Source organism: Phacochoerus africanus, chromosome 8 (assembly GCF_016906955.1).
Source record: "Phacochoerus africanus isolate WHEZ1 chromosome 8, ROS_Pafr_v1, whole genome shotgun sequence".
In the NCBI taxonomy this organism is placed as follows: Eukaryota; Metazoa; Chordata; class Mammalia; order Artiodactyla; family Suidae; genus Phacochoerus; species Phacochoerus africanus.
Window position 1 is genome coordinate 7,334,844 of NC_062551.1, and position 243,793 is coordinate 7,578,636.

Here is a 243,793-nt window from a genome sequence, read left to right on the forward strand (position 1 = left end):
TTTATAATTAATTACATGGTGGTTAGAGGACATACTTTATAGGATTTCAGTTCAAGTTTATTGAGACTTGTTTTATGGCCTAACATACAGCCTATCCTGGAGAATGTTCTGTTTGTGCTTGAAAAGAATGTTCATTCTTTCTTTTTTTCCTTTTTCTTTCTTTCTTTCTTTCTTTCTTTCTTTCTTTCTTTCTTTCTTTCTTTCTTTCTTTCTCTTCTCTTCTCTTCTCTTCTCTTCTCTTCTCTTCTCTTCTCTTCTCTTCTCTTCTCTTCTCTTCTTTTCCTTCTTAGGGCTGCACCTGCAGCATATGGAGATTCCCAGGCTAGGGGTTGAATTGGGGCTGCAGCTGCCAGCCTACACCACAGCCATAGCAATGCTGGATCCTTAACCCACTGAGTGAGGCCAGGGATCAAACCCACAACCTCATGGTTCCTAGTCAGATTTATTTCTGCCATGACAGGAACTCAAGAATGTTCATTCTTTAGTAACTTGATGGTACATTCTCAATATGTTAAGTTGGATGATAATGTTGTTCAAGTTTTTCTTATACTGGTTGAATTTCTGTATAGTTCTGTTGATTATTGAGTGTGATTTATAGAAATATCCAGCTGTTATTGTTAAATTGTCTATTTTTCCTTTGGTTCTGTCATTTCTGATTCATATGTTTTGTGACTTCATTATTAGCTGCATAGATACTTATTTTTGTTGTAGATTTATGATATATATTGACCATTTTATCATTCTGAGATATTCCTCTCCTTAGTGTGATTTTTTGTTTTAAAATTTGTCGTAGGTTAATATAGTCACTCTAGCTTGATTATTGTTACTGTTAGCATTGTAAATCTTTCCCCATGCCTTTACTTTCTACCTATTTGTTTCTGAATTTAAGGTGTTTTCCATAGATAGCATGTAGTTGAATCTTGACTTTTTTACGTCCAACGTGATAATCTCTGCATTTTGACTGAGGCATTTAAACTATTTATGTTAATGTAATTACTTATATGGTTGGATTTACACTGGTCATTTTCCTATTTGTTTTCTGTGTTTTACTTCCTTCTATACAAAAAGTTTTATGTTTCTACTTTAATTCCTCTGTTGACTTTTACTATATTTTTAGTTGTTTTTCTCAGTGATTACAATAAAGATTAGTATATGCATCTCAATTTATCACAGTTGCCTTTAAATTAAAATACTCTCAATTTTCCTAGAATACAAAAACTGCTGCAATATGGCTCCATTCCTATCCCCATTTTGTACTACTATTGTCGTATCATTACATCAATACATGTTAAAATGCAACAGTATAACATTATAATGATGGGTTTATGCAATTTAATGTCTTTTAAGTTGCTTAAGAAAAGATACAATATATTTACGAAAACTTTTATAATGACCTATTTAATATTTTCTGTGATTTTTTCATTTCCTAGTTGTCTGTTGTCAGACTTCTTTTATTATTACTTTTTTTTTTGTCTTTTTAGGGCTGCACCCATAGAATATGGATGTTCCCAGGCTAGGGGTCTAATCAGAGTTGTAGCTGCTGGCCTACACCACAGCCACAGCAATGCAGGATCCAAGCCATGTCTGTGACCTACACCATAGCTCATGGCAATGCTGGATACTTTACCCACTGAGTGAGGCCAGGGATCAAACCCGCAACCTCATGGTTCCTAGTCAGATGCATTTCTGCTGTGCCACGATGAGAACTCCATATTATTACTTCTAATATAGGTCTACTAGCAACAAATTCTCTTGATATTTGTTTATTTGGAAATATCATTATTTCATAATCATTTTTGAAGAATTTTTTTTTGGCTTGGTATAAAGTTATTGGCTGAGAATCTTTAGTACTTTAAGTGTCATCCCATTGCCTTCTGGCTTCCATTGTTTTTGATGAGAAGTCTGTTGTTTATCCTGTTGTGGTTGTTGTGAGGGCAAGTGCTTTTGCAGTAACATGGGGCTGTGGCCAGGATAATTCTCACATCACTGTCAGCCTCCTAGAATCCTGCCTCAAGCACTGCCTCCAAATATCATCTCATGCTGGTGTGGTTGGAGCTTGGAGAAAATGATATAAAAGTGGCTGAGTAGTGCTTGCAACTGACATAACTGGGACCAGGACAGGGGTGGATCTGTGCCCCCAGGTCAGTGACAGCACATCTCTGGCCAACAGGACACTTGGCTTTGTCCTGATTTCTCTTGGACTTCATGTCTTTTTTTCTTGCTACTTTCAAGATTTTCTCTTTGTCTTTGGGCTTCTACAATTTGACTGTGATGTTTCTAGGTGTGGATCTCTTATTCTTAACATACTTTGAGTTTGTTCAGGCCTTTTTGATGTATATGTTAGTGTTTTTAGAATCTAGGAGAAGTGTAAAATCATTATTTTTTTTTAAATCTCCTTCCTTCTCTGTCCTATTACATGTATGTTGGTGTGCTTGATGCCTCTTCATATATTTCTGAGGCTCTATTTATTTTTTAAAATCTTTTCTTTTTGTTTTTCAGATTGGGTAATTTCTGTTGCTTTGCATTCAAGCTCGCAATTTCTTTCTTCTACATTCCATGGGTTTGGCCAATACATATGATATTTCCATCATTACAGTAACATACAAAGTATTGTCTCTGCCCCAAATATCCTCTGTGCTCCCCTTAGTCATTCCTCCCCTCTCCAGTCCCTCACAACTACTGTTGATTTTATTCTCTCTATAGTTTTTCCTTTTCTAGAAAGTCATATCATTGGAATCCTACCGTATACAGTCTTTTCCATTTTACTTTTTTTACTTAGTGATATACATTTAAGTTTCCTCCTTTTTGTTTCATGGCTTCATAGTTCATTTGTTTTAGTGCTGAATAATATCCCATTGTCTGAATGCATCACAGCTTATTTATGCATTCTCCTACTGAAGGATTTATTGGTTGATTACAAGTTTTTGGTGATTATAAATAACCTTCTATAAACATCCATGTGTAGGTTTTTGTATGGACATGTTTTCACCTCCTTTAAGTAAATACCAAGGAACATGATTGCTAGATCACATGGTAAGAATATGTTTAGTTTTGTAAGAAGCTGCCAAATTGTCTTCCAATGTGCTTGTACCATTTGCATTCTCATCAACAATGAATGAGAGTTACTCTTGCTCCCCATCTTCAGCAGTAACTGGTGTTTTCAGGGTTCTGAATTTCAGCCATTCTAATAGATGTGTCATGGTATGTCATTGTCGTGGGTTTTTTGTTTGTTTGGATTTTTCAGGGCTGCACCTATGGCATGTGGAAGTTCCCAGGCTAGGGGCCGAATTGGAGCTGTGGGTGCCGATCTATGCCACAGCCACAGCAATGTGAGATCCAAGCCACTCTGAGACCTACACCATAGCTCACAGCAATGCCAGATCCCCAACCCACTGAGTGAGGCCAGACCAGGGACTGAACCCTCATGCTTATGGATATCAGTCGGGTTCATTATGGCTGAGCCATGACAGGAACTCCTGTCATTGTTTTCATTTTCATTTTCCTGATATCATAGGATGTGAAGCATCTTTTCACATGCTTACTTGCCATCTGTGTGTCTATATATATGTGTGTGTGTGTGTGTGTGTGTGTGTGTGTGTGTCTGCTTTTTTTTTGTGTGTGTGTGAGGTGTCTGTTAAGGTCTTTGTCCCATTTCTACATTGGATTATTTGTTTTCTGGCTAAAAAGCTTAACTCAACTGAGGAGAAAAGAGAATCTTCCCCGAGGAAGTGGTTTCTGAAGAAGAAATTTGAATGATGAGTCAGAGTTGGGTAGGTTGAGAGATATGAAGTAGGAAGGAAAGGAAAATGTATAGCCAAAGGGAAAATTATATGTCAGCACAAGGAGTTAAGTAATAGGGGGCCACAATTGACGAAATCTGGATGATAATCTAGCAAAGGGGAGAGTCCTGCCTAAAGTGTGCAGGGTCATGGGTTCAATAAGACTATTTGAGATTTGAGGTATTTTCCTAAAAGAAGAGCCAAAATGAAATATTTTAAATAGCTACAGTGGGTAGGTTTGGGAAGGTAACATGATCATATTTCTGTTTTAGAAAGATCTCTCTGGTTGCAGAATGGTGAATGGATTTGGGTGGGTTACAAGGTGGTTTGCTAGGAAGCCATGTTTGAGGTACCATAAGAACCTAGTTGAAAGATGATCATGGCTTGGGCTCTGGTGACTATAGTGTGGATGGAGGGAGATATATTGATGTGAGATATCCTTAACATGTTGAATTAATAGACTAGACTTTCGAGTTGAGAGAGAGAGAGATGGAGAAGTGGGGGAGAGGGAATAGTCAAAAAGTATTCTTGAGATTCTAGTTTGAGCATCAGAATAGATGATGATGACATGTATTGGGCTGGGAACAACAGCACAGGGACAAGCTTGGGAGAGGAAGGGAGAAAAATTCTGACGCCAGATCTGGCATAATTCAAGAATAAAAGGTATGGAGCTGGAGCTTGTAGGCGAGGACTGCTTTGGAGATGTGGGATTGAGAGTTGTTGGCATATCCATGGCGACGGAAGCTTGGGGAGAAGCTGGGGTAGCACACACAAGCTGTGTAGATGGAGTCAAGAAGAAAGACAGAGTCTGGAAGATGGCCTAACATTAAGGATGGATCCAGGAAAGGAGAGTAAAGGTGCTTAGAAATGATGAGAGGGGAACCAGGGAAATTTGGCACCCTTGAAACCAAGGAAGGGTTATTTCTCAAAAAAGAGTAGTCAGGGTATCAAATTTTGTTGGTAGATCAAGCAAGATGAGGGCTAAAAGGGTCCTTTGGGTTTGGTCTCAAGAAGGCATCTATTTTTCTTGCTGAGAGAAGTTTCAATGGAATAGGCGGAGTAATGAATTAGTTGAGGACTAAGCTGGTGGTAAAGAAATGAATGCTGTGAGCTTTGAGTCAAGAAGTTTGACTGTCACCCTGACTTCTGGGTTGCCTAATCCAAAGGCCACTTTCCAGTCTTTCGTTTTTTGAACATTTGACCATTGCGTGTTTTGGTGAGGAGGCTTAGTTGTCAATTTTGCCTGAAATATAGTTGATTATCTCATTCTCAAAGTTTAAAAAATGCCTAGTTTGTATAAATATTCTCTTATTATACTTTAGAGTATTGCTTTGCTCTATTTGCTCATTTTCTGCATAAAGATCCACTCATTAGTTTAGTCTTTAAGTGTGTTCAACTTACCTGCCAACTGTTCTGATATTTTCATTTTCATTCAATATTGCTTTAATAGTTGATTTGTAAAAAAGTTGTGTTGGTATGCTATGCCTCATTTAATCACGTTTGGGCAGCATTGTCTTTACCGTGCCCCGTACAACTGTGATTTTTTAAATTAGATTTTTTTTTAATATTAGTTGGTGGTTTATATCAGTTTATTCTTATTTAATAGAAAATATATCTCTCGTAGTCTACTGAACATCTGAACATAAGAGGTGGCTCTTTTATGAATCATTCTTTTATTTCATGAACTTTGGTAGAGTATCATTTATCCAAGAATCTAAAGTTGAGTATATGATGGAATTATTACATTCTTGTTATATCTTTATATTTTTTAAGAGAAAAGACATTGCCCACTTTAAAAAATCATTTATTATAGTAACCGAGGAATGATTTCCTGAAGTAAATGATCCGTGGTGATGCTGAGCTTCACTGAGCTGGAGCTGTGGATGCGAGAGTTGAAATGGATGGATGAAGGATGCCTTTATCTGATGCTGTTTTATACTGTGAAAAGCCCATAAATTTCATTGGACAAACATCATTTATTACTAAGCAGAAGATGCCTCAAATGTAGAGGCTGAAAGAGAAACCTGAACAAGAGGCAGCAGAGGAAGGAAAAGCAGATGACGGATCTTTTCATCAACGTGGCAGCCCTGTTCCCTTCTCGGATTCTGTGCCACTGTTACATCATATTCTGTTGATAAGGGACCATAGCCACATCCCTGTCTTCAGATCAAGAAGGATTTCCTGGGAAATAAACACTTCCTTTTAAGAAGTAATTTATCATTTTTATAAATGTGTCATTTTAAAGGAAAGGAGTGTAAAGCAAATTCTCTCTGTGTGTATGAATCAATAGGTAAAATGTGTTTGCTGTGTTCCCATGATTAAATATTAGTTATATGCTCTTTTTCCATTTTCAAGTTAATCCAGATATTTTTCCTGGGGGTGTAAAATGAAGGCTTATGTTTAGCATTCTTCAGTTAGATTTCATGATACATTTATATTAGATAAAACTCTCCTAGGATATATAAAACTTTAAAATGAATCTATTTTCTACCGTGCCATAGGTGCCATGTAAGAGTCTCAGATGCCTTTTAAAAAAATGTTGTGCTTGCTTGAAGCTAAGATGAATGGATCTGGAAATTACATTGATTACATTGTTCTGTAAGAGGCTGAATCCTGGCCATTCTTGTAGAATGATCTCCCATTGTCCAGCTGCTTTATAGGAACTCTTTTTTGAACCTTACTTAAAACTTCACACCTTTCTCTTGAACTTCAGAGAACATCTTATGATCTCTCTTGATTTCTTACCAGGGCATCTGCAGGTGGACTCGCCCTTTTTGGTTTGGCAAGGAACAGGAAGAGCAACTGATTGTTGCCTCAATAACTGGCACCGCCAGTCAACATTCAGAAGTTGTCAGATGCAGAGGAATGGATAAAGAAAATGTGGTACATGTATACAGTGACATATTACTTAGCCATAAAAAAGAATGAAATCATGCCCTTTGTGGCAACATGGATGGACCCAGAAATTATCATACTCAGTGAAGCTAGTCAGACAGTGAGAGACAAACATCATCTGATATCACTTATATGTGGAATCTAAACAAAATAGATACAAATGAACTTATTTGCAGAACAGAAACAGACTCATAGACTTTCAAAAACTTAGAATTACTGAAGGGGACAGGTAGGCGAGTGGAGAGGGATGGACTGGGGGTTTGGGATTGGCACATGTATATGTATATATGAGGTATATGGAATGACGGCCAACAGAGACTTGCTGTATAGCACAGAGAACTCTATCCAATATTCTGTGATAATCTATGTGGGAAAAGAATCTGAAAGAGCGTGAATGTGTGTGTGCGTACAACTGCATCACTTTGTTGCACAGCGGAAAGTATCATGACCTTGTACATCAACTATATTTCAATACAACTTTACAAAATGGGGAGTTCCTGTTGTGGCACAGTGGAAACAAATCTGACTCGTATCCATGAGGATGCGAGTTCAATCCCTGGCGTTGCCGTGAGCTGTGGTATAGGTCTGGCATTGATGTGGCTGTGGTGTAGGCTGGCAGCTATAGCTCCGATTCAACCCCTAGCCTGGAAACTTCCATATGCCACAGGTGTGGCCCTAAAAAACCACAACAAAAAAACCCCAAAAACTTTTAAAAATGGGGAAAAAAAAGTAAAACAAATAAAAAAGAAAGGAAATGTGCAGAGTTCCTGCTATGGCACAGTGGGTTGAGGATCCGGCACTGCTGCGGCTGTGGCACAGATTGCAGCTACAGCTCGGATTTGATCACTAGTCCGGGAACTTCCATATGCCACTTGGGTGGGGCCCAAATTTTTTTTAAAATTAAAAAAAGAGAAATTGTCAGGCAAGTAATTTCATCATCTTGTTCACCAATTTTTTATTTTTATTTTTTATTTTTATTTATTTAGTGTTTTTGCCTTTTCTTGAGCCGCTCCCACGGCATGTGGAGGTTCCCAGGCTAGGGGTCGAATCGTAACTGTAGCTGCCGGCCTACGCCAGAGCCACAGCCATGCGGGATCCGAGCCGTGTCTGTGACCTACACCACAGCTCACGGCAACGACGGATCATTAACCCACTGAGCAAGGGCAGGGATCGAACCCGCAACCTCATGGTTCCTCGTCGGATTCGTTAACCACTGCGCCACGACGGGAACTCCCCTGTTCGCCAATTTTTTAATCGCACAGCACAGCTTTTAAGCAAGAGAGGCACATCAGCATAGATGGTTTCCTCTTGCAGAAGTGGAAGCGTACAGATGGGAAGAATCGGTGCGATGATACCAGAGGAAGGTGCTCAGTGTCCCTTTTACCCCCCGAGAGGAGTTTATTATCTGTCGCTACAGAAACCCCTCACCGCGTTGTCTCTCCACCCCCCTCTCATTTGCATTTACATTCTTTAGCGGGTCTGCAGTCTCAAGTGTTTTTCTAATGCAGATGTGATTTTGATTTTGATTTTTAAAATTTATTTTTCTATTAAAATTGTTCGAAATTGTAGTTGATTTACAATGTGTTAGTTTCAGATGTCTAGCACAGCGATTTATAGACATTCTTTTTTAGATTATTTTCCCTATGGGTTATTATGAAATATTGGGTAGAGTTCCCTGTGCTGTACAGTGGGTCCTTGCTGTTTATTTTATGTATAGTAGTGTATATATGTTAATCCCAACCGCCTCATTTACCCCTCCCCCACCTTGCCCATTCAGTAACCATAAGTTTGTTTTCTATGTCTGTAAGTCTATTTCTGTTTTGTAAATCCGTTTATTTGTATCTTTTTTTTTTTTTTTTGGTCTTTTTAGGGCTGCGCTTGTGGCATATGGAGGTTCCCAGGCTAGGGGTCCAATCAGAACTACAGCTGCTGGCCTACACCACAGCCATCGCAATGTGGGATCCGAGCCAAGTCTGGGACCCACACCACAGCCCACAGCCATGCCGGATCCTTAACCCACTGAGGGTGGCCAGGGATGGAACCTGCGTCCTCATGGTTCCTAGTCAGATTCGTTTCCACTGCGCCGTGACGGGAACTCCTTGTATCTTTTTTTGATTCCATTGTTTAGTGATTTCATGTGGTATTTGTCTTCCTCTTTCTGACTTAGTTCACCTAGTACAATCATCCTAGGTCCATCTACGTTGCTGAAAATGGCAGTACTTTCTTCGTTTTTTATGGCTGAGTAATACTCGGTTGTATACAGAGTCTTTGTCTTCTCTCTCCATTCATCTGCCAGGAGGCACTTAGGAGGTTTCCAGGTCTTAGCTGTGGTAAATAGTGTTAACAGTAAACACTGCAGTGCATGTGTCTTGGAAATTACAGTTTTCTTTGGCTACATGCCCAAGAGTGAGGTGTTTCTTTAATTCTGATTCAGTAATTCTCTTTCAGCCACTGCCTTACATTCTAAAAAATCCTATACCTTCATCACCATGTATGGAACCTCATACAATGTCCACTTTCCAGGTGTAACATTGAACCAGACCTAAATGTCTTCCAGTTGAAGGCACTATGTTTCAGTCTTGATCCTTATGGACCCATCAGACTCTCCATCGATTTTTATTTTCCGCCCACGCCTTCTTGAAGGTAGAGTAGCATGGGAATATCCAGTGTTGGGTAGCAATTAGGATTGTTCCTAAAGCTCTCAGGGATGCAGATGCTGGCTGATAGCCTCTCCTCCGTCTGAGGTTGAGAGTGGCTTTGCATAGTGTGCATAGCACATGTTTAATGAAATTTCCCAAACGTCCAAACAAGGGAGGCAAGATGAAAGGCCTTTGTCAGTAGAGTTGGGTTTTAGGAAATGAAGAACTATGAGACTCATCAGTTTTTAAAACCCTGGTTGTGAGATTACTGAGGCCACAGCTCACAGAAGGGTTGGAGGTTTCACCTTGATTGTGGCGATGGACACACAACTCTGAACGTGCTAAACGCCCCTCAGCCTCCTAGGGCAGAGAAAGGCAGGGGTGGTAAACAGAGGTGGAAGGCTGAAGGTAGTAGAATGTCAAAGAATGAGTTTAAGTATTCATTCTTTTTTAACTATTTCTGCTGATTTCATCAGTGTTATTCTTTCTATTTTTCCTTCTGTTTTCCAACTTGTTAATTTGGGTATTTTATTGACCTTTTCTGTTTCATTGTGTTCCCTTTTGTTGTGTTCAGAAGACAGCTGTATATTGTGCTTTGCAAACATGGTCCCAACTGTTTCCTAAAGAAAGGCGTTAATTGTTCCCCCACCACGGTGTTCCATGCCCCGTGTGTCCCCACCCCTGGGGAGGTATCTCCCCCCCCCCCCCCCCCCCCCGGGATCTGCTGTTTGCACACTGTCTCAGGTTCTCCGATGCTGGCCTCATGGGTCAGCTCTAAGGGAGGAACCAAGTCTCTGCCCATTGGAGCCCATTCTGTCCCACCCGCAGTCTGTCCAGACAAGAAGCTGACCCTCTCAAAGGAGGGAGCAGGCAGGAGTGGAAAGGGGAGACAGCGTAGAATACCTCGTAAGACCTGAAAGTTGCATTTTGCTTCAGAAAATAACTATCAGAGTAGGTGTGTGTGAAAGACCTGTAAAAAATTTAGGAAAAAAAATATTAAAATCTAAAAGAATTCTGCTCTCAGTGTATGTCATAAACATCTTTAATGCCTCACACTGGAGTTCCCATTGTGGCTCAGCAGTAATGAACCCAACTAGTATCCATGAAGATGCAGGTTCAATCCCCGGCCTCGCTCTGTGGGTTGGGGATCCAGTGTTGCTGTGGCTGTGGTATAGGCTGGCAGTTGCAGCTCCGATTCAACCACTCTCCTGGGAACTTCCATATGCCACAGGTGTGGCCCTAAAAAAACAACAAAAAAATTTATCATCCCATTTTAATGTAATCAGGACTGAAAATCAGAGAGGAGGCATATGGGGGTGGTTTGTGCAGGAAAGATGACACTGGAGTCATATCCTGTTTTGCTCCATGCAGCACACCCATGTAGCTGTGGTCACCTGTGGCTGGTGACGACCACATTAGGACAGGTAGAGAACATTTCCATCATCAGGGAGAGTTCTGCTGGATGGCACTGCAATCGCTTGTCCCCACTCAGAAAAGTCCTTGCCTCTCCATTACAAACACCCATGTGCACGTGTGTATCTTATACATTTAACATATGTATAGTTTGAATGGCATACTGCTTTATCTAACTAACATTTTAAAGCAATTAACGGTCAGTCTCCCCAATCGCCTTGGGGAATAACATTCTACTGTGGTTACAAGCTATTATGTGAAAAGTGAAATGATCACAGAATGATTCAGAAGAGGACAGGGTCGGGGGGAGCAAGCAGGACAATGACCAGTGGCTGGAGCCTCTGTTTTCTTTTATTTAGTTAGAAAGCACTTCTTTTCAGAAGGGACTTCTCTGAGGGTAAGTGATTCCGTACTTCTGCCCAGGGTTGTGCAGGTGAAGGCATTGTAGTTCTACCAGCGGGTTGGATGGCAGGTTGAGGAGCCTGTCCTGGCTCCGGTTCTGTGGCCTGGCTGATCCCTCAGGGCCGCCCTCTCAGGCCCACCCACCAGACTCAACTTTGTTTCTCTTTGACTTGTAATTTTCTCCCTCCCACAAGCTCCCTGAGGACAAGGATCATGACTGGTTTTGTTCACCACTGCATGCTTGGTATCTAGCACATAAAAGGACATCAACAAATATTAGTTGAATGGAAGATTAAATCAACAAAAAAAGTTGCAGAGCTTGAAGATCACAAGCGTGCCCCAAATGGGGCTTATTCCTTCAAGGAATGAGAGACTGGCCCCCTCTGGAGATGACAGTATATTTCATTTACATTTATGCGTTTGACCCCCTACCTGTCATCGGATTTTAAAATGCATTGACAGTGGTGGCTGGGAGAGAACTGCAAACTCAAAAATAACCAGGCCAGTTAAGACAGAAGGAAAAACAGTGGAAGAATTTGTTGCTTGTTTTAAAAAACTCATTTCACATTTTCTTTTTCCTTATCAAAGAGGCAGGAAGCTCAATGTGTATAAATTCCCCCTTCAAAGTGAGGACAGGATCTTAAGCCTCTCTGTTAAGCAGTCTCTTCATGAAAGTTTGCAATGTGTTGGGAATAGAGCATGCTAACTGAAGTGCAATGCACAGGAGAAGAAGAACACTGCGAAAGCAAAAAACGAACTGTAATTTTATTTCATTTTGAATAATGACTGATAATTACACAAGAAATAATGAGGATTACACAGATATGAGCAGAATTTACGTTTCTATTGACAGCTTAATTGTGTACCCTTGCTCTCAGCAAGAGGAGTTAAGTTCATTTTCAAGGACTTGAAATAAAAAGGCAAATAGCAAAGCAAACGCCTAAACAGGCTGCTTGTGAATGACTTGTTATCCCAGGACTCAATGCCTTTGTGAGAGAAATAGCAATAAAGAACCTCCTTCTTATATAAATAAGCTGAAGGAAATATCTTGATTTTTAGAACTGATAGGATTTCAAAACAGGAAAGTCTTCAAAGCAGATGCATTAAAAAAAAAAAAAAGAAAAGAACAGAATATTTATTCCCAAGGCAACATTCATGCTCTAGAAATAGCTGAGCCATCTCCCTGTTGACCTTTCCCCTTGCTCTGAAAACTTTAGTGGTGGCTTGGGTACCATCTTCTCAACCTGGTCTTGAGTCGATGTGTTGCACTGAGGTTCAGTCTCTAAAGAAAAGTCTCTATTTAAATTCTCCACCTCGAGAAGGAAATATGCATCTAAATCACAAGAAGGCATGGGTATGGCAGCTTTATGTTTTTCTCATTTGTGGAGACAGAAGGAATCCTTCAAATACCAGCTGTAGGTTTCCCCTACAAAATCCTCGTAATTCCTCTATAGACTGACTCCTTTCCAGAATCCTGGGGCACCTCGAAGACTCGGAGCTGTATAAATACAGCACACTCGTTGTTGGAAACAGAAGAGCTTCTTGTCCTCTTTTCTTTGTCTTCTCACTGTTGGGTTGTGAGCATTTATTTGTAAATGTGGCCACCTGAAAGCAGAAGTGGAGTGGCCATAAGAATGGCAGTGTAGCAGCTGAGCCTTCTGGCTTCACGTGGGACTGAGCTCTTCTGTTCCTATACTGTTTCTTTCTTTTATAAAAAATCCTTTTTAAAATTGAAGGGTAGTTGCTGTACAATATTATATAAGTTACAGGTGTGCAATATAGTGATTCATAATTTTTAAAGGTTATGCTCCATTTATAGCTAATATAAAATATTGGCTACATTGCCTGTGTTGTACAATATATCCTTGTAACTTACTTTATTCCTAATAGTTTGCGCCTCCTAATTTCCTACCCCTATATTGCCCCTCCCCGCTTCCTTCTTCCAGCTGGTAGCCACGAGTTCGTTCTCTTTATCTGCGAATCTGCTTCTTTTTTGTTATATTCACTAAATTGTTGTATTTTTTAGATGCCACATATAGGTGGTATTGTGTAGTATTTGTTTTTCCCTTCCTGACTTATTTCACTTAACATAATGCCCTCCAAGACCATCCATGCTGCTGAAAATGGCAGAATGTCATTCCTTTCTGTGACTGAGTAGTCTTCCATTGTATATATGTACCACATCTTCTTTATCCAATCTTCCATTGATGACACTTAGGTTGCTTCCATATCTTGCATGCCTTTCTTGACCATCTCCTCCATCTTGGCAGGCTTGTTCCCTTAGACAGGGCTGATGTGCAGCTTAACCCTTAGACCCAGCTGATGTGCAACTTAATTCCCTTTCCTGTTGGAGAAGAGCCTTTGCAGGTGTGTTGGAGATTCTTCTAATGGCCATTCTCTTTTTGGCTGCACCTGTGGCATGTGGGAGTTCTCGGGCTAGGGACTGAACCTATGCCACAGCAGGAACCTGAGCCGCTGCAGTGACAATGTTGGATCCTTAACCCACTGCACTGCAAGGGAACTCCCGGTGGCCATTCTTTTGTGTCCTCAAGTAGCATTTGAGACTCTGGTCAAGGGGCAAGATTCCTGAGAAGAAGGTGCCTTCTCTAAGACTCCTTCCTTCTTCCATCCTCTCTTGTAGTGTGGTGAACCATTCTCCTTCAGCTGTCTTCTCTGTACTCCATGAGACTTCTGTTTTAGCACCCAGCACACTTGGCTGCATTACCTGTTCACTTCCCTGAGCCCCGCCCCACCCCCTGGAGCTCCCTGAGAACAGTGGGAATAGCATGAAGAAATATCACCATTACCCCATCATCATCTCTCATATTTATAGAGTATTGACTGTGGGCCAAGGCCTGTGCTAAGTGCATTGTATCACTGTCACATTTAAGTTTTACAATACTTTTATAGAAGAGTAAACTGAGGCTCAGGAAAGCTGAGGGACTTGCACAAATTGGTACATGGCAGAGCCAGGATAGGAACAAAGATATATCTGATATGGGGATCTGAGTTCCTCATCGTCATGTTCTGATTCCTCAAGACTTCCTCAGGAGTTCCTGTCGTGGCTCAGTTGTAATGAACCTGACTAGCATCCATGGCCTCGCTCAGTGAGTTAAGGATCCAGCATTGCCATGAGCTATGGTGTAGGTCAAAGATGCAGCTCGGATCTGGCATGAGTGTGGCTGTGGTATAGGCCAACAGCTGTAGCTCTGATTGTACCCCTAGCCTGCAAACTTCCATGTGCTGTGAGTTCGACACTAAAAAGACAAAGAAAAACAAGATTTATTCATTCTTGAATCTGCAGTCACTAATGAAGGTCATAGCGCACAGTGGACCTTGGCCAAGATTTACCGAAGAGATGAATGAATGAAGGTGGGGAGAATTGAATGGAACAGCCCAGGAAACTGAATAGACAGAAGCAGGGCCGCTCTCAGCCAAGTGTGGAAGGAGGCCAATGTTTTCCTTGCCCTTATTAGAAGGGATGTCCCCTTCTAATATTGCACCAGACTACATCAATCTTCTCATTTTCCTTTCTAGCTAGGTTTATTTCCTAAAGGGTGGTATCCATTTATTGATGTGGTCAAGATATGACCCTCCTTCTAGGAGCAATGGTTTGTAAGGGCATATCACATTTTAAAGATGAAAAAACAAACAAACAAACTTGGCCTTAGCCATTCCTGTTAGAACTAAGTTTATAGGGAAATTCATGGGGTTTTATGACCTGCAAACTACTCAATTTAGATGTTAAACAGCCTAGTTCCTCCTGAGTGTACCTCAGTTGAACTGTGTTTTCTTGACATGAAGCCCCCAAATCTAGTGAAAGATGGAAGAATTCATTCTCTCATTGGGATTTGTTAGCATACCGACAAGTGGATAAATTAATGTTCAACCAGATGTTTTGGCTTTGGCCAGCCAGACAAAGCCAATTTCTCTATTTGAACTTCTTGGGCATCTTCCTCAGAGATTTCTTTTTTTCTTTTCTTTTTTCTTTTTTTAATGATATTTATTTTTTCCATTATAGTTGGTTTACAGTGTTCTGTCAATTTTCTGCTGCACAGCACGGTGACCCAGTCACACATATTTCAGGGATTTCTTGATGGAGCTCTTCAGGGTCAGCCCGTCTTCACCCACGTCCATCGCAGGAGTCCTGAGTCCCAGCCAACACCTCATCCACACTGGTTTCTTTTGGAGATCCGGAGCTATTGTCCAGCGGTTTTTCATAGCCCCCAGGAGCTACAAAAACCAAATGACCAGGGCACATCATGTTCAGTAGACCAGTGGCTGTCCACTGGGGCCATTTTGCCCCCGGCTTATATTCAGCAATGTTGTGGGCTGCTTTTGGTTGTTACAAATGGGGAGGGTGCTACTGGTGCTCCAGAGACCTCTCAGGGGATGCTTTGAAGAAACATGAAATCTACTCTGAAATTCAATCATGAAATGAAATATGGAGGGAAGTGAATTCATTGACGGTGTTTGTCTTGCTCTGTCTTGAGAAGGTCATGAGGCGGTATGGCAGAAAGAAAAAATGTGCTATGTCGTGAAAAAAAAAAAAGAAGAGGGTGAGGTTTCTGCCATTTAGGGAAAGAAGAGCATGCCTCTTAGAGTGAATGGCTCTTTGATGGAGTAAAATACTTTGATGGGGTTGTGTGGTTGAGAAAGATGAGCCTCTGTCTTGCTTCTTTGCCAACTTCCAGGCGAAGACTAGATTTGCAAGGGTGAGAGAGCTCAACTGCTTTCTATAAGGGAGTAAGGGTTTTGAGGGTTGGTGGGAAACCCAAGAAAGAGGGTTGGAGGGACCCAGCGTCTGAGAAGAGGAGTATTATGGCAACCAGCAGCACCTCAGGGAAAATCGAAATTCCCCAGAGAGGAGGAAATATAGGGACCTAGGAAAAAATGATGCTGCTTTAACTTAGGTGTTGTGTTTCTCTGGTTGTGAAGAGGTGATTTTGTAGAAACCACCTCTCCTGTCCTTGAAAATCACAGTAAAAGTTAACCACACATATTAGCCTTGGACAGTGTTGTTTGCAGGGAGAAGGGAGGAAAGAAGATGAGTGGTGGTTGGAAGAAGCAGGAAGAAGACGTGACCAGTAGAAATACAAGCCTTGCCCCATTGGGACCTCCTCCCCATTTCTATGCTCTCAGATACTCACAAAGAAACAGGGCTGCTCAGGGTACTAAGATGGGGGTTTGAACCCTGTTACTTGGATACTAAAAAGAAATGTACCCTCAGCAAGCCAGGAAGTACTGGGGACATCTGGTTTACAGAGCTGTGTTCATGACAAGAGTTGTCACACGGGGGTGCAATGTGGGCCCTGCCTTTCACGAGTCTCCCTGGGCACATGTGTCCTCCACAGATATCTGTATCTGTGGCTTTCTCAAGATCTTTTGGTGACACATGCAGCCTGAAGCTTTCCCGAGGAGCCTGTGTTGAACCCTTCTTGCCCAAGCTGGCTCCTTGAAGGAGAGGAAGGGAGATGTGGTAGGAGATGGCTCTGAGATGGGGGTGGCCTGGGGCTGTGTGGGCTGGAGCCCAGGCTTTCTGCCGGCGTCACTTGCTTCAGAAGATGGGTAGATTCTCTGTCGTCTTCCCAAGTTCCCTTGGTTTTGCTGCATCGCACAGATCACGTTTGCTATGTCTCCCTGCATTTCTGGGAGTTCCCAGCTGCCAGTCACAGCACAGGAGGCTCTTAAGAGGCTGTTTGCCAGAGGTGAAGAGTTGGAGGTGCCCAGGCATTTGCTACAGTCGTTTTTCTTGCCCAATATTTGTCATCTTCCATTAGTCAGGAGTGCTAATGAAGAGCTGGGGTGTCCAAAAGACAGGAATTCAGCATCCTACTGGGACTGTTGAAAGGCCACTGTAGGAATTGTAGTGTTTGTGTATTGCCGTAGCCTAGATCCCATGGGCTTTTCCTTCTCCTGGAGTTTTGCTCCCTGAATCAGCCCTAACCCTTGCCTCTCCCCTCTCTGTCTTCCTTGGCTTTCCACTAAATCTTGCTCCTAGAGGTTCATTTGGTTGGTTCCTCACCATGGCTCATGTCCTAGTTCAAGTGTCTCTTTGGAGAGACTGTCACTGCCCATCCCCGCCCCCACCCCACCTAGACCGTTCCTCCCCTGCCTCTCTCTGCCATTCCTAGTGGTTTTTTTTTTTGGTTTTTTTGTTTTTTTGTTTTTTTAGGAGTACTTACCACTAACTGCATCAGCATGTTTGGTTCCTCCTTGGCTATTGACTTTCTCCTCCCACTAGAAAACAAGCTCAGTGACAACCAGAAACTCCTCGAATGTGTTCACCTCATATCCCCATTACCCACACTGTGCCCTGCACGTCATAGACTCTCAGTAAATGTTCCTTAATTAATGGACAGATGAATGAATAAGTGAAACTATTCTTTATAACGTATAACCTCATTGCCTTTTCTCAGATCTCATTCTCCTCCATGTCCCTGCTGGTTTTCTCACCACACTCAGAATTACTTTTTATCTTTCCATGCATACCCGGCCCTCCCTCATCAGGGACTGGTCTCTTTATCTTTTTATCTCCTACCACCCTTGGCCTTGCTCCAGTCACACTGTCCTTTTTTAGTTGAACGTGCTAAGCTTATTCCTGATGATCCAGAGCATAGGCTCTGGACTTGGCTGTATCTGGGTTGGAACCCCACTCTGCTTGTTGCTAGTAGTGTGATGATGGGCAGATTCTTCACCTTGTCTCACCTTCATTTCCCTCATTTGTAAAATGCAGGTCATGAAAGCACCTCCCTCCCAGGTGGTCACTGCATGGGGCCACATACTCAAAGAATTAAGGAAGCCTCAAAGAATGGTGATTCTTAGAGACACAGCATGTATTGGGTCAAGGTTGCAGATTTCAGCTTGCAGGCCTTTTTCACGAACATAAAAAGGCAGTCCTGGGTGTGGCTGAGTTCTCTAGTGGGAAGAGGGATAAAAGATCAACTTGTGTGTTGAGTCCAGAGCAAGATGGGAAAGCCTCAGAGAGAAGGCATCAGAAGGCCAGCCAGCAGATGAGGGCAGTGGTCTGGGGAAGCTGGGAGAAGTGTGGGTGGCTGGAGTGTGGCTCTAGAAGATGAGAGGTATGGGATGGTGGCCGAGTCTGTGGGCCCTGAATATCATCCAGGACATCCTGAATATTGTCCCCAGAGCTTGGGATGTCCTTTGTCCTTACCAATTCAGGGTCATGGATCCCTAGTAGATTGAACGGTGTCCTCCCAAAAGTCATGTCTGCCCCAAACTTCAGATCGTGACTTTGTACGGAAATAAGAGTCTTTGCAGATGCAAGTGGGTGACGATCAAGATGAGGTCATGCTGGATTTTTGTGAGCCCTAAATCCAATGAGTGTCTCAGTAAGAGACAGGAATGGACACATAGAGACACAGGGATGAAGGCCACGTGAAGATGGTAGCAGAGAGTTGAAGGATGTGACCACAAGCCAAGGAACCCTAGGAGCCACCAGGAGCTGGAAGAGGCAGGAAGGGAGGCTCCCTCAGAGCCTTTGCATAGAATGTGCTCCTGCCAACACCTTAACTTTGGACTTCTGGCCTCCAGAGCTGTGAGAGAACCATATCTGCTGTTTTAAGCCAGCAAGTTTTTAGTGACTTTGTTATGATTGCTTTAGAAAAATAATCCAGGAGTTCCCGCCCTGGTGCACGGGGTTAAGAATCTAACTGCTGCAGCCTGGGTCATTGCAGAGGTGCCGGTTCCATCCCAAGCCCAGCGCAGTAGGTTCAGGATCCGACATTGCTGCAGCTGCTGTAGGTCACAGCTGGGGCTCAGATTTGATCCCTGGCCCAGGAACTTCAATTTACCTCAGGTGTGGCCAAAAAAAAGAAAAGAAAATGAATCCAATCTCTTAGAGAACTTAGCAGAATCTATGGATTTTTTTTTTCTCCAGAAAAATATGCACACACACATACAATTTTGCTTTCAATGTAATGGATATTCTGAAGCTCACCCATGGGTCCCAAGGTTAAGAATTCTTCCTCCAGAAAATGGGGCACAACTGGCTCTGGGGTTCAGAACAGTAATCATGGAAGCAACGTCAAGATGAGTAGGAGCTAAAGGAGATTTTAAATACAAAGGAATTACAATGCAAGCACTTCTCTTTTCACATGTCTGCAAAATACTGCATTATTTCTTCTGGAAATATTTAAATACAAGTGAAAATTAATAAGGTTGCTTATCATGTGTCCCAAAGCAGGATTTTTAATAAAGAAAAAGGAACAGTGATATAATTTCTGCAATGTGCTCAAAAATGATGGGACTGCTCTGAAGGTGGAAAAACGCCCAAGCGTAAATCCTGTTTTGTCCCAGTTGACTGGGATTCAGTGGAAAGGTGAAGGACACGTGGGTAGAGTAGTTGAATTTTGTGACATTCAACTATTGCCCAGTACTTGGCAATAGTGAGTATCAATAAATGCCAATGGGGAGGCTCCTCCTGAAAGTCCCTTAGCTGGGGCGAGGCAGGTGCCTGTTGATGTTGGAGGCTGTGATGGAGCAGCTCTGGGAAGAGACAGGAGAGTGACGCTCTTTCAGAGCCGTAGAGAAGGGGCAGCACATGAAGTGATGCTCTCACCTCCTGGCATCTCAGCTCTATGGCCACAGCCACTCTGCTTTTACAAACTTGGGTAAAGATAAAGATAGTGCTACTTGGAAGATTCTTTATATATTTGTGAACTAGCTTTACTCCACATTGATGGAGTATGTTTTCTAAGTGAGTGGTGTGTTTTTTTTTTTTTTTTTTTTACTGCCATTGTGTGATCATGGAGAGAGGAATAGCAAAGGTTCAAATTCAAATTTAGCCTTGTGTGCATTGGGACAAATCATGTATGTGAGGCTCAATTTCCTTAGAATAAAAAAGTTATTGTTAGTTTAAATGAGGCTATATCTAGCTGGTGTATATTGTCTGTAGACTACTTAGTAGTCTTTCAACCCATTTTTTTTTTGGGGGGGGGCTAATAGCATCCCAGTTTCTATCCATTCTATTTCAGGATAATAGAATCCTATCTCAGCCTGGGGGCCTGTGACCTAGATCTGCATAAGGACATGAAAGGGGATGTTTGCTGAAGAAGAAGAATTTTCCAAAAAAAGAGACGAAGTCTCACAGGGATAAAATCTTTGTCCTTTCCTCCTCATTTTGCTTTGAACATTGGATGTGATGTCTGGTGCTGCAGCAGTCATCTTGTAACCACAAGGTCTCTGGCAGTATCACTAAGACGTTGAGCCAAAGGCAGCAACCACTGACTTCTAGGCTTTTTGTTGGAGAAGTTAAATAAATTCCTGTTTTCTATTGAAGATGAATGCAATCCTAACTGTGAATCCTAAGTGTGAAACCAAATGTACTCATCCCAGTACTTGGCAATAGTGAGTATCAATAAATGCCAAGAACTTCCCCTTCCCTCCTTTTGGTGTGATATAAGTTTTGCTTTTCCTATATCATTTCCCAAGGATGCCATTTCTTTCTTTTGCTCATACCTTCATTACATATTTAATTTTATTCGATAACATCTTATTTGGCCAAATGTCACCTATCAACCAAACCTACCTTTCTTCGACATAGCCAAGGATCCAGCAGAAAAAAAACAAAAACAAACAAAAAACAATTAGTGGTGATTGTGCAGAAAATTAGATGTGAGAAACTTCATTCTCTGAAGGCAGTATGAATCTAAAAGCAGAATCGAAGCAGAGAATCTCAGCTTTTGCTCATAGCTTATATATTTTACTTGGGCTGCATTTTTTAATCAAAACTTGGTTAAATGGTTAGAAGCCTGCTTAAAGCAAAAAAAGAGATGATAACATTGGAGGAGACCAAAAAAACTATAAAAAGCAAAAGTATGAAGTGAGCATTAGAGTTGCTCTCAGTCATTTCCTGTAGCTGCAGGCACCCTGTACTCTTGAACATCCCCAGGGAAATCGCTGTATCACAGCAGAGTGTGAAAGCTGACATTCCTAATTATCCAGAGACAGATAGAAAAGGTTAATCTATGTTCCATATATTCTGCCCAAGGCAGGGAAATGCTTTAGCTTCTTTTGAAAGATTCCCACTTTTTTTTTGTTTAGTTGCCACAGTGTGCAGAAACTTGATGTATCTCGGTTCCCAGATCAGGGATTGAACCCAGGCTGCAGGGGGGAACATGTCAGACCCTAACCACAAGACCACCAGGGAACTCCCAGATTTCCACTTTTTAAAAAAGCTTTTGCTTGAAAACAGTGAGCTTCCCATATCAGAAACATTTTACTTTAAATATTTGGATATATGTATAATCTTGTTGCCTAGACATCTCCCATGTTTAGAGTTTATCACCCTGAATTCTTAATTTATAGCTCACACACACTTCCTCCAGAGATAAACCATGATAGACAGACAATAAAGGCCTGTTGGTCTGACTTACCTTTACATGTAGAAGCTGCTGGGTGTTATAACTTCATTTAATCCTTCAGCTTTTACTGTTTAGAGTTCGTGTCACACTTAGTAGAATTTACATGACACCAGTTCTGGTTGGGTGGGTGATCTCAGGGTCTCAGGGGCCTTCAGAATGTCTTGTCTTTGAGAAAAAAAGTACCCTCCCAGAGCCCCATGTTAGAAAGTGTGAACTGGCTGCGTAACAGTCCCCTAGGGCTCGCTGCTGTAGTCTTGGAGTGGAAGGAGGTGATGGGTGTTCAGTTTGGGTCCCGAGCATCTGTGCCCTTTGATTAAGGAGAAGAACAGAGGCCCTCCTTCATGCCATCATTAGAATAAGATGCTGCAAGAACAGAACAGGCATAGTAGAAACAGGTATAGAACATAATGCAGGTGCAAAAGCTGAAGCACCACTGGACACGGATGTAGAGACTCCAGTGTGGGCAGCATGGCATCTCAAACTCAGGAAGAGCAGAGCAGAGCAGAGCAGAACGTGTTTCTTCATTTCTCTTGGCTGTCCTGGATAAGGAAATTCACACAGGCCTTCAAAAGGAGAGACATTCAAATCAGGACTCCTGTATATACTTCCTAGTTCCTTATCTCTAATGATGGGGAATTAATGATGCCTTTCTCATGACAGACCTTGTGATCATTCATTCTCAAAACATATTTTGTCAGCTTAATAAAACACTACATTAAACAACACTGGGTCTTGTTCATTATAGATACTTGGACTGAGTGGACCCAAGGTTATGACATCCAGAGTAGACAGAAAGCAGGTGTATGAATGATACCTATATGTCAGGGGCTCTTCATCTAGATTAGATGTCCATGGTTTTATATTCAAGAGGAATGAGAAGTCATTAGAAATCCAAACAAAATTCTATATGGGTGCTTCCAAATGTGTGCATTTTCAAGGTCCATATATTCTCAGAGATCTGTGACCCTGATGGGGTTTAAGCAACATAGCCTTTTAGAAAACTTAAAAATGTACTGTCTTTCTAGGGAGTTCCCTTGTGGCCTAGCCATTAAGGACTCCGTGTTGTCACCACTGTGCTTTGGGTTTGATCTCCCAAAGGGGAACTTCTGCATGCCATGGACATGGCCAAAAATTTATTATCTTATACATAAGTTTATTATCTATTCTTATGCATTGTTGAAGTTTTAAAAAGTACATATGAATGAAAGAAAAATATACTCAAAACTCATTATTTAGTTATCCCTCCAGTTTTAGATATTAAAAAATTATGTATGCATATAAATTGCACACACAGCTGAACTGTACATATGTAAATATTATTATACTATATATTCTTAGAAGGAAATAGGTGGATATAACTAAATATTTAAATTTTTTCCCCTTTTTAAATCATGTATGTCTTTTCTTATAAATATATATGTGTAATCATCCTCAGTGGCTTATTGTATTCCCTTGTATAAATGTATCACAATTTACTTAGCCACTTAAGATTCTAAACATATTTCCCTATTATAACTTATAATGAGATGCATATGTATTTTTTCCCATTTATCCAATTATTTTTAAGGATACGTTCTAGGAAGTAGACTTTCTGAGTCACTTCCTAAGTCATCTAAATATTTTGCCCAACTGCTTTTCAGAAAACTTATACTCCTAAGAGCATTATAAGAGAGTGCCTCTCTCCTCATTTCTGGCCAATGCTGGGCATGATCCCACTTTTTATCTCTGTTAGTGAAGTTGTTAAAACAAGGAATCCCAGTATTCGTTGGCATTGTTTGGTAAAAGTGAGATTAAATATATTTTAACGTTTTCTCTGGTTATTTATATCTTTCCTTTTGAGAATTAACTTTTACTAATATCCTTGGCCCCTTAAAACATTAATTTCTTTTTACTTGTTAGAACATTTTACGTACAAATCCTTTGTCATACACACGGCACACATTTTTTCTGTGTGCTGTTGGCTGAGTATTTTGTAGAAAAGAAATTTTTACCTTTTTTTTTTTAAATAATTTGGAGAGCTTTTTTTTTTTTTAATTTTTATTTATTTATTTTTTGTCTCTTTGCTATTTCTTTGGGCTGCTCCCGCGGCATGTGGAGGTTCCCAGGCTAGGGGTTGAATCGGAGCTGTAGCCGCCAGCCTACGCCAGAGCCACAGCAACACAGGATCCGAGCCGCATCTGCAACCTACACCACAGCTCACAGCAACGCCGGATCGTTAACCCACTGAGCAAGGGCAGGGACCGAACCCGCAACCTCATGTTTCCTAGTTGGAGTCGTTAACCACTGCGCCACGACGGGAACTCCAAATTTTTACCTTTTATGTAGCCAAAGCTTTAAACTGTTTCATTTAAGTATTGTTCCTCTATGTTATATTTAAATGGACATAGGATTATGTAGAGTCATTAGTATTTTCTTCTAGAGACTTCACAGTTTCTTTTTACATTTTGTCTTTCTCTTTCCTTAGGTTGTTCATGGCAGTGAATGTTTCCCAAATGTTAAGGGCTGGTGACAATTCATATTTATTTCTCACTCACTTTACATATTGACTGCAGACTAGCTTTGCTGCTGTTCAGGTGTGCCTCATTCTGGAGCACCTCTAAAGGAGCAGCCTCTGTCTCTGTCTCCTGCCAGAGGGACAAAGTGCCATGGTGGCACCATGCATTGATTGGCACATGGAACTTCTACTACAGTGCAGCATATTCATTGGCCAAATCAGGTCACAGGGCTAAGTCTTCGTCGCAGGGCGTGGAAGTCTAATTTCATGGGAAGAGGAGTCAATAATGCAAAACTAAGTGTAGTCTATCTTATATTTGTGGTAGGGTCTAACTTTTCATTTCTCTAAGTACTTAACCACTTATTTCAATACATTTGTTAGTAGTCTCATTTTCCACATGGCTCTGTGATGCTACTTTTATCACATGCTACTTTTAGGTCCTTCTTTTAGTTTCTGGACATTCTGTTGGGTTTCATTGCTCTCTTTTACTAGTCCTGCACCAGGGACTAGTTGTACTTTTAAAGTCAACTAGGGAAAGGCTCACTTCTTTCCCCCTTTATTTAATAAATGTCTTGAGCATTCTCTGGGTTTATTATCCCAGTACATTTATTTCCAAAAAGAATTTCTGTTGAAGTAAGGTTGGGTTGCATTATATGTTTGGATTAATTTGGAGGAGAACTGATTTGTTTTTAATATTGAGTCATCTCATCCATGAACATAGTATGTTACTTTTTTTGTCTGAACTATTTTTTAAGTTTTCTCAGAGTTCTATAGATATGAAAAAGTCATAGTTTTTGCTACTTTTATGAAACAATTTTACTCCCCAAGATATTTTATAAATGATTGTAACTGGTATACGGGAAAGCCATTGTCTCGGTTTATTTTTTTTTAAATAAAATTAAAACACTGAACTTATTTATTTGTCTATTAGTTTTTAGGTAATTCTCTTTGGTCTTTTTAGAACAAATAGTTATATGTATTATTGTGATTTAAATAGTATTTATTTTTCTGATTTACTGCACTTATCAATAATTCCATGACAATACTGAATCGTGGTTATTTCAGGAGTCATTTTCTTTTTTTTTTTTTTTGTCTTTTTGCTATTTCTTGGGCCGCTCCCGCGGCATATGGAGGTTCCCAGGCTAGGGGTCAAATCGGAGCTGCAGCCACTGGCCTACGCCAGAGCCACAGCAACGCGGGATCCAAGCCACGTCTGCGACCTACACCACAGCTCACAGCAACGCCAGATCCCCAACCCACTGAACAAGGGCAGGGACCGAACCCTCAACCTCATGGTTCCTAGTCGGATTCGTTAACCACTGCGCCACGATGGGAACTCCAGGAGTCATTTTCTTATTTGCAATTTTAGGAAAGGAAATATTACTGATGTTTTGAACTATTCTTCTATCTGTAGTGTTAGGATTGTCTAACCAGGCATGCAGTTGAATTTTGTTGAAGTGTTTTCTTCTTATACTTCAAGATCTTCACAGGGTTTTTTTCCTTTGAATCTGTCACCATGGTGAACCAGATTGATGATTTCATGCATTGAGCTATCCTGTTACATCTGGAAATAATGCCCACTGGACACAGTGTGATATTCTTGACTATATAATTTTATTTATCTTTTTATAATTTTTAAATGTTGTTCTTTTTTGTGGATATGTTTATCAGATTTTTTATGTTAAAAGTTGATCATTTGATTTTATAAAATTAGAGAGTCTTTCTCTTTGTCTACATTTTGGAGCAGTTTCAATACTGTAAGTACTTTCTTAAAAGTATCTCATTTATAATACTGCCTGGCCCTAAAACATGCTGGGGAAAGCTTTTTAAAAAAATTTGGGAGTTCCCACTGTGGCTTAGTGGTAATGAACCTGAATAGTATCCATGAGGATGCTCAGATCCCCCATTTCTGTGGCTGTGGTATAGACAGCAGCTGTAGCTCTGATTCGACCCCTAGTCTGGGCACCTCCATATGCTATTGGTGCAACACCCCCCCCAAAAAAAAACTCTTATGTAGTCTTTTGTGTTTTTGGCTTTTTTACTTCTTCTCAAGTCAGTTTTAGTGATTTATAATTTCCAACACGTTTTTCCATTTAATTAAGATTTTAAGATTGACAGCATACACAGCAAAAGGAACTATCAACAAAATGAAAAGGCCACCTACTGAATGAATGGGAGAAGATACTTGTAAATTCTTTTTTTTTTTTTTGTCTTTTTGCCATTTCTTGAGCCGCTCCCGTGGCATATGGAGGGTCCCAGGCTAGGGGTTGAATCGGAGCTGTAGCCACAGGCCTACAGCCATGCGGGATCCGAGCCGCGTCTGCAACCTACACCACAGCTCATGGCAACGCCGGATCGTTAACCCACTGAGCAAGGGCAGGGACCGAACCCGCAACCTCATGGTTCCTAGTCGGATTCGTTAACCACTGCGCCATGACGGGAACTCCAGATACTTGTAAATTCTATGTCTGATAAGGGGTTAATATTTATTAAAATCTACAAAGAATATCAAATAACAAACAACACAATTACAAAATGGGCAGAGGACCTGAGTAGACATTTTTCCAAAGAAGACATACAGATGGTAAGCAGAAACATTAAAAGATGCTCAGTATAACTAATCATTAGGGGATTGCAACTCAAAACCACAATGAATTTCACCTCATACCTGTCAGAAAAGCTGTTATCAAAAAGACAACAAATAACAAGAGCTGGCAAGGACATGGGGTCAAGGGAATCCTAGCACACTGTTGATGGGAATGTAAATTGGTGCAGCCACTGTGGAAAACAGTATGAAGAGTCCTCAAAAAAATTAAAAATAGAATTACTATATGATCCATCAATTCCAATACTGGGTATTTTTTTGCAAAGAAAAACAACACTAATTTGAAAAGACATAGGCACCCCTAGGTTCACTGTAGCATTATTTATAATAGTCAAGATATGGTAGCAAATTAAGTCCATTGATGGATGGATAAAGAAGATGTAGTATATATACACAATGAAATATTACTCAGCCGTAAAGAAAATGAAATTCTGCCATTTTCAATAACATGAATGGACCTGGAAGGTATCAAGCTAGTGAAATAAGTTAGAGAAAGACTAATACTGTATGATTTCACTTATATGTGGAAGCTAAAAAACAACACAAATAAACAAGCATAACAGAACAGATTTATGGATACGGAGAACAAACAGGTTTTTACCAGAGAGGAGAGGGCTTGGGGAATGAATGAAATAGGTGAAGGAGATTAAGAGACACATATTTTCAATGACCAAAAAATGAGTCATAAGAATGAAATGTAGGAGTTCCCGTCGTGGCGCAGTGGTTGACGAATCCGACTGGGAACCGTGAGGTTGCAGGTTCAGTCCCTGGCCTTGCTCAGTGGGTTAAGGATCCAGCGTTGCCTTGAGCTGTGGTGTAGGTTGCAGATGCGGCTTGGATTCCGCATTTCTGTGGCCCTGGTGTAGGCCGGCGGCTACAGCTCCGATTGGACCCCTCGCCTAGGAACCTCCATGTGCCGTGGGAGCGGCCCTGGAAATGGCAAAAAGACAAAAAAAAAAAAAAACCCAAAAAAGAATGAAATGTAAAGCATGGAGAATATAGTCAATAGTAGTGTAATATTTTTGTAATGTAACAGATGATAACTGGACATGTCCTGTTATAATGTATAGAAATATCAAATCACTGTGCTTTACACCTGGAGCTAACATAGTGATGGAGGCCAATTAAACCTCAATCAAAAAATAGGTAGACCCTGTGAGGAAATGAATCAAAATGATAATGATGGCTCTCTCTGGAAGGTGGGGATTATGAGTGATTGCTAATTTTTACTTTATGCTTTTATGTATTTCTCATTGTCTTCAATGAACATTATTGCTTGTACGATTAGAAAGAAAACAATCAATACCATTAAACATGAAAAAATTGACATAGCATCTAAGGTATCTTGTACCATTTAAAATCTTTAGAAGCTGTACGTTTTAAATAACTTAGAATTTTCAATTTGTAAGATTGTTTAGATGTGAACAAAGCCAGAGCAAAGGTGTTAACTCTGTCTGCCACCAACAGATGGCGATGGCGGTCACTGTATGTTGTTAATTTCGCTTTAAAACAAATGGGCTTTGAAAGTCCTCCAGGACCTGACCTCTTCGGAAGGAGATCTTTTTACCATTCTTAAGGTTATATAATATATGGTGCCCTGATTATTTTTTTTTCTCCGCTTCCCTTCTCATTTAATTCCCCTCTCCCTCCCTCTCTCTTTTTCCTTCCTTCCTTCTTTCCTCCTTCCCTCCCTCTCCTCTCTTGCTTAGCTTTGGACTGTGTTGGTTTTTAAAAAGAATCAGAGTTTAGATTTATTTTTGAATGCTATTTATATCTTTAATTCCTTATTTTAAAATTCCATATCTTTTCCCAGTTTTTAAAAAGTTAAGTGCCTAGTTTATTTATTTTCAATACTATTTAATAATGAAAGCATTTGACCTTAAAATTTCTCTACTGATTTTAAAAAAAACCTGGACTCTATTCCATTAGTTTTGGATATTATCTGTTTTCATTGTGATTCACATCTAAATAATCTGTCATGGCAAGTTTGGCGTCTTCTTACACATAATTATGTAGGATAGTTTGTCTTACATTCCAAGAAGGGGAGATTTCAGTTATCTCACTCTCTACAGTTACGAGGTTGCATAGAGGAGCAAAACTGTCATAACCTGAAATGTGCACTGATGAATGAACTATTTATAAATTCCATCACATCTTAAAGGTCCCTTCACTGCTAAGACCAGGGTCTTTACCTGGCCATCTGGTTGATGAGTGTCCTTTAGTTGATTGTTGGATGTTTTCCTGACGAATCAACACACACACACATAATATTTGATGAAAAAGAGAACTTACAGAGTTTATAGGGTCGAAGGGGATGTTGGAGAATGGCTGGAGTCACCCACCTTTCTTTGACAAATGAGGATCTGGCAGAATGCAAATGAAGGAAAAGGAAAATCACAAGATGATGGCATTTTGTCAGAGGAGAACCATTTCCGTAGAAAAGCATTGAAAAAACCCTTGAGAAACTGATAAAGGCTTTGACTTTTTTTCCAGAAAAATTATTTTCTTTTACTACATATGAAATGTGTTGTATCAGGAGAGCACAAATTTTGTCAGAAAATGCCTAAATCAACCTTTTTGCTTTTTAACTTCATTAAATAGGCAATGAAATAAACTTACCTTGATAAATTTTTGTTTTTCAAGACAAAATTCCACTCCAACATTTCTTCAGTGCTCGTGAAATTTTGAACTTCTTTTAAAGGGGATTTACTTTCAAAGGATTATTCTCAGAATTAATTATCCTCAAGTGATGTCTTATTAACATATAATTGTATTGAATTTTTGCATTTTACTTGTATGTGTTTTGTGTTTATAATTGTTCTGTAATTTCCAGGAAAATGTACTCTCTCCTCACCCCATTTAAAAAATCAAGCTTACTAATTTTATGACCTAAATCTTTTATATTTTTGTTTATTTTTCTCTAACTTATGTTCCCCAAACAATAATGGTATGTTGATGCTTCACAAAATTACCTTTTGTGTCAGTTTTTCTTTTGTATTTCCCAAGGATTGTCTTTTTTCTCTATATACTTAAATGAAATATTGTAAGCAACAGCGCAACTGAAGAAAGTTATACACTTATTTTAAGCATTAAGTGGTTCATGCATTTTTTTGTTCTTAAAGGGCTATGAGAATTGAGTGTTTGCTAAATATTGCACCATACCTTCATTTTGAGTTATATCCCTTATTACTGTGAAATGTCCCCTTCTGTTACATTTAGTGTTTTTTCCTAGATTTCTTTTTTCATTTAACATTCATTTTACAGTTATACCATGTCTATTTTTTTTTTTTTTGGTCTTTTTAGGGCCACACCCATGGCACATGAAGGCTAAGGGGTTGAGTCGGAGCTGTAGCCACTGGCCTACACCACAGCCACAGCAACACCAAATCTGGCCGCAGCTGTGACCTACACCACAGCTCATGGCAACACCAGATCCTTAACCCACTGAGCAAGGCCAGGGATCGAACCTACGTCCTCATGGATACTAATCAGGTTCATTTCCACTGAGCCCTGATGGGAAGTCCTTTTTTTTTTTTAAACGTGTTATATCACTTTTACTTTATATTTTTATCTTGTGAAAAACATACAGTTCATCCTTGAAAAATATATGTTTGAACTTCAGGGATCCACTTTCGTCGGACTTTTTCAGCAGTAAAACCTACAATGCCACATGATCCGCCCTTTGATGAATCCAAAGATGCTGTATCTTGGATGCCCAGAAATAGCGGATTCAGAGAAAGGTCGGGTATCGAGGGCGGACATTAAGGCATGAGGAGATTTTCCGCTGCCCTCAGAGGGTGGGCACTCCTAACCCCCAGGCTGTTTCAAGGCTCCTCTGTAGTTTTTGGCCTGACATGCTTTCGTGCCCCAATTTAAGAGACTTTGTCTGCTTTTGCCCTTATAGTGCATGCTACCCTGTCATCTTCACTCATGTTTCCTATTTTGTACACTTCTTGCTATCTCCGTTTTCTATCTTACGCTCTACAGACTATATTCTTTGATTTTATATTGGTCTGATAGTTCATGTAAATTCCAGGAGGGGTTATCTTTGGTGCCTCGGATTTGTTCTCTGATGTTTCCCCATAATTGTGGGGTTAGGAGCAAAGGGATAGTTGGGGGCTCCCCGACCCACCATCTCCCATTGGAGACAAAGTTTTCAGTACAGTTTATTTCCCCCTTCTGCACAATCTTAGTCCCTGAGGTTGTTACATTGTTACTTTTACATTCACTTTCAGTTTTGAAAGTAGATGTAAAATATTTAGACTTCACTACTTTGACAAATTTCAGTGTTTGTTGCTGGTTTCTTATTTTATTATTTAACGAAATTTTAATTATAGTTGCTTATGATGTCGTGCCAATTTCTGCTATACAGTAAAGTGACTCCGTTTTTTACATACCGTATATATATATGTATGTATACATATATACACATTGTATATGTGTGTGTGTGTGTGTGTGTGTGTACACACACACATTCTTGTTTATATTCTTTTTCATCATGGTTTGTCCCAGAATATTGGAGAGCGTTCCCTGTGCTATACAGTAGGACCTTGTTGCTGCTCTCTTTATGATGCTTCCCTTCCTGAGGCTGTTTTTGAGTTTATGATCCTGTGAGGATGTCATCGTGATGCCTTTACATGTAAATAAATGACTGCTTTCTTGGTATAAAACAGTTGACATTTAATTTCTATCGAGGGGGTACATCTTTAGCATATCACTGTTTTCTCTTAGGAGATCTTCAGACCTCGCTTCTGTTTTTCCTCTTCTTTAGGGACATTTTAAAAACAAATCGAATCTTTGTTCTCCATTCTCCATCTTCCATAACTCTCCTCTTTTCCCTCTTCTTCTCAATCTCTTTGTCCATTTCTTCTCAATTCTGGAAGGTATTCTTAAGTTTGCTCTCCTAATCACATACTGTTATTTATTGTCTTTAATGCTGGTTTTAATTCTACTACAACATTTTAAGTTTCCTAGGGATGTGTCACTCATTCCCCTTTTCATTTTTTTTTTCCTTTGCCTAGTCATCACTCTCTTGTTTTAGGATACTCTGATCATTATTTACAGAACCTATTATTTTGTGTCCTTTGGAATGCCCAACCAAGTTTTGAAAGTTTTCTTCTGAATTTTGCAGTAGTTCATCTTCAGAGCCAGGTTCTTCCCTGGATTCTTCCGCTTTCCAGGTTTCCTGTCGTTTAGGTGTGGCTTTTCCTCAGATGAACTCATTATTGTCCTTTTTACTTTGTGATAAAGAGTGAAATGACAGCCTTATGGACATCCATGTATTCAGGAAAATGTTAACATTTCATTCTTCTCTTAACGAAGAGAAAAATATTCCTCCTCTTAGTGCGTATTTTTTAAACTATCCTGTTAATTGTAATCGATACCATAAAATTTTTCTCCAGAAAAAAAGCCTTGCCTTTAATGACCTCCTTCAGAGCCCTGCAGAGATAATTTCTGAAAATGCTTTTCTTACATTTTGTTACAGAACTTTGCTTTAAAAAATGAACTTTCTTTCTTAGAATGATTTTACATTTACAGGAAAACTGAAGAGATAATACAGAAAGTTTTTATATACTTTTCATCTAATTTCCCTTATTATTAACACTTTATATTAGTATGGTGTATTTATCCCAGTTGGCAACTAATGCTGATAAATAACTCTTAACTAAAGGCCGTACTTTATTTACATGCCCTTAAGTTTTACCTAGTATCTTTTTTCTCTCTTCGAAGACCCCATCCAAGTTACCACATTGTATTTAGTCGTCCTATCTCCTTAGACTCTACTTGGCTGTGACAGTTTCTCAGACTTTTCCTGTTTTTAACGAGTTTTTTGGAGGAGTACTGGTTGCACATTTTGTGGAATGTCCCTCAGTTTGGGTTTGTCTGATAGTTTTCTCTTGATTTGAATGGGGTCATCGGTTTTGAGAGGAAGATCACAGGAGTAGAGTGCCATTTTCATCACATGTCAAGCGGGCCTGCTATCAGCATGACCTGCCACTATTCCACCTTAGTCTCGGTCACCTGGCTGAGGTTGTGTTTGTCAAGTTTCTCCGCTCTAAAATTACTCTTTCCACCTCTTTTCCGTATGGTGCTCTTGGAAAGGAACTCACTAGGTGCAGCTCACACTTAAGGAGTGGGGAGTTAGGTCCCACTTCCTCGAGTGTGGAATATCTACATAAAGTATTTGGAATTCTTCTGCACGGGGAATTTGTCCCTTATCACTCATTTCTTCAATCATTCATGTATATTAACATTGACTCACGAATATTTATTTTATACTTTGGAGATAATCCAAAACTTCTAAATTTTGATACTCACGGTGTTCTGGCTCTGGCCATTGGGAGTTTTTTCAATTAGCTTCTTCGACATTTTCTCATCGTTGTGGCTTTATTTTTTCCTCTTGAGCACTTCCTTATTTTCTGGTACTCTAAGATATTCTAGGTTCGTTTTGTATATTTTCTGCCTTAGTCCTGGAATCAGCCATTTCTGCAAAGAGCCCTGGTTCTTTTTACTGGCATGGTAGCAGAAACCAAGATTTGGGCACTAGGTGTTTTCAGAGCTACTGAAGTGTCCTTACGTCTGTGCCCTCTCAGCTGGCAGAGCAAGGACATATGTGTGTATACTAATATGTGTATATAAATATTTCTGTATGTAACTCCTTGTGTCTATATTAAGCTAAACATGCCGATGTCTCCAACTGCAACCCATTCCCACATGAATCATTCTAGCCTCCTGCCATTACATCTCTGTAAATTTCCACTCCAGAACCTTGGTTTACTTTTAAAATAACGTTTCCTTAAACAAAATGTCTGGATTCTATAAATGTGTCTGTGTCTGTGTATGTGTACTATATGCTCCTTGTAGAACATTTTAAAAAATTCAAGTGGCTGTGGAAGAAAGCCCAAATCTTACAGATTCGATCACTGTTAACGTTTTACCACATACGCAGTTACACATTTACACACATACACACACAATTTTATGAATGGAAACTGTAATCATACTGGATACACCATTTTTAATCTACCTTTTCCATTCAACAATGGATAATAGGAGTTCCCGCTGTGGTGCAATGGAAATGAATCCGACTAGGAGCCATGAGGTTGCAGGTTCGATCCCTGGCTTTGCTCAGTGGGTTAAGGATCCGGCATTGCTATGAGCTGTGGCATAGGCTGGCAGCTACAGCTCTGATTAGACTCCTAGCCTGGGAACTTCCACATGCTGCAGGTACAGCCCTAAAAAGACAAAAAGACAAAAACAAAAAACAATGGATAATAAACTTTCCCCCATCTTATCAGCTATTCTTAAAGGTCCTGGTTTTAATTACCTGCAGAATATTAGCCTGTAAAATATTTACATTTTAATAAGTTTTTGTATTATAAATAACTATCATAAATACTCCTAAACGTAAATCATTATACAAATACCTGATTTTTTATTTAGAATAATTTGTGGAAGTGAAATTACTGGGCCTTAGGGTAGGGCCATTTTAAGGAGAGTGATAAACAATGTCAAATTTCCTTCTAGAAAAGACAGCAGCAATTTAGCTTCCTACAAACATTGTATATGAGCCATTTGCTACATTCTTAGTAACACTTAGTAATATTGGACTAATTTTGGAAAATCATCAGTTGATTAATTAAATTGACATCTTGGTGTTATTTTACATTGCATTTACTTTATAACAAATGTGTCTGAATAGTCTTTTCCTAAGTTAATTGCCTATTCATATTTCCTCATTTCCATATTACTTACACCCTCGCCCCTTTTTTGAGTTAGGTATTTTTTTATTATTTCAAAATAGCATTTTAATTTTGAAGGAAATGCATATTCAACATAAAAATATGTTAAAAACAAAGAAAACTAATTTCCCATGATCGCATCATCCTTCTGAGTTCATTGCTAACATTTGCATTTTGAGGTGTCTATTTACACACCGGAAATCAATATTTTACATTTTATAAGTGGTTGAGTAGAATAATGGTACCCTGGCCCTCTTGTTTTACAGCCTGCTTACTAACCACTTAATATTATACCTTTACTATTTCCTTAGCTAACCCACAATGGTCTTTTTCTACTTAAAAGAAAAAAGCTCTTAGGGTTTAGGGTCTATGCATCTATGTCCATTTTCTGTGGCCTTCTTTTATCAGGAGGTCTGACTCCTCCAACCAGGTTGATAAGGACCCAAATCTGGACCGTCTCTTAATTCGATGACACCATTCTCTGTGCTACAAGGACTTCTATAGGGTTAGCATTCCCACATCCTGGAATTGTGAGCCACTTGTGTTCCCTTGAGCTGTTTCTGCTGCGACCCTGCTGCCTTCGGGGCAGGGGCGAAGGAGGAATGGCTACTCTCTGCTTTATCAGTACATTCCAATCATACATACAGGCTTGACTCTGAATTTCCCATAGCATAACTAAGATAGCCCTGCAACATTTCACAAAACTGAGACTCTGAGATAAAAGAAGGGTTACTGACCATAGAGAAGTTAAAACTAATTGTTGGGCTATTCTCAGAGCCCACAGATCTGAGTTCCTCCACCAGAGTCCCCAGCAGGCACTGCTCGAGTCCCTTCCTAGTCCAGGTAATTCTGCTGGAGTCCACCTCACTCACCTTTTCTCCAGTGGCTTCTTCTAGCGGCTTTCTCTTTTGAGGGGCCTCAGGTTCCCTCCTCACTGCAAGTACTCCTATGTCATCTCCAGATTAGTTACCTGCCATAGTGATTGACAGTTGTAAGAATAAACCTAGTGCCCTGCCCACAGGGGCGGGGCTTGTTTCTGGGCACCCTCTTCCCACAGATTGTAATGATCGGTCCATTTTCTTTCTTTTTCTTTTCTTTTTTTCTTTTTAGAGTCACACCGTCAGCATATGGAGGTTCCCAGCCTAGGGGTCGAATTGGAGCTACAGCTGCCAGCCCACACCACAGCCACGGCAATGCCGGATCCTTAACCCACTGAGTGAGGCCAAGGATCAAACACGCAGCCTGACGGTTACTAGTCAGATTCGTTTTTGCTGTGCCACAATGGGAACTCCGATCAGAACATTTTCTGACATCGAGTTATTCAGTAAAAAACTGAAATCCTGCTAGAGACTAGCAGAAATTTAAAAAGATGAAGGCATAAATCTACTCGTTGCAATATTATTTGTAACTGCAAAAGACTCTCCATCTACAGGGACCAAATGAGTAAAGCGGGGTATTATGCAGCTGTAAGTGCTTCTAAATAATGCTAAAAAGTGATCTACAGGATGTGATATTTAGTGAGAAAAGCAAGGTAGAGAAAAGCGTGTGCATATACTAACGTTTATCCAGGAAAGGGGGTATATGGATGTATGTGCATCTTTATTTATGTTAAGAATTCAACAATAAACTATGAAATAAAATAGTTACTTATATGGGGACAGAGGGAATGAAGTGGGGTGGGGGAGGAATGGTAGCCTTCCCTAAATATACTTTGCTTATTGATTTGACTTTGGAGCCATGAAAATCCTCATACAATTAAAATTTTAAATAAAAATAAAAATGTAATCTCTAAACATGTAAATCAAAATGTACCCAAACGATGCTAAATGTGCAGTGAGTTGTGGTGACTTAACCAAGCTCAGAGAAGTTATTTCAAGTGATTTTGAAACAAAGCAATGTGGCTGGACATCCCTTGTGGGATGGACCCTAAGAATTAAAAGAACTACAAAAACTTTCTAGCATTGTTCATTAAAAAGATCTCGAAATATTGACCAACCTGTAGTTACAAGCTGGTATTCAGTTTATAGTATCTTGATGCCATTTCTCAGTGACAAGAACCAGGGATCGGTTGGGGAAATTGTGGACTCCAGAGGCAGGAAGTGGTCACAGTGTCTGAGCATCTTTTCCTACCAGAAAGCCAGGATGCATTCAGAGATTCAGGAACCAAATGCAGGAGGCTCCTGCTGGTCAAAACAGGAGCGGTTTGAGCCTCAAGAAGGGGAACAATGACAATGGGGCTCATAATATTAAAATTCATGAGCTCATAATGACAATAAAAAAAAAACTGATCTTTTGGAGGGTCTTAGAGAACCAACTCATGATCTGGAAAACATAAATAAAAGTTTAATGAAGCATGTAGCCAGCTTTTCCTTTACGGATAGGCCTTAGGGCAACCAAAGTGTTGTTCATGGAAGATTTCATAGAAATATCCCGCTGATGAATAAGGAAGGAATGATAGGCGATCACCATTTTGCAACTATAATGAAATGTGATCTAGGTAGAGCTCACTGGTGGCTGCTAAAAATCACAAAAAGAAAGACAGGCAGACACTATGTGCCTTCTGGTGGGGGTGTACAAAGCCAGGTCTGACATAGTCTTGCTCCTGAAACAAACCCCAATCTAGATCTAGCTACCACTGTATAGGAGATAGTGGATACAGAAGCACAGGCTAAATAACCCTGCTGACAAATGATCAAGTTTCTCTGACAAATAAATTGCAAGAAAAAAAAAAAAAGGGCAAGGATTGTGATATATATAAACCAGCTGTGAAAAAGTACTTATGAGACGACTGAGGAAATTTGGACATCAACTGAATATTTGATATCTAAGACTTCGTGTTACTCTGGGGGCGATGGTGTGTGGTGGTTACGTGATACTAGTTGTTCTAAGTTATGGGAATTGACATATTTTCAGATGAAGTGATGTAATTTCTTAGACTTGCTCAGAAATAATCTAGCATGTGGGGTGAGGCAACGGGGCAGTAGGGATGAAATGAGAACTTGGACTGGTAGTTTTTATAGCTAGGAATGGGGATGTGCAGGCTCACTGCATTAGGCTCTCTACTTTTGCATAAGGATTGGAATTTTTTTTAAAAAAGTAAAAAAAAAAATAAATGAAGAAGGAGAAGAGGAGGAGGAGATAAAGAAGGAGGAGGAATCCCCCTACAGAGCTTCTTCAGTAAACTCAAGTTGCGTTCCCTGAGGATTCCTCCAGAAGCCTATGGTGAAGAAAGATGCTCTCGGGTCCTGTGGAGGGGCCTCTGAGCATCTATTCCTGGGCTCCTTTGAAAGGGACTTTGTGAATGAGAACTCACCTCCAAGATGTAAGAATTATGCTAAGTCTATTTAGAAAAGCGATATTTGTGTACAATCTTCAAAGACACAACTTTACCCACAAGAGAGGCAACCTTTTACACAATTCTGCAGAACAGCAATTCTCAAAGAGTGGTCCAGGTCCCTCAGGGTCCCTGAAACCATTTGAGGTATCCATATGGTCAAAACTATGTTCGGGAATTCCCATGATGGTGCAACGGAAATGAATCCGACTAGAACCATGAGGTTTCGGGCTTGATCCCTGGCCTTTCTCAGTGGGTTAAGGATCTGGCGTTGCCGTGAGCTATGGTATAGGTCGAAGAGGCAGCGCGGATCTGGTGTTACTGTGGCTGTGGTGTAGGCCGGCAGCTGTAACTCTGATTCGACCCCTAGCCTGGGAACCTCCATATGCCACGGGTACGGCCCTGCAAAAACAAAAAGACCAAAAAAAAAAAAAACCCTATGTTTGTAGTAATACCAAGATATTTTTGCCTTTTCACTCTCATTCTCTCACCAGTGTATGGAGAACTTTTGTAGAACTTTCATGATTCTCGTTAACTTTACTGCTCTGGCAACTAATGGAGTGTGTTGTGTGCTTGTGTGTTACTTTTATGTACAGCGATTCCCATTTAAATTTTTTTTCAACTGAGTTTCTAATACAGTTAATATCATATGTAGCTATAATCCGCATAAATACAAGCTCTTTGGTGTTCCCGGCCATCCTGAAGAGTGTCAGTGGATCCTGAGGCCAAAAGTTGAGAGCCTCTGATAGAGTTTCGTCACTTGAAGCCACACTGATAAGACACATCTATTTCACAGTAATGTCATTGATTTACTACGTATGAAAAATTTTGCATTTTGATCTTTCTAGACAAGGAAGTGTTGTGTCAACAAACTTAAGTGCAACTGTCTTCTTTCTACAACACACACACACACACACACATATAGAGATACACAACTGAAAAACCGATATTGCTTGCTTCCCAGGATCCACCCATCTCCTTCCCCGAGATGTCAAAATCACAAGATCAATTCTTACGTCTTTAAGTCAAGACTTAAAGCCAAACAGGTGGGTAGTCTCTGTAAGAAATAACTTTTTTCCCATGCACATAACCCACAGGAAGTCTGGGTCTGATTAAGGCAACAGACCATCTCCCTGCCCTTTCGGGAGCTTATCTCTAGGATTGTGACCTCTACTTCTTACCTCTGTAAAATGGGGCCAATGGTTCTTACCTTGTTGAAATGACAAAATGATGCAATGTGCCTATAATAATTGAATTCTGCACACAGTGTCTAGAAGAGTGGCAGATTCACTCCACTGAAAATCCCTGGAAACAAAAGATGGCCATACATGTACAGCACACAGCTCAAGGCAGCTGCTCATGAGTGGCAGCCGCCATTACTGACCACACCCTTTCGAGAGTCCTTGTCACTTGCTGTAGCCCTTCTCACTCAAACAGGGTTCCATTTCATCTACCGTTTCTACCTGGCCCCCCGTGGTACCACACTCTATCTAGCTTAGGTTTGGTAACCATCATCCTTTCATTACAGTCACTTCCTTCCATATACTCAACTCCACGTTGCCTCTCTCCTTCTACCCAATTCCCAGGGTGAATTCCACCCTTGGTTAAACCCAGTGTCCAGGGTGCCTCTGAACAGCTCAGTGTCATTGGGTAAATCACAACCATGCTTACTGGTCTGACGGCTCTGATTAACATATGACCATGAGCCACATTGCTGTGTTTTCCTAGTCAGTCTTCTCTTCTCCCCAAGTCCAGTTTTCATGTTTCAAAATCTTTATGCAAACATCTAACACTTGAAAAACTATATATTTTTGGTCTGAATCTAGGTAGCCTGCGGAGTGAAAAGGGGTGTTGTTAGCAGTTTTGGAAGGGGAACCACAGACTAAAGAATACTGTTCCAGGCAAATCACATTCCCCTACCTGATACATTTCCTTTCCCCTCAATTTCATCTGATGATTTCATGGCTTACTTCCTGGAGAATATAGAAATAATAGAAGGGAGTTCCAAATTTGCCAATGACTTCACCTTCAGCCGTGTGCTTGGCCTGACTTGTTTTTCCAAAGAATGGTATATTAGCTTCCTGTGCTGGTCATAACAACTTGCCACACACTTGTTGGCTTATAGCCACAAACATGTATTTTCTCACAGCCCTGGGGTCTAGAAGTCCGAAATGGAGGCGTCAGCAGGCCCACAGACCTCCATTGGCTCTGGGGAAGAATTCTTCCGTCCTAGTCTCTGGTGATTGCTGGAAATCCTTGGCATTCCTTGGCTTTTAGACACGTTGCTCCAATCACTGTTTCCATTGTCACATGGCCTTCTCTCTATTTCTTTCTGTCTGTCTCTATTTTTAGGTCACTAGTTATTGGTTTAGGGCCAGCCTTAATCCTGTATGATCTCATCTTAACTAATTACATTCTTTGAATAAGGTTACATTCTGGGGCTCCAGGTAGACATGGGTTTTAGGGGGACAGTATTCAACTCTATACACTTTGACCTTCTGCATCTCCTCTCTGTTGGCCTTTTCAAGGACTCTGCTTCTGCCCTTCTCTGTTCTCTCTTCTCTCTACTACACCATGTCCTCCTCTTTGCTGTGTCATTCCTTTCATTGTACAGACATGTTGTATGATCTATATTGAAAACCCTTCCTGCATCTAATGCCTCTGCTCCATCTCCTGACCCACTTCTCTGCTCTTTATAGCAAAAGACCTTGAATGAGTCACCTATGCTCAGCATCTGTACTTCCTCTCTGCCCAAGCTCTCCTTTACTTCTAGTCTAGCTTTCAACTTCACTGCTCCACCAAAACTGGTTCTGGCAGGGTTGCCAGAGATTCCATGTTGCCAGATCCCATAGTCACTCCCCTTCTTACCCAACTTCCCATTGACACTGAATTATCTTTCCTCTGTCTGAACACACTTCAGTCTAGCTTTCCACTTTACTGCTCCACCAAAGCTGGTTCTGGCAGAGTTGTCAAACCCTGTCTGTCACATGGCTCTGGGATCCAACACTCTCTTGGTTCTCTCCTGTTTGCATCCCCCGTCTCAGACTCCTCTGCTGGCTCCTCCCCCTCTTCTTGACTTCTAAATGCTAAACTGCTCTAGGGTTCCATCCTAGGTCCCCTTTCCTACCTGGGCACAGACCTTTCCATCCAGGTGCTGATCACTGCCACTATATCCAGCCCGAGTTCCCGACTCACATGTTGAGTACCTGCTCATCTCCACTTGGATGTCTAAATGCACCTCAAAATTAGCACGTTCTAAAACTGAACTATTGATGTCCCCTTACCTGACCCTAATGCAAATATAAATACCTGGAAAATATGTTTCTCCCCAGTTTTCCCCATCTCAGTAAATGGCACCTCTATTCTCCCACTCACACCAAAAATTCGGGATTCTTCTACTTTCCTCATAATCCACGTATGTATCCTCCATATACCTCCAATCCATTTCTCTTGGTCTTGACACTTTCCCCCTTAGTCCACACCCCTAGGGTCCTACACCTGCACTTCCGGGATGGTGGCCAGTATCTCCCCCCCTCCCATGGTCCATCTTCATTCCAGTTCCCGCCTAGGGGCCAGGCCATCCAATCATATCATGCCCTTGTTCAGAGCTCCCCCAATGACCACACACATCACTGAGAATGAAATCTCTTTCCTTACCTGGAAATATAGCCTGCCCTTGGTTAGCTCTCAAGCTGACCTCTACCTGTGCTCTTTCTTGCCCACTTAGCTTCAGCCCCTCACTTAAGAGGACATACTAAGCCTCTTCAGCTCCAGGGCTCAGCCTTTGCTGTTTTCTCTCTCTGACATTCTCTGCCCTCTGATCTGATTTGTATTCGCTCTCACTTTCTTTCAGGTTTCAGCTCAAATGTCACTACTTTAATGAGTTCTTGCCTAACCTCCTTATCTAAACCAGCACCCTCTCCCAGCCCCGGCACACCCCCGTCTCCGTTCCTCTGTCTCTTTCCCTGGCTTCGTTTTTCTTAGAAGTGTTCAGTAAGTACGTGAAATAATAATAGATATGTCATGATGCTTTCTTGGTTTATTCACTGTCTCCTGCACTGTACTGTAAGCTCCTTGAGGGCAGGGCACTATTTGTTTTGTTCAGTGAGAGTAACAACCAGCATGCTGTAGGCCCTGAATAATTATGGCTTTACATCAATTACTATTATTATCATCATCACCATCATCATTATTATTAAAGTTAAAATCAATGCTAAAGATAAGTTTAGTAGCAATGGTTTCTACATGGCTTCAGAACAACATTTTATTTGAAGGTTTTATTTGAATTAATGGCTTTCTACAGGAATCTTGAGCATTCAGAGATATTAGTGACACATATAAGTTGAAACTGGTGGAATTCCTATCATGGCTCAGTGGAAACCAATCTAACTAGTATCCTTGAGGATGCAGGTTCGATTCCTGGCCTTGCTCAGTGGGTTAAGGCTCCGGCGTTGCCATGAGCTGTGGTTGTAGGTCGCAGACACAGCTCAGATCTGCCGTTGCTGTGGCTCTGGTGTAGGCCAGCGGCTACAGCTCTGACTCGACCCCTAGTCTGGGAACCTCTGTATGCTGCAGGTGTGGCCAAAAAGACAAAAAAAAAAGGTTGAAACTGGTAAGAGTAGTTGTAATATTAGTTATAACGAGTACCATTATTCAGCCCTTCTTAGCTGCAGGTGCTTTGCATGAATTATCATCTATCCTCAAAACAACTCCGTGGGTTATCCATTACCTCAGTTTACAGATGTGGTGTGGTGGTTTTAAAATATGGCTACACATTCTTTGAGAGTCCTACCTTTAGAAGGCAGAGGCTAATTCATCTCTCCGTGAGCGTGGGCTTGGCTAGCTGCTGCCAAATCCCTAAGCTACAGAAACTGTGAGATGAGGAATGGCTTTTGTTTTAAGCAACTAAGTTTGGGGGATCATTTATTGTGTAGCAGAAACAATAAACACATTTAGAAATGGAAGGACAGAGGGGTTAAGTAAAGAGTGTCATAGCAGGGATAATTCAAGAAATGGAAACCAGGCAATCTGAACCTAGAGCCCATGTGTTCAACAACCCCACTATACAGGAGGTCAAGATCATGTCTCTAGTAATACCAGAAGGAGATTATTGCCACTTTCTAATGTCACTGTCAGGGCAATGGATACAATTTGCCCTTGGATATTAAACTGGCTGTTCTTGCTCCATTGCAAGGCCATGTTCTAGGCAGCCACTGTCCTTCCTTCTAAGTTCCCTTTCTACTCCAGGCTCGCCTAGCATACAGTAAACATCTATCTCCCCAGCATCCTTTCCTCCATCCCTTTGGGCTTCTGCTCAACCTCAGTTCCATTCAGGTAACTCTGGTAAAGCTGCCAGTCACTGCACCTACCCCGCCCCATTAGTGGGCATGTGACTCGAGCTGGCCAATCACAGAATACTCTCAGTGACTGGCTATAGTAATTGGCCAACATAAGAGCATGTGGTCTGTATTGGCCAATCAGAGCCTTCCCCTAGGATTTAGAAATACTGTATGAGGTCTCTAAGCTGGGATGATGTGGGCTGTCATATTCTCAGCTGCTTGGAGGAAGTCCACCTTCAACAGGAAGGAAGCCAGCTGGGGAAGGAGGCAGAGTGAGAGAGACATTTCCTATCCTTGGAGACCCCGAATCCAGCCAACCCCGAGAGCAATTCCATCCTTTTCTAATATGTGTGAGTCCATAAATTCTTTGTTTTAACTTAGTTTAAGTTTCTACCAGTTACCCTTAATTATGACTGGTATGAAGAGTCTATCTCAGTTGGTGGACAATAGTAGGTATCTTCCATTCTCTGTGAGCAAGAGTGGTTCTGTGCCATCTGAAGAACCTGGAGCAGTTCATGACGGACGGGGAGCTCAGTCACTCAGTTTGAAACCTTAGTCATCTCTGTATCCTTTCTTTCCTTTGTTGCTCATCCCTTCCCTCAATTCTGCATGCACACGTGTGTGCACGTGCACGTGTGCACACACACACACACACACACATCCTGTTAGTCATCAAGTCCTGCTGATGTGGATCAAATGCTTTATGGAAGTAGGTGGAGTAACCATAATGAAAGTCTGTGGCCGGCGGGTTCTTCCTTCTGAACATCCTGCAATTCCAGTTTTTCTTCTTCACTTCTACCGCCACCGCCGTGGACCACTGCAACTGGCCTCCCTACCTCTAACCCCAACCCCATTTCTCATGTCTCTTCTAGAATTTGTCTTCTAATGCACACTTTTAATTGCCCATGCCTCGGATGGATTAAAAAATGTTCACCAATTTTTCATGGCTGCCTGGCCAAATTGCAGGCTTCTTAGCTTGATGTTCAAGACCCTCCACGAACAGACCCACCCTCGTTATCCAATGGCCTGAGACTTCCTCGAATCAATCTTCTAGTCTTTTCACTCCTGCCCGCCCCACTGCAGCACTGCCTACCCCTTCCCCTTCCCTCTTTCTCCAGAGCAAAACGCTGTCCCTCCTTTGCCATAAGCGTTCAAGATCCATTTTGTCACCGCCACCCCCATAAAATATTCCGAGTGTGCCAATCACAGTGAATATCCCCTTCTGGGAACTCTGTAAACAATTGTTGTCTAGACTAAGGTTTTTTAAACTGTGCTCGCATTCCCAGGGAGTATTTGGCCGGCGCAAGTGAAGTTTTTGGTGTTTTTGTAAAACTACTGATTATATATTCAAATTTGGCTGAGCATATTATTTCCAAACCCAGTTTCTTTCTTGCCTTCCACTTCCAAATTACATCCTCATGCTATGGTAGTGCATTTATTCCCAAGTACAAATTAAGGATCATTAAAATTTGTTTTGTGACCTACAGATAGAGAACCACTTATTATTATTTAAACCATGACCATTGGGAAAATATCAGTATGAATATGGATATAGAGAACTCATAACAATTTCCAGTTTCTAAACCAAATACACTTTATTTCCACAGTCTCCCTCCCCCCCCCTTACTATTTTAATGTTGGATTTTAACTAGAAATTGGCATAAAATCTGTTTTATTGATATAGTCCCACAAATACTGTGTACCCACTCTGTCAGGAATAGGGATAGATGCTTGTGATTCGAAGATAAAACAAGGAAGAGGATGCGTTTTCCAGATGGATTCAGTGGGGAAGGACGTTCTAGGCAGAGGGAACAGCATATGCAAACTCACGTGTCCTAGAATGAGCCGGACAAGAAAACTTTGTGGATTTTTTTAAAAACTGAAACATTTGGTGACTTTTAAAAATGGACAAGCCCTGGATTAAACCCTTCCCTTTGTTGTAATTTCCCCTTGCCATCTCCTTCTTCACAAGGGCAGTTCAGGGTCCAAATTCAAACACAAATAACCTTGTGGAATTCTGCTGGGAGAGGCCACTTCAAATATACAGAGATCCTTTGTTTACTTCTCCCATTCCCTTGGGTGCGTGTTACCATCTCCAGTTTAGAGATGAGGAAAGCAAGGCTCAGATGGGTAGCGTGACTTGGCCAAAGTCTCACAAATAGGAAAGGACCGAGGGAGGATGTGAGTTAAGTCCACGTCACAGCTGGAGAAAGTGACCAGTGGTGGGGGGACGAGGAAGACCTTTCTTCCAATTACAGAACAGCCTGCCTGCCCAGGTCCTGAGTTAATTGTATCTCAAACAGAAAGGTGACCCCTTATTCCCCAAGTAGGAAGACATGACAACGCATTTGCATTTCAGAGAGCTTCCCAGGTCCCTCCTTCGCTGGAGCCTGGCACATAGTAGGAGCGATTTTTTTTTTGCTCCCTTTTGCCGAGTGACTGAATCCTCCTCACGGTCGTGTGGTTAATCTCTCCTCTTGCTTTCAAAGTCCCTGGTGGGCAGGGTCCCAGTCATGCCTACCAAGGAACACAATGCAGTTGGGTAGACGTTTGGAAGATGTTTGTTGAATAATGGATGAAATGGATGGTGAATGGATGGGGGCTGGGGGTGGTTGGAAGAAGGCCACGCCCGGCTCTGAGGACTTTCCAGGATTTACCGGGGTGCTGTCCTGGCTCTCTCGGGAGCCTCTGGAGGGGTCATTTCGTCCCTCCTCCCTCCACATCTCACTAACCAGACTGGAGGGAGGGGCCCTGAAGCCGGGGAGGGGCCCCCAGAGCCCCGAGGGGCCAGGTCTCCCGGGGAGGGGCCCCTCGCTCCCCGGGATGCGGGGGAAGAGGTGAGGCCCCCGGGCCGGCCGAGCCCGCAAGGGGCTCCTTCCCCACCGGGCCCCGCAGCCCTCTACCTGCCTCCCGGCCGCCCCTTCGCAGCCGGGGCCGGGTGCGCTCGGCGGGCACCTGGCCCGCCACCCCCGGGGGGCCCCGCCGGCCGCCGCCGGGGCCCGCCCAGGGCGGCGGGGCGGGCCCGGGCGCTCCCCGGCTCCGGGACCGGTCCCCCGGGGCGCGGCCGGGCGGCCGCCCCCGCCCCCCCCGCCCGGGGGGCCGGGCCGGGCTCCCGGGGGGCGGGGACTCGCCCTGTGGCAGCAGCAGCGTCCGGGCCGGCGGCGGGCGCGGGGCAGCTTCCTGCAGGCGGCGCCGGGGCGAGCCGTTGCCCGCCGCAGCCACCGCCGCCGGGTCGCCGGGTCGCGGGGGCCGCGGCGCTCGGGCCGCGTCGGTGCCTCCCGGGCGCGCTGCGCGGCCGTCGCTGCTGCCCGCGCTCGTGCCGCCGCCGCCGCCGCCGCCGCCGCTGCCGGTTACGCCAGCCCCGCCGCCGCCCGCTCTGATTCTGCGCATAGGCAGCCCCCAAGCCTGTCATTCTGCAAAAACACAGTTTACTCAACACACCACACACACACACACTCACACACACACGCGCGCACACACACGCGCACACTGGCCCCCTCGCGCACACGCACGGAGGGCGCGAGCGAGCAGACGCGCACACCCGGCGAGCCAAGTTCCGCAGCCTGGCATGGCTTCTGGGGACCTTTACGAGGTACGGGGACGCGGGGGCGCGGGCCGGCCCCAGCCCGCGGGCGGCGGGCGGGCGGCGGGCGGCGGGCGGCGGGGACCGGGCCGGGGCCGGGGCCGGGCGCGAGCCGGAGTTGCCGAGCCCGCGGCGGCGGCGGCGGCGGCGGCGGCAGCGGCGGCCGGAGGGCGGCGGGGGCCGGGCGCGCCTCCCGCCCGCCGCCCGCCCGCCCTCCCGCGGCGCCCGCGCCCGCTCCCTCTTTCTCTTTCTCTCGCACACACACTCTCTTACTCCATCTACTTTGCGGCCTTGGAGGGGAAGGAGGAAGCCGGGCGGAGCCGGGGCGGGGGAGGTAGCGGTCCCAGGGAGGTGTTTCTCGCCCGACGAGGCGCCTCGAGTGCAGAAAGTACAGGTAAAAGTCGGCGCCGGACGTGCCGAGAATGCGGGGGGCCGCGCGGCGGCCGGCGGGGGTGCGGGGCCGGGGGTGCGCGGCCCGGGTTGGGCCGGGGGCGCGGGAGGGGAGGGGAGCGGGCCGACGGAGTGGAGCCCGGCCGGAGCCAGCCGGGGTCCTGGGGGGGGCGGCTGCGAAGGGGGCGGCCGGTTAGGGGCCCGGGAGACACCCTCTAAACCGCTCCCCCGGGCCACCAGGCCACCTCCCCCCTCCCCCCACCTGCTGCCCCCGCCACCAGCTGGGGGCTGGGGCGTGGGGGCGGTCCTTGCGGGTGTCGTGCTCACCGGGGACGAGAGGGGGCGCTGTAGAGGGTCCTTGGTGGAAGGAAGAGCACATGGAAGTTGGTGGTGGGTGGTAACACTGTTGCTGGAGGACATGGGATGCCAGCTCTGCTTCCAAGGCCAAGTGTCACCCTCAGTGGATACCTGTCTCCAGGTCCACACAGGTAGTGTCCAGCATCCGATACTTTGAAAGCGTCTCAAAAGTGGTCAAGGAAGACATCAGTCTGGCATCTTTGAAACAATGGAGAAATAGCCATGGCCTCTGGGAGCTAGATTTTTTTAGCTCTGGACAGAAACATTCTTGCTTTTGGATTCCCGACAAGTGGACTAAACAAGAAGCAGCCACCTCTCCCTGGGGAGAATGCCCCAAAGAGGTGTTGACCTCAAGAAAAGGTTGAGGAAGCTAAGAAACCAGCCATCTTCAACCAGAAGGCCTGCTGATCCTCCAAGAAACCAGACTCAGAGCTCCGCCTGGACCTGGATTCCCCTGCACATAAATCCATTAACTCTAGCCCTGGTTCTTAAGGCTTTTGGCTAAATTGAGATGAGCACCCCAAGGGGTGGAATTAACCTTCTGGGTAAGGGATTCCAGGGGTGATTCACACACAATGAACTTCTTCCTCTGGGCCTTCTGGACACCTGAAGCTTTTCAGGTGGTGGATTTGCTGGCTGGCGAGACAGAAGAATGGAGAACAGGCAAGGTACCATTCCAGCTTCCTGGGCAACCAGGGCCTTTTGGATGATTCTGGACTTGATGAGGCCCAGTCATAGACCACTAGCCCATGGGCTCAGGTGCCATGTCATGAGAGGAGAGGTCCATGTAGTGACAAGTTGAGACCCCCTGCCAACAACCAGCACTAACTCCGTTTGTGCGTGAGCCACCTTGGAAACAGAATCAACAGTCCCAGTCAGGCATTCAGATAATCTCAGCTCCAGTCAACATCTTGACATAAAGCCCCTGAGAGATCCTAGGGCAGAACCATCCAGCTGAGATGTTCCTGGGTTCTTTGAAAGAATGATGCAGCTTGGCCTCTTCTCTACTCTCCTGCCTTCCTCATCCCTATGCTGATGGAGAAGATGAAGTTGGATAGAGTCAGATTGGATAGAGTCAGATTGTGGCCAATGGGTCACCCAAGTACTGTGGCCTGTTTCAGGATGGTGGAGCAATTTCTGAAACCAAAAGTTGAAGCACAGTAAAATGGGATGTTTGATTGAGCTTCTTGAAGTATAACCAGCACTGTTAAGACATTGGCCAAAAGTAGGTATTGTTCAGGGGTAAAGCTCATCTTGGGAGCCTGGATTTTTCTGCCTGTTGTATTGAGTCATCTTAGAGCTGCTGACCTTGCCTGGGTGAAAAGTTGCATCAAGAAGGCATTAAGAGGACGTATTAGGAGCTGTCAATATTTCTCCCTTTGAAGTTTGGAACTTAGGAACCTTCTGGGGATAATTTCTTGTTTAATGTTCATCCGAAATGCCCTCCTTAAAATTGATAATTATAGTTGCCAGATGAGTCTGTTAAGAGGGGCGTTTTCACACCAGCCTACTGGAAGTATTTAAGCACCTCAGGGGTTCTTATTGAAGTTCAGGAAGCAAGACAATAATAATAATTACTTCCGTGATAGTAGGTACTAGATATAAAATAGTTTTCTTGTGGCTGATCATTTGCGTAGTCATTACTAAAAGGGCTAAATTGCATTACGAGAATATAACCAATGTCAACATTTTTATAGCCTCTGTCTACGTTACATAACGTGTACTGAGGAATTTAATTTGTTGTCTAAATTTAGCTGTAAAAACAATTAAGAAGTGCTGAATGTACATTAGCATATGTATTTCTAACTATAAACTTGGTGTTGGTGAAAAATGCGATGTCGATTTAAGGATAAAAATTGGAATATCTGGTACATCGACCTTTAAAGAAAAAAAGGAGAAGAAAACTGATACTATATTAATTAAATATTATACTCACGAGTATATAACATGGCTTCTCCTAACCGCGGGCCAAGAAACCACATTTGGAGTAGGCTAACAACTGTTGCCTTTGGAATTGATGCATTTCCCCTGTGTGTGTGCTGACACTATCCTTGATCCTTCATGGGGAAGATGTGATGTGGATTATAGAGATTCTTCAGCTTCTCATTGGTACTTCAGACAATTGTTAAGAGCGAACCTTCCCTGAATAGCATCTTTTAAGGAAGAGGTGCTGGTTTTAAAGATGCCAGCAAATGAATAGTTTGGTTACATAATGGTACTCTTTGATCCTAATGAAGACATATGGAAGCAAGGTCAGTTTCTAAAATTTTGGCTCTTGGATTGTTCTACGTTGCTTCCCCTGTAGCTGAGTTATTACCTTCTGGTGTATTATGGCCATCACCTATAGAAAGGTGATCTTTTATATGGGTCGATCCTTTTAGAATCGTGAAGAGTCGTGAAGTGGTAGTCTGTGAGCCAGGTCTAGTCCATCTCTGCCCTGAAGATAGGTGAGAAAAATGGATTTGCGTACTTTTAGATGGGCCATGTGATAGCTAGTTTATAGTTGTCCTGGTGCGCCCTATTACCAGGTTCCCTTTCTGTTTCACTCTTAACATTACTTATCTGGGTCCAACAGGCATTAGGGTTAGCACCCCTAGGATGCTAGTCAATCATTCGCTAAGATGTTTGGGTATCAGGAAGACATAATCAAATACTTGTTGACCGAATCAATGAACAAAAGACTGGCTTATGTATCGATGAAGTGCCTTGGCTGACCTTTGTTACCCTGTGTTGAGTGCAACCTTCTGTTCTCTTTCTGCTCTGGCTTGTGGTCTCTCCTTGGTGGTCACACCATGTGTAGGGGTTGCTCTCAGTTCCCTCTGGAAGTGTGGCTGAGTCCCCTTCCAGAGAGCTGGACTACTATTCATTAAGATTGAACGCATCTCAGCGTCAGCGTTGTGGTTTTCTTTGTGGCTGTTGGGTGGTATTTTTATACCCTTTCCCTTGTGATTAAGCTGACCTCATGGAAGAGGTTCCATTTTGTTGGCAAAAATGTTCAAAGAGAATGCTGCACGTCTTTGGAGGTTGGTAGGAGCTAAGTGGAAATTTATGCAGATGGGCCTAACAGTGGCAGTTCCTGGTGACTGTCAACATTTAGTTTATTTATACTTCCAAATGTTCTATCTTAAAAGGAAGAAAGGTGTCAGATAGGTTTTTTTTGAGAGGGGAGGGGATTGATATACATGCATGCATCTGTATCTATCTCATATATTCATGTGTGATGAAACATATTTGTGTGTGTATGTATATTAAAAATACTGCTTTCATTGCATTCAAAATAAATAACAATAATAATAGGATTTTAGTTTTGTTGGAAGAAATTTAGCTAAAAACCAGTGCTACTACAGTGCCTTTTCTCTATAGCACTATATATGCACCTCGTGTCCTGCAGAATCACACCCTGAAAATAATGGCTCATGGGAGAACCAGGGTTGAGGCCAACTTTGGAAAGCCCTTGGAACTTTGTAACTAGAAACAAAAACAAACCCAAATGTAATAAAAACATAGCTCTCTGTTCAATCTCCATCTGGCTGCCATTTGCCCTCACCAGCTCGGTCCATCCTTTATGGCCTTCCTCTTGGGCCAGGTACTCCTTCTTCTCTGTGGATTGCAGACCCCATTCACTTCTCATCGAGACCGTTTTCACTGACAGTTACATCCGGCCCAGAGCACAGCCCTCTGCCCTCATCTGTACAGGGAGAAAGCTTTCTGTAGCTCCTTCATCTGTAATTTGCAGCTTTGCCGGTTGGGTTAACCTAGTGGAAAGGCAGTCGTTCTTGAAGCCACCACAGCCACTACTCATATGGAAGATGGGCCCTTGAGTGTGTTTCCAGCTTTGTTCTGACATGTCTTCAAACATCGCTGTGGCTTTCTCTTTCCTTGTGAGAGCTCGTTCCTGTGATTGCTTCAGAATATTAACACTATGAAAAATCAGGTGAGAATCCACACACCCCGTTTTACTGACATATTCCCCTACTTACCAGTCGTGCCTGAGGTAAAAACGAGTCATTGCAGAATGGACGGTCGGTGATATAACTTCTTGAATCTCTGCACCAGTTTTTGAAGAGGCAGATATCATCAAGGAATGTATCGGAAGAGTTGAATTGATTCCTTGGCACATAGTAGGCACCTGCTGAACACTGAGTGCATTTCTGATTCTCCCAGCTTTTGGAAGTTATTTTAAATTATTCTCTGTGGGTGGATATCAGCGTATTTTCCAGTACCATCAACTTATGTGTGAAGTCATTCCTCATCCCATAAAATAATTTCTTTGGAGGCTTAAAGTGTTTTTGAAAGGCGTTAATACAGCTTCTTGCAGCCAGACCAATCGCTAAGGAATGATTCAGGCACGGTGATGGTCGAAGAGCTCAAGTTTTGGAGACACACATTTAACTTCCAAAGATGTGGGTCCTTCTGCATCTCGTGCCTGGTGGAGAGGTGGAGGTGCGGCTGAGTTCATCACACCATCATCCATCTGCTCATTTCACATTAACCGAACACCAAATACATTCCAGGCGCTACACTAAGGAAACAGTGAGATTCTGCCCCTGAGCCTATGGTCTGGTGTGCGATACAGTTAAGAAAATAGGCAGTTTACAGTGCGGTGGGAAAAGTGTTAGTACAGGGAAAGATGGGGTTCTGTTGGAGTGTGAGCCTTGGAGGAATGAGAGAAGACCGTCCAGAGGAGGTGATGACTATGGGGCAGTTGAAATTAGGAAATGGGCATGATCAGGTTTGCAGGACTTAGAATATTTTTTTCTGCTTTGAAAGCAATTTATGTTTACCGTTGCATCTTGAAAAAAATATAAGCATGGGAAAAAATTATAATACCTCAGATAACTATTATAATTTAGCATGCACTTGATATTTATTAAATACCAGGGTGCTATCTAAATTAATTAAAATGTTAGTTTTGTTGGTGTCGATACAAATGTAAGAGTGAAACTATTTTCTCTACATGTTTATGTAATTTAAACTATCAAATTGGAACATAGGGTAATACTATTTTATAACCCATTTAATTTTCATATTTATATAATTTCATATGTATATAAAGTGAGCATTTCTTATCTTAAATATTATTCTATATCATGGTTTTTTTTTTTTTTTGCTGCACCCATGGCATGTGAAAGTTCCCAGGCCAGGGATCAAACTCGAGCCACAGCAGCCACCCAAGCCACTGCAGTGACAATGCTCGATCCTTAGCCTGTTGCACCATGAGAGAACTCCCTCTGTATTGTGATTTTTAGTGACAGGTTAATTTTTCTCTTGAACAGATGTACTATTTTATAGGTAATGAACCCCCTGTTGTTGGCCATGTAGATTGTTTCTGTTGATAAACCTTTTAGAAATTGCTGTTATTAGCCTCCGTGAACTTACTGATTTATATTCCTATCTCATTGTCTTCCTCAGGATAAGTTCTGAAGAGTGAAATCACTAGCTCCAAGAATGTTAACACCATTAATGCATAATCTCAGTTGCCCCTCAAACATGGGCAGGGGATTTAGATTGGAGGAAGATTAAAAGCATGGTGACCAGTTAATATGGTCTTTCAAGTAAATTGAAACAAATGGTGTTGGTGGCTTGAACCAGAGGAGAGGCAGTAGAGGTGGAGAGAAATGGATAGAATTGAAAGATTTAAAAAAGAATCAGTGTAATTTGGTATGCTCGTCAGGGTTATGTTTGGCTGCTTATAATAGAAAATGTATAACAACAGTCACTTAAAAAGAGTTTATTTTCTTACATGAAATAAACTTGGAGTTAGGCATCCATGATTGGTGTGATACTTTATAAAGTTCTCAGAGTACCAGGCTCCTTCTGTCTCTTTCACCTTCAGCTGTGGCTTCTGTCCTCAAGTCACTGCTTGATCCAAGGGAACATGGAGCTCTAGCCATCTTTTTTTTTTTTTTGTGAGAAAATGGGGGAGACAGGAAGAAGGTGAGGGCAAAAGTTGAGTTAGTCTCTCTAAACAGCTGTCTGGAAGTTCCATACAATTCTGCTTTCACCTCTTTGGCCTGAATAGTTGTATGGTCACACCTAGCTGCAAAGGAGGCTGGAAAATGTGATTTTCATCTGTACTTTCCCCACCACCCCCCATCCCCAAGTGAACCTTGATTGACAGTATGTAGAGATTTAGGAAAAGGCAGGAGTTGGGGGATACTTTTTGGTTTCTGTTTTGGTCCATTAAGTGGATGGTGGAACCAGTCATGGAGGTAAAGAGCCGAGGAAGAAGCTTTGATTAGAGCAAGTGGGGACAGCAGAAAGCATAACGAGTTCACTGTGACTGTGGGGCATCCATGTATGGATGTTCAGAGTGGTAGGTCATGGGAACCTGAGACGTAGAAGCAATATCTGTCTTGGAGATAGAGATTGAAGATCGTTACTGTATAGATTAAAATGAAAGCCAAAGGACAGTGCATATACATGAGGCGGGTCCAGTGGTGGAGGGCAGGAGAAAATGGACATTGACAGGACGGAAGAAGAGAAAGATCAGATTTACAAGGAATAGCAAGAGAGGTAGAAGGAAAAATGGGAGGCTTTGCTGTTATGGAAGGCAATGGAAAATTGCATTTCAAGGAAGCAGTGTGGTCAGCATGACCGTTTGGGTGTAACAACCAGTAAATCGCTGATAATCTTAGGGAGAGTCTGTTTCATAGAGTGTGTTGGTGGGAGGGCTTGACTGCGGTGTGATGGTGAATGAGAGGGTGTGGGGAATGTAGATGTAGGGACATCTTATATAGATGACACTTCTAAGAATCTTGAGTGTGAAGGCCATAAAAAAGAATGAAATAATGCGCTCCGCAGCAACATGGATGGACCTAGAGATTATCATACTAAGTAAAGTAGGCCAAAGATAGATATCACCTGATATCACTTTTAAATGGAATCTAAAAACAACGATACAAATGAACTTGTTTACACAACAACCAAATACATGACATAGAAAGCAAACGTATGGTTACCAATATGGAAGGGTGGTGGGGAGGGATAAATTAGGATTTGGGGATTAGCAGATACACACTACTGTATATAAAATACATAAATAACAAGGTCCTACTGTATCACACGGGGACCTGTATTCAGTGTCTTGTAATAAACTGTAATGGAAAAGAATCTGAAAAAGATTATCTCACTTTTTCTGTACACTAGAAACTAACAAAATATTGTAAATTAACTATACTTCAATTAAAAAAAAAAGAATCTTGAGCATGCTAGTGTAGAGAGAGTGAATGTGATATCTGGGTGAAGGGGGAGAATGGATCAGCCATCTCCATTCTCCTAGTTCTGCACTTGCTCTGCTACTTTGGATGACTTGGGTAACAGAAAGATTGTGACACAGACTTTGGACGTACATTCTTAGAGGACGTGATTTTCCATGAACCCTCCAAGCCCCTCCCCTGCTGACCCAGGAGAGCTGGTTCCAACATCCTCAGTCATTTTAGCTGGAGAACATCATAGAATGTGTTTAATATAGCCACCTAGAACCTTTCTAAGTAAAATTCAGTCAAGGAAAAGATCTTGCTCAATCGAGGACAAGGAGATAAAGTTCTTCATTAAAGGGATTGATATAGCAGCAGTTTCAAATATTAAAATAGGTCACATATTAAAATAGGTGTTGCCGTGAGGTTATTTTGCAGATGTGATTAAGGTCCATAATCAGTTGACTTCAAGTAAGAGAAGTGATTCTAGATAACCTCGGTGGACCCGATTCGGTCAGTGGAAACGCGTTAAGAGTAGAACTGAGGAAATTTCATCTGTGTGTGGAGAGCAGCTCCAGCCTGGAAGCGTTCCAGCTTACTCTTCCTGATGACCTGCTTTATGGACCTCGGACTTCCCTAGCCAGTCCCACAACCACATAAGCCAGTTCCTTGCAATAAATCTCTTTATGTATATAGCCCAGTGGTTCTGCTTCTCTGGCGGAACCCTGGTGGTACAGTCAGCGTTCTCATCCATCCACCACCATCTGATAACTCAGTGCAGCTGGCCCTGTCCTTGAGTCTTTTTGAGCCTTGATGCCCTTTGCTGTAGAATAAGAGCTCTTCTGTTACTGAAATTCCCCCTTCTGATTGAGTCTGTTATTTCTTCCTACGAACATCTTACTTGTTAGCAGTTGTCGTCATCTTGTTTGTATGCTGGCGTGAAGAGCGCCAAGCCTGGAGCTTTGAGAGTCCTGCCATTGCCTGGTGTTCTGTTACAGTGGAGGTGTTCCCTGGGGCCCAGCTCAGGATGGCAGGCAGAGGTGGCGCTGGAGCCCTGGGCAGGCATCCTCTGGGACGGAAACTCACCTCTGCTTTGCGTCAGCCCCTGCTCTGGAGGTTGAGTAAATGCTGGGGGTTGTAGAACAGCTCCTTCAGGCCTGATACCTCCCACCCCTTGTCTCTCTTTTCAGCTCACTGTCTCACCCTGACATTGTCTAGTTAGCCTCAGCCCTGCGTGGAAGCTGCTGCCTCCAAAGGTCCTGTCACTCCAGTGAAAGGCCCATCAGGTGATCAGGTCTGATTAAAGCTGTGATAGGGTTCCTGAGAAGCCTTGGAGGGCCATGAGTTTGCCATTTTATGTCTTGATTTCTCTTAATATTTTTATTATTTTCTAATAAGTATAGTTGATTTATGATGTTGTGCCAATTTTTCTTGCACAGCAAAGTGACCCAGTCATGAACACACCCCCACTCCTATTTATACATACACATGCGCTCACACACACACACACACACACTCACTCACTCCCTCCCTTTCCTACATTCTCTTCCATCGTGTTCTCTCCCAAGAGACTGGATAGAGTTCCCTGTGCTCTACAGCAGGACCTCATTGCGTATCCATTCTAAAGGTCACACTTTGCTTCTGCTAACCCCAAACTCCCAGACCATCCCAGTCCCTCCCCACTCCCCCTTGGCATCCACAAATCTGTTCGCCGTGTCTGTGAGTCTGTCTGTGTTTTGTAGATGGGTCCATTTGTGCCATATTGTCCTGCTTTCTCTTGATGGTGTGTTTTTTAATGGAAAACCTAATGCAATTTATAATCATAAATATTTAAATCAATAACATGTTAAGTAGCACAAAGAAAAGGTATTCCTTCTTCACTCCATTCATCTCATCTCTCCCAGAATGCCCCCAGTGCTGACCCATTCACTGCATTACTCTGAATGACTCACAGAAGCATCGGTATAAGAACTGGAGGGACACGGATGTGGGCCTGGGGCTCTGGGCTGCACGCTGACACACCAGAATTCCCCTTCTTCTCAGATTCTTGATCAGGGAATTTTCCTCTTCGATTTTCACGTCATTGTCCATTGTTTTAAAAAGTATGCCTCAAGGGCTCTTCATAACAAACCATGGATCTTATACAAGTGCTGGATTTGAAATTTTTTTGTTATTTCCCCAATACAATTTTTTTTTCTACTGTACAACATGGTGACGCAGTTACACATATATGTACACGTTCTTTTTCCTCCCATTATCATGCTCCATCGTAAGTGACTAGACATAGTTCCCAGTGCTGTGCAGCTGGATCTCATTGCTAATCCATTCCAAAGGCAATGGTTTGCATCTATTAACTCCAAGCTCCGAATCCATCCCACTCCCTCCCCCTCGGATTTGAATTTTATTTAAAAATATTATGTCTGTTCAATAATCCACCAATCAAATATTTGCTTTTCAACTATGTGCCTAGAAGCATCCTGAGTGCTGGGGCTGCAGCTACGGATGTCTTTTAAACTGTTGTTCAGACCGTGGTCATTTGAAAGACATAACACCCATGTGTGGTTGTATACCATATTTTTAACACGTTGCAGTGTTCAGTACTTAAGAGGGGCAGCCAAGTCAACTCTCTTTTGTGAGTAGACCTCAGAACACAGCTTTTCCTGCCATTTCTGGACATAGATGTGAACCTCTGGTAAACACACTTTGTTAGCAACATTGTAGGCCTGCAACTCTCTTAAGAAATTTTAGGCCAGTTCGTTTCTCCTTGCGTGAACGTGCACAAGCAAATATGTTTTATTTATGGCACAACAAACACCACTCCGTTAAATACCAGTCAGTTCAGGTGGTACAGTGGTGAATGTTCTAGGCATGGTGTGTTTATCAGTGTGTGATGATCACTGAATTCTAACCGTTTGTCACCTTACGTTGTATAGAACTTGGTGTGGGGGTTTATTTAGAGTTCTAGGTCCTTCTGCGCTGACTTCTAAATTTGAGAGAAGAAATGTGAGCCACTGTTACATGTTCCAGGTTCAGCCATGAAGCAAACGTCTCCTTGATCCCTTCTGCCAGACTTCAGCGTTGCGTAGAGGTGAAGGGCATTCTGAGATTTCAAGACAAGATGATCCAACCAAGCCAAACCCGATACCGCTTGTAACTGCTTTTCATAGCAAACCAGAGATTGTTTTCTTGTAGACAAGCCAACCACTGCAGAAATAAATTGCCAAGGCTGATATAGGAAGACAGTAACATCCTCAGACCTCCTTTAAAAAGTTTGCTCTTAGTTAAAATAGGCTTTATTGCTCTCCTGTGTTAACTCAGTGGTAGGGAAGTGTCATAAGTTATGCTCAGAGAAGACATCTCCACTAAGAAGTTATCACACAGACCTGACTTTATAGGTTCGATTTCCTGGGGCATTTTGATTGGGGCAAAGGGTTCCATTGCTGAATGCCAGCATTTTCCGGTGGATTCTAAGCTCGTTGAGGTCAGGGACTGTGTCTGTATTTTTCATGATCATATTCTCAACTCTTGGCATTTTGCTGGGTGCATAATAACCTTTCAACAAATATCTGTTGATTGCGTCATTGAAAATGTTCGAAACTCCTGCTTCTAGGTCACCTGGGCTTTCTCTGTAGTGAGGATCCTTTATCGTTTCCTCTCTCCCTTTTCTAGGAAGATTCCTTCAGGTTGTCCTTGAAATTCAAGTTTCCATTTGGCCTCCCATGAGATCTTGTATAGATTTATTAGGTAACAAAAAGTCCCATAAAGTGAATCCAAACATTCAAGTCATTGTCCTTCATTATGAGTGATGAGCGGATTGAGAGTGGCCATTCTCTGTTAAGTCCTGCGTGTGACAGAGCCCCTTTCACGCTCACACACACAAAGGCCGCCCTATGGTTTGCAGCTGCCTCTGCCATGGGCAGCTCTGCCGCTTTTCTCTACTCTAGCCTCAGTGTCTTGTCCCAGTTTGATATGCAGTGTCTGTTTTAGGTTGGGCTGCCTAGAACTGGACTCTGAACTGGAGAATGGTACCCAGTGGGCTAACTGAAGGATGCTCTTGGGAGATCCACCTGTAAGGAAGTGAGGAAGGCAGGACTGGACAAGCGGTGAAGCAGACCTGCAGTGGGGTTGCAACTGAGGTCTCCCGGGATCCTGTAGGAGGCTTGGGAGCTTGGGATGGCGCTTCAGAAATTTCCCGGGTTGAGGCCAGAGCCCTGGGCCCCATATTCCTACATCACCAGCCATTGCTGTGAGGCTGCCGCATGGGGAGGGTGTAATCTTGGGCAGGGCAGTTCCCTGCGGTGGAGGGAAGTTCCCTTTGAGGCACATCTGTGAGCCCTTCTCGACATGGATATTCCTGGAAGCTGAGGGGAGGGGTGCACTGACCCTGAGAAGGGGACCTGGGTGGAGTGTCCCATGATCCACTCACTGCATCATCGCCTCTGTTCCCTGATGGGTGAGTCTGGATCCTCTAGAATACTCCTCTCACCTCAGTTGTATTTTAGGCTATGGTTTCCTCCCTTGAAGACGTCATTTGTCATTTGACAGCTCCTTGGGGCAGCCCAGGTCTTGAGCACTGAGACCCTGGCCATGTGCCTGTTAGGATCGTACTCACGAGTCTCTTCTCTCTCCATACAGCATGCAGCACAGGACCCCGTGCGGGGACGCATTTCAGGAGTGGTCATTTCTTTTGAGTCTCCAGCCTTTATTCTTCAAATATTTTCCTTGGCTGGTTCGCCCACTCCTCCCTTGCCTTTGTGTCCTCATCTTCTGCTGTCTAGTCCTTAAACTTTGGAGCTTCTTACAGCTTTGACCCAGGGTCCTTCTCTTTTCTCATTGTGCTGTAGTGACTGCATGGGTGATTCTGAGGTCTCTAACACTTGCCTGGGTTTTTTTTTCCTGAGCCCCAGTGCTGTCCATTTTTTTTCCCCCCGAGCCCCAGTGCTGTCCATCTAATTCCCTTGGACTCTTTAGACTCAAAATAGCCAAAGTTGAACTATGTTCAACCCGTATAAAATGTGCTTTTTTTTTCTGAGTTCCTAGCCTCAGTAGTACCTCCATCCACCTGTTTCTTTAGCTGCAAGCATGGCCACCGCTTTCATTCAGGCGACGGCTCCCATTGCTGGGTGATGCCAGTGCCTCTCAGCCGATCACTCTGCGTTTAGTTCGGTTTTTCTCTGTACTGTGCTCATAGAGGTCTTTCTAAAATCCCCATTTTATTACATCTCTCCTGTGGAAGTATCTTAAAGCGATGCATAGGCTCTATGATTTGGCCCCTTCTCATCTCCTACTAATTCTTCTACTTGCAGCATATATTCTGTCCAGAAAGACCTGCTCTTAGTTCTTGAATGTTCCATGCACTCTCCTTTAATCACACCCTTCCAAGGGCCTGGGCACTCTTCGTTACTGACCCTCCTTCCTTAATTCCTGCTCATCCTTTGGTCTCAGCTCAGATGTTGTTCGTGGCCAAACTTCCCCGACTCATCGAGGGTTTTCTTTGGCTCCTGTAGAACCTTGTTCTTCTCTCCTCACAGCACTCATGTTAATATGTTGTAATTTATCATCTGGTTTTCTGAATCTCCCACTGCACGGTAAGTTTTGAGAGGGCAAGGATTCCCTCTGACTTGTTCCATCTTCAGCACCTAGCACAGTGCAAGACTCAGAAACCAGTCTGTTTAATGGAAGAATTAATATATTCAGATCTTTCATTTACATGAAAGTTGAAGTGGTCTCAGCTGTTTCTGCAGTGGTTTGTATGAAGCTTGAAAGCATTTTCAGTCTTTCCATTTTCCTAAGGGCGTAGAAGTCTTGAGTCTATTTTCTGTGTCTTTATTGATCAACTAATCAATGGGCATTGGCTTTTCCTGAGCAAAACTCATGGAGAGCATTCATCTTTGTGTTATCAGTAAAGCTAATACAGTCTTCAAAGGATTCTTGAGTCTTAGAGTTGGATGGGAGTTTTGAAGTCATTTACTTAGTCTTCCACTAACCTCCAAAAAGTGATTGAAAGTGAGTGACTCTTGTTCTATTGAAGGAGACAAATGCTTGAAATACTCAAACTGGCTGTTTGGCTTCACGAAAATCTGAGTGTTTCATTCACAGGACAGAGATGATAGCTTCCTAGACTTTTCTGGAGAGTTGCCTTGGCAATCTCGACATCATTATTACCTTCTTATGCAAGACTTGGTCAAGGAGGCTGGTGAGGTTCAGCACAGCCTTGAGTCTTGTTTAATTCTCTTGCTGATGAAGGACGGGGTCAGGACTTGCCTCAGCACCTGACGTCACCAGCCTTGACATTATGGGGAACCCTTGATCTCTAAACTTTTCCTGGAAATCCAGACTCATTTATGAACTGTTGGAAGTCAGATCAGTCATATCATCCAAAGTGCCCGTTGCATTAAAAAGTGAATGGGTAACATTTCAGTGTCCTGATACGGACACTGCTGTGTTTGCTGGTCTGTGTTGCCACCTAAAGCCAGGTTCACTTTGAAGACTATTGTACATGTGTTTGTGGAATAAACTTTAGTAACAGTCTTGCAGTTATTAGAAAGAGGAAAGAAGCCACACAGTGGCTGCCTTTCAGATGTAAAAACATGTGGACCTTCTTCAAACTATAAACCTAATTTTCTCTTCAAATGGATGTGTATTTTTTGGTACCATGTAAAAAGTCATAGATTGTTTTCTTACTTTGGTTGTCAAACATGACAGTAATTGCAGAAGTCTTTAATATCTTGAGGCATTTCTTTTTCTTTGTTTTCTTTTTTTGGTCTTTTTAGGGCCGCACCCTCGGCATATAGAGGTGCCGAGCCTAGGGGCCGAATCACAGCTGTAGCTGCTGGCCTGCACCACAGCCACAGCAATGCCAGATCCAAACTGCATCTGAGACCTACACCACAGCTCATGACAGTGCTGGATCCTTAACCCACTGAGCGAGGCCAGGGGTCGAACCTGCATCCTCATGGATACTAGTCAGATTTGTTTCTGCTGAGCCGGGATGGGAACTCCAGTAGCTTGAGGCATTTCTTTTTTTTTTTTTGCTATTTCCTGGGCCGCTCCCGCGGCATATGGAGGTTCCCAGGCTAGGGGTCTAATCGGAGCTGTAGCCACCGGCCTACGCCACAGCCACAGCGACGCGGGATCCGAGCCGCGTCTGCAGCCTACACCACAGCTCACGGCAACGCCGGATCGTTAACCCACTGAGCAAGGGCAGGGACCGAACCCGCAACCTCATGGTTCCTAGTCGGATTCGTTAACTACTGCGCCACGACGGGAACTCCTCTTGAGGCATTTCTATGTTTTATTGCCCCCTATTCTCTCACTCTGTGTGTATGGTATTGACTTTTTGGGGAGCTGGTACAAATCCCATTCGCTTTTGACTAAATGAATTGATGCATCTTTTGAAGAATTCTCATCTCTTTTCCTGATTGATGCATAAAGACATTTTCGAAGTGTAACTTCCTAAGATTGTTGTATAAAATACTCTTATGAATAATAGTAAAAACAGTAATAATGGCACTTAATGGGTGTTTACTGTGTGCCAGACACTGTCTAAATTGTCATATGCATTATCTCATTTAGTCTTCCTTAGGGGATCCGTGCTAGTATCATCTCCATAATTACGATTCAGAAACTCAATAGCTATCCCATGGTAAAACCAAGATTTAAACGAGGTCATTTGCGGTACTCGTCTCTTGATAAATTATAAAACGCCCTCAGTTTTCCTTCTAACCTCCTTCCTTTTGTCACTAGGTGGTATTTCCACTGTAGCACTCTTTTGCACCTGTACTTTTGCACCTGCAGAATTGCAGGTGGTAGAGGTCAGTGAGTGTCACACCAAAAGCAAGAAGAGGAACAAGAAAATCGTTCTGCTTCTTCATGCTTATAGCATGAACACATAATTGTGTGTGTTGTATTGTTCAAGATAGCGGTGACAGAGGCCAGCCTGTGTGTTGGCCTGTGAAGGAGTTCCTGTGAAATGAGTTAATTGTAATCAGATGGACATTCTTCTGTTTAAGTGTGTCTGGGTAGATGTTTTTCAGCATCGCTGTAAGTCATGCTGCTTCAGAAATCGTGATGGCTCCACCCACCTAGTAATTGTGATGGAGGGACCAAGTGCAGTGGTCTTTTGGCCTTTACCGAAGCTTTAGCATCGAGGTTTTGAGGGCAGTTGGTAGCATTTCTTGGTCGGTGTCATTTTATCCTTTCAGTATATTTATGAGCCTCAGCACATGTTCCCATGTGTTTTTTTTTGTTGTTGTTGTTTTGTTTGGCCTGGTGTTTGCATCCCTTCATGGCTGGAATTGTCAGGATGGTGTGTTTGAAGCTCTCTTTTTACTGCCATATACTGTATTTGTAGATTTATTGCCTGGTGGACAGTGGTGCCTTGGTTGTATGGATTTGTGCTCAGAACAGCTAGGCTTGCCCTGGGTGAGGCAAAAAAAATCCCAGATTATAGCAAATGGGTCTGCACAGTTGGCTTTAAAAAACATTAACAGAGCATACACTTTTCTAATATTTACTAAAACTAAGTTAATATGTACAAATAAGTGGAGGCTTTATACCATACTTAAAGAAATGCAAGGAATCAGAAAGAGATAAATAGTACTATTTATTTACCATCTGCATGACAAGCTGCAAAGTACCGACGGTCATTTATCAGTGTATTTTTCTGTAAGAAACTCAGCTGGAATAGAGAGGAAAACTGAGATAGGAGATAATACATATGCAAACAGAAACACACACGATTTCTTTCTTTCCTCGATGTTTTATACTGAGTTGTCCAGAGGGCCTGACGTTTCTGTTGATTTTAGCAAAGAGTCCTAGAGGTTGGTCGTGATGTGTTAGACATCCTCTAGTCTAATTCCTCAGCCACCACATGTACTCTTCACATACGCTCACCAAGTTGCTCTTAGGCATCTCTTAAAGGAAGTGCTGTCTTGAAGGGCAGCCTCTGCCATTTTGCCCCAGCGTGCTAGCTGTTGGGAAATGCCTCGTTAGAGTGACCACGGTCTACCTTCCTGTGCAATTTCTACTTGTTGGTCAGAACCATGAACTGAGTCACCAGGAGCTATCAGATTCATTTCCGAGGTAGCTCCATTTCCCCTCCTGCCATACTAGTCCAAGCCATCCTTCTTTCCCTTCTGGAAGAAACCATAGCCTCTTAGTTGGACTCTCAACATTTCCTCTTTGCCACTTTCTGTTCTCATACTGTATCCAAAGTGATTGCTTGAAAAAGTAATTCTGAACATGTGCCTTTCTTCCCAGAGTCTTCAGTGGCCTCCTGCTGCAGTTGGGCAAAAACCCAAAATACTTAGCTTGAACTCAGCCTGCCTACCTTTCCAGGTCAGCTGAGACTCGTCTCCCTTTTCTTTTCTGTGTCCACGCTCCCTGCCTCTTTTCAGGCATCCAGATGCCTTCTGCCTTAGGACCTTTGCTCATGCTGTTTCTTAGGCCTGAAATGCCCCTGGCCCTGCCTGGTGTCTCTTCCATCACTTCTCTTCTCTAAAGGTGATTTACCACGGATGCCTTCCCTTGTCCCCAGGCCAGGATAGACCTCCCTCTTAGGTATTCTTAAGCCTCCTGTGCTTCTCCTTCACAGCATTGGTCTTTAAAATCGATTGTTTATTTTTGTACTTAATTAAGGACTGTCTCCTCAGAGTAATATCTGGTTCAGCAACGTATCTGCAGCACCTGGAGCGTAAGCAGTGCTTGTAGAAGTCTTCCAAGTGTTTTAGGTCTGGTTACTAGAATTTAGGACTATTTTCTCCTTCAGAGTAACATCCCTGTCTTTTTTCCTGCTATTAATGGATTTCGCCCCCAGTGTTTACCTTCCTGGTTGTTCTCTCCTGGATATCTCTAGTCTGCTTAACACGATGCTTTAATGGATAACCTAGAGTAATTCTTGGTTTCATCAGCAAACTTCACTTCTTGTAATTTGGACACTGGATTTTTTTTTAATTATTAATTTAGTCTCATGGAAAACCAGAATCTGGATTGCAGAATAAATATTTTAAAAATGACATGAATAAAAACAATAGTCATAGGAATTCTAGGCAGTGGGTAAAGAGTGGCGCTTAGAGGAACGTTTATAACCTTAAAGACATATGTTAAAAACAATAAAGAGTAAACTCGGCCTTCAACTCAAAAAGTTAAAAAAAGCATAACAAAGTGAATGAAGTGAAACCATAAGGAAGGAATAAATGTAGGTAAAAATGAAAACATTAGTAAAGTAGAAAAGAGAAGAATAGTAGAATAAGTGTATTGAAAGCTGTACTAGGTTTTTTGGGAGGAGTATCAAAAGTTTTACGTATATATGTGTATATATATATTTTTTAACTTATTTTTAATATTGGTAAAGTATACACAGTTGATCCTTGAATGCTGTTAGGGTTAGAGGCACTGACCCTCCATGCGGTTGAAAACCCATGTGTAGGAGGTGGGATGGATGGAGAGTGTGGGATTAGTAGATGCAAACTATTATATTTAGAATGGATACGCAGTGAGGTCCTTCTATACAGCACAGGAAACCATATCCAATCTCTTGGGGTAGAACATGATGGAAGGTAGTATGAGAAAAAGAATGTATGTATACGTGTATGCCTGGGTCACTATGCTGTACAGCAGGAATTGACAATACTGTAAATCAACTATACTCTAATAAAAGTAAAATAAACATAAAAGAGTTATAACTTAAAGTTGGCCCTTGTTTCTGTGGTTCCTTCATATCCAGTTCCACATCTGTGGATTCAGCCAGTCTCAGATTGTGTAGTAGTGTAGTATTCATTATTGAAAAAAGCCTATCCATAAGTAGACAGGTGCACTTTTAAGTCTGTGTGGTTCAAAGGTCACCTGTATGACATAAAATTGGCCATTTTAATTTTTAAGTATACAGTTTAGTGGCATTTAGCATTTTCACCGTGTTTGTGCCACCATCACCAGTGTCTTGTTCCAGAACATTTTTTTGTCACCCCAAGAGTAAACCCTTTACCTATTAAGCAGTCAGTCCCCATTTCCCTAACCAGTGTCAACCGTTAATCTGTTGTCTTTATGGATTTGCTTATGTTGAATATTCCAAATAAATGGAATCATACAATACATGGCCTTTTCTATCTGGATTTTTTTTTTTAACCATAATGTTTTCAAGGTTCATTCACATTGTGGTATGTAGTCAGAATTTCCTTCCTTTTTGTGGCTGAATAATATTCTGTCATATTTTATGTATACCACGTTTTGTTTATCCATTCATCTATTGATGGATACTTGGTTTGTGTCCACCTTTTGGCTCTGGTGAATAATGCTGCTATGAGCTTGGCTTATCAGGTATCTGGTTCGTTCGTCAGTCCTTTTGGGTATATACCCAAGGGTAGAATTGCTGGATTATATTATAATAATATGTTGAACGTTTTGAGAAACTGCCAAACTATTTTCCACTGTATCTGCACCATCGGTGTGTTGAGAATTACTATTTCTCTGCATCTTTACTTGTACTTGTTACTTAGCTTTTAAAACAATTGTAGCTGTCTTTGTAGCTAAGAAATGTCATCTCACTGTGGGTTTTGATTTGCATTTTCTTAAATGACTAATGATGTCAAGCATATTTCTATGTAGTTATTGGCATTTGTATATCTTCTTTGGAGAAATATCTATTCAAATCCTTTGCCTATTTTTAATTGGATTGTTTGTCTTTTTGTTGCTCAGATGTAGGAGTTCTTTATATATTTTGGATATGAAACCCTTATCAGTTATATAATTTGCATACGTTTTGTCACTTGCCATGGGTTGCCTTTTCACTCTCTGTCAGCATTACTTGATGCATAAGAGTTATAATGTTAATGAAGTACCTATTTTTAATGTTGTTGCCTGTGGCTTCGGTGTCATATTTAGGGTACATTGTTGAAAAGAAGTGGAGAAAGTGGGCATTGTTGTCTTGTTTCTAATGTAGGGAGAATGGGTTTCAATGTTTCACTGTTGAATATAATGTTGGCTGTGGATTTTTCATAATCCTCTTGACTGTGTTGAGAAAGTTTCCTGTTCCCAGTTTTCTGACATTTTTATTATGAAATGTTGTTGGATTTTGTCAAATGCCTTTTCTTTGTCATTTGAGATAATCATATGTTTTTTCTTTATTCTGTTAATGTATTACATTTATTGATTTTTATATGTTGAACCATCCTTGCATCCCTGGGATAAATTCCCCTTGTATGATCCTTTTAATATACTGCTGGATTTTGTTTGCTAGTATTTTGTGGGGGATTTTCATATCTATATTCAAAATAGATATTAGCCTGTAGTTTTCTATTTTTATAGGGTTTTGTGTCAGGGTAATGTTTGTATCATAGAATGAATTAGGTTTTTATTTCCTCCTCTTCAATTTTTTTTTTCAAGAATTTGAGGCAGATTGGTGTTAACCCTTCTTTAAATGTTTGCTAAAATTTACCAGTGAAGCCATCTGGTCCTTCCCTTTTCTTTTTTGAGGTGTTTTTGATTGCCAGTTCATTTTCCTTACTTGTTATATAGCTATACTTATTTTGTATTTATTCCTGAGTTAGTTTTGGGTACTTTGTGTGTTTCTAGGAATTTTTCCATTTTTCGAAGTTTATCCAGTTTGTCATGTAGGCTATCTAACAGGTTGAATAATTTACATGAACAATGGTATTTGCTCAGAGCATTCTCTTATAAGTCTTTATTTCTCTAAGATCTATAGTAATGTCATTTCTTTCATTTCTCATTTAACAATTTGAGTCTTCTCTGTTTTTTTTTCTTTGTTAAAGGTTTGTCAATTTTGTTGATCTTTTTAAAGAACCAACTTCTGGCTTAATTGATTTTTCTCTATTTTTTTCTGTTCTCTGTTTTGTTGATCTCATCTCTGTTATATCCTTTCTTCCACTAACATGGACTTAGTTTGCTTTTCTAGTTCTTTAAGTTATACAGTTAAGTATTGATCTATAATTTTTCTTCTTTTTAAATATAGGGGTTTATAGTTGTAACTTTCTCTCTGAGCACTGTTTTCACTGCATCCCATAAGTTTTGATATGTTTTCCTTTTGTCTTCATTTGTCTTAATATATTTTCTAATTTCCCATGTGATTTTTTTCTGTGACCCATTGGTTGTTTAAGCAAATGTTATTTTTCACATAATTATAAAATGTCCCATTTTCCTCCTATTTCTTATTTCTAATTTTATTATGTTGTGATCAGAAAAGATACTTTGTGTGATTTCAGTCTTTTAAAATTTACTAAAATTGTTTTGTGGCCTAGCATGTTATCTATCTTGGAGAACATATCATGTGCACTTGAGAAGAATATGTATTCTACTGTCGTTGACCATTCTGCATACATATGCTAGGTGGAATTGGTTTATAGTGTTCTTTACATCATCTGTGCTTTTATTGATCTGTTTGGTTATTTTATTCATTTATGAATGCAGGGTATTCAAGTCTCCAGTGATTGAAGAACTGTATATTTCTCCTTTCACTCTGTCAGTTTTTGCTTCATATATCGGGGGGCTGTGTTGTTAAGTGCACATTTGTTTATAATCATTTATAATACCTTCTCGAGAGCACAGTGTTGGCATTTTACAAAAGGTATTTTATCATTTGGTTGGGTTGAATCTTGAAGTCAACTAAAACCTCCTAGATTTCTTTTCATACAACCAGTTCCCAGTATTGTGCCTGTACAGCCTATGCTAACAGATGCTTTTCTTTTGGTTTTCTAACCTAGATGGGTATATCATAATGATTTCTGTTGAATTTGCATCTTTGCTGCTTTAGTCTATTGAAATTATTGTGAATATCTGATTGGGCATTCTCTCCAGTCTGTGTGGGCTTTTAATTTCTGGGCTTTGACACAGGTAACATAGAGAAGTGTGTTGGACAAGTAAATACCAGGCATGAAATGGGGCAAGTTAAAACATCACAAAATTTGTTGTTCTTACTGAGATTCAGAAATTTTTCTTGAAAAAGTGCCCCGCTCCCTGCCCTGCTCAATTGCTGCAAGCTTTTGGTTAATCTCCAGAGTTTTGAAAAAGTTGGTTCTGACACTCTTTGTCAGTTTTCACACTACTGTTAATGAGGAGACAATTTTTGGAGGTCCTTATAGATCATTCTTTTTAAAAAATGACATTTCTTCATGTTATTGACATTTCCTACTCTTTTGCTAAATGATACAGAAGATTTTGTCAAATGGTTTGTTGCTTTTAAGATACTGTACATCTGTATAATATTTTTTTGTGTGCAATTTTCAAATCCTTTTAAAGGAAAAAAATGAGATTGGTGTGAAGGACTTGCTTGTTGTCATGGCTCTATGTTGTTATTGGTAAATCCTTACTTACTTTCATAAAGACCTAAAATCTGACTTTTAAAAAAAAACCTCTTTTAGGGTTTTCACCCAAAATTCACAAAAACTCCTGAGCATTTTGTAGAATAGGAAAATCATATGTATCTCTGTTCTACATGCAATGCTTATCTTTAAGGGTTTAAAAAAAACCCTGTCAGTTACACTTCTACAACTTTCCTTACAAGATTGTTTTCAGGTCCTCAGATTATAATAAGTTTGAGTGTAGAAGTTTGAAATCAGCTATTGTGGTGGGTACTTGTATGTCTTCTTTTCAACTAACTCATTGCTTTTCCTTATTATATGTTTTCTTAATAAATGCATTGAAAAAATAAGAGTATGAAACAAATAGGTATTCACTGTCAAAAATTTTAAAAAGTAAAAAACCAGAAAACAAAATAACTCACAGTTCTTTTATTTAGCAATATCCTTTAACATACATACATGTCCTAATCTCTGTACACTTACAAAAGGAATATCTAAATGCATATATAATAACTGCATACTATAAAATTATGTCCATATTATACAAAGCTTTTTTTTCAAGTCTACAGATATTTTCTGACTTTATTTAGTAGTGTCCAAAACAATTTTAATGTACTGTACCATGTAATTTATCACCTTGTTGTTGTAGTATCTTAAATTCCATACTTAGCTTGCTTTGAAATTTTCACTGTTTTACTTTATTTATTTAAAATAATTTTAAATTAAGATATAGTTGGTGTACAATGTTATATATATTTCAGGTATATATCATAGTGAGTCACAGTTTTTAAAGGTTATACTCCATTTATAGTTTTTATAAAATATTGGCTCTATTCTTTGTGCTATAGAGTGTGTCCTTGTAGCTTATTTATTTAATACATAGTTGGTACCTCTTAATCCTCTTTCTTTATCTTGCACCTTCTCCCTTCCTTTTCCCCACTGGTAGCCAGCAGTTTGTTCTCTGTGTCTTTAATTTGCTTCTTATTTGTTATGTTGCTAGTTTGTTTTATATGTTAGAATCCATATATAAGTGATATACAGTATTTGTCTTTTTATGACCTATTTCACTATGCATAATACCCTCCAACCCATCCGTGTTGTTGCAGATGGTACAGTGAAATGTTCAGTGTTTTAAATAGTGGTATAACTAGGCTTTCTTTAAAAATCTTTGTGTATGTTGGTAATGTTTCCTTAACATACATTTCTAGATAGGGAAGTTCAGTGAGTGTGCCCTTTATAAAGACTTTTGCTAATACTATCAGATTGCTCTCCAGAGAGGATGTGCTTGCCACTTAGAAAAGATATCGCCAGCAGTGACTGGCCCATTTATTTCACTAGGCTTTCAGCACTACTGGTGTTACTGTTAAAAAATGCAATTGGAAAGGTGATTTTCATGTCTTATGGATATATAAATATTTCAAAAACTATTAATGAGCTTAATCGTTGTCCATCACATACATTAACACAAATATTTATTTTTCTTCCTGGAGAATTGTTAATTTCTGCCTGCTTTAATTTTTTATTAGGGCAGTTACAAACTTCTCTCCTAGATTAAATATATACCTATTTGGGGTTTCTTCTCTTCTCTCTCTCTTTTTTGCTTCCATCCTTCCTTCTGTTCTTGCTCCTTTCCTTCCTTGGTGTAGGGAGAAAGCCTTTCTTGTGTTGAAGTTTCTAACTATTGATCTTTAGTCTCTTCTCTTCCTTTTATGGCATAATTGATGCGCACTTAATATAGCAGCAGTTTGTTTTACTATATGATGTGGAGTGGGGATATAGTCACTGCCATTGTTAATCTATTGTTCAACACTATTTGCTGAGTAACTCATTATTTTCCCTCCGATGTGAAATGTTATATTTATCATTGGTGAAATTATGGCTTATATTGTTATGAGGCTTCTCTTGTCCTCATTTTTAGTTATCGTGCTTTTAGAAAACATATTATTGTTTGGTAATTTGAGTCTACTTTCGTAATTCCCTTCTCAAAATGTTTTTGATTATTTCTGTTGATGGAGTTCCAAAATAAAATCCAGATGAGCTTCTTCTTTTAATTGCGCCAGCTTACAAGTCACTTGGAGGATCTTTGTAACATCTTTGTGATTTCGAGTCTTCTCATCTAAGAACATATTTCTCTCCATGAAAACTTCCTTTTTTGTATGTTCGTCAAGTCTTCTAGTTTCTTTGATACAGATCCCAAGTTTATTACTAGGTAATACAAATTTTTGTTGCTTTTGTAAATAGAATTTCACTTGTAAGTTATTACTGTTTACAACTAAGAAGGTTTTTTTTTTGTCTTTTTGCCTTTTTATGTTGACAACTAAGAAGATTTTTGACATTGGTTTTTAATGTTTCACCTTCTGAATGCTTATCAGTCTAATATATTTCATTCTGTTCTTTCTGGAATTTTAGGTGGTCACATCATCCTTATATTATCTTGCCTGTCATTTTTATTAGTTATACACTTACATTTTTCTCCTCTTCTTTTATTTGCCAGAATTTTCGGAAAGCACTAGATAAGAGCGTGAGAGCCAGGACAGTGTCTTGTTTCTTGCTTCTGATTTTACTATTAGTTGAGGCACTAGCTCTTGGTAAAATGTAGATATTTTTCCTGTTAATTAGAGTTCCTATATCTGTGTACTTTTTCTTTTTAATAAGGAATGATGTTACATTTTATTAGGTGCTTTTTTTGATAGTGATCATGTAATCTTCCCCCTTAACATAAACTTGGTTTAATTTAGTAACTGATTTCTTAAGGCTAACATTGTGTTTTTAAATAAGCACACTCGGCAATAATGCATTTCTATTTTAATATTTTGCTGAGTTCAGCTAGCTGCTATGTGTGTTTAGAATTTTAGTATCACTACTCATAAATGTGTTTGATCTTTGGTTTTGTTTTTGTGTGTGTACTAGTTTAGTCAAAATTTTAATGTCATGATAATGTTTCATGAAAGTAATTGATTAACCTTTTTCCCTCCTGTTTTCAGGACTAGTTTAAACATGTCAATTAAGCTGTCTCTTGAGTGTTTTTTGAAAGAAATAAGTTAAGTGAAGATGTTTTCTGCATCTAGAATTTTATTTTATTTTTTGCAATTAATTTTTTTTTTTTTTTTTTTTTTTTTTTACTTTTTAGGGTTGCACCTGCAAGCATATGGAAATTCCCAGGCTAGGGCTCAAATCAGAGCTGCAACTGCCAGCGTACACCACAGCCACAGCAATGTAGGATCTGAGCCATGTCTGTGACCTACACCTCACCTCACGGCAATGCCAGATTCTTAACCCACTGAGCAAGGTCAGGGATAGAACCTGCACCCTCATGGATATTGGCTGGGTTGTTTCCACTAAGCCATGACGGGATCTCCTGAATCTAGAATATTTTTTAAGACATTTTGATAATGTTTCTAATGGCTGTTGATTTTTTTGTATTTCCTCTTTTTGAGTAAATTTTTTGTACTTTATACCTAGCAAGGGCATCATTCATATTGTCCCTATTTTAACATTTATTTGAAGAGATGCAAATAGTTTTACATTTTCAGAATAGCTCTTTTACATTTTGTTGTGCAGCAGAAATTAACACCACATTGTAAATTGACTATACTTAAAGAAATCTTAAAAAAACCCCAAATATCTCTCTTATATGTGTGTTAATGCTCTTCTCTTTCTGAGGTTGATAGCTTTATGATTATCTTCTTTTTCAGTTGCCAGCAGTTTGTCTCTTATTTTGATTTTTTTTTTTTTATAAAATCAGCTCTTAGCTTTTTTTCCTCTTGCTGTTATCTGCTTTATAGTCGTCATTTTCTGGTTTATCATGATTCACTTCTTCACCTGTTTACTCTTTCTACTTTTAATTGTGAAATAAAACATTCAAAAATATACTAATGTAAATGTGTTAATAATAATAAGAGTAATAATTGCACCAGCCACATAATTTAAACAGTAGAACATCTTTTTTAACCCTCTCTGTGCTCCCTTTTCAGTGTATGCCCATCACTCCTCTGAATTTCTGGTTAATCATTTCCTTCACTCTCTCTATATTTTCACTTATGGACCCTTGAAATGGATGTTGCTTGACTTTTCCTGGTTTTTGAAATGTAAAGAATTGGAATTGAATTGCATGAATTCTTCTGCATCTTGCTTTTTGCTCACTGTTATGCTTTTGAGCTTTGTCCATGTTAACGTATATTAACTGGACTATACTATTTTTAATGGAGTATATTAGTTCTTTATAGGAATATATGCAAAATGTTGAAAATACAATATACAGTATGTAATATACAAATACAGGATATGCAAATGTATTGAATTTATTAATCTGTTCTATTGTGGGTGGATATTTGACATTATTTGTTTGTTTTGTTTTACAGTGTGGCTATGAATATTTTCTGTAGCTGTCTGTTGGTACATCTGTGCCAAAGACTATGCGTGATAAATACGTAGATGTGGAATTCCCAGGTCCTTGTTTACTCACGTATTCACCACTACTTGATAATTCGAATTCACCAAGTTATTTCCAAAATATTTATATTCCTTTTAGGCCTAATTTGCTCTTGATTTTCTAGCTATTTGGGTTGAATTTTTAACTTACTTCTTTTTCCATTTGATGTTTGAAAATAAAAAAGAACTTTTTTTCTTTTTTTTTGGCCTCACCTGTGGCATGGGGAAGTTCCTAGGCCAGGGGTTAAACTTTTATCACAGCTGTTGACAGAGCCACAGTGCTGACAATGCTGAATCCTTAACCCACTGAGCCATGAGGGAACTCCAAAAAGGGAAAACTTATAGTTATTAATTTGTTTCAGAGCATGGTTTTAACTACAGAGTTTTATTATGAAGCCTTCTAATTGATATTTTTTTCTAAGTAGAACATATTTTTGTTTATTATTTGTTCTTTTACCCAAGAGTTAATTAGGAGAGTGTGCTATTTTTAAATTTTATTTATTTATTAATTTTCTTTTTTTTTTTTTTCGGGTCTTTTTGTCTTTTTGTCTTGTTTAGGGCCACACCCCTGGCATATGGAGGTTCCCAGGCTAGGGGTCTAATCGGAGATGTAGCTGACAGCCTATGCCAGAGCCACAGCAATGCCAGATCCGAGCCACATCTGTGACCTACACCACAGCTCACGGCAATGCTGGATCCTTAACCCACTGAGTGAGGCTAGGGATTGAACCCGCAACCTCATGATTCCTAGTTGGATTTGTCTCCGTTGCCCCATGACAGGAACGCCAATGTTTTAATTTATTTTTATCTTTCAGGTCTGCACTTGCGGCATGTGGAAGTTCCCAGGCTAAAGGTTAAACTGGAGCTGCAGCTGCCAGCCTCAGCCACAGCAACGCAGGATCCTTAATCCACTGAGCAGGGCCAGGGATCAAACCTGCATCCTCATGGATACTAATTGGGTTTGTAACCTGCTGAGCCACAACAGGAACGCTAAGAGAGTGTTTTAAATTAAAAATTAAAACAATTTTTTGACTTAAAATAATTAAATTAGTATTTTTGACTCTTTCTGTTGTTTGTAACTTCAAGTTTTTGTGCATTGTTGTCAGAAATCAAGATGTATATTTAATTCCTTTTTGCAGTATTTTGGAGTTTTTTCTAACTTAATATATGATCAACATTTTATTAATACTTGAAAAATGTATAGTCTCTAGAGGGAAGAAAATGTAGTATCTATATTATATAAATAAATCTATATTGACAGTTGATATATATATTAAAGTTGATTAATTATATCAAGTAAATTCCTTGGATTCTTATTGGTTTTGTCATGAGACTCTAGTTTGAAGTCTTAAGTTCTCCTTGTAGATGTATTGCATAGGTTTCCATGTCAGTTCATATAGATTATTTTTCTTGTGAATACTGGTGTGTTTAGTTATTTATGAAGCTGTATTTTATATTTTCTGTTTACATACTTTCTTGTTTCCTTTTCTTGGGATTGATTTTTATGTGACTTTTTTTTCTTTTAGTGTTCTTGTTCTATATATGCTTCTTGTTTTTGTAATGGTTGCTCTTAATTTCGTAAAGAAATTTGAAACTATTTTTTCTGCTAATATCTAGAGTTAAACACTTGTTAGAACTTCCCTCATGAACAAGGTAAGCAGCTTAGCTGCTCTTTGCTTCCTCTCTACTGACCGCCTATGATTTTTAAATTTAATTATTTAAATGTTATATACAGGTTTTTGTTACTTTTATTTTTATACTGTACATACTTGTTTAGGCTTTGAATTTTAACATTTAAGCATAATCAATTATCAATAGTTATTGAGATATAAATATAAATTTGCTTATGCCATTACTTTTTACACTTTTATCTATTCCACAGTTTTTTTTCTTGGACTGTGTTCCTTGATGCTACATCCTCAGGTAGGTCTTTCAGGTAGGGACTGTGCATAGACAATCTTCTGATTCCTTGAATATGTTATAATTCTCTAATTAAAAAAATTTTTTTTCTATTGAAATCTTTCTCTTTTGATCACTGAATTTTTACAGCAAATTTCTTAATGCTAACCCTCTGTATTTTGGAATAAATCTTTCTTGGTGATGATTTTTTAAAAGTTCTGCTCACTTCAGCCTGCTGCTAGGCTTCTTATCCTTCCTCTTAATGGCCTTTGCCATCTTACTGCTCTTACCTTTATTTTTTATGCTTGTCCATTCTGGCCTTTCTACTGACCTTGGATGTACAATGTTTCTTCTTATGAACTATTAAAAATACTCTTCAGTCTTTTCCTGGAATGCTGCTCCCTTGCTGTAATTACTACTTCGTATTCGTTTTCTGACTGTTTTTTCAATGACTCTTCCCATAGGCAGTCTTCCCTGACAGCCAATACAGATAAGTTTTCCCTGTTTTATATTCTAGTATCTTCTCTTTTATTTTTTTCATAGAACTTATTATGGTTTGGAGTTTATTTGCCTGACTAATTGGTTAATATCTGACTCTTCTATGACACATGAGAGAAAGAACTCTGTTTGTTTGTCTCTCTATGATGTAGTCCTGGGCCCTAGCATTGTGAGTGATACATAGTAACATGCAGTCAGTATCAGTTGAACTAATTCTGCTCTGTCTGGACCACTTAAGATTTTTTCCGCTTCTCTTTTCCTTGTGTGTCTTACCTATTTCCTCATGTAGAACATTGTCAGAACCAAGATATCCTCATGTACTGAAGTTTGTTCTTAATAGTCTTTTATCTTTTTAAGCTATATGGTCATCTTCCCTTTTTCATTCCTGAGACTTCTCATATTTATCCCCTTGCTCCTTTTCCCCTAATAATTCTTGTTATTGGTTAACTTTTTTAAAATTAAGTATAATTAAGGCAATTAAAGTAAGTATTAAATTAGTTTAAAATCTAACTCAGCTTTGTAGGTTTTTGTTACTTGTTTTCTATTTCATTTATTTCCACGTTTATTTTTATTATTTTCATTCTTCTACTTTTTCTGTATTTGGTTTCCTTTTTGTTAAAAAAAAAATCTTGACATTTGTTTTAGTTCTTTAACTTCCACCCTGCTTTCCCCCCCAAATATATCATTTAAAATTATACATTTTTATTTAACCATTGCTTTAGCTATAACCCACAGGTTTTAATATGTAATCTTTTCATTATTATTGAGTTGAAGACATTTTCTAGTTTCCATTTTGTTTTAGAAATGTATTTCTTAATTTCCAAATGTCAGGATCTTCTATCCATCTATGTTTGGGATTAATTATATTGTTAGAGAACATATTCTGATATTGACACTTTAAAATGTGTTGCTACATGGAGTTCCCATCTTGGCTCAGTGGTTAACGAACCCAGCTAGCACCTGTGAGGACGTAGGTTCGATCCCTGGCCTCGCTCAGTGGATTAAGGATCTGACGTTGCCGTGAGCTGTGGTGTAGGTCACAGATGCAGCTCAGATCATGCGTTGTTGTGGCTGTGGTGTAGGCTGGCAGCTGTAGCTCCAATTCAACCCCTATCCTGGGAACCTCTATATGCCGCAGGTGCGGCCCTAAAGAGACAAGAAGACAAAAAAAAAAAAAGTGTTGATACTTGCCTTGTCATCTGGTATGTGACTGACTACTCTTTGTGTGTTTTATGTATGTTAAAACCATGTATTCTGCAATTTTTGGATAGCATCATTTTACTTTCAACTCTTCTGTGTCTGTATGTTTTATGCGTGTCTTCGTATGTCCTTTAGGTCAGTATTTTGACTTGTATGTTAAAATGTTTGGTGTTGCTTAGTGTTTGGTCTGCTAGTTCTATCAGTTATTGAGAGGAGTGAATAAAAATATGTTTTGATTGTCTATTTCTCCCCATAATTTTACCATTTTTGTATTTTATATGATATAGCTTTTACATTATATATTTTGAGTTTATGATATTTGGTGCATGCAGATTTATGATTTTTATATCTTCCTTGGAAATTGATCCTTTTCCCATTATAAGCGAATCTCTTTTTAACTCTAGTTAGCTTTTTCCTTTGAGGATTACCTTATCTGCTCTTAGAAGAGATCTTTTACATTCTTTCAATAATGTTTGTATGGCGTTTCTTTATCCATCATTTTACTTTCAACTTTTCTGTGTCTGTGTGTTTTATGTGTCTTTGTATATAGCATATAGTTAGTTTTTTTTAATCCACTCTGATAACCTTTATGTTTTAATTGGAATTTTTAGACCATTTATATCTAATGTAATTATGTGTATATTTGGCTTTAAAACTACCATTTACTGTGCTTTTTCTTTGTCCTACCTATTCGGTCTTACTTTTAATCACTGTTCTTGTCTTTTTATTAATTTATAAATTTTATTGTCCCATTTTCTATTATTTTTTCCTTTCTTTTAGTGATTGCTCTACAGATTACAGCATACACACTTGACTTAAATTCTGATGTTCGTTGACTTTTTATAATATTCCCAAATGATGCACAGGCCTTAGAAATCTTTACGCTGCAATTTATGTTCTTTTGTGTTAGAGGCTATTGTTGTTTAGTGTTTCATTTATATATATTTTTTTTACCTAAGAGGACATTTTTATTATTATTTTGACTTTGCCTTATTTCCCATTTGGAGGGCTCTTTATTCCTTCTTCCATTTCAGACCTTTCCTCTGAAATTATTTTCTGAGGAACACTCTTTATTGCCTTTAGTGAGAGGCTGGTAACAGCAAATTTTCCTCATTTTTCTTTATCTAAAAAAATCTTCGCTTCGCCTTCATTCTCTTTCTTATCCCAGGTTCATTGAGATATAATTGGCACATTTACACGCTGTAAGTTTAAGGTGTCCGCCATAACGACTTGACCTGCGTACACCTTGCAGTAAGTTTAGTGGACATCCATCATCTCACGTAGACACAAAAATGAAAGAAATTGAAACATTTTTTCCCTGTGTGGAGATCTCTTGGGATTTATTTTCTTCATAACTTTAATGTGTAACTTATAAGTGTTAATTATATTTATCATGTTGTACATTATCTCCCTCATACTCGTGTATCTTATAACTGCAAGTTTGTACCTTTTGACTGCCTTCATCCAATTTCCCTTTCCTCTACCCCCTGCCTCTGGTAATGACAAGTCTGATCTCGTTTTTGAGAGGTTTGTTTGTTTGTGAAGTATAGTTTACTTACAATACTATCTTAGATCCTGTTACACAATATAGTGATTCAGTATTTCTATACATTTCAAAATGATTAGCATGATAAGTCTGGTTTTGGTCTGTCACCACACAAAGATATTATATAATCTTTGACTATATTCCCCATGTTGTACGTTTCATACCCATGACTCATTTATTTTGCAACTGGAAGTTTTTAACCTCTTATTCTCCCTCACGTGTGTTTCTCCTCCTCTCACTCACTTCCTCTCTGACAGTCACTTGTTTGATCTCTAGATCTATGACTCTGTTTCTGTTTTGTTACGTTTGTGCATTCATTTTGTAGATTCCACATGTAAGTTAAACTAGCCAGTATTTGTCTTTCTCTTTCTGATTTATTTCTCTTAGTATGTGTGTTGTTGCATATAGCAAAATTTCATTCTTTTTAATGGCTGAGTAATACTCCATTGTGTGTGTATGTGTACCTTCTTTATCTATTCATCTATTGATGGGTATTTGAGTTGCTTCTGGTCTTGTTGTTGTAAATAATATGGCAGTGTATATAGTGGTGCATATATCTTTTCTAAGTAATGTTTTTATTTTCTTTGGATAAATACCCATGTGTAGATTTGCTAAACTTTATGGTAGTTTTATTTTAAATTTTTTGTGGAATCTCCATACTGTTTTCTGTTTTCCATAGTGGCTATACTAATTTACATTCCTATCAACAGTGTGTGATGGCTTCCTTTTCTTCACATCCTTAACTACACTTGTTATTTGTTGTCTTTTTGATAATAGCTATTCTGACAGGTATGAGGGGATGTTTATTGTGGTTTTGATTTGCATTTATCTGAAGATTACTGATGCTGAGCATCTTTTTATGTGCCTCTTGGCCATCTGTATGTCTTCTTTGGAAGTATATCTATTCACATGCTCTGCCCACTTTTTAACTGGTTGTTTGTTTTTTTAATGTTGCATTTCATGAGGTATTTTTTGGTATATTTTTGGATATTAACCACTTATGAGATATATCATTTGCAAATATCTTTTCCCATTCAGTAGGTTGCCTTTTCATTTTGTTGATAGTTTACTTCACTGTACAAAAGCTTTTTAGTTTGATGTAGTTGTGTTTGTTGATGTAGTTGTGTTTGTTTATTTTTGCTTTTGTTTCTCTTGCCTGAGGACCTGAAGATACATACCCAAAAAATATCACCAAGACCAATAAAGAGCATATTGCCTATGTTTTCTTCTAGGAGTTTTATGGCTTCCGGTCTCATATTCAAGTCTTTACTCTTAAACTGTATCCCCTTTGTCTCTTTAAGTGTTGTAGTTTCTTTTCTCTCTTTCTTTCTTCCTTCCTTCCTTTCCTTTCCTTTCCTTTCTTTCTTTCCTTCTTCCTTTCTTTCTTCCTTTCCTTCCTTCCTTCCTTCCTTCCTTCCTTCCTTCCTTCCTTCCTCCCTCCCTCCCTCCCCCCTCCCCCCCTCTCTCTCTCTCTCTTTCTTTCTTTCTTTCTTTCTTTCTCTTTCTTTTCTTTCTTTTTTTTTTTTTGGCTTTGCCCCCAGCATGTAAAAGTTCCTGAGCCAGGGATGGAACCCCAGTCACAGCAGTGACAATGCCGAATCCTTAACCACTAGGCCACCAGGGAACTGACTTCATTTTCATTCTTGTTGTATTCCAGTTGACCTTCCATTTCACAAATTATTTAATCCTCTGTATCTTGTTTTAAAATTCTTCCTCTGAGACTTTTTTTTTTTAGTTCTAGAAATCTGCCTTATTTTTTGGTTTCCCTTTTTTTGTTGTTAAAATCTTCAGTGTTTGGAGTTCTCATCGTGGTGCATCAGAAAAGGATCCGACTAGGAGCCATGAGGTTGTGGGTTCAATTCCTGGCCTAGCTCAGTGGGTTAAGGATCTGGTGTTGCCCTGAGCTGTGGTGTAAGTCACAGATGTGGCTTGGATCTGGCGTTGTGGCTGTGGCTGTGGCTGGAAGCTAAAGCTCCGATTAGACCCCTATCCTGGGACCCTCCATGTGCTGCAGGTGTGGCCCTAAAAAGCAAACAAACAAACAAACAAACAAACAAACAAAAACACACTTCATTGTTGTAGTTTAGATCCTCGAACATACTAAGCATCGTTATTTTAAAGTCTTTGGCGTTTCATCATCTGGAGCCCCCGTAGGTCTGTTTGTACTGCCAGTTCTCATTAACATTGTATTTTCTCCTTTCGTATCTGTTTATCTTTGATTGTGTACTCGAAATTGTATATGGAAAAAAATCTTTGTAGAACTAAACTGAAACCTAGAATGACTTTAGTTTGTCTAGGTTGCATATTCACCTACTTTTGGGGAAGGATGGGTTCACTGTGAACTATTTATAGGGATGGAGATTTTCTTGGCTGCCCAGATGAGTAAAAAAATCTTGGCAGTGATCTTCATGAGGCTAGTTTACTTACTCTTTACCCGACTCCTGGAGGAAAGGATTTTAGGGTTCCAGTACAGATTCCCAGTGGGTCTAAAGCTTTGTCATCCTCTCAGCTGACAGTTCTGTTCAGGAAGTGCCCTCCCATGGCCCCAATTCTAGAGTAATTCCCTGGCTTTCCACTTTCTCCAAGTTCTAGGCTGGGTAATTCATCAATACTTTTTAAATTTTCTTGTTCCTTTGTCAAAAAATAAATAAACAATTTTTAGTGGTTGTAAAACTTTTCCCCAGCTTTTGTTGCAATAACCAAAGATTTTATATTTGCTTTTATGGGTTTTTAGATAAATGTGTCTTATTTAAAGAAAGAATAACAGTTGGTCTTTATATAGTTGCACTGTGAAGAAATAGACAACAAATTTTCATTTTACTTTTATCTTTGTGCTTATCATGAATTATTTGGTGGCACATCTGCCTCCTTTAAAAAATTTATTTATTTATTTATTTCCCCAATACATTATTATTATTTTTTTCTACTGTACATGGTGACCCAGTTACACATACATGTATACATTCTTTTTTGCTCACATTATCATGCTCCATCATAGGTGACTAGACATAGCTCCCAATGCTACACAGCTTTTCAGCAAGTATTGCCGGGAAACCTGGACAGCTGCATGCAAATCAGTGAAACTAGAACACACCCTCCCACCATGCATGAAAATAAACTCAAAATGGCTTAAAAACTTAAATATAAGACAAGACACCATCAAACTCTCGAAAGAGAACATAGGCAAAACATTCTCTGATGTCAGTCAGAGAATGACTGACAAATGTTTTCTCAGGTCAGTCTCCCAGTGCCTCATTTTTAAATTTATCATTTTGATCCACTTATTGGTTAGTGGTGTAATTCTTTTTGTTTGTTTCAGGAAAAACAAATGTATGGGTGATGTACTTTGTGGGTCCTTGCAAATCTGAAGTTGGAAAAATGTTTGTGATTTGTTTGTTTTTTGTTGTTGCTGTTCTTCCACATGAACAATATTTAGCTTGGCTGGTTGTGAAGATTTTGTTGCACATTTTTTTTTCTGAAAATCATAGTGTGGAGGAGAAGTCTGATGTTAATAAGATTGAAAACTTAACTTTTACTTCTGGTTCTTGTAAGATTTGTTCTTTATCTTTTTCTTTTTCCTTTAGACCCACCTTTTATTTTTTTAATTTATTTTTAATTTTTTCATTATGATTGATTTACAGTGTTCCATCAACTTCTGCTGTACAGCAGTGACCCAGTCATATATATATATTCTTTTTCTCACATTATCCTCTATCATGTTCCATCACAGGTGTTTAGATATGTAGTTGCCTGTGCTATACAGCAGGATCTCATTACCCATCCACTCTAAATGCAAGAGTTTTTCGTCTCCTAACCCCAGACTCCCAGTCCATCCCACTCTCTCCCCCTCCTGCTGTCAAACTTGAGTCTGTCCTACATGTCCATGATCTTTTCTGTTTTGTAGATGCATCATTTGTGCCATATTTTAGACTCCACATATAAATGATACCATATATTGTCTGTCTTTTTCTGACTTACTTCATTCAGTATGAGGGTTTCTAGTTCCATCCATGTTACTGCAAATGACATTATTTTGTCCTTTTCATGGCTGAGTAGTATTCCATTGTATATTGTGTACCACATCTTCCTAATGCATTCATCTCTCAATGGGCATTTAGATTGTTTCCATGTCTTGATTATTGTGAATAGTGCTGCAGCGAACATATGGGTATGTGTATCTTTTTCAATGAAATTTTTGTCTGGATATATGCCCTGGAGTGGGATTGCTGGATCATATGGTAGTTTTGTATTTAGTTTTCTGAGGTGTTTCCATACTGTTTTGCATAGTGGTTGTACCAATTTACATTCTCACCAACAGTGTGGGGTCCCTTTATTTCCACATCCTCTCCAGCATTTGTTTTTTATTGACTTGTTAATGATCGCCACTCTAACTGGTGTGAAGTGTAGGACTTCATTGTAGTTCCCCCCCCCCCCTTTTTTTTTTACTTGCAAAGTATATTGTACTCAATGAACAAACACTACCCCCAATGGTGGTCTGCTTCTGAAAGAAACCCTTGCTTTTTTCCCATCTAGGCCTGTGTTATACAAAGGGCCAATGAGCCCCAGCACTGCCTAAGGCCCCTGTGCACTCTTTTTTGTACAGGCTGTTTCAGTAGCTCAAAACCCACATGAAACATGTTCTCCTTTGTGGAGAGGTCTGATTTAGTATAAAAATGCCTTCTTTTCACAAGCAGGGTGAAGCAGCCCTTAGAGAGTTAGGGCAATAATCACCTGAAGTCAGTGTCACCAACTCCAGAAATAAAGACGCTAGAAGTTTCCTCCTGTCAAAGTATATCATACTGAGTGAACAAACAAGCCCCCGAAAGGTGGTTTGCTTTGGAAAGCATGCCTTGCCTTTCTCCCATCTAGGCCTGTGTTATACCAAGGGCGAATGTGCCCCAGCACTGCCAAATATCCTCCATGCACTGCTTATTTGCAGTGTGCTTCAGTAGCTCAAAACCCACTCAGAACGTGTTCTCCTTTTTGGGGAAGTCTGATTTGGTATGAAAATCCCATCTTGAAGTGTTATATCTTCATTGTCATTTGCTTCTAGGTATTTTTTAATTTCCTCTTTGATTTCCTAAGTGATCCATTGGTTGTTTAGTAGCATGTTGTTTAGTCTTCTGGTGTTTGTGTTTTTTGCATTTTTTTTCCTTGTTGTCGATTTCCACTTGTATAGTGTTGTGGTCAGAAAAGATGCTTGTTATGATTTCAATTTTCTTAAAGTACTGAGGCTTGATTTGTTGCCTAGGATGTGATCAATCTTAGAGAATGTTCCATGTGCACTTGAGAAGAATGTGTATTCTGTGCCTTTTGGATAGAATGTCCTATAAATATCTATTAAGTCCATCTGGTCTAATACTTCATTCAGGACCTTTTCCTTATTGATTTTCTGTCTGGATGATCTGTCCATTGCTGTAATTGGGGTGTTAACATCCCCCACAATTATTGCGTTATTGTCTATTTGTCCTTTTAAGGTTGTTAGCAGTTGTCTTATTTATTGTGGTGAACCTATGTTGGGTGCATAGGTGGATTGATCCTTTGATCATTATGAGGCGTCCTTCTTTGTCTTTTAAAATATTCTTCATATTAATGTCTATTTTGTCAGATATGAGTATTGCTGCTCCAGCTTTCTTTTGATTCCTTTTTGCATGGAATATTTTCTTCCATCCTCTCACTTGCAATTTGTATGTGTCCCTAGAAGTGAAGTGGGTCTCTTGAAGACAGCATATATATGGGTCTTGTTTTTTTATCCATTCAGCCAGTCTATGTCTTTTGGTTGGGGATTTTAGACCATTAACATTTAAGGTAATTATTGATATGTATGTTCTTATTGCCATTTTATTAATTGCTTTGGATTTGTTTTTGTTGCTCTTTTTTCTTCCCTTCTTTTCTTGTTCTCTCCTCTTGTGGTTTGGTGACTATCATTACTGGTGTATTTGAGGTGATTTTTTTTATTTGTTTATGTATCATTTGTAGATTTTTGGTTTGCAGTTATTCCGAAATTTTGATATGAGTCTATACATATGCAAGATAATTTTTTTGCATGTTTTTAAATTTTTTTCCCACTGTACAGGAAGGGGATCAAGTTATCCTTACATGTATACATTACAATTATATTTTTCCCCCACCCTTTCTTCTGTTGCAATATGAGTATCTAGACAAAGTTCTCAATGCTACTCAGCAGGATCTCCTTGTAAATCTATTCTAAGTTGTGTCTGATAAGCCCAAGCTCCCGATCCCTCCCACTCCCTCCCCCTCCCCATCAGGCAGCCACAAGTCTTTTCTCCAAGTCCATGATTTTCTTTTCTGTGGAGATGTTCATTTGTGCTGGATATTAGATTCCAGTTATAAGTGATATCATATGGTATTTGTCTTTGTCTTTCTGGCTCATTTCACTCAGTATGAGATTCTGTAGTTCCATCCATGTTGCTCCAAATGGCATTATGTCATTCTTTTTATGGCTGAGTAGTATTCCATTGTGTATATATACCACATCTTCCAAATCCAATCATCTGTTGATGGACATTTGGGTTGTTCCATGTCCATTGTGAATAGTGCTGCAATGAACATGTGGGTGCATGTGTCTCTTTTAAGTAGAATTTTGTCCGGATAGATGCCCAAGAGTGGGATTGTGGGGACATATGGAAGTTCTATGTATAGATTTCTTTTTTTTTTTTGTCTTTTTGCTATTTCTTTGGGCTGCTCCGCGGCATATGGAGGTTCCCAGGCTAGGGGTCTAATCGGAGCTGTAGCCACCGGCCTACGCCAGAGCCACAGCAACGCGGGATCCGAACTGTGTCTGCAACCTACACCACAGCTCACGGCAACGCCGGATCGTTAACCCACTGAGCAAGGGCGGAGACCGAACCCGCAACCTCATGGTTCCTAGTCGGATTCGTTAACCACTGTGCCACGACGGGAACTCCTCTATGTATAGATTTCTAAGGTATGTCCAAACCGTTCTCCATAGTGGCTGTACCAGTTTACATTCCCACCAGCAGTGCAGGAGGGTTCCCTTTTGTTCACACCCTCTCCAGCACTTGTTATTTGTGGACTTATGAATGATGGCCATTCTGACTGGTGCGAGGTGGTATCTCATGGTAGTTTTGATTTGCATTTCTCTTATGATCAGCGATGTTGAGCATTTTTTCATGTGTTTGCTGGCCATCTGTATGTCTTCCTTGGAGAACAGTGTGTTCAGGTCTTTTGCCCATTTTTCCATTGGTTGATTGGCTTTTTTGCTGTTGAGTTGTATAAGTTGCTTATATATTCTAGAGATTAAGCCCTTGTCTGTTGCATCATTTGAAACTATTTTTTCCCATTCTGAAAATTGTCTTTTTGTTTTCTTTTTGGTTTCCTTTGCTGTGCAAAAGCTTGTCAGTTTGATTAGCTCCCATGAGTTTATTTTTGCTCTTATTTCTGTTGCTTTGGGAGACGGACCTTAGAAAATATTCATGATGTTGATGTCTGAGAGTGTTTTGCCTATGTTTTCTTCTAGGAGTTTGATGGTGTCTTGTCGTATATTTAAGTCTTTCAGCCACTTTGAGTTTATTTTTGTGTATGCTATGAGGGTGTGTTCTAGTTTCATTGCTCTGCATGCAGCTGTCCAGGTTTCCCAGCAATGCTTGCTGAATAGACTTTCTTTTTCCCATTTCATGTTCTTGCCTCCCTTGTCAAAGATTCATTGACCATAGGTGTCAGGGTTTATTTCCGGATTCTCTATTCTGTTCCATTGGTCTGTCTGTCTGTTTTGATACCAGTACCACACTGTTTTGATGACTGTGGCTTTGTAGTATTTCTTGAAGTCTGGGAGAGTGATGCCTCCTGCTTGGTTTTTGTTTCTCAGGATTGCTTTGGTGATTCTGGGTCTTTTATGGTTCCATATAAATGTTTGGATTGTTTCTTCTAGTTCTGTGAAAAATGTCATGGGTAATTTGATAGGGATCACATTGAATCTGTAGATTGCTTTGGGTAGTATGGGCATTTTTACAATATTGATTTTTCCAATCCAGGAACATGGAATATCTTTCCATTTCTTTACATCATCTTTGATTTCCTTGATTAATGTTTTATAGTTCTCAGTATATAAGTCTTTCACCTCCTTGGCCGGGTGTATTCCCAGGTATTTGATTTTTTTGGGGTGCAATTTTAAAGGGTATTGTATTTTTGTATTTCTTTTCTAATATTTCATTGTTAGTATACAGAAATGTGACTGATTTCTGATGTTAATCTTATATCCTGCAACTTTGCTGAATTTGTTGATCAGTTCAGGTAGGTTTTGGGTTGAGTCCTTAGGGTTTTCTATGTATAGTATCATGTCATATGCGTACAGTGACAGCTTTATCTCTTCTCTTCCTATTTGGATGCCTTTAATTTCTTTTGTTTGTCTGATTGCTGTGGCTAGGACTTCCAATGCTGTGTTGAATAGCAGTGGTGAGAGTGGGCATCCCTGTCTTTTTCCAAATTTGTGCAAGATAGTTTTAAGTTTTTGGTCTCTTAATTTCAAGTGCATCTCCAGTGTTCTGCATTTGTACCTTCCTCTTCTCACAATTTCTGGTTTTGGTGGCATAATTATGCATGGATGATTTCGTGTCTTTACTGTATATATACCTTTACTGATGAGCCTTGTGATTTGTGGTATTTTTGTTTCTGGTTGTGGCCTTTCCTTTTCTTCCTGGAGAAGTTCCTTTAGTGTTTGTTGTAAAGCTAGTTTAGTGTTGCTGAATTCTCTTAGCTTTTGCTTATGTGTGAAGGTTTTGATTTCTCCTTCAAATCTGAATGAGTCTTGATGGGTAAAGTAAGCTTGGTTGGAGGTTTTTTCCTTTCATCACATTAAGTATATCATGCCACTCCCTTCTGGCCTGCAGAGTTTCTGCTGAAAAATCTATCGGGTTTCCCTTGTATGTTATTTGTTTCTTTTCCCTAGCTGCTTTCAATATTTTCTCTTTGTCTTTAATTTTGGTCAGTTTGATTAATATGTGTCTCAGGGTATCCCTCCTTGGGTTTATTTTTTATGGTACTCTTTGCACTTCTGGGTTTGAGTGAATGGTTCCTCACCCATGTTAGGGAATTTTTTGGCTATCATTTCTTCGAATATTTTTTCTGTCCCCTTCTCTCTCTTTTATCCTTCTGGCACCCCTATAATACGGATGTTGGTGTATTTAACATTGTCCCAGAGTTCTCTGAGACTCTCTTCATTTGTTTTCAATCTTCTTTCTCTTTTCTGTTCCACATCCGTGATTTCCACTAGTCTGTCTTCCACCTTGCTTATTCCTTCTTCTGCCTTCTGTATTCTGCTGTTGGCTGCTTCTCATGGATTTTTTTATTTCAGTTATTGTATTTTTAAATCTCTTCTTGTTTAAGTTTTATATCTTGTATTTCTTTGCTCAGTGTTTCCTTTAAATTATCCATCTTTGCCTCCAGTTTATTTCCAATGTCTTGCATCATCTTCAGCATCAACAGTCTAAAGTCTTTCCTGGAGGCTGAGAATCTCGTGATAACTTAGCTGTTTTTCTGTTTTTTTTTTTTTTTCCTTCTCCCTTAGTTATAGTACTCTGTCTTTTCATTTTTATAGGTTTTTGGCATGGTGACCTTTTTACAGATGATAGAGTTGTAGTCTCTGTTACTTCTGGTGTCTGCCCCCCTTGTGGCTGAAGTTGGTATGGGGGCTTGCTGTAGGCTTCCTCATGGGAGGGGCTGATGCCTGTCTGCTGGTTGGTGGAGCTGATTTCTGTCCCTCTGGTGGGTGGGGCTTTTTCTCTGGGTGAGATTAGAGGCGGCTGAGTGCCTGGAGGGTCTTTAGACAGCCTGTTTACTGATGGGTGGAGCTGTGATCCCACCTGGATTGTTGTTTGGCCTGGAGCTTCTTAGCACTGATGGGTGGGGTCAGATTTTCCCAAAATGGCCACTTCCAGAAAAAAGCACACTGATGAATATTCCCAGGAGCTTTGCTTCCAATGCCCTTCCCCCACAACAAGCCACAATCACCTGCTATTTTCACAGGAGATCCTCCAAGAACTGCAGTCAGGTCTGGCACAGATTCCTATAGAGCCTTTGCTTTGCCCTGGGACTCAGTGCACGTGAAAGTCTGTGTGCACATTTTAAGAATGGTGTCTCCATTTCCCTCAGTCTCGTGGAGCTCCTGCACACAAGCCCCACTGGCCTTCAATGCCAGATGCCCGGGGGCTCTTTCTCCCAATGCCAGATCCCCACATGTGGGAGTTTGATGTGGGGCTCAGAACTCTCCCTCCTATAGGTGAGTCTCTGTGAACCAGTTACTTTCCAGTCTGTGGGGATTCCCACCTGGGAGGTATAGGGTTGCTTATATTGCATAATTGCCCCTCCTACCTCTTGATATGTCCTCCTCTTTGTCTTCTGGAGTAGGAAATCTTTTTGAAAGTTTCGAGTCCATTTGGTTGAAGGTTGCTCAGCATTTGGTTGTAAATTTTGTTGTTTTTAGGAGAGAAGTTGAGCTCTAGTCCTTCTATTCTGCCATCTTAATCTTGTCTCCTCATTGTAGTTTTGATTTGCATTTCTCTAAAAATCAGTGATGTTGAGCAGTTTTTCATGTGCCTTGTTGGCTATCTGTATGTCTTCTTTGGAGAAATGTCTATTTAGGTCTTCTGCCCAGTTTTCAGTTAAGTTGTTTGGGGTTTTTTTTTGGTTATGTTTTAAATTAATACATTTCAGAAGTATGTATCTAGTGTACGGTTTTCATTAATACAGTTTTGTATCAGGTCTTTTGATCTGTGATAAAGTCCTTCAAAATTATGTCACTGAATATTACTTCCTTAATTATGTTTCATTGGTTAATATATTGTAGTTTTTTTGGGATATACCTTCAATAATTCTCTTATTTTACTCAAGATGTGTTTTTCCTCCTTAATTCTCAGAGGATTTTTTTCATTAGTATTCTGATTTTCTTCATTTTTTTTGATGCAGTGACCCATTGCTGACTCCATTTGTTTTGCAAAATAGTTTTATTGTTTTTGTAAAACTTTGTACTTTATAATATAAGCATTATAGAAACTTTAAAAAATTTCATGCCTTTTGCAGTTATTTTATTCTTAAACCCTTCTTTCCTTTTCATGGGTACAAATATTCTCAATATCATTGAGAATGCATATTGTATAATGTATAAAGCGTCATGAACTTTTTCCTTACTTTCCCTGGGAAATGAGTGATCTGATTGATTCCCCAATTTAGTCTCTTGAATTTCATCTATGCAGATATGTCCAATTTTTTTTCAGTATCATTATCTATGTTTATGTTTCCAGTATTAGGAGTTGAGCTAAGTTTCTACCAGTAAAAGTATTGGTCCCTGTTCATATCATTCAGGCTGAGACAAAGGAAGCTAGGAAAAGTTGATACTTCCCATACTTTTTCTTTGCCTTATTAGCAGAAGGAGCTGTAGCAGAAGTGTTGACTTGACCAGAAGCTTTCAGTCCCCACTGAAGGATTCCTTCCTATGTTCTCCAGCCAACTTGGCTGTTCATAGGGTGCCTCTTCTTTTACTCAGCATGCCAAGACGAAGGGATAATGAAACGTACCTTTTACAGTATGAAAATTAGTTGAGAGGCAATGCTTGTTAAGCTTTAGGTTAGCTATTTGCACATAGTAAGTGCTCAGTAAATGTTGGCTTTCCCCATTGCTTCCTTCAGCTTATGCTGGGGTTGACGTTTTTCTAGTTTTTACAACTAGACCCATTTTGGACCCATTATTTCAATCACATAATGACCTAATAAATTATAACTGATTAGCATGTGACCTTATTGCTAAATACACCTGATCTTAAAAACGGAAGTACTTCCATTTACGCAGGAAATGTTGAGCCACTGGCTCTGGGCATGGCTGAAGCACATGGGCTGAAGTTAGGGGAGGTTCACTGTAATGGCTGTTTGGTCCTGGTTGTTGAAGTCCATCATATTTCAGCCTAAGAAGGCAGGACTAGGAGTGAGCCGTTGAAGGCTTTAAAGGAGGGGGCTGGTGACCAGAACAGGCTTTATAAGGAATAGAGTCATATTAATAATGACAGGTGATGTTTATATGCTTACGTTCCATTTGCTCCTCTATGTGCTTTATCTGCATCATCTTTTAAAATTCTCAAGCACCTTTAAAAAAAAAAAGCAGACATTAAAACTAAGGCACCAAGAGGCCAAAAAACTAAGTGAGAAAGCTGATTGATAGAGGAGGCAGGATTTGAACCTTGATTTCATGTTGCTACTTTGCTGACTGTACAATGTAGAGTTAGTACCTACTGCCCATTCTAAACCCCTTCCCCCTCACTCAGCACAAGGCCAGCTTCTCCCAGGCCGGGTATTACTTCAGGATGGACGTGGCTGGTGATGGGCCTTGCCCCAGATCCTCTTTCCATTTGCTTGTTTTGTGTTGTTGGGAGAAGTCCTCAGAGTTAAGCTAGTCCCCAGAGCATCCCTGAAACAACAAGGTAAGTCCTAAGACCACCCCGGTTCCTGGTATGGCCTCTATTTTCTTAATAGTCCCTCGCTCTTCCTGTGGGTCCAGCCTCCACAAGTACTTTCTACCCAAAAGCACCTGGGATCTGCAGCCTTTTCCATCTGAATCTGGGCTGGGCTTCTCATGGCCCCACTTCTTATCAAAAGTTAGTGTCAGGAATTGAGGTCTGCATATGCTGTTGGCCTCACTACTTTATGTCGCTTAGGGGGCTCAAAATAATCTTCTGACTGTGATGAAATTATCTCTGCCTCATTGCACAGTTATATGAAAACGTACTATCAGACCGTAAAGGTAGACAGCATGCTTTGTTTTTTGTTTTTATTTTAATTCTTCTATTTCCAAAAGGAAAGAATAATAACAATGGTTTGTGGACATTCTCTGTTACCAGACTGACACTGCTCATTTGCTCATTTTCTAGTGAGATAAAAACCAGAACTTTAAGAAATCATGTATGCAATATTAATTTAGTTTTTCTTGATATATAATCAGTATGGAATTAATTTGGGCACCTTATGTGAAGGTCTAAATCCTACTCCAGTGTTATTAACCGGTTGAACCAGCCTCATTTATTTATTTTATTTATTGAACTTCATTCCCCACTGATGGAAATGATTCCCGCAGTGCATATTAAAGACCATTTATGCTGTTACAGGCAAAAGAATGAAACCGGACCGTATCTCACACCATACACAGAAGTTAACTAACAATGGTTTAGATAAAGGCTTGAATGTAAGAGCAGAAACCATAAAATGTGGGCGGTAACTGCCTTGACATTGCTCTTGATGATATATTTTTTTGGATCTGACTCCAAGGGCAGTGGAGTCAGCAAAAATAAACAAATGAGACTACATCAATCTAAAAGAGCTTCTGCACATTGAAAGAAAAACCATCAATGAAATAAAAAGGCAACCTATGATTGGGAAAAGATATTTGCAAACCTATGTCTAATAGGGGGCTTTTATTCCAAAACATATGAGGAACTCATACCACTCAAAGTCAAAAACCCAGTTCAGTTAAAAAATGGGTAGAGGATCTGAATAGACATTTTTCCACAGAAGATACACGGATGGTCAGCAGGCACATAAAAAGCTGCTCAGCATCATAAAGACCAGGGAAATGCAAATCAGAACCACAAGGAAGTATTATCTCACATCTGTCAGAATGTCTAGTGAAAAAGACCACCAATAACAAGTGTTGAAGAGGTTGTGGAGAAAGGGAACCCTCATACCTTGTTGTGGGAATGTAAATTAATGTAGCCACTGTGGAAGGCAGCATGGAGCCTCCTCAAAACAATTAAAATTGCCATATGATCCAGCTATTTTCCTTCTGAGTATTTATCTGAAGAAAACACAAAACACTAATTCAGACAGATCTCTGCCCCTCTGTCTTCATTTGCAGCATCATTTCCAGTAGCCAAGATATGGAAAAGCCTAAGTGTCCATTGATGGATGAATGGATAAAGCAGATGTGGCATCTATATCTAGATCTAGTCAATGGAATATTATTCAGCCATAAAAAAGAATCAAATCTTGCCATTTGCAACAACGTGGCTGGACGTAGAGGATGCTGAGTGAAATAAGTCTGACAAAGACAAATACCATGTGATTTCACTTATATGTGGAATCTAAAATACAAAACCAACACAATAAAACAAAACAAAATTTATAGATATAGAGAACCGCCGTAATATATTGGTGGTTATCCGAGGGGAAGGGGGTTGGGGGGTGGGCGAAAAGGGTGAAGCTGGTCAGTTGTATGGTGATGGGTAGTCACACTGTAATGATCACTTTGTAGTGTGTGCAAATACTGAATTATAATGTTGTACTCCTGAAATTAATGTCATGTTATATACAGATTTTTTTACCTTAAAAAGGGAGCGTTTATGCTCATACCTCACCACAAGACAAAATGTACACTAGCAAGTTTTTAATCTCTCTGTTCTTTTCTGTAACTCTCGCTCTGTTCTTGTCCCAGCAATATCCACTTTTATTCATTAGAAATATTTTAGTATTGATCATTCTAGCCTGTTTTAATTACTTATCATAAAAGGTTTTGATGCCTTTTCTCCTCTTGGGATGGAGATTGGAATTGCATCAGTTTTCAACTTAATTTGGGGAGATTTTGATACTTTAGTCTCTTTGTTCTTCCTCTCCAAAATAAAACCCCTAGTTCTCTTATTGAGAATCTTGTTTGAAATTTCTCAGAACCGTTTTGCAGTTGTCTTTATATAGATCATGTATATTTCATAAGGCCGTTCTTAAGTAGTAGTTAGCTTTTGAGGCCACCATATAATGTTGAAAATCATGTTTAATAGTAGTTGTTGTTGGACTGTCAGAAAGTAAGTGATTTTTATTTATTCATCTTCTACCTAGCCACTTTATTAAAGACTTATTTTTATCAAGTGTTTAAGTTTCACATTATTCTTTTTTAAAAAACATTGTCATACCATATTAAAAGACTATTTTTTGTCTTGTCCTTTTCAGTATTTATAGCTCTTTCTCTCTCTCTTTTTTTTTTTTACATCTCTGATTTCTCCCCGACTTTACCTGGGTATCCCATTTCATCTTCAACACCCCTCTGCTATCTCATATCTCCTTCCCTATTTTGTCTTTTCCTCTAGTTCTTAATGCTCTTGGACATACTATTTATTTCCTTTAAAGAGAAACAACTTATTTATGATGTCTCCATAGCATATCAGCTCCACTGTATCTCAAGGAAGGGCACCCCGCATCATGCCTCTGCACATATTTGTTGAATGAATGAATTTGCGGTGTTTTGGAACTCTAGATTGTCACTCAGCTGAGCTCAGAGGTCTGAAACTTTTCAAGTGACTTGGCTTCCCTTCTCTTTTTCTCTCTGTTTTGCCCTTTCTGAATCGAAGAGCCTCCTCTCTGTGGGAGACGATGGAAACAAATTAGTTTTCGAGTAGCTGCAGTTGATTCTCATTATTCGCCTTGCTTGTTAGTCATGGCACTTGTGTTCTTTATCAAGTCCCTGTGAACATGGGATGTGCCAGGGCTTGGCCCCTCCATGCCCATGCGTTCTGCACCCACAGATTCCACCACCTGTGGATAGAAAATATTGGGGTGGAGTGGGAGGAATTCCAGCAAGTTCCAAAAAGCAAAACATGAATTTGCCACGTACCAGCAACTACTTACATTGTGTGGATATTGGAGGTATAACCACAGATGATTTAAAGTAGACAGGAGGTTGTGCCTAGGTTATATGCAAATACTGTGCCATTTTGTATAAGGTACTTGAGCCTCAGCAGATTTTGATATCTGGGAGGGCTCCTTGAGCCAAGTCCCGGGCATATGGAGGGATGGCTGTGCTGAACCATTTCCTTGGGGGGCAGGGGGCGGGGAATGAAGGATTTCGTTCTGGTGAGCCTTGTGTCACGTTTTGGTCAACCGGTCAATACATAACCTCATCCTATGTGTGTTTCTTTTCAAAGACACCTTATTTTGCATATTACTGATTTGGCCATGCCGAACTTCCAGCCAGCGGCGCTATAAACGCATCTCGGAAGGGTGATCTGACACCCATGTTTTCTGCATAAGGCCTGTCCCAGTTTTCTCAAGCTTGAGGACTAGGCAGCCCTTCAGTCCTGCACTTGGAGCCATTTTAGACAGCAAAGCCACCGATAAAAAGCAGAAAAATGCGAAGATGTGGCACTAAATTGACCACGAAGGCACACTTCTTTGCAGTATGACAGCTGAGACAAGAAGGCGGCGTGTCCTCTTGTTCAGTCTCAGCTGGGTGCTAGTTTGATGACTCAGAATTGTCCCCACTCACTGCCTGTCCTAGAAAGACCATGGAATCCCCTGGGTGTTGGTTTTGGGGTTAGAAATAAATTTAGGAAGGGAGAGCTCACAAATAGCCTGTGAGTGATGGGGATCAGATGGGGCTTCCTGTAGTGTGACTGCAGCAGCTTCTCCAAAGGCGGAGGGTGGTGGCGGCTTTCCTGAGTCAGATTTTGGTATGAATGACTTGATGGTGTCCAGCAGCTCTTGAGTCTGATGTCCCAGTGTCACCTCTCTTTCTGACCAGGGTCACATTCTGCTCCTCTGCCTTTGCCCCATGTCCCCGTGGAGCCCAGGCTCAGCCTTGCAGTCACGCTTTTCCTTAGGCACTCTCTTCTTTCTCTGTCTTGGCATCCTCTGCCCCTGTGTGGTCAGAATTTCACTCTGGGGGTGACTTTCTTCTTAGCTCCCCTGGACCGCCGACATAGCCTTTGAATTTCAAAATGTTTTGAATCTGCTTTCCTGAAGTTCAGGTTCTCAATTGGAGGTGCACGTCTAAATCACCTGTGGGGTTTTTTAAGCTGCAGTCCCCCCTGAGCCTCGCCCCAGACCTCCCAAGACCGCAGGTAAAGGCCGTGTCTAGACATGTTATAAAAGTTCCACAGGTGATTCGGATCTGTGTTGGGGGGGTTTGAACACTCCGGTAGTGTTAGATGAACCCAGTAACCAACAAAACCACCGCCATCGACCTTAGGCTCTTTATTAAGCTCTTTGTGTGTGGTCATCTTACAGGCCTTTGCTGTAGATACGGACGCTGATGACCCCACTGCACAGATGAGAAAACAGAAACTCCTAGTGGAGACTCACACAGCTCCTTGACCAAGGACTGGAGCTCTGGTGGCTCCTTAACCACCAGGGGTGTAACCTGGAGCGTGCCCTGGAGGGCTTGTTAAAGCAGGTTAGCAGCCCCACCCTCTGAAGGTCTGATTCTGTAGGTTTGGAGTGGGACCGGAGAATTTGCATTTCTAACAAGCTCTCCCCTGGGCCTTTTTCCTTTTTTGGACTGAGCCATCTCAGTTTTAAAATCTCTTAGGTGTGAAGTAAGCTGCGGGGATATATTGTACAACACGGGGAGTAGAGGCAGTCTTTTACAATAACTATAAATGGAGTATAACCATTAGTAAAAAAGAAAAAAGCATCTACGTGGCGTGGTGCATTTGGCTTCCACAATTTTCACCTGCTGAGTTAATTTGCTTTGTCCCACGGGTGCGTTAACGTCCACCGAGGCATCTGTTCTCAGAGAGTCTTAACCTTTTGAGAGAAAACTTATCTTTGGGGTGAGTCTGACCTTGGTTTCTGTAATTTTGAGAATGTGGCTCTAGATAACAGCTCACCTCTGAGTCTTCTTGCTTTCCTGTCATTCTTCCTGCATCTGAACGCCTTGGTGTTGTAGTTAGTGATCCATTTAGTGCGTAAGATTTTCGTCCCTCCTCCAATAATAGAGCCTAGGTGAGAAGACGCTTGCAGGGAGTCTGACTCTTTTAACACTGTGTTTTACAAACCAGAGGCAACACACTTCCTCTTAGGAAGCAGGATGCTGTCTTAGGGGCAAATGCTATGAAGTTCTTGCCTAGCTTAGGTTTGCCTTGGCTGCCCCACAGCGGAACACATTCCCAAATTGGCTATTTGCATGAGGGTAGCCTGCTGTTTTTAAAGGAGCCATGTGGCAAGCCATCTTTGTAAAGTAAACAGTGGCACTTAATTTATAATTCTAGGTGTTCACCTTTCCTTGAAATGAAATATGCCTTCTGGTTGGAGCACTAATCTCTAAACAGAATCTTTGTGCTGCTACAGTTAATTTACCCGCAGACAGTAATTTCTAGTGATTCTAGTAATTCTAGTAATTTCCAAATCATCTGAGTCATTTCTCATAGAATTTAGGACAGGAGCTGAAAGGAAAAAGAAATATAGCTCAAGATTTTTCCACATGTTTCAGGGAATCTTAGAATTCCCCCGATAGTTTCCTGGTTTAAGGGAAACGTGTGAGTGTGGTTAGACTCGAAGTGGTTGGTGCAATCTCACAGTTTGTTATTGTTCTAAGTTTGCGTGTTAATTTTTTTTTTTTCCAGTGCAATTCCTCCCACGAAACTTCACCTCTGTAGTTAAGCATTTGCTTCCAGGTACCATCTTACACTCACAAGTGTGGTCTGTTTTGCCATCTTCAAGAGGAGAGTGGGTTCTGACGCCCTCTTCTTAGCCATGGAGGCAGCAAACACCATCCCAAACCAAAGAGGATAATTTGATTGCCGTTCTTATAACCATCATGACAGAAGTACTCCCTTGTTTATAATGATTATGATTTATTGTTTTTTTCTTGGCCTTCCTTTTAGCATGTTATTTTAAAGTGAGATAGCTTTCCATTGGTATATAGGTCACAACTCGAAGCAGTTAAAATCTTTTGGTTAACCTGAGGGTACACATTTGAGGCCAGTTCATATTGAAGGGCTTGCCAAAAAAAATCACATTACTTACAACTAAACTCTCGTTGCTTATTGAACAATTTTGAATGCTTATTATACTATGTAATTATATAATGATGTATCTAATTATATAACATGTTATTTGTGTATATTATAATGATATAATATATATGTTTATATATTTATACATAATTATATTATACTTTCATTCTTATATTTCTAAATTTCTTGGCTACACTGGCCCATTGTTCCTCCATATGAATTTATGAAACCAATTTTCCAGCCAAATAAAATCTTAGTGGCTGAGATTATAATGATATTTAATTTATTATTGAGCTTGGGAAGAACTGACTTATTTATAATAGGCCAATTGGCTTATCGCTCTAACTGGTGCAAATCTCATTTACATCTTTCTGTAATTGTTTGCTGTTGTCGTGGATGTGGATTTTACATATTTCTTGGTACATTTTCCCCTAGGTACTTTGTTCTGTTCAGTTTTGTTTTTGTTGTTGTTGGGAATACATCTCGCTCTGGTATTTTTTTTTTTTTGTATATTAATTTTTAGGGTAAATTGTTGGTTGTTGGTCCTTATTTTGTAGCCTACCATATTATTGACTCTCTATGAGTTATTATGATCTCTTGCTTAATTCTACTTTTTTTGGGGGTGTTCTTTTTGTCTTTTTAGGGCCACACCAATGGTACATGAAGGTTCCCAGGCTAGGGGTGGAATTGGAGCTGCATCCCCCAGCCCACACCACAGCCACAGCAACACAGGATATGAGCCGCATCTGTGACCTACACCACAGCCTCACGGCAACGCCAGATCCTTAACCCAGTGAGCGAGGGCAGGGATCAAACCTACGTCCTCATGGATGCTAATCAGGTTCGCCAACCACTGAGCCACTATGGAAACTCCTAATTCTACATTTTTTGAGTTTAGTTTTGTTTTAAGCAAATAGTGGTCAATTTATCTCCTCTCTGAAGATGGAAGCTCTTATTTCTTTTACTTGCTTTGTTTACCAGTATTAATACTAGTTGTGATAGGAGCCTTACCCACGATTTTGATGAGAATGCCTGTAAGTTTGATGTTGGCTGGTGGTTTGAGACTAGCAATGTTCTTCCTAGTTTGCTGTGTTTTAAAAGCAGGGAACACTGGGAAGTTCTGTTGTGGTGCAGCGGGTGAAGAATCTGGCATTGCAGCTGAGGCACAGGCTGCACCTGTGACTCGGGTTCCATTCCTGGCCTGGAGACTTCCACGTGCCATGGTCGCGGCCAAAACAAACAAGGAATGACTATCAGATGCCTTTAAAAATTAATGAGATCATGTGATTTTTTCACTAATCGATATGATTATATTCATTCATATTATGGGGGGGATAAAATCCTTGCTGATAGAGGTATTTTTTTTAATTATACTAATGGATTTCAAAAATGTCTTATTTAGAATTTTTTCATATATATTCCTAAGTGATACCAGGCTTTGGTTTTAGTTTACATATGAGTGTGTGTGTGTGTGTGTGCGCGCGCGCGCGCGCGCGCGCCCGTGCGCACGTGCGAGAAAGAGAGAGAGAGACTGATTTTTCTGTCAAGGTCACTAAATGTCATAAAATGAGTGAGGACCTGTTCCTTTTCTTAATGCATCTGTAACATTTTATAAAGCTTCGGTAACCTTTTCAAATTCATCTAGAGCTTTTGCCTAATTTGTTGTTCTTAATTTTAATTTAGTCAGTTGTGTTCATTTTTATTTATCCAGAAAACCCTCTATTTCATTGAGAAATTTCAAATGTAAGTCAAATAATCTCCTGTCATTTTTGAATTGCTGCAATATATATTTTTTTTACCATTTTTCATTCTTTATTGAGTCTATTTTTGTTTTCTCACTATTTAATTAGACTAGGTAGAGGTTTGCCTGTTGGTGGTAGTTTTTGTTTATAGTAATGTTCTTTTTAGAGAACCATCTTTTGAATTCTGCTTTTTAGTTTTTGATGAATTTATTCCTGCTTTTAACCTCATTAATGCCTTGATTCTATTTTTCTTAGGTTTTATTTTCATTTTTTTAACTTGAATTGGGTGGTTGGTGCATTAGTTTTATTCTTTCTTATTTAAAGCCATTTAATAATTTTCTTATGATGATGGTTTTGACCATATCTCTCCTAGAGTCGTCTATATTATTATCATTATTGCTATTTTTGAACAAATCTGTAATTTCTTTACCCATTTACTTAATAACTACTGAAGAGAGTTATTTTTCTCAACAGCTAAGGGTTTTGTTTATATGTTTATAATTTCTTTTTTTTTCTTTTGCTTTTTAGGGCTGCACTTGTGGCATATGGACGTTTCCAGGCTGCCATGAAATTGGAGCTATAGCTGCTGGCCTACGCCACATCCACAGCAACACCAGATTTGAGCCACCTCTATGACCCTACACCACAGCTCACAGCACTGAGGGAGGCCAGGGATCGAACTCGCATCCTCAGGGATACTAGTTGGATTTGTTACTGCTAAGCCACAGTGGGAACTCCTAAAATTATTGTTTTAGGATAGGTTTCTAGCAACAGGATTAGCAGGTCAAAGGTGAGACTATGTTCTAGACTTTTGATAGAAAGTTTCTTTATTGGCCCTTCTGTCCATCAGGGGCAGCCATGCCTCTTCTTGGTTGTAGGTGTTACAGGTCATTCCCCACACGTGTCAGGTCTCCGTAGACAGTGAGGTATCGCAGATGGGCTGCGGTCCCCTGTGACTCCTCCTCTTCCTGTGTGAGGACTCCGGGTGCAGGGGCCCAGGAAGCCCTTCCTCTTCATCCTCATCCAGATGGGAGATGCCCAGACTCCTTGGTAGACTAAGAGGTAGGAATTCGAGAGAGGAGTTCACAGTGTCCTCCACTCTCCAGGTGCAGGCAGTCTCCGAGCATCCCTGCTGACACTGGCGGAACATCCAGGACACGTCAGGCCTTTTAGACACTCTGCCGTCTTAAAAACACCTCTGTGCGTTAGACAGAGTGCGAATGAGGGGACCCCGATTCTGAGAGGGGAGTGAGGGCTGGAGCCTGAGCCCCTCACCAGCGCCTCCTCGCGCCAGAAGTGCAGGCTGTGTTGCTGGCCAGCTGCCCAAGTTCATCAGTGAAGTTCTGAGGATCCTCCTGGGACGTCACGGGGGGCTTCTCACCCTCTCAGCAGCGTCCCCCTTCCCATCCACAGGAGGGTCTTCTGGGAGCCTGCTGATCTCCCAGTTGTTTAATGTTTGGGAGGAAAGAAGGCTGGACCCTATCACACTCCCAGTGGAACTTTAAAAATCTTACCTTAGTAGCTTCCTGCACTCAGTGGAGTCCCCTCCTTGATGGAGGGTTGTTCTCATCTCCATTGTGCAGATAAGGGGCGTAAGTCTTGGTTGAGTGGCCTCAGTCTTAGGAGAAGGTCTTAAGAGCACTTACTTAGGGGAGTAAGTCCTAGTAGAATGAATTGGGTCTCCCCTCGGATGAGCCGTGGAGCCACGTGGGCTGACACTGGGCTGTCCTTTTCTATAGTGTCCCTCCTGGCCACATGAGGCCACACTTTATGGATCATGATGGATGTGACGTTTTCTCAGATTCTGGCCTATTTTCCAAACTACATCAAGTTCCTCTGCAGATAATTCTCTAATGGCAGCATCTCGTAACTTCTGGGATTGGGGTAGCCTTTGCTCCAGCCTTCATCTCCATTTGTCCTGAATCCCAGACGCTTGTCCACACAGCCCTCAGGAAGCCACGTAGTGTGACTGTTTAATCTTGGGCTCTGCCCACGTGGGGCCTGCAGCCCCTCTTGCCAGGGCCCTCCTGGCTGGGGCACACAAATTGGCAGGGGTTGATTACTGTTTGTGTCTCACCAAGCATTGCGGTCCCCTTGCCTGTGCGTGGGGGTGGCTCTTGGGAACCTGGTGGAGACCAGGATCGTGTGGAGCCTATAAAACGGGGATAAAAATTTGCTCTTCCCTCAAAGGATTGTTGTGAAGATCAAGTAAGATGACGCATAAGGTGTGCTTCCGTCACCATCATCCCATTATAATCCCTTCTCCCAGTGCCTCCCACATCTCCTCTTCCCAGAAATCTGATGATTTACCCTGGGTTTTGACAAAGTGGAAAGTGCCTTCGTTTTAGAACTAAGTTCTTTGTCAGAAATATGCACGTATTCTACATATCTTCTCATGATCTACGGACTATTTTTTAAATTTCTTAATTGTGACTTCTGATCGGCAGACAGTTTTAATTTTAATGAAGTCCCGCTTATCCATTTTGCCTTTTATATTGGTCCTAGTTGAAGAGAACTTCCTACCTGACGGTCTTGAATATGGTCTCCTCTGTTATTTTATGGAATAGTCACTGTTTCACCTTTTGCATTTAGATAGGTGATCATCCGGATTTGATATTTTTGTACATGGTATGAGGTGTCTGTCTGTTGAGGAGGGGTCAAGATTCTTTTTTTTAAGTTGGGAATCCGTTTCTGGAAAAGGTCCCTTTTTCCTATCACACTGTTCCCTGTGTAATATACTGATTGGCCATATATGTGTAGTTCTGTCTCTCTTACTTATTAAAGGCTGATGTACATGCGAGTTTTACTGCTTCCCAAACCTTGAGGGAACTTTGACTCCTTTTGCCCCCACTTCTTCTTTGTTCATATTGCCATGCCTTTTAATTCTACATTATTTTATTTAAAAAATTGTTCAAAATTAAAAAAATTTTTATTGTAGTTGATTTAGTGTTCTGTCCATTTCTGCCGTGCAGCAAAGTGACCCCATTATATATACATTCTTTTTCTCATGTTATCTTCGTTCATGTTCTATCACAGTGATGGGCTATAGTGTCCTGTGCTGTTCAGCAGGATCTCATTGTTTTCTACATTATTTTAAAGACCACATGCCGTTGTTATTCATTGAATAGAGTATCCTTTAATATTTACTCATATTTTTGTACTTTCTTGTATTTCCAAATTTCAGTATGAAAGACTTTTTCTTCTGCCTGGAGAAGACCTTTTAGTTGGCCAGTATCAGTGGCATGCTCCTGAGACCTGACTGTGTGCATCTTTTCCCAACCCTGCATTCTCTGATGTCACGTCAGTGGCTTAAAATGAGCCGTGGTGGGAGTATTTGCATCCCAGAAATAGAAAACTACAAGTCAGTGTAGTTTGTTACACATGTCCTAGCGCTTCACTGGCTGGTGGCAGATTCGCTCAGCTTCTGTGCATCTAAGTGTCTTTATTTTACTTCACTTTAGAAGGATGTTTCCATAGGATACGAGTGGCATTTATCTTCTCTCAGAAATTCTGTTCTTTTTATCGAGAACTGAGCTGTTGGTTTTATCATTTTTTTTTTTTTAAAGATAATGTGACTTTTTTTTTTCTCCTCTAGCCACGTTTGAGAACTTGTGTTTGGTTTTCCGAAGTTTTATTCCGGTGTTTCTAGATATTTTCTTTTTATTTATTCTGCTTGCAATCTATGACTTGATATTTTCTGTGGTTTTAGGAGATTCTTGGCCATCGTCTCTTCACATAATGCTTCCACATCAATCTTTCTCTCTTCCTCTTTTGGGGTTCCTGTTGCAAATATATAGACTTTGCTACCATGTTCGTCATGCCTACTGTGTGTTTTATTTGGTTTTGTATTTCTACCAGTTTTTGTTCTTTTATTGTCTGGACATTTTCTTTAATATTTATTAAAAAATTTTTTTTGGTTATTGCCCCAATACAATTTTTTTTTCTCCTGTAAAGCATGGTGACCCAGTTACACATACATGTACACATTCTTTTTTCTCCCATTATCATGCTCCATCATAATTGACTAGACCTAGTTCTCAGTGCTACACAGCAGGATCTCATTGCTAATCCATTCCAAAGGCAATAGTTTGCATCCATTAACCCCAAGCTCCCAATCCATCCTACTCCCTCCCCCTCCCACTAGGCAACCACAAGTCTATTCTCCAAGTCCATGATTTTTTTTTTCCCTGTGGAAAGGTTCATTTGCACTGTATATTATATTCCAGATATAAGTGATATCATACGGTATTTGTCTTTCTCTTTCTAACTTACTTCACTCAAGATGAGAGTCTCTAGTTGCATCCATGTTGCTGCAAATGGCATTATTTTGTTCTTTTTTTATAGCTGAGTAGTATACCATTGTGTACATATACCACATCTTCCTAATCCATTCGTCTGTTGATAGACATTTGGGTTGTTTCCATGTGTTGGCTATTGTGAATAGAGCTGCAGTGAACATGCAGGTGCATGTGTCTTTTTTGAGGAAACTTTTGTCCAGATATTTGCCCAAGAGTGGTATTGCTGCATCATATGGTAGTTCTATGTATAGATTTCTAAGGTACCTCCATACTGTTCTCCATAGTGGTTGTACCAGCTTACATTCCCACCACCAGTGCAGGAGGGTTCCCTTTTCTCCACACCCTCTCCAGCATTTGTTATTTGTGGACTTATTCATGATGGCCATTCTGACTGGTGTGAGGTGGTATCTCATGGCAGTTTTGATTTGCGTTTCTCTAATAATCAGGGATGTTGAGCATTTTTTCATGTGCTTGTTAGCTATCTGTACATCTTCCTTGGAGAAATGTCTTATTTAGGTCTTTTGCCCATTTTTCCATTGGGTTGTTGGCTTTTTTGCTGTTGAGTTGTTTAAGTTGCTTGTATATTTTAGAGAGTAAGCCCTTGTCAGTTGCATCCTTTGAAACTATTTTCTCCCATTCTGTAAGCTGTCTTTTGGTTTCTTTTTGGTGTTCTTTGCTGTGCAAAAGCTTGTCAGTTTGATTAGGTCCCATTGGTTTATGTTTGCTTTTATTTCTGTTCCTTTGGGAGACGGACCTTAGAAAATATTCATAAGGTTGATGTCAGAGAATGTTTTGCCTATGTTCTCTTCTAGGAGTTTGATGGTGTCCTGTTGTATATTTAAGTCTTTCAGCCATTTTGAGTTTATTTTTGTGCATGGTGTGAGGGTGTGTTCTAGTTTCATTGCTTTGCATGCAGCTGTCCAGGTTTCCCAGCAATTCTTGCTGAATAGACTTTCTTTTTCCCATTTTATGTTCTTGCCTCCTTTGTCAAAGATTGATTGACTGTAGGTGTCTGGTTTTATTTCTGCATTCTCTTTTCTTTTCCATTGGTCTGTATGTCTCTTTTGGTACCAGTACCACACTGTCTAGATGACTATGGCTTTGTAATATTGCCTCAAGTCCGGGAGAGGTATGCCTCCTGCTTGGTTTTTGTTCCTCAGAATTGCTTTGGCAATTCTGGGTCTTTTATGGTTCCATATAAATGTTTGGATTGTTTGTTCTAGTTCTGTGAAAAATGTCATGGGTCATTTGATAGGGATTGCATTGAATCTGTAGATTGCTTTGGGTAGTATGGCCATTTTTACAATATTGATTTTCCCAATCCATGAATATGGAATATCTTTCCATTTCTTTACATCATCTTTGATTTCCTTGATTAATGTTTTATAGTTCTCAGTATATAAGTCTTTCACCTCCTTGGCCGGGTGTATACCCAGGTTGATTTTTTGGGGTGAAGTTTTAAAGGTATTGTATTTTTGTATTTCTTTTCTAATATTTCATTGTTAGTATACAGAAATGTGACTGATTTCTGATGTTAATCTTATATCCTGCAACTTTGCTGAATTTGTTGATCAGTTCAGGTAGGTTTTGGGTTGAGTCCTTAGGGTTTTCTATGTATAGTATCATGTCATCTGCATACAGTGACAGCTTTATCTCTTCTCTTCCTATTTGGATGCCTTTAATTTCTTTTGTTTGTCTGATTGCTGTGGCTAGGACTTCCAATGCTGTGTTGAATAGCAGTGGTGAGAGTGGGCATCCCTGTCTTGTTCCAGATTTTAGTGGGAAGACTTTCAACTTTTCTCCACTGAGTATTATATTTGCTGTGGGTTTGTCATAAATGGCTTTGATTATATTCAGGAATGTTCCCTCTATACCCACTTTGGCGAGGGTCTTGATCATGAATGGATGTTGGACTTTGTCAAATGCTTTTTCTGCATTTGTTGAGATATTCATGTGGGTTTTGACTTTTCTTTTGTTAATGTGGTGTATGACGTTGCTTGATTTGCATATGTTGAACCATCCTTGTGAACCTGGGATGAATCCCACCTGGTTGTGGTGTACGATCTTTCTGATATGTCATTGGATTCAGCTGGCTAAAATTTTGTTGAGAATTTTTGCGTCTATATTCATCAAAGATATTGGCTGATAGTTTTCTTTTTTGGTGGTATCTTTGTCTGGTTTTAGAATTAGGGTGATGGTGGTGTCATTGAATGTCTTTGAGAGTGTTCTTTCTTCATCCTTTTAGAAAAGTTTAAGGAGGATGGATGTAAGTTCCTCTTTGTATGTTTGGTAGAATTCGCCTGTGAAGCCATCTGGTCCTGGACTTTTATTTGTAGGGAGTGTTTTTATGACATATTCAATTTCATTTCTAGTGATCGGTCTGTTTAGTTGATCTATTTCTTCTTGATTCATTTTTGGTAGGCTGTATGTCTCTAGAAAGTTATCCATTTCTTCAAGGTTGTCAAATTTGTTGGAATATAATTGTTGATGGTATTCGCTCATAGTTTTTTGTATTTCTGTAGTATCCATTGTGACTTATCCTTTTTCATATTTTGTTTATTTGGGTTTTTTCTCTCCTCTTATTGGTGAGTCTGGCCAAAGGTTTGTCCATTTTGTTTACCTTTTCAAAGATCTAGCTCTTGGTTTTATGTTTTTTTTTCCATTTTTTAAAATCTCTATTTCATTGATTTCCTCTTTGTTCTTTATGATTTCCTCCCTTCTGATAACTTTAGTTTTTTGTTGTTGTTGTTTTTGTTCTTCTTTTTCCAATTCATTTAGGTGGTGTGTTAAGTTGTCAATTTGAGATTTTTCTTCTTTTTTGAGGAAGGCCTGTATTGCTATGAATTTCCCTCTGAGCACTGCTTTTGTGACATCCCATAGATTTTGAGTGGTTGTGTCTTCATTATCATTTGTCTCAAGGTATTTTTTTTTATCTTTTTGTCTTTTCTAGGGCCACTCCCATGGCATATGGCGATTCCCAGGCTAGGGGCTCAATCAGAGCCATAGCCACTGGCCTACACCAGAGCCACAGCAACACGGGATCTGAGCTGCATCTGCAACCTACACCACAGCTCACGGCAACACTGGATCCCTAACCCACTGAGCAAGGCCAGGGATCGAACCTGAAACCTCATGGTTTCTAGTCAGATTCGTTAACGACTGTGCCACGATGTGAACTCCTGTCTCAAGGTATTTATTCATTTCCTTCTTGATTTCCTCATTGACCTATTGGGTTTTTAGTAGCATGTTGTTTAGTCTCCATGTAGTAGGTTTTTTTCTCATTTCTTTTCCTGTGGTTGATTTCTAGTTTCAAGCCATTGTGGTCAGAGAAGATACTTGAAATAATTTATGTACTCTTAAATTTTTTGAGGTTAGCTTTATGCCCAAATATATGATCAGTCCTTGAGAATGTTCCATGTGCACTTGAGAAGAATGTGTATCCTGATTTTTTTGGATGTAGTGTCCTGAAAATGTCAATTAAGTCTAACTTTTCTATTCTTCTAACATGTCTTTTACTGTACTGATTCTGTGTTTTATATGATGTTACAAAACCCATTTATTGAATTCTTAATTTCATTTAGTCTGTCTTTTACTTTTAGATTAATTCTGCTCTGGTTAAATTCTCCGTGTAGTTATCCATTTCTCCATTATTTTGAAGGCCGTGTTTGATAGCTCCGGTAATTATATTGCCTGTGGGTCTAATATTTATTTTGACTCTTGCTCCTGTGTCTTAGTGTGCCTGGTACTTTTTAGTCGAATGTGGGACATTTATTCATGTCGTGGATGATGTTCCCTTCTTGCAAAGAGGATTCGCCTAGCCTGTCTCCTAAGGATTTATCATGTCCTCTGTCAGGCAGAGAAGGGGCAGATCACCTCAATTTGATCAGAAACTGAGGCTGATTTGCAGTCTTTGGAAGGCTTGGTAACTTGTGGTCATTCTCCTCTCCCCAAGATCCTTGAGAGTTTGTTTTTGCCTTGGTGGTTCCTGAACCCCAAAACTTATTTTCCCAGCACCACGAGTCTCCTGAAAGTTCTGTTCAGTTATCCAGCCTCTTTGTGCAAGGCAGTTTAGTCTCTCACCCTCCTTTGATTAAGAATCATCACCTGTTTTAAAAGTAGAGTGGGTAAAGAGGTAGGCACACTGTCTCCCTCTGTACCAGCTTTGTACCCTCTAGTCATGACTGGACCCTGGAACCCTAGATAGGTGCTGTCACATTTTGTATCTTCCCAGCCCTGTAAGACTGTGGAAGGCTTTCCTCACCGTTCCTGGGCTTCTTTGCTTTATCTTTGTGCTTCTGCCAAGCTTTCCAGCATCTAACCCCACACCATTTAGGAAGTGGTAAATAACCCAAGAGGAGGACCAGAATGCAGGATGTCAGGCACACCTCCGTCATTTTTTTTGCCTTTAGGATTTTGGTGCTTTAAATCCCAGCTGCTGAGCAGTTCTTGAATGTCTCAGAACAGGTGATGTATCGTAGCAACTTTCCTAGTTGTTCTTGGCAGGGACATTGGTTTCTTAAAAGTTGCTCTGTCTTGGCTGGAACAGAAGTCTAAAGTTTTTGTTTTTGTTTTTCCTACATTATCTGCTTTGGTTTTGGAACCAGAGTTATGCCAGCCATATAGAGTTATGCCAAATAGACTGGGAGATCCCCATATTTTTCTGTAACCTAACAATCTGTCTAGCTTTTATATTACCTTTTCAAAGTTTGAAAGAATTTATGAATAATTTGTGCATGGCACATCCTCCCCCCCTCCAGTTGTTCTTTGATAACTTTTCCCAATATTCTTTCTTGGTTATTAGTTTAGTCAAGTCTATTATTTGGGGGAGGGGATTATCTTAATACAATCATTACTTTCTTTTGCATTTTCCAGTTTTTTGGTTGTAGAGGAAATTTAATTTTTTTTTGCTTTTTTTTTTTTTTTTTGCTTTTTTAGGGCTGCACCTATGGCATATGGAGGTTCCCAGGCTAGGGGTCTAATCGGAGCTGCAGCTGCCAGCCTGCATCACAGCCACAGCAATGCAGGATCCAAGCCATGTCTTCGACCTACACCACAGCTCATGGCAACACCAGATCCTTAACTCACTGACTGAGGCTAGGGATTGAGCCCGCAACCTCATGGGTCCTAGTCAGATTCATTTCCGCTGTGCCACGGTGGGAACTCCCTGTAGAGGAAATTTAATAGTTTAAGATCCCTCAGTGTTTATAGTTTAATTCTCATAGGTCTTGTGTTTTTTTTCTCTCTCTCTCTTTCTCTCTCTCTCTCTTTGTGTGTGTGTCTGTCTCTGTCTCTCCCTACCCCCATCCCCCATCTGGTTTGCTAGAGGTTTGTATTTTTTCAATCAGACCTTTAAAAAAGAACTGATTGTTAGATTTTTTTTGACCCAGTCTTCCCTTTTTACTTTTTATTTCTCTTCATTCTTTAAAAAAAATGAATCCCTTTCTCCTGCTTTGCTTAGGATCATTTTGTTTGTCGTTTCCCCTCTGTTTTGTATTGAGTGTCTCACATCCATTCTCCCCTTGGTATCCATGGGCAACTGGGTCCAGCACCCCTGGGAAACCAAAATCTGTAGATCTTCAACTCCTGCATATAATGGCCCAGCCCACTGGTTCTGCATTGGTGGGTAGGGAGGGCCAATTGTATTTTCATTCTTTCTTTTATTTAATTTTTATTCGTTTGCTTGTTTTGCTTTTTTAGGGCCGCACCTGTGGCCTATGGAAGTTCTCAGGCTAGGGGTCGAATTGGAGCTGCAGCTGCTGATCTACACCACAGCCACAGCCACAGTAATGCCAGATCTCAGCCGCATCTGTGACCTACATCACAGCTCTTGGCAACACTGGATCTCTAACCACTGAATGGGGCCAGGGATCTAACCTCCATCCTCATGGATACTAGTTGTGTTTGTAACCTGCTGAGGTGCAACAGGAACTCCCTATTTAAAAATTTTATGTAAGGCTGATTTCCCCTTCTGAGTCCAGCCTTGGCTGAATCCTACAAATATTGGTATGTGTTGGAGCCATTATCATTATTTTACATGTAGCCTATGGTTTTTTTGATTACCTTCCTTAGCTAACACTTAATTATTGGGGTGTTTTGAGGATTTTTTTTTAAATCTTTTAGCTATTGATTTTGCTTTTTATTATTTCGTGGACAGAAAATAGCTGGTAAAGTTCTGGTTTTGATATTTATTATTTCTGGTTGACTAGTACTTGTTTAATTTTTTGTAAATGTGTCAGGGACAGTTAAAAAGACTGTGTTTCATTTATTGTTTTGAAAAACCTAGACTACTGTGGGCAAATCACCAATTGCCTTCTCTATTTTTAATGATTTATTTGCTTTTTGGCAATTTTTAATTGATTACGTGCCCTAAATAAGACCTTAGCAAGCACTCAGTATGAGTTTTAGCTTTTATTTAGTTATGCATTTATTTGTTTATTTATTTATTTTGGTCTTTTTGCCATTTCTAGGGCCGCTCCTGCGGCATATGGAGTTTCCTATTCTAGGGGTCTAATTGGAGCTGTAGCTGCCAGCCTACAACGTGGGATCTGAGCTGCGTCTGCGACCTACACCACAGCTCACGGCAACGCCGGATCCTTAACCCACTGAGCAAGGCCAGGGATCAAACCGCAACCTCATGGTTCCTAGTCACATTCGTTAACCACTGCGCCACGACGGGAACTCCAGTTTTAGTTTTTAAAATCATGGAGTAACCATGGGATTGCTGGAGAAAATTCGTATAATAAAGGTATAAATAATGAAAACCACAAGAGTCCCTCATGGTCGTTTTCTGCTCTGAACATTTTGGTTGTCCCTTTGGCTCTCTGCTGCCGTTTGTGTAAATGTTATTTAGACACAGCGGGAGCCGCACGTTACATACAGCTTCTCGTCCACATGTTGAGTTTTAGTCTTGTATCTTCGTCTTTACGTCGAGATTCACACCTCCAGAGAGGACATGCGATTGGCCCCCTTCTCTGAGTCCCCCTCTTTGACGGGTTTCTTTATGTCAGGGTGGGCTCTTTTGGAACCCAGGGCCACGCTGAGCCCCTTAGAGCTTTGAATACAGTGAAGTTAGGAAAGAGCTGGAAAGGTGGGGGGCGGGGAGTGCCATTCAAGGTCAGAGACCAAGCATCATGTCGGGAGTGGGGTTGTTGGTGGTTGTGGTGTTGGGTCTGATGGTAGGTGGGGGTGCAGATAATAACGCGTGGGTCTGCTTTGCTGCTGTTCTCGCCCCTCTCTTCGCAAGGATCCATCATGTCACACCTTGTTAGCCTCGTTCTCCGTTTGTGCAAACCCAGCTCCAAGGAGTAAGGGGACTGGCTCAGGATTACCCACCTGCATTTTAAACAGCAGCCCCAGGATACAAAGCTGTGCCTCTGGCCCCCAAACCCGCACTCTTTCCTTTGCGTTCCGCTGTCTGGTGGGGCCGGAATCACTAGTGGGGCCTGGTTCTACAGGTGACCTTGTGTGCTCTGTCTGCTGGGTGCTGAACCCTGGACTGGGGGCTGGGGTCACAGGGCTGACAGCGCCCTGCTTTCTAAGGGTGCCCAGTCTAGTGGGGAAAATAAACAAACATAGAAGGTTTGGATTCAGGAATCGTGCCTGAGAATTCAGGAAAGGCTTCTTGGTGTGGATGTCTGATTGGAGTTTTCACCTGTGACTAATGGCCCGCCGGGCAGGCAGCGGGGGGAAGGGGTTCCCGCATCCAGAGGGAAGAGCAGAAGCCGAAAAGACAGGTGTGTGGCCATGGGTGCTTCTCTGGCCTCAGAAGCTGGGCGGGGAACAAATGCCAGAGGGGGCTCTGGGGGCAACCTGTTCCCAAAGGCTACACCTCCTTCCCGCCCCCCGCCACAGTTGCCTCTTTTGACAGTACCAATAACTGTGATGGCCTGGGTTTACCAAGCGCTGCCTGGCTCCCAGGCCCTGTGCCCACCACTCTGCACTCACTCTCTCCCTCAATCCTTTCCCAGCCCCCATGAAGCCTAGGCATCTTAATAACGAGGAACCCCAGGCTTGGAGACGGTGAGCACATACCCCCGGTCCCCCAGCTCACAAGTTGCCAGGCCAGGAGTTGAACTCCAGCATCTCTGACACTGCGTTTTCTTGCCCTGCAGCCCGGGCTGGGCATGAACACAACGTGCAGTGGATGTTTTCCCAGCATCCTTGAAATATGTGGGCCTTTCGTCCACTTCTGCTTTCTTTTGTTTTGATGCTTTTGAGTACAGAGAGGTATTTTCAGCCATAAGAATATCGACAGCACACCTAAGGTAAGTGACACCTGCCCCCCGGCTTTGGGGACGCACTGGGCAGTAGTGGGGCGTCGACTCAGGAGGGCTAACCGTTCTTCTCGTCCAGCCAACCTTGGAATATAGACCTGGGGCTGCCAGTTCTTTTCTCTTACTCTTTTTTTTTCCATTTGTTTTTGAAGAGAAGGAGGGAATCTGGATTTTTAAGTGAAGTCTTCCAGTTTCTAAAAGTCAGCTCAGTTTTTAAATGACCCTGAGCCACCACTAATAGGCTGGTGGGAAAAGAGGCTCCCAGTGAGTGGTCTCTGTGCTGTGCCATGTGCCAGAGACCCTCCTGTCACCTGGCTGGTCTCCGTCTCCCTCCCCCGGAGGGGCCCTGAGGACCTCGTGCTCTAGTTGTCCCCTGGCCCCATGGGGGTCGGGTGAAGATCCTGCGTGGGCCGTCTGAGCCAGGAATTGTCCTCAGTCTGTCTAGGACCCTGGGCTTCCCGTGCCCTCCATTCTGGGGGTTGCTTTTCCTGTTTTCACCAACCGATGCAGAACGGTCAGAAGATTTCCAGGACACTTGAGAGGATACAAGGAAAATTGCTTAGAATCCGCACTTAAAAAAAAAAAAGCTGGCTGTAAGAAGAAAACAAGAGGTCCCTGCTGGAGTCGGAGCCAAATGGAACATTTCAAGCACTTTTAAAGAAGCCCTTCTCTTCCCGTAGCACAAGTCACCACTGAAGTCCCAGCTCTTGGGACTATAAAGTCAGTGCGCCCCTGGTCAGTGGGGTAGGCTGATTGTGTGTCAGATTATTACACACTCAGCCTGTGTTTCTGCTCAGATACAGTGGAATTCAGCCCCCATCACTTGTAGATCTTCGTGGGGATGGTGGATAAGCCTAGCACCTTGATACGGTACCTGGTGGGAGGTGCCTCGTCCCCAGAGGCGAGGGTAGAAGGTAGGTCTTAGGGACAGGTCCTGTCTTGTGAGTTTCATTACCGTTCCACCCCACTCTTCATATTCCAGGGGAGTGGGTGTGACGATGCTGTCTTGGCAGGTGGGTGGCAGGTACACTGATCAGCCGTAGGAAGGGTTGTCCTGACAGCCACAGGACTGTAGAATCGGATGGTGTGATGTGCTCTTGTTCTGGGTGGTGTCCTCGGTCTTGCCTTCCCCCATCCTCCGAGGCAGGAGGAGCAACAGCCAGAACGGAAGGTCAGGTTAGACCCCTTTCCAAGCGGGTAACGGCACCCTAGTGTTTGGTGGGAAAGCCCCAGTCCTGTGTGAGATCGACTTCAGATTCCCCACAGGCATCACAGAGTGATATTACAATTGTGTGGTTTTGCTCCTGAAAGCCACATCTAGGAGCACAATTACCTCCTATTAAAAGCTGGAACTCTGGACACTGTTGTCTCATTTACCCATAGTAATAATATAATCACTAACGTGTACTGCTCTCCTGAGTGCTTCCAGCAGCGGACCTTGTTTGAAGTGTTCTGTAGGTGTTAGTCGATTTAATCTTCTTACCAACTGGTTCCTTCCCCTTCTACGGATTAGAGACTTCAAGTGCAGAGAGGTTAGGTGCCTTTCCCAAGGTCACCCAGCTAATAAGTGGCCAGGCTGGGATGATGTACTCAGGAACTCTGGATGCCCTTCGGACTGCCTTTTGCCTTTGGGGTTTTCCAGTATTTGTGACAGGGTTTCACTGGGCTCCTGGTTTCAGGGTCACTGATATCCTGAAGAGTGGACATCTGGCTTTCCAGATGTTCCGTTCAAACCAAAGAGGTTGCCTGGTGTTGGGCACAGATCAGGGGATTTGGAATCAGAGAGTTTCAGTTAAACATCCTAACCGCCCCCTGCCCTGCGCCCCCGCTCCCACCATTCTAGCCATGGAACCCTTGGGCACTTTGAACTTAACTTGGTGGCTTTAATGGACAGGATGCTCGCAATACCTGGCTCTCGGGGGTGCTTGTGCAGGTGAAGGGAAACCAGTGGTGTGCATGTACTTCATCAGCCTGAGGGGCTCTAGCAGTGGTGACGTTATTATGCCATGTGTGTCACTCACCCTGTGGGTCAGGCGTTGTCCCTGAAGGACCACAGGGAGCCTGTTGCAGAGCGTTCCCTGGAGGAGAGGAGGCAGGTGGCTCAGTGCTGGGCTTTCGTGAATCATAGCAGGAGGGTGGTAGTCCAGGATGGCCACCTTTCTGATGATGGAGAAACTTGCTGCCTGTTGTTGCAGAGATAAAATTATAGCCTTGCTACCCTGCCAGCTAAGACGAGAACCTCCCAGAGCCCAGCTAACTAGAAGTCCCTTGGCTCTGTCGACATATGCTGTCAAACCTCAGTCTGGTCGAGACCCCCACGTGACTTTTCACTGTAGGTCTTGGTGAGCCGGTGCAAGGTGACACCTGTCACACCTGGGCAAGCCGCTTAACCTCTCAGAACCTCAGTGTCATGAGTTGGGGACAGTGACGTTTTCTTAGAAGGTTGTTGGGAGGATTAAATAAAATGATGGATGTGAAGTGTGTAGTGTAGGGTGTTCCTACGTGTTAATTTCTTCTTCCATTTCAACCTTCACCTTGTTGCCTTCTGAGGTCAGGACTGTGGAATAGGGCTTCTTGCAGGAAGGATGTCTTCCCAGAGCCAATGTGAAGCCAGTGTTAGGGGCTTCAGCACGTGACAGGGAAGAGGCCTGACAATTCGCAGGTTTATAGGGTGACTCAGGGGATGGTGCTGTAGGGGAATCAGGGCAGGAAAGGGAAGGCATGGACAGGGTACCATCTGCCCACATGTGCTGGCCTCTCCCCAGCATATTTCTCAGCACACTTGTCTTCTCTGCATCTCTGGACTTTGCATCACACTGATTTAGTTCACATCTCTTCCCGTTTCTAAGTTTGTGGCTTTGATAAGTTGCTCTACTTTCTCTGTGCCTCAGTTTATTTAATTTTTAAATTTTTTTGGTCTTTTTTGCTATTTCTTTGGGCCGCTCCTGCGGCATATGGAGGTTCCCAGGCTAGGGGTCTAATCAGAGATGTAGCCACTGGCCTACGCCAGAGCCACAGCAACACGGGATCCGAGCCGCGTCTGCAACCTACACCACAGCTCACGGCAACGCCGGATTGTTAACCCACTGAGCAAGGGCAGGGACCGAACCTGCAACCTCATGGTTCCTAGTCGGATTTGTTAACCACTGCGCCACGATGGGAACTCCAGTTTATTTATTTCTAAAATGGAAATAAGGGAGCACTTGCTTTGGCGCAACAGGATTGGTGACGTCTCTGGAGCAGTGGGATGTAGGTTTGATCCTCGGCTCAGCACAGTGGGTTTAGGATCCTGCATTGCTACATCTGTGGCGTAGGTTGCAGCCTCAGCTCTGATCTGATCCCTGGCCTGGGAACTATATGTGCTGTGGGGTGGCTGAGAAAAAAAAAAAAAAGACAAACAAATGGCAATAAGATACCTAACCCCCAGGAGTTGGTACGTATTAAATGAGCAAGTGAATGAGTCAGTGAGTGTGCAGTGTCTGTGTGTCACACTCACATACTCACATAGGATGTTCCTTTTTTGTTTAAGTGAATCAGCAGAGCCTGTAGCAATAGTATATCTGAACCCTCACCCCCACCACTTGCCACAACGTCTTGAGAACTTAGTAGGTGCCGCTTGCACGTTCAGCGATGTTATCTTTCTTTTGGTTTCATCTGTTCACCAGGATGTTGCCGTCTGTTGTCAGTTGTCCTCATCCTTAATTATATTTGAAGAGGTTTAAATGTTTAAAAAAATGTTTTCAAAAGTTTGAGTTAGTATGTTTATTATAGGAAATCACCTTATCTGGGTTAAGATAGCAACAGATAATGAAACATGCGGCTCAGATGTCTTACAGTTTGTGGGCTTCACGCCTGTCCTTCCTCCCCTGACGTGGGTGAGACCCCTTCCCTACACAGGGATGTGGGGACACGTCTCTCTGACTTGTTCCTGAATCCCCTCCACCTGTCCTCACTTGTGCACCATCCTTGGTGAACCCCTGTATCCCATAAACATGGGGGTGCCCCCTCCTCCTGTTGCAGCTGCTGAATCCAGGCCGACAATTGCCGGGCCTGTTGTCTCTGCTTCTTTGACTTTAAATACTTTCCTACTTTGTGACCTCATTGATCTGTCTCTATTTTATGAAGCAAACAAGAATTTAATAACTTTGGGAAGAGAACAGCTTCTTGTGTGGGGGCTGCCTCACAAGATCTTTGTTCATCATTTACTCTTGGGAGCAGAAGCCTTGACTTGCTCTTGAATTGTCCCATGCCTCTCTTGGCGAGGGCTAAAATGGTATCTGGAAATTTGCCTGCCCTGAAGCGAATGTTCAGTACATGGGAGTGGAAACAGAAATGAGGGCAGATTCCCAAATGGATGCTTTGTGACTCAAGCCACTCATCCATCTGGCCACCCATCCATCATCCATCCACTCATCCACCTGCCCATACAGCCATTCATTCTCTTAGGTGCATGTGCCACATATGCCAGGATGCACTTAAATCAGTCCCTTTTCTTGGACGGTAGGTAGCATATTAAAGTTTTACTCTTGGTATTGATGGTTCTCTGATAGCAGCTTAGTGTTTAGTAGGCGTCTGGGCCTAGCCAGTCACAGTGCCTGGGTTCGAATCCAGGCTCTACCAAGGATTAGCTGTGTGCTGCTGGACGATTTTCTCAATCTCTTGGTGCATCATCCTCGTAGTTGGTAAAAATGGAGATCATATCGGGATCTAGATATTCCCTTTGTAAGGATTAAGTTACACGTTCCACTGAAAGCATAGAACTGTCTCGTGAGTACGTACACATGGTGCCCCTACCGTGCGATGATGGTGTTGAAACTTTGCCCATAGTTCTCATTGTTTCCTTCAGCTGTTTTCTAAAAGCGGGGTTATTGGTCAAAAGATGTGAGGCTTTCAGCAAGGTTGTTCACGGGCATTGCCAAATGGGCCTCCAAGAACGCCGTAAATCAGTCGAGCTTTCGCACCTCCCCAGCGGTGTGTGTGAGTGTCCATTCGCCTGGACAGCTGCCAGTGCCGGTCCGTTATTTTAACGTTTGCCAACCTTGTGAAAAATGCCAGTTCGTGTCTTGATGTTTCAAACTTTTTATGACCGGTGAGTTTCATTACCTTTTCTTTGTTTCCTGGTCGTTTCGCTTGTTTTCTTCCTCCCACACGTCTTTTTCCTGACCTTTGCTATGGATGGGCTCATCTGCTTCTCAATGAATCGTGGGATTTATTTCAGTAATAGTAGCAGCAACAACAGCAATAATGTTTATCTTGCACTTATGTTACGAGTCTTTCCCTGACAATGTTTTTTTTTCACGTTTAGATTACGCCACTCTTTGATAGGCAAAAATTTTAAATATTTATGTAATAATGGCTTTGAAAATTTCTGGTAAGCTTAGAAAGACCTTCTCCATCCCCAAATCACCTATCTGTGTGAATGTATTTATTTGTACCTTAATTCTTGGATTAAACGATATTCATGTTGGTTGGTGCTAGGAAGGTGGTATCTTATATAATTTTTCTTTAAGTAGTTAACCAGCTATCCAGACTCACTTTGTATACTGAATCTAGGACCTAAAATGCAATTTTTATTATATTCAAAATTCTTTTTTTGGTCTTTTGTCTTTTTATGGCCGCATCCATGGCATATGGAATTTCCCAGGCTAGGGGTCGAATCAGAGCTGTAGCTGCCAGCCTGTGCCTCAGCCATAGCAACATGGGATCCGAGCTGTATTTGCTACCTATACCACAGCTCATAGCAATGCCAGATCCTTAACCCACTGAGCAAGGCCAAGGAATGAACCCATGTCCTCATGGATACTAGCTGGGTTCGTTAACCACTGAGCCATGTTGGGAACTCCCGTATCATATACAAAATTCTAACGTGTATGTAAAATGTATACATAGGTCTTGCTTCTGGACTTTTAATGCAATTTCACATTTTTGGTCCCTGCTTACACCCGTTGTTTCTTTGTTACAGTTTTATATTTTAATAGATGGTAGTACAAGTCCTGAATTCATTTTCCTTTTTGTTTCAAAACTTTCTAGGCTATTCCTGCTTCTTATTTACTTAAAATAAATTTGTCAGGTTTAAAAAATCCAGATGGGATTTTGATTGAAATTGCTTTAAATTTAAAGTAATCTTGAGAAAATTAACATGTTTATAGTAATGAAACTTCCCATCCACAAATATAGAAGTGTCTCCATTTGGTAAAGTCATTTTTGTATGTATCACAGTTATTTTGTGGATTTCTTCCTTTAATCCTAAACATTTTTGTTAAGTTTATTTCTAGGCATTTTATATTTTTGTTGCCTCCATAAATAGGTTCTTTTCCCCTACTATATTTCTTAACCAGTTATTGCTGAATGTTGATTAGGTCTTTATTTTGTAACCAGACATCTTTCTGAATTTCCTTATTCTAAATTCTTTCATTTATCTTGAGTTATTTAGATGTGTGATGATTTATACAAATAATACTTTTTAGATTCTTTTCTATGGATTACTTCTATATTTTTGTTTCCTCCCTTATTGCATTGGCTAGAAGTTCTAAAAGTATTTAAAATAATGCTTTTTAGACATAAGGGCTGCATTTTTAGTGGTGTTCATTTATGCATCATGAAACTCAGAAGGGTGGGTGTCATAGCTCTCCCTCTGGATTGAGCCTTCCAAGGGCTTCCCAGGTACCTGATTACGTCTGGCTGTTTCTGTAATCCATCCTGCCTTAAGTCAACTGCTACTCCTTTAGAAGTCAAGTTAAAGAATGAGAATGTATCTGTAGGATCTTGGCTCTTGAAAGGATGAGCGTTGCAGTCAGGAATGCAAGTGGCAAATTTCAGGCACCCTGGGTTTTGCTGCCTCTCCCTGGTCTTGCTCATTGCACAGGCTGCCCCAAGTTTGAGGAAGGACACTAAAGGATCAGGCTTGTCCTGTAAATGTCAACCCTGCCTAATTTAGTCAGTCTCTTTTTTTCTGAGTAGAAGACCAATGAGCAGCTCTCCTGTCTTCTGAAATTTCTCCTTGGCACCCTCCCTGCCTCTTGCACCCCTCTGCACAGCCACGCGGGGGAAAGCAACAAAGGAAACGTGTGAGATGGTCCCTGAGTCTTTGTCCCTGTGCATCACTGTGACTCAGCTTTGCTCTCAGCAGACTTGGGCTGTGCATTTGGCATAATCCAGATCAACACGGGTGGTTGGACTGTAGGGCCTGTGTGTATACGGGAGGTCCAAGGTGCGGGGCTTCCGTTTCTGTGGAGTTCCCTTGACTGGCAGGGAGTGAGTGGGTCTGTCTGAAAGCGGAGCCCCGTGACTCACTCCTGCTCCTACGCCCCTGAGCTCTGAGCTGGCACTGTGGGATCTGTGGGCCGGTGCTGGGTGGCAGAGCGGATGGCAGAACAGGAGGAAGCCAGAGCATGCCCGGAATGCCAGCCGGCCTCTGACTGGTGTGCTGGGTTCGGAGGTGGGGCTGCTGGCACCTCAGTGCTCCATAAATCTGCCCTGAGGAGGCGGTAGCTCCTGAGTCTTCTGACCTTGGCAGCCTTCTCCAAATTTCCCCCTCTCCCTACACTGTTCTTTCTCTGCTCTTCTATACTGCTGTTTTAAAAAATTGTGGTAAAATACTCATAACGTAAAATTTATCATCTTACCCATTTTGAGGGGCCACGCCCATGGCATGTGGAAGTTCCCACGCCAGGGATGGAACGTGTGCCACAGCAGCTACCCAAGCTGCTGCAGTGACAATGCTGGATCCTTAACCCCCTGAGCCACTAGGGAGCTCCCGCCCGAGCCATTTTTAAGGGTACAGTTCTTTGGCGTTAAGTACATTCCCATGGTTGCATGAATATCACCCTCGTCCATCGCCAGGATGCTTCCCATCTTGCAGAACTGAATTGTCTGAATGGTCTCATTAACTGCTCACCTCCCATTCCCCCCTCCCCAGCCATTGGAAACCACCTTGTAATTTCTGTCTCTGGCTCTGATGACTCTAAGCCCCTCCTGTAAGCGGAATCATTGGGTATGTGTCCTTCTGTGCCTGGCTTATTTCATTTAGCATAATGTCCTCGAGGTTCATGCAGGTTGTATCATGTGACAGGATTTCCTTCCTTTTTACGGCTGATCACTACTCTGGTGTGTGTGTACATACCTCATCTTGCTTATCCAGGGACCCTTGTGTTGCTTCCCCCTTTGACCTGTCGTGAATGACTCTCTGATGTCCCATAGCTGATAATAATATGGGTCAAAGCAGTGGGTACTTTTTACAAAGTTATCCCTCTGAATTTTCACGGGAATTTCACGTTTGCCACCATCATCACCTCTGTCTTATAGGTGAAGAAATGGAGGCTTGGAGAAATTAGTAATTTGCCCAGAGTTACTTTATTTTAAAAACAGCTTTCATGAGATATAATTCACCAATGCTGCAGCTCCACTGTGTAAAGTATACAAGTCGGTGGTTTTAGTGTATTCATCGCACTCTGTGCAGCCATCGCTATGGTGGATTTAGAACATATTTATCACCTCAGAAAGAAACCCATACCCATCTACAGTCACCCTGTCACCCCTCTTCCCGCCCTACCCTACCCCAGGTCCTGGAGACTCCAAATCCACTTGCTCTGTCTATAGATCTGCCTGCGCTGGACATTTCCTGTAGATGGAATTATACAGTCGGTGACCTTTTGTGACTGGCTCCTTGTCTTCACGTAATGTTTTCATAGTTCATCCAGTTGGAGGCCGTAGTCAGTATTTCATTCCTTTCTAGGGCCCAGAGTTACTTTTGAACCTATGAAGTCTGAACCCAGAGTCCCAAGTGTTCAGCCACACTGCTGTCCTGCCTTCCTTAACACACAGACACGTTCATGTTTACTAGCTGTGCCTTTCCAGCTCCTCCTCACCTGGGGATTCAGCTTTGCGCTTCTGTTGTCCACTGCTGGCCATAGCAGTGGCGCGTAGTAAATTCACAATTAGTTAATTACAAATAAATGTTTAGTTTGTTGAATGCTTGTGTGTTGGATTAAACTCACGCAAAGGGTTATTCACATTAGTATTCTGTATGTGACAGTTAGGTGTCAGGTTTTGCCATTAGAATTGAGGACAGATGAATCATATTCATTAAAGGGTTCTGAGACATGCGAATTATAAACGTATCGATAGTGGGGATGTGTCACCATCTGCAATTAGATTTAGGAGCTGATGAATGGCCCATAAGACAGAGGTTCGCACACGCTGCCCTGGGCCCATGGCCAGCTGTGACAGCTGGGTGTTCCACAGTCTCAAGGTCACTGGCCTGTGCCACAAAGGGCTGGTTACTGAGGGCAAGCTGGCCAGGCGACCCTTAGTCCAGAGGCTGGAGCTGACCAAGGTCGGGAGTGGTTATTGACCTACTCCAGGCCCCCAAGCTAGCAAGTGCAGACCCGGGCGGGCCTTGGGTGATTCCACGGTTCCTGCTTTCTCACCGCTCTCTCTGGCCTGTGTTGTGGACAGGCAGTGTCTGAGGCTGGTGGAGGACAAGTGTCAAGTCGGGAAATCGGAGATGATGGAAGCTCCAGGACTGGCTCAGGATTCTTTTGGGGACACCGTGCACAGGGAGGGCGTGGTCTGAAGGTAGCGCCGTGACTTGCAGGGCCCCGGTAGGGAGTCCAGTGACTACTTCTAGGAGGTCCCCACGCAAAACGTCCGTGAGCAACATCTCCAGCGTGCCTGTCCAGACCAAGCCCCCAGCGCTCTAGTTGGAATCTGGGGCAGTCCTCTGGGGGTCTCTGCTGCCTCTGAGAATCCCCTTCCCACCCCCAGCTGGGCTGCTGGAGCCCTGTACCATCTGATATGCTGTCCAGTGAGGGTCTGAACTGGGCAGATGTGGAGATAAGCACTGATGTGAGCCCAGTCAATTATTTCTGATGGCAAGGTGGTCCCTAGCAATCCCATTTTACAGATGAGGAAACTGAGGCACAGACCGGGGCTGGGGGGGACTTGCCAAAGTCTGTAAGGATGTGATCGGACTGTGCTCTGTTTAGAACTGCTCTATGCAGCACTGTCTCATCTTAAATATTTTTGTGATCTATGTACAAATCCAGAGGATTGCAGTTAATATAAATTTTCTCTGTGACTTATTGGTAAATTCCATAGCTTGGCCCCATTTATCTCCTTGGCTGGCAGGTTCTAGCATGTCTTGCTTTTGAGGTATAGCTCAGTCTGTTTACTTCATCGGGGCCTTTTTTCTGCAGACATTGCATGTTCTTTTGAAGAGTACCTGCTCTTGTTGGTGGAGAGCAGGTGGACCAGGTGCATGGCTAGAAGAACCAACCAGGTGCCAAGGTAGAGGGTTGAGCTGGGTGATGAGGATGCAAGATGAACTTGTCACTTGGGCATCATTGGGAAGCCTTTGAAAGGAGGGACATCAGCAAGGTCACCGTAGCCTGGGAGGTCCAGTGATTGTCAGTAGTTGAAACACATTGTGATGGGAGATCCTTTATCACTTCATCCACCTTAAATTGAAGAAACGTAGCTCGAGGTTGCAAAATCGAGGACCAGCTCTCTAGCAAATGTTCCTGTAGCAGTGAGTCATCCAGTAATTGCATTTCCTGGAACACATCCTTAAACTTAAACTTCAGGGGATACGTCTGTACCCTCAAGGCCCAACACAGTGTCTTTCACGTGGTGAATGCCAGTGAAATAAACCTCTTCTAATGGGTGGGTAGAAACCTCATGCCTCTAATTTCCACATAGATTGACTTCCTATGAGAAGGGCTTCCTTATCCCCTCCCCAGCCTGTTTCCCTTTTCTGGGCTTCTGTCCAGTTGCTTTCTACCTAGATGTCCTGCCTCGGCTCCCCTGTAACCAGAGTGCATCTGTTTGCCAGCTGTGCCTTCACTGCTAGGGCACCTCTAGCATCCTTTTGTCTTTATGGGCACATCCCAGGCATCTCGATCTCATGCCCAGATGAAATGCCCCTCAAAAGCCCCATAGTCCAAGCACATAGGTGATCCCCAAAGTTCTCCCCTTTGTAGCCTGGATACCAGTGATCTAACTTGAAAGCCTTTTTTTTTTCCACTACCAGTAGATTCCACGAGAGCAAATAAAGTCTCAAAGTAGCCCTGTTGAAATACTGAGTTTTGAGTGATGGCGTTTCCTAATATAATCACTGAAAAGGTAACTGTGCTAAATTGTCCACCCAGGTATCCATGTGAAGTTTGCCACTGTGGTATTAAGTTCATTGAATGTAACTTTTTATATATCCTAGCTTATGTTACCTTTATTTCTGGCTGTAATTAGTTAGCAAATCCAGCCTCCTAGTCAGAGTAATTCTGGGAGACTGTGTATGTTTTGCCTTCAGGGTGGGACTTAATCCTATTGCGAAGCCATTACATGGATTTAAGAGGGAGATCAGGGAGGTGCCTGGTGGCTAAACAGGTTAAGGATCCAGTGTTGTCACTGCCTTGACTTGGGTCATTGATATGGCATGGGTTTGGTCCCTGGCCCAGGAAGATTCATATACCCCAGGCCTGGCCAAAAAAAGAGAGAGAGGGAGAGAGAGGGAGAGAGGCCAGACAGTAAGATTTATATTTTAGAAACCTCAGCTTGGTGTCTAAGTGGAGACTGGAGGAAGGAGTCAGAAGCAAAAGTTGGTTACGAGCCATTGTGGTAGTTGTGGTGCAGGGTAGTTGTGTATGTGATCTGCTCTGAGGACGTCCAGAATCCTTGGCGCTTTCCCTGCTGCAGTACTTTATCTTTAGGGCACTTTCCTTTGGTGACAGCTGCTTTCCTTGGGTTTATTGACAACGCACTGGGGAAGAGGCACATCCAAGATACTCTGTTTCCTTTTGCTCAAACAGGCATTTTTCCATCTTGGCATAGTGGTGATGTCCCCAGAGGGATGGGAGTTTAGAAACTGCCATGTCCTGTTGCCTATGAGGAGAAGTCACAAATGCCTTCCAGGAAGATGCAACCTGTCCAGGGAGCCGTGGAGAATGTTGAGAATTTTTCAACATTTTAGGAGCATTGGACTAGGGCGAGGCCACTGCATAGCCAAGATGGCATCATGAAGCTATTCAGAGTGGTTCCAGCAGCTGGATCACCTGGCTTCCTCCCTGTCCCATCCCTGCCTGCTCTCCAGCCAGGCTGCGGCTATGGCCCCTGTGAGGGTCTCAGGGCATCTCAAATATATACAGCAGATTCTGGCATCATATGAAGAGCATTTTTTTTTTGTCTTTTTGCCTTTTCTTGGGCCGCTCCCTTGGCATATGGAGGTTCCCAGGCTAGGGGTCCAATCGGAGCTGTAGCTGCTGGCCTATGCCCGAGCCACAGCAACGCGGGATCCAAGCCGCATCTGCAACCTACACCACAGCTCACGGCAACACCGGGTCGTTAACCCACTGAGCAAGGGCAGGGACCGAACCCGCAACCTCATGGTTCCTCGTTGGATTCGTTAACCACTGCGCCATGACGGCAACTCCAGAAGAGAATTTTTTTAATAACTGATTTTATGAATCCTGTTTCCTCAGTTTCCTCCTAATTCCATCCTCTTCCAGGTAAACTACCTTTGCCCCTCCCTTGAGAGGTGCACGTGGTATGACGGTGGGTGAAGTGGTTGTGGGAAAAACGTTACCCGGAGACGTGGGGTACGTTGGCGGGTTGCTTCCACTTTCACCCTTGTCTGCGGAGGTTGCAGAGATGGTCCTGGTCAGTGGTCTTTTCGCATCTCTTCGTATCATCATAGACTGAATAGACCATGATACCTTGAGGCAGGCAGCAGCATTAAGGGGAGTGTGTTTGTGTGTGCACGTTCCATTCCTCAGTGTCCCCACCTTGGCGCTTGTTTAGCGAGGGCCGTCACTGATCCAGAAGAAGTGCCTGGACTGTAAGAGAGATTAGTGTAGTTGTTTGAGTACAGATGGAACCAAAGGAGGTCCATACTCTGCTGTCTGGCAGTTCGGGGTTGTCTTAACTACATCTAATGCCCAGATTCTGCTAAATAATTTTTATACATTCATTTACTTTATACTGAGAAAGAATGTGTGTATACGTATAACTGAATCCCTTTGTTGTACAGCAGAAGTCATCTCAATGTTGTAAATCGACTCCACTTCAATACAACTTAAAAAAAAGTTCAATCAGTAAAAAAACTGGTTGGAGTTCCTGCTGTGGCACAGTGGGTTAAAGATCCAACTATAGCAGCTCGGGTCACTGTGGAGGCTCCAGTTTGATCCTCAACCCAGTGCAGTGGCTTAAGGATCCATTGTTGCTAAAGCTCGGTTTCGATCTCTGGCCCAGGAACTTCCATATTCCTTGGGTGCTGCCAATAAACAAACAAACAAACAAACAAATAAATAAATAAAAATAAAATAAATTTTAAATGTGAATGAGGAAAACCATTTTTTTCCCATTATTTTTGGACAGGTAAAATGTGCTCATGGTACACAATTCAAAAGAAGTGAAAGGGTAAATGGGAAAGTAGTTTTCTTCAAACATCCCCCAGACATGACTCTGGTCGTTACCCAATTTGTGTGTATCCTTCCAAAGAAATTCTGTGCATATTAAGCTTCGCTGTTTAGAGAGGAGACTTTTTCTTGATTGGGCAGATTTGTGTTTTTCTCTGCATTGCAGCCTATGGAGACCAGAAGGTTCTTGCCAAGATTTTGATCAGAAGGGGCCTCCAGACACAAATGTGGCCACTTCTGTAAGGAACATATCATATTTCACTGATTATAAAATGCAGTCAATGACAAGAGGTACCACTAAGACGGAAAACAATATGCAGCCAAGTAAACTGATACTCCCTCAGTTGTAAGATATATTTTGATTTCAGAGGTGTCAACATGTGAAAAAGGTGACATCAGCATCAGTGAACTGTGGTGCGCAATCTTCTCATTCAGCCCATCCATCCACTGTCATCTCGGAGCTCATCAATGAACTCAGTGGCTCTAAGGGCTCACATTGTGCCTGTTTTTCCACTTATTCTTGAGTGGAAGTGGCTCTGAATGTAGAGCCTTGCACTGTCATTGGCCAGGAAAAGCCACACCTGCTCCAGTCTGGACTGATTTCCCTCACGTTCTAGTGTACGGGGGTCACCCTGGAGTCCCTTCCTCAGCAGCTGCTTTTTCACCTCTGTTGCATCTGTTAGGTATTCTCTTCCTTGACTTACACTCTCGTTATGACAGAGCCCAGTCTCAAGTAGATTACTGAGAAAGGTGGATGGGAAGTTAATTTTTTGAGATTTTACACTTCTAAAAAATATCTTTATCCTGTTCTTCTGCAGATTACTGATTTGGCTCAGTATAGAATTCTAGATTGGAAATTATTTTTTCCTTAAGATTTTGAAGGTTTTGCTCTGTTGTTCTTAAGTGTTCAGTGTTACTTTTGAGAAATCTGGAGCCATTCTGATTCCTAGTCCTTTGGATGTAAAACCATATTTTCTTGGAAAGATTTCAGAATCTTTGTCTCTGTGGTCCAGTTCTAAATTTTCATAGGAATGTGATGTTGTGTGGGATACCTAGTGGGCTGTGTGAATCTGGGAACATGTATTATTTGTGGTGAGAATTTTCCATAATTATTTATTGATTTTTTTCTCTTTTAATTTCTCTCTTTCCACTTCTTGAACTCCTACTTTTCAGATGTTGGATTTCCTGGTTCTCTAAGATTTTTATTTTTCCTCTCTTATATTTCTTTTGATTGTGTCATTATGTTTCCTCTTTCTTCAACTTTGTCTTTTAACTGTTCTATTTCTGTGCTCATATTTTTAATTTTCCAGAACCTCATTTATTTATTGATCTTGGCCATGCCCACCCATGTGAAAGTTCCAGGGCTAGGGATCAAACTGAAGTGAAAACACTGAATCTTTAACCCACTGAGCCACCAGGGAGCTCCATGAAGAACTTTGTTTTTTGATTCTTTGAATATTCTGTTTTTATAGCATCCTGTTCATATTTTGCATGTATATTCTTTTATTTCTTGGAGGCTTTCTCTTTAATAGCTTTATTGAAATATAATTGAAATATACATTATACATATTTTAAAAAGAAAATGTTATAATTTTTAACATAATATATACCTGTGAAACTATCACCTCAATCCATTTCCATTATGTCTCCTCTTGTTTTCTTGTAATTCCTCTGACTTCTTTCTCGTAATTCCTCTGACTTCTTTCATTGCCTTGCCACCCCAATCAACTGCTGATATATTTTATGTCACTACAGAGTAGTTTCAGTTCCACAGTTTTATATAAATGGAATCATATTGTATATATTCTATTTTGTCTTGCCTCTTTCTTTCCATATAATTATTTTGAGATTCTTCCAAGTTCTTAAGTGTATTTAGAGTTCATTCCTTTTATCTCTAAGCAATATCCCATTGTATGGATAAACTAAAATTTTTTCATCTGTTCAGTTATTGCTGGACATGTGGGTTGCTTCTAGGTTTCGGCTTGAACACTCATGCACAAGACGTTGAAGGACATACACTTTTTTTTTCTTTTGGTTAAATGCATGGAAGAGGATTGGAGGAATCATACCGAAGATACATGTTTATGTTTTTAAGAAAGTGTCAAACATTTTTCCAAAGTGGTTGTACCATATTCTATTCCTACCAGTAGTATGGCACGCTAGTTTCTCTGCTACTATGATCAGTATTAATTTTAGCCATTTTTATAGGTATGTAGTGATATTTTCTTAGAGTTTTAATTTGCATTTCCTCAATGACTAATGATGTTGAGCATCTTTAATGTGCTTTTTTGCCATCATATAACTTATTTGATGAAGTGTCTGCTCAAATCTTTTGTTCATTAAAAAAATAGGATTGTTTTGTTATCACTGAGTTTGATGGGTTTTCTACTGTGGGTACAAATCATTTATCAGACACATGTTTGAAAATATTTTCTCGGTCCATGACTTGTCTTTGCAGTCTCTTAATGGTTTCTTTCAAAGAGCAGAAGTTTTACATTGGATAAAGTTCATTTTCCTTTTTTCTCTTATGAACTGTGCTCTTGGTGTGCTCGCTAAGAAATTTTTTTCTAATATAAAGTCACAGAGATTTGCTCCTATATTTTCACGTAGAAGTTTTATAGTTTTAGGCTTTTCTATGATCGAGTTAATTTCTGTATGTAGTGTGAGGTATGGATTGAAGTTCTTTTTTGTATATCTATATATATATATATCCATTTGTCCTGGCACTATTTGTTGAAAATACTATATTTTCTCTGCTCAGTTGCCTTTACTCCTTTGTCAAAAATCAGTTGTTGATATATGTGTGGGGGTCCATTTCTCTTTATTTTTTAAATTTTCTTTTGCTTTTTACGGCCACACCTATGGCATATGGAAGTTCCCAGGCTAGGGGTTGAATCACAGCTGCAGCTGCCAGCCTACGCCACAGCAACTAGCTCTGAGCTGTGTCTGACCTACACCACAGCTCACGGTAACACTGGCTCCTTAACCCATTGAGTGAGGCCAGGGATCAGACCTGCATCCTCATGGACACTAGTTGGGTTTGTTACCGCTGAGCTACAATGGGAACTTCTATTTCGGTACTCTTAAAAAACTCTGAACAGTCTTCTTAAAATTTTTTCAACAGTGTTCGTAATTTCCCCTGTAGAAGTCTTGCACATCTTTTATCATGTTTATTATTAAGTAGGTCGTATATTTTGATGCTATTGTGAATGCTGTTTTTTTTTTAAAGTTTCAATTACTGGTCATTCGTTATAAACATATAGAAATATGATTGAAGTTTTGTGTGTTCATCTTAAAAGTAATGCACCCTTGCTAAATCATTTATTATCTCTTGTAGTCTTTTTCGAAGACTCACTTCAGTTATTTCATAGATAATCATGTCTTATGGAGACAAAATCAGCATTGCTTCTTTCCAACCTGGAGGTCTTTTTCTTTTTCTTGTGTGATTGCTCTGACTGGGTAGAACCTCCAGTAAATGATGAATAGAAGTGGTGAGAGGAGGCATCATTCCTCACGGAAGGGGAAAGCAGTCTGTCTTTCACCATTGGGTGTAATACTTGCCAAATGTAGGTGTTTTTGTAACTGCACTTCATCAAGTTGAGAAAACCTCTGTCTCTTATGTGCCGAAATTTATAATTCAAGAGTGGATGTTAGATTTTGTCAAATTTTTCACACCAAGTGAATTGTTTCTGTTTTTTTGCTGTTTTGTTTGTAAAAGCAGTGAATTACATTGATTTATTTGAATGTTAAATCAACTTGCACTCTGGGGATAAAATTCCATTTGGTCACATATATATGATTCTTTTTATGTTAGCTTGTATTTGCTAAAATTGTTGAACCTTATAAATTTATTTGCATGATAGGTATTGTTTTGTAGTTTGTTTTCTTGTAATATCATTGTTTAGTTTTAGTGGCAGGATAAGGTTGGCCTGGTAGAATGATTTGAGAAGTATTCCCTCCTCTTCAATTTTCTAGAAGAGTTTGTGTTGACTTGGAATTATTATTATCACTACTGCTGCTACTACTGTTATTATTATTGGTAGCAGCAGCAGCAGCAGTCATAAATGTTTGGTAGACCTAGAATTTCTGTTACGAAAAGATTTTAAACTATAGAATCAATTTATTTGGTAGATGCAGGGCTGTTTAGGTTACCTGTTTTTCCTTGAATTCAAGAGCTTTGTCTTTGTGTCTCTCTAGGAATTTGTTCTTTTCATCTAAGTTGTCAAAGGTTTTGGAAAATAGTTAAATGGATATTATTCTCTGATTACCCTTTTACTATTTGTAGAGTCTGTCCCTGCCTTTGTTACTCATATTACTAATTTGTATCTTCTCTCTTTTTTTCCTGATCATTATGGGTGGGGGTTTATCATTTTTGTTGATTTTTCCCACTGAACCATCTTTTGGGGTTCATTTATTTTTCTCTATCATTTTTCTGTTTTCCAATCATTAATCTCTCCTCTTATTTTCATTATGTCCTTTATTTTGCTTCTTTGGGCTTAAGAGTTTTAGCAGCATGTCTTAAATTTGATATGTTTTGTTTTAATTTTCATAGAGTTGAAAACACTTTAAAATTTCCTTTTGATTTCTTCTTTTACCTACATATTAGTTAGAAATGTATTACTTAATTTCAAAATATTTAGGGATTTTCCAGAGATCATTCCATTATTGATTTATAATTTAATTCCATTTTATTCAAAGACCATTCTTTGTATGGTTTTAGTCTTAGGAAGTTGAAACTTGTTTTGTGGCCCAGTCTGTGGATTATATTAATAAGTGTTCTGTGTGCATTTGGAAAAAATGTTTATTCTGCTGTTATAGGGCAGAGTGTGCTGGTCAACTAGGAGTCACAAGTAGTGATAAAGTGTTAACTAGATCAGATTGGTTGACAGTAGTTCAGATTTTTCTATATTCTGATTTTCTAAATATATTGATTTTCTGTACACTTGTTCCATTAAGTTTTGAGAAAAGTTTCTTTAAGTTTTTGACAATAATTGTAGACATGTCTACATCTACTTCTATCAGTTTTTGATTTTTGTATTTTGAGGCTCTCTTATTAAGTGCATAAGTGTAAGTATATGTGCTTTTGATATGACTCTTTTATCATTATGAAATAGCTTTCCTTTTTTCAGGTAATACACCTTGCTGTGAAATCTACTTTGATATTAAAATGTCTCCTCTGGTTTTCTTTTGAGCATTGCCGTTACCTGTCTTTTCCCATCCTTTCACTTTTGACCAATTTGCATTTCTCTGTGTAAAGTGTGTTCCACGTCGCCAGCATATAGTTAGTTCTTTTTTATCCAATTCAACAATCCATTTATATTAGATGTTGTTATCAGTATGGCAAGGCTTATGTCTGCCATCTTAAGTTTGTTTTCTTTTTGTTCCACCTGTATATTGTTCCTTTCTTCCTCTTCTTTAGTTTCTTTACATTAATGAATAATTAAAAATTAAAATCTTTTATTGGAGTATTAGCTATATATCTTTGTTTTGTTATTTTAATTGTTTATCTTTCCAACAAATGCTTTCAGATTTTGTTTATCTTCTGATGTCTTTACTCTGTCTTCATTTTTAAAAGTTACCTTTGCTAGATATTGGATTCTTGGTTGACAGGTTTTTCTTTTGGCCCTTTAATGTTACCACACTGCCCTCCGATCCCCATTGTTTCTGATAAGGAGTCAGTAGTTAATCTTCTTATAGATCCTTTGTGATGTGTCATTTTTCTCTTAGAAAAAAAGACTTCCTTAATATTTTTTCCTTATTTTGGCTTTCTCCATTTGACTATAATATGCCTGAGTTTGCTCTCTTTGCATTTATTCTTCTTGAAGTTTTTTGAGCTTCATAGATATGTAGATTAGTTCCTTATCAAATTGGAGATATTTTCAGGTATTATTTATTTTAATATTTTCTCTTCCTCTCTTTCTCCTACTTGTATTATGCATATGTTGGTGTTTTTAATGGTGTCCCATATTTCTCTAAAGCTCTGTTCATTTTTTCTTTAGTTTTTTTTTTTCTTTTACTTTATTATTTTTTTTAAATTTATTTATTTATTTTTATTTTTTATTTTCCCACTGTACAGCAAGGGGGTCAGGTTATCCTTACATGTATACATTACAATTACATTTTTCCCCCAGTCTTTCTTCTGTTGCAAATGAGTATCTAGACAAAGTTCTCAATGCTATTCAGCAGGATCTCCTTGTACATCTTTTACTTTATCTTCAGGTTGCATGATCTCTACTGATTTGTCTTCAAGTTCACTTATTCTCTCTTCTGAGTCCTACTAATGACATCTTTATTTGGTTATTGTACTTTTCAACTTCAGAATTGCCATTTGGTTCTTTTTTTAAAATAGTTTTCATCTCTTAATTGATATTTTTTCTTTGGTGTTTTATAGTCATCATGCTTTCCTTTAATTCCTTAAACAAGGTTTCCTGTAATTCTTTGAGTATCTTTATAACAGTTATTTCAAAGTCTTTGTCTGCTATGTCTAATGTCTGGGCCTCCTCAAAGACGGTTTCTATTGTCTGCTTTTTCCCACTGTTAGTTATCAACTTTCACATTTCTTCACAAGTTTTATAATTTTTGGTTGAAAACAGGGCATTTTAGATAATATATTGCAGTGATATAGATACTCATTATCTCCATCCACCCCCTACCATGACCTGTTGTTGTTTCTATTTGGTAATTTTTGTATGTGTTTAATGTCTAGGCTGAACTAATTCTCTTCTCTGGTGCATGCAGCTTGTGTCCATGTTCAGCTGTTCCATCGTGTTTTATCTTTTAGCCTGGCTTTTTAGGCATTCCCTATGTGTCAACATAAGCCATTTATTGGTTAGAAGTTGTCCTTATGCCCCTTTAAGCAGTTAGACTTTCAGTCTTTACTGTTGGATTTGTGTGTGGCTTGGAGACTACTTTCAGAGTTCAGAGGGTTTTTGAGTTTTCCCTGTGCTGGGAACTGGTATTTGGGATGTTTCCTGTCTTACCACTCTTGAGAGTATGTAGCCTTGGGTATGGGCACAGTCGACCAGACCACAGGGTTATGTGAGTATGATTTTAAGTCTTGCTTCCTAGGATTGTCATGGTTTATTGTTCAGTCAGTGTGTGATCAGAGGTTGTGCTTGAACCCCTTGAACCAGTCAGGCCCCTGACCTTTACTGATGCATCCATATTGGGAAATGCTTTTAAGTATCTTCCGTATCCAGGTTGGATTCATTCTGAATGAATGTTGCCTAACACATGCTCAGGGTTCTGGATTCCCGGGGATGAGTGAGATTCCAGGAGGGCCCTTAATTGTCCTTTTACCTTTTTTTTCCCATTAAAGTTATGATTGGTCTGCCATTTTGCATGTCACCTCTAGTTTCAGGGAACTAGTAATCTTCTCTTAATTGCTTTCCACTAAAGTCTTCATTGTTTTTGATAATGTCCTTCAGCACATTCTTCTCTGTGCTCTGTTCCAGATAACATCAGTTGCCTTAGGCATAAGGGAACTAATGTTGTCAGTTCCAGCTTGCCACTACCGATGGCCTCTTACCCTTGGGCAGAACCTCTCACTGTTGTATCAAGGATGGGCATAGCTCACATCTCCCACAGCGATACCTCCACTCTCTGCCCAGTCACTGGGGAAGGGATGGGAGACCCTTCTTAGCTTGCCCCTGCATATGTACAGCTTCCACCCTCCAAGCCAACTGGGTTGGGGAGGGATGATTAAAGCCCAGTATTCTTGGCCTCTGCCAAGCGTGGTGTTAGTAGAACTCTTGTCCTCTAAACGGGATGGGCACTGGGAAAGGAATTCCTATTCCCTCACCTCTGCCTGAGCTTCTGCAACCTGGAGCTGGTGGGGGTGGAAAGGGTGGGGTGGAAATAGGTGATGAGAGACCCTGGGGGCCTGACCTTTGTAGAATAGAAATGTAGCCCTAGACTGGAAGCTGGGGAGAAATGGAACCTCTTTTCTCTTGGCTGCAGCATGTGGAAAAGAGCTTCTGTAACTTAGAGCTGGGATGGGGGACAGGTTATGGATCAAATGCCATAAACTCTCGCTATTATTATTGAGATTTAGTAGGTATTGTTTAATGTTTCTCTCTTGGCCATATGCATTTAGGACAATTTGCAGAGACATTAAATCTTTTTTTTTTCTTTTATAGTTTTTGCCAGGTAAGTGGCTGTTTTGTTGGGAGAGAGCTGAGCTCCTGACACAGCTATTGCAGAAGTCACCCTTCTTCTTCTCATTAATCATTAAAAAAAATTAAATAGACTTCATTTTTTTTTGGCCATGCCAATGGCATGTAGGAGTTCTCAGGCCTGGACTCGAACCCGTGCCACGGCAGTTGCCCAAGCTGCTGCAGTGACAATGCCTGATCCTTATCTTACTGTGCCCCAAGAGGACTTCATTTTACAAATAGGCTTCGATACACATAAAATCTGAGAAGATACTACAGAGAATTTCTCTATATTCCTCATACAGTTTTCTCTCTTGCTAATAACGTCATAGGTTACTGTGTTAAAACTACATTTAGGTGCATTGTAGGTACATTTGTCACAACTGAGGACCTAGTATTGGTTAATTAATTTTTTCTTTTGGTCTTTTTATTTTGTCTTTGCCAGGGCTGCTCCCGTAGCATATGGAGGTTCCCAGACTAGGGGTCTAATTGGAGCTGTAGCTATCAGCCTACACCATAGCCACAGCAACACAGGGGATCTGATCCACGTCTGCAACCTACACCACAGCTCATGGCAGCGCCGAATCCTTAGCCCACTGAGCAAGGCCAGGGATTGAACTCACAACCTCATGGTTCCTAGTCGGATTCATTAACCACTGAGCCACGAAGGGAACTCCTAACTAATGTTTTTTAAAATTTTTTGTTATAGTTCATTTAAAATGTTTTGTCAATTTCTGCTGTACAGCATAGTGACCCAGTCATACATATATGTACATTTTTTTTATATACTGTCTTCCATCCTGTTCCAACTCAAGACATTGTACAGTAGGACTCCATTGCTTCTCCATTCCAAATGTAACAGTTTTCATCTCCTAACCCCAAACATTCCATCCACCCCACTCCCCACCCCCCACCCCTGGCAACCACAGTCTGCTCTCCATGGCCCTGATCTGTTTCTGTTTTGTAGGTAGGATCATTTGTGTCATAGTTTAGATTCCACATATAAGTAATATAATATGGTATTTGTCTTTCTCTTTTTGACTTACTTCACTTAGTATGAGAATCTCTAGTTGCATCCATGTTGCTGTAAACGGCATTATTTCAGTCTTTTTAATGGCTGAGTAGTATTCCATTGTTTATATGTACCACATCTTATTAATCCATTCATTTGTAGATGGATATTTAGGCTGTTTGCATGTCTTGGCTACTGTGAATGTGTAAACCTTTGCCTTTTGTACTGGCAGACCTCAGAACCTGCTATGAAAAGGTGAACAACCTGGGGTCAGTCTACAGTGGTGCATGTATTTTTTTTGAATGAAAGTTTTTTCCAGATGTATGTCCAGGAGTGGGATTGCTGGACAATATCATAGTTCTGTAGTACTATTGATTAGACTCTACAATTCATTTGAACGTCACTGGATTTTCTTTAATGACTTTTTTTGCTCCTAAACTGAGGAATGTGGGGGCGGGTCAAGGACAAAGAGATGATGATCAGTTGGCAGTAGCACACACAGACTTTTTTTGGGTGATGCTTTGACAGGTGTGTACATGGGGGAGGCCCCTCACAGCATGAGACCACATGGAGGCTATGGTAAGGGGTCACTACTCAGATGGTGGGAGGAAAGAGGAACTCCCAGGAAAACCAGGATGGGCAAGGGGGCTTCTGTGTCTTGGTGATGTTGCTCCCAGACTCCCAGCAGAGTCTCCGGGTCACATCTGGGGCCTGGAGTCTTTACAGAGTTTATCTTACCTATGACTAGAAGTTGTTGGGAGCAGTTTTGCAGGCTGTGCAGAGCAAGGAGGCTCAAAATGGCTAAAAATCTGCTCATAGGGGCTATATTTAAAACAACAACCTGTAAACCTTTGCGTTTCGTACTGGCAGACCTCACAACCTGCTATGAAAAGGTGAACAACCTAGGGGGTCAGTCTCCAGAAGCATCTTTGGCTCGTTGATATAATACAGGATCCCATCCAGGATAACACTTTACCTTTAGGTGTCCTGTCTTATGGGCCTCTTTTGATTTGCGACAGTTTCTCGGAATCTCCTCATTTCTGATGCCCTTGACAGTTTTGAGGAGTACCAGCAGGCATTTTGTAGAATGTCCCTCCATTTGGGTCTGCTGGATCTTTCTTCATGATGCGTTTGGGTTATGGCTTTCTGCGAGGGAGACCCCAGAGGGAACGTACCATTTCTCCCCATCGTATCAAGGGTGCATGCTCTCCGTGTGACTTGTCTTTGCCGACATGACCTTGACCATGTGGCTGAGGTCTTCCTCTGCTCATCCTCTCTTCTTTAGAAGCAAATCACTAAACATTTGAGGGGAGGGAGTTATGGGTCACCTTCTTGAGGGGAGAATATCCACATCAGTCATTTGGAGTCCTTCTCTGTGGGAGATTTGTACCTTCTCCCTCATTCATCTCAGTACTTAATTACTAATTGGTGTGATTGGACTTGTGGATTTTTTTAAAAATAATGTGGGTGATAATCCACTACCATATTACTTATCTTGCTTACTCCAGTTGGTCTAGCTTTGGTGATTGGAAGCTCTTTCACGTTGCTCATTTGTCCCTTTGACCTATCTCAATCTTTTTTTTTTTTTTTATCATTTCCTTACTTTCTGGCACTAGAAGATCCTCTAGGCTTAGTTTGTATATTCTCTGTCCCAGCCCTAGAGATGGAGAAACCATTTCTCCAAGGAGTCCTTGTCCCTTTTATGAGAGAATTATATCAGAACCAAGATCTGATCCCCAGGCATTATTAATCTTCTTCTTTGTGCTTAAGCTAAAAATAGCTGCACTTTGGGAACGATGTCTCAGCTGGTCTTTCATTCAGTAAATACATACTGAATGTCAAGCTCTGTACTTGGGGTCATGTTTTTAGTTATTTAAAACTTGCCCTAAATAGAATTTCACTTTTTTTTAAACACGTTGTAATTAGAAATTCATTCATAATTTGATGTTATTTTAGTAAAGGGTTATAATTAAAATTGGAGATAGGGTCATGTAATTATTGTGTGTTGTGCTAAAATCAGTCCCTTTATTTTATAAACTCCTTGACTCTGTTGCCAGTTTTAACAACAAATGCTTATTCTTGGGAGCAAACGTGTGGATGACTATTGACTTGAGTCACTAAATGCTCATCAAGTAATTTTTCAATGTTCATGTGGAAAATTTCAAACATACACAAAAATGCAGAGAATCATACCTGGAACTTCCAAGGACCCATCGGCCAGCTTCATGAGTTTGAACTCGTGGCCAATCTTAATTCATTTTTGCAACGTGTTTTTTTTTTTGATGAGCAAATAAATCATTTTTGAACTTGAAATAGATGTCACTGCTTTCTTGTGGTTCACTCACATACAGTGGAAGACGCTGAAGTGTATGCTAAGAAATATTTCCCAGTTGGCCTTTTTAAGAGCCAACGAGTGATTGATTGTCATCCCACTTCAGAAGATAAAAGATTGCTGCCCCAGCGTATTAGAAGCTTGTGGGTAGAGTGACACCGAGAATGTTTGGGGCACGTGAGAATTTGAAGAAATGAAGAGTCCCTCATCTGGAGCTTGGATCTCACGCTTCTTGAACAGCAGGGCCCGTGCTTGTCCCCAAAACATGCCACTCACACTGGGGCTGCCAGGCCTTCAGGAGCAGAATATGCCAGGCATTTTCCAGGTGAACCCAGGTTCAGGCCTCTCAGGTCGGTCAGACACACCCATTGTCAGACTTTTTTGTGGACTCGTGGAACTTCAGCTCTGGCATTGGCCGCAGTGATGGAATACAGTTCCTGGACGTCAAGAAGAGAGTTTGAACTTGGTGAGCTGAGATCTGCAGTGCGAAGAGTGACATTGGTTGACTGACTACCTACTGTCCCCAGGGGTCATGCTGGGGACACAGTGGTGGGCACAGACCCTGCTACCTGGGGCTTGCAGTCAGAAGTAGAAGGGGCCAGTCTCCAGGAATCACAGAAATCGCCGATGATAATTGCGATGTGTAGCAAGGGGTAGGAAAGAGTGCTAAAAATGCAGCATCCCCCATCCTGTCTAGGAAGATACTCTCAGGAAGTGACATTAAACTAGGATTTAAGGGATGTACAGGGGAGTTCCCACTGTGGCGCAGTGGAGATGAATCTGACTAGTATCCATGAGTATGTGGGTTCGATCCTTGGCTTCGTTCAGTGGGTTAAGGATCCGGTGTGGCCGTGAGCTGTGGTGTAGGTCGCAGATGTGGTTCGGATCCCACATTGCTGTGGCTCTGGGGCACGCTGGTAGCTGCAGCTCTGATTTGACCCCTAGCCTGGCAACTTCCATGTGCTGTGGGTGTGGCCCTAAAAACTGGAAAAAATAAAGGATGTATCGGAGTTGGTGAGGCAAGATGTGTATATGTGTGTGTGTGTGCACACGTGCATGTGTGTATCTTAAGGGTGGCTGTATGAGAATCGGGAATATTCAAGCCTAGTGTATCCCCACTATATTAAGTTAAAGTATTGACTTAATTAAGACTGGAGTTGGTGCAGGAGTGGGATGAGCAGGGAGGCAAAAGACCACGCTTCTCTATGGGCCGTGATGAGAAGCCTGGATTTTATTCCTAAGGCACTGGGAAAACCACCATAGGGTTTCAGGACAGGGTCTTTGCAGAGTTGGCCACTGTGTGCAGGAGGCACTGGTCGGGGTGAGGCCTAGAAGCAGGAGGACCAGATAGAGGACTGCAGCAGAAGTCTGGCTGAGAGGTTGTGAGACGGTGATGCAGGGAAATGGCTTGATCTGAGATCAAATTCATAGAGTCTTAGTGTGGTGACTTTCAGACTTTTTTTGACTGTGATCTACTGAAAAAACACAGTTTGCATCGTGGGTTAGTATGTCAGTGTGTGTGTGTATGTACAGGCATGTGAAAAACAGCAGTGCCTTTACTACACGTAAGCACGCTGAAATCTGTTGTGTGGTGTGCATGTGTGTGCATGTGTGTGTGTGTTTGAGACAGGCAGAGGGAGGGTGTTACAGGACTTTACGGGGCCCCTGATGAATCTGGATCTTTGGCTTGAAGTAGGTTATCCCCAAGGTTTTGAAGCAGATGTGTTCTTCGAGAGAAACAACTCCAGTCATAACAGAAAATAGCAGTCAAGAAAAGAGCCTTTTGACAAGAACACAAAACCTAAATCATTCCTCCTCCTCTTCCTCCTCGTCGTCTTCTCTGTTCTGGTGGGGCTTGGCCAACTTTTTACGTATAGAGCCCGAGCATAAATATTTTTGGCTTTATGGGCCATTTGATTTGTGTCCACTACCAAGTTCTGGTAACAGTAGCCATAGAAAGACAGTATGTTAAAAACGGACATGGCTGTGTTGTCAATAAAACTTTATTTATAAAAATAGATGGTGGGCCAGATATGCAGGCTGTGGTTTGCTGACCCCTGTCCTGAGGAACGAGGGGAATGACATGTGGTGGTTATGAGACAGGAGGATGAGTTGAGATAAAGTCAGCATTCTGGGGGATGGTGCTTGTCCCGCCTGGTCCTCAGCATCCTGGTGTGTCTGAGGAAGGCTCCCCCCCGGGGCCAGGGTGCATTCTGACACTCAGAGCATTTGCATGTGGCGAGTCTGGGTTGCAGAAGCAGTTGAAGTTAAGGTCCCCTCTTCCAGCCTCCGATTCAGCCACGGACAGCATGCACACTGTCAATTGGATGCTCAGCTCATTTCCTTGGGGCTGCGAGGCCAAAGCTGGACTTGACACCAGGCCAGGGATTAATTAATCCAACCCTTCTGGGCAAAGTTCCCTGCTGTTGGGCCTTGTGCAGGGAGGCAGCTTTTGTGCAGGGAGAAGCAGCTCTTATGAGGAGACGGCTGGAGATGGCTCTCCGGGCTGCTTTGCCTCTCTCCAGGAATTCCTGGACCTGTGCCACACACCTCAGCGCACTTGGCGGCAGATGGTGAGCTTAAGCAGGTGCCCGAAACGGGTACCGTGACATATAGGGCCGGAGAGGATGGATACAGAGTGCTCCTGCTGGCCTTGGCAGGTAAGAGGCCTTTGCCTCCGTGCTTTTGCCCTGTGTCTCTGCTCTTCTTGTGGGAATCCTCCTGACCCTCCAAGGGCCAAGTCCAGTGTCCCCTCTATGGAAACTGACTCCTCCAGTCAAGAGTATGTTCCCCCTTGTGGACTCCCGAGGCTTGCATGTTGGAAGGTGACCTGGATGATAATGACCAGGATTCCAGTCTCCCTCCTGGAGTGGATCATGAACTCCTAGAGTCCCTGGTCTGTGGCTTATCTCTCAGTGGATTCTAACATGCAGCCCTGTCCTTAGCGGGGACACAATGTAGTAGAGAACCAGCAGGATGCTTTGGAAAGGGCAGAGCACTTCCTCTGTAACTTTGGGCAAGTCGTCAGACTTCTTTGAGCCTCCGTTTCCTCATCTGTAAAATGGGCCTAATAAAACCAGTCTTAGGTATGTTCCGAGGATTGCAGATAAAATACAGGTGAATCTTGCATCCCCGTTTGGCTGTTTGCGAAGCAGTAAACTCATCTTTGCCAGTGCTGACCTGGCCAGCAAGTCATCAGAAGGAACTCGAGTGAGAGCTCATCGTGGCTTTAATTTACATTTCCCTGGTGATGAATGATATTGAGCATCTTTTCATGTGCCTCTTGGCCATCTGTACATCTTCTTTGCAAAAAGAGTCTTTTCAGACCCTCCGCCTGTGTTTCATTTGAGTTTCTGTTGTTGTTTTGATGTTGAGTTGCATGAGTTGTGTGCTTATATATCCAGTGGAATGCTGCTCAGCCATGAAAAAAGATGAACTCTTGCCATTCGCTACAACATGGGTGGACCTTGATGATGTGTTTGATAAGTTACATGCAGAAAGGCATGTATGATTTCCCTCATATGTGGAATATGCCAAACAAACCAAGTACACGAACACAGCAAACCAAACAGAAACAAACAACTAGATACAGCGAACAGATCTGTGTTTACCTGAGGAGCAGGGCGAGGGAGGGCGAAGGGGTAAATGATTCGACTGTTTGGTGACAGAAGCAGTTTTTGGTGGTGAGCGCGCTGTAGTGAACACAGTCCCTGAAACGTAATGTACACGTGAAACTTATATAATGTTACAAGCCATATGTAAAATGTTATGTAATGTTACTTTAATTAAAAAAGAATTTTAAAAAAAGGAGCTGGAGTGTTTGCGGGTGTGATCTGGGTTTAGGTAAATTCTGAACCCAAACCCGAACGCTTGGCTCAGCATTTTCGCCTTGACTCAGAGACGCCGTCGGTTATGTGGTGCTCTGTTGTCTCACTTGTCTCTCAGCCGTGGAGTCACCTGGGGCGTTAGCGGCTCTCTCGATACCTAGCCCTGTTTCAGATCAGTTATGTCAGTAATTTGGGGTTTGGGCATTGGTTTTTTTTTTCCCCACCCACTTATTCATTCATTTTTGGTTTTCCTTATTTATTTTTTATTGATATCTTAAAAAACCCCGCAGGTGGCGTTCCCATCGTGGCTCAGTGGTTAACGAACCCGACTAGTATCCATGAAGATGTGGGTTCGATCCCTGGTCCTGCTCAGTGGGTTAAGGATCCAGCATTGCCATGAGCTGTGGTGTAGGTCACAGATGTGGCTCGGATCCCGCGTGGCTGTGGCTGTTGGGTAGGCTGGTGGCTACAGCTCCAATTCGACCCCTAGCCTGGGAACCGCCATATGCCATGAGTGCAGCCCTGAAAAGACAGGGAAAAAACCACAAAAAAACGAAACTCCCCAGGTGATGCCAGTGTGCAGCCAAGATTGAGGACCTCTGCACTAAAATATGTATTATACACACACGCACCACTGTCAACTGTATGATGATCCAGTGTTTTGCGGTCATTTGGAACTTTTTTCATTTGTTTGTAAGGCTCTTTATTTATTTATTTAAAAATTTTTTAAAGGAAATTTGTTATTTTTTAAATTTTTCATAAAGTCTAGTTGATGTACAGTGTTTCATCAAGTTCTGTTGTGCAGCAGAGTGTGGGGCTCAGTGCCAGAGGAGCCCCCCAACCACCCTTCATCAGGGAGGGGCTCACTCTCTACAGTGAGCGCTGGGGCAGCTGGCAGATCCCAGCCTCGGGTCGGGCCAGGGTCTCTCCCTTGCTCTGCCTGGTGCACAGTTGCTGGGTGCACAGCTGGGGCTCCCGAACGGGGGTTCAGTGAGTAGGGGGAAGGGCGGGCAAGGCCAAGGGACCGTGGAGCCTGGGTGGCACCAGGACCAGGAGAAGGCATGGGGGAGGCGTGTTAACAGCCATTTCTTTCCCCGTGGGTGCTGCTCAGCTCAGGCCTGGAGAAGCAGAAGGGTGGCCAGGCTGGGCCATCGCAAGGCACCCAATGGTTTTAATCCTGGTTGCAGAAATGACAGCATGGAAATAGTGTGTGTTTCAGGCTCAGTGAAATAGAGCAAATTTTATGCTGGAGGATGAATCTGCCCGGGAGGAGGTGGTCCTGGATGCCTAGGCTGGGTTTGAGCCTCAAGGACAAGGAAGAGCTCATAGCTCGAGGAGCAGCTTGGAGGTCCCTCCGAGCCCACCACCTCCCCGGAAGTCCCTATGGAAGGCCTCTCCCTCGGGCCATTGTTGCTCTGCTCAGACTTGCTCTGGGTCCTGGGAAAGCGCTTGGGCTTCCCCGTCAGTGTTGGGTTGGAGTCTAGGCTCCGGGGCGTGTTGCCTCTGTGACTTTAGGCAGACACCTGAATGTTTCGGAGCCTCGGTTTGCTGACCTGTCAGGGGGGGATGGTGAGAAGTCAGTAAGTTACCGCAGGTGAAGCTTCTCAGGGGTCCGGTGCCTGGTAGCAGCTGGAGAATAGCAGGTGTTGCTCTTCCTTCTGCTCTTGTCTTGCGGATTTTGTTCTCCTTGTGATGCGTGGTCCTTGCTGTGGCCATGCACTGGGACACTGAGAAGGAAGGTGGGAGGAGGTGGCATTTTCCTGGGGTCTTAGCAGAAAGGCATTCACTGTTTTTAGAGTCTCTGCAGGATAGACATATCATCTCTCTGTAGCCACTTCCCCGTAATAATGCGATGTGGGTTCTCTGGCTATTTTAGTCTGTTCTCTTATTTAAGATAAGTTACCCCACTGGTAACTGTAAAGAAAGCCTTTAAGCAACCACACATGCTCAATTTCTGAAGTGGTTGGGCTCCCAGGGTTTAATTTTAAACCAGAAACCATATTATGCGTTGGATTCCCACGCCAGCCCACTGGCATCTCCCCTCCCTAAGGCTGCAGGATCCCTCCACCCATCAGAGCAGCCTGTCAGCCTCGCTTGTCTCTTGGTCCAAGAGGAAAATGCATCCCGAGTCCCAGGTGGAAACACCAGGGCCATGCCTTCCTCGCCACGGCAGCCCTTTCAGAAGCTCCGTTGGAGGCTTGGGTCGATGGTCCCCAGCAACGTCCCCTCCATGTTTGAAGACTGTCAGCAGAGCGTCATGATCCTGGCTTTTACAGAAGCGTGTGTGCTCACTGCCAGAGTGTTTTCCACGGGGATCCAATGAAAGCGACAGCAAGGTGCACTGGGGTGTTTATGTGTGTGGGTGGTTTTTGCGCTGCCTGGTCGTCGGGCACTAAATGGTGATTGGTCATCAACGTGGTGGGAATTAGCATCACGTCTGATGGGCAGTCCTAGTCCCTAGTTTTCGTCTCTTTGCTTCATGGGTTTTCTGGCATTTAGAGTTGAGAAGATTGTCAGTGGTTTCCAGAATCCAGCCTGGAATCTAGTGCATCCACAGTTGGGTGGGGGACAGTGAGGGGAAGGGGAGGGCTGCTCCCTGAATGAGCCACGTGGGTTTAACCCCTCAGGTGGTGTGAGTGCTGCATAGTTTCAGAACCCTGGGGAAACCTGGATTCCCTCTCTTTATACCTCATTCCTGACCTGCCTGTTTCTGCCCAAATGTCTCTTTGCTCTGTAATTGCTTTCTAGTGTCAAGGCAAGGGAGACAGGGACGTGTTGGGAAATGACCTAGCCCAGGGAACGGTCATGATGCTCTTGAAATACCCACTGAATTAGTGGGGTTTTGATGCAGAGATGCCAGGGGTGGGAAGGAGGTGGCCACGGCAGACCTCGGTGGCTTCTCAGATTCCCCTTGGGCCAATCCTGTTGTCATCGTCTCTGCGCAAACACAAGCCATGAGCAAGGTGCTTCCTGTCCCCCGTGACTGCACAGCGTGACGCCCGTCAGGGATGGCCTCCTTGCTTCCTGTCACGGAGGCTGGGCTCCTCGGAGAGACGACAGCATGCAGGGGCTCGGCCCTGGGGTCCCAGGTGACCTCGTTTTCCTCCAGGCGGCCTGGTGTGCACATACTTGTTTGTGTCTATTTTGAGTTGTTGGCTGGTCCCCATGTTGGAAAAGCAGGAACTGCCCGCAGAGCTAAAAACAGTGCAGTGATTCTCAACGCTTAGGGCCTGTCGGGGACTAGTGGGCTTGTTCAAATGAAGTCTCCTGGATTGTATTCCAGGATGGTGACGCAGAACCTGTAAATGATGGTCACCGTGATCCTGGCCTGTGTTGAATCCCTACTATGTGCTGAGCACAGGCACTTAATACGGTGACCCATGAGCCAGTCCTTTTTACAAATGGGGGACCTGAGGCCCTGAGAAGTTAGGAGACGTGCTCAGGGGCCCATAAGCTCCCACATCCGACCTTGTTCTGGGACAGGGCCCAGGAATCTGCATTTTACAAAACACTCCAGAGGGTCCTCAGATGTTGGTTTGAGAAACATTGCCTAGACTTCCAGCTCACAGGAGGCAAGGACTGTGGGTGCCTTGTTCAAGGCTCCACGTTCGGGGCCTGGCCTGGGCAAGAGGCATAGCAGGTGCTCAGTCTACACTTACGGAAGGAACGGTTGAGTGCTGGTCTCTTCACGACAGTCCCCTGGGAATCCCTGGGGCTCTTGCCCAGTTCCCTGAGAGCATTAAGTCGTCAAGCCCAGAACTCGTTCCCTAGTTCTGACGTCTTTGGTCTCCTTGCCAAGAACACTTTGCCCGGCTTCCTGGTTCTGTGCCTGGATCACAGCATTGTTCTCTGGCCCCGAGTCCTTGCTGCCTTTGTGCTTCCCTGTTTCACCAGATCCCAGGCTTTCCCTTGCTCTGGTCAGGACCTTTTTTAGGGACTGGGCTTCTGTCTCTAGCCAGGGTCTGGCTGCTGGGACCCTCTTACCTGGGTGGGCTTTCCTGAAGTTGCCTGCCAGCCCGCTGTTCTGGATTTTCCATCCCTTGACCTCCCCCCCCCAATGCTGCTGGTGTCCTGGGTGTCAGGTCACATTTGCTGGACTGGATATCCAGTTCCTCCAGTTGCATCCTTTCCCCATAGTGGCCACTCCTACTCCTGAGCCTGGCCACCAGCCCAGCCTGCTTGCCTGGGGGCCTAAGTCCCTCTGGTTAAGATGTGGTGCAAATCCTAGGCGTTGGAGTGGGTAGGCTCAAGTTCAACTCTTAAGCCTTAAGCAAGTACTTTAACTCTGAAAGCCTCAGCCTAGCCATGTGTAAATCAGGCGTGATGGGCTCCCCCAGTGGGGTGATGTGAGGACCAGATGGACTTGTGCATGCGAGGTGCTTAGTATCATGACAGCCATTGGTCATCACCCTTTTATCTTAGGTGATAGTCTACCATCTAGCTTTCAACAAGCTGTGAGTTTTCCTTACAGACTATCTTGACAATGAGTATTATATATTTGCATTTTATTTTGGGGTAGGTTCCTCGATTTTGCTCAAAGATAAAACAAAACCAGCTTCTCGGTCCTCATACTGTCAGTGTCACAGTTAGGTTGGCTTAAGATCCATTCTTGGCTCCACTGTTTGACCAACTCATCTAATTCCCCTGAGCCTCAGTTGCTACACCTGTCAAGTGGGGATGATCCTCTGTTCTGAGTGTGTCGGGGGGACTTAGTGACTGTGAGTGGGAAGGCCTCCAGCATGAACCAGACATCAGAGCTCGTTGCGCCTGCAGAAGGCCGGGGGCCTCACGCAGCTCAGTGAGTACCACACTGCATGGCCTTTCGAGTGAGAAACTTAGTAGGAACACACCTGCTCAGTGCATCCCTCTTTTGCCTCCAAAAATCACATGGGGAAACTGTTCTAAGGACCATGCTGCATTTTGATGCCAGGGAGTTTCTGGCATATGATGGGGATCTCCCTCGCCTGTATTTAGTTACATATCCTCTTCTTGGCACACTTACAGTCAATCATGTCTTTGAATTATCTATTCCCTTTCCATCTTCTCTGTGTCCTGGCTAACTGCTAACCTTGTCTGTCCACTTCACTCTGCCACGTCCCCAGCAGATCTCATGAATACTTGCTGCCTCCTTGACAGTGGCAGACACCTGAGAAGGATTCTGGCTCCATTTCTAGTTTGCCACAGGGGTTTTCTCTTCATGTTTTCTAGGAGGTAAAGCAGTCCCTAGGAGGGAGAGGGCTGGGGGCTCTTGATCACCCCAGCTTAGATTGTCTTTGTCTCCACCAACCTGCCTTTGTGGTGGTGGCTATGTTCATTGTGTGGTTTTTGGCGTGTCTACCCACTGTGGTCCCATTGCTGTCTTTTTGTTGTTGTTGTTGTTGTTAGTTGGAGCCCACTAGAAGGGTGGTGGGCGAGAGAACTAGTGATGTTCACTTTCACTGTAGAAGACACACAAGGCTACAGAGATGATTTGTACAAATGATGATTGTAAAGGTGGGTAGTGACAGTGGCTAGCCTCCATACTCTGTGTCGTCTGGGCTATCTCCATCTATCCACCATCTGTCCATCTGCCATCCATCCATTAATTCATCTATCCACCCTTCAAGCCATCCATCCACCCATCCATCCATTAATTCATCTAGCTACCCTTCTAGTCATCCATATATCCAGCCAGCCAGCCAGCCATCCACCCAGCCACCCATCCATTAATTCATCTATCCAGTCTTCAATCCATCCATCTCTCCATCCATCTACCCCTCTCCCCATCCACACCTCCAGCCCCTTTTCTATCCATCCACCCATCTATCCCCAACCATCCAATCATCCATTCATCCACTCTTCCATTCACTCTTCCACCCATCTATCTGTCCATCTGTCTATTCATAGGGTTTTAATTTGAATATCTACTATATGTCAGGAGCTGTGCTGAGTACTGTCATGTTTTATGGGCAAAACCAGGCACATACCCCACTTTTGTGACCAGTGGGTGGGGTATATGCCAATAAAATGGTCCCATTAAAAGATGTATAACTACCAAGCAGTAAGTGCTCTGAGGGAAAAAACATTTAATGAAGGAATCTTAGTGTGGGGGAGCCATAGAGGTGGCTTCTCTCTGTAGAGGTGATGTGTGAGCTGAGACGAGAACAAGGAGCCAGCAGTTACTGAGTGCTTTTCCTGTGCGGGGCCCTGAGAGTTACCTCATTTACATATCTTAACTCTTTCATCCTCATAATGACCTCAAGAAGCAAAAATGAGTATCATCCGCGTTAGGAACCCTTTTGATTAAACCTCTGCCCATGGGCATAACTGTCAGTCAGGGGCAGGTCTGGAATTTGAACCCAGGGGCTGGCTCAGAACCCACTTCTTGCATCGTAGGGTGGGTAGGAGTTAATTAGGAGAAGAGGGATGGGAAATGAACACATCCCCCAGGATACCAGGCCCAGGCCCTGAGGTGAGGGTCAGGGCATAGAAAGTAGCTGGGGGAAGAGAGTGGAGGGGTTGGTGGGGAGTGGCATGAGGTGTAGGGAGATGCCATCCTGGGCAGGGCCTCACACACTCTATTAAGGATTTTACATTTTCTCTTTGGAGCAGAGGGAAGCCATGGATGAGGGTCTTAAGCTGGCTTAGAGGGTGGGTCGCGTGTGTGGAAAAGGGAGGGAAGGTTGCCCAGGTGGTGCAGGGCTTTCCTTCTGGCCTGTGAGGCTACTGTGAAAGCCTCGTGATGCCCTGGGCTTGTGCCAGTGGGTGGCAAGGATGAGATGCTCTGATTGTGAAAAGAGTCGCTCCTCTTGGGTGGCTGCTTGCTTCTGGTGTTGACGGTGGTTGGGATGTCCCAAAGCCATGGGTCATTGTCAAGGTGAAGAGGTCATGACTAGGGGTCCCCAGGCCAGTGGCAAGATGCAGGAGTCCAGCGTGTGCTTTCGCGTCCGTCCTTCCCAGGGCCTGAACCAGACACAGCACTTCTTCCCCTCTGTGCTGCCTGGTCCTTGCTGCCGCCGTGGCTCCCAGCATGGACCACAGGCCCAGTTGTGTTTGTGCGTCATGCTTCAGTCACACTCACTCTGGTCTCACCTCCTTCACTCCTCCAGGTGAGTCAGATGTAACCACTCATTTGCGTGAACTTACCCACCCGCTCAACGCCTGCTGCTCTTTCTATCTTAGGATCGAGTCTCTGCTCCTGAGTGCCTTCCCCGGCACCCAGGCTGCTTGGAGGCTCAGCCTGCCTCCCACTCGATGGGATGGATTGAAACGCCGCCTTGACGCTGCTCTGTGGCATCTCCCTGTCCACTAGGGAAGCTCATCCCATCTCTCCAAATGGAGCTTTTGATCAGAAGCCACTGGTAGCCTACCTTTGGAGTAATTTCCATTTCACTGAGCAGCCTCAGGTGAGCCTCGAGTTGGTTGGCTTGAATGTGGAATGCGGAGATGATGTTTCTTCTCAGGGTTCCTGGGTTGGCATCAGTGTGAGGTAGGGTGGGATTTTATGATCCAGAACGGTTGCGGAAGCAGAGAGAACCAGGGTCAGAGAGGGGGTGATGGACTTGATTGAAGCAGCCAGAACAGCAAGGGTCCAAGGAAGTCGGCTCGAATGTGTGAGGCACAGAATAGATGTATAAATGGTGGTTGGTGGACCACACGGGCAGCAGCCTCTTGACTCACTTATGCTACTGATATTAGATAGTAGGATCCTCAAAGGCATCTAAGGCTACAGGATGAAAGGACCACCCCTGCAGATTAGGGGCAGTTTAGGATGGAGGCTCAATGTCAAGGCTCCTGCTAAGAGGTCTGGGTTTGGGGATAATGTTTCAGTTCCAGTGTTCCGACTAACATGGCTGTAAAACCAATCATCCTATAAATTAATGGCATAGAACGTTTTTTTAAAATGCTTGTGGATTTTTGATCAGGAATTCAGACAGGGAACATGGGGATGGCTTGTCTCTGCTCGACTGTGTCTGGGACCTCCACTAGGAAGACCTGAGGGCTGGGGTGACATGATGCCTGGAGGCTAGAATCATCTGGAAACATCTCTGCTTGCATGTCTGGTCGCTGATGCTGACCATTGTCTGAGACCTCTGCTGTGTTGTGAGCTGGAACACCTACGTGTGATCTCTCCACGCGAGCTCTCTTGGGCTTCCTCACAGCATGGCTGCTGGGTTCCAGGAATGAGTGTGCGTTCCAAGAGAGCAGGGTGGAAATGAACGGCACTTCTTAGGATCTAGCCACAGGAATCATGCAGGGTCCCTTGCAGGGAGAGACAGGGTGGTGGAGCACATGTCAAGGTCATGGTCATTGAAGCTAATCAGAGGTTCATTGGAATCTTTGGAGCTCTGGGTTAAGTTTCACTGTGGTTCAAATGGAACTTCTTGAAGAGTCACCCATGGCTGCTGCTACAGTGCTTGCAGAAGTCCTTTTGACTTAATTTAAAGTGAGGCCAGTCTTCTGGATGTTTGTTTATGAATAGCAGATGACAATCTGATTGAGTCACCTCAGCGGTTTCACAGTCCCCCACCCCCCAGTGTCACCATGACCCTCCCACCCCCGCAGCTTCTCTTAACTCTCTGCCTAGCTCCCCACCCATCCATGTTTTCATCCGCATTTCTGCCACCCTTGGACCCATCTCCCATCCAGCTAGTTCTTGTGTGTCTACCGTGTGCTGTGACTTGCCGGAGGGGGAAAAGGCAGAGCCCAGTAGCTCACGGGCCACACCCTCAAGGAACACACTGCCTTCAGGAGATAGTCTTGTACAAGTAAGTAGGGCTGCTGGGGGCCGTGGGGAGGCTCGTGTCTGTGGCTAAACCCTTTATTAATGAGGCCACACCTGCTGGACCTCGGTGCCCTTGGCGTCCAATATCCCTGTGGCCTCCAGCTTGTCCTTCTGTTGGTTTTTGGCAGAAAGTCCACATTTTCTACTAAGGAGGCCAGTGCCCCCTAGGCTGGATGTCACTGAGCTGGTGACACTCAGTGGGTAGCAAATTGATAGAGCCAGCTGTGCATCCTACATAAATCAAGTGAAGGGCACCAGATGTGTCTGTAGCAATGGCATTTTCTTCTCACCACTGGTTTCCCTTTCCTCCCAGAGCTGTGCGCTGCAGCCCAGGCTGCATTTCCATATGCACCTTTCAAGGAGAGAGGGGGTTCATTAGGATTTTCCATTCCAGGCACCCTGCTCAGGCCCACAGATTCCTCCCTCCTCCTGCTCCTGACTGCCCACCTTCTACCACGAGGTGTGTGTGCGGGGGTACGGCTGCCCTTGTGCTGCTGCTGGGCATTGGGGTCGTTTTTGCCGCATTCATGTCCATAAGTATTCAGTTTCTTGCTGCTGTGGCAAGGCTTCGGCAGACACGAGGGGCTAGCTGACATGTAGAGGAGCCAGCAACCTGCATTGTGGTGATGCTGATGAATGAGTCAGAGAGAATTTCAAGGGCAGACCAAGGACACCAGACCAAGGATCACTTACACCAGTGGCTTCATGCACAGGGTCCAGGTGACCGAGTGGTTATTTTGGAGGAGCTTTTGGGACATTATTTTAAAACAGAGACAAACTGAATTGCATTCAGTTGAATCACAGTGAGCAGTGGTTTGGGTTTTTTTCTTTTTTTTAATTGTAAAGAAAAATTCTTAACACATTCTCCCCCTTTCTTCAACCTTACCATCCCCCCCCACACGTGGCTTGGGTGGTTGGGTGAGTGAAGCTGGGCGGTTGAATCCAGTGTTGCTTGGATAAATGATAATTCAGGATCCTGCTGGGGTCTCCATCTCTCAGTGTTCTGTTCTTTTGGGGGACATCAGGCACGGGGTCGTGTTGGAGGAATGTCTCTTGCACTGTTAAGCTTCAGATTTAATGAGTATTTATGAAGCCCCTCTTAGGGTCAGGTGTGTTGCTTTTTAAAACATTCAATCCGGAGTTTCTGTCATGGCTCAGTGGTTAATGAACCCGACTAACCTCCATGAGGGCGCGGGTTCCATCCCTGGCCTCGCCTTGCTCAGAGTTAAGGATCCGGCGTTGCCGTGAGCTGTGGTGTAGGTCGCAGACGCGGCTCAGATCTGGTGTTGCTGTGGCTGTGGTGTAGGCCGGCGACTACAGCTCCGATTGGACCCCTAGCCTGGGAACCTCCATATGCTGCGGGTGAGGCCCTAAAAAAAGAAAAAAACAAATTCAGTCCTCAGAACAACCATTTGAGAGATACTGTCATCCCTGCCTTTCTGAAAAGGAAAGGAAGGCTCAGGGAAGTAAAGCAGTTTGCCGAGGGTCACACAGCAAGGAGCTTGAAATAAGCCCCAGAGCTGTTAGGATCCAAAGCTTGAGCGCCCTCTTCTACTCTGCATCCCAGGTGTTTGGAGCAGGAAAAGCCAGCTCACGAAATGTTAATAAAAACGGGACCATCTGTGAAATGTTCAAATTAGTCCCACCTCTGTCCCCTCCCAGGTGTGCAGGCAGGCATGTCCCCCTCCCCCCAATACTCTGTTCCCCGCATGAGAATTTGGGCTGATTGGGGGATTCCGACCTGAATGCTTCAAGGTACAGACTTGACAGTGTTCACAGAACCCACTGGGTGGTTCCTTCTGTGCTAAACACGAAAAAGGCTTCCTTCCTGTGGGCCGTCTGGCTTGTCCAGAAAGTTGTCTTCTTGGTCCGCTTGCAAAGATCCTGCTGGCATCCTGCCCTCGCCGCTCTTCTCCCGTCAGCACAGCCAGCGTGTATGTGTAGTACAGGTTGCTGGCCTTTGAACAAAACCTTGACTTGCTGTTGGTGTGTTTGGCCCCGTGTGTTCGCATGTTGCAGAGAGACTGTTGTTTCCATATTTACAGCAAGCCGCAGGCTGCAAATTAGTTTTAGTGACAGACTGAAGATAACCAGCTGTAGCTCAGGATTCAGATTGGTAGTGGTACAAAAATATGGATTCACAAAACTAAAACTTCAAATTACTTCCTTCATGTCTCGAAATACATAGTGTGCCAGATATGTGTTATGCAGTAAAGGCCTATTTCTCATTTTTAGCAAAAATTAGCACATTGACAATCCTCCTTGGTGACTTAACTTTTTAAAAATCTGAAGCACAACTCTTTGCGCTTTTTGTGTGTGTCTGTGTGTGTAAACAACTATCATTGTTTCCCAGTCTTTGTTTTCTTACTGCTTCATACATTTTTCCCCTTTTCTACTTAACCAACAATGTATTATAGTCGTTTACTATTTGGTTACATAGTCCTTGTAATTAAAATGTTTCCTGGCTTTGGGCGTGTGCTTACATATGCACGCGCGTGCACACACACACACACATACCAGTTTCACAATGAACATCTTATATGCAAATGCCTTGTTTCCTTTTTCCTGTTAAATTCTGTCTGTAATCCTTGTTGAATTTTGTTGTATGTTTCCTAGAATGGGATTACTCGGTTAAAAGGCATGGCCATAACTTGGTCTTTTTTGCCAAATGACCGCTAGAAGGGTTGTACCTATTTATATTGCTGTGTATTTTCTTGAAAAAAGTAAATCAACCATGGAAAAACATTTTTCCACACACAGCGAGTTCTGCCAGAATATGACTTAGGTGTCCCTAAAAATCACCCTGCAGTCCAGAATCATGCAATAAAAATACCCACAGCCTTTATGGGAACAGTGGAATCAGGGCACAGAACTCAAAAACGTTGTCAGTGACACAGTTTTAAAAAAAAAAAAAGCTAGCACTTTTGCACATGATCAATGGTTAAGAAACCATGTACACACGACCTGTACACACGACAGCAGCTGTGACTGGAAGTCACACGACAGCAGCTGTGACTGGAAGTCGGCCTGGAAGTCGGTTTGAGAAGGGCTGCAGCTTAAGAGGGGTTGTGAATTTGGAGGGAGGCCTGTCTAAATAGAGGGAAGTTGTGGATAGGTGTGGCCGTTAACACACCGGGCAAACCGAGGTGGCTGGTAGATGTGTGAGGGGTGTGTGTTTGTATATGTGTGTGTATGTGCATTTTGTCTGGGTGTCTCCGTTCACCTAGTGTTTCTGATGGTTGAGGACTGTGCACAAGTAAACATGAAATTTGCATGATGCTCAAATTGTACCTTCATATCAATCGCAATGCAACAAATTGGTATTTTCAAAACAAGTTGTAAGCAGAACTCATAGTGCTTTTCCTATTGGTATTTCCTGTTGTTGGCCTGGTGTCTTACTCCTCTGTTCAATTTGCAAACAGGAGCTGTTTTTCCAGAAGAGGGTTTTTATCTTTGTGTTTAAAAACAGGAATGTAGATAGGTAATTGCCTCATTTTGCTTTACACTAAACAAGGATTGCATCAATTTTACTTTATAATACAGGTTTCATCATTACCAGATTCCTCTCTGCTCTGTCTTTATACGTTGGAACTGAGAACAATTTGAAGTACAAAATGAGCACTTAGTATTTTCCATTTAGAAGTTAAAAAATAGGCTGTGCCTTTTCTTTATTCATTTGAAAAGGACGTCTGACGTCCAGCTTATATTTATGGATTGCTCTTGCATACAGTGATGTCGTTTGCATTCTCAAGGGACAGGTTGAGTTCTCTCTCTGATGGATAATCCCATAACGGAGTGGTGATGCTGTATGAAGGTGACGGATGTGACTTCTCCACTTCCCATTGGATCAGGGAGCGTTTCCTCCTGTCCCTCCATCCCATTCTGGTTTTTCCCTTCACCTAACATCCTCCACGACAAGGGAACTATCTTTGCTCCAGCAATGAGGAGTTTTGTCCTCTGAGCCCTTCTGCTTTGCTGGAAGAGGACCCATCAGCCTTGCTTCCTGGCTCATCGTAAGGTGATCTAGAGTCCCTCAGTGCCCTGATGCCATTCTGGAAGAGAAAACACTCGTGGTGTGACCCTCAGTGGTCTCTTACTGGAATTTCCCCAGCGAATGGCCATGCAGCAGTGGTGCCTTATGTTACGGCCACCTTGAAGTATCAACCCTTGACCTGCGTCAGGGTTCGGATCAGCTTCGTTCCCTTACTGTTATGGGACTGTCTCTTTGAAGGGCGAAGATGTGGCCATTCTATTAGAAACAGGGATTTTTCTGTACAAACACAAAAATCTGTTAAAAACTAGGAAAAGATGGTGCCCTCAGTGTGGGTTTAGGGCTGAGAAGATGCCCCTGAAGGGTCTTGGTGTTGGGTGAAGCCAATCTGGGGAAGCTTTCGTGTTCTGACCTCTTTGAGGCCGCTTCCCTGCTGGGGCATTTAGAATCAGAGAACCAGAAGGAAACTTCCAGAAGGCTCCTTGAACAAGTATCATCTTGTTCAAGGTTTTTCACCTTTATTTTTATTGTTGAAAAATGTCCTTTTAGCTCCAAACACAATACCAGGCAGATCGCCCCTTATCACGACCCAAGCAGAGAGGTGGGCTCTGGGGGGATGGACTTGGAGGTGGGGAAATCAGTGACCCCATTGCCCCGAGGGGACTTCCTTGGGGCATCTCCGTTTGTTCCTCCCAGAACACGGGCAGGCAACCTCTGGCTGTTGCGGTTCACACCTTTACTCTGTCTGCCAGGAAGCACACCTGCAGGGGTGGTTCATACAGTGCCTCGGCCAGGTGGTCACGGAGCCAGCCTGTCCAGCTCAGTCTGTCTGCGTCAGTCAGAGGCAGGCCTCTCTCTGCCTCACTCCGATCCAAGTGTTTGATTGCTAGGTCTGGGCATCAGGACAGGAAGCCTGCAGCCCCAGCCCTTGTTTGCCCCTCTTCTTTCTTCCAGGTGGTTCCTGTCTACACTGCAGACCTTCTCGGCCTCATTCTTCTCCATGTTTTCTGTAACTTGGAGCATTCTCGTCACCTGTGCTGATTACTTTTGTGCTGAAGGGGGATGCTTTTCTCTGGGGACTGTCCCATGTTTCCAGGTTGATAATTCAGTGATAGCTAATTGTTTCCAGGAAGCCAGGGTCAGGAGTAAATTCCTTCTAACCATTTAGTGCACTTACCTGTTTGTCATTATATGTGGATTGGGGACATTATTGATCAGAATCTGCCTCCCCCACTAGACTGTACACTTCATGAGAGTAAGGACCCCATTTGATGTTACTCACCATTGCCTCTCTGGTATCTGCCGCAGTGCCTGGCAGGTGGTAAGCACTCAGTAAGTGTTTGTTGAATGAATATGTGAGCTCCACCTTTTTTCTTAGCTCTGAGAGAATAGCTGTGGCTTCCTGGAGAGTTACATTGAAAGTAATAATGGTAATTATCATATAGTTATTCTGTAAATGATACGATGAGGCCAGAGCCAGAAGCACTCCAAGAGGATCCCCCAGGAAGACCCTTTGGCCCAAGCCAGCACAGGATGGCCAGGAGACCTGCTATAGGGCAACTCAAATGGTGGTCATTGACCCCTGGGCACCCAGTCGGGTCCAGTGGACGTAAGGGCCAGTCCAGGCAGCAAGAGGAGTTTGGCAGCTACAGTCAGTTCTGAATCTGGGAAACCCCAGTGCTCCATGGTCTTGTGTTTATCAAACACTTATTGCACACCTACTGTGCGACATGCCTTGGGGTCCACAGTAGAAAGCCACAGTCTCTACCATCAAGAAGTTGGCAGTATGGTGGGGAAATAAATGAATTTTTAAAGCGTAAGGCTCTATACGTACATTTTTCTGTGAATAAAAGAACACTTCGTAAAAAAAATATAAAAGGATATAAAGAAGGTGTTGAACGCTAACCCCACTGCCCACACTCCTCCCTAGAGTCTTTCCTCTCTTTGGTCCCCAGTGTATGTAGTCTGTATGTTTGAGATAAGTCTATGATACGGTTTCCTGTTTCTGTTAGTATTTCCTTTTTTGTCTTTTTGTCTAGGGTTACCTGTGCCAGAGGCTACATGATTGAGCTAATTCCCACATACAGTTTTATATCATGGTGTATCTCTTACAGACCTAGTGGCTGAAAATAACAGTTTATCATTTCCCATAATTCACTGGGTGGGCTGGGTGGGTCTGTGTGGGTGTCTTGGGCTCATTTGTGCAGCTGGGATGGAAGGTCCCAGGTGGCTTTACCCACCTTCTGTCACCAGTACTGACAGCTGGCTGGGCACCTCTGCTCCTCTCATCCTCCGTAGGCTGGATCAGCTTCTTTCCTTGATGTTCTCAGGGCAGCCAGCCAGGGAGGTGAAATTAGAAGCTGTGTTGTCTCTTAAGGCTTATTTAGAATTTGGCATTGAGTGATATCACTTCTACTGTAATATTTTGGTTAAATCAAGTCATAAGGCAAGTCCAGATTCAAGAGTTGGAAAATACACCCACCCCTTGATAAGAAAAGAGATGAAGTCGGCTTCCAAAGAGGGGTGGACACGGAAAGATGATATTAGATACGGGCCGTAACTGAAACAATCTAGGATTCCCCGAGGCTGTGAAAATCATTGTTTTCCATTTAATATTTCATCGCTTTTGCACATCATTAAAATCTATTTGTAGATACAATTATTGGAGCATATGTGTTTCCTTTTAACTTGTTAGGAATTTAGGTTTTACTTTGCTTCCATGTAATGATGCGGTTGACATGCATGATACTTTGCCAAGTTTTTGGAGTCCTTGAGGAAGCATTACTGGGTCAGAGAGTATGGGCGTTTTAAGGCTCTTAATACATATAATAAAATTCCCTTCTGAAAGTTGTGTCACTTCACAATAGTGCATCGTGGCATTGACCCCTTTGTTGGCATAAAGCATTCTTGATTTTCCAAAAAGAATGTTTTCATTTTGATGGATAAAAACCAGAATCTCATTCTTTTTTTTTTTAAATCTTTGCTCCTTCATTAGATAGTGTTTTTTGCATATTTAATAGCCATTTGTATACACTATCTGTGAGTAGTTTCTTCATGCCCTTTGCTTCTATAGGTGTGTTTCTTGATGTTCCTGAGATTCTCATGTGGTAATTATTTAAGCTTTTATCTGACATGTCTCTTGGTTGTTTGTTTTTTGTTTTTGTTTTTTTTTTCATTTTACTGTGTGCCTTTTGATTTTGTTTCTATTTTTGTGTACAAATTTTTTTCTGAGTGAAAAATTCTTTTTAAATCTATGATAACCTTCAACTAAAACTCAGGTGGCTCTCCACCTCCATTTTCTTCTAGCTTTTCTCTTTTGTGTGTGGTGGCGGCAGTGGCAGAGGTGTATGTGTGTGTGTGTGTGTGTGTGTGTGTGTGTGTGTGTGTGTGTGTGCGCCTTCTAACTCTCAGAACCAACTGGAATTACTAGTTTTTAAAGAATCACTGAACTCTGATTTCTTTCTTGTCTAGTGAGCATCTGTTTCCCCCCCATTCCTATTAATTGTTCCACTTATCCAAAATTTTTCCTTTTAATACTAATTTTCCTCCCTTCTATAGGGCCACAAGTGTGGCATACGGAAATTCCCGGGCTAGGGGTCAAATTGGAACTGCAGCTGCCAGCCTGTGCCACAGCCACAGCAAAGCCAGATCCGAGCCATGTCTGCGACCTACAACATAGGTCACTGGATCCTTAACACATTGAGTGAGGCCAGGGATTGAACCTGTGTCTTCATGGATACTAGTTAGGTTCATTGCTGCTGAACCACAATGGGAACTTCCTTTTGACACTAATTTTTGATACAATGTTTTTTTCTTCAGATTCCGTTTCCTGCTATACTAAGGGTTGTTTCTGGGCTTCCTCTCTTATTCAATTGATTTTTTTTTTCCTGCCCCAGTGACACTCACAGTGATTGTGGCTTTATATTATGTTTTATTCTATAATCATGAAAGTGCCTCCTCATTCTTGTTTTTCAAGATCTGTTTTAACTGTTTTTGTTTAATTCTCCCAGAGGTACTTGAGAATCATTTTGCACAATTCTGAAAATGGACCTATTGGGATTTTGATTGTAACTGCATTATTTTTATTGATCAGTTTGTTACAATCTGACATCTTTAATATATTAAGACTTCCCATCCAGAAACATTGTACATATAGCTCCATTCATTTGAGCCCTTTAAAATATCTCAGCACAATTTCGTGGTTTTGCTTCTTACACTTTCTCAATATTTCTTGTAAAAGATATCCTTTGCTATTTAATCTCTTTGGTTGCTTTTTGGAATGTGCTCAGGTTTTCCCATTATATCTTCTAACTGGTCATTTAGGTTGTATAGGAAATGCATTAATTTAAAAATATTTTTATTGATTCAACATTGACACAGATACTATATAAATAGCTTGTGCTGAAAAAAAGTTAAACACTGCCAGAGACTTGAATAAAAATGAAAGACCTGCTTAATTCCTCTTCCTGGATCCCTGAGAGCTAAGCGTTATTAAGATTTAGGCAGTAGTTACAGACAATTAACAGTGAATTATTCTAGCCCTTTATTCATTTGCATATGCATATTTTAACATAAATGGAATCATACTATCAAAGCATAGTTCTCTTAATTTTTGTAATCATTCTCCTTTGACAGATGACTTCCAAGGTCTACATTGATTTCTTTCCCTTTAGAAACAGTGGTACAGTCAGGATGGATGCCCAGATGCTAAGTTGCTGGCTTACCGCTTTGTGCCATCTCTTTTCCCAGCGGCTTCATACAACAAAGGTTTAGTTCTCACTCATGGTGCTTTTGTGCCGTGGGTTGGTGGGGGATTCAGCACCACCCTGTCTGTCAGGTGCCCAGGCTGATGTGGGAGGTTTAACTATCCTGTAGCTGCACCAAAAACAACATAGGGTTTCTCTAGTTACGACCATGGAGGAGACAGAGTAGGAAACGAAATGCTTTTGTTCAGGGGGACGCACAGGTTTTCCTGCTGATGGTCCCTTGGCCTGAACTAGTGTGATGGGACCCTAAATTTAAATACTCTGTGTGCATACGTTGAAAAATTTTAAGGTATCTGTTACCTGGGCATTTACCAGTTTTATAGGTATCTGTTTAATTACCGTAATGGGCAGGCCAGTTCGCACTCTGGCCACAGTCATTTGTGGCCCCTCGTTTCCCCGGACCCTTGGCCGGGAAAGATCTTCACCTTGATGGTTGCCAGCCTTCTTCATTGTTTCATCTCTGCCTTTCCGGATGCTGGCCGAGATTGACCACACTTTCTCATGTTACATCCATTTATATTTCTTGGAGTTTTTTACTCTGATTCCTGCCCATTTTTATTGCTTAAAATTTTGCTGTTGATTTCAAACTTTTTTGTAAATTACTCAGTGAATTTTATTACATTTAGAGTTGTACAGCAATCATCACAACCAAATTGTATAGCATTTCCATCCCAGATTTCAGACTTTTAAGAAGTATATAGTCTGGACCTTAAATGTCAGTATTTCCTCAGTGTGTCATTTATGCGTTTTTTGTTTTTTGTTTTTTTGAATTGATGAACCTCCACTGACACATCACTGTCACTCAGAGTCCCTAGTTTTACATTAGGGGTCACTTTTGGTGTAAGGCCATGTATCCATCATTGTGGTGTACAGAGTAGTTTCACTGCCCTAAAAGTCCCCTGTGTACTTGCTCGTCATTCCTCCCTCCCCCACCCCAGGCAGCTATCAGTGATGGGCCTCAGTATATACCCGAGGGTCTCCAAGGGTGTTTGTTACTCCTTCATTCCTGTTATAGGTACTTTGAGTTTTCCCCCTCCAACTATCAGTTTTATAGTTCTTCAAAATAGCCAGCTTTTGACTTCATTGATCTATAATGTTGCTGTTTTTAATTTCGTTGGTTTCTGTCCCTACCTTTATTTTGCTTTCTTCCTTCTGTTAGCTTTGAATTTCATTTGCCCTTCTTTTTAGTTTTTTAAGGTGGACGCTTACTTATTTTAGACTTTTCTTTTTTATCTCATATCAGCATAGAATGCTGTAAATGTCCTGAATGCCGGTTTGTGTGCCTCCCTCAAATTTTGATATATTTTATTCATTTCGTTTTCACTGAATTTAAAATATTTTGTAATTTCTCTTGAGACTTCTTTGGTCCATGGGTTAATTTAGAAGCAGGTGGGTTAGTTTCCAGCTATTAGGGGTAAGATTTCTGGATACATTTTATTTAATTTGTAGTTTAATTTTGTTACAGTCGGAGAACATAGTTTGCATGATTTCATTCTTTTAAACTTTTATGGCCTGTGGTATGGTGAATGCTTCATGTACCCTTGAAAGGAGTGGGTATAGTGCTGTTTTGTATGAGGATTTTTAAATATATATCAATCAGATCAAGGTAATTCACGGTGTTTTTAAGAAATTTGGTATCCACACTGAATTTTCATCTTTCTTTGTTCTGTTAAATTACTGAATAATACTGAAGTCTCCAACTACAATTGTATATTTGTCTAATTCTTCTAATTCTCTGCTTTTGCCTTGCATATTTGTACGTCTGTTAAGTGCGTAAATATTTTACGTTGTTATATATTCTTGGAGAATTGACTCTTTCATTGTTTGGTGATGTTCCTATTTGTCTTTAGTAATATTCTTTGTTGGGAACTCTTTTATGATATTAATATAACTGTTCAAGATGTATTATTGTTTCACAGTATATTTCCCATCATTTTACTTTTTTTTTTTGGTCTTTTTTTTGGTCTTTTTTTTGTCTTTTAGGGCCACACCCACGGTGTGTGGAGATTCCCAGGCTATGGGTCCAATTGGAACTGTAGCCGCTGGCCTCTGCCAGTGCCACAGCAACTTGGGATCCTAGCTGTGTCTGTGACCTAGACCACAGCTTTCTGCAACACCAGATCCTTAACCCAGTGAGCGGGGCCAGGGATTGAACCCTCGTTCTCATGGATGTTAACTGGGTTTGATAACCACTGAGCCACAAGGAGAACTCCCAATTTTACTTTTAACCTATATCTTTAGATTGGAAATAGCTTACTTGGGAAACAGCATATAGTGGGGTTCTTACTTTTTTTATCCAGTTTGATATTATATTTTAATTTGCTATTTATGTCTTTTACATTAATTTCATTATTTATATAATTGTATTAAAAGTCTTCTATCTTTCCGGCTGTTTTCTGTTTGCTTCCTCTCATTTCCTTTTTCTGCCTTCTTCGAGTTAAATTTTTCAAAAAAATTAGCATTTCTCATGATTCTTTTTTATCCCTTAATAATATCCCTTAATAATATCTCTTGTTTATTTTAAAAACTAATTGCCCAAAAGTTTGCATTATGTATCTTTGCTCAGTTTACCTTTATATAACTTATGCTACTTGATTGTAGTTTAATGATCTTGAAACAGTATATTTCCATTTCCCTCTGCCTTTGTCCTATTGTTGTCATGCATGTTATGTGTGCATATGCCATGAACACACAGTACATTGGTGCTCTTTTTACCTAAGGTAGTCACTTAAGTTTAGAGCAATTAAAGGTAAGGGAAAAAAGAGTTTTACTCCATTTATCCCACTGTGGTTTCTTTGCGTAGATCAAAGTTTCTGTCTGGTTATCATATTCCTTCTGTCTGAATAACCTCCTCTAACATTTTGTGCAGAATGGGTCTGCTGAAGGTTAATTCTCTTAGTGTTTGTCTGAGAAATTCTTTCTTTTTCACTTTCGAAAGACAGTTTTGCTGGATATCAAGTTCTTTATTTATTTATTTATTTATTTTTGTCTTTTTTGCTATTTCTTGGGCCGCTCTCGCAGCATATGGAGGTTCCCAGGCTAGGGGTCGAATCGGAGCTGTAGCCACCGGCCTACACCAGAGCCACAGCAACGCAGGATCCGAGCCGCATCTGCGATCTACACCACAGCTCACGGCAACGCCGGATCGTTAACCCACTGAGCAAGGGCAGGGACCGAACCCGCAACCTCACGGTTCCTAGTCGTATTCGTTAACCACTGAGCCACGATGGGAACTCCTGGATATCAAGTTCTTGATTGACAGGTTTTTTTTTTTCCTTTCATCATGCTCAAGATATTATTTTCCTGTGTGCTCTCATGCATGGTTTTTAATAAGAAGTCTGATGACATTCTTATTTTTGTTCTTTGGTATGAAATATGCCTCCCCCCACCCCGACTGATTGCAAGATTTTTTGTATGTATTTTGCTTTCTGCACTATCCATATGATATGACTTGGTATGTTGCACTGTTACATTATTTCCTTTTGGGGGAGGAGTATTCATCCTGCTCAGTGTTTTCTGGACTCTTGCATTAGTGGTTTGGTGCTATCATTAATTTTGAAAATTTTTGGCTTTTCATTTTCCAAATGCTTCTTCTGCCTATTCTCCCTTCTCCCTGGGATTCCAGTGACAGGTATGCCAGACTATTTGATACTGTTCTGCAGGACCTACAGGACCTGTGCCTTTTCCCACTTTTTTCCCCTCTGTATTTCAATTTGATTGATTTCTATTGGCCTACCTTCAAGATTTCTGATTTTCTTCCTCAACCATGTTTAATCTAGTGATCAGTCTACGTATTGAAATCCTCTTGTCCCTTATTATGTGTTGATTTCTAGTATTTTTGCTTGATTATTTTTATAGTTTCCATCTCTCCACTGAGTTTTTCTGTCTAATCTTCCATGTTTCATCTTCTCCACTAGCGCTGGTGTCCAGGGGCATCTGTCCGAGGTAAGTATCAAATTCAGTCGCTCTCTGAAAGCACCTGAGATTTTGAGCTAGTTGTTTTCCCCTCATTATCTGTTCTGTGGTGAGTTCTAGACAAGTTGTGAATATTAGTTTGTCCAGGTTTTTATTGTTCTTGTTCCTGTTGTTGTAATGCAGGGTACCATTGTTTTCCAGCTCTAGAAACTGGGTGGTTATCCATAGAATTTTCTAGAAGGCTAGTCCGTAGCATTTTCTTCTCTATCATTTTTCTAATTGATTCAAAATTTTATTAGAATGAATTTAAAAATTATGGATTGTGTGATTTTTACTATGTTTTCTAATGAATTGAATATAACATATTTTTTTGTGACTACTTGATGTGTATTTGAAGAGACTGTGTAGTTTCATTTTGGAGCAAAGTTGACAATGAATTTTTCATATTTACTTTATTCTTAACCATTTGCTAAACTTTATAAATTCTGTTCATCACATTTTTTTCTATGAATTATCTCACATTTTCTGACCTACAAGATGTCTAACTATGTTATCTAACATACTCCTGTTTTCCTATATTTGTGTCTCCTTTTCATATTTTCATATGTTTCTCTGTCACTCAGAATAGCTCAAGAATGAAATAATTGCACCTATTTTCTTTTGCTCTTGATTCACTGTAAGTGCTTATTAAATTTTACTCTTATGGGAGTTCCTGTCATGGCTCAGTGGTAACAATCCTGACTAGGATACGTGAGGATGCAGGTTTGAGCCTTTACCTTGCTCAGGGGCTTAAGGATCCAGTGTTACTGTGAGCTGTGGTGTAGATCGCAGACATGGCTCAGATCTGGCATTGCTGTGGCTGTGGCATAGGACAGCAGCTATGGCTCTGATTTGACCCCTAGCCTGGGAACTTCCATATGCCACAGGTGCAGCCCTATAAAAAGCAAAAATAAATAAATAAATAAATAAATAAATAAACTTTACTCTTAGAATTGATGCAGACTTCCAGTTTGATACATTTCTTAGCCATATATATTTATATATTATGTAATATGTATTTATAATACATTTTTATTATTTATATTTGTTTATAAATTAATTTATAATTATTCCTTTGTGCATTTGTCTTTAACTCTTCTAGGAACCACAAAAGTAGCTGCAAATCGGAAACGCAATAATGCTTGCTTTTGTATTTCCCAATGTAGCTTTCTTTTCTGAAGTTTTTTATTTATGTGGCTCCAAGTTACTAATTTATGTCCTTTCACTTCAGCCTAAAGGACTTCTTTTAGCATTTCCTGTAAGGCAAGTCTCCTAATAATATTACCTCAGTTTTCATTTACTTGGGCATATCATAATTGCTCCTTCATTTTTAAAGGGTAATTTTGGCAGGGTGTAAAATTTTTGGTTGGCGGTCTTTTCTTTCTTTTCTTTTCTTTTTCTTCTTTTTTTTTTTTTTGGCTTTTCTAGGGCCGCTCCCACGTCATATGGAGGTTCCCAGGCTAGGGGTCCAATTGGAGCTGTAGCTACCGGCCACAGCCACAGCAACGCGGGATCTGAGCTGTGTCTGCAGCCTACACCACAGCTCACAGCAATGCCGGATCATTAACCCACTGAGCAAGGTCAGGGATTGAACTTGCAACCTCATGGTTCCCAGTCGGATTCATCAACCACTGAGCCACCATGGGAATTCCAAGTTGGCGGTCTTTTCTTTTAGCACTTTAAATATGCCATTCCACTGCCCTCTGGCTTCCATGGTTTCCAGTGAGAAATTGACTTAATCCTGTTGAGGATACCTTGCATGTGCTGAGTCATTCCTCTTGCTTTTTTTCAAGATTGTCTCTTTGTCTTTCAGTTGTTTGACTGTAATGATCTCAGTGTTGCTCTCTTTGAGCTTGTCCTACTTTGACTTTGTTGAGATTCTTGATTGTGAAGACATATCTTTAATCAAATTTGGAAAATTTTGGTCATTGTTTCTTCAAATATTCTTTCTGCTTCTTCCACTTTTTCCTTTTCTTTTAGAACTCTTGTTTTGTGTGTGTATATGTTGTTATTCTTGATGGTGTCCCACAGGTGTCTTGGGCTGTGGGTTTTTTCCCCTTAATTTTTTCATCTCTGCTTCTCAAACTAGATAACTTCAGCTCCACTGTCTTCAGATTTGTTGGTTCTCTCTTCTACCTTTTCATATCTACTGTTGAAACTCTGTAGTGAATTTCTCACTAAGTTATTGTGCTCCCAAATTTCTTTGGTTCGTTTAAATAATTTTTTTTTTTGTCTTTTTGCTATTTCTTGGGCCGCTCCTGCGGCATATGGAGGTTCCTAGGCTAGGGGTCGAATTGGAACTGTAGTTGCCAGCCTACACCAGAGCCACGGCAACTCGGGACCTGAGCCGCGTCTGAAACCTACACCACAGCTCACAGCAACGCCGGATTGTTAACCCACTGAGCAAGGGCAGGGACCGAACCCGCAACCTCATGGTTCCTAGTCGTATTCGTTAACCACTGCGCCACGACGGGAACTCCCGTTTGAATAATTTTTAATTGATGTTTTCTATTTGTTGAGATGTTGTTATCCTGGTTTAACTTTTTGTCCATATTCTTGTCCATATTGTTTTCTCTAGCTTTTTGGGCATATTAAAGATAGTTGATTCAAAGACTTTGTATAGTGAGTCTAGTGTCTCCTTCCTTAGAGAAAATTTTCTATTATTTCTGCAAATAGGCCATATTTCTTGTTTCTTTGAATGGTTAATAATTTTTTGTTGAAGATTGGACAGTTTGAATATTGTAATGTGGAGACTCTGAAAATTAGACCTTTCCCCCTTTTCAGGGTTTGTTTTTTTGCTTGTTGTGAACTATTGCTGTTTGTTTAGAGACTGTTCTAAACTATTTTTTTAAAGTCTGTATTCCTTGTCATGTGTGGGCTGTAAAATCTCTGTCCCTTTGACCTGTATTAAGCTGGTTGTGATAGATTTCCTTGCATGCCAGGAGAAATGAATAAAGAAATAAATAATAGAAATGAAGGAAGAGAGGAAGGGAGGAAAGAAGGAAGCAAGCCTCCTTCAAGCTTTTCAACTTGGCTCTGTATTAGGATATTCCTTCAGTACCTAGCCAGGCCATTTACAACTCTGTCCTAGTCTTCACGTCCTGCATGCACTAAGCCTAGACATCAGCCAGAAGTGAAAGCTTTAGGGCCATCTTGGGTCTATTTTGAGCACGCTTCCTGCCTGGGGGATGTGTGTACTTTCTAAATTTCCTGGTATGCATAGCCTTTTTGAACGCCCTGATTTCCCAAGGACACTCTCCATCTTTTCTTCCTAGGCTTTTGGTACGTATATTGTTTTTCTCAGCTGTACTCTTTTGCCCCAGTTGGCAGCAGATTGTTTATTTGCTTACGTTGTTTTGAAAGAATGACTCTGAGTAACGATTTTTCCAACCTACATTTTGAGCAAAACAAAAACAAGCGCCTATGTCAGTTCTTCAGGTAGCCCCTAGACAAGTGAGAACAAACACGGTTCTTTGAGGATAAAAGTTTCTCTGCTACCTCCAGAACCAAGGACTGTGATCACACTCTGTGAGTGAGTGTGGGCTGCTTTATTCAACACTGCTGCTGAGCTGGGTAGTGGGTGGGGCAATGGTAAGTAAAAATGACAGAAAGCTTTCCTACTATTTTTGAGTTGTGTTTTTCTTGATTCAGCTTTCAGTTTTGTCGACAGAAACTTTGTTTTGCAGAGTTCTAAACAAGTTGATTCTTATGTTTTTGCTTGATTTTTCAGTGTTTCCGTGGAGAAACAAGCTCTCAGAGCTGCCTACTCTGTCATTTTTGCTTTTTATTTCAAGAATCAGATTTTGAATGTCAACGAGTTCAGATTTCTTTTTTACATTTTCTAGTTTATTAATTTCTGCTTTATTTTTTATTTATTTTTGTCTTTTTGCTATTTCTTGGGCCGTTTCTGCAGCATATGGAGTTTCCCAGGCCAGGGGTCAAATCGGAGTTATAGCCACCGGCCTACACCAGAGCCACAGCAACACGGGATCTGAGCCATGTCTGCAACCTACACCACAGCTCACGGCAACGCTGGATCCTTAACCCACTGAGCAAGGCCTGGGATCGAACCCACAACCTCATGGTCCTTAGTCAGATTCGCTAACCACTGAGCCACGATGGGAACTCCCTAATTTCTGCTTTAATATTTATTCTTTCATCTTTCCTCCCAAGCGTGTTTGTTTGCTTTTACTGAACACTCAGGGTGCACGTTTAACTTTCTTCTTTCTTCCCTTCTGCATCCCAACTATTTGACACTGTATATACTCATTTTTTGAATGTAAAAAAAAAATCATTAGGACTTCCTTTTGTGGATTAAGAGTACGATTGCAGTGGCTGGGGTTGCTGAGGAGGTGCGAGTTTGATACCCAACCTGGTGCAGTGGGTTAAAGGATCCGGTGTTGCCACAACTGTGGCATAGGTTGCAGCTGCAGCTTGGATTCAGTCCCTGGCCTAAGAACTTACATATTCCACAGGTGCGGCCATTAAAAAAAAGTTATTGTAATTTTTTCTAAACTCTTTATGTGATCATCACTTAGAATCATTTTTTCATTTATAAGGGGTTGGGATTTATTTTTAAATTGTGTTATCCAGTATTACAGCATTGTATGTATTTAAGATCACAGCATGTGCATCTTCTTTTTTGGCATTCAGTAGGGCCTTTTTCCCTCTGATATTTTAGTGTTTAATCAATTTTTGTAATTGTTCCATGAATGATTTTTTAAAGTTTTGTAGAGTTTGTTTTCTTTACAAATTATGCAGTTAAAATTGGTGTTTATGTGATACTTACTAGATCAACCATCATATTTATATATAAGATTCTTTATATCCATATTTTTTAATCTGCTTGATCTGTGTCAGCCTGAAAGTATTGTGTCTGTCTTCAGTTCAAACTGTCTCTAACAATTTCCCATTGAGTTTTTGAGCTGTTTTATGGTCTGTTATTTGATGTTTAGAAGTCCATGAATGTTACGTATTTAGTATTTTTAATTTAAAAGATCTTTCCTATATAATGTATTTTGCTCCTGAATTTTATTTTGATATTCTTTACCAAATTTGATGCTTCCTGATATATTTTTGTCCTTTATTAAAAGCTTTTATCAATAAGCAAATAGGTAGAATTTTTAGGTTTTATGATTACGGTTACTATTATTTGGATGCTTTTTTTTTTTTGTTTTCGTATAACCCACAGTTGTATTTTTTAAAAAACTTGAAATAATTCTGGGCTTTCAGAGGGGTTGTATAGTACACAGTTTCCAGATATTCCTGAACCAGTTTTCACAATTATTTATATCTTATACCTTGTCCATGTATTAAAAAAAATCTAAGAAATAAACATGGTGTTGCACCCATGGGTGCTGCAGGTGTCATTAGGATCTCACCAGTGTTTCCATAAACATCCTTTCTGTTTCAGAACCCAGTCCAGGGTACCACCCTGCATTTAGTTATTACTTTTTCGCAGTCTCCTCCAGTCTGAGGCAGTATCTGGGTCTTCTTGCATTTCCTGACCTTGACACTCCCTTAGCCCTGGCTAAGCACTCTGTGGAGTGTCCCTCAGTTTGGGTTTGGCTGATGTTTAATCATTAGGTTATGGGTTTGGGGGATTGTCTACCACAGAGAGGAAGTGCCCTTCTCAGTGAATCATATCAGAGCAGTCACGACATCAGCGTGATTTATTGCAGGTGACATGATCTTGATCCCTGGTGTTGGCCAGGTTTCTCCACTGTGCACTATTTTACCTTTGCACACTCTGTCTGTTAGAAATTGGTCATTAAGTTGAGTCACCAGGGGAGGAGAAATTATGTTAAACCTCCTAAAGGGAGGAGTATCAGCTGGTGGGGGTCTGTTAAAACTACCATGGTTGTTGATAAATATGTTGGGGGAGGTATTTTCAGGCTATGCAAACATCCTGTCTCTCTTTAAGCTTTTACCCACTAATTTTAGCATCTACCTGTGGGCCTGGACCGGACCAGTTATTACTGTGGTGCTCTCTCTAATGAAATTTTCCCGTTTACCTTATTCTTTTTACATTTATTGTTTGGAATTCATTTATAAGGAATATTTGTTGCTTCTCCTCATTTGTTTATTTATTCCAGAGTCAGCAGACTTTTTCCGTAATGGACCAGAGAGCAGATGTTTTAGTCTTTGTGGGCTGCACAGTCTCTGTTGCACCACTAACTCTATCTTGTAGCATGAAATAGCCATAGATAAAATATAAACAAATGGGTGTTAATCTTTATTCTTAAAAACAGACATTGGGCCAGTTTTAGCCTGCAGGCCAACGTCTGATAATCCCTTTATTTATATCAGCTGAACTCATGGATATTTATTTTATTCTTTTGGTTATAAATGTAGTACTATCAGTATTTGTTTTCTTGTTCAAATTGCTTCCGGCTTCGGCCCCCGAGAGTTCATTCAGTTGGCTCCTTTGGCACTCTCTCATCATTTAGGCCCGATTGATTGATTGATTGATTGAGCCCTTGTTTCTCTGGCAAGACGTGATCCTCTAGGCTCGTCTTTCGAATGGGTTGGTGTGTATTTTGTCCCTCAGCAAACACAAACAAAATGTCTTCCTCCTCATCCGAAGGTCCCCTTGACTAGTTTTAGGATTCTTAAGTTTAAAATGTTTATTTTATCATTTTGGATGGGTGAAGAATGGGGTGTGAGGTTGGCAAGTTTGATTTATTTTCGAAATTAAGTAGTTTTGCAAGAAGAGAAATAGAGTTGATTTTTTTCCCCCTCAACCTCTGCTTTCTCCATCCCTGGGATCTTTTTTCACCTCCAGACTAAGATGCAGAGATCTCTTTGCTTACGTCTGGTTAGTGTTCTTGTCCCATTTTGATTTTTGTCCCTTCGCCAGACTTACACCGCTTGGGTCTCTGCTAACCCTTGCGGACGTCTGCTCTCATGTTCTTTAATATTTTCTTTAAAAACCACTGCGTCCTTTTCTTTTGCATTCTTGGACAGCTTTTCAAGGATGGTGTCTACATCACTGATTTGATTTCCTGCGTGTTGGCTTTGTCCTTTCCTGCTTCCAGTGGGAATTTTATTTCTTTGCCTGCATTTTTTCCCCTTTGGTTTCCTTACATCCTTTCTTGTGTAAATGAGTTTTCTTTCCGTTCAGTTCCCTTCTCAACCTATTGATTACATGTCATGATTTATCCTTTTTTCCCTTTCTCTCTTTTAAAACAGAGTTCATATTTTTCTGCAGTCTTTGAAAACACAACTCAAGTGCTCTCCAAATGTACAGGAGTACTTTTCGTCATCTGATTTTGCTGAGAATTTTTAATTAGGATTATGTTCTGCTATGTTTGAGAGGTTTTTATAAATACATCCTTCAATGATGCCGTTAACAGTTTTTGTCTGTGTGTGCGTGGTCAAAGAGAGGTCCCTCTGGTTTAGTGTTTTTCAGTAGACTGGGTGTGGGAATTCCTCTTGGTCCCCTCATCACTTGGATGCTGCTGAGTTCCTTGTTTGGAGCTTCACCTGGAAGCTGTCTTGCACTGCATACCTCTGAGTTAATTTCTTGGTCTGGCAGCTCTTCCTTAGTGTGGTTTGATGGGACCAAGTGGGAAACACTGCCCGTTCTGCTGACTAGATAATCTGAAGCCATCACAGTCTCCTAGACCTGAAATAGTCCATACCTAGTTCTTCCCAGAACTTGTCCCATCTTTATTCTCCCCGAGGATGTCATACCCCAGGTCGTAATGATGGGAGCCTGTGTCTTTCTCCCTCCAAGTAGGTTGTCCCGGGATGTCAAAAGGATGCAGAAAGGAAGGTCCTCATGGGTCTGGGTTTTGAGGTCCAGGATCCGGGGAATGTCCAGGGATAGCTCCTCTGGTTCGTGTGTGGGCGGACGGCAGGCATGGACATCCTGCCTTATTCCTTTTTGGCCTTGCTCTTTGCATCCAGAGGTTAAGCTATGTGCTGGTAACCCCAGAGTTTCAGTCCAACCCTGCCTGGTGTGAGGGGGATTCCTTCAAGAGTCTGGAAAAGCTTGGGTTGGTCACCCTGGGTTCCTGAGCTGTTGTCATTTTATGTACGGTTTTGGCTCATTGGAAAGTTGAGATGGGGATTATGACCTTTGATTCGTCTGTTTACCTTTGAACTGATGGAGAATTGGAGCAGGAGGGGAGGGAGGCCCACAGGGCAGGCTGGGGGACCCCAAGAGAGTAAAGCTCTGGAGGCTACTTAAAAAAAAAAAAGAAGTATAATTGATTTACAGTGTTGTGTTAGTTTCAGGGGTACAGTAAAGTGACTATTCGTATAGATACATATGTATATACACACATGCTTTTTCAGATTCTTTTACATTTTAGGTCATTACAAGATATTAAATGTATTTCCCTGTGCTGTACAGTAGGCCCTTGTCGTTTGTCTAATTTATACACAGTAGTGTGTATCTCTTAATCCCAAACTCCTCACCTGTCCCTCCCAACTCCCCCTTTCCCCTTTGGTAACCCTAAGTTTGTTTTCTACATCTGTGGGTCTCTTTCTGTTTCATAAGGTCATTGGTTTCACTTTTTCTTGATCCCACATAGAAGCGGGATCATATGCTCTTTGTCTGACTTCACTTAGTATGATTGTCTCTAGGTCCATCCATCTGCTGCTGCAAATGGCATTATTTCATTTTCTATGGCTGAGTAATATCCCATCGTATATATGTACCACATCTTCTTTTTTTTTTTTCCTTGCTTTTTAGGGCTATTCCTGCAGCATGTGGAATTTCCCAGGCTAGGAGTTGAATGGGAGCTGTAGCTGCCAGCCACAGCCACAGCAATGCAGGATCTATACCACAGTTCACGGCAACGCCGGATTCTTAACCCATTGAGCAAGGCTAGGGATCAAACCTGCATCCTCCTGCATCCTAGTTGGGTTCGTTAACCACTGAGCCACGAAGGGAACACCTGTGTACCACATTTTCTTTGTCCATTCCTCTGTCGATGGACAGTTAGGTTGCTTCCATGTCTTGGCTCTTGTGAATAGTGCTGATGTGAACATCGGGGGTGCAGCTGTCTTTTCAAATTTGAGTTTTCCTCCGGAGGCCACTTTTAAACCCCATAAAGCAGCTGTAGGTTTTCCGTGACCCAGCAGGGTTTGAGGGAGTGTCGGCAACTGAGACGTGCTGTCGGCCTCAGTCAGACTGGGCCGCTGAGCAAGAGCGGGAAGTGGGTGTAGAGTCATCATTGAGCTTGTGGGGTCTGGAGCCAAGATGCTCCGGACCAGGTCTTAGTTCTCCGCTGCCTGTCAGAGGTGGGGTCTGAGCCAAGGCCCTTCACTTCTCAGTGCCCTAGTTTTTGTCCTCTATTTAAAAAAAGAGAATTGGGAGTTCCTGTTGTGGCTCAATGGGTTAAGAACCCGACTAGTATCCATGAGGATGTGGGTTTGATCCCTGGCCTCCCTCAGTGGGTTAAGGATCTGGCCTTGCCACAAGCTGTGGCGTGGGTCACAGATGTGGCTCAGATCTGGTGTTGCCATGGTTGTGGCATAGGCCTGCAGCTGCAGCTCTCATTTGACCCCTAGCCTGGGAATTTCTGTGTGCCCCAGGTGCAGCCGTAAAAAGGAAAAAAAGAAAAAAATTACCTACCTCATTGGGGTATTTTGATGATTAAATGAGTTGACGTATATAACAAGCTAATATATATAACTACATATGTGTAACTATGTATCTATGTATATATCTCTATATAGATATATACACACACTGATAATAAATATAGGGATGATGTGGGACAGTGGCTGGCACTTAGCAAATGCTGGATGAATGTTGCGTGGTGGTATTATTTGGTTGGCTGGCCAGCGGAAGGCTGAGGAAGCTGTCTTTCTGCCTGGAAAGGCCTCTCACTGGTCCAGGGTTTGTTTGTTTTTTTTTTTTTCCGTCTCCAAAGGCCTCATTCGGCCTCAGCTTGGATTGTTCCTCCTCAGAGGAGCCTCCCTGTCCATCTGATGCGAAGTAGCCACTCTTTCTCCCAGTCCCTTTCTCGTCACCATCATCAGAGCTCTTTCCATAATTGTTCCTGAACGTGGCTTTGTGATTACCTGTTGAAGAGCTGTGTTCCCGTGGGCCTGTGGCAGCCCTGGTGGCGGTCTGTGGGGTCACCGTGGCCTCTGGTGCCTTTCGTATCAGCACATATCGGGTGCTGTTTGAAGGACGTCGTGAAGCTGTTTCCATCTCCAGTGCTTGTTTCCAGGCTTGGCTGGTCCCCACGGTTGGCACCTTGCTTGCTTGGTTCTGCGGGCTTCCCCCTGGTGAGAGGTAGCCAGGGGGCAAGAACTCAGGCTGAGGAGTCAGAGCCACTGGGGTCTGGTCTTGACTAACTGCCTACTGACCGTGGGATGGCGGGAAAGTTACCTCCTCCTTTGAGCCTCAGCCTCCTTCCTGGTCCGTGGCGAGAATCACACCCAACAGAAGGCATGTACGTTCTTATCACAGTTCCCGGAGCATGGCGTCTACCCCTGCAGGTGCCTGATGAGACAGCCGTCCAGGTCATCGTGGAGCTGGTAGTGATTATTCCAGAATTTCCCTGCCTCTCCCTGCTGTAGCATAGTATTAGCTGAGATCACAAGAAGAAGATCTTAGTTAATGATTTGGTGGAACTCTAAGGAATGGTTTAGGGCCTCAGATTGCTCATCTTTGAACAGAGGTGGTGAATGTGCGAACACATCATTTTGAAATATCATGTGTCGTGTGTAAGTCAGTAGAAGGAAATGGATGGTTGTTTCCACGTGAAGGGCCTGAGCTTCAGGGAGTGCCTGAGGCCTGTGCAGGTAGGGTGGGGCTGGGGGGGGGGGCATCAGGAGCAAAGCCATTAGCAGCCGGGGGCCCAGGCCTCTGTTTTTAGTAGGTGTCCTGAGGAGACAGTGGAGGAGGTTGGGGGAACTTAAGGAAAACACAGGCTTTCCAGACAAAGAATGTCCCAGTCTCCCACACGCGGAAGGACTTACTGAAGTAGGTGGACTGCCTCTCCTTCCAAGAGAGGAGTTGACAGGCCTGAGGGGTCATTTTCTGCAGGGTGGGGAAACGTCTTTACCTACCGCTCAGGTTTGTATTCCAGGAGGATATGCAAGATGAAGTGACCTTTACGATGGAATGCTAGACTCCTTATTTGTATATTCTCCACAGTCCCCCTCGGAGGTGTAGGCGCTGTTACTTCCCCCTTGCTGGATGAGTCATCTGAAGCCTGAAGAGGTTTAGTCACTTGCTCAAGAGCACGTGACTCCTTAGCAGGAGATTAAACCAGATAGTCTTGCTCTATAGACTATGTTCTTAAATACTATACCAAGCTCATTTTGAGGAGTGGGCACCATCCATCCATCCTTCCATCCTTCCCTCCATCCTTCCATCCATCCATCCATCCATCCTTCCATCCTTCCATCCTTCCATCCATCCATCCATCCTTCCATCCTTCCATCCATCCTTCCCTCCATCCTTCCATCCATCCATCCTTCCATCCTTCCATCCATCCTTCCCTCCCTCCTTCCATCCATCCTTCCCTCCATCCTTCCCTCCATCCATCCTTCCCTCCATCCTTCCCTCCATCCTTCCATCCATCCTTCCCTCCATCCTTCCATCCATCCATCCATCTTTCCATCCATCCATCCATCCTTCCATCCATCCTTCCCTCCCTCCTTCCATCCATCCTTCCCTCCATCCTTCCATCCATCCATCCATCCATCTTTCCATCCATCCATCCATCCTTCCATCCATCCTTCCCTCCCTCCATCCATCCATCCTTCTTTCTATCCTTCTATCCATCCATCCATCCTTCCATCCATCCATCCTTCCCTCCATCCATCCATCCATCCATCCATCCATCCTTCCATCCATCCATCCATCCATCCTTCCATCCATCCTTCCCTCCCTCCCTCCCTCCATCCATCCATCCATCCTTCTTTCTGTCCTTCTATCCATCCATCCATCCTTCCATCCATCCATCCTTCCATCCTTCCCTCCATCCTTCCATCCATCCTTCCATCCTTCCATCCATCCATCCATCCATCCATCCATCCTTCCATCCATCCTTCCCTCCCTCCCTCCATCCATCCATCCATCCATCCTTCTTTCTGTCCTTCTATCCATCCATCCATCCTTCCATCCATCCATCCTTCCATCCTTCCCTCCATCCATCCATCCATCCATCCTTCCATCCTTCCATCCATCCATCCATCCATCCGTCCATCCATCCTTCCATCCTTCCCTCCATCCATCCATCCATCCATCCATCCATCCTCCCATCCTTCCATCCATCCATCCATCCGTCCATCCATCCTTCCATCCTTCCATCCTTCCATCCATCCATCCATCCATCCATCCATCCATCCATCCATCCATCCTTCCATCCTTCCATCCATCCTTCCCTCCATCCATCCATCCATCCTTCTTTCTATCCTTCTATCCATCCATCCATCCTTCCATCCATCCATCCATCCATCCTTCCCTCCATCCATCCATCCATCCTTCCATCCATCCTTCCATCCATCCTTCCCTCCATCCTTCCCTCCATCCATCCATCCATCCATCCATCCATCCATCCTTCCCTCCATCCTTCCATCCATCCTTCCATCCATCCTTCCATCCATCCTTCCATCCATCCATCCATCCATCCTTCCATCCTTCCATCCATCCATCCATCTTTCCATCCTTCCATCCATCCTTCCATCCTTCATACACCTACACTTCTACCCACCCATCACTGTGTTGGCTGGTTTCGTACCATGGTTTTCTGCTTCATCTTGGGGAAGAAGTTTCTCCATCCTGGCAGCCAGGCACATGCTTTCTGAAGTTGGAGACCTCCACACCAGCATACATCGCTTAGCCCCCATCCCTCAGACACATTTGGATTTCCTCCTGACACACCGAGGGTGACTTCTAGGGCATGCTTCTCTTTCCAGCAGTGCCAGAAATGTAGCTTGCTCACTTTTCTCCCTCTGTAAACATGCAGAGGGTTTCCTCTCTCAAAGTCCTACAAATGTGCAAAGCTGCAGGCTCCTCCAGGGACACTCTTGAATTTCTGCGGCATTTTCACGAATGAATACCCAGCCAGCCCCATCCCTGGATTCAGAGACTGGAAGTTGGATTCGTTTGGCATGATTTTACTTTTTCAAGCTATTATAGAGATTGTGTGATACATCTAAAAATTATGTAATAAATCTAAAACAGATGTTCACAGAGCATTTTATAAGGAAAGACATTGTAATAGAAATAGGCCAATTCGATTTGAGATAAATCAATTAAGGAAACAATTTAAATTGTCTGTGAAGAAGCAGTATTATAAAGAAGCAGGATGGCCTAGCTATTTAGCTATTTATTAAACACAAAGCAATGAAAGACGTTTAATTATTGTACGTAGCCTGTGTTGTACATAGAACATGGGGAGACAATCTCACTTTGCAAAAATGTTTGCTTTTTATTACGGAAAAACTTAAACACCTCGAAACTCTAACGTACAAATATAAAGAGCTGTATAACCAACTACCACATACCTATGACCTGTCTTTAACGATTATCAGTTGTAACTGTAACCACTTCTCCCCTCTCATATTGTTTTTCTTTTTAGGGGTTTCAAGGTCATGTTCTTCAATCATTTCATTTTATCATTATTTTTATGGTTTTTATTTTTCCATTATAGTTGCTGTCAATTTCTACTGTATAGCAAAGTTGACCCAGTCATGTGTGTGTGTGTGTGTGTGTGTGTGTGTATGTATATATTCTTCTCACATTATCTTCCATCATGTTCTATCACAAGTGACTAGATATAGTTCTCTGTGCTATACAGCAGGATCTCATTGCTTATCCATCATTTTATTATTATTATTTTTTTGGCCATGCCCTAGGTACATGAACGTTCCTGGGCCAGCGACTGAATATGCGCCACAGCTGTGACCTACACTATAGTTGTGGCAATACTGGATCCTTAACCCAGTGCACCAGGCTGGGGATCGAACCCATGCCTCAGCACTGACGCAAGCCACCACAGCGACAATGCCAGATCCTAACCACCGTGCCCCACCAGGAACTCCTTTCCTCACTTACTCCTTAATTTCAAATTATATTATGTTGATGTTGAGATACAGTGAAATTTTGGATGTAATTGTTTACTTTTACATTGAAATTTATCTCTTGCTTTTGGTAGAGCATTGGGAATTTTTTGTCTTTTTTTTTTTAGTAAAGAATTTCAAATATATAGCAAAAATCAAAAGAAAAATAGATGAACCCTCACGTAGACACTGCACCCAGATTCACCAGTTATTAGCCTTGGGACTGGCATTTTCTAAGTGTGTTTTTCCATGATAGAACTTGAAGACAGAAAGATTTCCTTACCTTTGAAGGGACATAGATAGTAGTCCATGGCTTTACAACCAGATGTGTGTTCAGATCTTACCTCCATAACCTCTTAGCCCTACAGTGTAGGCAGGTTGCTTCATAATTAATCCCTTATCTCTCAAATGCGAGCAGAAATAAAGTCTACCCCGTGGGGTCATGCTGTGGACATAATAGGCTCTCAAAGGATGGTACCCATCACCTTGCCTTGCAGCTGCATGCCCTGTGGTGCAGCTGGGGGAGCTGAGTGGGGTGGGGGGAATAATATTGGCTTTTGTGATTCCAGTCATTTGTGGTCCATATGGAAGATTTTTTTCATTGAGAGCGTTGATGTGTCCTAGTTATCAAGAAATAAACTTGGGTTCAAATCCCAGCTCTGCCCTTACCAGGTTGGAGCTTGGTGGAGTGACCTCATCTCTCTGAGCCCCACTTCCCTCCCTGTAAAGGGGGAGGATAGAAAGAATACCTACCAGGAGTTCCCACTGTGGCTCAGCAGGTAACAAATCCGACCTGTCTCCATGAGGAGGCGGGTTCCATCCCTGGCCTCGCTCAATGGGTTAAGCATCCCATGTGGCTGTGAGCTGTGAAGTAGGTTGCAGATGTGGCCTGGATCCTGTGTTGCTGGGGCTGTGGTGTAGGCCAGCAGCTGCAGCTCTGCTTTGACCCCGAACCTGGGAACTTCCACATGGCGCATCTGTGGCTATAAAAAGCAAAAGCAAACAAAAACAATGGAAGAGAAAGGGAGAAAGAATACCTATCATACTTCAGGTTGTTGTCAGGAGAAGGTGAAATGGGGGCGTCCAGGCCCAGCAGTAGCAGTGTCTGCCTCACGCTGCCCGGGAATGTTACTTAGTCATCATTCGCAGTACTTCCGGTAAGGATACATGAGCGTAGTGCTTACCGTGTAAATGCTCAGTGGTACTTCTTATCAGTAAGGGTGAAAAAGCCATACCAAAGCAGGTCTTTAAAAGTCTGCTTCTGACTCACCAACAGAGAACAGACTTGCGGTTGTTAAGGAGGAGGGGGCAAGGGAGCGGGATGGACTGGGAGTTTGGGGTTGGTAGATGCAAACTCATATTTAGAATGGATGAGCAATGAGGTCCTACTGTCCAGCACAGGGAACTCTATCCAGTCACATAGGATAGAACATGATGGAAGATAGTATGAGAAAAAATGTATATGTATGGCTGGGTCACTTTGCTGTATAGCAGAAATTGGCACAACATTGTAAATCAGCTATACTTCAATAAAATATATTTATATAAAATTTTCAATGAGGCTATAGGTTGTGCTATCCAGTGGGCCAGCCACTAGTCACGTGGGCTGTTTAAACTTAAATACAGTAAGCGGTTTACTTCCCAAGTTTAGATGAATAAATAAAAGTCTGAGTCTACCTTGATGTAGTCAAAAGAGTAAAGATCTGGAGTTCCCGTCCTGGCTCAGTGGTTAATGAATCTGACTAGGAACCATGAGGTTGTGGGTTCAATCCCTGGCCTCGCTCAGTGGGTGAAGGATCCGGCGTTGCCGTGAGCTGTGGTGTAGGTCGCAGATGCGGCTGGGATCCTGCTTGGCTGTGGCTCTGGCATAGGCCTTCGGCTATAGCTCCGATCATACCCATAGCCTGGGAACCTCCATATGCCGCAGGAGCAGCCCTAGAAAAGGCAAAAAGACAAAAAAAAAAGGGTTAAATTTCTTTAGTGAACACTTGCAATGTGATTTCAAGCAAGAGTAATAAGCCTTAGGTGGAGTGGTCCGTGCAGCCGGCCCAGCCTGGCGGTCACGCGGTCCTCGTGGGAAACGACCATATGCTTTTGGTTCCATTCATTGATGTCCTGAAATAGTCCAGCTTTCTTTTCCTTTTTATCCCCCCATTTTAAAGTTTTCTCCAAGTCCGGTTGATTTACCCGATCATTCCGTTAGACATGTCCACACATCCGTTCTTTCCCAGATTCTTTTCCCGCATAGATGATCAGAGGGCATTGGGTAGAGTTCCCTGTGCTCTACAGCACAGCCTTCTGGAAGGCTGCGGGGAGGCTGAGCCTCCGGCATCGGGAGCAGCCCGCCCCAGAGCGGGGCGGATACCTCTGTCCTGAGGTCTGCGGGCTGTTCTTGGGGCCCCGGACTGACCGCTTTCTCCCTCTGTCTTTTCCGGTTCCCCCTGCCCTCCCCCCAGGTTGAAAGGATTGTAGACAAGCGGAGGAACAAGAAGGGGAAATGGGAGTACCTCATCCGGTGGAAAGGCTACGGGAGCACGGAGGACACGTGGGAGCCCGAGCACCACCTGCTGCACTGTGAGGAGTTCATCGACGAGTTCAACGGGCTGCACCTGGCCAAGGACAAGCGGCTCAAGTCGGGGAAGCAGGCCAGCACCTCCAAGGTGCTGCGTGACAGCCGAGGCCCCTCGGTGGAGAAACTCTCGCACAGACCCTCAGAGTCCAGCAAGAGCAAAGGGACTTCCCATAAGCGGAAGCGGATCACCCCTTCCCTGACGAAGCCCAAAAAGGGGTACTCGGCGAAGCCCCCCGCGGGAGGCGACCGGGCCGCCAAGACGGTGTCCTACAGGACTACGCCCAGTGGTTTGCAAATCATGCCGCTGAAAAAGGCGCAGAATGGGATGGAAAACGGGGACGCCGGCTCCGAGAAGGACGAGCGGCACTTGGGAAACGGGTCCCACCAGCCTGGCCTGGATGTGAACGACGCCGGCGAGCAGGACCTGGGCGACTGCGACGTTAGCCCCGCGGCGCTGGCGGAGAACGGGCTCGGTACGTGGCTGGGGTCTGGCTGGGGCGGGCGGGCTTTGCGGGCAGCCTCAGACCCCCGGCCCTGTCCCTGACGCTCAGCTAGGCGGTCCTTCTGTCTTGGTGTCCCTCACCCAGGGCGCGTGGGGCCTGCTCACAGGCCCAGACAGCTTGCAGACGCCGGTGCCGACGGGGAAGCCAAGCCGCTGCCCCGCCAGCCAAGCTCTGTCACGGCTTGGAAATGCCTAGCTGCACTCAAAGACCCCCCCCCCCCTCAGGCTGTGGTGACCACACTGGAGCCTCTGCCTTGAAGGTGGCCCAGAGTCCTCACCCATCAGACCCAGACGCCTGTCCCAGGGGGCCAGTCCCTCTCTGGGGCAGCCTGCACCTCCCAGAGCCCTTGCTTTCCATCTCACCCGGTCCCTGGCGCTGTAGCTCAGGGAGGTGGGGTCTCGGCTGGGGTCTGCTCCTCCTTCTCAGACCCAGTTTGGATTTGGAATTCTCCAGACTGGTGCTCTTGCTGCTTGAGTCTCTTTCGGGAACGTGCATGACCTGGCCCCAGGCCTATACTGGGTCCTAGATGTTGCTCTGGCCCCATCTTAGACTCATTCCTTTGGTTCGTACCTTCTTGCTGCATGGTGGCAGCAACATGGCAAAGACTCTGGACTTCCTCCCTCTGCCCAAATCCCCAGTGGCAGGCTTAAGAAGAGAGGAGCCAATGACCCCTGTAATTCAAGCTCCCAGATCTGACATTTCCGCAGCAATCAGATTGCTTCTTGACTGAGTTCTTAGTGGCTCGAGTCTGGCAGGTTAGCTGTCTGCACCTGTTACCTGCGTGCCTTCATTTCTCACACACCTGTATATCTGCATGATGCATTTTTCTTTTTAGCTGCCAGAGTTCTAAGCCTCAAGGTGCCCAGTGCCCAGCAGAGTCAGCCCATCCAGTGTCCTGCGTGGAAGCAGAGTGTGTGTGGGAATGGCGTGCCAGGACGCAGGAGGACCAGGATGGGGGAGTTCACAGAAGGGTGGGCTGACGGAGGCAAATGCACGTTAGAGGGCCAGTGACTTCGAGTTCAGAGTGCTGGGGGCCTTCCTGGCCGGGAGAGCATCTTTGGGATTCTTGCTGGGGAATCTGAGCAATCTGCTTTGAGGTTCCTCTTTCTCCAGAGAGAGGAATTTCACCCAAACAGGATTTATTTAGCAGTCTTTGCCCCAGATTGACTCACATTTCTGTCTGGGGATCCCTGACGCTGACATGACTCCTCCTGCTAACATATGGAAAAGCTGTTTGTTTTAAAAATCCATCTCTTGGGGGGAGTGGGCTCGTGAAAATGAGGCCTGGCACATGCATTGGTATTTGACGTTCTGGTGACAGCTGCCAGCAGCAGAGGGATTCCCTGTCTCGGGAAGGGGAGCTTTTGAGGCTCCTTGGGTGCAGGCTCAGGAACCTGGGCTTGGTGGCTGGCATCCTGGCAGGTAGCAGCCCCTCCCCTGGTCAAGAGGTGGCTGCCCCTAGGTGGGGGATGGGGGTCAGAGGGAGGACGGTGTGCCCATGGGAGCTGCCAGACTGCAGGGCATAGAGGGAAGCCAGGCTTGTCAGAGGTTTCGAGAAGCCCTTTCCTTCCATGCACCTTTCCAGAAGGGGTCAGGGCTGCCAGTCCTGTCCTCTCCATCCCTGGGCCTCATCGAAACCTCCCTGGTCCATGATCTGGTGATGGGACAGTACCCCACGACCGGGAGCAGCAGGTAAGAACCAGCGTGCTAGCCTCTGTGGTGCCCTTGCAAGCATCGAATGCTTTGCTAGACCTTTCTTGTCTCTGATCATTTGTTGGCCTCATTTTTTGCTGATGTTGGATGTTCTCAACTCTGCTCAGGCCTGTGCCTGGACAGAGAGGCGGGAGCCACTCACCCCCATTTTGCTGGGTCTTGGGGGTTCCCAAAGGGCCCTTCTGCTTAATCGCATCCCCTGGTATCGGTGTCCGTGAGTCCTCATGAGGCTAAGGCAGTGGTTCTCAGGCTCACTGCAAGGTTACCTGGCCCTTGGTTAAAATGTGGATCCCATGGAGTCTCATTTCCCAAGGCCAGGCTGGAGCCCAGAACATGGTTTGTTCACAAGCACCCCGCGTGGTTCTCATGCCTTCTGGGACTCGCTCTGTGGCAGGATGAGGTAGCAGTTACCTTTCACATCCGGTGTTAATTTACATCAGTTCAGGACTTTATTTATTTATGTATTTATTATTGATTCCTCAGATTTAGTCACCATGCTAGGTGCTTGGAGTTACGTAGATTGGTAAGGACTTTCTCTGGGACTTAGAGTCTGCCCTCCCGTAGGTTGAGAGTAGGCGTCTCTACGTTATTGCTGAGAAGACTCTTGAGTGTGATTCACTGGAAGGAGTAACACATGTGTAACACAGATGGTGCATCTTTCCCCACCTGCATCGGCATCTGTGGTTACTGGTATGATAAATGCCTCAGCTACTGTCAGCCTTTAACACTCTAGTTAGAAATAGCATCATATCCAGATCTTGGGGGTAGTTGGGGGAGAGGGAGAGAGGGAGAGGGAGAGGGGGAGAGTAAGAGAGGGATGGGGAGGGAGAGGGAATTTGAGGTTTTTGGCGAAGACACAAGACAGAGGGGTTTTGTGGTTCTAGAACTTTACAGCAAGGGCTCAGAGGTGTAGTCGAGTAAGACCTGACTCCACTTAGTTTTCAGCAGAGGGAAGCCTTCACGAAGCCAGGGTCCATGCCCCCGTGGACCCTGAATGTTTTCCTCTTTCCCCTCCCCAGCCGTGCCTTCTCTGACCCCCTCCACCAACCACCCAGATCCCGGTGGCCCCAGGGCGAGGCCGCGGGGTTTTCAGCCCAGAGGGAGCCTCATCTTTGCCTGCCAGACAAGGATGGGGAGATCCTGGCTACGCTTTCCCAGCATTTGTTTTGGGGGTGGGCTGTTGCTTTTTATATGATTTTTAACTTCTCTTTGGTGAATTAAGGTTCTGCATACAGAAAAGCAGCTTATGTAACACGTTACTCATTTACTGCTGACTTCCCTGATCTGAGCTGTGGGAACAAGTGCTAAATTGGGGCTCCAGCGGGTGGTGCTTTGGTTTCAGACAGCGTTTTCCCCAGCAGTGTTGTGAAGTGTGTGCCGAGACTCAGTACTGCTTTTGATTCCAATTCTCCTCCCGTAAAGACAGACGCCTTTGTGGTCTGGGTACCATCTGCCCCCGTAGCCCTTCGGGAGCTTGTTAAGGTTGGGCTCTGCCCCGTCCAAGGAATCTCGGGGGGCAGTGTGTGGATCATGTCTTTGAAACGCTGAATTTTAACAGCCACAGTGTATGTGGTGGCTCCTAGGGAAGCCTTTGGTTGTGAGTGGTGGATGGTGCTTTTGGATCCTTTTGTTGCTAGGTCCAGAGTTCCTCCTTGAATTTTAAGCTTGTGAGTGGGAATGTCATTTGGTCCTTTCAAGGTTTAAAACCTGACATAATTTCTCCTCCCCACTGATGCTCTCTCTACCAGGCATCTCTCTCTCTCTAAACCAGACCTATTTCATCCACACAGAAGAGCTGTTGGGCTGCTTAACTCCCCATGTGGTCTGGTGTAGAACTGGTTAGCGCTCTTTCACCAAAACAGGCCAGGCATCAATACTTAGCAGATTCAGATGAGCCTTTAACCTGTGGAGACATCCTGACTCGGAGCCAGCCTTTCGCTCTGAGCCCTAGCACAGCACACAGCCACCGGGCCTTCTCTGAATTTCCTGGAGCCAGTGAGTTTCCACTGCTGATGCTGAGCATGCACCCCGTGTCCACATTTCTTTGAATTTTGAGAATCATCGTCCTTGTGTCCCGGCGACTGTTGTCTGTGTCGCCAGGGCTGCGTCTCAGGCACCACTTGTGCAACGTTCTCTGAATTGTTCCCATCATCGAGTGAGTCATCCCACACAATCGTGCAGCATTTGCCGTCTCCTCTCCATTGATCTTTTAAAATGATCTCAGCTTTCACTTCTATTTCTGTTTGTTTATCTCTTCCTACTCACTCTCTCAACACGATTATCGTTCTTACTTTTATTGATCACCATGGAGTAACCATGTTTTCCAAGCACTTGCGAACTAAGCGTGAGCGTGAGAAATGCCCTGTGACTTTTGGGGACCAGGGGCTCTCAGATGTGGAGCCAGCATCGCAGTCCCCTGGAGGGTGTGTTAAAACTCTGACTACTGAGCCAACCCCCAGCGTTTCTGATTGTGTGGGTCTGGAGGAGAGACCGTGCGTCCGTGTTTCTAGTAAGTTCCCAGATGATCTGCTGGTCCAGGGGCCCTGCTTCCAGAACCACTCTTCTGTAGGAATTAGCACCAAGATGCTTGGGACAAAAAATGACAGACCGTTGGGCTCCCAGTTGGTGGTACTGGGGAGAGCTCAGCACCCTTGCTCCAGACCTAGGGTTTGCATTCGCGAGAATTCTTTTGTTGAAAGACAAGGCTAAGTTGGAAGTCTGAGCATATGGGAACTTCTTTGTTGGGCCTTGGAGTTTACAGAGTACTTTCTGTGACCCCAAAGCAGTCCTCCATGGCAGCTGTTTATTCTATCCATCTTTCAGAGGAGGAGACTGAGGTTACAAGGGCCCAGGTTGGGACTAGGAGAGAAATCTAGGTAATTCGACACCAGCGCTGGTCCCTAGAGCACTGCCCCAAAGCAGTACAAGGCGGTTCCTGATCACTGATAAAAAATGTGCCCAGACTGGGGTGTGCTGGAGTGCTGGGGGAGGAGCAGAAGCCACCTCTCCCACTCATCCTCATTGCTTATTTTTTTATTCACTTTTTTGCTTTTTAGGGCTCCACCCACAGCATATGGAAATTCCCAGTGGAGGGGTTGAATCGGAGCTGCAGATGCCAGCCTACACCTCAGCCACCGCCACAGCAATGCCAGATCCTAGCCCTGTCCACGACCTGTACCACAGCTCATAGCAACGCTGGATCCTTAACCCACTGAGCGAGGCCAGGGATTGAACCCACAAGCTCATGGATACTAGTCAGCTTCGACTGCTGAACCACCCCAGGAACTCCCTCCTTGCTTATCGATGGACCAATGTCCTCCTTCTAAGCCTGAGAAATTGAGATTGAATATGTGCCATTCAATTTGAAACCCAGGAGAAAGCAGTCAATTTCCTTAAAAAAAAAAAAAAAAAAAAAAGCTACTTAACAGAACAGACTCATGGAAGACAAGAAAACCTGAATAGAGCCGTAACTCCTAGATCATCCAAGCAGGCATTACACACCTCTCATGAGAAGTGGGAAGAAGGCACATACGGCCCGGATGGTTTGATAGGGAAGCCTACCTAATATTCTAGAACAGAAACATTCCCTCTCTTTCCCAAATGGTTACAGAGAACAGAAAAAGAGAAAACCTTCAGTGAAGCCCACGTGACCTGGATTTCCAAACCAAACAAGGAGGGAGAGGAGGAGCCAGGAAAATGATAGGTCAGTTTCCCTTAAGGATATGGTGGTAAAAGTCCTGAATAAGCCTCCCGGGTGAGTGACAGTTCCCAGATACTTCCTCCAGAGTGGGATGGTTCCAGAAACTTCTCCTTCCATGCCCTGAACATGACCCCGATTCATGACCTTTAGAAAGAGTACAGCTTTTGGAGGTGCCCAGCTTGTCCCCAGAAAGGGCCTCACGGAAGCTGGCTCAGGACAGCTCACGTGTCATGGGCAGTGGCCCCAAGCCATCTAGTGAATCACAGTTCGAAGAGGGTGTCCACTCAGGCCACTTATTCACACAGGTATCCAGTATCCTTTTGCCTGGGCACAGCTGTGGGAGTTTTTTTGGTGGGGGCGCTTCATGGCATGGAGAGTTCCCAGGCCAGGGATCAGTTATGGCAACACTGGGCCCTTTAACCCATGGTACTGGGCCGGGGAGCGAACTCCCTCCCAGTGCTGCAGAGACCCCGCTGGTCCCATCGTACCACAGCAGGGACTCCCAGCTATGCTTTAACACACTTCAAACACCCACTTCCAGGCCAACAGACTTTGACCCACCTTTTTTTTTTTCCCTTCTTTCAACCCTGGTCGTTTTCCAGACCAATAAGAAACGCCAAAGCCTGAGGGGTCCTTACGTTTTTGTCTTTCAAGCAAGTGAGCGACCCGTGCGAATGAATGGACTTAAAACTCTTTAATGCGGTGACCTGAAGCCCCAGCCCACTTGGCCACTGCCTCTGAGTGGAAAGTGCCAGACTGCGATGGAAAATCTGACAGTGGGTTTGACCCATGGCAGGTTTGTTCCCTAGTCCTGCGCTGGATTTTGGCATCTGGGGGAGGAATCTTGATGAAACCTTGACTACTGTTAAGACTGGGAAATCCATTCATTACTTTCCCTGCCAGCATACTGTTTTCTTCTCTCAACTTCCTCAAAAAAAAAGTCTTAGGAATTATTTGCATGCCCCATTCATCAGTGATGAACCAAGGGGGGGGGGAATGGGGAATGGAAGCCCCCCCTCCCTGGTGCAAGCGGTAAGGAGGACATTGTCTGCAGAGGGTCTCCAAACAGTGATCAAAGTCCATTTGCAAATGTGGACCCAAAAACCTTCTCCTCCCCATCAGGGTGGACCCCCAGGACCAGGGCTCCCCGCCCCCCGCACTGGCCCTAAAGAGCCAGTCTTCATTAATGGCTGTGATAACGTAGTGCCAGGCTCCTGCTGTAGTGGCAGCCTCACTGTTACTGTTTGATGGCTGGATATAATTCCATCCCCTCACTGGCTCTCTGACTTAGCACCTTAACAGCATGGCAATGAAACAGGGTTGGCCATTTTGGCCTTCCTTATAGATGGGAAACCAAGGCTCAGAGGGGTTGCCACACGGAGGGCTGAGGGAAGGCGGTGGGGCTGGGTGCCAGGTCTGGGGGTGCAGCCACTCTCAAAGGACTGTGACCCCTTTTAGAAAAAGGCATTTCCTGGATTTGGGTTCAAACCAGGAAACGTCCCCCAGGGTCCTAGGGCAACGTTCTGGCCAGCACCCCTGGGCCTTCCTAGGAGACATCTGCCACGGTTCCCAAGATGCCGACGTGGCCTTCTAGGGAGATGGAATTGCCAGTCCTGAGGGTTTTCCTCTAGGCCTTAGATTAAAAGACACACACACATGCACGCACATGCTCTTACAAATCTCAAAGGGCACTCCTTTAATTATCAAAGTTTATTTCAGTGCTAGAAGAAGTGGCAAAAAATAAATGTTAACAGTGTTCACCAGCTGATGAAAGGGGAAACAAAATTTGTCATAGCCCAAGAGTGGAATGTTATTCAGTGACAAAGAAAAGAAAGAAGTACTGGCACGTGTACAGCCTGGATGACCCTTGAGCACACTGCTCAGTGACAGAAGCCAGTCACCAAAGACCACTTCCTGTGTGACTGTTACTTTGGAAGGTCCAAGGTAGGCAGATCTAGGGCGAGAGGCAGTGGAGGACGGGCGGCCAGAGGCTGGGAGGCCGAAGGACGTGGGGCGTGACTGCGGAAGGGTGCAGGCACAGGCTTTCTTTTGGGGGAGAGGAAAATGCCCTGGAAGTAGCCAGTAGTGATGGTTGCACAGGCCTGCACATATGCTTACAAATCACGGGCTTGTATACTTTCAGCGGGCGGATTTTATAGTATGTAAATTATATCTCAGTAAAGCTGTTTAAAACAAAAGGGAAAAGAAACAGGTACGCAACAGCTAGAAGAGAAAAATAGCTAGTGCTTGCCACGTGCCGGGGAGCCTTCCGAGTGCCATCTGCAGGCACGCCCCGCCCCAGGAAACGGATGCTAAAGCCCCACTCTCGGTGTGTCCGCGTGCACTCCTGGACCCCAGATCCCACCTGCGAAATCCAGGTGCTCTTAGTGCACCGATACCATGGCCTGAGTTTCTGACGGCTGCGGTGACAAGCCGGGGGCTTAAAACAGCGCACATCATACCGTTAAGAGTTCTGGACGTCCGAAGCCTAAGGTGGCTTGGGAGGGCCGTGTGCTCCTAGAGGCTGCGGACGAGAACAGTGTCTCTTTTGGTGTCTAGAGGTCGCCCGCATTCCTTGGCTCCTGGCCCTGCCTGTCTGGGACCCCCGCTTCCATTGTCACATCTCCTTCTCTGAGTCCATCCCCCCGCCGCCGCCTCCCTCTTAGAAGGACCCTGGTGATGATTTCGCGCCCACGCAGTGTAATCTAGGGTCATATCTCCTCATGTCCCGATCGCCCCTCGTGTTTGCAGAGCCCCCCATTCTGCCACGTCAGGTCACAGAGTCCCAGGTCCTGGGTTCCAGGGAGTAGAATGGGGACATGTTGGGGCTTCCCTCGTCAGCACACCACCAGCGGGCAGGAGAGAAAGGTGAGGCGCGTGGGGCTGTGTTAGCTCATGGGCAGCAGCCAGCCTGTGATGCGGGGGCATGGATGTTGTCTGGGTTGGACCGCGCATGTCGGTGGAATAATCTGCTTGGCGGGGGCCTGGAAGTTGACTTAAGTTTGCTGTTGATGTTGGAGGGGGAGGCGAGCCAGCCGCAGGGAGCCCCTTCCCAACCCCACGATGCAATTCCTGGTGGCACACCTCACAGCGGCGCTTATGTTAGACCGGCTGCCTCGAGCCCTGGGAATGCTCGCGCCTCCCCCATCATGCCAGTCAGGCCAGGGGCATCCAGCGCTGGCAGCTATTTGTGACCTGCTGGCTGCGGGCGGGGGCTGGGTAAGACTTTTCTCGCCAGTAGCTCAAGTCAGTCCTGACGACCCTGTGAAGCCAGTTGTCTTTTTATTCCCAGTGGACTGGGGGGAAACTGAGCCTTTAAGAAGTGAGGACCCCTCGGGAATAACGTGCTAGAGCCAGAATTCCCGCCCAGCTTCTTCAATTGTGAGATTCAGGGCCTTTTAAAACTGCTCTCTCTTATACTCCCTGATTGTATGATCTCTGACTTTGTGGGCAGACCTTAAACACACAGGAGGAAAAAGCCCCTTCTCTTCCTTCGTGGGTCTGTGCCTGTGTCTCTGGGTGTGGAAAAGATTTTGTGTGACAACATTTGCATTTTGATTTTTCTCCTCAGGGTAGCATGTGCTTATTCCATATTGGGCAGGTCTTCCTGTTGGTAGTTTTAGTCGTGCCATTATATTTTTTTCAAGAGAACATACAATATTTTACTTAGTCTCCTGTCATTAGACTTTGAGGTTGGGTCTAAATATCTTTGGTTTGGTCTTATTTTCTTTCTTTTTTCCTTTCTTTATATACATATTTTTTTCTGCTGCACAGCATGGTGACCCAGTTACACATACATGGTCTTTATTTCGGAATCATTTTCCTTAAATTAATGCCAAGAGGCAGGATTACAGTGATAATTTTACCGTTTAGCCCTCTCCCCGTGAAAAGCAAATCGTACAGGTTATTTGACTGTAAGCGATGCGGGGGGGCTTTTCCGGGCTTGCCAGCCTTCGTTTGGGGGAGGGGAGGAGGAACGTGCCCGTCTCTCTGATTTGCATTTGTCTGCTTTTCACTGAGGTCGAGGCTTTGTTCCACATGCTCCTTGACTCCTTGTGGCCTGTCTACTCCTGCCTTTGAGCTTGGAGAGGACTTAGACTCATGTGGACTAGGTACTACCAGCCTTGACAGAGGAGATGGAGACGAGTGTGAGGCGCCCTGCAGGCTGGCGGGAGGTGGGCTTGGCCAAGGGGTTGCTGTGTCTGGGGGCGGACTCAGGGAGCGTTCTGGAAAGCTGGCTGGGCCAAGGGGCCTGAGGACCCAACCCTGATTGTCCTTATGGGACCAGCTGCTCTGCAGCTCATCACTGGAAAGACTGAGCCTACGTTTTTGATGGAGGGCTTCTTGATGACCGGTCAGAAGAGACAGAAATGGCACCTTCTCCTCCCGGCCTGTATGTCATCGGTGCGGGTGGCGGAGGGATTGCGACTGCCCCCCACGGCCGTCACCTGCCCACTTCCGGCTGCCCGTCCCCGTCCCCACGCGGCTTCCTGTGGTTCTGACTCAGTTCCGGGCCCCCAAGCCTTGGGGTTCACGGCTGGGCAGGGCCACTCTGCGTGCTCCTCGTCACCTCAGAGCCCTGAGCCGCAGAGGCTCTGGGCAGCGGCCGCTGTCTCATCCTGTTCCCTCCTGGGCACTAGGCGGAACCTTCCAGACGGTCACCTTGGCCCCGCCCTCTCTGACTTCCTGCCCATGTGGAGAAATGCCTTGTCCACTCTTGCCCCTTATTGCTCTTTTTTCTTGTATTTCTGCCTTTTAAAAAGTCATTCCTTGGAGTTGCCGTCGTTGTGCAGTGGTTGACGAATCTGACTAGGAACCATGAGGTTGCGGGTTCGATCCCTGGCCTTGCTCAGTGAGTTAAGGATCAGGCGTTGCCGTGAGCTGTGGTGTGGGTCGCAAACACGGATCGAATCCCGCGTTGCTATGGCTCTGGCGCAGGCTGGCAGCTACAGCTCCGATTCTACCCCTAGCCTGGGAACCTCTACATGCTGCAGGAGCAGCCCTAGAAAACACAAAAAGACAAAAAAAAAAAAAAAAAGTCATTCCTTCACTGCTGTTCCAGAGGGGTGTCAGGAGAGATGTGTGGGGGTGGTGGCCTGTCTGGCTTCGAGTCCCCAGAATGTCCCTTCCCGTTTTGCTCCCTTCCTTCCTTCTTTCCTTCCCTCCCCTCTCTTACTTGCTTCTTTTTAAAGTTAAAAAAGTAATGTTTAAAAAAATTAAAACAATATGGAAATACAAGCTTGTTAAAAGTTTGTTTCCCCCTTCTTTTTTCCCAGATTCCGTTTACAGGTGACTGACATTAATATTTCCCTCTGGATGTTTCTTGATTATTCTCTAAGCACATGCAAATCGCATATACTTATATTCATGACCCATTACATGTTATATATGTTAAAATCAGCTGTGGACAGGATGATGAATAAGAATAACACCCCTCTGGGGGTGTGGTGGGTGTATGTACACACACACATGCACGCACACACACACCATGTATGTAAGAAGCCAAGGCCTCCTGAGAAGGTAGCATCTGAATAAAGATTAGAGGTGGTGAGAGCACCTGGTTTAGATCTAAAAATCCATCTTTGTCAGGCATGGGGATGGCTTCTTCCTTGCAGGCCGCCCAGGGCTTCACAGCTGTGCGGGGGCTGAGCTTCCTCTCTCACTGGGCATCCAGGCTACCCCCAGGGCTTCACAGTGTGCAGAGCTGAGCTGCCTCTCCTCCGGGCATCCAGGCTGCCTGCAGAGGCATGCACTCCTGCTGGCTCTGGCTGTTGCCGGGCTTTGCCGTGCTTCTCTGAGTTCTGCTGGTTTGATCCTCATTTACAAATGAGGGTGAGCCTCTCCGCGCGTTACTGCCCCTTGTGTTTCTTTCCCTGGGAGGGGCTTCTTGGAGGAGGCGACAGGCAAGCCGAGGCTGACAGCCTGAGCCAGAACGAGCGAGCGGGGAAGAAGGCAGGGAGGTGGGGGGCGAGGACCGCACACACAGGGGCATAAGCCAGGGATTGCGTGATTGGCGCGCGTTGCCCCATCCCAAAGAACACGGCAGCCCAGCCAGTTCTAGAGCAGCCTGCAGGGGAGGCTGAAGCTGCAGGGCTGGCTTCAGGAAGAGCTAGATGGAGCCTGCGGCGGGGGTGGGGGTTCTTTCTGGAAGGAGCTGAGGAAGCGCTTTGTACAGCCCACACTCCCCAGGCCACGAAGCCTCCCTGTCTGGCTGCCCTGCCGCCTTCCCCACCAGCCTCCCCATGCTGTGCACATGCGTTCCCCGCCCAGCCCAGCCAGCCCTCCGGTGTGCACTTAGTCTCTGCTGGTCCCTCAGGCTCGCTCCATGGTTCCCCCATGGAAACATCCCTCACCTTCCCTTTGCACCCCTAGAGCCGTATTGCCTCACTGCCAGCACGTACCTCTGCATGTGATGCTCACAGCCTGATTCCTGGGCTGGTCTCTGCCCTGCTCCTTGGATTGTCAGCCCCCCCGCCCCCTGCCGAGGGCTGGGCTGGTGTCGGGTTTTGCTCCCAGTTGTAGGCCCCACACCTAACACTTTGGGGCACTCAGGAGGTGCTTCAGAACACCTGCCGAATGGAGGGGGCGGGGCGTGAATGAATGAATGAATGAATGGACAGAAAGGCAGGGAGCCTCCCCTGCTAGGAGACACAGGCCCTGTGCCCCTGTGCACCCCTGCTCGTCTGTCAAGCCCCCCATCACTCGGCTGGGTGGCACCCCCCACCCCGGGCCATCTCGTGCCCTCTCGTCACACTCCTGCTCCTGGTAACTGTGTCAGAGCTGGTGTTTTGTCAGGCTCTTAACAGCACCTGAAGGACGCCCCTTCCGTGTCTTGTCTGACAATTGTTCTCACCACCTGCCGCCCAAGGCCCTCCTGGCTGTGCTTCTTTCTCTTCCCGTAACAGTCATGCAGTCTCACGCCCGCTCTTAATTAAGTGCCCGGGCTCAGACCCTGCACGTCCTCCATCAAGGGCATCACGTGTCCTTTTCAGCAGCGTGCCTTTCCTTCATGCCACGTGTCTGTGTTCTGTCTGGCCCTTTGCTATGGAAGCGAAAATGCAGCAGACTTCTTAAGAAGCGTCCTCTTTCCAGAGAGGCCTTGGAGATTTCTCATCTAAATGTCCAGTCCCTGTTGGAGGCAGCGTTGCCAGGAGGAGACGGGGAGGAATGAGCATGCGCCTTGGAGAGAGAGGGTCTGTGAGTTCAAGGACAAACACTGCCTCTCGCTGGGTCAGTGCCTCTAGGCACGTCTTTGCCGCTTGGAGCCTCCGTTTTCACCTCTGTACTATGGGAATAGCAGAGCCACCCCAAAGGTTCGAATGGTGACTCCCCATAGCAGTCAGTGCCGGTGGATGTTCGCTTCACTTCCTGCCCGTTCTTAGAGCACACTGCCTGCTGCTCATGGGCACTCTCCTTGTACCCAGAGGCAGGCTTTGCCCCCTTCTGCCATGTGCCCTGTTTCTCATTGACCCTAGAATTTCTTTTTTGGCTGCCCCTGTGGCGTGTGGAAGTTCCCGGGCCAGGGCTCGAACCTGAGCCAGAGCAGGGCAATGCAGGATCCTTAACTACCTGGCCACCAGGGACCTCTGACACTGGGATATTAATTTTCATCTTGTTCATGTGAACAGCCAGGCAAGCTCAGGAGGCCCCATCCCTGGGCAGTGGCACGACTGACCTGTCCCTTGTGTCCTTGATGGTTGTCAGAGTGGAGTCTCCCACCTGCATCTTGGTGACAGTGGTACTGGGTTGGAGGCTCTTGTCTCCAGGGTTTTTCTTTTGCTTCCCGTACACTAGTGCTCGGGTGTTTTCCCCACCTTCAGCCTCTTTCTCCATCCTCTCCCGCTTCTCCACCCCAGAGGAAAGGGGATCTATGCTGAATTCCAGAGTTTACACAGGACGTCCCACTGCTGGCCTGGCTTCCCACCAGCAACTCAGCCTGAGTCAGGGGTGAGAGAGGACTCCCTGGCGGCAGGTGAACTGAGCACCCGTGCATCCCAGGCGTGGCGTCGGGGGCTGAGGCTACAGCCATAGAGGGGATATGGTTCCTGTCCTCACCCAGCTCATGTTCTTGTGCGAAAACCCGAGGAGGCAGCTGACCGTGACAGCACCTGGTGGCCTGGGAGCGCCCTACGCGCGTGAGGAGCCCGCTGCAGTTCGAGGAGCCGAGGGGCTTCCAGGTGGAAGGACGTCAAGTCTGAGACCTGAGGATGCGTAGAATTTTGTCAGGTGAAGGGGAGACAAAGAAAGTTCGGGACCGTGGGAGCTGCGGCTTATTAAGATTTGTAGAAGATTTGTAGCGTGTACCTCACATGTCATCAGTTTCTTCATCAAACTTTCAGTGACTCCTTCGAGCCAGCGCTGCCTGCCTACCAGCGGGTCACCGTGCATGGTGGTGAAAGGCAGCGATGCTCACAGTTGAGGGAAGAAAACAGCCAGATGGGGAAAGACAGATGGCAGTTTCCTTGCCATGCCAATGTGCCCAGCGTGTGTTTATTGAGCCCGCGCCGTGCGCCTGTATGTAGTAACTAACTTAATCCAGGAGGTGGGGTCTCTTTCTCTCCCCTTTCACCCATAAGGAAACCGAGGTGTATGGAGGGGACGGGGCTTGCCTGTGGTCCCTCCGTTGGTAGGCGGCTGCTTGGGATTCCCACCCCGTGGGTCTGGCTCCAGACCCGCATTCTAACACCGCTGCTCTTGAGGACAGCCCCACAGACTTGAAAACCCGTTTTTCTCTCTGCCTTCCGAGAGCATGAGTTTTTCCTGCCATTCAGTTAAAGAGGCAGTTACTTTGCACCCACTGCGTGCTGGGAACTGGGGATTTGCAATGACAAGCCTCGTCTTCCAAAGAACTCATTAAGCTAATTAAGGGATCGGATACTCCCTGGCGGCCTGCTGCAAAGCGGAGTGTGCCCAGCCCTTGGGAAAGGTCTGGACAGACCGCCCCAGGGGCCCCAGGGAGGTGGGCTGTTGCCAGGCGCCCAGGCAGGAAGAGTCAGCTGCTTGGGCTGGATGAGAAGCATTTCAGGTAGCCCTGAGCATTCGGGTGTGAAGGTGAACAGAAGCGACATTGAGCTGAGGGCTTAGCTGGTGATGGCCCAGAAGCAGGGGAGATTGGGGTGTTTAAGGGGCAGGAGTGGCAGTTGAAGTTGGAGAACAGGCTGAGGGCCAGGAGGTAGAGCTTGTGTGCAGAGGAGTGACGGGAACGGATGAGAACATGCCTTTTCAGTGGAGTCTCTCTCTACCCTGGAGGCCCTAGGGAGTCTTTCACAGGCTCCCAGGATTCTGGTCTCATAGTGCTTTGAGGATCGGCCTGGCCTGGCAGGGTGGGGGCATTTAACACAGGAGACATGATTTTGCACCTGTAGAAAAAAGTTCCTTTTAATCAGGTTAGTGTGCCTTTTGAATTCATGCTCTGCTATTTAAAACATTTAGACAGTCGACAGTAGACATGAGATGTGTAGCCATCACTCCCAGCAACTCTAAAGTAATCTGGGAACGTTCTGGAAATTCCCTGTGTATGGATTTTTTCAGCAGTGATTATAACATGCCATTACATCACATGTGATGGCTCACATGGCTAAGAAAGATTTTTTTTTTTTTGAACTTGGCTACTTTACTTATTTTTTTACAATTATAAAGCTTACAGTCCATCGACTTATTGCAAGGTATGACATGGCCGTATTTGCCAGGTTGTGACATACATCCTTGAGCCTGTCCTACACCCAGTCCCCACTCCCTCTTCTCCCCCCAGTGCCCCTCCCTCCCCAACTGGTGACCATCAGTTTGTTTTCTGTGAGTCTGCTGCTTTTTTTGTTACATTCACTAGTTTGTTGTCTTTTTTTTAGATTCCATATATAAGTGATATGACACGGTATTTGTCTTTGCTGTATTTCACTTAGCATGATGCCTTCAGGAAGATTGTGATGTGCCTGTAAATTTGAACATTGCTATTGAATTCAGCCCTGAGATCAGGGATTCTGTGCATGGTGACAGTTAGGGACTAGGACAGCGACCCCCAGCCGTGAAGTGAAGGTACGAGTACTGAGTGTCTGTTGGGCTCTTCAAACTCTCAGGGCACAAGCGGGTGAAGTGATGGGAGGCCCCCACTCTCCCCACCGGTAAAGACCCTGAGCCCCAGCCCCACTTCCATGGAAAGAGGCTGCTGTCCCACTGCTGAATCTGCAGCCGGCACCTCATTCCTGGTGTGGGCAGAAGCACACCCGCGCGTTACCTTTGCACCCTCGTACTTCCCCTCCCGGAGCACCCGCAGAATGGTACTTCCCCTCCCCGTGCACCCTGAGAATGGTCCACGCATCAGGGATCTTTGGTGAGTCAGCCACAGACCAGGAAGTGGTTCTCAGGCGCAAGAACTATCACTTTCTCTTCTAAGAACTGCAGCTGGAAAACCCTAACCCCCCCAGTCAACAAAGTGATGGTTTCCCTCCACTCGAAACTGATGAGTCTTCTCTCTTGTTTAGGTGAAGCCCCCCCCGCCCTCCACCCAACCCCTCTCCACCGCTTGCAACTCATGGTTCTCCGGTTTGAATTGCCCACTGGGTGCTCCCAGCCCACCCTTATCTCTGTGAATCATGTCTGCTTCCCAAGACAGTGACCAGGACTGGGATGCTGGGGGAAAGGGCCAGGAAGGGAATCCCTAATCTTTGTATCTTCTTATGGGGACAGTGGCGCATCCATCACACCTTCCCTGTCCTGCTCTCCAGCCTCTGGCTCCCACTCTCCCAGTTTTGGTTACGAGTTAAAACTTCTCTCGGTCCTCCACTGTGTGTCTAACACATGTTTATCTGCCCATTCATTTATTCAGCAATGATTGAGCCACCGCTGTGTGCTGGACTGTACTGGTTCCAAAGATACAAGGAAAGGAGTTTCCTGGTGGTGCATCGAGTTAAGGATCCAGCATTGTCACTGCTGTGGCACGGGTTCGATCCCTGGGCAACACAACTCTTGCCCTTGAGAATCTGTGTGTGGGTGAGGAGGGGGAGATGCGTGCCAGAAAAGCCATGTCAGGATTTGCAGGTTATGCAAGATAATTATCCTGCAGTGTGATTACCTGCACTGTCCAGTCTGGCAGCTGCCAGCCGCAGGTGTTAGATTTCAGTCCATTAGACAGAATTTTTCTGTTTCAAGAGCCAGATGTGGCTCTAAGGTACTGTCTTGGGCAGTGCAGATAGCACCCATTCCCAGCATTGCAGGGGGTTCTCTAGACAGTGTTGAATCCAACAGTAAGCTTTGAGCACAGGATCCATCTTTGATTCTGCCCATCGGGTACCCGAGGAGCTATAGGTGCTCGCTAATAGGATGCTGAGCGCATGGAGAGAGATGCGGAGAAGGCTGCACAGACGGCCACTGGAAGAGGGATGCCCTACTCTGGAAGAATCCCTAAGCAGGTCACAGCAGAGCTGCATGGAGAAGGGTGAGGAGACTTTGACCGGGTGGGTGAGGTGGAGAGGGCGTTCCTGGAGAGAGTGACTCTGGTCTCGGGGCGCCTTCCTTCTGTGTCCTGATGGCTCACACCACCAAAAGGTGCTACTCTTTCCTCCACGAGCGAAGGTAGCTTCCTAGCGCTCACACGGTGCACTCTCCCTGGGTGTCTTTGAGAGGTGAGATCTCGCCTGGCTGTTGTGGAGCAGGAGGGCCAGGCATGATGGAAGTATGAGTTCGTCATCCAGGTGTGAGAGCAAGCTGATGGCAGGAGCAGATGTTTCTATGCGTGTGCCTGATACCAAGGTTGGGAGGTGTGACCAACACGTGGAGAAGTGAGGCTGGAACCTGTCCCAGCATTGGAAGAGTAAACACGAGGTTGGCAGGTGGTGTGACAAGGCCGTTGCAGTGACTTTTCTCCGTTTGTTTCTCCCTCATTCATTGTCCTTTTTTGGGGGAGCACACCCACGACATATGGAGGTTCCCAGACTAGGGGTCAAATCAGAGCTGCAGCTGCCAGCCTATACCACAGCCACAGCAAGGCAGAATCCAAGCCGAGTCTTCTGCCTACACCACAGCTCACAGCAGTGCTGGACCCTTAACCCACTGAGCAAGGCCGGGGACCGAACCTGCATCCTCATGGATGCTGGTCATGTTTGTTTCCACTGAGCCACAACGGGAAATCCTTGTTCATTCTCTTGATGAACCCTGTACAGTACCAAGCTGCTGTGGGGCACTGTGCTCAGTCCTGCAGACCCGGAGGTAAGTGACTCTCAGGCTTGTCCCCAAGAGCCTGCAGTCAGGAAGCGGCCTCAGGCAGGTGTAGAGATGATGGTAACCCAGCGACATAAGCTCAGCTCGGTAACAGCTCCATGTGACCCTGGAACCAGGTGTGGCACCCAGACTTTCGTTCCTGCTTTGTTCAGTGGGCTCTCGGGAAGAAAAGTGGAATATCCCTCAGAGGCAGCGCCAGTGGGGCAGCCCCAGGCCAGTGTAGGTTTCTGAGTCTTGTTTGAGTCAAGCATCCCATTTGAAGTCGAGATGCTTGGAGTTAGAACCCTTTCCTGGCCCTTCCTAGTGGCCTGCCCTTGGGTTTTGCTTTTCTCACCTACAAAGTGTGGATCAAACAATGTCTTACAGGGTTCTTCTGAGGATTGGGTGAGGGAAGGTGTGTGAATCATATCATAAGCACTCAACAAATTAGAATGACTGCGTTACGGTGAACATCGAGAGAACGGACTTTGAGAGTGATGCTGTATTGACCCTGAACGTTGCTGAGTTGGATTGGTCCAGGCAGGTGTAGATGGCTCCATGCCCAGCTGCCCATGATAGCCACAGAGCTGCTCTATATCCTAAGTGAGACAAAGTGTGAAACCCACCCGGATGGCGCACCCTTCACCTGGGGATAGCATCCTTTGGTGACCTGTCTAAACTCTCCTTCCTTCCTCACTGTCCAGAGGATGCTTGGTGCTCTTCATTGCTTGGGGCTATCATGTTCCTGGTGGGGAATGTGGACACAGACCCTGAGCCCTGCCTAGGGTGGCTGTTGCTGCCTGCGGCAGTGTCCCACAGTCTGTCCCTCCTCTGTGCATTCCTGTGTGGCCTTCCCCAGACCTTTACCCACCGCCCTTCTGGAAAGCTCACCCCTCAAACCTGGCCAACTTCTCCCTTATCTTTCAGATAACAGCTCTCTGCTTCTCTTCATGTATCTTATAAGCTGCAGTGTGTTTCCTGGCACACCTCTTCCTGTTGCACAGTGACAACCGTGCACCATTTCTTAACACTCTTGAAGTCATTCCACCATTTCTTGGCTGGACAGGTTTCCTTCCCGCATTGATTTGAGATGCCTTTTTCAGTCTTCAAGAGTCCTTATGGAATCTTTCACACACCTGGATTCTTTATTCTTTTCTCCAGTCTGATCATCTCTATCTTTTAGTATATAAGTCTGATCTGCTTACAAATTAATGTGATTATTAATATATATTTATTTTTCTTCTTTTTAAAAAAATTTTTTATTGTTATGTCCCCCAACACACTTTTCCCCCCCACTGTTCAGCATGGGGACCCAGTTACACATACATGTATACATAATTTGTTCTCCCATTGTCATGCTCTGTTGTATGTATCCCGACATAGTTCTCAGTGCTATACAGCAGGATCTCATTGTTAATCCATTCCAAAAGCATTAGTTTGCATCCATCAACCCCAAGCTCCCAATCCCTTCCCCTCCCTCCCCTTCCCCCTGGGCAAACACAGGTCTGTTCTCCAAGTCCATGATTTTCTTTTCTGTGGAAAGGTTCATTTGCACTGTATATTAGATTCCAGATACGAATGATATCATATGGTATTTATCTTTCTCTTTCTGACTTACTTCACTCAGTATGAGAGTCTCTAGTTCCTTCTATTTTGCTGCAAATGGCATTATGTCATTCTTTTTTATGGCTGAGTAGTATTCCATTGTGTATATATATACCACATCTTCCTAATCCAATCATCTGTCAGTGGACATTTGGGTTGCTTCCATGTCTTGGCTGTTGTGGACAGAGCTGCAGAGAACATGCGGGTGCATGTGTCTTTTTTAAGGAAAATTTTGTCTGGGTGTCTGCCCAAGAGTGGGATTACTGGATCATATGGTAGTTCTGTGTATAGATTTCTAAGGTACCTCCATAATGTTCTCCATAGTGGTTGTACCAGCTTACATTCCCACCAACAGTGCAGGAGGGTCTCCTGCTTTATTTTGCATTTTCATCTTATTCTGTTTCTCTGCCCCTTCTCCTCTCCCCACCCCCTGCCCTTTTCATACTTTTGAATTGAAGTGATATATTTTATGTATTCCCTCTCTCTAGGCTACCTTGGAAGCTAGCCATAGATTACATTTATATTCTTAAATTTTAGCGTACATACTTAACTATAAATTATTTCTCATTGATATAGTGCCCTCCTCTTGATAAAACAAGGAGGACTCTACTTGGTTTTGGCTTGTCAATGACCATCTTGTTTTTGTTTTGTCCACTCAATGTTGTTAAACACGAAAAACGATTTTTATTATTTTGTAGTCAGTAATTACATTTACTGAATGAAAACCAGTCACCTCTCTTCTATATCTTGTCTTCTTATGAATTAACTTTAAATTTGCTGAAGTTTCTCTGTGTAATTCTTTTAGAGCCTGTGGTAGATAAACTCTCAGTTTTTGATTATCTGAAGCTACTGTTTACTTGGTCCTCTAAGTACAGCGTTAGCTGGGTATAAAATTCTTGGTTGATAGTTATTTTCTCTTAGCATCTTGATAATAGTTTACTTTTTCCAGGTATACAGCAAAGTGATTCAGTTGTATACATATATATCTATTCACTTACATATTTGTATATTTACATTCTTTTCCATTAAAGGTTATTTTGAGATATTGACTGTATTTCTCAGTGCTATGAAGTAGGTCCTTGTTTATTTATTTTATATATAGTAGTGTGTATTATTACATTACCTTATATATAGTAGTGTGTATTATTCATTTTATATATAGTAGTGTGTATTATTGTTACTCCCAAACTACCAATTTTATCCCTCCCTCCCTCTCCAGTAATATTTAGTATGGGTATTTTCTAAGAAAAAGGATATTCTCTCAAATCAACGCAGTTCAGTGGTGAAATTCAAGAAATTTAGCATTAAGGAGTTCCCATCGTGACACAGCAGAAACGAATCTGACTAGCATCCATGAGGTTGCGGGATCGATCCCTGGCCTTGCTCAGTAGGTTAAGGATCCGGCGTTGCTGTGCGCTCTGGTGTAGGTTGCAGATATGGCTCGGATCTGGCATTGCTGTGGCTGTGGCATAAGCCAGCAGCTGTAGCTCCATTTTGACCCCTAGCTGGGAACCTCCATATGTCATGGGTGCAGCCCTAAAAAGCAAAAAAAGAAAAAAAAAGAAAAAAAGAAATTTAGCATTGATACAATACTTTAATCTTTGCTTCATGTTCCAACTCTTCCTATTATTCCAATAATGTTCTTTAGACTATTTTTTCCCTCCAGTATAGAATCCAGTCCAGAATCCCATGAAGCCTTTAGTTGTCATGTCTTTTTAGTCTCCTTTAATCTGGAGCCTTTCCTTTTTCTTCTATTGTCTTCATCTTCATTGACACATTTTTGAAGAATGCAATCCAGTTATTTTACAGAGTGTCTGCTGAAATACTTTATATGATATTATTTTTTTGTCTTATTCGTCTGTCTCCTTCCTTCCTCCTTCCCACCCCCCTTCCTCCTCCTCTCTCTCTGTTTCCTCTATCTATCCATCTATTAGAATAGACTTGAAAATTATTACTTGATGCAATGGTTTATTATCTCTTTCTGCCCCTTATTTACTTTTATGTTCAAATTGTGCTAGATTTGGCCATGGGAGCCCCTTCAAGCTGCCTTATATGTCTTTTTGACATGCCTGGTTATTCCTTTTATCTTTTTCTTACTTTCAGGTACAATAAGAGTTTCCAGTTCTATTTGTACCTTGCCTGTCTTAACCCTGGAAGCAGCTATTTCTCTGCAAAGCCCTAGTTTATTTTAATGGGGATGGGTATTTAGAAGCCAGCATCTGGGATATAAGTGTGCTCATTTTTGTTAGAGCTTCATTTCTTCTAAGTCCTTTCACCTAATAGAGCTAGTTATATATATATATATATATATATATATAATATATATAATTTTTAAAATTATGAGCTCATCCTGATACCTCCAGTTTCATTCTAATCCCACTGAATTCTTCCTTGCCTTCACACATTCCATATTTGTATGTCCCTTCTTCCTCAGAGAGAACCTTGTCTTTTGATAACATCACACAGTTATTCATTTGCCCACCCTATACTGCTCATAAAGTAATTTTAGAATTGCTCCATCCTTACCATCATGAAGAGAAAAGCCACTAAGAAAAAGCCAAGATTTGCCTGAGAGTGTGTAAGTCATTACGTTGATTCCAAAGGTTATTTGTACTGATTGTCCTCCCTCATCAATGAATACATACTCCATGAGCCATGGTTGATTGAATCTGTGGATGCAGAACCGTGGATACAGAGGACTGACTGTAAAGTTACACCCAGCTTTTTGACTGTGTGGGGTTGGTGTCCTCAGCCCCTGCATTGTTCAAGGGCCTACTATACTCAGAGATGTGTCACTTCTTCCCCATCCCTTGTCCTCTGTTCTCTCTGCCAACCACTGCGGGTAACCAGTTTCATTGTTTTCTGGTTTATTCTTCCTCTGTTTCATTTTGCAAAAATAACACATTTATCTATTTTCCCTTCTTTCTTACACTTTGCACCTTGCCTCTCTTCACTTGGAAATCTGTTTTGGAAATCACTCATTAGTTCACAGCAGTCATTCTCATTCTTTTTACAGCTACATAGTGCTCCACTGTGTGGGTGCACCATAGTTTCTTTCCCTAATCTGTGCTTGGATATTTAGATAGTCCCAATATTTTGCAACTGTGAATAAGGCTGTAAGGAATCATCTTATACATATTTTCTGGTATATTTTTATGTTACATTTCCAGAAGTGGGATTGCTGAGTTGAGAGTAAACGCACAATTCTGTCACATATTGCCAAATTCCTTTCCATAGCAGTTGTACCATTTTGCATTCCACCCACAATTAAGAGAATGCCCAGCTCTCCACATCCTCTTTAGAAGAGGATATTGTCAGGATTCTGAACTTCTGCCAAGTGACTAGGTAAAGAAATGGTATCTCATTGTGGTTTTAATTTTCATTTCTTTCACCACGAGGGTTTCTTTTCTTTCTTTTTTCTTTTTTTCTTTTTCTTTTTCCACACCACAGCATGTGGAAGTTCCTGGGCCAGGGATCAGGTCTGAGCCCCAGCTGAATCCTGCGCTACAGCCACGGCAGCACCAGGTCCTTAACCTGCGGTCCTTAACCCGCTGTGCCACAGTGGGAACTCTCATCATGAGTTTTAGTTTGCATTATTCTTTTGAGTGAAGTTGTAATCTTTTCTTATGCTTAAGGGCTATTTTTATGTAATATATGTGGGTTATCTGTCCATATCTTCTGTCCGTTTTTCTCCTGGAAGAGTTTTGGTCTTTTGGTCCTTATTCTTTAAAATTTCTTTACAATTTGGGGGTCTTTTATCTGTGAAATGCAGTTTTTTTCCTGTTTTGTCATTTGCTTTTTAATTAGTTCTTTACCTCACCCCGTGCTCTTTTCCTGTCTGCTTTTGTCTGAGAATTTCTTGTCTATTTTAACTGACTATTTTTCTAACATCATGTTGAACCTTCTGAACATTCCTCTCTTAAAGTCCTTGTCAGGTTGTCTTGTGATACTCATTTTATTTTATTTGGCATCATCGATGTCACCAGTGTTGATTTTATGGGCTAGAATGCAAAGCATTCAGTATCTTTCTGTTTTGGAATTGGGGCTACAGGCTGGTTTCCGGAGGAAAGTTTGTTGTCTGTCTTTGCTTCCCCTGTGTCCCTTCTTCTCTAACAGTTGTGTGTGCCTGTGCCTGGCCCAGAGCTCCTGAGAAAGCCCTGGCTGTGGGCAGCACTTGGTTTTTGTCCCCGTTGTTCTGCCTTCGTGGAGGGTCTCCCACCATCCCCTGGCATCCAGCCTTGGGCTGGGGTCCCTTCTTCCATCTCACGTGGCCACCATGGTTTCTACTGCCCATGTCCCTTTCCTGCCCAGCACTCCTGGCTCCCACCCCCACGCCATGCTTGGTGTTGATGTCCGGCCTCTAACACACAGGTGATTATCTTGATGTGAGTCCAGTGTTTTACCTGTTGCTTCTGCATGTCCAAGCCTTCCGAGTGGGGAATGCTCCTTCGTGCTCAGAAGAAAGGCACACAGGAAGGCTTGGAGGGAATGGAGGGAAGGAAACTAGCCTGGTGGGGGTTTTCCTTTGTCCCAGAAATGCAGCACATGTCATTTCCTTGGCTTCACACCAGTCCTACGAGGCAAGGGTGGTGTCTCCCATCCCACGTGTGGGCGGTGGGGACGCAGAGTGGGTAGTGAGCCCCCCCAGCCTCACAGCCCAAAGAGGACAGGGTGTGGGGATTTGAGGGTCCACTGTTGGGTTTCACCCTGGCTTTGGGGCTCATCAAGTGGTCTGTCCCCTCTCTGCATGGAACACCCCATCTGCACTGGTCCCCCGTGCCGGGCTTGGAGGGAGTATGTAGGGCTGAGAGTGGGAGAGGCAGGACTCCAAGGCCTCACCAGCCAGTTCCCGGGTTTGGAAACAACTTGGCGTCCTTCAGTGAACATTTCTGAAGTGCCTGGAAAGAGCGAGGCACTTGCCAACCCCACATTGGTTCTCTAATTAAACTAACTTAGAACAACTCTGAGAAGCGGGTGCCACAAATCCCATTGTATGATGAAGGAGATGATACAGCACAACGCGCTCACAGGGCTTCCTGGCTTCTCCCGATGAGCAGACGCAGGGCTGGGATTCCCAAGACGTCTGGCCCCAAAGCCCCAAACGTCCATGCTTCCAGCATGTTCTCTTTCCCATGTGGCTTCCCTACCAGCTGACCCTAGCCTCTCCAGAGGCTTGATGCCCCAGAAGGGGATCGGCCTTGAGAGCAGCTGGGTGTGAGGACGGAGTTAGGTCCAGAACTGTGAATCCAGGCCCTGGGGGGGCTTCTCCCTTCCACAGCCCACAGCTGGTGCATCTTCCAAGTCCCTTTTGGAGATGTGAGCCCCGTGTCCTCATGGAGAATAAGCACATCTGTCCTCCTCAGACAGTTTTATGGTTTGGTTGGTCTGTGGTCTCTGGGAGCTGCTTCTCCTGGTGGTCCAACAGAAGGACCTTGGGCTCCTGCACAGTCGCCCCAATGGTCCTTGCCGTGTCACCCTGCCTTCTCCCACCTGTGATTGTTTTAACTCATCATTTCCTTTCCATCTCCCTCACCTGAAGCAAGCTCTGGGCGGGCATGGACCTAAGTTCTGTGATTTTTTTGCTGGCTCTCCATCATCTGGTGTCATAGCTGGTCCCGAGGAGGTGCTAACGAATTCAATTTCGAATGAATGAAGAAAACGAGATGCAGCTGGCTCCCGTCCCAGCTCTGCCATGTGAAACCTCTGTGGCGTCCAGCAAGTTAGGCGATTGTCCTTCTCTGTAGAATGGATTAGGCGTGGCAGCTTTCTAGGACTCTTGAGATGTTTAGGGGCTGCTCCGAGAAGGGAACCCTCAGGTCCTCCTCCTTGATGTAATTGTACCCTCGCACCTCCGCTTGGCTGGGGCCAGGAGGCGTGTAGGCAGAGTTTTCCCGGCCCTGGGAAGCACTGAAGTTCCCAAGCCCCAGGCCTCTGGCTTCTCACTGGCAGGAGCTGGTGGCCCCCGCAAAGCCCAGGTCTGCCGGGGGCCCCCAAAACTGGCTCCGAGCAGGAAGTCCTTCCGAGGAGCTGAAGGTTTTGAGGTTGACCCCGAGGAAACAGCTCCCTTTACAGAAGCCTTTTAATTAAATGCCCGCGTTTACCTGCGAGTGCGAACTTCCCCGAGTCATTTGCCCACATCGCCGTGTTTGACAAAGTCCGGTTGCTTTGTGTGGTGGAACAGTAGGAAATGAGGGGGCTTCTGCGGGGACTGCGGCTTCTGTGCCCTTTTGGTCCTGGCCTCTGCCTTTGGCTTTATTCTTGACTTTCCAAAACCCCCAGTGCTAAGTAAAAGAACCCATGGTCCCCTGTCCAGACCAGTTCTCAAAACTGGTTCCTGGAGCAAGCGCAGCAGTGTGGGGCAGGCCCAGAAGGCTGGTTTTGTTTGTTTGATTGTTTGTTTTTAAGATTTTTATTTTTTCTATTATGGTTGATTTGCAGTGTTCTGTCCCTTTCCGATGTACAGCGGAGTGACCCAGTCATATGCATATATACATTCTTTTTCTCACGCTATCCTCCATCAGGCTGGTTTTTAATAGTTCTCTGGGTGCCTGGTACTGCGTAAGAACCACCTTCCTGATTGTCAGAATCTCAGGGAAAGTGGTTTGGTTTTGTTCTTTTTTAAGCGAAGTTTAAACTTAATTTCTTTTTTCCTTTTTTGGATGCCCCATGGCAGGCATATGGAGTTCTCCGGCCAGGGATCAGATCCGAGCCACACTTGTGACCTACACTGCAGCTGTGGCAACACCAGATCCCTGTGGCCACGTGGGTCAGTGTGGCCACCCTGTGCTGAGCCCGGGAGAGAACCTGCGTCCTGGCGCAGCCGAGATGCTGCTGATCCCGTCGCACTAGAGTGGGGACTCCTAAACTTCATTTTTTAAACAGGTTTTGATCTCCAGAAAAAGTGGGAAGGTAACACAGAGAGTCCCTGTCTGCCCCCTCCTCACCTTCCCTGTGCTCATGAACACCTTAATTCGTACAGCACAGCTGCTGCAGTCGATGAACCAGTACTGACGCACTGTCATTAACTGACGTCCAGACCTTATCCCAACGTCCGGTCCAGAATCCGGTCCAGGGCCCCGCAGGTCCTTAGGTCTCCTTAGGTTCCTCTGGGCTTCACGGTTCCTCAGACTTGGCTGGGTTTTGATGACCTTCACGGTTTTGCAGGGTACCGATTAGGTATTTGGTAGAACACCCCCCATTTGTCCGATGTGTTTCTCGTAACTGGACCGGGGCTGTGGGTTTTTGAGAGGGAGACCTCAGAGGTCCGGGGCCCTCTCTTCACACCACATCAAGGATGCAGGTCGCGCCCCCATGGAGCCCGGTCGGTGTTGGTGATTTTTTTTTTTTTAATAAGAAGGGATCTTATTAAAAAGCAGAATCTGATTTGGGAGTTCTGGGTTGGGGCCTGAGATTCTGCATTTCTTTTTTTTTTTTTTTTTCCCCACTGTACAGCAAGGGGGTCAGGTTATCCTTACATGTATACATTACAATTACATTTTTCCCCCAGCCTTTCTTCTGTTGCAACATGAGTATCTAGACAAAGTTCTCAATGCTATTCAGCAGGATCTCCTTGTAAATCTGTTCTAAGTTGTGTCTGATAAGCCCAAGCTCCCGATCCCTCGCACTCCCTCCCACTCCCTCCCATCAGGCAGCCACAAGTCTCTTCTCCAAGTCCATGATTTTCTTTTCTAAGGAGATGTTCATTTGTGCTGGATATTAGATTCCAGTTATAAGTGATATCATATGGTATTTGTCTTTGTCTTTCTGGCTCATTTCACTCAGTATGAGAGTCTCTAGTTCCATCCATGTTGCTGCAAATGGCATTATTTTGTTCTTTTTTATGGCTGAGTAGTATTCCATTGTGTATATATACCACCTCTTCCGAATCCAATCCTCTGTTGATGGACATTTGGGTTGTTTCCATGTCTTGGCTATTGTGAAGAGTGCTGCAATGAACATGCGGGTGCATGTGTCTCTTTGAAGTAGAGTTTTGTCTGGATAGATGCCCAAGAGTGGGATTGCGGGGTCATATGGAAGTTCTATGTATAGATTTCTAAGGTATTTCCAAACTGTTCTCCATAATGGCTGTACCAGTTTACATTCCCACCAACAGTGTAGGAGGGTTCCCTTTTCTCCACAGCCCCTCCAGCACTTGTTATTTGTGGATTTATTAATGATGGCCATTCTAACTGGTGTGAGGTGATATCTCATGGTAGTTTTGATTTGCATTTCTCTTATAATCAGCGATGTTGAGCATTTTTTCATGTGTTTGTTGGCCATCTGTATATCTTCTTTGGAGAAATGTCTATTCAGGTCTTTTGCCCATTTTTCCATTGATTGATTGGCTTTTTTGCTGCTGGGTTGTATAAGTTGTTTATATATTCTAGAGATTAAGCCCTTGTCGGTTGCATCATTTGAAACTATTTTCTCCCATTCTGTAAGTTGTCTTTTTGTTTTCTTTTTGGTTTCCTTTGCTGTGCAAAAGCTTTTCAGTTTGATGAGGTCCCATGGGTTTATTTTTGCTCTAATTTCTATTGCTTTGGGAGACTGACCTGAGAAAATATTCATGATGTTGATGTCCGAGAGTGTTTTGCCTATGTTTTCTTCTAGGAGTTTGATGGTGCCCTGTCATATATTTAAGTCTTTCAGCCATTTGGAGTTTATTTTTGTGCATGGTGTGAGGGTGTGTTCTAGTTTCATTGCTTTGCATGCAGCTGTCCAGGTTTCCCAGCAATGCTTGCTGAATAGACTTTCTTTTTCCCATTTGATGTTCTTGCCTCCCTTGTCAAAGATTCATTGACCATAGGTGTCAGGGTTTATTTCCGGGTTCTCTATTCTGTTCCATTGGTCTGTCTGTCTGTTTTGATACCAGTACCACACTGTTTTGATGACTGTGGCTTTGTAGTATTTCTTGAAGTCTGGGAGAGTTATGCCTCCTGCTTGGTTTTTGTTTCTCAGGATTGCTTTGGCGATTCTGGGTCTTTTGTGGTTCCATATAAATGTTTGGATTGTTTGTTCTAGTTCTGTGAAAAATGTCCTGGGTAATTTGATAGGGATTGTATTGAATCTGTAGATTGCTTTGGGTAGTGTGGCCATTTTTACAATATTGATTTTCCCAATCCAGGAACATGGAATATCTTTCCATTTCTTTACATCTTCTTTGATTTCTTTGATGAAAGTTTTATAGTTCTCGGCATATGGGTCCTTTACCTCCTTGGTCAGGTGTATTCCGAGGTATTTGATTTTGTGAGGTGCAATTTTAAAAGGTATCGTGTTTTTGTATTCCTTTTCTAATATTTCATTGCTGGTATACAGAAATGCAACTGACTTCTGAATGTTAATCTTATATCCTGCTACTTTGCTGAATTTATTAATCAGTTCAAGTCGTTTTGGGGTTGAGTCCTTAGGGTTTTCTATGTATAGTATCATGTCATCTGCATACAGTGACAGTTTTATCTCTTCTCTTCCTATATGGATGCCTTTTATTTCTTTGGTTTGTCTAATTGCTGTGGCTAGGACCTCCAAAACGATGTTGAAGAGCAGTGGTGAGAGTGGGCATCCCTGTCTTGTTCCAGATTTGAGTGAGAAGGCTTTCAGTTTTTCCCCATTGAGTATTATATTTGCTGTGGGTTTATCATAAATGGCTTTGATTATATTCAGGAATGTTCCCTCTATACCCACTTTGGCGAGGGTCTTGATCATGAATGGATGTTGGACTTTGTCAAATGCTTTTTCTGCGTCTATTGAGATGATCATATGATTTTTGACTTTTTTTTTGTTAATGTGGTGTGTGATGCTGATTGATTTGCGTATGTTGAACCATCCTTGTGAACCTGGGATGAACCCAACCTGGTCATGGTGTATAATTTTTTTGGTATGTTGTTGGATTCGGTTGGCTAAGATTTTGTTGAGAATTTTTGCATCTATATTCATCAATGATATTGGGCGATAGTTTTCTTTTTTGGTGGTATCTCTGTCTGGTTTTGGAATGAGGGTGATGGTGGCATCATAGAATGTCTTTGGGAGTATTCCTTCTTCTTCAACCTTTTGAAAGAGTTTAAGGAGGATGGGCACCAATTCCTCTTTATATGTTTGATAGAATTCACCTGTGAAGCCATCTGGTCCTGGACTTTTATTTGTAGGGAGTGATTTTATGACCTCTTCAATTTCATTTCTAGTGATGGGTCTGTTCAGTTGGTCTGTTTCTTCTTGATTCAGTTTTGGCAGGCTGTAAGATTCTAGAAAATTGTCCATTTCTTCCTGATTGTCAACCTTGTTGCCATATAGTTGTTCATAGTATTCTCTTATGGTTTTTTGTATTTCTGCTGTATCCGTTGTGATTTCTTCTTTTTCATTTATAATTTTGGTTATTTGGGTTCTTTCTCTCCTCTTTATAGTGAGTCTGGCCAGGGGTTTGTCAATTTTGTTTACCTTTTCAAAGAACCAGCTCTTTGTTTTATTAATTTTCTCTATTGTTTTTTGAGTCTCTATTTTATTGATTTCTTCTTTGATCTTTATAATTTCCTTCCTTCTGCTGACTTTAGGCCTTTTTTGTTCTTCTTTTTCGAATTCATTTAGGTGGAGGGTTAAGTTGTCACTTTGGGATCTTTCTTCTTTTTTGAGAAAGGCCTGTATTGCTATAAATTTCCCTCTGAGCACTGCTTTCGCAGCATCCCATAGATGTTGAGCGGTTGTGTCTTCATTATCATTTGTTTCAAGGTAGTTTTTAATTTCCTTCTTGATTTCCTCATTGACCCATTGGTTTTTTAGTAGCATGTTGTTTAGTCTCCATGCAGTAGATTTTTTTCTCTTTCCTTTTCCCATGGTTGGTTTCTAATTTCATGGCATTGTGGTCAGAGAAGATACTTGAGATAATTTCTATGCTCCTAAATTTATTGAGATTAGCTTTGTGTCCCAATATGTGGTCAATTCTTGAGAATGTTCCATGAGCATTTGAGAAGCATGTGTATTCTGCTTTTTTTGGATGTAGTGTCCTGAAGATATCAATGAAGTCTAACTTTTCTATTGTTTCCTTTAGGATCTCTGTTGCTTTATTGGTTTTCTGTCTAGAGGATCTGTCCATTGATGTGAGGGGGGTATTAAGGTCTCCTACTATGATTGTATTTTCATCAATATCTCCCTTTATGTCTGTTAATATTTGTTGTATGTATTTGGGTGCTCCTGTATTTGGGGCATATATGTTGATGATAGTAACATCCTCTCCTTGGATGGATCCCTTAATCATTAAGTAGTGTCCTTCTTTGTCTTTCTTTATGTCTTTTGCTTTAAAGTCTATTTTGTCTGATATGAGCGTTGCGACTCCTGCTTTTCTGTCATGTCTATTGGCGTGAAATATTTTTCCCTACCCTTTCACTTTCAATCTATATGTATCTTTTGTCCTAAGGTGAGTTTCTTGTAGGCAGCATATTGAAGGTTTTTGCCTTTTTATCCACTCGGTCACTCTGTGTCTTTTGATTGGGGCGTTCAGTCCATTGACATTTAAGGTGATAATTGATAGATGATTATTTATTGCCATTTGAACCTCGTGTTCCAGTTGATTCTATGGTTCTCCATTCTTCCTTTTTTTTTTTTTTTTGGTTGGATGGTCTCCTGTTATTATCTGCTTGAGTGTATTTTTTTTTCCATTTTTTGCAAATGCAATATTTGGTTTTGGCTTGTGGTTGCCCTGTTTTTAAGTATGCTAACCCCTTCCCATAATTGTGTGTTTTAGCCTGATGGTCCTGTAAGTTCAAACACTTCATTACTATATTAAAATTAAGAAGAGAAACATACAAACAAACAAAAAGGGTTATTACTTCCTAACATCCCTTGCCCACATTTTATGGTTTTGATGACTCTTTTTTATTTTTTTCTTTTTAATTTTATTTTGTTTGAGGCCTGTTCATGATTAAATCTGTATGCTGGCTTATTTGAGTGACTGCTCTCTGATTGCGGTTTCCTCAGTCCTAGTTCTTCCTCTTCTTCTTTTTTTTTCTTTTCTTTTTTCTTCCCTTTCCTTCCTTTCTTTTTGGTTTAGAGAAGCCCTTTCAATATTTCCTTTAACCTGTGTTTTGTGTTGCTGTATTCTTTAAGTTTTTGTTTGTTGGAAAAAATTTTTATTTCCCCTTCTATTTTAAATGATATTCTTGCTGGATAGAGTATTCTAGGTTGCATATTTTTTCCTTTTAGCACTTTAAATATCTCTTGCCATTCCCTCCTGGCCTGTAGTGTTTCTGTAGAGAAGTCAGCTGATATTCTTATGGGGGTTCCCTTGTAGGTAACATGGTGTTGGTGATTTTTTACAGTCTGTCCTTTATTCTACATTTTGTAGGTGGCATTTTTGTGTGCGTGTGTGCGTGAAGGAGAGCTTTCCATTTTTCTATCCTGTTCTTTGAAATATCACTGAAGACTCAAATTCTTTGTATATTCAGCATGTTGAAATTCATTATTCTTTTTGATGCTCAAATCATCCCAAATTTGGGAAGTGGAAGCCCCTCTAGGCCAGCTCTTAGATCCCATTGATATGTCCCCCCACTTTTTTTTTATGTTTTTGCTTTTTAGGGCCTCACCTGCAGCATGTGGAAGTTCCCAGGCTAGGAGCTGAATCAGAGCTATAGCTGCTGGCCTACGCCACAGCCACAGCAACGTGGGATCCTGAGCCATGGCTGCAACCTACTCCACAGCTCAAGGCAATGCCAGATCCCTAACCCACTGAGGGAGGCCAGGGATCGAACCTGCATCCTTATGGATGCTAGTCAGTTTCATTACCACTGAGCCACGACGGGAACTCCCTCAGTGTTGGTCTTGATCGCCTGGCCTGGTGGTACCATCTGCCCCCATGTGGTTTCTCTGCTCCCGAGCCTCCCAGCTTTTCACAGAGTTAGGAAGGAGGTGACTGTGCAGCCCACACATAAAGGTGTTATGTTCTGAGAGTTCTTTTGTGGCACAGTGGGTTAAGGATCTGGTGGTGTCACTTGCCATGGCTCGAGTTCGGTCCCTGGCCTGGGAACTCCCACATGCTGCAGATGCAGCCAAAAAAAAAAAAAAAAAGATGTTATGTTTTGCCTCCTTGAGAGAAGAGCGTCTTCCTAAACCAGTTGAAATTCTTCTCCGTGGGAGCTTCAGCTCTTGCCTTTGAGGGATTCATTCATGCCCTGGTCATTTAACTGTGTCAGTGTGGACTCATGGATGTTTACTTGATACGTTCAGTCTTATGCCATATGTACTCCTTTCTTTTGTTCCTCTTACTGTTCCGTCCTTGGCCCCTGGGAGCTCTTTCAGCCGGCTCCCGTGTCCTTCTGAAGCACCCCCGTCAGTGTGAAAGTTCTTTTGTTTTTGTTTTTTAGTGCTTCCTTCCTCTGAGCCTCTCCAAGCTAATCTTGCACGTTTCCTGCCGCAGTCCTCAAATCCGCCGTTTCTCTAGAGCACCCTGGTTCCTTTTACTGAGCGTGGTCTCAGAAACCAAGATCTGGGCCCCAGGAGTGCTCGGTGCTCTTGGGATGTCAGATTCTGCCTCTCGGCTGACAGAGCAAAGAAATCCCAGTGTCTGTACGCACCTGCATAGACCTGCTTGGCTGTAACTGTGTGTGTGTGTGTGTCCCCGTCTGCATGCGTGTTAGGGTCGTGGTGATGTCTTCAGCGCTCGTCTCTGACCACGTGGATCACTCCAGCCTCCTCCCCTTGCTAATCTGTAACCCCCACCCAACCGTGAGAAACCTTCCTCCCGCCGCCTGCCACCCATGTACGGACACGTGTCATGTCAGGACTGTTCACTTAGCTCCGTGGGAATCGCCTTTGTTGCCCTGAGGACCGTGCTTCTGCGCAGGTCATCTGGCCTTTAGTTTTACAGGCCCCTCCCCCCATTCTTAAAGTCACTTAGGTTAGTGCCTGTCCCTTCCATCCCCCTTCAGACAGGTGGCTTCATACATCAGTCCTACGATCAGGTTCTTTTATCGTGTTCTGAAGGCCATCTTTGGATGCCCCCAGTGTCTTCAATTTTTTCCTGAAATTTGCATACTTTAAGGCTCCCTGTCTGTGCTGTCAGGTTCTCTGGGTTTCGACAAATGCTTCATGTCTCATAGTCACCGTTACAGTGTCATGCGCGGTAGTTTCACTGCCCTAAAAAACTCCCCTGTGCTTCACCGTGTCCCCCTTCTCCTTACTGCACCCCAAGCCCTGGCAACCCCCGATCTTCTTATGCTTTCTATACCTCTGCCTTTTCAAGAATGTCATATAGTTGGAATCATACAATGCATAGCCTTTTCAGACTGGCTTCTTTCACTTAGGAATATGCATTTAAGATTAGTTCATGTATTTTCATGGCTTGGTAATGAATTTCTTTTTATTGCTGAATATGGTATCCCATTCTATGAGTGAGCTGGAGTTGATCCATTCCCCTGGTAAAGGGCACTTTGGTTGCTTCTGATTTTTGACAAGTCTGAGTGAAGCTGAAGTTATGGGGGTTTGGCTTGGTTTGATTTGGGGGCCGGAAGTGAATTCCCATTGCTGAAGGCATCTGAGCAGAAGCTGGGTGCTCACAGGTGCATGTGTGGGAGAGGAAATAGGATCACACAGAGGAGTCCTTCACAAGTTTGGAGGTGGAGCAGTTAATCCCCAGGCCCTTGACCCCACCCCACCCCGAGAACAGAGGCTGCTCCGTGGTCCCAGCCACGTCTGGTCTCCACGAGCATCTGAGCATCCTCGGATCCCCACTCTGATGTGGCTGCCCCCCAGCCCGTTTCTCACTCTGTTTGTCTCATTTCGGAAGGCTCTGCTCTGACCAACGGGGGATTAAACCTGCACAGCCCAGTGAAGAGGAAGCTGGAAACGGAGAAGGACTACGTCTTTGACAAGAGGCTCAGGTACAGCGTCCGCCAGAACGAAAGCAACTGTCGGTTTCGGGACATAGTCGTGCGGAAGGAAGAGGGGTTCACGCACATCCTGCTGTCCAGCCAGACCTCGGACAACAACGCACTGACCCCCGAGGTGAGAGGGGCGGGCCGGGAGGGCCTCCCCTGCAGTCCCCGGGGCACGGGCTTTGTCCCTGGGCCCTTGGGAGATGGCTGCCACTTGTACACGCTCCCCGCCGCAGCCCCTGTGCTCGTCACTTTACGGTCATTATCCGTCTGATCTGTACGACCAGGGACCCTATTACCCAGCTCTCAAGATGAAGACCTAGTCACCTGAGAAGTTCAGGAACCTGAGGGTGATCGCAGCATGGGTCACCATTAGCCCCCCCAAACCAAACGTCACGTCTTGGGCTTTTCCTGCTCTACTGCATTATAATCAGCGGGTGAAATCTCTTTGCTTTTGGAGGGCCCATTGTGGCTCAGCTGGTTAAGAACCAGACATAGTGTCTGTGAGGATTCGGGTTTGATTCCCTGGCCTTGCTCAGTGGGTTAAGGATCCAGCCTTGCTGTGAGCTGTGGCGTAGGTAGCAGATGTGGCTTGGATCCCGCGTTGACGTGGCTGTAGCTAGAGCTCCAGTTTGACCCCTACCCCGGGAACTTCCATATGCTGTAGATAGAGCCCTAAAAAGAAAAAAAACAAACAAACATTTCTTCGCTTTAGATGAAATTATATTCACTCAACTCACTTATGCGTTGTTTTTTTTTAAATTGACATAGAATTCACACTCCATAGATTTTACCCTTTCCAAGTGTACGGTTCGGTGGTGTGTAGTCCATCCACGACGTTGTGCCGCCATCCCCGCTTCTAATTCCAGAATGCTTCCATCACCTCACACGGAAACCCTGTGCCCGCGAAGTCAGGCCCGTCCGCCCTTCTCCTGGATCCAGATTAACCCCTATCTCCTCTCCATCCCCGGGGATTTGCCTCTTCTGGTAAATGGACCCCTTTAACACAGGACCTTCTGAGACTGGCTGCTTTCAGTCAGCATAAAGGTTCGGGGTTTGTCCACCTGGCAGCATGGCCAGTGCTTCCGTTCTTTTCCTTGTATGGGTGTGTCCCATTTTGTCCATGAGTTCTCCAGTGGACAGACACTTGGGTTGGCTCCACTGTGGGCTATCATGAATCGTACGGCTGTGAACCTACGTGTACATGTCTTTGTGTGAACATATGTTTTTGGTTTTGTTGGCTGCGTTCCCAACTCTGGAACTCCCAGGTCATAGCGTAACTCCGTATTTGACTTCTGGAGGAACCGCCCAACTCTCTTCCCCAGTGGCTGTACCACTTTATGTTCGCAGCAGTGGGATATGAAGGTCCCAATTTTTCCGTATCCTCATTAGCGCTTGTTAGTATCTGGTTTTTTTTATTATAGCCATTTTCGTGGGCGTGAGGTACTGTCTCCTTGGGGTTTGGATTTGCCTTCAGATCCTAATGACTGATGTTGGGCATCTTCTCATGTGGCCCCTGGCCCTCTGTCTGTCTTCTTCAGAGAAATGTCTTTTCAAATCCTTTGCTTATTACTAAAATTGGGTGTTTTTTTTTTTTTTAATTGCTTATTGAGTTTTAAAGCATTCTTTCTATATTCTGGATACCAGACCCTTATCAGCAGTGATCTGAAAATAGTTCCATCCTGTGCAGTCTTTTTACTTTTTAGATAGCATCCTTTGGTATACGCAATTTTTAAACTTTCAATAGAGTTCAATTTATCTTTTTCCTCTCCTACTTTTTAAAACGCTGAATCCTACTTAGGTCTTGGATGGACACAACAGGGACACGGCGGATGCTTGAGGCAGTTAGGTGGACACCGCCATTCCCAATATGGGGTGCCCAGCAGGGAGCGGTGACAAGGTTGGTTCTTTTAAGAAATTTTTATTTTTTACTCAAGTAGAGTGGATTTACAGTGTTGTGTCCATTTCTGCCATTTGGCAGGTTGACGCAGGCATGTGTACATATTCTTTTTTAAAAATAATTTTGTATTAGGGAGTTCCCGTCGTGGCGCAGTGGTTAACGAATCCGACTAGGAACCATGAGGTTGCGGGTTCGGTCCCTGCCCTTGCTCAGTGGGTTAACGATCCGGCGTTGCCGGGAGCTGTGGTGTAGGTTGCAGACGCGGCTCGGATCCCGCGTTTCTGTGGCTCTGGCGTAGGCCGGTGGCTACAGCTCCGATTCAACCCCTAGCCTGGGAACCTCCATATGCCGCGGGAGCGGCCCAAGAAATAGCAACAACAACAACAAAAAAATAATTTTGTAGTAAACCGTAGTTGATTTACACCGTCGTGAAAACATGCACCTTCTTGTTTTAAAGCATTCCCTTCCATCGCAGTCTCTCCCAGGAGGGTGGATGTGTTCCCTGCGTGAGGCAGCCAGCTGAGGAGGGTGTTGATGGGCTGTGGGAAACAGCCACCCGTGTCGTCTTCTCCCGCTGGACCGACCTGGGCGGGGCGCGAAGTGGCAAAGGACGGACGTGGCCACAGCGCCACTCGCAGCGGCTCTTCACACTTTATAGCTGCTGTTTATCCCACTGGGTCTCACCAGTACACTTCTTATTAAGATCCACTTCTTACAGATGGGCCTGGAGAACTGAACGGGCCTGGGGTCACACAGCTTCGGGAGGGGCAGGGTCCTCACAGTTTCGTGCTGGCCCTCAGCCCAGTCCTCGGCCCACTGGGGACAGTGCCCACAACCCCCTCTTCTCTGTCCCAACACTGTCCTACCCTCCAGTGTCCACTGTAGCACACATGGAGGACGAAGCACAGGAGCCGTGGGGTTTTACGGGGGACACAGTCCAGCAGCGGCCGCCCACCCAGACGGGGATGTGGGGAGGCCCCGGAAGTGGTTCTGTGTCCTTGAACCTGAAGTCACGTGTCTTACCTTCATGACTCCCATAGACTGTCATTCTTTGGGGAGATTGCGGGGGGTGATGGTCCGGAAAGAGTGTCACCCTGTGAGGGAAGAGTGGCCCAAGCCAGTGGAGTTGGTGGGGCTGCAGGTGCTCAGCTGCCCCTCTTCTGAGCATGGCGTTTTGGGGTCCCTCCCTCCTGCACCTTCCACGGAGCCAGACCGCAGCATGGGATTCAGAATCCGGGGCTGTGGTTTATCTCACAGGCCTCCCTTCACCTGTTCCTACACCAGGAGACCTTGTTGCTTTAAGCTCATCACCAGACATTCCCATGAGACTGATTCTTTTTAAGATTTTTTTCTCCTTCACTGCTTTTAAAAAGCGTGCTTGAAAGAGGCGCGGTATTTTCCTCTGATAAACCGAATCAATGGGAAGTCTCCCAGTTCGTGCCGTCTCTTTGGAGCAGCTCCGTGTATCCACTGCCGCCTCCTCGTCCGGGAATGTGGGGCATTCGCCTGATTTAAGGTCCCCAGGTTCTCACCTCCCTAGACGTGGGCTTGGTTAATTAGGCCTTTTCTTCCCCGTCGGTGTCTGTCAGTAACAGAACAGGAAGAAAACAGAGAAGCGACTATCGCTCGGGTGTTTGCAGCTCTTCCAGCACCCAGAGTGGACTGACTGTACAGCAGCTGGCTCACGGTGCCTCTGGAACCAAGAGGCGGTGTGAGTGGAGGAGCCTGGCGGGCCTGCGAGGAAGTCCTGCCTCCACCCCTGCACCTCGTCTGCTGCCTTGGGATCTCTCTGCCTCTCTGCGCGGTCTCATTTATAGGAATTAGATGGGATCGTCCCTGTGGGAGGAGAGAGAATGTCTGCAGAAGCGGCTCTCGGAGGCCCCGGCACAGAGGAGGTGTTCAGTAAATGCTGCCGTCGTGGCCGAGACGGAACAGCCGAGGTTTAATGGCCACCAGCAGACCCAACCCTGCTCGTTCATAGAGGGACTGGAAGGAGGCCACTTTCACGGTCGTAATTGAATTTCTCTCTCTAGTTGTCTGTGTGCCATTGGCTGGATTGGCCTCATGGGCAGAAATTCATACATTTACTGGGTGTATTAACTAGATTGTGAGGCTAGCAGGTGTGTTGTAATATTTCTCCTGTCCGGAATAGAGCAAAGAGCCTGGAAAATAATGAAAAGGCCCCTTAAGGAAAGAGCCAGCTAAACACATTGTCCAAAGTCTCGGCGATTAAAAGCTCAGCCACTTCCCCATTAGAAGAGGAGCCCAGGCCCTCGCTCAGATCCTGGTTTTCTTCACTGCTCCCCGCCTCAGCAGACAGCACCACCCCCGCCCCCCACAGGGGCCCCCAGCATGCAGGAGGCACCCCTCCCACCATCTTGATGATACCTGCAGAGCCACACTGGCCTCAGGCCGCTTACCTCTTAAATAGCTCCTTCCTCTGTTTCCTTGTTTCCGTGACCGTGAGAGTCCACCCTCCTCAGCTGTTTTGTCTGGACCCTCGCAGCAACCTACTGTCAGGTCTGCCCGCCTCACGTTTCCTGCCCTGGCATCCACGCTTCACAGGGCGGACAGTGTGATCTGCTGGCAGTGCAAATCCGATCAAGTCCCCCCTCTGACACATGCACGCACACGAGCGCATACACACAATCACATCCTCACATCAGCATGGCCACTTGCTTCCCCGGATGGAGAGCTCCAAGGAAGAAGGCTGGCAAAGAGGGCAGCCGGGACAGGCTGTAGTCTTCCTGTACCATCTCCTCTTGGAAGGGATGTCCCGATGCTTTGCTGTTTCCTCCTGGTTAGAAGTGAGTCGCTAGGTCCTGTGTGTGCTCAAGGGGAGGGGACTACACATGGGCCTGAGTGCTGGGCATGGGGCGTGGGGGGATATTCGCCAGCCACCTTAGGGGCTGCCTGGCGCAGGGGTTTAAATCAGCGAGGGGCAGATAAAGCAAGGATGCACACATGTTCTGCCAGGGAGTTTGCAGAAGATCAGATAAGATACTTAGGGGGGAAGTGGAGGATGCATTTTGTCCGCAGTGTTTGGGACGCCTCCGTGAAGGTGATTGCAGTTGACATGGGCCCCGGGAGACTGGGCTCAGCTAGTAGAGATGAAGTAGAGAGAGGGACCCTGGTCTGCTCCCTGCTTATACCCATGTTTAATGGATGTGGTTGTCCTGGTCCAGTGCGGGGGACGAGTGTGCTTTCTCTCTCAGACACTAACTGGGAGCACTGGGCAATGAGCATGTGCAGAACAAGGGCCGTGAATCTCAGGAATGGCTGTGGGACTTCGATGGGCATCGCACACTGGCACCATTTGTTAGAGAGGCATGCCCGCGAGCCTCTGAGGGGATTGCTCGGACACAGGCTAGCAGGTGACACAGAGAGGGAGTGACACGTATGCAGTGGGTTCTGTTCAGGGAGGCGGAGGAGTGTATGATCATTTTAGAATCTTTTACCTTAAACACACCAGTCACATTATAAAATTGGTGTGGGGGGGGTGCTCCTTCTGGAACCTCAGCCGTCTGTCCAAATTGGATTATCAACATGAGCAAGGCAAAGGGAAGGTAGACTAACTAGATATGTATATTTTTAATTAACAGTGCAGCTTGTACTTTTGTTGTATGGACAAAACACACATTTACTCTCCGTTTATAAAATTCACGAAGGAGGGACCCATCTTGTTTGATGTTGTTTCTCCTAATTGACAGGTGTGCGTGACCTCGGATGGGGAGGCTCCTGGCTGAGTCACGTGTGGAATCGCAGCTCGTGTCTTTAGAGCACGGTTGTCTTTTTATTTGCCTCTTAGAGAAACAGAGTTCATATGGAGGTGAGCGTGTGTCTATTTCCGGAGGCAGATGGATGAAAGGACCCACCTGATGGTGGCCTGTTAGCTTTCCTGGCTTATTCCCTGTTAGAGTGGGAAGTGTTTCTCTCGTCCTTCTTACAGAGCTCAGAGCCGGAGATTCTTGATTCAGATTGACATCTAGGCCTTTTTTTTTTTTTTTTTAATTTAAGTCATCCTACAGCATGCAGGAGCAGAAAGAGGCGGGAGGTAGGGTGAAATTTGCATCCTGGTTCTGCCTCTTACTGGTGACCTTGAACCATTTACTTGGCTTCTCGGAGTCTTCCTTGCGGCATCTGCAGGGTTGGCATTCCATCCTCCACCTTACAGGAGTTTTGTTCGGCATAAACTGTCATGTGGAAATTAACTGATGCAATTCCTGGCACCTCTTAAGTGCTTGATAAAAGTGGGGGGTCTTTTAAAGTGTAATTTAAAAACCGCTCTCATAAAACTTCCCCGCTCTCCTGCCTATTGAATAATTAATGGCAGTCCTTTCAAAGCCCGTTCACATCCCCTCTCAGCTCCACTCAGGCAGGTGCATGCCTTGTTTGTTCTTTCCATGCATTTTCTGCATTTATTCTTCTTAGTTCCCTAACTGCCGTTGGACTGAGTGACTGAGCTTGCGTTATTTTACCCCTCATCTCTCCATTGTAATTTGTGTCGTTTTTAAGAGGTTTTCCTTAAGTTACGTACTCGCAGGGAAGCCTCGGTGTCATCCTGACCTCTGCACCCCTCCCAGACTCATAGCCTCGGCCATGCCCTAACCCGAGTCACCTTCCCCCACGTTATTGCCCAGGACCACCTTGGGCAGCCCCCACCCTGCACTGGCCACTGTCGGTATGAGGTTCATTATAGCCAATTCTTTTTTTTAATCTTTTATTTTTATTTTATGGTTGCATCCACAGCACGTGGAAGATCCTAGGCCAGGGACTGAATCTAAGCCTCAACTTTGACCTACGCCATGGCTTTGGCAACGCCAGATCCTTTAACCCACTGCACCAGATTGAACCCACACATCTGAGGTGATCTGAGCCCATGCAATTGGCTTCTTAACCCACTGCCCCACAGCAGGAACTCCTGTAATAGTCAATTCTTACACTGATTTATTCATACCCTCCCCACTTTCTTTGCTGGCTGCACTTCCTTGCAGGTCAGTTCTGCTCTCTGAACATGCTTTTCTTCTTCTTGAAGTGCATCCTTTCTTGGTTGTTGGAGTGAGGGCCTCCAGGGGCTGAACATTCTCCTACTGAAAAGGCCTAATCTTTACCCCTGCCTTTGAGTGGAGGTTTAACTGGACACAGAATTTTTGCCTTGTGGTTATTTTCCTCGGTGCCTTGAAAATCTTACGGGTTGGCTAGCAAAGCCCACTTGCCATGTGCCACCAACGAGCCGTGTGAGCATCTTAGTTGAGATAAGAGTAAGCAAGGATGTACTTAAACCAGCCCGGTGATGGCTGACATAGCTCACCTGGGCTGTGCATGGAAGGATCTTCCCACACCTCGAAAAGGCCAAAGCGAGCAAGTGCTGGAAGAAGATTTGCAGGGAGTCACCAGGGATTACACGGCTCCACGCCAGGCTTCCGAGTCTGCAGCCAGTGACCTGGCTGGCATCTCCTTAGGGCCCAGTGCTGCCTGGGGGATGGCGCGGGAAGCCTGGTCTGGTGCTTGGTCTGGGCTTGGCTTGTGTTCGGGGGAGGCTCCCCGCACAGGCAGAGCCGATGGTCTCACCTCTGCGCCCAGGGCAGGCGTAGGTCTGAAGGCCCAGGCGTACAGATGGACGCTCCCCACCCCCGCAAATCCTTCTCCGCCCGCAGATCATGAAGGAAGTGCGGCGTGCGCTCTGCAACGCGGCCACAGATGACAGCAAACTGCTGCTTCTCAGCGCGGTGGGCAGCGTCTTCTGCAGCGGCCTGGATTATTCCTACCTGATCGGCCGGTTGTCCAGCGACCGGAGAAAGGAAAGCACCCGGATTGCGGAGGCCATCAGGTGAGCTCTGCTCCTGCTTGGCCCCTGGGGGACCTGCTTGGGGCTGCTGGGTTCAGCACATAAAAACACAGGCTGCTCTGTCAAATTTGAATTTCAAATGATGCATTTTTAAAGCATAAGTATATCCCATCCCATGCAGTATTTGGGATATACTCATACTAAAAAATTATTTGATGTTTACTTGAAATTCAGATTTTAATTGGGCCGCCAGTATTTCCTGCCAGTATCAGGGATAGCTTTCTTCTCTAGGTTGTGTCCCACTTTATCCTTTTGATCAAAAAGAGATTTTATTTCCTCAGGTTAAGCCCAGCACCTGGTAGTGCCCAGGTATGATACACAGCGCTCCCGCCCTCTGCCTGCTGGTGAAGTCTTTGCCTTTCTGGGCGTCTCTGCCTCCTGGAGCTGACCAGGCTCAGCCCTGTGAGGAGGATGGACCTGGGCAGCTGTCCATCTGCAGCCGCAGGAGGGTGGGGAGTGTTTCCCCATCTCTTGTTGTCTTGGGGGCAAAAGCTGGGATCCTGGGAATGACACCCAGTCCCAAAGATCAGCAGCTCCTTTGGGACCCCGAAGGGTAGTTATTTCCCCATTCTTTACAGATTTGTCAAAACTGCGGGAGCGTCACTTCCAGACAGGGCTGTCGCCGGCCCTGTGCCCTGGGAAGAGCCCACTTGCTGCTGCACCTTGCAGGGTCCTCGGACACGTCACGGTTCAGTGATGCTGCCTGGTTTCTTAAGAAGAAACATGCAGCCTCGTGGCGCCTCCAGCTACGGGTTGGGGATTTTCTGGGGCCTCACTGCGTGGTGGCAGTGTCACCTGGAGGCCAGGCCCCACAGGGGCTGCGAGACCTCCTGGGGACGCAGTCTCAAGAGGTGACGCAGAGACACCCGCACATGTGGGTTCCCGAGACCGTCTTCAGGGGAAGCAGGCCCGGAGCCTCTGCCCTAAAACAGCTGTCACCTCCTGTGGCAGAGTGCTTGCCTGCAGAGACGGGGAGAGCCCGAAGGCCGGTCTCAGAACAGGTGTCATGGTTTCACACGGCTCTCAGGCTCCCTGGGTGCAAACAGGACAGCCCAGCCTTGTCCACGGCAGGTTGTTCTTGGCTTTGACTCAGCTGTGTCTTTTCGCGGCTGCCCTGTCACACAGTGGGGGGAGCAGCAGGGTCTCCAGCAGGCGTCCCTGCTCATTTATGGGACCCTCAGAGGTGGCCCGAGGAAAGCCGTGGCTGTGGCCTTCCTCTGCTTTCCGAGTGTCAGCAGAGCTGGAGTCCGCATCAGGGGCAGAGGCTGAACGCACTGGCTCATCTCTGGAGGCACGCGCGGTCCGGGGCGCTCTCAGCAGGCAGGAGAGCTGCTTGCACGTGGACCAGAGGGAGAGATGACAGAGGGGCTTCCTCCCAGGGCTTCACAGGAGGTGGACGTGCCTAGTTCATGGGCTGTGGGGACCCAGGGAGAGGGCATGAGGATGTCACCAGTTCGCAGCTCAGGCAGCTTTTCCTGAGCCCACCTGCTCTGCTCGCCCACCCCTGGGAGGTTCGGGGTTAGTGACGAGGAGGCGAGGGAGCCCGTCTTGGTTTTCGGGTTCCCTGGGTGGTTGTAATGCGGGAACAGGATCGAGAACCCCCGCTCCTGGCTGCCCAAGAGGCTTCTGCACGTCGACTGAGCGCACCAGAAGTTTTAGAAACGAAAAGCAGAGAGGCCTGTCCCGGAGAATGTTCCGCAGGGGTCCCGAGAAGCCTTGTGCGTGAGGGGCGCCGTCGGCACACGAGTTCTGTCCCCGCTCCTGCGGAGTCTCCAGGCACGTTGACGTGTCCACAGTCTGAGAAGTCCCTCGGAGAGCACCTGGTTCAGAACCCAGCGCGGCTGAGATGTATTTGGCCAGAGAACCTTACAACCTGCCGGCGTCCTTTGCGGGTCTCCTGGGACAGACAGGCTCTCGGCCGGGCCGACCTCCAGGACGGCCATCCTCAGAGTTTCCTAAAGAAAACTGCAGCCGACACTGCAGATGCGCTCTGAGTGAACCAGCAGATGTGAGAAGAGCGCGGATGACTCATTCCGCACAAGTCTCTCTCCAGGACCAGCAGAGCCGTCTGTCCCATCCCGGGAGAGAGGCTGCCCTCACCTGAACTCCCCCTCCGGGGATGCTGGGGCCTGCTGGCGGGGAGCGAGGACCAAGAGTAACCCGATAATCCACGTGAAACGCTCAGACGGTTCCTGGCTTCTCATGAGCCCTGAAAGAGAATAAGCGTAAAGAATTGTTTTCGTTGTTGCTACTGTGACTTCCAACCATGAGTTCTAGCTAAGCCTGGGTCTGACTGTGGAGTCGGCCTCTGGAGCAGCCTCTTGCCCCCTTGGAGCCTTGGTGCTCAGAGGCCCCGTCCCAGCTGCCTTGGCTCTGATCTGTGATGGTGGGAAGGGTGCACCCCTTGGCTCCAGGGGAAGGGAATGGGTGGCAGGGTCACAGCTGCCAGCTGCGCCAGGGGAAACCCAAACAGCCCCGTGTGCAAAGTTTTGCTCTGTCTCCTTTCGGCCAGGAGTGCAGATCGCAAACCACTGAGCACAGAATGCAAGCTGCCTCCACGCTTCCTGGCAGAGGTGCTGACTGTGGTAATAGTGGCAGCAGCAGGCTTCCTCCATGCCAGGCACTGTGCTGGTGCCCTGGGGAGGCGGTCACACTTAACTCTGTTGGGACTCACCGCGGGCTTTCCCATTTTACAGGAAGCAGAATGAGGCTCCAGAGACAGAACCCCTTGTCGAAGTCCTCCCCACGAGTTAGGGTCAGTGTTGAGGCTTGACCCCCACAGTCCTTTAGCCCCCAAAGCTTCCCACTCCTTCTGCCCCATCAGACCAGACTAGCAGCTCCAGGCGACAGAAGCCAGGGCTCAGGCTGAGTGGAGGAGGCGCCTGTGGAGGGCTGGTGTCAGCGCGAGGGACTTTGACGGGGGCGGCGGCGGAGGGGAGGACGGAGAGCCACCTCCCCAGCGCAGCCCCACCACCCAGACCAGGATCAGATATCTGAGCGGCAGTGCTGAAATGCAATATCCTGTTTGTTGTCTGGCTTCCCCGTCCAGTGGGCCGTGGCGATAGAAATCTGCTGTTGAGGTGAGAGCACAAGGATGGGGAGAGTGGCGGGTGCGTCCCATTTTCCCATCAAGGAAATGAGCTCGTGGGGCTGCTGCACCAAGACGGGAGGTTGGGGGCGGGGGGGGCGGAGCTGAGCACCCTTGGCCCCGTCGCCCTCTCACGGGTCTTGGTGCCCCTGCACAGAGCTCAGGCTGGAACGTCTCTGGGGTCTGGAAGGGGAAGCTTCCGCGAAGTCACAAGGACAGTTGTGTGAGTGGAGAAGCTGAGCGCAGAAGACTGTCTGCGGGGCCCACACGAGATCTGCAGCAGGGAGGCCTCTTGGTGGGATTAGCCCTCTTTCTTGAGAATGTTCAGCAGAGGCCAGATGATGCCTCCTTGGGAGGCTGGGGAGGGGATTCTGCGCCTTTGGCTCGATGGCTCTTAAAGTCCTTCCCAACTCTGAGGTCCATGATCCTGGAATGGTGTGAGGGGGGTTAGGAATGGGACATCTATCCAAAAGCACCCAAACCCTGTGGTTCCAAGGACCCTGCAAAGAAGCCTCACATCCCGTGTAGACTCCACATTGCATTTGGTAAAAAGCATTTGTTAAAACCAGCGATGGCAGCCATGACGTCAGGAAGTCAGGCCGGGAAATGGGCTGTTGGAAAGCCAGTGATGCCAGCCAGGTCTCCCTCTGTGTAGCTTTGTCCTCCTCGGGTCAGCTTCAGTGGGGCAGCAAGGGCCGAGGTAACTCTGTGACCCACTGACAAAGCGTCATGGGGAACTCAGAAGAAGCGATGCCTCCAGCCTGGGCTTGTACTGTCATGATGGCTTATAGCCCCTAAGATTCCTCCCATCCCAGTCGAGTATTAAGTAGTTTGCTGCCACTTCAGTCTAATCCCAGGATATCACTCATACCCAGATCTTTTGATAAGAATTCGGAGGGAGTAGTATCAATGGAGAAGGGTTAGGTTCCCACTGTGGCTCAGCAGGTTACAACCTGACATAGTGTCTTTCAGGATGTGGGTTCGATCCCTTGCCCCACTCAGCAGGTTAAGGATCTGGTGTTACCATGAGCTGCAACGTAGTTCACAGATGCAGCTTGGATCCCACATTGCCTTGGCTGTGAGGTAGGCTGGCAGCTGCAGCTCTGATTGGACCCTAGCCTGGGAACTTCCATATGCTGTAGAGGTGGCCATTAAAAGGGGGGGGGGGCACAGTAAATCAGCCCGACATTTGTATTAGTTATATATTAGCAGCTGTGACAAATGAGCCCCAGTAGTTGTGATAGAAATGTACTTCTTGCATCGATGAACCTAAAACAGCTATCACTGATCACACGGCCCTCCTCCACGCGGTGACTCAGGAACTGCAAGGCTCACCAGACGTCTCCCGAGTTTGCCAAGCTTGTCAAGACGAGAGGGCTCAGAGGGCTGTGTGGTGGGAGCTCGCCTTGCACCAGGCCTGGAAGCGGGTATGGGGTTTCCACTGACTCCCCACTGGCCAGCACTTGGTCACATGGCCACGGCCACCTGCGAGGGCGGCTGGGAATGTGTTCCAGCCAATGCCTCAGGGAGAGGAGGGACGGGAAAACAGGTCTGGTGAAGAGCTGGCGTATCCCTGCTGCACATCTGCGATCTTTGCTGTCGTTCTGGGAGATTGTTTACTGAGTGTTAACTCCAGGATGGAGAGCAAGCAGTGCCCAAGGCAGAGCCGTGTGTTTCCTGAAGGAGGGGAAGGGGGAGGAGAATTCAAATAAGCCGGCAAATAATTAGGAGAATTGCAGACTGCTCACAGTGTTTTCCAGGAATTCTCAGGAGGCCCTGCAGCTCGTGCACAGTGAGCGGGGGTGAGAGAGTCAGGAGAGGAGTGTGGAGAGGGGAGCAGAGGCAGACTGAGGTCATGCTCGGGAGTTTGGGTCTTCTTCTTGTGAGTTCTCCTTCGTTTCTGATCTTCACCTGAGAATAATGAGGAACGCAGGCTTTATCAGACCCCCTGGATCTTTCCTCCATGTCCAGCCGAGTATTACATTTTTATAGACCTTATATAGCAGCAAGGAGAAAGGTGAAAAGCATTGTAAGGCAAAGGAAGTAGAGATGCACGCTGGCACCTTGCTCAGCGCAGCAGGGCAGAGAATACCGTGTTGCCCCATTGGAAGCCATGGCTGCAGGTGCCTCCTGCCTCCAGGGGAGCCCAGCATCCTACCCCAGTTTTGGTCAAAGCCACCCAAACACACAGACCCTCATCAGCATTCCAGCACCACCCTTGCTGAGTCTGGCCTCCCTTTAGGTACGTCAGAATCCGAGAACCCTAGAACCAAAGGGAAGAGAAAGATGGTCCATCCCCACCCGCGCTCCCATCCGAAGCTTCAGTTCCCTGTCCAGCATGACCCGGGGGGGGGGTCATCGGACTGACCACCTCCAGGAGGGAGGTGCTCCTCCTCCCCAGGCCACCGCCACGCCCTCCACCTCCAGCCAGTGCCCTTCCAGCGTTTCTTCTCTCCTTGAGTTCAAACACGCCTCCTTGGAACGCCCTCCTCGGGCTTCTGTCCCGAACCTTAGCCTTCACCTTGCCTCCCCTGAGGATGTTTACACTGTGTCCATATCTAGGGGGTAGAAGGACGTGGTAACCAGGTTCCAGGCTGAGACGGTGGACAGCATGACCTAGGACCCCTTGGGAAAACGAGGACGTGCGGGCGCCCCTCACGTTTCCCTCTGAAAATCTGGCACCAGCCACTGGGTGGGCTACACCCACATCTCTGGGCCCCGAGTCTGGGAGAATGGGACCCCCGGCGGACACCTGCTCCCCTGATGACCTGTGGGTGTTTCTCAGCACCTGGGGAAGCTCATTTCTGCCTTAGCAGAATCAAGGGTGTCCCTGGGGCTCGGCTGGCCTGTCACCTGCTAAAGAGGGTCTTCTCTCTCCCCCAGGGACTTCGTGAAGGCCTTTATCCAGTTCAAGAAGCCCATCGTGGTGGCGATCAATGGGCCGGCGCTGGGCCTGGGCGCCTCCATCCTGCCCCTGTGCGACATTGTGTGGGCCAGCGAGAAGGCCTGGTTCCAGACCCCCTACGCCACCATCCGCCTGACGCCCGCCGGCTGCTCCTCCTACACCTTCCCCCAGATCCTGGGCGTGGCGCTGGTAAGCTCCTGTCTCGGCGCCTGTCCCTCCGCGCCCTCATGACACCCCTCCTCTGTCCTGGGTTCAGGATCCGGCCCTTCATGCAGGTGGAGTCCCAGGCTGCTCCCAGCCTGTGTGCGTGTGGGTGGGCAGCTCCCTTTGCCTCCCCAGAGCTGCTGCCAGCTGGGATCTACACAGCAGGGCCAACAGGTGGATAGCACGGCCGTTCGGATTCAGGAGCTCAGGCTGCTTCGGGCAGCTCACAGTCTCAGCAGTGGCAGGAAAACAGGGCCGGCAGGGGGCCCAGGAAGCAGGCACGTTCCCTTTTGATCTCAGCCACAGTGCTTCGCCAGGTTCCCAGTTCCCTCATGGTCACAAGGTGTTCACATTGTAAGGGCTTATCTTTCTCTTATCCCAAACGTTTCTGAAACTCCAAGAATGCTGATGGGGACGTGTTCCTGCTGACTGCATCCTCTTTGGCTCCTTCTGCTCGGTTCCTTCCTCGCGTTTTCCCTCCCTGAGTCGGTGTTTCTAAATACCTGCAGTGATGAGTGTTTGTCCTCACACCGCCAACCACTGCGTCCATTGACCTGCTGCTGACGTGATACGTTTCTCTCCTCTGCTGTAAGATTGTCCTTTGGGTCATCGTGACCCACCGGGGACACAGCACAGGGGAAGCACCTGCATAGACCCGCAGGCCGGGAGAGCCTGGCATCTCCGCCTCCATCCAAGAGCGGCTAAGCATGTCGGGAAGGGCAGGACAGGGGAGGCAGATGGACAGCAGTTGGGGAAAGGGGTGGGGATTCGTCCTGAAGCGGGGAGGACCCCCATCCCTCCCTCATTATCACTGGGAGAGTCCCTTGCTGGTAAGCGTCAGTGGGTGATGGCACAGGGCTTTCTCTGCCTGGGACCCCATCCACTCACCTCCTCCCAGAACACGTACCACAGCTGCACACTTCAAGGTCAAGGGAAATCCTTTGGGGAGTGGGGAACAGCGCACACCACAGACGGCAGCTGGGCGATGCCTCTGCACAGCTCTGGACCGCTGGGTGGGATGCGTCCCTCTGCATTGGGATTCTGCTATTACTCAGGACCTTTTTTGGCTGCCGAGATGGAAAGTAACTTGCCTAAGGGGTGGGGGTGGGGGAGGAAGTGAATGATTGCAGTAACTGGCAGGTCCAGGGGTGGAGCTGCCTCTGGGAGTGCTGGGCGCAGGAGTCCAGGTGCCGTCAGTGTTCTCTGTGCCCAGTCATTGCGGCCCTGCATCTCCCCGGATCAGTGGGCGGGCCTGGGCTCAGTGGCTTGAGCTTGCTGCCGGAGAGGGAGGAAGATTGTACCCCGTCCTCTTCTGCTGGGAGACCTCACACAGAGCTTTGCCGTCCTGCGTGGCTCCTCTGCTCATCCCTAGAAAGGTCATCACAGCTGGGGTTTCAGTACTGAACTGCACCCCCCTGAGACACGTGTCCCCTCCTGCAGGCTGCCGCCAGCCGGGGGAGGGGCATTGGGCAGACGGAGCCCTGTAGGTACATGGCTTCTTTGGGTAGTTTAATGAGAGCTGTGGGCCCTCTGCTCAGACAGGTGCCCACAGACGCACGTGTTTGCCCGTTTGCATGTGGTTCCCCAAGCAGCTCTCACTGCACCCCCCCCCACCGCCCCGTTGGGGATCCTGCCTCCGAGAGCTGGGACCCTCTCTCACAGGCAGCGGGCTGGCTCAGGGCCACAGAGGCACCTCGGCCCTCAGCCTGCGCCTGCCTTTGCTTTTCCAGGCCAACGAGATGCTCTTCTGCGGGCGGAAGCTCACCGCCCAGGAGGCGTGCAGCAGAGGACTGGTGTCGCAGGTCTTCTGGCCGACCACGTTCAGCCAGGAGGTCATGCTGCGGGTGAAGGAGATGGCCTCGTGCAGCGCGGTGGTGAGTTCCCGCGTCTTCGCGAGCGGCGCTTGCGGTAGAGGCATCGTGCAGACACAGCGACCGCGCCGGGAGGGGGGAGCTGAGCGGCCCAAGGTCACGCAGGGAGTAGGTGCAGGGCCCCGTGAGACGCCTGGGCACCCAGAGCTTAGGTCCAGGGGGAGGATCAGTGGTGGCAGACACTCCCCATCCGCTCCCGCGAAAAGCTCACAGCAGAGACTTCTACCCTGGGCTGCAAGTGTGGCCTTAAGAGCCAGTCCTACGCTCACATGAAAACACAGATCATCAGTGGCTTTCCAAGGAGTGAGAGGCGGAGGTGCCTGAGGACAGAGGGTGTTTAACCAGCCAAGAGGAGAAGCCGCGGCTCTCCCGTCCTGGTATCTCAGCTCTCCCGCCAGCCCCGCACTCGGCACATTTCAGCATCTCTGGTCCACTCTGAAGACACACTAAGAAACAGATAGGTTAGTGACCCCTCCCTCCAGAGGCGCCGGGTTTTCATTGTCGATTGTGTCTCTTACGAGCCGATCTGAGCGCTGTGGGGCTCTCCTGTCCAAGATCGAGAAAGGGCCAGGCCCGGAAATGAGGAAGGCGCTTTGGAAGTGGAAGGTCTAGGACACTTGCTGTGCTTCAGCCTCCTGGGGGTGCAGGAGGCAGCCCTGTGACCACCTCTTCTTTCTCCCCGCCTCCCTACCACGAGCCCCACCCCCGTCGCACCTCTCCTGACCCTCCCAGCCAGCCTTTCCTGGGCTCCTGCTTCGGGTCAGCTCTGCCTCCAGGAAGTCTCATGGTCCCAGTGACAGTGACAGGGTGGGGTGGCCCTCCTGGTTGGTGACCATCTATTATGGGCCAAGCACTCCGCTCATCTCTTTTTGTTTGTTTGTTTGTTCGTTTTATTAGGAACGCCCTGCAGCACATGGAGGTTTCCAGGCTAGGGGTCGAGTCAGCGCTGTAGCTGCCAGCCTACGCCAGAGCCACAGGAATGTGGGATCCGAGCCGCCTCTGTGACCTACACCACAGCTCGACCCCACTGAGCGAGGCTAGGGATCGAACCTGCTTAGCCACGCGGGAACTCCTGCTTATCTCTTTGTATGGATTCTCCTTTCATCTTCCTGATACTGCAGAGACCAGCTAGCTGGTCCACCCTGCCTGGGACGCTTGTCCCAGGAAACCCCATGGGCCTGGGCAGCTGCATAGACAGGCGGGTTGATGTCAGCAGAGGAAACTGCGTGATGAGGGTGCACACGTGGGAAATGCCACACAGCGTGTGGGCAGCAGCTCCTGGTGGCGTGAGTGGGTGCGCAGGGCATTTGAGGGATAATGAGACTGAAGAGGCAGGAAGGAGAAAGGCCCCAAGGTCTGCTGAGGAGTTTGGTTATTGGGCAGTGGAAGTGCTTGCCTGAGTTAGTGCTCTCCTTCCACAGTTAGGAATCCAGAGCTTTGGGGTCATTCTCCTGAGACAGGCCTCCACCCCGCAGCCCCTGGGGAGTGGTATGTTCTTTGGAGAAATTCTCTGGAGGAAAGAGGCAGCCTCGGTCTGGAGCCCTTCCCGCCCCCCCATCAGCCTCCAGCCCGGGTTGGGGAGCGAGATGACCACACTTGGCATGAGCAGGGGGCCCTTGTCTTGCTTTGTGAGACTGTGAACCTGATGTCTGCGGAGGACGGCGAGGCCAGTGGGAGGCTGCCCGGATGCCCCCCTTCCGGCTGTGCCTCGGCCAGGCCAAGGCGGCGGGGTGGCCGGTCCACATCAGCCTGGTGTTGGCAGGAGCTCTGGGCCTCTCCACTTCCCTGAGCTCAGGTCCTCCATCTCTAATGCGGTGACGAAAATACCACTTCTCTGTGGAGTCAACATGAGGAGGGACTGAAAGAATGCGGGAAAAGTTCCTATCACAGAGCATCTTGGTTAATGGTGGCTGGAGAGGCGTCCTTATTCTTACTCCTGTGATTGCTACAATTGCTGGTATTCAGGACTATGGTTATTGCCATTGTAGCTACTGTATCGCTAATATTACAGCTTACAGCTGGCGTCGCTAGTGTCGCACTCTAGTACCTTTACTACCGCTGGCGTTATTATTATTGCTCCCCTAACACTACGGTATTATTACTGTTGTTACTATTATTGCTATCACTCACGTTACTGTTACCGTGACTGTTAGACTAGGATATTACTATTGTTGTTACCATCATTACTCACTCGTACAGTGACTGCTACTTGTAGTACTACTTCTCTTCCTACTACGCCTGGACAAGGGGCGTTGCTGTGGGTGGGGTCCTGTGGATACTTTGACAACCACGCGTTCATTTCATCGTCTTGTTCCGTGACGTCACCCATCCTTGAATTAAGTAGCCTAGAGAGGAGAAAGCAGGATTTCCCAAACCTTTTCACGACATCCATAGGAAGTGACCCTGAGTGAGTGTCACCCTTGGATAGAAGACCAAACCCTTGCAGTCGGGGAGATGCAGTCCCACTCAGCCATCCCGGGGACCAAGGGCTCAACCTCCCGGCACACCGCGGCTCCATTTCTGGCATCTAGCGGGGCACGGGCCTGGGGAGCCCCCGACTGCAAGAGGCAGCCTCCCCCGGTTCCGGACATCGGGAGGGTCCCTAGGCCAAGCGCGGCCTTTGGGAGCAGAGCCCCTGGCGCCTGGCTGACGAGGCTTGTGCATTTCCCTCCAGGTGCTGGAGGAGTCGAAATGCCTGGTCCGGAGCTTCCTGAAGTCAGTGCTGGAAGATGTGAACGAGAAAGAATGCCTCATGCTCAAGCAGCTCTGGAGCTCCTCCAAAGGCCTGGATTCCCTGTTCAGCTACCTGCAGGACAAAATCTACCAAGTCTGAGGGCCTCGGCTCACCTGCCCCAGTGCTCCGGGGCACCCACTTCCAGCTCTGCCCTGTGCTTCAGAAATCAGAGCACAGCGTATGCCTGGCCAAGGAGTCTGTCAAGGTGTCTCTCTATACCTAGGGTTGTGTCCATTTCCTCGCGTCCTTTGGTTGCTCCTCATTGGTTTGGTTTTGTGTAACGATGGGAAACGCAGCACACTTGGCCTCCCCCGTGTCCCCCCACCCCCACCCCGCACCTGGCTGGAGAGCTATCGAGGGCTATCTCTTCCCAGGCCTCTGCCAGGCACCCTTGTCCTGCCCCCACTTGCTGAAATGCACCATCCTGGTCCAGGAAGGGGAAGACCAGTCTCCCCATCCTCGTGACTCAGGCTGTGTCTACACAGTGCCTCTGCTTTGGAGACTAGGCTGCCGTGGCTCTCTGGTTCCGTGCAGACCCAGTGACAGGGGACGAGCCATTGGAGGGGGTTCCCAGCCCAAAGAGCAGAACGATTGTGTAGAGCCAGCCTCGGTCTCTTCTCTGATGCAAATCTGTGTGACTTTTAGGGCTTGGTCTTAAAACCCAATTGAGTGATTTACAAACCCAGATATTGTACATTTAGGGGCGTTTTGTTAAAGATATATTTTTAAAACAATGTAAGTGGAAATTCTGATAATTTATGTGTATTATATGTAAAGCTAGTTTTGCAAAAACATGAACTGCTAGGAAAATGTGTTTTTTCTTTTCCTTTAATCGGACTTATTTAATTTATTTATTTTTGTTGCTATCTTATGATATCTGTTGTTCACACAGATACTCTTTTCATACTGCCCTGGACCAAATCCCGTGCAAGGTTCATGCCGTTTGGTGCATTCTAGCAATGAGCCACGTAGGAGTCAGACTCAGAGAGAGATGGAAGTGGAAGGGCGGATACAGCTGAAAGGAGCAGCTCGGAGCCAGGTTCTCTACACGGACAATGGCTCTGGGACTGCTGAATGCTTGTTCTTAGGAGAAATCGTGGAAGGGGTTTCTCTTCGCGCTGCTGCTTTAAGGAGACAAAGGGGCCTCCAGCCTGAGTGGTACTGAGACACACCCCGGCCCTAACTGTGTGAAAAGGTGGGGACCGGGCCCCCCTGGGGATCGCATTTGTGGAAGAAGGCTTTTTCCTTCGGGCAGATGGCTGTGCTTGGGTTTCAGAGCCCCCTTCTTCCGTGGGGGCGGGTGGGGATGTCGGGGCCTCCCAGGGAGACGGGGAGGTGACCCCCCTCTGCTGAGCTGTCCGCAGAAGGTCCGAATCTGTGTTCCTCCAGAGGCCCACATACTCCATCTGTTTCTCAGGTTGTTTACTCCCATCCAGGAGCAGTACCTGGGGGTGAGGTCTCCATGGGCCACCTGGGGACCCCAGCATCTCTATTCAGACCAGCGGCCCAACATCCCTGGATGGGCTGCGGGGAAGGAGGGCCTTGGGTCTGGGTTCGGGGTTTTGGTTTTGGTTGGCGAGAAGGTAAACATCACGGTCAGAGCAGAGAGGCGACAGGACCACGTTCCTCTGTCTGAGGCTTGACCCTGTTAAGGGTCAAGCACCAGAGAAAGTTCGAGTCTCAGAGGGCGGGATGTTCCCACCACAGCCCTCGAGTGGCGTCCGAGTGCTCGCCCGTCTCCCCTTCCCTCTGTTGGTCGCCAGCCCCTCTGGACCTTTCTTTGGAGAAACGTGAGTGGAGCAGTGAGAGTCCGGCCCGGCTGGGGGGCTGGGCAAAGGGAGGTCGTTGCTGCCATTCTCCCCTCTCTGGTCCTTTTCCTGCTGTTCAGGGCACCGGGCCAGGCTTCATGGCGCTGAGCTTTGTGTTGACCTTAGAGCCGGAGACACGGGCCTTTGCACAGGGCACCTGACCTTCCCCGGGACTCTGCCTCCTCCACACAGCCTCGGTTCCCTCTGTAGAGACAGCAGCCTCCCCCCAGCTGAGTCTGCCCGTGACCTCACGAGGCTCGGGGGAGAGGACGTGCCTCGCTTTCTTCTCCCAGGCTGGGTGTCCTCCCTTTGGTCCCTCTGGGGTCCCATGGGAACCACAGGCCTAGACCATAGGGAGTCCCTCTAGGGGAATGCCAGCTTTTGCCCAGATGCCTCTTGTCACATCTCACCTTGAGTTTGTCTCTTCCTTCAAGAAAGCCAGTGTGTGTTCTGCCAACCCTGGACAACCTCAGTCTTGGCAGGTCGTTGCTCAGCCATCACCAGGCCCCCTAAAGAAAGAGCACCCCCTTTCTGTTTACCTTTCAGGGGCAGCCACGCTCCGCATTAGGATTCTCCTTGGCGATGGAAGAGGATGTTTGGACATTGCTTTCGCTCAGGGCCCGTCTTTGTTCCCTGCTGAAAACAAAAAGCAGAAGTGCTTTAGCTTTGGACTAAAGCCTAGCTCTGGATCATCCCGTCCAAACTTCTAAACACCTCAAGGATCTCTGATGAGAAGGTAGGACTGTGACACCCTCCCTGAGGCCGCATACCCGTTGTTAATGTGCGGGTTTCTCGTGTACCGGGAGGTGTTGTGCAAGACAGTCTGTGCTTCGGTTCTTTGCCTTCAGTCCATTTAAGACGGGTGTTCCAGTCCTTTGGGCAAAAGCCGCTGGCCTCTGTTGGCTACAGGGTAGGCGAAACCACTGGGTTTCCACTTTCCGGATAGTTGCTTTGATAACGTGCAGGTGAGATCCAGGTGACTCGTAGCCCGTCGACCTGGGTTGGAATTGGCCAGACCTGTGGCTGTGTCAGGGTTTATCCTCAAAGCTTCCTCGAGGCAGCGCCCAGGCGTTCAGTTGTCTTCTACCCCAGCACCCTCTCTCCCCACCTGGCATCCTTCCCCCCTCTCTCTGTTGTGCTCTGCCCGCTCCCCATCCCATCTGTCTCATCCTGGGGCCCGGGAGGTCTCCGAGCAGTGGTACTTGGTCTCGCCGACCCTGTCCCGGAACTGCCTTTGGGGATGGAAGCACAGCTCTGGTGGGAAGTTGAGGGTTCTTCTTTGGTCAGGGAGCCTTCTGGGCATTCCACTCCTTGCCGTCCTGTTAGCCACACGTCAGGACTCTTGCATCCTTTCTGCTCCACATGCTGGTGGTTAGCGTGGTGGTCTTGCAGGAGAACCATTTGCGTTAGCAGCCCCGTTCCACGGGGGCTTGTTGGAGAACTTTCTAAGGTGGTCAGAGCTCCTCGCCATTGGGAAGCCTCAGCCTGGCGCCGACGTTACCCCCATGTCCCTTCCTGCTTTGAAATGATGCCTGTGGGTGAAAACCATCCCCAGCCACCCTCTAGGAATGAAATTGGATACCTCTGAGAAGGTCGCAGAGAATTGATTTGAACTGTTCTTCCTCTTTGCTCCAAGTTAACCTAGGAAAGGGTCTCTCTGAAGTGTGATAATACGTTTTTCCCACGTGACGTTTAGTCTGAAGATGGAGAAGTATCATCACAGTAGACTCTGACCAATGCAACTGTTATCTCCAGATAATCCACATTTTAAAATAGCCTTGACTAGATGCTGAATTGTATTTCCCATTATTAATTGTCGGCTTAAAAACTTTTGTAAACTTTTCTTAATTTGACGTTCAGTCATACCCATGTAATTTTCCACTTCGATTTCTGTGGACATATTTTTCTTTTCACCAAGAGAAACAAAGAGATGCATCTTCACATCTTCCTCCGTGAATATTCAAAAGGCGGAATTGCTTCTCTTTCGTGTCTCTGTGTTCAGATACGTAGCTCTGTTGTATATATTAGTTTAGACATTCTCACTAATCTACACAGTATTTAAGACTCTAAATGAGATTTCTTAAGTATTTTATTTTATTCTCTATAAATGGTTTTGTATAATCTTGAAAAATCTACACTTTGCCTTTGTAGATATTTAAGGGAAACCATTTGGGGGTTGTCTTGCATGTATATTTTTGTTGTAGAGAAGTGTTGCTTAGTTATTTCTGCAAATTTTGGTTGAAATGCTTACCGACTTTAATACAGTATATATTTTCAGAATATAAACTTTTATATTTCTGTGGTAAGTTAGGATATGCGTTTTAGGCAATCTTTTCCATGAAGATCATGTGTTCTTTCAAAAAAAAAAAAATAGCATTCTGGTTTGGTGCCAATGGTTTTTTGTTTTTTGTTTTCCATGAGAATCTAGTGCTCTTATACTGTTAGAGAGCCGGTTAATTTCCTTTTTCTCAAAGTAATTGAGTTCAAAGAATAATTTTACAATGTATTGAATTTGTGAATAAGCCTTACCATTAGGATCGGTAACGTTTCCAACCTTTGCAACTCCTTACGTAGTTTAAGATCTCCCCATATCTCACTGTGCGGCAGTTGATGGAGTTTGTGAACAGAGCCTTAAGCTTGTTGCAAAAAAAAAAAACAAAAAAAACAAAAAAAACAAAAAAAACAAAGGGGTAATACGGGTTGTTTCTTCCAAGCAACGAATAAGCCATGGGGATGGACTCTGTGCAGTCCGTACACCATGACTCATCTGGAGAGTTTGGTTGAGTTAATGGTGGCAGGGGCCAGATAGACACCTTGGTGATTGTCTTTGGCCATATGAAGGGACCATGAACAGGTTTTTCTGGAGCCACCTTCGTCCTGTTCACATGGTTTAGATATGGTCACAGGGAGGGCTGCTGGTCCATCATTTGTTTTGAACAAATGGCATTTCCTGCTCCTGACCTTGGCGGTTGGCCCCAGGTTCCCTGCGGGTGACCTGGGGACACCCAGTCTGGCTGAGGTCCACATTCCTTGAGAGATGTTACAAAGTTTACATGTGCGTCTTACTGTATAGACAATCCGAAGTCGATTTCAGTTACATAATCAGCATTCCCACCCGTCCCTAGTGTCTTATCCATGAACGAGGTACGTGAAGCCATACTCAACCCGAGTTTAGCAGGGCACAGGCACACTAGATGCAGCACATGCTCATCCGCCGAGCCAGTCCACCTGGGGCGGTCCGAATGGAGCCTACGTCGCAAAGCTCATTGGCAGTGCGTCCACTCATGTCTGGGAGCTGATAAAACCACCTACAATTTGGGACTGAGCGTTTTTAAAAAGGATGATTCTTTCCAGTTGGCCGTGCTTCCGTAACGGCCTACTGTGTCTCCTTACCAAGACGTTGCTGTTGACCTTGGGACCAGGGCTCTGGAATGGCTAAGTCAGGTTATTCACCTCCAGTAAGTGAGGATCACATCACTGTGTCTCCCACCGGGATGACGTTTGCTGCAGATATTTGCAGTATGTGTGTGTGTATCAGTCAGAAACACCGGCGTCGAGTTTCCAGCCTCAGCTCTGGCCTGTCTGTGGGTTGACCATGCTGCCTTGGCCCAACACCTGGCCTCCTGCTGGAGCTCCTTAGGGTGACTTTGGGAAGTCTGAAGGGTGTGGAGTTGTCCCTCTAGTATTTACTTTGTCCCTGTGCCATTAGTCCCAGCTTGAAGTCATTTGCTGACGTCCATGTTTGACAGGATTGTGAAAATATTGCCTTTCATAAAACCAAGGACCAAAGAATTCCATTATGCCAACAAAGCACGAGTTTTGTAGATTGTGGGCCCTGCTAGGCAGAGCTGTGCATGCTTGACGGCCCAGAGAAGCTGCTCGCTTCCACCGACGTTACGCTCCCCCTGGGTGGCCGTGCACATGAATCTGTTGTCACCTCGAGAAGGCTCTGAAAGGTGAGCTTCTGAGATGGAAGCTCACTGTCCCAGGTGGGTGCTTCTGCCGTGGAGTCCCAGCCTTTATCCGGACCATGAAGCGTGGAGGGCTGGCGTTTGTCCAGTTTGTCCAGTTTGACCAGTGTGGACTGCTCCATCCGAACAGGAACCTCCCGCAGGAGTTTTTCATGTGTGTCTACACTGAGCAGCGAGATCCTGCAGTTGCTCACTTTCCACCTCTCTCTTTTTTTTTTTTTTTTGGCCTCCATCCACCCATTCCACTTCCGGTTGAGCCTGAGAAGACTGTTCTCCACTCCTCACACTAGGCAATGATGCTCCCTTCTCACTCATGATGAAACCATTGACCCATTAACCGGTGTAGCAATGATTGATCCTGAAGACGTGGTATCCTAGTGGTAAGGCTTATTACCAAACTTCTGCTAAGGAAGCAGGCTACCAAAAATGTCCCCCCATCCCCCCGGGGAGCGTTTGGATTTGGTCTCAGAGCTCGCACACACACCAAAATCCAAGGAGACCTTTGCAGTCTAGGCTACTCGTTTTTGTTTTGCCAGGTGATCATGGGAGAGTCTTTAACTAGTTCTGAATATTTGTAAGTATGAGTCCCTTCATAGACTTTAACGCAGGTAGAGGTGACCCTTTCTCACCACGTTGTAAATATTGCCCGAGACTGGGTGCAGTACCGAGGGGTGATAACCTTTCCGACTTATCAAACGCTGACTGTCTAGAGCAAATTGTACACTCTCTTTGTGAATGGTCCTGTAACGTGTATGAACACATTTCTGGGTGCCTTAGAAGTTGTATTTTTCATGTGTGCTAATATGCAGTATTTATACATTGTGAGAAGCTGCTTTGAATAAAAAGGTTGAAACTTCGCCTGCACTGGCTCGTGTTCTCCCTTGGGCAGCCCGTGTGTCAAGGTCACCAACAGGTTCTGTGGTTTCCGAAGAGAGAAGTTTCTCTGGCCTTCCTCCCCCCAGGGCGGGGGCGGGGGCGGGGGGGGGGGGGGGCGTTGAGACCTCTGATGCTTCTAGGCTGTGTCTGGGGAGCATGGGCACGCCCACCCACATCTGCCTTGAAGCTTCAGTTTTTCAGGCCGGTGGTCGCCGGGGACATAGGGTGATGCCAGAGGACCTGGGAATGGGGGGCACAGGTGTTATTTTTCAGGGGATTGGTAGGCGTTCACCCCTTCCCCTTGTCCACCCAGGTCTCCTTGCACAGGGATGGCTCCTCACTAGAGCTGGGTCCTGTCCAAGCCCAGCTGCCCCTCGCGGCTGACGACCGTGCTTGTCACTATGGAATGACGCAGAGTCCTTTCGTGTTACCTCGGCCATCGCACCGTGGGTCTTAAGACAGGCACACTGCGGAGGACAGCTGGCTGCCGAAGCCTGGCTCCAGAGACAGTGTGGGGCTGCAGGAAGGAGGAGGAAGGAGTCGCTCAGGGGCTCGTGGCAGCAGGGAATTCTGGGAAAGTCCTTGGCACAAGGTCACGTCTACCTGTCCTTCTGTCCCGCAGCAGTGCTGAGCCCTCTGCTCGCCTTGGGAGCTGCACAGGCGCCCAGAGAGTCCCTGTCGTAAACCAGCTTGGGGTCTAGGAATGTGAGAGAGGTGCATGGTCCCGCCGCGGTTCTCGAACCATGCACAGTGCAGCACTGGAGAGAATTCCTTATGCGATCTCGACGCCCTCAAAGTCTAGAAGACAGGACAGCTCTAACTGTTGACTTACCATCCCTTCCCCTCTCGGTCGGTGTGGCCGGCCAGCAGGGCTGCGGCCCCAGATCTCCCTCTGCTGGCTCCCTGTCCTTTCTCGTATTCTCGTCATCATCATTGTCGTCTTAGGTGTCTTCCTTTGAGGTTCTGACTCCATCCCATGGGGTCAAGGTCCAACCTGGAAAGTGCTTTGCTCCTGACTGCTGCTGGACCGTCCAACAGACTGGACCAGGACTTGTGGGTGTTTCAGAGTGTGGCATCTCTAGGACACAGCCCTGTTCCTCTGACTGTGTCTCACAGGCTGATGTGATACGATACTGAAAGAAGCCCCTTCCCCTGCAAGGAAAGGAAGTGGGCTGAGGCACCCATCTCATCAGAAAACATCCACAGTGACTCACTGGCACATTTGGAGACTCTCAAGAGAACCTTCGTTTGTTCTCTCACTGTCCCTTTCAGTTGGCTTAAGGGAGCAGTCCTCACCTAACCCTAGATGAAAACACAGTCGCCTGTAGGACCTTTCCAATCTATGATATAAAGTCACAAACACAGTGTCAACTCCGTTGTCACAAGTGGCCATGTGCCCTTTAAATATCAGTGCTAGGAGTTCCCGTCGTGGCGCAGTGGTTAACGAATCTGACTAGGAACCATGAGGTTGCGGGTTCGGTCCCTGGCCTTGCTCAGGGGGTTAAGGATCTGATGTTGCCATGAGCTGTGGTGTAGGTCACAGACGCGGCTCGGATCCTGCGTTGCTGTGGCTCTGGCGTAGGCCGGTGGCTACAGCTCCGAATGTATCCCTAGCCTGGGAACCTCCATATGCCGCGGGAGCAGCCCAAAGAAAAAGACAAATATATATATATATATATATATATATATATCAGTGCTAGCAACTTCACCCGAGGCCAAGGCTTCAGGCTTTCTTGCTGACGCGTACTCCCTTTTGTTTGGTTGGATGGAGGAAAGCTGGGAAGAGTTTACAAGGACCAAATGGTGCTCTTGTCACATGGGGGCTTTCCTTCTCTGGGCCTCATAGGCGTTTAAACCTGACCCTCTCACAGGGAACTCATGGGTTTCTCAGTGGCCTCTCCTGTGGATGGTGGCCAGTTTCGTAATTGCCGAATGAACTCTGTATCATCGCCCGTCGCTCCTTCTTCAGCCCCTGGGAATCCGGAGGCCTGCTGCTGGCTTCGTTCGCTGAGGTCTTTAGGTCCCTTTAGGGTAGGACGATCCCCATGCCTGGGCCTCGTGTGGCTCAGGGGATGCTCGTGTAACCTCTGATCAGGGGGCACAGGCTGACTTCCAACCGCCTCGATGGTGGACTGGCTGGTTCATCAGTTGGCCTCTTGGTTGCTGAATTTCTCAGGCGTGAGTCAGATGTCAACCTGCTGGGCCCCCTAAATTTTAGGGGGTACGTACAAATCACTAAAGCCTCATTCTCCCTTGACTTTAGAGGAAGGGGGAGGCCTCGTCACTGGTGTGCATGTGTGCATGAGATTGTGTGTGTGTGTGTGAAGGCAGAGGGCCAGCAAGCTTTGCTGTGTGACCCTGGTTTCAGCACACTGCCTCTCTGAGCCTTGATTTACTTCCCCATCTAGAAAATGGGAGATTTTCCCCAGCAGCTGAGAGAACCTCGGACCCAGGCATGGAAACAAGCAGCACAGTTCTTACAGACCCTTCTTAATAAATGTTAGCTTCATCAATTACATCTAGAAACTTCGGTAAGTGGTGATTTCAGCCAGCTGGCGAGTCTTCAACTGGAAGACACATGCTCGAGGGCCCTCTGGGCCGTGATAAGGATTCAGGCTCTGACTCCAAGTGAGATGGGAGCCCCTGGAGGGTGTGGGAAGGAGTGGCCTGGACTGCTTCTTGCTTTATCAGACTCGCTCTGCGACAATGGGCAAAGGGGGCTGGGGGAAAGGAGATGCACAGAAGGCTCTTATGGTTGCCACCTGCCCTCGAAGGCTTCAGTCAGGGATGGGCTGATCGAGGTGATGAGAAGGAGTGAGGTCCTGAGTGCATTTTGAAGGCAAAGAGAGAACAGAGCCAAGGGTGGTCTTGGGATTTGGGGCCTGAACAGCTGGAAAGCTGGAATTGCCCCCTAAATGAGGCCAGGACCGCTCTGGGCTTTGGGGGAGCTCTTCTGAGTTGTGGTGCCAGGAGCTTGGCTGAGTCCTGGTATCACATGCATGGGGTGTTTGGCCTCATTCACCCTTTGGGAATTACACTACATCTGTGCCAGCCTCCTAGAGAGTTTTTAAATGATTAAGTGAGGTTTACACACAAGCACACACATACATATTGTGTGACTGTGTATATGTGGGATGAGATTTTTATATACATGAGATTATAGTATATGAAAGACATTAATATATAAAATTAGGAGTTCCCATTGTGGCTCAGTGGTAATGAAACTGACTAGTATCCATGAGGATGAGGGTTCAATCCCTGGCCTCGCTCAGTGGGTTAAGGATCTGGCATTGACATGAGCTGTGGTATCCCTTGTTGCTGTGGCTGTGGCATAGGCCTGCAGCTGGAGCTCCAATTCAACACATAGCCTGGGAACTTCTGCCAGCCACAGGTGTGGACTTAAAAAAAATATGTGTGTGTGTATAATTAGATCAACTATAATATTTAAAACAGCTGACATAGAGCCTTTGAAATGCTTACATGAGATTTGCATAATAAAATCATATCGTATTTTAGAACAGAGTCCTGGTTTCATGATTAAATGAGATTTTCATCTAGATGAGATTTTACATATATGAGATTTATTTATTAAAAAAGTTTATTGGAGTATAGCTGACTTACAATGTTGTGTTAGTTTCAGGTGTACAGCAGAGTGACTCAATTATACGCATACGTGTATCCATTCTTTTTTCCCATGTAGGTTATTGCAGACTATCGAGTAAATTTCCCTGTGCTGTAGAGTAGGTCCTTGCTACTTATCTATTTTATATATACTAGTCTGTATATGTTATGCCCATCCCCCTAATTTACCCCCCCCCCTCAACACGTTCCCCTTTGGTAAGTTTGATTTTGAAATCTGTGAGTTTGCTTCTGGTTTTTTTTTGTTGTTGTTGTTGTTGTTGTTCCTTTTCTAGGGCCGCTTCCCGCGGCATATGAAGGTTCCCAGGCTAGGGGTCGAATCAGAGCTTTAGCCACCAGCCTACACCAGAACAACAGCAATCCAGGATCTGAGCCACATCTGCGACCTACCCCACAGCTCATGGCAACACTGAGCAAGGGCAGGGATCGAACCCGCAACCTCATGGTTCCTAGTCGGATTTGTCAACCCCTGTGCCACAACGGGAACTCCTGCTTCTGTTTTACAGTAAGATCTTTTGTATCATTTTATTAGATTCCCCATATATAAGTGGTATTATATGGTATTTGTCTTTCTCTGACAGGTCACTTAGTATGATCTTAGTGTGATAATCTAAGTATCACTTAGTATGACAATCTCTAGGTCCATTCATGTTGCTACAAATGGCATTATTTCATTCTTTTTTTATGGCCAAGTAATAGTCCATCGTAAATCTTTTACACCTTACATCTTTTTCATCCACTCCTCTGTCGATGAGCATTTATGTGGCTTCCATGTCTTGGCTGTTGTAAATAGTGCTGCAATGAACACTGGGGTGTGAAAACCTTTTCGAGTTATGGGTTTCTCCAGATATAGGCCCAGGAGTGGGATGCTGGATCACATTCTATATCTAGTTTTTTAAAGGACCTCCATACGGTTCTCCGTGGTGCTTGTACCAATTTACATTCCCACCAACAGTGTAGGAGGCTTCCCTTTTCTCCACACCCTCTCCAGCATTTACTGTCGGTAAACTTTTTGATGATGGTCATTCAGACTCCTAGGAGATATACAAGATTGATAGATGAGATTATATGTAAGTATCATTATAAAGAATTTTGGGCACTCATGACAGATAGTTGCTATTTAATGGCTTAATGTGATTTACATTATATGTATATATGTGACATTTTATATAGATAAGATAAAAATATGGGAAAGAGCTGGCATCTCTGGAGCCCTGGGGTGCAGGTTCAATCCCCGTCCCGGCACCGTGGATCAGGGATCCGGCATTGCCGCAACTGTGGCTCAGATCTGACCCCTGGCCCAGGAACTCCATATGGTGCGGGGTGGCCAAAAAATAAAAAATCCAATATAAGAAATGAGGTTATATGCATATATAAATGGGATTTTAATCTATATACAAAATATTTAGAACAGCTGTTGGCACAGTAACTCGTTAATGATGGAATGAGGTTTACATGCATGCAATTTTATATATATCTTTTTATATATACACACATACATATGTATAAGATTTATTTAAAATATGATCTTAGGTAGGTAGACGGATTCCTACCTACACACACACACACACACACACCTCTTTAGGCCCGTTGTTGGCACAGCACTGCTGCAGAATCAGGAGCAGCCATATCCGTGCTTATGCTGGCCAAGGCCAGGGGCCTCAGCACAGGTGCGTGTTGGTGGGAGCACACGCAGGCCAGGAGGAAGGTGGTGAGGACACAGTAACACCCCTCTCCTCCCCCAGATGGGAACCATTCTCCACTGGTGGCCAAACGGAGCATTGTCCCCAGAGAAGCCCCCTGGCCGTGACACTCTGGCGCATCCTCCTCCTTGCAGGCCTCCGTGTCCTCCTGCACGGGGGGCCCACGTGGCCTCTCTCAAGGTTGTGGTGGGGATTAAACGCGAGCGTGTGGGAGCTGGTGCCCTTTCCCTCGGGGATTGCCTCTGCAGCCCCACCAGGAGCTCTTGGCTTCTGAGGTTTCCAGTGAGGTCTGTACGTCTCCATCCGCCAAGTTCTTCCTGGAAATGCAGACGCGGTGGCATTGGACCAGGGATGGACTGGGAGC

General features: G+C 44.5%; 1 protein-coding gene across 2 annotated transcripts; it reads left to right on the top strand.

Annotated features, from left to right (window-relative positions):
• Window positions 1–46,353: 46,353 nt before the first annotated feature.
• On the top strand, window positions 46,354–238,068 carry CDYL2 (chromodomain Y like 2). Of its 2 annotated transcripts, none has more exons than XM_047794118.1 (7): window positions 46,354–46,619; window positions 178,199–178,787; window positions 212,795–213,012; window positions 226,602–226,812; window positions 228,558–228,701; window positions 231,373–231,637; window positions 232,325–238,068. In XM_047794118.1, the coding sequence occupies exons 1-7, from the start codon at window positions 46,596–46,598 to the stop codon at window positions 232,449–232,451; spliced, it is 1,578 nt and encodes a 525-aa protein (XP_047650074.1). In that variant the 5' UTR covers window positions 46,354–46,595; the 3' UTR covers window positions 232,452–238,068. The 2 variants fall into 2 exon arrangements, with proteins under 2 accessions (XP_047650074.1, XP_047650075.1); XM_047794119.1 differs by lacking the exon at window positions 232,325–238,068 and adding an exon at window positions 220,440–220,612 and having other exon boundaries at window positions 231,373–232,253.
• The last annotated feature ends 5,725 nt before the right edge of the window (window positions 238,069–243,793 follow it).

What these genes read in the sequence shown, in the direction of transcription:
- CDYL2 (XM_047794118.1), top strand. Translation starts at nt 46,596, where the DNA reads ATGGCTTCTGGGGACCTTTACGAG. An exon ending in TGGCCTCGTGCAGCGCGGTG is followed by an intron (nt 228,702 to 231,372) that starts GTGAGTTCCCGC and finishes ATTTCCCTCCAG; the next exon opens with GTGCTGGAGGAGTCGAAATG. An exon ending in TGGCCAAGGAGTCTGTCAAG is followed by an intron (nt 231,638 to 232,324) that starts GTGTCTCTCTAT and finishes TTGTTCACACAG; the next exon opens with ATACTCTTTTCATACTGCCC.